This window comes from Aulonocara sp. 'chitande type north' Nkhata Bay, linkage group LG23 (assembly GCF_057382095.1).
Source record: "Aulonocara sp. 'chitande type north' Nkhata Bay isolate Kocher_YH1m ecotype deep benthic linkage group LG23, A_spYH_male_GT1.1, whole genome shotgun sequence".
NCBI classification, from domain to species: Eukaryota; Metazoa; Chordata; class Actinopteri; order Cichliformes; family Cichlidae; genus Aulonocara; species Aulonocara sp. 'chitande type north' Nkhata Bay.
Window position 1 is genome coordinate 12,615,598 of NC_141365.1, and position 244,932 is coordinate 12,860,529.

Sequence of the window (244,932 nt, forward strand, 5' to 3'; positions counted from 1 at the left end):
GACATCTGTATACGGCTCAGGCTTTTAGCCAAGTCAAACACCGCATTCACAAGGTCGTCACAGCCTTCGGGGACAGAGAGGGAAAAAAATGGCATCAGAACAAAAATCTAGTGGCTGTGATGAGAACGGTAAACAATTTAAAAATGACCTAAAATCCTCCGCTCTTCCCTTCATAAAAGTTGTTTGGAGAGAAAACTAGCAAGCCAGGAAGAGACCGTAAACGTGTGGACTCACCAAGAGCTTTGAAAAGCTGAGGAGTGGAGAATTTTCCATCAAAGAGCATTGTATTATTGATGGGGTTGTAGGCCCGACACATGCGGATGAGCAGGACGTCCATGCAGCCTATTGACACAAACAAAAAGCCATTCAGGATAAACACATTCATACTGAGCAGAGATCAAACACGATAAAACCAGTTACCACAGTCACATGTTCGGTTTATTTCATTTTTCAAATAATCCCACATGTGACTGACACATTAATAACAACAACAACATTTCCAGTAAAGATGCTCTACTACAACAATACACAAAGGCGAAGATTTAGATTTACACAAAACTACACATAAATTATATTGATTTAAAATGCAATGGGACCACTTTGAGCTGCGATGTTCTGATCTGAGAGAGCTAAAATAAAGCGTTTGTGTTTGTGTGTGTCATGTACTGACCTGCTTTGAGGAGGATAATCTGATCATTCTGACAGAGGTCCATGAAGCCAGAGATGCGCTTAGCAAACTCCACCACATACTGGATTGCATTGGTGATGTGAACGGCACACTGTTGCCAAATCGCCTCAGCTGACTGCAAGAGAAAGACAAACACAGGAAGGCCATCGGATTAAAGCAACACATGAGACATTAAACAAGTTGTTTGGCATGGTTACAGTTTTTTTGGGGGGGGGGGGGGGGGGGGGGGGGTTTCGGTCGTACAGTGTGGTTTAAAGTATTTCACGCATCTCGTGTGAATCTGCAGTGTCCATCTGTGGCCTTCCTGTACGAATGTTCAGATTAAAGCGACAACGAAGAAAGGAACATTCCAACAAGTCGTACCTCTGATTTCTGCGCTTTGTAAAAACTGAAAGCATTCCTTTGATAACCTTGTAAAGGACAGTGTGAGTTTACAGAGTAGGATTAACAAGCTGGAATCACGCTGCACATCATTTTTGTCCCACTGTGTCAGATTAGCTAATTATAAAGTCATAAAGTCTCACTGTTTCTCAACAAACAGCCGCTCGCTGACTTTCACAATTTGCACGGAGGCCGTGTGACTGATTTCCAGGGAAAACAATGTAAACGCACAACGGCGGCTGAAATGGTGCGCACAATACCAGCTGTGTTGTGTTACTCTGTTTTACAGTTTCACCAACTTCTGCAAGTTTACAGTTGGACTCGCAGCAGCAACAAAAAACCCTCAAAAATGACTCTGCACTCGTTTAGGTCAGCAGCAAATTTGTCAGCAATAATCTGTCTAAAGTTTACCTTGGTCTGGTATGAGCGGGTCTCTTCTGGGCTGTACAAGGTCCACGCCATTCTCTTGAGCTCCTCCGAGGTGTACTGGTTCGTCTCGATGTGGGACTTGACCACATTCTGGGCAACGCGCTCTGAACCAAAAGAAAGTCTTACTTTAGTTTCTGTTTTTAGATTTGCAAGAGCATTCGAGAGGTTTCTAATATTCATGAACGTCTTATTAGAGGGTTTGATGCTGACCTATCTCGAGCAGGGAGCAGCCGTCAGGCAGCGGGTTGAAGATGGCGTGTGAGAAGAGTCCAGAGTCATGCAGCAGCTGGTACTCATGCTTGATGCTGTGGTTTCCGTCACCAAAGTCCAAGCTGGTCTGCTCTGGGGAGCTCTGCGAGGAGGAGCCGCTGCCTGCACTTCCTCCCATCATATCCAGGTTACAGTAGTCTCCTCCGCCATCGTCCGGGGTCAGCGGCAGGTCAAAAAGCAGCCCCTCCGGCAGCGTTGTGATGTCGTCCAGATCGCTGAGCGTGGCGCTGGAGCCTCTCCTGTAGGTACGGCCATGGTCAGCCGTGTCGCTCTTCTCCTCGCGGGAACCAATCCCTCCGCACTCCTGGGACTGCTGGTGCTTCTGGACCTCTGCGTACAGGCTGTCACGCTGCTTTTTGGACATTCGACCAAACTTTACAGCTGCAGTGGGGAAAAACGAAACATTTAAAGGTCTCGGTAAAACAAGCGTTAGCGTCTCACCACTGTGATGGGCGAAAACTGGAGTGAATTAAATACAGATCTTGTAAGCGAACTCACCATCGCGGCTCATGCCCAGAGCGAGACACTTCTGCAGCCTGCAGTGTTGACAGCGGTTACGGTTGGTCCGGTCGATTAGGCAGTTCCTCTGTCGCGAGCACGAGTACATGGCATTGTTCTGCTGGCTGCGCCGAAAGAAACCCTGCAAACAAAAGCAGACGTGAGGGGCGCATCTGACAAAACGCATCGACACTTTCTAAAGATCAGCTCTTCCTGTTTTTAAACCAACTGCTGATGAATGTTGCTCACCTTGCAGCCTTCACAGGTGATGACACCATAGTGAATCCCTGATGATTTGTCCCCACAGATTTTACAGGGAATGACTTCTATTTGAGCTGCAGAGAGAGACAAGTGCAGAAAAACGAGAAACTATGAAATCCACATTCACAGGTACAGATTCATCAGAACAAATGTGACAATAACAGAAATATGATACAATTTATACAGAGTACACATAAAACACAAAACATAAAAAGGACGTAATCCATCACTCGTTCATCGTTAAAATCTCTCAGCGTGGGCGACGCCTGAAACATTAACCTGTTTTCAGCAAACCTGTTGCTCTGCTCGCGGCGTTTCTCAATATTTTTTGGACCTTTTATTAAAACAAGAGTTGATCAATTATTTATATCTGCTTTTAACTGTCAGAAACATTTTTTTCTTTATGATTTTACTGGCAAAATCGAATTGGTCACATTTATAATAAAAATATCAGTAAGTTTCAATGAAAATGAAAACGGATTCAATCCTCTGCAGAAAACCCAGAACAGAGTCTGCTTTTTAGGGCAGTCATGCTGAATGCAGGTATTGTCAGGCCTTTACTCCAGGCTGACATAACGCTCAGCTTTTTGAGATCGAGTGGCGGCCGTGCATAGGAGACTTTTTGGCGCACTTTTCCTCACAGAAACTGGCATTGCATCATCTTTGCGGCACGATATTTGAAATGCAGCGGATGAAGATGAGACACATTTGTGATTATGTTAGGAGGAGAAGGAACACAAAAGAAACGTACACAGTACACCCGTGGAGTTCACTGAAAGCCTGAGCCTTCTTACCGAGGAACAGGCTGTTCTTTTCATTATGTTGTTTATCTAAGTAGCCGGGCCTCCTTCGAGCCCAGAATAGCAGGTCAATTGCATTAGCTGAGGCCCTGGGTTATAAAGTTTCACAGCTCTTTCTTGCTCTGTAGCTTTTCCTCCAGGTTGAACACAATGTTAGCGGGTAAACAGCAGCTATTACTGCCACGCTGACTGTCGCCGTGTATGCTGTGTGCAAAATCCCATTTTTCTAGGGCTCTCAGCCGCACCAAACAATCCACTAAACCACCTTTGCTGGGTCACAAGGGGCATTAGGTAACCGGTAAATCACACAAAAGGATTTAACTGGTCTTCAGAGCTTTTGAGAAAATTGCTGTTTTCTGAAGGGGCTGATTTAAACCACTCACAACCAATAAATTTCATGAGTCACTCTGCGTGGGGAGAGACCTGCGTCACACACTGAGGCTAAATTAGACGGATCGGTGACTGACATCCTGCAAATCTTGACTTATTGCCTCATTAATTTCCCCTTATTTTTGCCTTATAGAGAAGTTTTGTGTGCAGCACAGGTGACATATCTTTAAGGATCTGGTTTATCTAGAACGAGCTAGACACTGAAACGTAAGTGTGGGATATAAATAAATAAAAGGCAATGGAAAAAAAAAAGTCCCATTCTCCACTGCTCCCTTTATCGCTCCCCCCTCAGAGCCTTACCCCGCCCTTCAGCCTGTTATATAACTGCATCTGGCTGCATTCCACGAACGAACTCATTCAAAGGTGGTTGTCCCGGCAACAGTGTGACGAAAGTCCCACACCCTCCTGCGCTCCTATTGGCTTTCGAGGGAGAAGTCAGGCCTGTGAGTCGCAGCCTCACCTGCCAGTCAGCTGAGCGGCACAGCCAAGCTCAGCAAACAAGAGCTGCTCCACTGACACAGTTTCCCATTCAGTGGAGGGGAGGCGCCTGCGCTGGCAGCCTGCAAGGAACACAATCCTGCTTCTGGCAGGTTTTAAGGTGGAATCAGACCTGACTTGGTCTTTAAGTACAGGCGGGGTGGATTCCTGCTTCTGGTTTAGAAAGACAAGGGTGTAACATTTGATTATAGAAGGAGACTAGACTGAAGACACAAATATCCAACTTATTTCCAGCAGCATGTCGTACAGTAAAACGCAGGCAGACGCAGCAAATAGTAGGTCTTAACTTGTTACAGCATGTCAGGTGTTTGAGTGAAATCGCATCTGACTTTGAGCTTGGCCATAAATCTATTTTTACCCTGGTGCAGAGTGGCTGTGCAGAGATTTCCCCTGCTCTCAGGGGCTCTTTGCCAAATAAACCAATAAATGTTGCATAAACTAAAATGCTGCACATAAGTACACTTGATTTTGTGTAAATACCAGCCTGTAGATTAATCATGCCGAGCCCTAAAGGCTAACACACGCTGCTGTGATTCGTAAACATGTTGCTGTGCAGGACGGGTCTGAACAAGAGCGTCTTTATTCTCGCCCTGTTTATTTCTCAGCATTCATTTTTGTTCCAGGACCAAACAAAGAAACTCCTCTTTGTTTCAATGCCAGATTGTATGTTTAAGCCCAGAAATCTGTGTGTTTTTAGACACAGTCACATTAGAACCTAATATTAGCTCAGTGATCAGTGGCTTCAGTACTAACTGACACCAGCTGTATAAGTGAAGCTTGATCGAGCTCAAATATGTAAACTTTTACCTCACAGGCTGTGCTACCTGTGGCTGTGCTACCTGTTGGAACCTCCAATTCAAAAAGAATTATTCTTCCATCAGGTTTACGGCCTTTGAAACCTTCCAATTCAAAGAGGTTTTCATGTAAAAGTCTCTTTTGTGCCAGTTACTCAACACTTCTTTCTTTGTCAGCGCTGTAAACAGTGAGCGAGGCAGACTTTGCCCTCTTATCCCAGCTAATCAAATACCGTCCAAGGTCCTATTTGCCCTAGACTTTACATTTACCTGACATATTGTACACTTAACCCATAATCGAACGGGTATCCGGGGCATGTGTGGTATAGCACGGCATATGGTTTTGTGCAACATAGCATGAGGACTGGTTGCCATTGAAGAGCTTGCTGCAGCCAGGTTATTCAATTACCCACTTTCTACAGGTTTCCCATTGAGGGCCCCAGTGGCCACCTGTTTTCTGTACAGCTCCGGTAGATGAGGAGTAATGATTGCCTTTTCTCTTCTTCTCCTCCCACTGACCTACCTATGGAGCACAGTGTGGCCTGACACTAACCCCGAACATTTTAAAAATGTGCTGCAAGCGTAATAGATTGATCTGCGGTGAAATGAAACATTTTATTGCACACAGAGGATGTCACACTCCCACAGTACACTTTTTCTTCTAATTATCTCAGATTTTCAGACAAATGTAATGAGACACATCTGGCTTGAAGTATAACCAGCCTATCACTGGAAGCCAGCCACGTCAGTGCATATACACAATGTGCCGTACACAAGCCTGTCTGCACACGTCAGCCTCGCCAGATTAAAAGGGTGTTTCTCTTCACGTTTTTACACTGGCTGTATTACACTGCTAACAATTAAACATTTAAAGTGATTGCCTTAATATAAATATTTGCACGCCTTCATTCTACTTTTTTGTTTGCCTTGTATTAAATAATTATATGCTGAGCACAGTGCTGCGTCTGCCGAGAAAGCGGGTCTCTGTAATCCCGCACCATTGATCAGAAAAGATAAAGTGCATTCAGCTGGCTGTGTGTGTGTGTGTGTGTGCGCGCTACTCCAAGCTCAAACCCAAGTGGGCCTGTGCAACACAAGCAAAGACGGACTGAGGAATTCGCTTCCCAGCATGTAATCGCGCTCGCTGCTGCAAACAGCAGGAACAAATTCAGGACTGTGCAGAAACAATCACAGTCACCTTGAATTAAAATCTCTTTACGTCTGTTCGCATGTCTGTTATCTGCTTTCACAGAAATGCTTATCGTGTATTAGCACACCTATCAAATGATAATGGATTATGATACTTTTTACTCTAAACAAATGTTAAAGAGAACAAAATGATATTTTTAACACAGTGACTGCAGAATGAAGTGCAGTCATAACACACACAGAGCTGTCACACTGTGCTCACACAGCAGCCTGCAGGTTACACGAAGAGTTAAAGCTTTAGATAAGAGGACTGGAATCTTAGCATGCAGTTGTCAGACACAAAGGGCACCTTGACACATACAGTAACTTGCTGTGAACTTCCCCAAGGCTGCACAGCCCACAGATAGTGGCTTTGATGCTGAGCTCAGCACAGCAGTGTCCTTGGACAGCAGAGACGGCGTCCCTCTTTACTGCCACCGTGCCTTTGATTGGGGGGCGGGTAACTGAGCTCAAATGCAGCGGCACCGAGTATGAAACTCTCTGCACCCACCCGCCTCAAACTCAGTTACACTCATGACTCTGGAAAAGGCCAAATTCAAGTGCACTTTAAGATCTAGCTTACATTTGTGTTGTGAGTGGCTGTGTCTTGTAACCCTGCTGTGTCCATATCCTGCCTGTCACAGCGGTGTGCATGATGGTCCAGCATCGCAAAAGCCATTTGAAACGGGCAAAGTCAACTCCAAACACAACACGCACATGAGAGGAGGAGACGCGTTTGTGTCCCATTATTTTATCTGCAACTTTGAAGAAAACTGAATCTTTAAAGACAGCAGGCTGTCCCAGCTCAGCTCCCATCCGATGAAAACATCCCTGAAGGAAATGATCGACTGTGTTTTATTAATCTGACAACAGTATCGGTGTACACGCACGCGCACTCACGCACGCGCCGTAATCCTCAATGACAGAACTAGGTCAATGGAGCACCTCCTCTCTCTCTTTCACAGAAAAACCGAGTCTGAAAACACAAAACTCTCTGATTTATGAATTATAGGAAACACCGGGACAAAAGAGAAACTCAAACAACCTCCATATTATTATCATTATTATTATTATTAGTAGTAGTAAACTGTATCACACAGCAGGCAGCTCTAACATGTTAACAGTAAAACTACTTCTAAAGCGTGTCTGTAAGTATAAACAGTAGGAAGGTTAATAATCACTGAGAGCTGATGCTGGAAATAACGTAAACAATCCTGGCTGCAGGTTTTTGTGCAGCCACGAATCACTCCGCTCTCCTCCTCCTCCCTGCCTCTTACATAACCGGAGCCGCTCGCAGATTAGATTTCCTCTAATCACGAATCCCTGCTCGGATCCGCGCTCACGGCCATAATCTATGTTTAACACGACCCTCTTTTTAAAATTATATTTTTCACTCTTTGTGTCAAAAGTGTGCAAACGAGCCTGGCAGTCTTTGAAGTGACAGCTGGTAACTTCACGTCCGATCAGCTGCGCGTAGTCGGAAACTTTCTGCGGCCGCTAGCGCACGAACAAACACGCAAATACACCCAAAAGTCACGTTTTCCACAGTAAGAAAAGAAACCTCACCTCTCATGTCTGCCGTGGGTCTAACCGACTGTTGGGGTCATAAATGTCCGCGTGGAAATGAAGCCAAGGAACTGTGACAGCAACGCGCACTTACTCGCTCCACACCGGAGCCGCTGGAAACCGTCACAACAACGACTCCTCATATGGATCCGTAACCCGCAAGTGTGTGACAGCACGCCTCCGCTATGTGCGTTCTGTTTGCGGGAAACTCCAGGCCTGCTCTGCGCTCTGCTCCTCTCTGCTGCGCGGTTCGCTCTAACCTAGTTTCGGCGCGTGGACTACACATGATCCTCATCCCGCGGCCCGCCCGCCTCGTGCCCAGAGAGCTGACGCGCGCTCCCCCTCCCCCTCGCGCTTTAAGGAGGCTCTCGCGTGCGTGGGAAAGTGTGGCAGTGTGTCACTTCAGACCGGCAGCAGACCAGCGTGGGAACTGTTTACTCTCCTCCTGCAGACCTGCGGCACGCGCAGACTGCCAGGGAGGCCCCGAGACCCCCAAGACCCCCCCCCATCATTGAGTGTGAGAACACTCAGAGAGCAGCAAACACAAAAACTCAAACTATCACAGCTTTATTAGGTATATAAATAATGACACACACACACACACACACACACACACACACACACACACACACACACACATATATATATATACACATATACATATATTTATTTTTTAATATAGTTTTCAGTCGTAATTTAAAGTAAAGCAGCATAACCAGCCATCCATGCAGGATATGCTGGAGCGATGTAATCCTGGGTCTGTCCTGGGGCCTCTTCCTGGAAGGACATGACCCAAACACTTCTCCTGGGAGGTGTTCAGGGGTGATCCTGGTCAGATGGCTGTAACCCAGGAGGCAGAGTCAGTCATCCACTAATTGGAAGGTTGGTCGTTTGTTCCAGTCCAACCCATATGGAAAAGATATATATAAATCTTATAAAGTTTTTATCTGTCTTGTATGAAACTTGTATGAAAAGCATACAAGAGTGAAAACCATACAAATTATATAATGAAACTTGTATGTTTTGTATACATACTAAAAAGATATATGAAAGTAATGAGAAATTGGCCACTTTCATGAGTAAATCATATATGTTTTTACTATTTCTTTTCCATATGGGAAGTGCCTTTATGAAGGAGGCATGTTGCATAGGGCTCTGAGGAAAGCACTAGATAAGAACCAGTCCCTTTCCATTTAAATTCCCATATGACCTCAGCTGGCTCCTCTGGATGTGGAGGAGTAGCAGCTCTACTCTGGTACCTCAGACCACCAAGCTCCTCACCCTGCCTCTATGGGAGAGGGCAGATACCCTTCAGAAGAAGCTCATTCTTACGTACTGCTGGCATTGCAAACCAAGGCCTCTCTACAGATGTACAGGGACCAGAAATGCCCAGGCTGGACACACAGAAGCCAGTTTGCCTCATGTGATGCTTGGGGAATGCTGGTCTTCTAGTCAGCTAGTAGTGAAGTCTCCTTTATGATATTCCAGTCTGTGAAGTTCCCCATCCTGATGAAGAAGGCAGCGCTGGCTGACAGAGCAGCCTCAGCCCCAACCCCCACATACTGTGTGTTACTTTAATTCAGCATCAATGGAAAGCATTAAGTGAAAAAATAGTCCAAATTGGACTATTTTTTCACAGAAGTTTTTGCTTTTGCTCCAGGCTGGTGTCCCCAAATCATTTGTATTTTTAAAAACCACTAATGAAAGCCAAAATACAAAATAATGATCACACATCACATCATTAAGAACAAACTGGCAAAGTCTGTCCAGCCTAAAATTGGACCTACAAGCTAGACCTCCATAAAAACCTTAAATACAGGCGAGATGTAAAGATCCTGACAGCAGAGATGATGACATGTGACATTGAAAATCTATTTATTCTTCATGGCTGTTAAAGTGACCCATAATAGGCTGAAAAACATTTTGTCTTTAAATATACTGCAGCGCTGTGACATCTGCATGCATGTTAAAACTGTTTTTAGCATAGTTATAAATTCTATGAATGAAAATGTGTTAAATGGTAAACACTTCTTGTGTAAATACAGAAGTCAGTAAGAATAGTCACACAAACAACACTCCATTTACTTTAGTATGTTCTAGCTGAAAGAATGTGGTACTCCATTTGCAAACTAAACACCCATATATATATATATAGATATAGATATATAGATATGTTTATATACATGAAGATTGTGCTCAGCTTACCTTTTACTTGGATACATTGCAAGAGAGCTTAATTACATCACAGGATTAACAAACACTAATCTGGCTAGAGGAATTAAGTGTGAGCACAGGTTGTTGTGCTGCATTTTGTTTTGTTTTCCGTTTCCTGATATGGGGAAATCCGGGCTAAATGTTGGACTTGGGAAGCAGCTGAGAGCAAATCTTTTAACCATAAAATACAGACTAATGAACTGACCACAGTGTTTGTGTAGTGTAGTTATAAAAGAAAGAAAGACATCAGGAGGGAAAGCGAGGGATGTAGGGTGTGCTTAGCTGTGCTTCTGTGCATGACATGCATTTTCATTCCTGTTGTGATTCCCTTTTGTGTTTGTTGAAGTAGGTGTGTGTACAGCGCAGCAGAAACACCCCGGCACCGTACAGCACACCAAAACGATTAATAACAGCTCTGATGTAAATAACTGATTTGCAGGCGTGGGCGAGATGACGAGTGTATCATGTAACGTAGGCACAGTTATGAAATAGGGAGAAGAGAGGGATTATGGTAAGTAGGTTAGTGGAGCAACGCAGAGCTTTTACGCCCCTCCTTCTCTGGTTTTTCTGCTGTGCATGCGTGGTGAGTCTCCTCTTGTCTTTTTCCACAGTGAATACTTTTCTCCTGAATCATATCAGTCTCTCATCTCCACCTATGCATGCTTTATATTTGTGCTCATTGTTTGTCGGAGGTTTGTGTACACTGCGCGCCTTTGCTATTCTCGTTGTACGACTTCTCCCACACATCTTTGAAACAAAAAGGAAAGCAAAACATTTAAACTTAAATGCAGAGCCACAGTGTATTGATTGTCCTTGTTTAAGAATACAGTGCTGGGAAACGCTGGAGGAACGTTCAGCTTTATTTTGTTCTGCAAATGTAAACTTCCTCTTCTTCCCCAGCATTCAGTATGTTTCCTTCCTCATCCTCATCTGCTATCTTTTTCGGATTATATCATGTCGCCATGAAGTAGTCACACATCTATCTGGTGTTCGCCGCCAACGTCACCGACCTCCTGACCCTGAATCTTATATAACCATGGCAATACCCAAATTAGAACACTGCCCATGGAAAGAAGGGGGCGCTTAGAGCTTCACATACGGGCACGTAGCGCTCAACCAGCTTTCCAGATTAAGTCAAATGGAATGAGTGTGTGCGTGTGTGTGTGTGCGTGTGCGTGCGTGTGTGTGTCAGAGAAACAGAAATCAAAGAACAAATCAAATCGCCATCAGCTCTAAAACAGAGACTGCACTAATGATGCTAACACGTTCAGAAGTGAGTGGTGAAGTTTCACAGCGTGGTGCATGTATGCAACAACAGTATAAGACCTCAGCTGGCCTTTGTCACACACTGCAGCGAGCCCAGTGCACTGAGAGGATTATTTTAGGATCCAGGCTCTGGCTTCCATAATCCTCTCTCCTCTCCTCTCCCTCATCCTGCTAAACCCTCTCCCTTCTCCTTTTTCAAATGCTTACTAATCTCTCACTTGGACTTTCTGTGTGGCTGTAATCTGGTTTGCACCTTTCTTTCACCTGCACCAGGTTCGCATCAATAGGTCAGTATGTCAAACTATAGGGTACCACTTCCGCGCGCTTCTTTACCTCTCATCCCTCCCCATCTCCTCCAAAACACGAGGGATGTCTCCTCCTCCTCCTGGTGTTTGATGAAGTTGCTCCAGGTGCACGCAGCTACCGTTACACTTGCTCTCCAAGCTTTCAGTCGTATCATGACAAAAGTTTAAAAGTTTATGGAGGGTCGTGTTAGATGGTGGACAGTTGCAGAACCAGCAGGTTAAGCGTGCCATAGATGAGACTGCTGGATAATGTTTCCACATTCAAGAACGATATCTGGTCTGCGATTTTGCATCGACTTGTCCTGAAGGCTCACAGTCACATTCTGCATATTATCCATTCATTTCTTTACTGTCTGTCCAGCTAGGGTCAGGAGGGAGGCACAACAAGAGACCCTTCATACTCACATCCCCACCTATAGCTAACTTAGCAAGCAGATACCTTTAAGGAAGTGTGGGAGAAACTTGAGCACTTGGGCAACAGAGTGCTCTAATGTAGCCCTGTGCCGCCTCCAAACAGGCTCCAGCCAACCAGCAGAACATTATCATCGTGGTAGCAATCTACAAATACAACATTTATCACCATAAGGGCCAACTTCACTTACTTTGCAGTGTTTAGTCATTGACTAAAAGCTTTTAAATGTGGAATTTATAATGCCAGCAGATATAAAGTAATTGAGTCATAGTAGTTAATGCAGTTTATTTTGAGGAAGGCATAGGAGCTTGGCAGAAAGGGAGGCAGGAAAAAGAAGTAAGTGGAATTCATGTGAACCACAAAGATTTACCAGGATAAACCTCTGACATGATCTACAAAGCAACACTGTAAGTCCGGCTGACACCTGCTGAGGCAGATAGTCGGTTTTTCTTTTGATTAAATGTTTTTTTTTTAAATTAATCAAACAATATCTGTGTTAAACAAACAAATAAACCCTCACCCACCTTTTCCTCTCATATGCCACCAGCTACAACTGCTGTCATACTTATCCAAGGTGAACTGGATGTGACATGCCGAGCATGCACTAAAGTACTAAACAAACAAAGAAGATGCAAACTGGAGTGCCCTTCAGTTCACTTTTAAGTTGGTATTTGTCCTCCATCAGCAGCTGTGGATACCAGAGATGGCTGCATTTGTTACCCTTAGGTGCCCATTATCGTTGGATCCTGTCATCTGTGAAGTTGTGCTGTTTATTTGGTCTTGAAAGGCGATATTCAAATGATAGACATCCAATTAAACCTGACATTTAGCATGGTGTATCTGTGTGTGCACACGCTCTTTGTTCCGTTGTCTGTCGATATTGTTTCTGCTTCCATCTAGATAATATCAAATCTTACAATCGTGACAGGAAAAAGCGGCTGAAGGCATTTTCAGAGTTGTCACAGGGGTTTGATAAAAGGACAGAGGAATAAACATCAATTTAGACAGCCTAATAGATAATACCAGGACCCAGATGAGATTATGGCAGATTATGACTGGGAGATAAAAATGGAGTCTTAGAGGAACATTAAATAAGGACAGAGCTGGACAAGGGATTGCTGCCTACTGGGGTTCGTACTTATCTCCTCAGAATAATATTACTGATCCTCACTCATGTATTCAGCTCATGTATTTGTCATTTCTCAGTCCCTGCTACAGCATAACATTATTCTAGCATCAGCATTGAAGGCAAGTATTGCAAAATCAGCGCTTCCACCTTGAAACCGTTGGTGGACATAAGCTTATATATCATTCTCCAACTATAATGACTCCAAACCAGATCATGAGCAAGTCTCTTCATCGCCACAGGGGTCTTTGAATGACCACGCTGCAGACATTCGAGTGGCTCCAGCGTATAAGGCCTGAATGTTCATTACCTCTTATCTCCTTCCTCCCATCTGCTGTTATTTTTCCCACCCTTCCCTTCATTACTAACTAACTGCTAATCCACTCCACATTTTCTTGGCATGAGCATATATTTAGATGTGCTCCTGGGGAGGAAAAGAAGAGAAAAACACTTACCCTTATTAACATTTATTGTCTATGCATGTGAACAAGACAAATGAACAAAGATGAGTGAACACAATCTATCAGAAAGCCTGCTTCACAGGACACTCATAGGGTCTCTTTCTCCATTGCTATTGATTGATAGTGTGTTTACAGTGAGGAACATTTGGGTCCTATCCTGCTTGCCACACAGCACAGATAACTTGGAGATAGCCCCAAGTGGTTATTAAAGGGATTGCAGTTTAAGTATGCTGCGAGTAAGAACAAAGACCAAGTGTACAAAATGTGTTTTAAAAAAGCTCTTCTGAATCTTTTATATCCATACAAAATATAAACTAACAAAGAAAGAACCTGAACAGGAGAGAAAAGGCGAGACACTGCACAAGAGTGAGACACTCAGAGGGAACCAGCCCGACGTCCCAACGATCTGAAGATGATACTGAAAGGAGATCTACTGTGTCTTACACTCGCTTCCATGACAACAGCCTTGCAGGGCCCCCGACCTCATGGCTCGTCTGTAATGAATCATCTGTGCTGTAGGTACGGTAACACCCACCAAAACACATTTGTGCATGCAAAGATTCACACATGTGCATGTAAGTACAAGAAAACACATATTGTGCGAGTGTTCACACAGGTCTGTGTGAAGTGTGTGGGCGACATACAGACACGCACACGACCACGTTCTCTTCTTATGTCGGATCAGCTTTCAGAGACTTTAATTCAGCTCTCACAGAAGTGGGAGTTTTAGTATTGAATAGTTGCCTAACCAAGTCACAGAACGGTGGTGTGACAGGCAGAGGAAGACACAACTACAGGACTCTGGAGACAGAACTCAGAAAAGCAGGTTTAACACTGATGTCTCGTTTAAAAAACACAAAACAGGCAGGGCTGGAGCCAGAAATACAAAACCCCAGCCACAAAGCAAGAGCACACTGAGTTTGAGGAAGGACGTGACAAAGACTAAGGAAAACTGAAGACTTAAATATACACGAATTAAGTCAGGAGAGAGGAAACAGCCGAGGAAAACAAAACACAGGTGAACAGAATCAAACTAATTACACCAAAAACACGCCAAATTGAATGCAAGTAGAAAAATAGACATTGACTGAAACTCAAGCACTAGAAACTCCTCATATTACCCAAAACATAGTTACAGGAATACAAGGGGGGAAGAAAACTCTTAATTAAGGACAAAGAACAGCAAAAGTCAAACACCAGGGTCATGACATATTTAGCTTCTTCAAAGACCATTTCTTTTCCCTTCATAAATTATATTCATTCTGTTTGCTTCAGTCCATATTTTTCATGCCTCATCTGCTTCTATTCTACACAGTTTGAGAACGTCATCTATCCGGTCGTTAAGTGATGAAGTGACGAATCCTACTTCCGGGCCTAAAGTAGTCTGCGTTTAATATGGCTTTTGTGTTGTTAACATGTTTAATGTTATGTATTTTCTTCTATTTAGCCTCCCTCGGCTTTTATTACCGCTAATCATTTATTTAAGCTCAGTTTTTAAAACCTTAGGATGTAACTACAGCCCAGCCCATGCAGCAGTATATGAATGACTAACCTCGTATTGTGGATGGATTATCTCAGTTGTTCTCCTGGCTGAAGTTTGGTCCTTTTACAGATTACATTTGTTCCTGACCACCGAGAACACTCACGTTAACTTTTATCGAGTGGAAAAAAGTTAGCTTGTTTATATTATGCTAACATAGCTGTGTCGCTAGCGGTCACGTAGCACATCATTATATACCAGCTAGCCAAACTTCAGTAACCCTACAAACGTCACTGCTGTTTAGTTTTCTGTCTTCATTTATGTTGGAAGTGATAACAGAGCTGTACGTTTTAATTTGCTTCCAAAACCCCGCAGTCAGGACATGCTATATTGTATTTAGATAGAAGCTAGCGAGCTAACTTCCTGCTAACTTCTAACTCCGTTAAATGTCATAAATTCTGTTTTCATGGATGCCTGGATGTTAAACTCAATTGTTACACCTGGTAGAGCAGAACGCTGATCATTTTATTAAAGATGAAAGACTTTAGACAGTTTTTCAACTCTCAGTAATGCCATAGTGATCGTTTGATATATGGACCTGCAGCGGAGTTTAGGCCCAGACACAGCTAGTGACGTCAGATTTAACGACCGGATAAAGCAACATTTTCAACATAAAAAACACTCAAATCAAGTCAGTTTTACTGCAGCTATTTTATATTAAAGGACGCTGTATATGACCGTTGTTTGGGTGGAGCTGTTGTCAGGAACACTCTTTCACAGAGCCCCCATGATGTGCCTGTAGACCTTATAGGAGGCACACATTCATCTTCTGTGTACATCAATCACCATCACCTAGTGCTTGCTCACAGGAGATCATCTGTGGGTGCAGTGAGCTGTCTGTTTCGGTAATCTTTTAAAAGAGATTCTCCAACTCGGATACCAACAACAGTATAAATACAGGCTCTACAGGTCTTCAAACATAGAAGTTAAGATTCCAATCAAGTTTATAAGTTTCAAGACAGCATGCTATTTGTTTTGTAAATTATGTGTTGTGCTTCAGGGCATGTGTAAGACACAAATGACACTGTTATGGGTGTGTGTATTTGTGTTATTTTGATCATAACTCTTAACTAGGGGCTTCATTCGTACTGCATGAAACAGTGTGTAGCATGTCCATCTTTCACATAAAGTCTTCAGTTGTGTATGACATTTTGGATAGGAGCTGAAAGTAGGCAAACACAAACTGTAAAGAAATGATGGTTCCAGTTCTCCTTTATGCCTGGAAAAAGTATTTAGCTGTAGTTCCTACACACTGGTCCTCTGAATGATAAAAATTAGTAGGTTAATTACCCTAAAAACATATATCAAACAAGCTGTGAAACTGGAAGGAATAAAAAAGCAGACGTCCCAAGCAGTGAGTCAATGGTTGCCACTCGACCCTGTTGTGTCCCAAATTTCTGCTCTGTCAGGTGATAAAATGGTGGGCTGTATATGGGGCACCATGCTGTCGAGGATTTACTTATCCTTGATGAATCAGCATGATACGCCGTGTTTTTACGACCTACTTACCAAAGCATGACCCACGTATACACGAATCCACGAGCAGGTATGAGCCGCACGCACACGCCGAACTCCTCAGACCAGAGCTCTGTCACACTGGCCTTTCAACAAAAGGTCAAAACTGTCACTTCGATGAGCTGCTGACACATGCACGCACTCTCCTCCCCACCTCTCTGTGTGATTCTCTGTCTCCCCACTACCTTTGTCACCTTTATGCAAATAGACCTAATGACAGATACACATGTATGGAGTTCTGGTGCAAATGAGCTGCTTTAATATACATCTGTATCCTTCAGCTGATATTTACTGCCTTGTGTGTCAGATTACTTTTGTGTGTAAGTGTAACTTTTGTTGTCATGCTGCACTTCCTGTTGTTGACTGTGTTGTTACGAAAGCCAGTCGTAACGGCTTTCATAACAGCAGAATTTGTTTTAACAGAACTTTAGAGATCAGCTAACATGTTTTAATAAAGTATTGATGACGGCTTGCAACCTACACATCACAGAAAACAATGTACCAGATCAACATGCAAAACAAGGCGATCGCCAAGAGGAAGTGCAACAGGACACACACAGTCAGACTGTCAGAGGAGTTTTATCACACTGGAGTACAAATCAGCCAGAAAGATGCAGATAAATGTTTTGTCACATGTTCAGTCAAGACACAGCATGCATGCGGACATAATTTTGGCACAAGCGGAAGCTAATTTGCACAACCTGCCATATTCAATTTCAGATAACGCCACCCTGTCAAAATCACACACCGCCTTAATAATTATGCTGTGCGACAAAATATTGATCCTGATTTTTTCTGCTCTTTCCTGCTCCAGCTTTTTGGCCTACTTCTTCTAACTCCATCACTTCCAGCCAATCAGCCCCTCATTTCACCTATCTGTGCTGCGGAGCACTTAGAGCTGCTCTCAGTTCAACTGCAGTCAAGCAATTTTCCTCATTCCTTTCATCTGTCTTTATTAGAAATCTTTGTGTTGCTGTGCTTGGAAAAAAAAACTTTCCAATTTCAAAAATGCACTTCTTTGGTCCAGCTAATCAAAATCTGGTGTGCAAACCACAACGACCTGTTTTTCCCAGTATTTACTTGATTTGTGTGTGTGTGCATTCATCACTGTCCGTCTTTAGATTACACAAACAAATTTCCTCTGCAGGCTCCGTAGTAATATTAGATTATTTTGTTTGGTCAAGCCGACCAGTTTAAAACTGTGTTTTCGTCTCAGCAGGAGAGAAATGTCTTTGTTTATGTGTATGCGTCCTCCCTTTCCCCTCTTTGGTTTTTATTAGAGTCATGTGGTGAGGAATGTTTTGAATAACAGCCCACTGCAGTGAAACGACGACCCCTGGTGATAAGATGTGTGAAGGCTCCTTGCATAACAGACATCCAGCCAGCTCTTTGGCGCAGCTGCTCTACAGCAGATGTAAATGAGAGCTCATAGAGCAAAATGACTATAATGAAAGCATTATAATTCCATTCACGTGTGTTGGGATCGCAGACATTAATATTCTCAGTGAGCCAGATTAATCAGTATTATGCAAGCGCAGCGGCGGAGAGAGCTCTGGTGTTTTTGTGCCCTCGGGCAACTTTGGGAAACCGTTCTGACTTTGACTCTTTTCCACGTTCAGCACAGGTTGATTTGAAAGCTGATGTTTTCAGTAACTGGAAAAATTGTTTCGGTGTGTCTGGAAAAGCAAAAAGCAGCCAATCATGCAGCACGGTGCTTTCAGCCCTCACTGAGATTATAAAGGACAGAAGAGTAGAAATTAGACGAGAAACAGAAGAAAGTATAAACTGAAAGTATCAAGAAAACTGAGGAACACAACCTATAGTGTGTCTAACCTTAAAATAAATGCACCTATTGTCAGGAACATCTTCGGTACTTTGGGTTTCTAAGGACCCCAAAATACACCGTGCATACTTACAACTAGAAATCCACAGAGAAAAGGTTGAAGTTCAGTAAAAAAAAAAGGAAAAAAAAGTGTATTTTCCTTGAATACAATGAAGTAGCACTTTAACCTAAACCACACAATGTGCTTGTTATTGATTAATAGCATGCACGCACACATACAACATGTAGAGCAACACAATCACCAAAAAGGTTGCACTGACAGCTGACATGTTTATGTATATGACATATAAATGTATATATGGGCTGTGATCTGGTCTGTTGTTTAAATCAGCCTTGTCAGATCGGGAAATGGTTAATCAGTAATCCACATGAAAGGTGACTGAAAGTCACCGTGTTCGAAAAGGTCGGTTACTGTTTACTTGTGGATTGATGGGTCTTTTAATGCAAACCAAAAAGAAGGCTTTTTTTATATTGATAGATGTGTTATGTATAAATGAATAAAATGGTGAGTGATAAGACTCTAAAATAAAATGTAGGGGAAAGGCAAAAAAAGAAGAAAGTGAAAATGAAAGCGTGAGAGAGCGACAGAGAAGAAAGAGGATGACCTAGAAAGAAACGCTCTGTCTCTCAGCCTGCACCCCACACCCTGTGCACCCTGTACATGCTGTACAGCTTCGTATTTACACAAGGGCATCGCACTGTAACGAAACAAAGGACTGAACGCAGGAGCAGTGAAAGCTGTGTGCAGTTTGTTCTAAAGATGATTCACAGCATTCAGTTTGCTGGTATGTACTGTCATCAGGAATGTAATGCTTCTTTTAATACATTAGAATATAGCAATGAAACCATTCATCTGTCATAATGTAAATACGCTGGGATACACACAAATATTGACCAGTGTGCTGTAGTTGCTTGTCAGTCATTTAAAGCGGACTGCTGGAGGAGTTTAGCCATGGATGTGTGGTTTCCTGCCTCAGGAGAATTCAGAGAGACATTATCTGGGATCAGAACACTTTATTGTTCTTCTCATAACAGTCAAAAAAGGTCTTCAGACACCGCTGTTAGAAGGGGTGATGGGAATAAGGTGCAATATTTTATCGTCTGTCTATTGAAAAAAGGCTCAAGGTTATATGTTGAATACACAAAGTTAATCAGAGATTCTAAAACTACGCTCACTGCCTTCAGACTGAACAAACTTATGCCTGCTGTAACTGAATTACATGTGCCGAGCTACAAGCAGCAGCAGCCTCTCTTTAGCTCCACCACGATGCTATGTAGGCTTTACTTACTTCTCTAATGGCTAGGATTTCTCATTATATAACAAAGTATCGGTAAACAATCCCTAATTAGTGCGACCTGATGCAAATCGTGCCCGAAGTTTAAATAATTGATCGAATCTTGTCCCAGGATGGTTAAACTGACCCAGATCAGGGATATCTTAATTTAATAATTCAACACTTTCTAAAAACAACAACAACAACAACAAAAAGTAAAACAAAAAACAAACATGTAAGGTTTACGTGCTCCTAAAAAACGTGGGATGTGTGTTTGTGGAAAAAAATCTAATTTGTAATGAATGAGGCACGTCGGACTCAGAAAAGAGGACACGAACAAGACAACAAAGACGTTGCTGTTTTCTGCGTTGTTTCACAGACATCGTCTGTTTCCCACATTTTGTGATTGCAACTCATGATCAGTTGTACAACATGAAAAGCTCACAAAACGGATTATAGCCCATTACAAATGTTTTTTTAAGCTTCTGATCTAAAATATTGTAAGTTAATAACTGTAACTGTCCCTGAGACAGTTAAGTAAAGGTGTTTGTTTTATATGTTTCTGTGATAGATTCATGTTTAGTTTAGTTCATTTATTTGTAGGAAAGGGTTAAAAATTGATGCAAAGTTTGTTTGAGGTAGAGTTTGTAATGGTCACATGACCAGAGTTTAGCTGAGAGCACAACCATGGCTAGCGTGGATATAGAGCTACGGATGCGGCTACAGCCAAAACATTGATGTTATTCTGCATGTGGTCCAAGAGGCGCACACGGTAATCGTTTTCAGGTATATTGTGTATGTAATGTTTGTTTACATGTTTTACACTGGCAATTAGGGATGGGTATCGTTTAGGTTTTATCCGATACCGGTGCCAAACCGCTACTTAAACGGTGCCGGTGCTTAAACCGGTGCTTAAAGAATGGAGAACACAAAATTGGTCCAAAAACCTCTCATGTTCAGCTGTTTTTTTGTAAAAAGATAACAATGTTAGCCTTTTCTGCAGCTATGGGGCATATATGGTATCACTCTTGGCTGGAAGCAGTGCTTAATCAATGGAAAAAACACAAACTTTGTCCAAAAACCTCTCATGTTTAACTGTTTTCCACTTTTTCTTTGGTCATTTTAGCCTTTTTGGCCAGGATGAAGGGAGTATCTGCCATCAAACAAGAAGACAGCCGCATGTAACTACGACAGTGTTTGCTAGTTCATCTTACATGCATTAATGTAATAACGTGGTGAGCCTACTCAACATAAATTACACACGAACAACATTAAGCTACTCACGCAGAGAAGAACGGCTGCTGCTGCCGTCATCATCCGTCATCATTTCTGCTACACTGGCAGGGCTAGGGGCCAGGACTCTCCTCTTCGGGTTTTTGGGGGATGTTGCTAACTCTGGGTCCGATAACAGGCACCACACCCGCAGTAGATGTGCTCGGTGTGAGGTCTCGCAGCAAGCTATCAAATACGGCGCATTTCTCGGCTTTAAAAAAAACGCTATGCATCGCCAGGTGTTTCATCAGATTTGAGGTGTTACTTCCTTTGACAGTATCACAGTATCAGTTTAAAGCACTTGTTGCAGGCTGCTGAGTTTTGCTGTGAAGTACAGCCAGACTTTTGACCGCTTTGCCTTGAGCGTTTTTAATCTGTAGTTCTGCTCTAAAAGAACGTACATACCTGGACCCGCCTACTATCCTCGGAAACGTAAAACGATTGGCTAGAATCTAAAGTGTATCACAGCTCAGGAAAATAAAGCACCAAAATGTGCGCTGCTTTTCGGTCTGGTTACTACCGTTTATGTCAGAACCGGTGCGATACCGGTACCCATCCCTACTGGCAATAACAGGCCATTTTCAGTAATATCCATTACATTGCATTTTTCCCGTTCTGCTAGCTCAAGACTGTTTATGGACACTAACACGAGAGACTTTGATGAGGTCAACGATATCTACGTTGAGTACTTTGTGTTTTCTTCAGTTTTCACGATGTCTGAAGAAAATACGAGAGAGAGAGAGAGAAAAATAAACTTCTGAAGACATCAGTATGATGCGTGGCCATTGTTTGTTCGATCCCTGTAATTATATTAACTTTTTAACACTTACTTTATACATATACAGTCACGTAAAATGAATCTTTCAATCCTTTTACATCAGGACATAAAATAATCATCTGGTTTTAAAATGATTTAAATACACAACACTGACATGTTGCACCACGTCATTACTTATTTAACAAAGACTAAGCTAACACTGACTGCGTGACTTTGTCAGTGTCTCACATCATTATGGCTTCAGTTCATTGAAGTTTGCGGGCAGATTTTCATGCACAGCTCTCAGTCAGGTTTGAGGTCTGAACTTTGGCTCTTTGCAGGACTTTGATTCTTTTCTTTTTCAGTCGTTCTTTTGGAGATTTTCGAGTTCAAGCTTTAGCTGTCACACAGATCTCAAATGTGACTCTAAAAAACTTTGGTATCCAGAGGAGTTCATGGTCAAACACAATGACTGCAAGGTGCCCAGATACTGCAAACAAATCATCCTCTGTCAAGATATTGTTCCAGAACTCTTGCAGTTTGTTCACATGCAGCTTTGCTCTGCCGCTATGTTCTTGTCACGATGCACCACTACACTTGACGTTAGTTTCCACACCTGCTATAACTCCTAATTAAACTCATTTTTCTGTTTTGGGGGTGGAGGCAAAGCCACTCATCTACAGTGCAGGCAACGGCAAACAGAGCTTTGGCTTTTTAATTCCCTTTGTTTTTCTTTGCTTGTGCTCGACACAACACATGTTAAAGCTGAATCTCATAAGAATTTGAATTTAGGCTGAAATGAAGTTTGTGTTCCTGCGTGTCAGCAGCTGCTTTTCACGTCTATCCTGAGACGTACTCTCAGAGCACACTTCAGTACATTTCAGAGCCTGTACTTTTCCACTTTTACTTGAGTGAAGAGCTGAATCAGTACTTCAGCTTTTACCAGAGCACTTTTTAACACAAGTAGTTGTTCTCCTATTTAAGTGTTGAATGTCTGTACTTTTGCAACCTCTGCTGATACAGAAAGCCTCAGAACTGAAAGAGGGTGTAATTTCTTTTTTACAAGAGCGTAAAAAGCAGCATCTTCTCATCATTCTTTTATGTTTTTATTTTTGCACATGGCCGCTGGGTATTATGCGGGTATACACATGACCTTATTGGTGTCAGCATACTACAATTTTCCAAGAAAAATATTTCTTTAATGAATCCTAATATCAGTTCCTTTGATGCCATTTAACAATAATCGCTGATAAAAGTGATGACGAAATGCTTCGTTTGTTGTTGGTTATTAGAGAAAAAGAGGATCTTGTATAACTGAACAAAAAGTCCAAGGTAAAAATATACTCCCATGGCCAAGCACTCGCGCACAGAGCTGCTAATCCTTTGTCGAGACCAACTGTTCACATCCAGCGTGATGTGTGTGGTGAAAGGACAAAGTGTCTTTTTAGTGGAATCGAACAAAAGCTGCCAAAGTTACGTGATGGTTTGATTGTTCGAGGCTCTCGCTCGATGCGCGTGAACAAAGGCAATCAGGGGAAAATTGTAAAATGACACCTTGAGCTAATCAAATTACTCAGTGGCTGTCAACAACTCATTTAACTGAGCTTTCCGACTCCACATTTGCGGCTAATATACTTGTAATTATTCTATTGGGATAATTTGGATGGAGACAGTTTCACGGTGTCGGTTCTCCACATTTATTATCAGTATATGATCACAACTAATGAGCCAGGAAAACATTTGCTTTTGCATTACCTCTGATACCATTACAGCATGAGGTCATGCATTATGTGGAGCAAAAGCAGCCTGTTATGTATTTAAGTGAAGAGTACGCTTTCTATACCTGAACACACAGCGCAAGTCTTTTTCATCCTGTTAGTTGTGGAGCACAGGGCATGAAGAATGGCTGAATAGGAGTGAATACGATGATAATGACACAGGATAATAGAGACTATGTGATTTGTACTCTGCACACGCAGAAGGAACTGCATCCAGTCAAAGTGTGTCCATGACGTGCGATTTCCTTTTTCATCGTTTGTTTAAATGTAAATCAACATTTAGTGCTGTATATTCTGCTTTTTTGTTTGATGATGTTTTTGTTCAGCTGACACTATGTCTTCCATCTTAGGTATTAAAGCCTGAGCTAAATCAAGGACTCACACTTGATTAGATTCTACCTGCCACTGAACAAATGGTGACAGGGTCAGAGCGTGCTCTGTATCACTTCTGTCGGTCTCACTTTCAGTCTAGTTGCATTCGGTGGACTGAAGTAAGACAAGGCCTAAGAAAAGACGTATCACAATGAATGATCTATAATGGCTTGGAGGAGGATCACTTTTCAATTAAATCCAGCCCTCATTGTGTTACAGCACATCAGTACTACAGCTAATCACTAGGACCGGGCGGGCCTGACACACTGACACAAATTCATAGCCTCAACACATGCACTTGCACGCGCAAACTAATGCATGTGATGTATCACTGTGCTGTCATTTGTGCGGGATAGTGGGTCGCTGAAGATAAAGGGATCTCTACAATATGTTGACGCTCACGGTGTACAACTTACAAACCCAGTTCTGACAATGTGGGGTGTTGTATGAAATGCAATGCTCTGCAAATGTCATAAATCCATATTTCATTCACAGTAGAACATAGAAAACATGTTTAAAATGAGAAAATTGACCATTTTAAGAAAAATATTAGCTCATTTTGAGTTTCATCTGACCTCTAGCTTGATTTGAGACATTGGCTGGGTATATCAGGGTCTGCTTTGGACTGGTTGGAATCCTTTCTGTGTGAACGATCTTTTTCTGTGGCTAACTCTAAATACAGATCCTCTTCTACTTCTCTTGAATATGATGTGCCACAGGGCTCTGTTTTGGGGCCTTTTTTGTTTTTGCTGTATATACTCCCTCTTCAGCACTTATTGAGCACTTTTAAAGTTATTTCTTATCTCTTTTTTTGCTGGGCCCCCCTTTGTGTCACAAGAAAAATGTTCACCCCCCTCCCCCTCCCCGCACAAACACATTCTCCAACCACACACACCCATATTTTGCTCCATTGCGGTTTATTTCACACCTCAAACATTTAGTAAACAATTAAGCAAATACAAGTAATCTGCAATCTTTAACGCTACGGCCGCACCTACACGGGTATTTTTGAAAACGCAGCTGTTTCTATGCGTTTGGACCTTTCGTCCACACGTAAACGGCGTTTCGAGTCACCGGAAACGGAGATTTTTAAAATTCCTTTTTTGCGTTTACGTGTGGACGAGGAATACAGAGTTCCTCACGCAACGTCAAAGGCATGTGCCTTTTTTCACGTCACGCTGTGCGCCACGTTATTGTTTACATGAGATGAATTGCAGAATGGCAGATAGTGAGATTAACAGTATTTTGTCTCTATCTTCAGGTTTTACATGCTTACATACACACACGCAGTTACTGTCCCTCTATTTAGAAAGGCAATAAAGATAATAAAGGCAATAATCACGGTGTAATTATTTTACATGTAGTTGTTTTTTTCCTGTGTAATAATATTCAACATTGCTATCAATACATTTTTCAAAAAATGCCTCTCTGTGCAAAATGGGTTTAAAAACATAAACATACTGTTTGTCCGTGATTTGAACCGAGGGAACAAATCCTGGCAGGATGAGCCTGATATTATTTGTATCCCACTGTAACTTTCCTGTAAAAAGAGCTGACATCTCCAAAATGTCAGGAGTAGTTAGTCATTACAACAAGTGTTTGTGAACTAAAAATCAAGAATGTGGGATACTGTTTGTCCGTGATTTGAAGAGCCCAGCGCTGCTCCCGACAAAGGGAAACCAATTCTGCAGGAGAGACCTACCTTGGCATTTGTGCAGGTGAAGCCAAAGGGAAGACATGCTTCATATTTTCTAGTCTTTGGCTTAGAATGAAGTTGGTTTGGAAACATATTCAACGATGCTTCATCTCCTGCTTTGCGTTTGTGTGGGCGCCCCGTGCTAGCAGTGTCCAAGCGTTGTTTTGTTTTTTCCCCTTTTCATACCGCGCCCCCCCTGCAATGGCTCTGCATCCCCCCTAGGGTGCTGGCCCCACACTTTGGGAAGGTCTGCATTAGGGGATGGATGGCTGATGACTTTCTTCAGTTAAATGAGGAGAAAACTGAAGTCCTTGTTTGTGCTCCCAAAAAATTGGTACCTATGGTTATGGAAAACTTAGGCCCTCTCGCTACATTTGCCAAACCTTCTGTGAGGAACCTTGGTGTAAATTTTGACTCAGCTCTGACTTTGGACACTCATGCTAATTCATTGGTTTGGTCCTGTTTTTACCATTTAAAAAAATATTGCTAAGCTGAGTCCCTGAGTCTGTACCACGCTCAGAACTGTTCACGTGTTTATGTAAAGCCTCTGTGGATCGTCTGCAAGTTGTTCAGAACTCTGCCACAAAGCTTCTGACCAAGTCTTCCAAATACTCTCACGTCACACCCCTGCTGATCCAGTTGCACTGGCTCCCCATGAAATTGCAGAATCCACTTCAAGATTTTGACTTTGACATTCAGGGCTCTGCATGGACAAGCACCAACCTATATCAGAGATCTTTTACATCCGTACATCCCCAGCAGGTCCCTGAGGTCATGTGATCAGGGCTTGCTGGTCGTCCAACATACGAGGCTGAAAACAAAAGGCGATAGAGCGACTCTGGAACTCCCTTCCTTTGAGCCTGAGATCGATGGACTCAGTGGTTTCATTTAAAAAACAGCTAAAAACGTATCTTTTAAAACTTGCTTATGGTTGATTTCTGTTTTTCTGTTTTAACTTTTCTGTGAAGCACTCTGTGATTTTTATCTTGAAAGGTGCTATACAAATAAAATTTCATTTATTTATTTGATCGCAGCTGCAGAGCTCAGAAAGGTTGGCCATGTTTACCACAGAATGTGTGGCTTCCTATTTTCTTCTACAACAATCGGAAAAATCCGTGACCTGAGGAGAGCACCTGCTGGACTTTTGGGAGAGGAATATCGTCCTGCTCTTGTCTGATAGAGGATTCATTGGTTCGTGATCCTCCAGATTTTTTCAGCTGACAAAAGGTCCGGACAACAGGAAGGCCAGTTCCGCACCCAGACTCTTCAATTATGACTTCACAGCCAGACACCAATAACAACGGGGAACACAGAGGGAAGAATTACTCCAACACAGTGTATAGTAGAAAAAGACTAAATATGCCAAGAGAATAAGAAACTATTGAACCATTAACCACCCATTAAACAAAGGTCCACTAACTCACAAACACTGGGCCAGTTACCCGGACCATGACAGGCTTTCTTGGAGAATTAGCCATAATAGCCATAACATGAAAACCACTCATTGAGAAATGATGACCTTATGATTATAATACAATGTTCAACTGCAAAGACCTGATTCCTCGATAACACACAGAGACAAAAACGAAAAAACAAAACAAACAAACAGCAAGCAAACAATTTATTTATAAAGAACTTTGAGACAACTGCTGGCTGGAAACAAAGTGCTGCACGCCTGGCATGCCAAACGAAAAACGTTAAACACAAAACAATAAAATCAGCACATTAGATTAAATTAAAGCAGACAAACAAACAAAAACACCTCCAGTAGGCACAGGAAATGTGTCAGATCCCAATCAAGCGTCCTGTACCAGACACCACAGGAAGTCTGTAGGTTTTGTGTCCACTTCAGGGCCGTTTGGGCAGCACGAGAGAGACTTACACAATACGCTACGTGCATTTGTTCGAAAAGAAAATGGCATAACACGAACTCGCAGGATTCGCATTTAAAGCCCAGTCACGATCTTTAAATCTCGGCAAGTTCGTCTGCAATATACCGACCCTTGAACCTCGTTTCCAAGGAGATGTCTGGTTGCCTCACCGACCTGCTCAGCTGGATAAAGGCAGAGGTAATCTCGCCATCACACAAAGCAAGTAAACACCTTTCTGTGCAGGAGCGAAGAAAAAACGAGGACAGTTTACAGCAAATAGGGAGCAAGATTGAGGCACAAATGGACGCTGCATTGAAGAAGGGACAAAGGAAGTGGAAATGGGACAAAGGATCAACAGACGTCATTTAACAGCAGTCTGCTTTACTGCCCCAGTAAACTGTGACATCTACACTCTGACCATCCCTTCTGGAGCTTTCTTTCACAAAACAGAGGAAATGCCGAATTATAATCTGAACGTATTAAGCTATAAAAGTCTGACACTTCCAGTGAAAGGGTCGTTATTAGGGAGAGATGAAAAGCCTCGATTCTTTTTCGACGATGCCAATACAAAAAGCTCATTTTGAACAGATGCGCTTCAGCGTAAACAAACTGTGCTTTTTCACACATGATAAAAACAATCATTTGTTCTCCGCAAAGAATATATCAAGAGTTGTTATATCAGCCTCCTGTTCTTCCTTTTTTTCAACCTGGGCACTCCTGTGTAGTCGTCACATAATACCAGACCGCTGGATAATTGGGCAATTTTGCAGCATGTTCTGAGTATTGTATGTCAAATTGGATTCTCTGAGCCTGTGCTACTGTTACAGACACTTTGATATGCGAAGCCCTCTGTTGTGTTAAAAGCTGTTTTATTATGTAGTCTGCTGTGTATGAGAAAATGATCAAACTACTGACAAAAGTGTCTCTCAGACAGTTCACAGCTGTATTTATGGGGGAAAATTGCTTCATTTTCACATCATTATTTCCATTATTATGATGACTTGTCTGTATAAATACTTGTAAGCAGTGTCTGATGATTTTTTGAGATGCACTGACACGGAAAAAGCCGCTAAACGCCGCAGATCTGTTTTTCTTGCCCCCTGTCAGATTTGACCATCACGCACTGTTCTAGTACAGATGATGTAGACGTTCAGCTTCATCGAGCTAAAACAGTGCAGATGTTTGCACCTGCAGATTAATGAGAAATTGGTTTCCATGGGCAGATGGAAGATTACCACATTTGCAAGTAATCAACACCAGATTTATTATCAGGTGTCATTTTAACCCCTTACCAATAATAATACGTGCAGAGTAGCCCACATGCTGCAGGCTTGAAGGGGTAGTGCTACAGCTGACAGCTGCCCCTCCTGGAGCCTGGTTCTCATAGAGGTGTCTTTCTATTAAAAGGGAGTTCTTCCTTCCTACCATTGCACCACTGCAAGTACCTGGGGTTGTCTCGCTAACCTTGTAGTGTGTATTTTATTATTTATTATCCCCTCGAGACGACTGTTGCTGTGAGCTGAGGCTGTTTGACCAAAATTGAGCTAATCTGAATGAAACACGTTGGTGCAAGTTGTAAGTTACGGGGTCACGTCATTATTGCAGGTCACAATGAGGCACGCTCATATGTGGATATTACATTTATGCTTTGCTACACCTTAAACCTCATTCTCGTCACTAACGTGTTTTATGCCGTGTTAAATTTATTGTGTTATGCTGTAAAATAAACCCATTGCCCCCATAGGAGGATGTATTTTTATTGCTTTCTGTTCAGAGATAATGTTTATATTGTATTCTTGTCAGAGCTTGGGTCTCAGGAGGGTAATGACAATCCGTGGAATAGATGTTCAGACTGCTCCCCACAGTGACAAAGTGAATTTTATGATTTCACCGGCGGCTCAGCGACTAAGCAAAGTCATTCAGACACCTTCCAGGATGTGGAAGTCTGGGATTTAGAAAGTCAGATATTCCAGTCTGGACCATAATGGTAGATCTGCTAACAGGCTGAAGATGCTGGTATGAAATATAGCCGTGATCAAAGCCATTTTACTTGCTTGTTAAAACACAGCATGCAGTTTTAATAGTAGGCATAGTGACGGGTGCACGCTCAGGCTGTCGTGGTATAAACATTGATGATAAGTGTGATATTAATGGTACAGTGTGTAAAACGTCACAGTAGACTGCAGCCATCTAAAATTTGTTTCTTTTCTCTCTCTCCCTCAACTCCATAATCAAGCTACAGTGGCTGCTATAGTCTGTTTACTCTGGAAGAGATAAAGTTTGTGAAATGAGTCGATGGAGCTCACTGCTGTCCAATGATGGCGATGCTGAGGGGAGCTGTGGAGGATAATCGGAACTTTTCTGTCAGTAAGCGCTGCTGTTAGCCTCTATTAGCTGCTGTTAGTGAAAGCATTAGTTAGCATTAGGTAAACTTTCTCATAATATCATGTAATAATAAGAATTATTTAATATTGTTCAATTTATACAACATCAAATCACAACACCAGTTGCTCAAGCCGCTTTATATTGTAAGGTAAAACCCCTAATATAATATAATATAATATAATATAATATAATATAATATAATATAATATAATATAATGCAGTTAGTGCGGACAGGTTGATTGAAAAATCTAAATTGACCATAGGTGTGAATATGAGTGTGAATGATTGTCTATGTGTTAGCCCTGCGGCAGACTAGCAACATGTCCAGGGTGTACCCTGTTCCTCGCCCTGAGCAGGGATAGGCTCTGGCCCTGACAAGGATAAGCGGAATGGATGATTGGAATAAAGTATAATTAATATAATATCATTAAAATAATAATAAAATCTATAATAGAGAGAAAATCCCAACAATGTGCACTCTTGTACAATTTTCAGGACACTTGAGCCTACCATTAAGGTCAAGCTGGGTGGATGGTTGGTGGTTTGATCCCAGTCTGCTCCAGTCTGCATGCCAAATATCCTTGGGCAAGATACTAACCCCATGTTGCTCTCAGATGCATCCATCAGAGTGTGAATGAGTGTTAGATAAAAAGTGCTTGTGCGAATGGGTGAATGTGAATGTAGGAGTTGTGTAAAGCTCTTTGAGTGTGCAGATAGAGTAAAAATTAAATTAAATTAAAAGTAACTTATAAGGTGTACTACACATGTGGCTGGTATCTAGGTCCATGCATAAAACGTGAAACGGTGGCCATGTTTAAAGATGTAATTGCAAACGAATACTCAGTGTATATCTATGAGCACAGTTTTTCTGTTTTAATAACCTTAAAAAATGACTGGCTGTATCTTTAAAAAAAAAAAAAGAAAACAGGAAGCACTGCTATCATGTCACTGTTACACATTTATAACCCAGGCCTGCTCATGCCTGAACACTAAAAACTGGACACATTCACCCTTTCATTAGTGGGATCCCAGTGGAAAGCCTCCGTCTGGATGTTTTCCTTGTTACCGCCTTAGGTGCACGCTCACAAGCCTGCACTGCATCAGTAACAAGGCGGCCAACAACTTGCTTTATCGTCTTTTTTTACTCTTATGGGCGACCATAATGAACATCATGTTGTACTTACAGTAACAAGACTTCAAACTAATGACTGAGGCCATAAACTGCTTTCTCCAATCATACGAGGAGCTTCGTGTGATAGAAAGCACCTGAACACCTGAAAGCCCCTGACTACAGCATTACACGTTTTCCCAGAGAGCACTCAGCACTCTACTAATTAGCTTAGCCTGCTGAAGAAAGTTTGATAGGTGCCATCGCTTAAAACACCTGAAAGGCTTCACGTTGCGAGATGAAAGAAAGGACATATTTGTGAGTGCAGTGGTAAATGGAGTCCCGAGTTCAGCCAGCTGAGTGGGTGAACATAACAAAATTGCCATGAAAACATCATTCTTGCTCCTCAGCTTGTTTGATTCTCATGCTTGTTACTCTTGGCGGATGAATTTTCGTTATGAGAGTGTTTTCTCCACTCCATACTCACAAATTCGCTTTATGAGGCTGAATTATTGCATTTGAACCCCGCCCGATGCATAAATTCGACCAAATTTGTGTGCATTCCCATAACCACCGTTGTGGTGGTGTGCAGAGGGCAAACGGTCCCCACAGCATCACGCACCACGATGCCCTGAAAGGATAAATGGTTTTATTTACAGCTCACACACTGTATGTACCCCTGCAGTGGTAAAACATTCTTTTTATTCATGCCTTTGCATTTGTGGGGTGAACTGCTGAGACGAAAAATAAATAATCATCAAGATCTCAGTGGTGTTTGTGTTCGCGATGTTCGTTATGTCCTGCCTACACTGTTTGCTCAGGGTGCAGCTGCACACCACGCTGACTTGCCAATTAGGCCTACACATTTCGTTACGCACCCTGCTGATTTTCCAATTACACCTACGCCGACACACACACTGGCGACCGTAATTAGGCCCATATCCTTTCAGCGACTCGCAGATGTGCATATCAGGAACGACCGCAGAGATTATCGCTCATACTGTACAGCTGTCAAACTCCAAGATGAAATCAATTAAATAAAGGTGGAAAGATGCGTGTGATAAAACGATAGCCTCCCGCGACAGCTTCGATTCTTCTGAATTGGTCGTATTTTTATGTTCACAGAGATGAGTGCTCGCGGTAAAGTGAATTAAATATGTGGTTAAATGAGGGTAACTGCAGAGTTTATCTCCCTGCAGGGAACTGAACTGCCCCTCTTCCTCTTCTAAAGAGTTGGTAAAGTTATAATGACACAACAAGACATCCAGAGGCTTCTCATCAAATCCATAAAATGCCCAAAAATCACTCTGTAAAGAAAGAAAAAAATCTTATGAAGCCATACATGAATAATGATCTGACACTGTGCCTGTCTCTAACCTGTAAGAGCTAATCATGTTTCCAGTATATTTGCCCTGAGAGGCCACAAATCTAATTCTAAATTCTTCTGTGTAAAAGTCTCCCATCACTCTCATTTCTTTATATTTTGCTAGGAAAATGGGGAAAAGCTGCAGCTTTTTATTGAAACATGCCGACATGGAAATATAGCGTATAACACAATAACAGCCTGAAAGTGAACTTCGGTGTGAACAGCCCAGTGTGAACTCTGAGCAGCTGTCTGTCATCTCTGTGAGGATCTTCAGGAATAGTTCTCCAGCTTCCTAAAGAACATTCAAAGCTCTTGTTTGGATGTTTCTGCCTCAGGATGTTCCCACACTGCTTCAGTAATGCTGAGGTCCGGTCTCTGGGGAGGCCCATCCATGACTGATAGTGTATGGATGGGCTTTCACTGCGCTGGCAGTGTGTTTGGGATCATTGTCATTCTGAAAAATGAAACTGCTGCCAATCAGATGCAACCATGATGGAGCCTTTTACTCACCTCTCTGCACTGAATCATACATACTATTAATCTCTGGCTCTCTTCAACAACATGTCTTTGCCCTGTCTTCCTTCTCTCACCCATCCGGTCGCGGCGGATTGTCGCCCCTCCCTGAGCCTGGTTCTGCCGGAGGTTTCTTCCTGTTAAAAGGGAGTTTTTCCTTCCCACTGTCGCCAAAGTGCTTCCTCATAGGGGTCGTATCATTGTTGGGTTTTTCTCTGTATGTGTTATTGTAGGGTCTACCTTACAATATAAAGCGCCTCGAGGAGACTGATATTGTGATCTGGCCCTGTATAAATAAATGAACAGTAAATAAATGATCAGCTGAAGGTCCTGTGTCAGGCTGGACTTTTCACTGTTCACTGTTCTTCAAGGACATGACTTTCAGATACTGTTTATCTGATGTCTGCTACTTTTCCTTTGTCTTCTGTTTGTCCAGTTTCCTGAAAAGTTTTTAAGGTCACATTAGTTGGCATGCTAAGTTTTCAACTATTAGCTGTTTGGGAATCATCTTGTTGGGACAAATACTATTTTCTGTGGGTCAAACTGTGCAATCTGCAGCATTATTCATAGTTTCAGCTGTGAGAAGAAAGCATATGTTTTGTGACAGGCTGCCAAACCTAAAATTGGTCCTTTGGTAAGTTTTCTGTTATATATAGAATCACACTGATTCATCTCTCTAATAGGTGCATTGTTTTATGCTTGAATAATTCATAGATCAGCGTTGAGTGGCTTAACAAACAAAGAGCAGAAAAAGATTCAGGCACAAGACTGGACTGAAAATGTGTCAAAGCAGCCAACATCCCCACAAAAAGTCTGTAAGACCTTCAGGAAACTGGAGAACCACTTTTAAAGATTACAAGAGATAATAATAGGTGACTCAAGACATCCTAATATGCTGAAACACAAGTCCCTTCCAGTGTAACATCTTTTATCTGTGAAGCCACACAGTTCTTCGCAGAAACCGAGCACGACCCATCCTTTCCAATCAAAACAGTAATGAGTCACAAACTCTCTCCTTCCTGTTTGAGCTTCCACGGATGGCCACCTGGGGGCTCTCTGCTCCCACTCAAACTCCCAAATTAGACTTTATGGCCCTGGCTGTCTACTCATCTACCTTCACTTCCTTTTGATTGTTCATTTTATTCCCTTATGGTTTTAATTTCATTATGTGCCTTGTATTGCTGTGCTTTTCTCATTTCATCACATAATTCCAAGCAATTACATTCTAGGCACTGAGATTAAAATATTTAAAACATTTCACGATAAAATGTGAAAAACAACACATGGTAGCAGTTAGTTATTAAAGCTGGAGGACTCAAATGGACGTAAAGGGAATAATTCAATTTACTCTTTGGGATCGGGGTTTGGGTGTTTTTTTTCCCAGCAGCTTACACCGCCCTCCGATGGTCAGAATTGTTATTGCAATTGCCAATTTTTCTTCGGATTGAGGGAAAAACTGTTCTTCTCTAACAATGCAGCACACTCTCTGTGTACTGCATATGGCACAGTAGTAGACTCATTAGAGTCAGCAGGGCTGGTGTTGAGTCATAGCCAGCAGCCATGCACAAAAACATTGCTCTGATTGAACAATTATTAGAGATTTTAACAGCAATTAAGAGTTTCATGAGGTATGAATGTTTTGGTGTGGGAAATATCATCAGGGGCATAAGCAGAGTTGCAGACAATTGAATGAGCGCACAGTTGGGTTATCTCATTAGCCACATCTCCACAGCAAGGGTCTGCACGAAATGTAAATGTATTCAGCTGTCGACCTGTTCGCTCATCTGCCCCGAATCGTTCTATCGCTCATTTTCCGTTCGTTGCCTGGCCAGAACAGTGTGAACATTTCAGTTAGTGAGCTCATTTCTTGTGCCTGTGCATCAGTGTCTCTACTCACCAGGAAAAAGCACCTTGATTTCTTTGCCCGCACACACACACAGCGTATTATTGCACTTGATTTTCATGCAGTGCACATCAAGCCCAAAGTGTGTGTAAAAGTGTGAATATTTTTCATTTTCAGTGGTGTCAGAGAAAATGTGAGTATTTGGAAAACAAAGATGCTGAGAGGAATGAGAGCTGGCACAGTGTGGAGCTCAGCTGTAGAAGGCAGTCAAATCAAGAAGAGTACCCACTGGCACTGTTTCAGCCTCTTCATTAATCAGATTCATCATAATGAGTGTGTGTGTGTGTGTGTAGATAGGCCATGCACACATGCTTGTGTGTTTTCATAGATCTGATAGAGCACGGAGCGGCTGCAAACACGCTGTAAATTATCCCAAAGCTGGCAAATGCAGTCGGTTTTGATCCGCAGAGGACGGCGGACAAGGATGCCACAAATGTGGGATTGCACACACAGTGTGAGACACCGGCACATTCCATCATTTGAGTACTGCAGCACTGGAGGGCTTCACTCCCATAAACCATCAGCGAATGAGAGTCCCTGACAGGTCCTCGCTGCCCTGCACCACTCAACAGATGTGAAATGGCCTGATAGGCTCCCCAGGGAGATGGAGAACTAGATGGGGAGGAAGGAGGGAGGTAGAAGAGTGGAGGCATAGCCCAGTGAGGAGCAGGGGGAGGGAAGGAGGAGAGGTGGAAGGTAAACTCTGTCTACACCGAGCAATATGAAGTGACAGGTAAATGACGTGGATTTCATGGATTTACACCCTTTTATGATTGCTTTACTGAATATAAAGATGCCGTTTGGCCTCTGGGTTTTGGCATTTAATGAAACAATAACAGTGAATGTAATGGAGCAGTAGCACCCTCTAACAAAGAGTGATGACACTACAACGACTGCTCACTGCAGCTTTGGGCTGTTGTGCAGTAGAGAAAAAACAATGGATCTCAATCTGTGTCAGCTTCGATTTTCAGGCTTTCGTTTTTCCTTCTCAAGACACGAGGAAATTTTCTCAACCAGTGAATGACTTATTTATAATTTATCATCGTTTTTCAAAGCTCGTGTTTCCGTTTCATTCGTCACGTTGCGTGACAACACAGTCAGATCTTCAGCGTTACCGAACAGCATCTTTACAGCGAGTGAATCGGTTATCCTCTGACTGCGTTTCTTCGTGAGGTCCTGTGCTGACTTGCTCGTCCACAGCCTGTTCTGCCTCTCAGCCTGTGACAGCTGGGACAGGCTCCAGCCCCCCTGCTATCCTGAAATAAGTGGAAGGACATGGATGGATGGATATATAACTATCATTTGAGCAAATCATCCGATTAAAAACAAAATAAATGTCCCCATTAAACATGTAAAATTAGGCTGAATTAGTAAGCTGAAAGGGATGAAACTAAAGTAATGATGGCTCTAAAGTGCAAACTGGAATAATATGACCTTGCCCAGGTTTTAGCTGAAGGGGTTGGATAACTGCCCAAATGAAGTGCTGGATGGAGTTATTACTTCACCATGAATAAATGAACTGTGTGCCTGATCTGTTCCTAACTGTCTGCTTATAAAAGCAACCAGTCCGCTTTCAGCGAGATCGTGATAACACTTCAAAAGGAGGCATCAGGGTATTAAATATTTGATCAGTTTCAAACGCAAAGAAAGAAAAACACACAGTTTGCAGATATGTTTGGGGAACAGGAGAGTACATTTATCATGAGAAATAAAGACATTGTGCTGTGAGACACATGAGACAAGAACGAGGCATCCTTCCTGTCCCAAAAGTCCAGCAGCCGCTCGCCTCAGCTCACACGTTTAAGGACTGTAGTTAAAAGATGTAGTCGTTTTTTTAGACATCAAACATTTTCTCCGTCAAATCCAAAATGAGCTGGTGTTTTTCTCTTTTTTTCCTCAGATAAAACACCCATGTAGGAAAACGCAGGTTTCACAGCCTCCCATGGTCATCACTGATGCAATGACATCATAATGTCAAACACTGTACCGTTGTTAAAGTTTGTGCTGACAGTGTGTGCGATTAAAAAAATAATATTAGCGCAGAAATGTGACTCCAGCTGTGGAATCTAATTAAATGCATCCGCTCTGGTTCAGTTTTACCCTCGACTACTTCTCTACTTTCACTACATTATTGTGACAGCTGCTGCTATCAGCTCGCTTTGTTTCATATACACAACACACTGCATCGTATACATGCTCTAAAAACACTTTTTCCTTGTATCGGGGTATCAGGCTTTTGTTTTTATGTAAGCAAATATGATCAGCGATGGAGCGAAAATAATTAGAACGCCGTAATCAATGATCACAACTCGATGTGAAGTCCATGTCTGAGTGGTTTATTAGAATAAGAAAGTTGACACAGAGTAAAGTCTCCATGCGGAGTGACAGGCAGAGCTCGGGACAATGTGGCGACATGGCGAACAACTGCTGGAGCATGTCTGTGTGGTCGTATGAGTGTGGCCTTTGTGTTTGTGTGTCCTGCGCAGTTGTCGTAGGGTGCATGCACGTGTTGCTTTTGGCGTGACGACGGACAGGTTTCTTCGCGGACACAAGCGCACACACACTTGCATGTACTGTACAAATTCACACGTCGCTACTTCTGTACACACACGGAGGCTTTGCCGTCATGCAGCTACTGCACTTAAATTACATGTAAGCATCAAGGTTATGTACACGTAGCAGGGACATGTGTTGTCATCCGATGACAGCCCGCCCCCGAGGCCTCGGGCCGGTCTCCGGTGAGAGCTGCAGGACTCCTTCGCTTTGGAGGAGAACGGCCTCCTCCCAAAGCTCGGTCTTTGTGGTTAATTCGCTCTGCGCCTCCTCTTCTTCTTCCGATTCACATTCACATTCAGATCCAAACAGGACGCAACACCTGGGTGCTGCTCACAGTACTGCTCGTCATGATAGTCATCGGGTTCATTGTCATCATCAAATCGGGCACATCAGAGAATTGAAATCATATACAGTAATATTCCATAGAAATCTTAAAACCAAGTATCTACCACAGAAACAAACAATAGAAAAAAGCAAACATGACAAAAATGGTCAGCGCCGACTAGATACATCTACAACTTTACAAAAATGCAAACATTGATTTTGTTTTTGCCGTTTGTGCTTTTTCTTCTCGCATGTTGGCCGAGGAGGTGCAGTCTCGTTTCACCACATCCCCGTGCATCGCTGGATTTCAAGCGAGTTAGCCTCCTTCCTGGACCTTTTCTGGGGCATAAAGCACGGACAGCGCACTGGAGCACCGTGGGGCAAAATGGCAGTTACTGGCTGGGGGGCATCACGTGACTGGGCCACACGGCACAAACAACCCCAACACACAAAGGTATGGTCTCTTCAGCGAGTGCGCGCACACACATCTTAATAAATAAAATCACAGACTGGCTGGGTCACAAAGACAGAGATGGAAATTTTATGTGTGTGTTGATTCGTGCAGAGCAGAGATAAAGAGGAAGAATGTGTGTGTGTGTGTGTGTTTGCAGGACTGGAGGCAGTATACGCTACATTTAAATAAAACAAAACAAAAGCCCTTATAGGAAAAAGAAAGCAATTTGCCACATGAGAGCTTACGGAAATGTCTAAAAACTGTTACGCATCAAGGATTTAATGTGAAATAAAGTGGAGGGTACTTTGATTTCTGTTTCTGTTACTGAATCAAAAAATTAACCAGCTAACCTTTAATAGTGACAAGTGCAATGAGAGCTGGGCTGGCAGAGTCTGCTAACAATCAAAGGGTTTAAAGAAAAGGAGAAGAAGTGCAGCTGCTCGGTGAGGAGGAACGGGAATGACATGAAGTATGCAAAGAAAGGGGAGGATGATGGCTTTAATAAACAGAGCACTCATGAGGTCCACGTGAATTTTTTAGCTCCGGTGTAATGTTGAACTAAGGTAATCAAATTATGCAGTCAGTAAAGTAACATGTACACCAGTCAGAGCGGATCCTAATTCAATTGTGCCCCAAATTTGGTTAAAGGTCCTTTTTGTGCGTTTGCACGCGAGTGTGTGTGTGTGTGTGATCTGCTGGTGGTTAGCGGAGCTGGTTGAACAGCGCCTCCCTCTCAGGGCTGATGTGTCTGCAGTAATCTTCTCAGGGGCTCATCAGGCCATTAGAGGGCCGGGAATGTACTTTGCCTAATCAAGCATGTTTAGCGAAAAAACCGGAGGAGATGCGGAGCGAGGAGACGCCTCGCTGGGCACGCCGAGCGAGACAGAGAGGCCTCGTGGGCACACACACGCAGACCCGGCGGTGGGAGAGAGACGAGCGGCATCCTGGCTGGTGGAGAGCTTCTTATCCTCAGTACTAATGACCTGTTTCAGGGTGGAATGTGTAAAGAATACACTGCTTTAATGTGGTGGCGAGGCGGTAATGCAGTAACATCACGTTTGCCTGCTTGACCTCCTCCTCTGTCCTTGTCTTCGTAAATCTCTTTCACTGGCCTGTCTCATATATTACGTCAAGCCTGGCTGTACATTTGTTAGGGCTGGGTATTAAACGTCAACAGAAATGTGTCTGCGGAGCTGAACACTGTCAGGTGGTATCGAGTGTCGGGTCAGATTTATGCTTCTGTTTACGCTTCTTGGATCACACGGTTCTTGTTCAAAATATGCCTGCATGTGTTTCTATGCGCTCGAACTAAGTTTATTACTTATTTTGTAAAAGAAAAAAGGTGAAAAAATGCAAGAAGCTGCAGCAGAAACTGACGATGTACGATGCCAGACGTGAGAATGGAGCTGACTTCAGGTGAGAGGCTGGGCTCACGCACACAGGCAGACAAACAGTCACAGACACACTAGAATCACCAGTCAAACTAAAACATATGCATTTGAGAAAAAGCCAGAGAACCTGGAGTAAGGCACAGTCAGAACATGCAAACGACCCCTGCAGTGAGATCGATCGAAGGTTTTAAGGCAGAAAACAAACTGAAAATCTTTGGAAATGGTGCCATAAATCCTCAGAGAGCTGAAAGGTGTGGGTACAAAGAAAAAGCTTTTCTGTCTCCACAAGTGCAGTCTACCTCCTCGGGTCTAATCACAGGACCTTCTCTTCTGGAGTTTAATATAAGAAATACCAAACTGTTAAATCAAAGTGAAATGAAAAGCATTTTTTGGATCTAGCTTGCGTGCTTGTTCTTCCTGTGCCTGTGTGGGTTTCTCTCCAGGTGCTGCAGCTTCTTCCACAGTTCAAAGACATTCGTGTTGATTAATAGTTTTATTGGACTGCTGCATTAAGGTATGAAACTGAGGTGCTGGACTGGTCTCTGTAAGCTACAAACCTCCAGGGCACAATGACAGTACATCAGAGAGTACTGCCCCAATGACGAGCTGTTGTAACCCTGGAGGTCCTATAAGGTAGCTTAAAGTTTCTGGGCGGGCATGCGTCCCGCTTTGATGGAAAAACCACTGATCTGAATAGAAAAAGGGTCATTTGGTGTCAGGACCAAAAGATGTGTGTCTTGTGTATGTTGATAGCATCTATAATTTAAAGCGGAAAACCTAGCTCGTCCATTTTAACTCGCTTCTTTGTGCGCGGTATAATGGTTTAAACGTATTCTATAGCATACAGCGCTCCCACGCAGGGCTCTGACATTGTTAACATGCATTTGTGAGTGTTAGACGGTCATTAATGGTTCAACAGAGAAAAGAAAAGCAGGGCGAGAATGAGCTGTTTTGTTGCACTCAATATGAGTAACACATTCATGTATACAAGCCCTAAGAGACTCACACACTCATAAAAACACCACCTTTACGAACGTATGACCCAGATGAAGCTATCTACGTTTGAATCGAGGACAGATGAGAGCTGATGAAAATAGGAAACATCAAAAGATCAGACAACGCAGTGAAAGAGTAACTCCACACCCCAATATACCCATGCCCATCTGTTTTCTTTATCCTGCTATTGTTGGGAAACACACTGAGAGCAAGAAAGGGACAGAGCCACAAGGGATGACCATTGTGAACAGCGAGCAGTGCCCCTACTCTGGCCTCAGCCCCAGCTTCAGCCCCTCAGCTCCTCCCTGTCCCGGCAAACCAGTGAATCGCTAGTGTGCGTGAGGCGCGAGAGATGCCCGGGCCCAGTCGCTGTGTCTCTCGTGACGGATGGAGCTGCTGTCCTCCTCATTGATATTCCGCCGGGCTATGTCGGTGGGCTAGGTCCTTGACTCTTAACGGTTATTTGTTGCCGCAGTCTCCTCCCGCCTCTGGGGCACAAAGAGTCTCAGTGTCGGACAGAAGAGGCTGAATGGAGCTCCCAAGCGGCCGGGCAGACAGTCAGAGCTCACATTCCCTCCTTCAAATGAACTGCGGAGCCCGGGGAGGCCTCGGGTCAGGTCAGACAGACCCAGGCATACTGAGAGGCAGCAAGGGAGGGGGGTGGAGTGGAGATACTGTTCCTTTTTCCCAGAGCCTTTCCGACGTCTCGAAGCTTCGGTTTTCCTTGCTGAGAAAATGCTGATATAAAAATATCAAATTAAATTGGCTTTATCTTTATCCTTATATATATCTTGCTCATTATTGCTCTTTTTTTTACTTTCACAGAGCGAGTCCGACCTCCTCACTAGCCACCGATCAACCAACCATCCAAACCTCCGATTGGTGAACACAAAGAGCCTCAAGTAGACACTTGATAAAAATCCGTCTGTCTCTCTGTGATTGGTTATAAAAAGAAAACAATGTTATTACCATCGTCATTATACAGGTGTACTTCACAGTTAAGACAGGACGCTGGCTGGGGTTGTCGTGGCCACACGTATTCGCACATACACACAGCGTGATTGGCTGAGAGTCGCGGCCCTTTGACAGCGACATCAGTTCGAGTCCAAAGAAAAGCACATGGTTGTCTGCTGGACGCCACCGGCATCAACAAACCAAAGCAGAAACGTGATTTCACACTTAAAGAAGATCCGTGGTGTTAAAACAGTGAACAGAATGGTGGAGGGAGACCTTTCACATTTGGTGCTGCAAGCCAAATTGTCATTTTATTTGTTTGTTTTTTTAATCTCCACACTGTCCTTCTATGAAGAGCCTTCGTTCTCCGCACCCCTCTTTTTAGCTCGCCGGTCGTCCCGTGGAGTCAAAGTCACGCTCTGCGGTTGGATCCACCAACAGAGCCGAGGCGTGCACCTCGGATTACGAACGGAGGAACGGAGATGTACAGAGAGTTGTCTCCTCTTTGTCAGCTCTCTCTCTTTGTCCCTCTCTTTAGTCAGCTGAGTGATGTCTGAACATTGAATGACAGTGAGAGAGGACAGACAGGGTAAGGTTGGACCGGGACAGTGAATCTGAGGGTTGTTTGATTCCAGTTTGCTGTTGGAGGGAAGGGGTTGGCGTCAGGGCTCGTCTGCGTCGCCTCACTGGCCACTGGGGTTGCGCTCGCCCACGCTCTTTCCTAGAAGATGGCTGAAGTCAGCCAGTTCTCCCAGCCCTCGGGGCCCGTGCATGTCTGGCCTGATGAGGCCCTGGCGCTGAGGGTGATAGGGTGCGCCATTGTTGCTGTTGTAGTTGAGCGCCTCATGACTCCAGCGAGGCTCCCCGTAGTCCATGTGGGGAGTGGGAGCGGACACCACCCTCCGTCGGTCGGGGGAGTCCTGCGGCGTGGCAGGGTAGATGTATTCTCCTGCTGAGTTCCTTAGCGCACCGGTGGGGCGATTGCTACCGTGCTCCCCTCTCTGCGTGGCGAGGATCAGGTAGCGATGGCGTTCTGTGTGTGGAGGCAGCACCACCTCTCCTGGGTCATCTATCCGGACCATACCACCGCCGCCTCCACCACCGTGCAGGAACTTGGAGCTCAGGTAGATGACGGAGTTGTTAGGGCAGGGAGTCCCAACGGCAGTGAGGAAGGTCTGACTCTGGTCCCACTCGGTGTCCGGGAGACGTACACCCCGTTTCTGCTGCAGGGGGGTCTGCTCGGGCGTGGGCAGCAAGCCGGGGTCCATCTCTCCTTTAGGCCAGCCGTTGGGCGTGACGAAGGGGTTGTCCGCCTGTGAACAGCGCCGCTCCCCGCCGCTGGTTCTCGTCACGCTCATCACCGACCCGCTGCGGCCTTGTCCCAGCATGCTTTGCTCTTTGTCGCCTTTGCGCCGGGCGCCGCCGGCTCCGGAGCCGCGAGAGTGGCGGTGCCGGTGACTCATGATCCAGCAGACGGTGAGACCAGAAAGGACGGCTCCTGTTGCAAAAGCTGAAACAGCAGACACCACTAAGAGGTTTACGGACACGAGGCCATCGGGCTCCTCCATGAAACTCTCTTGGAGCAGAATTCCTAACAGAGAGAGAAAGAAAAAAAACTTCAGTCAACTGGTGAAAACACGCAAAAAGCATCAGTATTTCCTGCACAAAGTGCGTGGGAGTTTGCAAACGGCCAGACAGAGTGACCTATTTTCCATCTCCTCTCTGTGGGTGGTAATTGTCATATGCTTTCCAGCCAAGGTAGCTGTGGCTAATTGCCTTCATTATGTAAAGTGGATGGTGATTTTAATAGCTCTAATAACTGTCTTCCTGATTGAGAATAGCTCTCAAAGCTAACATGTTTCACAACATTAGCTTTACAGAGAGAGATGCCAACTCTGTCGTTAATGGCGAGTAATAACTTCAAGCTTCCATACGATGAAAATCTCTTACACAGTCCAGGTGCCGTTGACGTTACATGTGTGCTGTAGCTAGTCTGACTTTAAACTATTTTGAAACAGAAACACCCTGTAAGTGTTAGCCCAACGTATGCATACATTCGTTTTCTCTGTTGCATCCATACAGCAAGATGATTTCTTGCGCGAGTGAACGCGAGGCATCATGTTTATAGATAAAGAACAGCTCATCTGCGAAACACAACTTTCTGTATCTTGGGTTTTTTGTTTTTTTTTAAGTGAGTACAAGAGATGAAGTCCCTCAGACAGAACTGTTTATGAATTATTGAAGATATGAAAACAGCAAGACCACAGCCTGGGCTGCCATGGATCAATTAGAAAAATGCCAGAAAAGGAGTCATTCTTTGCTGCGTAAGCTCTTGGGACAAGCACCAAATGAATACAATGAGAGCACGTGCGTGCCAAGGGAAGCAGATGAAGGCAAAAAAGAGGGTGTTAGAGGAGAGAGCATCGTGGCCTAAAGCATACTTGAACATTTGGGGCCTTAGACAAACACTCGTAATAGTTGTTAAATTACAGCTCCAGTAGTAGCAGAGGGAGGAATGTCTCCACAAGGACAGCAAAATAAATCCTTTCTAAGAGAAAATAAATGGATATCATTAATAGACAGTGGGAGCCACTTACTCACTGTTGTTGAGCACAAAGCGGGGCAGAGAACGGGAGGAATAATGAACACGAGGAAAACGGGACTGTTGTGTTTTTAAACAAACATGCTTTTATTAACAGAGATATTCATTTTTAATGGTGCCGGTTGTGGTTCAAACACTCCAGCACGAGACAGCCTGGTGCTTAATTAAAGTGGCCCGTGGCTTTGTCTCGTTTGGTGTTAGGCTACACATTGGCATTAAAGCAGGGGAAAGGGAGCTAAGACGCTGTGAGAGGCGGCCGAACGGCCACGCCGCTCTCGGCTGGATTAAAAGGGGTAAAAACTTTGACTCTTTACTCGCCTAAAAATGATTCTGAACTTTTTGTCCAACCAAACGCAGCACCAAGAAATCCTGCGTGGAGACATCTGGCCATTTGTAGACTGGACATTGAGCTGACACACAAACTGTTTAACTCAACACCGACAGCAGTGACTCACAAATTTAGCTGATCTTTGGGTCTTTCGCTCAAGACAACCTGACACTGTGGCCAACTCGCATACATATATAAAAACCTGTGTAGGAAATCTATCGACAATATATAAAATGAGACATCACGCCCCACAAGCCGGGAAGCACGAACCAGTGTCTTATCACGCACAGGCAGTAAAACGTTCAGGTAAACAGAAGCTCTATTTTCAGCTTAAATGAGACTTTTCCGAGGGCAGATTGTATCCACTGTAAATACGGACCCCCCTGAAGCCAATCTCTCTCTGCTGGGACTCGACAGGAACACGAAGCCACGACTTTACCATCAGAACATTTTTTTTAATGATCACAACCAAGCATCTGTAATCAGAAAAACACACAGCAGGTGTATCAACAGCCCCGAAGAGGAAACCACAATCAAAATAAACTGAGTTTAAAAAGAAAAATTACGCTTTCCCCTCAAGAAATTTCCCATAAATGCCACAAATATCCAATAAACATTTACCAGTTTAGCCTGCAAACATCACTGAAGCCGTAACAAGCAGGCAGACAATGACAAAACTCCAAATTAAATTAAAAATAATATTAGACGACACCCTGACTTTTACTTCCTGTGTGAAAGGGCTGGATAAAAACAAGGACGCCGTCTCCAGCAGACAAATCTGCAGCTTCATCTTGAAGTAACTTCATAAAGTTGTGCGGTTTTGTATGGCGCACGCTGCTGCGTCAGTGCTTACAGGATGTGGGTAATTTAACCTGTGAATAATGGGGTGTAATAGTGAGCACAGCTGTTATTTGAATTTGTTAGGTATTAGCATATTCTGCGTTCTTCATCATCGACCAGAAATCGTGTAGCCATGAAACACTCTTAATGAAAAGTTTTTATTGCGTTTAACTTTATTAAAAAATCTCAAATTTGAAGACAAATGGGTTTAATAATAATTAAATAACGGCTTCGTGTTTTATAACAAAAATATTAATAATTTCTCATTCAAGGAATAAATTCATTGAAAAACCACTTAGTTTTTCTCAGATAATTTCAGTGTTAGGTGTTGTAATACTTCGGCTTTGACCTTTTGTGGAACTCACTGGACTTTACTTGCAGCTTATTTACTTTTCTGCCAACAAAATCCTCAAACTCTTTGGGTTCAGCCACGTCTTGAGAACATTTTACGATCACTGAGCATTAAAAACTGAATTAACAATGGAAAAAACTTTCTGCCAACTTGAAGCTCTTCTCCTTTGTGAGGAAATGCTGATAGCTGTTATATTTATCAGGCTCTCCGTCTTAGTTTGATGTGTCCATATTTGCTATTTAACAAAAAGCTCATGTGAGGCAGACAAAATATTTTTGCGTATTTTGACCCAATAACAGGAAAATTACAGCTCACATTTCCATCCTGCCCTTCACTCTGTCTGTCTGTGCCAACAATCATACGACCCCGTATGAGCGAGCGCTTTGGCGATAGTGGAAGAAAAAACTCCCTTTTAATAGGAAGAAACCTCCAGCAGAGCCAGGCTCAAGGAGGAGGCTTGGTTTAGCCACAGCCAGCAGCGTTGGAGCAGCTGCCACCTCCTCACACCACCCATCCTACTTAAAGCAGGGGTGTCAAACATCAGGTCCTGGGGCCAGAATTGGCCTAGCAGAGACTCCAATAAAGCTCCTCTGGACAGCTTTGGAAAACGTGAAGGGAGTCATAAATTTTGGACTTCTAATTGTATTACACATTTCTTTTTACTGATAAGGACTTTGAACACGGCCGTTCATGCTACACCAAAGTAATTAGGTTAATAGATTATTCTGTCATTAAATGATAGAAATGTTTTTTGAAATGGGAGTTTCATTGAGCGGGCTGCGTGTGGCCTACGATGTAAAACGAGTTTGACGTCTCTGCCTTAAAGCATGACTGCATCCCACAGAGCTGAGGTGACAATGGGTACAACTGCACTTAATCATTCATCCATCCCTTGTCACTAACAATTAAATGTTAGAGCTTGGACAATAGATTGCGGACGCCATTGATGTGAGCTCATACACTCACAAGTTTGCAATTTCCATTGATCGAATCCTGCCATTAATCAGGTGGCCTTGTTGGTCAATCAATGTCCTTTTCATCATTAATTAGTGCTTTATCACCAATCCGCTGAGCTCAGTGAAACACGTGGACACAGGCTTTAGTTACAGTCTGCTAATTATGTGACACACACACAGTTCAGTTCGGTTCAGCATCACACAAATGTTCCTCAATAAGCCGAGATCAGCGGGATCGTGTCAGCCTTAGAGCGTAATGCGATCTGTATTTGTCTTTCATTTCTGCTTTTGGTTGATTCAACAATCCCTCCTCCCCACGTTCCCATTTTGTTCCCCAATCACTTCATCACAGCCTCTGAATATTAACACATATGGAAAAAAGAGTAAGTTTGTTCTCCTGCAGCAGGTCTTCACATGTGGTTCATGCTATGCATTGGAAAGTGTTTATTTGACCGTGTATTTAGGCTTATTTAGGATTTTGCCCAATGGGATGTAAAAAGTTGATTGCCTAATATCTCAAAATTGCTCTGAACACAGATGGCAGCTCATAATTGAGATCTCAGAGCATATCAAAACACAGCCAGCTCGTGGTTACGCAGGCTAACCAGCACAGTCTTTGTGTATTCATTTAAGCACCCATGCTCTTCCATGTTTGGACTGAATTTGGCGTTTGTTCACTGGGACTTCTTCTCTCCTTGAACATATTGTTGGCATCTTTGGTCGCGCAGCCTAAACACAGGCTGATTATTGCTGTATTTATTTCCATGTTTTTGGCCGATATTCAGCTCGGAGAGCTTGTCAGCTTTAGTTACATTATTATTCCTCTCTTCAGGAAAATAGACATTTTTGAGGCACAGATGCGACACAGAGGCAGGAAGTTACTACCATATTCCCTCTGCTCTACTCCTACACACACACACAGAGGCTTGAGGAGTTTGAAAAGTCAGGTATTGCACGTATCTAGGGTTGGATTTTTCTTTAATAATCCCTCGAGTCCTGATGAGTTTGTAAACGAAAATGAAGTTCTGCGACCGCAGAAAAATTCAGAACGAGCCAATAACCGCCACAAATCTCCTCTCCCACGCTCACAACATCTGGAATTGTTCGCAGCGCACTCGGTTGCAGAGGTTTCAGATGCTTCTTTAACGTGTACCTCGGCTGTGGTCCAGGCTTGCTGTGTGACACTTTAGATTAAATTCTGCATGGCTGCAATAATGCTGCTGTCAGCTTCATGCAGGGGCACGTTTCTGACAAGTGTGTTTATTATTGCTGTACGAGTGTGTGTGTGTGTCACAGCAATCACGGCACCCCAACTCTCTTGCTCTCTCTCTCTTTGACATGGACACTTAGATATGTTAATTGTTTTTTGCCAGCTTCTTTTATCCCCCACTTATGTCTTTCTTGGATGCTTGACATCGAGAGGAAATCTTCAGCCAGTGGGAATAAGCTGGAAAAGGATTACGATGATAAAGAGAGCACGCAGAAAGCAGAGCGATTGGGAAGTGTGCGTTTTTGTGACAGCAGGCAGGTTTCCCCGCATCCTTGGGGTGACAGCAGAAATTACTGCTCGCGCGCTCCTTCCTCATCTCGGCTCCTTCTCTTCTCCAATCCTGCTCACTTATTAAACCTTAATAGAAGCCAACAGGCCTGCCTGTCAGCCTGACGAACACTGAGCTGCTTGTCTCCGGGCTTCCAGCTCCAATTACAGCGTAACAATGAGAAGAAGGGAGAGGAGAGTGATTTTTACAGTATGTATGCTAAAAAGGGGGAAAAAAAGGAAAGAAAGTGGGAGGAGAAGAGAGGACATGAGACAAAAGAGGGGGCGAAGATGAGAGGGAGGACAAGGCTAATAAAAAAAAAAAAGGAGAGGGGATTAAAGAGGTGACCACAAAAACGAAATACGACCGAGGAGGGAGCGCAGAGGAGAGAGAGCAGAGAGATGTTGTTCCCTGTTGTTGAAAGCAACACTGATAAGATATTTGCTCAAAAATACTTTTATACTGCCTAACTGTCAAAATCAAAAGCACAAAGAAAATCAGAGTTTCTCTGGTATTTTGCTGTCTTTGTCTCTAACCCGCAGTCATCCGTTCCTTCGCGCAGCGCCGTCCTGCCCTCCCTCCTATCCGCTTGTTAGTCGTTAATCCTTTCTCAATTTCTCTCTCCTACCCACCGCTCCTTTGATCACCGGGGGTGGCGGCATGATGGGAGTAATAGCTTCGAACTCAAAAGAGAAGTAAGGAAACTTTTATTCACATACTTTCAAATCAAGGTTGCTCCAGTAAAATCTCATTTTATATTCGAGTGTCAAAGTTTCTGTTACTTCTGCAGTGTGACAGGCGCGGTTACGCTAAATTTCTGTGCCTACCAATAATCGCTCGTACTTGTCCTCCGCTCTCATTTCTACCTCCCCGCATTTAGAAAGCGAGTAAAGGAAATTATTGAAAAGCTCTGCTAGCCGTGCCAGTTGTTCAACATTTGCCTTGATTAGAGCTCTGGCAGAAGACTCGGTATCTGCTCGCTCCAGAATCGCAGTTTGGCGCCGCTTTCAACAAAGGCCTTTGTGAACGTGTGTGAATGAGACGAAGGGAAGGAAAATTATTTTCGACCCACCATCGGTGATGATGATTATGATTAGAGAAGTGCAGCCAAGGCATAATCCCTGTTTATCACATGTACTGATTCTTATCGTTCTGGCAGATTTGGCCGTGGTTTCTGTAGGTTATGATGATACTGTAATGACTGCAAAAACTGGGAACACGGCAGTGACCTCCAGAAAAACACGAGTTCAGACAATCGCTGAAAGATTTACTGGCGTTAAACTGTTATCTTGCAGCGTGCCCACTGTTATCTACAGCCACAGCTCCCGTCGGTGTCCTGTGATCTACACAACATGTGTTTTAAAGGCAGTTTACACAAGTCTAAGCAGCTGACTGTTCTTACGCCACTGATTTGTTCTTATTTCTGTGCCGTAGTCTGATAGCAGCGTGCCGTGATTTATGAACTGAATCATCATCAGTTTGCAAATTCTGAACACATTTTAATGATCACTAAATCACTGTGATCTTTATTTCCCGTAGTTATTATTTAACAAAATAAAACACCTTTCAGCGATGTTGAAACTGGGTTTTTTGGAGACCGGGGATGTAAATCTGTCCGTCTCTATCCGGTCGTTAAGTCTGACATCACTAGCCTGTCTGGACCTAAACTCCGCTGCAGGTCCATATATCAAACGATCACTATAGCATTACTGAGAGTTGAAAAACTGTCTAAAGTCTTTCATCTTTAATAAAATGATCAGCATTCTGCTCTACCAGGTGTAACAATTGAGTTTAACATCCAGGCATCCATGAAAACGGAATTTATGACATTTAACGGAGTTAGAAGTTAGCAGGAAGTTAGCTCGCTAGCTTCTATCTAAATACAATATAGCATGTCCTGACTGCGGGGTTTTGGAAACAAATTAAAACGTACAGCTCTGTTATCACTTCCAACATAAATGAAGACAGAAAACTAAACAGCAGTGACGTTTGTAGGGTTACTGAAGTTTGGCTAGCTGGTATATAATGATGTGCTACGTGACCATTAGCAACACAGCTATGTTAGCATAATATAAACAAGCTAACTTTTTTTCCACTCGATAAAAGTTGACGTGAGTGTTCTCGGTGGTCAGGAACAAATGTAATCGCATGGCAGGATGCTGTAAAAGGACCGAACTTCAGCCAGGAGAACAACTGAGATAATCCATCCACAATACGAGGTTAGTCATTCATATACTGCTGCATGGGCTGGGCTGTAGTTACATCCTAAGGTTTTAAAAACTGAGCTTAAATAAATGATTAGCGGTAATAAAAGCCGAGGGAGGTCAACAGTGATCACTGACTGTTTTAGGAGCTTTTTGAGATTAAATAGAAGAAAATACAAAACATTAAACATGTTAACAACACAAAAGCCATATTAAACGCAGACTACTTTAGGCCTGGAAGTAGGATTCGTCGCGTCATCACTTAACGACCGGATAACATTCCCACGCGCCTTTGCACTCAACAAAGAAAAAAAAAACGCTGTTGTTTTTATAGCAGTTTGTTACGCTGGACTTCTGAATGGAGTTTGACGATTGAGGAAGAAAGAAAAACACGATTCGAGCAGCTGAAATGAGTTTTTTAAGATATGATTTGATTCAGATGGCCTCTAAAAACACAGAAGGAAACCTCACTCGCTGTTTTAACTACTTACATCTAGCACACGCAGCTAGTGAGGATGGGGTGCTAGCCGGGGCGTGTGCGCATTCTTCGTATCACAGAAATGAAATTGAAATGTTTGCTAAAACAAACCAGACTGAAAATTTAGTTTTAGGTTTTGAATAAAACTATGAAGTGTTAAGTTTTTGGTGTTCCTGCCAGCATCATGACTCAAACCGTTAGCCATTTTAGATGCTAACAAATTAATTTGCAAACTATTTGAGGTTGCTACAGTTCGATAGGTTCCTTAATCAAAAGGCAAGCAGGGGAACTTTTATGCGGTTTGAGAGCCAGAATCCATGTTTTAGAAATACAGCACATCAAAACAGAACAAAGAGACTTCACAGCTTCCCGGTGGACCTGTCGATGCCACGAGCGCACACTTCTGAGCTTGATAGGTTACGACTGTGTCAGCGTACAGCCGGTGATCTGAGGGGCTTTCATCTCTGGAATCCACCATTTTTATGCATAATGTTAATGTGTTTATGCACGCAGTGACGGTGGGATTTCACGTGGCAAAGCACGTGCGCTGTAGTGTGAATAACTGTGTATAGATGTATGAATATGTGTGAGTTAATAAGTAAGTGCGCGCTGTGCCTGCATCCATGGCTCAGTGATTTTGCTCATTATCCTCGTCTCCTTCTCCTCTGTTGAAGAGACTGCAGGCGCTGTTTCGTTTCTTGTTTTTAGCACGTACTCCTTCCTGCCGTCTTACTCCTTTTACTTTTCTCTTAACAGATACACTACATAACTTACCCATTACCTCCACTACCTCCTCTACTTCTGTTTCACGCACACAAACGCAGTGCACCTCATGCTGTGAGCTGTGAAACTAACACCAATGTGTGTTCAAGCCAGGCAGCAAACTGGGAAAGAATCGAAAGGCTTTAAAAAGAAGCCCAGCTCCTTACTTGGACTAAACCTTGCTTGCTCATAAACCCTGTTTACTCTCGGGATGACTGTAAAACCATTTACAGTCTGTCCCTGACAGCGTTTTCAGAGCGCGGCTTAAAGAAAGCTGCTGGGGACTTGTGCACAACTCTCTCGCACAAAAAAGATAAAGAAATAAAAACACCAACCTTGGCTCCCGAGGGCCGCTGAGACGCTCACTCGGCTGATCAATATGTTAAAACATTTATGCACACCACCCATGTGTTTGTAATTAAAATTCCATAAAATCTCCACCAAAAAACACACTGTTAATAGATTCTGGGTTTATTAGCGAGGGCACATCAGGCTTTTGGCTGACTTAGAGTCAAGGCTTTCAGTGATGACTGCATAATTACAGACCTTGCTGCCTATACATTCCACTTTTCCATCCCGCTATTTCTATCCCGTGTATCTACGTTTTTAACTCACCCTCATTTGGCTTCCTTCTTTGTGCTTATAGAAAACTCTGCTAGGGGTAAATGAGGTAAGTCTGGAGTTGCTTTGGGCAACAACGTGTGTTAAAATCATCGGGGGGTGTGTGGGGGGGGGGGGGGGGGGGGGGGGTGCCGTGTAATCAAATGCTACAGGAGTTTTTTTCTTTTCCATTCTCATAAATGTTTTTTTCACAGCCTACGCACACATGTTGCTATTCCTCATTCTTTATTCGATTAGATCAGCAGACCTTGTTCTCCAAATCTGGTCAACCTTTTAGCGAAAGGCAGTTTAACAAGAGAGAATCTGTTAGCAGTTTCAGCTGCATCCAATCCAAACAAAGCAACTGGGCTGTGGCGGACACTGTGGTGAAATAAATTGTTTTGTAGAGCTTCTCGTGTGAACGAGAGTGCACGTGTGCAAACATGCATGCGTGTTTTCCTCAGTAGGATGTAGCTTTTTACTATTTCCCTCTATATAGGGGTGCTATACAGCGCTGGCTGTGCTTTCGTTTGGTAATTGATATTCTCATTTTAGGTGCAAAGCCAAACGTGCACTATCGAGAGCAATAATAAATATTCACAAACTTGTCGCAGGCAATAAATTGGAGAGCAGGTCCGCACAGAATTAGTCTAACAATCTGCCCAGAGGGTTCACGTCTCTCATTCCTAAATCATGAAGCAGGCAATTCAACTTAATCTTTCTCACATGCTACGTCCATATATCACGTCTGTGTGTGCTATATACCCACCAGCTGAAAACACACGCCACATTGTTTTTCTTATGTTAACACCACCAGAGCTGAAGTGTTGGAATCTTTCCACATACAAATTTATGAAGGTTTAACAAAATGATTAAACCATCAGGCCTCACGTCAAGGCGGGCGGCTGACAAAAGCTGCTTTCTCCGTATACGTGCAGCCGCTCGTCTCTTGTGTTAATTTACAGGTGGCCTTTAATGAAATGTCTCGGCCATGACACAGGGCACCGCAAATGGACACCGCCAGGATACTTCCAGAGCTGAATGATCACTCAGAATCACGGCGCCTGTCAGGACCCCGGACTACAGAGACTTTCGACTGATCAATACCGGAGTGCCGCAACAAACTCCGGGGTTAACAAGATAGGAAGAGGGTGACGGACAGTGAGTAGAGGAAGGACGGAAAGAGGAATGGAGGCCGAGAGATGTGACAAAGAAGAGGTGTGCGAGTGTCAGAGGGAAGAGAAACACCAATGAAGTGAAAGTAAAAACGGGGTGCTGGGGGAGCGTGAAAAAAACACAGCAGTGTTATTGATGTGTTTCAGAAAGGAGGGAAAGTGTTGTTTGATGTAGGGGACTCACCATGGTCGATTTTCGTCAGAGTGACACAAAAACAATCCCCAGAGCTGTGAGAGCAGAGTAGTTACAGCACTCTGGTTGTCACACTGCAGGACTTTCAGGACGCGGCGCCGGACCCGTATTACTCAGCGCCCCGGGCCAGTTCAGATTCCTCAAACAGCACGCAGCCCGCTGTTTATTTCAGCAGACGGAGACAAAGTGGAGCGTACGCTCGTGTGCTCTTGTGCAAAGCGTAGGGTCACCTCACACCCCATCTATATTTTGCTGTTCATACAAATGTATCACCTCTGTTTGAGGCTGGCACCCGGCTCATGCAAACCAGGACGCTCACCATCACAAACCATCGCCCCACACTCATTCTCAAGTAAATGTGCACGCTAAAGGGTCTGTACCTAAATATAAGGCACAAAATGTAATCAAAGTAAAAGTAGAAGTACTCAGTATGCTCTTATTTTACTGCAACTAAAGCACAAAAGCATTGTTTTTGTTTTATTCCACTGACGAAACATTCGAAGCAATTTAACTGCACTACAGTTGATCTCATTAAGCGCACTACAATCAGTTAAAAGAAATATTAAATATTTCTTTTTTCTTTGTCAGACTGTTCATCACGTTGTTTTATTTGATTGAATCTTTGCAATCAAGCACCTAACGATTTTATTTGTGCCCCACAGTTACAGTTTATCAAGGTTGTGGCCTCAAACTTTGGATTAGTAAAAAGAAAAAGGTTACAGCATTATTATCAGACATTAAAGCCTTTGAACATTTGCTTGAAAAATGTATTTTTTTCTGGAAATCAGTCCCTCTCTCCTCAAAAACAGTGCTTTCCTTTCACTTCTTTGTGTCAGATGTTTGAGCTTCAGTGTGCAGAATGACACACGTGCAGAGTTTGACACCAGAAAGCAGTTTTTACTTTCATCTTCCGAAGGAGGAAAGTTTCTTTGAGCTCACCTAGGATCTGACTTTAACACTTACATGTACAAGATGACTGCGTGACATAAAAAAGGAAGCCCGGCTGGATCCGACATTCATCTGAGACGAGGAGCGATGTGGAAGCCTGCACGTGTTCATTCGACTTCTGTAAAGTTTAAATATTTTCATGAAAATATTTAATTATTCATAGAGTCGAGATTTTTAAACGGGGCACAGGTTTTTTTTCCCCAAACTCTTTTTGTGCTTAATAAACATTTAAAACAAATGATCACTTAAAAGGGACTATTTTAGGATTTACTGATTCATAGGAGGCCTTTAATTATTCATTAGCAAATAACGATTGAAGCTTGGGAGAAAAAAATGACAGTTTTTCTTGCACTGCAAGAACAAAAACAATAGAGGGACGAAGTCTGCTGATCAGCTCTGGCTGACAATGTAGTAACACCATCAAGTGGAGCTTATTTTATTTATATCGCGCCAAATTCTCAAATCATGGACGTCCTGTGTATTATAAGATAAAGACCCAACAATAATACACACTGTGGAAGAGAGCCAGAGATTAATAATAACTAATGATTCAACGCAGAGAGGTGTATAAACACAGTGAGTGAAGAAGAAACACCTGGTGCATCATGGGAATCTCCAAGCAGCCTACACCTATTGCAGCATAACTAAGGGAGGATTCATGGATTCGTCTGATTTTGACAAATCCAAGAAAAACACAAACATAACATCGGAAACGTTCACGCTGTGTATACATAGTACCGATCGAAGGCCACTGAAATATTCTGCAGACACTATGTTGTAATACCATATTTTAATTACAATATATGCGACATTTTTTCCCTCCAATAAATGCTTTTGATTTACATATGACACGGTCATAAGGCTACACACACACACACACACACACACACACACACACACAGAAAACATCAATCAGCCCAGATCTGAGGCTCTCTGAGGGGTCAGCGGGTTCCCATGTGTTTTTTAGTGCTCTCTGTGAGGAACCTGCTATGGAGAGCGAGATGCGATGCGAGCCAAGAGGACTCGGAGGAAGAAGTCAGATGAAAGAGCCGAAAACCTTCAGGAGTCCTTGCACCTCGCCGAGCTTTCTAAAGGCTGAAGCTACTATTCTTATCTTCTTAGAGCTCTTTAAAAAAAAATCCACACTGAAAAACCAGACAATATTTCACCACCCAAACACACACTTACACATGTCAGTTGGTAAATGGTGTGAGGTCCTCGTATTTCATCAGCCTAAACCTCAGTATTCACCGAGGGGATTGGCTCTGTTCTTCAAGCCTCTCAGAAGCTCCTCGGGGTGGGAAAGATGTGAGAGCTAGAGCGCAAGCTGGTGTCTGGGGATGCGCAGTTACGCGCTGCGCTTCCTCCATCTCCGCTTCCCCTCACTCTCGCTCCCTGCCCTTGTGTGCGACTTGCAGGAGTGACAGAAGAGAGTTAGGATTTGAGGAAGGTGGTATGAAGGTTTCTGAAAGCTCTCTGCCTTGCCTCTGAAAGGGGATAGCATCATCTCTGTCTTTCTCTGCCTCTGGATGGGTTCAGACTGCAGGGCAACACATTTATCATCAGCAAACTTAAGATCCTGTGTTTTAACCGGCTGCCGTTTAAATACAAAGAACTCTGTTGGCTTTATCAGCCCCGCTGCCCAAACCTCAGCCGAGGCCCCCTCCAAAGTGCAATAATTAGGATGGAATGAAATGAGGCCGCGGCTGTAAATTTGGCAACACGTTTTCCTTCCTAAACAAAGCTCGTCACAGCGTTCCAAGCAGCCAGACAAAAAGCACGAGCCCGTCCTAGCTCTGTGGTGATCGTCATCCACTCGAACATGACGCCACAACAAGGGATCTCCAATCTGCCTTCGCCTCATTGATGTTTTAGCGGACCTCAATTACTGAGTGACTGCATCCCGCTGTTCCACCAGTCAAAACACTGCCTTTCTTCAGGAAATATTTTCACAGCACCATAATTGCTTCCATCTGTAGCTACGCTGTGGCAACACTAGCTATGTCATTACGGCTGAGTGAGTTCACAGCAAAAACGGGTGCCGAATGTGCGACTCTGATTGTTTGTGTGTCAATTTGGATGCAGGCGTTTGTTGGAAAACCGACTCCGTTATTATCAGCAGAGGGAAAACAGAGATGTGAGAAAAGTGCTGTAACGGAACAAGGAGGGAATCTGACGTCTCGGCGGCTCCGGCCCCACAAACACCCACACATCGCCTCCGAATCCTGTCTGATGACTAGTTTAACAGAGTTGACTTTAGCTGATGAGGTGTCTGCACAAACACAATTTGACTCTATCCTCAAAAGGCTTGCAAACAACAAAGTTAAATGAGGCAGTGTTGAGATTACTGCTGCCGGAGGCTCTTCCGAAGATTTCGCAGGACCCCAAAAATGATGTGGATACGAGAATCTTTCTTTTAGAATTAAGATGCCCTCACGGTAAATTAAAAGACCCAAGCTGGCGTACTGACATACCATTTAGCCCGTGTTTATGCTGTAACCGATTGGCCTGTCAGCAAAGGTTACGACCTGGAAAAACTGAAGCCGACCAATCGACGCGTTGCGAGAGCCTGTCGCAAGTGGATCTGACATATGTGGCGTCTGTCGACACTTTAATCAAATCTGACTCATTACACTGTTTACAGAAGTGGCTTATATTACCTGTCACACGCGTGTTCACACATTCTCATCTCCCTCACACACACACACACACACACACACAAAACACTCGAGCATTTCAGAGGTAGTTTGGGGGTTTCTGTCAACAGAGTATGTTCTGCTCAAACATCATTAAAAGTAAATCCAGCATAAATCCAGCTGCAGTTTGTCACGCTTGCTGAGACGTCCGCTGTGAAGAGCCTTCTAAATTGGAGGGCACACAACTGCTCGCCCGCAGATATTAATGACGGTGTTCCTGCAAGCAGAACTGTAAGTGCAGACACTCTGCACAACTTATATGTGCAGTTTTAGAGACCAGAGGTACAAACGCAGTTCTCACATGGCACACTAAAGCAAATAAGCTGAAGAAGCCATTAAGGGCTTATTAAAAGGTGGAATACAATATCAACACGTGTAGTCACGGCAACCTTAATTATGGCAAGTCATGTAAATTTCCTCTGAGGCCAGGAAGAGCATTCTGTGCATCAGCAGCCCAAATATTTTTATTTAGTACTTAATAAATAATCCTGTGATGGACTTGCGAGGACTCCAGGGTGAACCTCGCGTCTCTGTCAGCATCTGCTGGGATCGGCTCCAGCTCTCCTGTGACCCTAGCTGGTAAGAAAAAAGAAGGAAACCTCCCTGCGACCGCTTCTGACCTCGGGGCGATTCCTCTGCTCGCCTGGTGGGAGGCAGCCTGTCTCAGACTGACTGCAGTCTTCTCAGACAGGCTGGAGGTTTTCAAATAAATGCTGTCTAACTTTTAAATGGAGACAGATTGCTGACAGTCTGCGACGTGGCTCTTTGCAGTAGAGTTGACCGAACTGCTTGTATTCCTATGTGAAAGAAAGGCTGCTGAGTGTGTTTGTCATTTTGCAGTTAAATCCTCACATCACAGTTTGTAGAGGAATTCCTGAATTTCCGTTTAATATCTCTGAGATTGTGGCTGGAATGTGAGTAGGTAATGGTTAGTCTGCACGTGTAGATGGCAACAAAGTGATTTTGCAGATTTATCATTAAGTTAATCATCGTATTATCACAGATTGCCTGCCACATTGTGACTGTTTGCTTGTTTTATGGACCAAAATTGCTTTAAAGACAGAAACTGACTGAAAAGTCTGTGTCTCCAGGATGGAATGAAAAATACATTTATTTCATTCCATGCTGGAGTTGTGTCAGAATTATTTAATAACTGATGAATGTACTGACACTGCTGACCTGACTATGGGTATTATTCACTGCGCAGCAGACGCCCCTGTCAATATTCATGTCATGTCAATATTACTGCTACGTGATGGTTGCATCTTTTCAATCACATGAGCAAGAGAAGGTCTGCTAAAATCAACATGAAGTCACAGACAGTATTTTATTAAATTAAAATGTATATGATGTTTGTGCATGCATTTATAAGAGCAGGGATGGGCAATCATTTTCACAGCAGTGTGGCCCCCTGGGAAATTGCCCACTGCTGCATTAGAGCCTCGAAACTGCTGCATGTGTACAGATCACAGCTTCACCATCCCAGTGTTTGTGCTGTATGTTAGTTTGTATGAGAGAGATTAGAGAGCAACAACAAAGTGCCTGCACAAGAGAAAATAGAGCCTATAGATTAATAGACTTGCCTTAGCGCGCGCACACACACACACACACACACACACACACACACACACACACACACACACACACACGTGAATAATTGAATCCAGATATTTCTCTGACCTCATCTATTTCATCAAAGTGTCCCTCCCACAACACACCGTCTCAATTAAATACTGTGCTTCCAAAGTCTGCTTTGATCAAAGTGGGTTTAGAGCAACAGCATGTCTCTACATACTAATATTTGGGGTGCGTGCGTGTGTGTGTGTGTGTGTGTGGAGGAGGGATTTTGTTTCTAATAAATGCACAGAGAGCCATACATAACCACAAGTCAATATCCTGAGCTACGCTCAACTTCCTCACCGTTTCCCATTAAGAAACTGGTCTCACGCTCCTGACACTGCAGAAAGAAATTCCTTCAGTGATGCTGTGAGAGACATTATCCTCATTTCATTGACTTTCATGACAGATGGACTAATCTGAAAGAAGCAAAGTAAAGACGTGGATGCTTGCGTGAGGAAAGTAGAAGGACAGCTCCTCTGTGATGTGTGAAAAGAAAAGATCAGGAGGATACGAGGCAGGTGGTTTACGTCGCCGTGGCAGAGTTACAGCCTGGTCACAAGCCCGCCGAAGAGGCCAGCGACAGCTGCGTGACGCAGGAGACGCCCGTGGTGCTCTCAGTCCATTTGTCACACCGGGCCGACCAAGCTCCGCAAAAAAAAAGATGCTCCTTCCTTTCCCTGCGCCGGCCTCCATTCTCACGGCTTTCATCTACCCTCACCCTCTTCTTTTCTCAATTTCCTACGTGATTACCGCTGCTGCATCTCCTCCTCCTATAACCAGACTATTTCTGTCCCCTCTCCCCATCACTCTGCTTCTTTTCTATATTCACCCTTATGACTCTGTGCTTCTGATCCCCTGAACTGTTTCTCCCTTTCCATCCTCAAAGTTTGCCTTCTTCCTATGATCTCTCAATCCCTTACTCATTCTTTTTGCTCTACTCTCCACTCCTTGATCTGATTTACCCAGCTCCCCCCCCCATCTGTGCTGCTCTCGGCCCCATTCCTTTCCCCTTGCAGAATCACCCTTGATATCTATTCGACTGCCATCAGGAGAAAGGGGAGGCAGTTAGCTGGGCTCTAAGTAAGGCCGTCCATCCATCTCTCTTTGAGGTCTGACGACAATGCTGCTCTGAAATCAGTGCAGCACTTACAGAGACCAGAGGGAGAAGAGTTAGAGGAGAGGCACTGAAGCAGTAGAGGACTGCAGACTATGGCACAATAAATGGCTCAGAAGAACAAAACTAGCATAATATCCCCTTAAATCATGAATATAACCAACCTACCCTTGACGGGGTGCAGGTTTACTGCTCAGCGTGTGAAGGACAAACACAGTTTACTTTCCCAACTTCCTCACCAAGAACGTACAAAGCACATGCATGGAAGCTAAACTCGTAAAATCCTTTCCCTGTTCCAATGATTGTCAAAGCTTTAAGGGGGAATGCGTCCACACATTTTTTTACCCACACGTTTCCTGTTAGACTGTTATTCATATTCTCCCACATGAGAATCATCTTTCACCTCCGTCTCCCAAATGTAAGTCATTTCCGAGTCTTTCATGTCGCTCCCATCCACGTTTTCTGGTAGTTTTCATCCCATTCTGTCAAAATCTCCATGGCTTGTGACTCACAACCTTCCCCATCAGGAGTAGCACTGGCAGTGAAAGGTTAACCTGAACCCGACCCACGATGACAGCGTCCCCGCTACATGAATAAAATCCAGACGTTGAAAAGTCTGCAGCGCTAACTTGTGCAAACTAGAACTAATCACAGAGAAGCTTGTCGTTTCAGGCTGGGGGAAGAAAGAAAAATGACAGAAATGCAGCCAAGCACGTGGAACTCCCGGTCGCAGGAGCGCTGAAGCACAGGAAGCAAAAGCAATGGCGCCATAAATTAATAGCAAAACAAAACGAGCATAATTTTAATATGACCATCATAACCTTAATGGGTCGGTTCAGCCAATTATGAAATACAAATAGCAACATACTTTCTCACCTCCAGTTTCACTGGCGGTGTCTAGCCAAGCAGGCAGTTTTGATTTTATTCAGTAATTCGGTTCCAAACATTTACAGCAATGGAAAATATTTCAGAGAAAATGTCTGGAAAAATTGAAAGAAAGAAACAACGAGGAGGCTCAGACGCCAGTGGCGAGATAACACCAGAATCCTGAAAGAGCGAAGACGTAATGCGTTCAGATTGTCACCGACAGCCGTTCTATCAAAGAGGACTTCTGCTTTTAAACTTCTTAAATTGTTACGATGAAAACATGTTACCTGCCGCGGGGAAAGTATCCGGCTGTTTAGAGGAAGAGGCGAAGATTCGATATTCAGAGTTTCCTTTCTCTTATGTCCTCTCCTGTTAATCATCACATGGCTTCATTTATTATTTCGTAATTTCTGTTTTTAACGGTGAAAATATGAAATCTGAACTGTGGCTGGAAGCGACAGGGAAAATGTTGTTAGACATGCAGCTACAGAAAGTGACTCATCTTCAAGAAGAGAGGAGAAGCCAAAGGGAGAGAGCAAAAAACGAGTTTGCTGAATTCCCTTAAAGAGACATAGATAGGCCAGACCATATCTCACCTCTCATCTGCTTGGTCAAGGTACAGACAGGTGGAATGAGTCCAATATAGAGATATGAAATATTCAGCAACCAAAAGGCTTCTGTCTGTTCCACCGTTCCGGGCCTCCGAGGAGTCTGTGTGGCTGCAAGCACATGCATATACAGCGCGTGTCCTATATACATAAAAACGCAGAGGAATGCTGACAGGCACACGGAGTGAGGATGTGCACTCTGTTTTCAAAGTCTTAACGGTGTCAGTGACAGTTTTTCATAGCAGGCCTGCTGAAGCCGCGGCTCTCCGTCTTCCTCTGACTGAATATTACATTTGCAGATGACTGAAAGAGTCTTTGTCTTACAGAAAGACAAAGAGAGATGGACTCGGCATTAACCACGAACAGGAAACACAGAGGAAAGGAATCGTATCAGAGACAATGAAAGTGTCAAATAAAAGAGATATGATGAAAGGATAGATCGCGGCACCGAGTTCATCACGTCCGCTGAGACAAAGTGCAGCCTGAGCGTCGGTGGCAGCTGTCAGATAGACGCCGGCTCACATTCCCGCCATGTCGGCCCAGCAGTGCCCGGTCACTTCGCACCGGCGGAGCACGCCTCTGTCAGCTGAGCTCAGCTCGGCCATATTTCACGAAGGGATCAGATGTGGGACCAAAATGTGCCTCGGAGCTCGGAAATTCCTCAAAGGCAGGACCGGAAAACAGGACGGTACATCTTTATGTGGCGGCGCTCCAAGACCAGCAGATACTGCACGCTTTCATCTCCGTGTACATATGATAAATTCATAAATTAACATTCTCTGTCGACTCTGTGGCCAGAATCATGGACACGAGTTTTTAATGTGCCTTTCCTCATTATATAGCTCCGGCTGGGAGTTGCTTCCGAGGGGCAGCCAATCAGAAGAAATCTGTCTGAAAGGGAGGTCTTAAAGGCTTTAAAAGGAGAGTAAAAGTAGAGTATGTAATCTAATCAATAATCAATCAAAGTGTGAAAGCTGGTCGAGTAGAGTCCAATAATAAAAGCACGGAGCTGGGAATAACCATAACAGGTCCTTTTAATTGGATATGAATGAGTCATAACGACGGAAATGGCATCAAACTGCGAATTGTGCAAAGCTGCTCTAGTAGGATCCAATAATAACAACATGGAGCTGGAAACGAGGATAATCGGTCCCCTTAAATGGATACGAATGACTCATAATGACTGAAATGACTGTGTAAATATGAGCCCTTTATTTTGAAGAGGTATTTCTGGAATGCGTGACTTCAAAGAGAGAAAATCTTACATTGGTGAAGATTAATTGTTTTCATATGATCACTTGGCCTCTTTTGTCATGATCTCAAATAAGTTTCCTGCTTCAATGTGCCACAACATTTAAGCACGATAGCCAACTGCAAGTTGTAAATGAGATCAACCACAGAGGACCAGCTAATGCACCGTCAGTCTGTGCTGCTCTAAGAAATCTATTTGCAGCAGCACCTTTAACATCAGCCAGTCTCAGCCTGACCCCGAGACCTCGCACGAAACCCGTAAACATAACATCAAAACCGGGATCCCAGACCGCAGCTTGTAAAACGCCCCATTAGCCAACTAATACACCCGTGTGATTGTGTTCATCTCTCACCCACCAGCGTAGCACACCAGTAATGATCGAGAAGTTTTGCTTTTAATTAAGCCGTACAGTTGCTCAAGCTAAATCTCCACATGGTAGAAATTGTGCAATTTAATTAAAATGACCATTTTTCATCTAGTTTATAATTTTTATTAGTGCGAGAACCAAATGAATGTGAGCGCTTATTCTTCATTTGCAGGATTTTTTTCGCCCGTCAGATCTGCAGCGGACAACGATGGCTGTGCAGAGCAGCAGCTTTGATAAAGAACCAAGATGTTATTTTAATGTAAAGTACAAATACATTAAAATCTGTTTAAGGTTTCTTTGCTTGGATAGGCTGCCGGTCTGTCCAGATCATTATGCTTTTTGGCAATCACAAATGTGTTAATAACCAAAAAACCCCAGAGATTCTTTAATTAGTCTGTGTTTGATATAACACACCCTGCTATCTGTTTAGTAGGGGTGCAACAATACTCGTATCGGTATTGAACCGTTCGATACAGTGCTTTCGGTTCGGTACGCATATGTATCGAACAATCAACTTTTCTTCTGACGATGCTGTCTGTGTTGAGCGCTCAGGGGATCTGCGTTCTACTACTCTACCTAGGCTGCACTGTCGAGCACAGATCCACTGAGCGCAGCGCAAGCTAGCAATACAGAAGTTAAGCTCGTTGCAATATGGTCACTGCCTTAACGCTACCCGAAATTGAACCTCCCCCACCCTCATTCAGATCTGGCGTTTGGAACTATTTTGGTTTTCATGTGAAGCATGACCCTGATGGTAAGCGCGTCATGGACAAAAGTAAAGCAATGTCGGATGTGCCACGCAATGCTCAATTACATTGGTGGGAACTAGTGCGTTAGCGCAGTTAGCTTGTTAATGTGTTGACGCTGTCCAGCCCCACGCACGGGGCGATCCGCGGTAACTCGTTAAGGGAGATTTGTGGCGTTATGCTGTTAATGTCATTTTAATGAGATTAACGCTGACAGCATTAGTGGGAACACAACGAATATGACTGCACATTTACGTTGACATGATCCTTGTGCAAAGACAAGTGGAAGCAGACAAAAACAACAAGCACGCATGCTACAAACTTTACCCGAGTCATTTAGACAGCCGTTAGCACATAATTCTCCTTATGGGGACCTGATACGTTTAATATGCTGCTGAGAATATAGAAGAAGCGTATAGTATAGCTTTTATTTTGGAAAGAGCCATTTCTCTGTAATAAACTCTCTTTTCCAAAGATGAGTGATTTCTGGATCAGATAGATTTTTTTATTTTATTATTTTGTTGTTTCAGCAGCATTAAATTTAAAAACTGTACTTTTGAGTTAAAATATATATTTATAATTTTATTAAATGAAAAACTAAAAAGGCATGAACATTTTTTTGTATCGAAAAAGTATCGAACTGAACCGAACCGTGAATTTTGTGTATCATTGCAGGTATGTGACCACTACTTTGACTAGGGTCCTCCACAGGTTCTGTAAGTCGCACACTTGGGCTTGGTGAAGTCAAAATCTGAAGGCTAACTTTGTTCCGTCATCAGCTCCAGAGGAAGTCGCCCGCAGCTTGGCGGTCAGAGGACCTGACGTGAGAGAGCAGCATCAAACGGAGGGGCCATCTGAAACAGGATTAGAGTTGTACGCAGGTTCTGATTATGAAATATTTATCTGTTCTTCTCTCAGGGAGCACAGCACATGAACTCCGGGAACTTTCAGAAGCAAAGGATTAATTTGCACGCACTGAAATTAGCACATAGATCAAAGCGAGGGGTGCCACGGGAGTATCCGAAACCTCAGTGTATCTAGAGTAGAGATTGTGCTTTGCTGGTTACCAAATCTATTTTCATAATGATATGGATAGAGGGGGGGAGAAAAAAGAGGACATCAAGGGGAATCCAAGCTGGAGTTGAGTATAATTAACCACATGTATATGGAACAAAACCTACCAGACCAAAGCAAAGACAGCATACAAAGGAGGACAGAGTAAACAGAGAGAAGAACAAAATTAGCTAAAACAGACACTGTAATTTTCTAACCAGCTCTCAGGCCTTCGTGTAGGATCGGAGCGATAAGCCTGGGGAGGAGTTAGATACGGCCGACCGCCGAGGTGGACTGGGACGTATTGTGGGTTTATTTGAGGATGTCTTCTGTGTAAACTGAAACCACCCGGCTCTTTCTCTCTTTTACTGTGTTGTTGTTTACTTCGAACATACCGAGCTTATGTAAGGCCTGCCAAAGACAGGAGAGCTATTTGTTTGAACGTTTGCAGAGCAACACAAATACACAGAGCCACAATCGCTCCTCTTACCGTCACAGTCGCCCAAGTGGTCCACGTTTCCATGTTCAACATCTTGCTCAAAAGGCAGTCTGCGGAGGAGAGGAGACACGGCCATTAATCAGGTGACACGGAGGCACGGCGACTCGGCCGCTGAGCCCACAGCAGAGATCCGTTCTGACACGGGAGCACTACCTCAGTGTTACACTGGGGGCGTACATCTCGACGAGCTCCTCGCACTTAAGAAATCTCATTTTTTTGTTAGGCTGGCGAGAAAAATGAAGTGAAAAAAAGCCCTCGAGCTGCCTAATATCCCACAATAATTTTCATTATAATTTCAAAATACCACTCATGCCAGCAGCATCAATAATTAAACTAATTAATGCAATGAATTACAAATATTTCTAGGTCAGCAAAGGACTTCATATTAGAGATATTTGCTGTAGATATAAACTCCAAACTGTTGGAGTGCAAAGTGCTAAAGAGGTGGAACAGTCCAACACCATGTGTTTCGCTCATTAATATGCAGATTAGGGTGAGGACGTGCCATAATCATAGCATCCTACCACTTTTTACACATTTATGATCAGTGAAATATTCAGCAAAACCTCAAACTGTACTGTACTGATTTCAGAATCAGAATCAGAAACTTTATTGTCATTGTCATGAGAACAACGAAATTAAGAATGGTCCCCGATCATTGCATCATCCCTAGCAATATCAAAATATAAATAAAACAATAAAATTCAATAAATAAAATAGATAGAATACTTAAAATACTAATAAGATATAACAGTAAAACATTCACATACATTCCCACACACATGCTTCAGACCGTGCATAGATTAACACAAGAGTGGCGTGATGGACATTTTTTTGTGGAAAACTATGACATATTGTATTTATACAAGTCATTTCCCTTTTGGTCCAAAGGGGAGCATGAAAACCTCAACAGACAATAACATAGAGTATGATGAAGAGAGGAAGTGGAGAGGAAATGAGAACGGCTCACAGGCCAGGTGCACACCGAGACAAACACAAGTGCTTCTGATTATGGCTCGTGTCGAGGGGGAAGCTGCAACGGACGCAGCGAGAACGTTTATGTAGGTGTGTGAGCGCATGCAAGAGCGTGCCTGCAGGCTCCATGCGTTTCAGAACTCAGTTATAATGGGCTTCATGTGACTGGAAAGACCTCTAGTTAAGTGATTTAAGTATCATATAGGGGAAAGTGCACTTTTGCCCCTTTTCAACAGCACAGCTCTGGAAGAGAAATGCATAAAAAACACACGAAATCACTAAAAAAACAGATCATTTTCATTCTGAATGATGCGTGCATGCATATGTTTCTTTATTTTTCCTTGGTCATGTGTAAATTAGCGTGCAAAAGTCTTGAGCTGACCCGCATTTCTTTATATTTCACAGGAAAATAAAAAATAGGTGCGGCGATTTATCGAAACATGAAAAAATTATGAGAAATACAGTATTTAAAGCAAAAATAGAAATGGAAAATTTTAGTTATGATCACCTTTATTCAGTCTGAGCTCTCTGAGCAGCTCTCTGTCATCTCTGTGAGGATCTTCAGGGATAATTCTCCAGGCTTTTTTAAGGATATTTAAAGATCTTTGGACGTTTTTGCATTTTTTTTTCTCTTCTCTGTTAAAAAAATCTGAATCCATCAGTCATTTTTTAAACTTATTAACAACTTATTAACATCAATGCCATATTCTTACAATCCAACACCAATGCGTGACCTAATGTGATCAGCTGAGCCTTAAATGTCACCATATAAGTATAAGTGAGCATTTAGCAGGGGCTCAGTTGATTGGATGCACGCCTTCTGTACGTTACCACAAAGATGTGCACGTTTGTAGCAATCACTCTCACATACGCTGTTTCATGGCACTGCAGCTACATCTGACATGTCAGAGCACTGACTGTGCATGAAAGCTGAACTTGGCTTGAGAAGTCAGCATTGTGTAATTAGCTAAAGGGTCAAGCAGCAGCAAACATTTTTGCTTTTAAAGCCTAAAAAAACTGTGACAAATGAGTCCAAGTGTGCTGTGAACCTGCAGCGGTGCCATCCTAATAAAGAGTAATGTTATGTGCTCAGTTGGCTGCGTCTCCCAATCGGCGGGTTGTTCACTTTGTATATATTAGACGTGTCTGTGGCTCTGTGTGCGTGCCCACTTCTTACTGTTGCTTTTTCATTTTCAGTGTTTCTTTTCTTGTATATTCTCACGGGTACTTTGGATCATTGTTTAAAGACTTCATACAGTAACTAAAGAGAAAGTAATAAAGACCACAGTGTGGACCCTGTTACAGCACAGCTTCCCAGTAAGGGTTAGTGGAAGTAGTTCTAACCATCATTTCTGGATATTTTGATTCAAGAAGCTGCTGTTCTTCATAAAGTTGTATTGAGCAGTAGTTCTTCAGATATTATGAAGTTCTTTCGGTTGCTTTTTCACTTATTTTCAGTCCAGTCCTTGTTCCTGAGGATCTTTTTTGACCTTTGAAGCATTCAAGCAGAGAAAAGGCACCGAGCTCAAGGACTGATCCAGTGTTTTGTCCTCACATAAGAGACGACTTAGCAAAGAATCAATTTGTTCCAGTTTTTTTTGTTGAATCTACAAAAATGCCTAAGATCACACAGTTTGACAGGGATAATTCCCAAAGAGCTGCTGGCATATCTCGGCATGTGTGGACAGAATTTGAAAGTCATGTCCTTAAAGAGGGGGGGAGGGGGGATCCAGCAAAGACCTGACACAGGACCTGAGAGATGATCTAGACTTCCAGCTGATCGTCTACTGTTCACCGAAGCCTCATCAGACATTAATAAAGTGAAACAGGAAGAAAGACTGAGGTATGATCGCAAACACACTGACACTGCAGTGAAATCATGGCTGGATTAGAACCCACAGTGGAAGCCCACAGATTGGCCTCCCCATCCAGCCAGAGACCAGAACCAAAGGCAGAAACATCCAAAGAAGAGCTTTGAATGTCCTTCAAGAAGCCTGGAGAACGATTCCTGAAGATCCTCACGGAGCTGCTTAGACAGGATAAAGCTGCTCACACCAAACATCGACTATAGTTGGATTTATGTGTATGTGTGTTTCAGTAAATCCCTGCACACGTTTTTACTGTACCACATAAAGATTATGGGTTAACTTCCCCTAATTTTTTATTATTTAATAACCATGCTTTGATATCCTGAATGTGCCAGTTAAAAATGCCCCCACCCCCCCGACACACACTGTTTCTGTAAGTGTTTTGTTACCAAATATTTTCCTTTTTTTTTTTAGAAACAATGTCGATTAATTAATTTTGAACGTGATTTCTTTTCTAACCTCCTATGGGCTTTTTTAATTTCACCTGCACTATCCGCTTTTCATTTTGTTGTTATTACGCTGCTTTGCTTTTATTGATGCTTCATTGTGCAAATAATTAAGACAGACGTATAAAAACTGGTCGGTGGTAATCACGAGTGGACACTTGATGTATTTTGAAAATGTTGGTCGGTACAACTGACAAAAGACTAAATTGGTGGCTTACGGGAAAACAAAATATTGAAGTGTCACAAAATTCTTGTTGGCAGAAGCAAATCCTGATGGCTCTACCTTTATTTAAACTACAAAACCGCTCTCCCGCAGAAACTGCATCTAACAACACAAGCTGCTGAGCTCTCCTCTCGCACCGGTTTGGAAAGAGAGGTTGCATTATTCCACAAAGAGGAAATCCACGGTAACTCAATGCAGAATCGATTGCCGAGTCGACCGCCCTTGTTAAATCAAATCAAGACCAACATAGAGGCCTATAACAGTATAAGCAGGCAGCCCGGGGTGGTCTTTAAGGCCTGTGTTGCCTGTTCGGCTGGCACTACACCTGTGTTTGAAAGCCTAATTCAATAAGCAGCTTGACTAAAGAGAAATCTGATTTCTCTGGAAGGAAACAGCCACAACTGGAGGTGAGCTGTCAAGAGAGGCCGCTGCACTTCACACACACACACATTCATGTAGACAACGCTCTGTGTGCGTGTGTTACGCAGAAAACAGAGAAACATGCAAAAACATCGAATCCAGCTAAACACGTACACGTTTTACGAGCGCCGCAATAAATGTGACGCTGTCACGTACGTGGAGAGGTTACTCCGAGGGCACAGATGTCACTTATAAATATAAATCATTGCAAATAAAACCCAGCCACTTCCACACTTAAGAAAAAAACGCATGGTCTCCATGGGTGGTCTGCTGTCAGAAAAGTAACCTTGAGAAGTGATAAAAGTTCAAAGAAATTCAAAGGAAAACAAGTTGGATCAAAGCAGCAGCTCAGAGAAAAACTGCAGGAAAAGCACACACAGAGCTTCAGAGCGACATAAAGAAAGAATTTTTGAAACAGTGTGTCAAAGAATTTGTTTTAAATATAAGAGTGAGCAGTGTATGATGTGGTGTTGTAAATACACGAAAAAACGAAAGAAGGATGCCGTACCTGGTTCCAGGTCTGAGGAAAGAGCAGGTGCTTCCTCTGGTCCAGCCACAGTAAGGGTCCCTGGAGGCGATGCAGTTCCTGCAGAGGAGAGGAAACAAATTATTTGACTGCCTGGACCCTGAAAAGGTTCCCAGTTCTACTTTGGTGCCCGTAAGTGCACAGTGTGCAGCTGCCGCCTTAAATCGGTCTCTGGGTCAAAACAGCAACTAAACACAGAGACTGATGATGTCATGAAGCAGCTGATAACAATCTATTCAATGTGGCTCCCGGGAAATCACACTGGTGAGGTAATGCGTTACAGTTTTATTCATATTAGCTGTGAATGTTTATGTTAGCTCAGAAAAACAGCCACAGATGACATGATTTTAACAATGATGCAAACTGAAACACCTGCACAGGCAACGTAGCTAACAGTCCACTGTCAGAGAAACTAGAGGGGAGCAAAGAGGAGTCTGTAATACAGCACGCTGTTAGAAGGAATACATTCAATAAAAAGAAATCTGTGCGTTTGGATATTTCATTGATGTTACAAATTTAACTCTTACTCAGAGTAACCCATGTTTCTCTCTTCTGATCCAAGTAGTTTCTGTCATATTTCAGGTCTGTCATTAAACAAAATAACTGGGTGTGCATCGCAAGTTAGTGATGTTGGTCTCTGAGTATGCAGCTACCTTTGGAAAAGGGTACAGGGGAGGTCATCAAACGCTGTCTATTTGGGGGAAGCGTTAAGGAAGCTTGGCTGCTAGATTTGCAGATTGTGACTATAGCTGCAGTTAACTGACTTTCATTAGCCATCACCCTGCTTATCTTTCTGGTGGTGTGCTCATGGATTAGACCAGCGGTCCCCAACCTTTTTTGCGCCACGGACCGGTTTATGCCCGACAATATTTTCACAGACCGGCCTTTAAGGTGTCGTGGATAAATACAACAAAATAAAACTAGTACTGGTACCGAAAAAAGGAAGATTTATTCATAACACACGTGAAAAGACCCAGGAACACAGAGTTAACGATCAAAACGATAACCCGGTACCAAACGACTCACGGACCGGTACCGGTCCGAGGCCCGGGGATTGGGGACCGCTGGATTAGACCATACTAGACCAACTAAAAACTCCTTGTCATAAAATATCTCCTGATTACTTTTTCCTTAACTGAATCCACTATAAAGCAAATACTGATAATTAGGAGTGATGGTGTGAATTTTTTAGATGGATTTCCATCTCCTTGAAAGTCACTGACCTTCAAGTTTTACAGCCTGCAAAACATGTTTGATGCTGTTCAGTGCAGTGAATATTTTGTCATTTTTGAGAAAAATCAATAGAGGGCAAGCTGTGAGGAGGGGCGGGCACTTAAAAAACACTTCCTGAAAGACTGAAACTGAATTCTTGATGTTTAACTTGGTGACAGTTTGATAAACGGTCAAAATAAGTCTTTCGTAAAGGTTCTGATCATGGAGCTGAATGCTGTGCAAAGGGACCTTAATTTAAGACTTCTTAGGAGACTGTGGGAGTCTCAGCAGAGATCTGAGCTTTTCAACAGCAACCTTCACCAAAACGGATTCTCAGCATCAGCACTGCCTGAGGTTTTTCATCTAAATTTGACTTTCGAAAACATGAGTCATAAATTAGATATGTTAACACTATCACTCACTTCATATTTTTACTAATTCTCTTCAAGGTAAAGTCAGCCAAAATATTCCAGTACACTTCAAATTCATTCTGTGTGTTCACAGAAAAAAAGTCCTGGCTCTCTCAATGGGAACAAAACAAAGTGGCTTGGACCGGCCCACATGTTACTACTCCAGCCAACCAGCCGCAGGGGAAGTTATTCCATGTGCACAGACTGCATGTGCAGGACATCACTGTGAATCCCTGCACATTTCCAGACAAGAAAACAGCCGATGAATAACCACAGAGAGGAAAAAGTGTTTGTGCACATGCTTTGGTTCATTTGTGGGCATGTTTTCGGTCTTGTCCGTAATTAGGCGAACGTAGAGAAAGCCAGCACAAGAGCCAGATGTGAGGCAAGCTTGCAGGAACTGTTTACAAAGCATATGTAGTAAAAATGTGACTTTCAAATATTTTTTCTCTATAAAGCTGCTGACCAGCTCCAGCTCACCGGGACGTTTTGCAGTGGTTGGCAGGAGGTCACATTAGTTGCTGGCTTTGGTTACGGTGGGGAACAAGAGGCACCTTTAATGGTTCCCCTGTGAAAACCTTCTAAAAATCTAAACAACTAACTTGGTGCTTTTTCCTCTCTTGCACTTTGAACGGCGTGTTTGTGTGTTTTAGCTATGACAAAAAGAAGTCAACATTCAAAGTCTGGAACATTTCTCCTTGGGTCAGCTAACTCAGTTGCTAAATGTCGTTGTCCTAGCAATGCACACCCATGAATTTGGAGCAGTGAAGGGAGGAGTGTGTTTATTTGGCTGTTAAGTTCAAATGTCAAACTTTCTGAAAAATTGCTTACTCCATCTCTAAGAATAAAATGGCATGTCCTTGAGTGCAGCAACAAATCTCCCCTGTTCACAGCTCCACTGATAATGTAATGCTGACAAAACCACAAACGCCACAGACTGCCAAAAAAGTGTCCCAAAGACTGCAAGTTTTAAACAAAACTGGTGTCAATAGCACTAAACATAAGAGTATTCATCTAAACCACATATTTAGAGATATCTAAATATATATATGTCTGGTAATTTTTTGCTTTTTTGGTGGAATGATTGCACAGCATATATCTTTAATGGCTTTTTTATTTTAAAAAAAAGTCTGAATTGCTTTCAGATGTCTCTAATTCACACAAGCTCAACGTTATGGCCAATGGCTCAACATTATCTTTTAACTTGACAAGGCCTAGGCCAATTACGTTTTTGACTAGAGGTGATAGTTTCTCTTTGCAGCGTTATTAAGAGAATTTGTTTGACAGCACTCATTGGACTGACCAAAACTCAGAACCATGGGAAAGTCCAAAGAATTTAGTGAAGATCTCAGAGGGAGGATTGGACTACCTCCTATCAGCAGCCAGATGACTGAAACACAGTCAGGTGTTCCAACTGGACATTGATCCCAAAAACACATCAGAGCTGGTTGGGGAGTGGATAAAGCAGGCTAACATTAAGCTTCTGGAATGGCCTTTCCCAAAGCTAATGAAATTAGAGGACGGCTCTTAGAAGCCGGGTCTGTGCCAGGAAACCATCTGATTTAGAGAACTTTACCAATTCTGCCAAGAAAAATCGTCAAATATCAGCCAGAATCATGGCAGAAGCTGACGGCGACTAAAGGCGTCTTCAAGGGGAAACTTACTAAGGTGTATTTAGACAAATATTATAGGTACAGCTATATCTGCTGCACCAAACCAGCTGGCAGTCTTTCTTTTTACCAAACTACCAGCACAGTAACAGCAAAGGTGCAAAAGTTAAGGACAGATGGTGTAAAAGATGGGCGTAGGTTTAGAGTCTGCAAAATGAAGCAAGCATAAAATGTCTTTTAAACCTTAAGACTGTCTTCTTTCTAATGACCAGCAGGGGAAGACTCTGCATGCACCTTTAATGATATTCTGCACCAGAGCTTAATGAGCCAGAGTTAAACGACATCAAAAGATCCAGCTGTACGCTCGGCACACAGCATAAAGCCGAGCTGTTACTATGAAATACTGAAGATTTTATTTAAAAATGCAAGCATATCAAACAGGATTAAAGTCAGGTGGAAAGGAATCTGCACATCAACTGTCATCGCACTGAACCAAATTCAAAGTGCTCAAAAATATTCTTCAAAGGTTAAAAAAAATAGACTTGAAGCCAGCGAAGCATGACTAAGAAATATTTAACCTATTTGCACACAGAAAATTAACTCTCATACACACATCGAAAATAAAAGTGCACACGCCATACACACCTCAGAAAGCATGCGAGTGCTTTCTTAATGTGCATTACACGCTTGTACGACTCACCTGGTTCAGTGAACACAACTGCACGCCTCATGTACCAGAGTGTGTACCAGTCTGTGTTACTGTGTCAGTGGACTCTGAAGGGCCACAGCCACGGGTAACTAGACTGAAGTGTGATTCTCTCCAGTGTGCAGACTGTGTGGGTGTGTGCAGGTGAAACAGCCTTGCTTTGAATAAATCTTTATGTTTAATTGCAGCACAGCCAGGCTTCCAGAAATGTAGTGATGAACAGAGTGATCAGGAGGGTTGGGTGCTAAGTTACTAGCTAAAGAGTAACGAGCTTGCTTTACAAGGATCATCTGTACACTGTATGGATTCACAACTACTAAATAGTGCTGAAACAGAACAAAAATTAAGCTTTAATTTTACTCATTGAAAGCCAGACTGAGCACAGATTTTTTTTTAGATGATCTGTGAGCACAATTAACAGCAAAGCAAGCATTTAAAATGCTCCAAACAGCACCAAGAGCAGTCGCTAACTCACATTAGCTGAGGTGATGACTGCTGTGCAGCTACCGTATCTGGCACTTCTCTTGTCCTTTTTCCTCTTTGCTTCAAAGATGGGGACCAGGGCTGCAACCGCTCGCAGTGAGTTTTTGTGTTCAAAGCGCATTTGTGTGGCTATAAGACGCTAACTCAGTCTGCTATCAGTTTGCAATACAGTGGAGTCAAGTTGGCAATTACATGCATCGCAATCAACTGCGATAAATCAGTGCAAATCTCAAATCTGTTGATGTCTGCAAACACAGAACTTTGCATTAACTAACATTCAGAGTCGACCCAAAACCTCACAGATGTTGAGGAAATTCACAAAGGTAGTTGCTGCAGGATGCTGATATATGACACGGGCGACTTTGCTTTAATAAAACCAGAATACAAGCAGTTTGCTGAGAGCTGAGTCGAGTTCCTTACTGCGAAGACACACACTTTTGATCTGCACTTTTGCCTCCCATCACCTTGTGATCTCGGTTGGTTGCCAAGAGGTTGAGGGTGTTGCTCACTCAAGTTGGTCACTGCAAGGACATTTCGATCTGGACTTTTTGGAGCTGGCCTTTTGGGATTTGTGGAAGTATTTGGTCGTTGGGTTTCGGAAGTGTTTGCCGCGTAAGGTTCGCTTTTCTGCTCCGTTTCTGCTCAACTGCAGGACTCGTTCACATCATTACTACTCTGCTATCAAGTTAAAATATCATGTATTGCATTATCAGCAATTATTATTACTGGAAAGTAAAATTATGCTGCACACGACAGAGTAAAACAAAAATAATACACCGCTATTTTAATTGAATTTATTACATTAAAAGCTTCCACTTGATTTTATGCCAACTTATTCACCTATTTTATTAAAGTTTGACTTGTTTTTACTGTGCTGCATTTAACAGATTGCCATCTCGCTCAAGAGCAAAGCGGCAGATGTTATAAGTTGTAATATTGTGTTATTATTGCAGCAAAGACGGGTCTGCTACAGCTGCAGCTGGAAGAAGGACACTTGTGAAGGCCAGATGGTTCCTCGAGGGTCACCTAACATCTCATCTTTGCCCCGCTGCCCTTCTTTGCTATTGTGTGAACGTTTTTTTGTCGGAGGCTTACTTCATGCATCGGGAATAAAGCTGGCATCGTGCCACTGGTACTCTGACCACACAGGACGGGAAGGCGAGGAGCAGAGTGTGGCTCATCCGGTCTAGAGTCAGGGACAACAGCTGCCTGGCCTGCAGAGAGTCCTCAGCACACCTGCAACGAGCACACACACAGATGCAAATACACATAAAAAAAATATTTTTTAGAATTACACAATTTCAATTACCAGACCGAGGCAGCACATTAAACCTATGACCCCACTCTTAGCTTTACAGCTGGAAAAAAAACTCCCTAATGACCAAATATGAAACACAGCCAAACATAAACAGCTTTATAAATAAAAGCCATAATAAAAAAGTAATTGATTAGAGAGACCATGCGTGTAGATGTTACAGTATCAACCCAAAAATCCACGGCGCTGATTATAGAAGTTCGAGGGGTCGGCTGGCCATCAAATCCAGCACCAGGAGCTGAATCTCATCTAATTGGCACTTAGAGCTGCGATAGCTGGCACCGACCTGCCTTCACGCAGCTGATTTATACCTTTTTATGCACATGTGCACTCATGCATGAGTTGTATCTGGATGGTTTATGGTAATAGCATTGCAGCGGGCCCACAGTCATTAAGAAGAATCTATCATTCTGCTAAGGCCAAGCTGTGAGTCAATTCTTCACAGCCAATATCACAAAAGGCGGGGAGGGGGGGGGGGGCAGTGAAGGTGAAGAAAAGATCACGTAGCTAACAAATGTAGGAATAAGGCAAAAAAAAAAAAAAGAGTCTGGTAAAGAGAAAATGAAAGACATTCGGTGATTTTAGGTGATTGCTTGGTTCACTGTGGAAGCCGACCTATCACAGGTCAGTGTTTTTTTTCTGTGATGACTTCTTAAGTGAGAACTATGTTAGCTGCCCTGTTTCTGTGTGACCTGTTTTGTCTGTGGATATAAGGTGAGTCTGCGGTCTGCAGAAAAAAATGATGTGATAGTGCTCCATCTCCTGATTAGCTGGATCCCTGCTGTGAAAGCCCGGAAAGCTCACCTCACCGCGCGGACCAAATTACTCCAGTCCACATAAGCTTATTCACAGGACCCTCTCATTTCACTTGCCATCATCTCTGTCCCCTACTTTGTCACATCTGACAGAAATTGGTGTTTGGGGGCAGATGGAAAAAGAAAAGAGAGTGGTAGATACATGAATAACAAGTGAAACCGTGTGAGGAGATGGGATTGTGTTGCCAGTCTGTTGGTTGAAGGAATAATACTTTGTTTCCACAGGGGAAAAAAATGGCATATATCAGTGAGCACAATTAGCTAAAACAGAAAGCTCGTGTTTAGAAACATGTACTTTGTTTTTTTAATGACTCTAATTAGCCTCGGTAAAAGATAATCACCAGCCAAAGCTGCGTGCATCTGTGAGGCAACCCCCCCTTCCAGCCCGGAGTCATCCACCATCTCAACAAAGAACAAAAAGAAGACTGAAAGGCTATTGTACCCTGTGTTCATTACGTAATGATGGGCATTCAGAGGAGCCTCAAAGCTGCGCGCCTCGTGCAAAATGCTAATTAGAACGGATCAAGAAGCCCAATCTACTCCGATCTTCTGCCAAGATCCAGATATTAAACGTGATTCAGCTGCAGTCTGAAGATAAGGGGTCAATTTTCCTGACAATCTGGAACTTTGGTCAAGATTAAAGATAGTGTGATTTTATCATCGTTTCATTACTCATGTTTTCTCACTAATGCTGCTCTTCTCAGGCTCGTTAGAACATGTTGAGATTTCTCGATAATGAACATTAACCGCTTTTCTTTTCTGTTTGCATAATTCCTATTCTTTGCAGGCCGTTTCAGCTCCTCACATCTGCCACAATTACGTACATCGCACAACGAGTAGGTGAGCTTTTCTGTATGATTCGATGTGTTTCCGAGACAAGTGCTTTTGTCTCCCCTTGCAGCGCCTCTTTTAGTAAGAGCCACATCACCTCCCCGGCTCCCCGCGCTGCGTATACATCAAAGCTAGATGTCACTTAACCCCTTCCTTCCCTCGACCTGCGTCATCTATTTGCGAGCTGTTCCACGCCAAGCTCTCTCACTACCCAGGTTTGTGCCTTAAAGGAATAATAAAGAATTTCTTCACTTTCGTGTCTATATAACAAATACCAAGCCTGCCTGTGGGGCAAAAAAGTATTTAGTCAGCCACCGATTGTGCAAGTTCCCCCACTTAAAATGATGACAGAGGTCAGTAATTTGCACCAGAGGTACACTTCAACTGTGAGAGACAGAATGTGAAAAAAAAAATCCATGAATTCACATGGTAGGATTTGTAAAGAATTTATTCGTAAATTAGGGTGGAAAATAAGTATTTGGTCACCTCAAACAAGGAAAATCTCTGGCTCTCACAGACCTGTAACGTCTTCTGTAAGAAGCTTTTCTGTCCCCCACTCGTTACCTGTATGAATGGCACCTGTTTGAACTCATCATCTGTATAAAAGACACCTGTCCACAGCCTCAAACAGTCAGACTCCAAACTCAGCAATGGCCAAGACCAAAGAGCTTTCGAAGGACACCAGGAAAAGTATTGTAGACCTGCACCAGACTGGGAAGAGTGAATCTACAATAGGCAAGCAGCTTGGTGTGAAAAAATCAACTGTGGGAGCAATCATCAGAAAATGGAAGACATATAAGACCACTGATAATCTCCCTCGATCTGGGGCTCCACGCAAGATCTCATCCCGTGGGGTCAAAATGATCATGAGAACGGTGAGCAAAGATCCCAGAACCACACGGGGGGACCTGGTGAATGACCTGCAGAGAGCCGGGACCAAAGTGACAAAGGTCACCATCAGTAACACACTACAACGGCAGGGAATCAAATCCCGCAGTGCCAGACGTGTTCTGCTGCTGAAGCCAGTGCATGTCCAGGCCCGTCTGAAGTTTGCCAGAGAGCACATGGATGATGCAGCAGAGGATTGGGAGAATGTCATGTGGTCAGATGAAACCAAAGTAGAACTTTTTGGTATAAACTCAACTCGTCGTGTTTGGAGGAAGAAGAATACTGAGTTGCATCCCAAGAACACCATACCTACTGTGAAGCATGGGGGTGGAAACATCATGCTATGGGGCTGTTTTTCTGCCAAGGGGACAGGACGACTGATCCGTGTTAAGGACAGAATGAATGGGGCCATGTATCGTGAGATTTTGAGCCAAAACCTCCTTCCATCAGTGAGAACTTTGAAGATGAAACGAGGCTGGGTCTTCCAACATGACAATCATCCAAAACACACCGCCCGAGCAACAAAGGAGTGGCTCCGTAAGAAGCATTTGAAAGTCCTGGAGTGGCCTAGCCAGTCTCCAGACCTCAACCCCATAGAAAATCTGTGGCGGGAGTTGAAAGTCCGTGTTGCTCGGCGACAGCCCCAAAACATCACTGCTCTCGAGAAGATCTGCATGGAGGAATGGGCCAAAATACCAGCTACTGTGTGTGCAAACCTGGTACAGACCTATAGTAAACGTTTGACCTCTGTTATTGCCAACAAAGGTTATGTTACAAAGTATTGAGTTGTATTTTTGTTATTGACCAAATACTTATTTTCCACCCTGATTTACGAATAAATTCTTTACAAATCCTACCATGTGGATTCATGGATTTTTTTTTCACATTCTGTCTCTCACAGTTGAAGTGTACCTCTGGTGCAAATTACTGACCTCTGTCATCATTTTAGGTGGGGGAACTTGCACAATCGGTGGCTGACTAAATACTTTTTTGCCCCACTGTAGTCACATAAGGAAAACAGCAACTTTAAAGCTTCCTGATTAACATGTCACGTACTATGCATCATGCACGGATGCGATATCAACTGTCTTCACACATGCACTGAAGCCTTGAACTTTACCATGCATCACTGAGTGGAAGTGCATGAAAGAGTCCGATGCAGTCCATGTGATGTCTATTTGCACTTATTTGCACTCGTGTGGGAAAAGCAAAGACGCCGCCTGAACCAAATGGAGTATTTCCAGTGAGGAGATGTCTGAAGTGTGCTCCATGTGGAAAAGGACAGCTTCAGACGTTGTCCTCACCTAAATCCCCCGACGCCCGACGAGTTCATGTGTGAAAACGGCTCATTTTTAATGACAGAAACCTGCCAGCAGTCTCCATCACACATTATTCACATCTACATCCAAAAACACGTATGTAATTCTTAATCAGATCATGCTTTGTTGTACTCGCTTACTTATCGGGGTTGAAGCCCTCCAGTTCTTCCAGGAAGATGTTGCTATTGGTAACGGTATTGTCCTGGTTGGGCATGATGAGAAACTTGAGGATGGTCCCTCTGCTTGAGCCGAGGAAGAGCACGGTGCGGTTTCTGTAGGGCCCGGCCTCGGTATCCACCACAATCTTATTCAGCTGGTACCTGAACCGCAGGGGAAACAGAGCGCTGCGTTAATGCCACGGCGCTGTGCAGCTCATTTGGGACTCACTTCCACAAAGTAGCTTCTGGAGGTGAGTTTATGATTTAAGTGCATTACAAATTATTGGTTTAGATGTAAAATACGGCCTGGTGTGAATTTAAATCGTGATATGCCATTTTCACTCGAGTCACTGGAAAATGATATGAATTCCTTAGAGAAGAAGCCGCTCATCAAATTTGCATAATAAACTAATTACGCCAGACGTTTCCGACATTAATAATATTACTCAAGTAAATGGGTTTGTCCTAGGACAATAGCAGAGTGCTGCTGATCCACACAGAGTTCTGTGTGTGTGAGTAAGTAGATGAGAATAGAAGCCATGTTGTGCTGGGTGTTTAATATTCCTCGTGCACCAGGTCCCCATAATCCCCTGGTGGCTGTGGGACTCCGTACGGTAGACAGTGGGAGGCGGGGGGCAGGCACCAGTATTTATGTGGGACTTGATGGGCCACAGCTGCTTGCCTGCTACCACAGGCTTCAACAACCAACTTATGTTGGTTGCTGTTCAGCAAAGGGAGGAGTTCATGTAAATATACAGGGTTACAGGCCGTTTCAGATCTCATACACACCGCATCTCCTCTAATTAACTGTTGCGACTTGAACTGTTAAAGCGTAATTAATGTGCACCCCCAGTTTCATTCATTTTCAACTTTGGTTACAAAACAAACAATTGTGAGCATGACAGATTTAATTTGTTTTAGCTGTTACAGCTGAACACGGGAAAAATGAAATATGTCCATATATATTCTATATGTATGGACATATTTCCAACTGGACAGATATAATAAAATGTCTCACCATTATGTTGCAAAGAGATATTCATGCAGTTTGAGTGAATAATATAGTAGTAATGCTCGGACCGTCTCACCTGACCATGGTTCTCACTATCCAGGGTCGTTGTCCCAGTGATGGGACTGCTTCATCCATCAGAGGATGGGTCTTCACAAAATTTAACATCTCATCAGGGAAGGAGTTGGAGGAATTAAACTTGGATCCTTGAACGGCACAACCACCGGGTCTGGGGAAAATAAGATTAAGCATGTTAAGCACAAAGATAGTATTATATAATTAAGCAGTCTAAACAGTCTGAGTGTCTCACACTCAGACAGATATCCTTTTTTTTTTTCAAACCATACTGATCTGATTCAGTTAAAAGGACCTGACATATAAAGTAGAAATAAAGTGACAGATATGCACGAGCACAAGACGTAGATTGGAGGGCAACAAGCTTTATCCTTGTGATAAGGGATTTTTCTGCTTCAGTGTGTATCAACAGACTTTTGTCTTTCCTACTTATTTAATCATATAAAAAGCACAACCGTAGCTTTAGTTCACAGGACACATCAGCTGAGGGTTCAGCTGGGACCCTTCCATCTGTTTGGTTGATTCAATTCAATTTAATTTAATTTATATAGCACAAAATCACAACAATAGTCTCCTCGATGCATTTTTTAGTATAAAGTAGACATCCTACATTAAAACTGGGAAATCTTATAAAGGCTGCACAATTTACACCGCCCCCTCCCGCCTCCAGTTCTCTGCAAGCCACTTTGAGACCCAGACATTGAAATCCCAGCTATTCCCCCTTTGATGCTAAGCCTGCTCTGGTCTATGCTTGGGGTTTTTGCTGTCTCCCCATTATAGGCTTTCAGTGTGTGTGAGAGGAAGAAGCTCAGCAGAAAACCACACTGCCATATATATAATTCGCTGCAGATGGAATAACAATCCTCCATTTTTCCCAAAGTGTTCCTGACTGAAAGACCCAGGAGTAAAATTCACTCATGTTACTTTGCATTGTCTATATGCCCTTTGGGGATGAAACCCTACCCACGAACGACAACCTGCAAAACACCTTTTCCAAAGAGTCTTACGGCCAACTCTGACTTCAAAACAAAACTTTACAACGCAGCTTTATTCCCCTGATCATTCTTTGATAACAACTCGAACACAGGTGCACAAATTGATTACCGCCATCTGCACCTTGGTTTTGGGATGACTTCATCTGGAACAGGCGTCCAAATAGACTCTGGTGATTTCTGCTCCTTAAACCTTCCATCAAACACAGCAGCCAGCTGCTCCATGTCAAAGGCGCACACCGCCGAACCTGGAATGCTACAGAGACAGAGACGGGCGATTGATAAAAACACTTTGAACTGACACAGAATGGCTCAGTGTCAGCAGGCTGTACGTTCCAACGAGGCTGCGGGAAGAAGAAGTGACGGAAAAGAGAAGATGAGGTAGATTATAGCTCGGCTGAAAAATAGACTGTGAAACTTGAAATAGGAAAAGAGTTAAAATATAGAAAGTCAATTGTGACAAGAAAAAGAGACAGACACCCGGCAAAGATGACAAATTGGATATGGGCTGTTCATATTTTGACATCCATTACTGGAACACAAAGGAAATCGGTAGTGAGACGAAGAGAAAAGCAGGGTAAGACAGATGCTGTCAACTCTGTGTCCAAAGAATAGATACGCGATGGATGCAACAGCTAGATTAGGCCCGTGAAAAGATCTTGGCTGGAATTCCTGAAATATAAACCAAACAGGAAGTGAGTCACTGAATATTTTCTCTTCACAAAGGGGCAGAAGATTCCCGTAAAGGAAACGAACCCAACAAAATGTTACAGTAAAACGCCTGGTGCACCTCGGAGGTTGTTCAACTACTCGCGGACCCAGCGAAAGGGCGCAGAGCATCTGTTCTGAGAAGCGTTTGTGTCCCACACTCGACACGAGCAAACACACACTGACAAAACCAACAACTACAGACACATTCACACAAAGTCAGACTCACTTCTGAGGCCACGTTTCTGCGCTTCGACTACGGAACAAAGGAGTAAAGAGAGCGGTGTCAGGGTGAGATAAGAAGTGAGTTTTTGAACATGCTTCCTCCTTCCACACTGAAGTCTCTGTGTCCTCATCAATGACTAATGGAGTGCGTGGTGTGAGAACAGTGACTCAGTATTAATACCTTAGAGATACACACACACATTATAAAAACCTGAGACTGAGTCACCTGGAACCTGCTGCTACATAAAACCCACAGAGTCCCCGTCTGTTTATTTCCTCTTCTCACGCTTCCTTCAAAAGTAAATGTCCAGCTGGTGAATGTGAGGGTCTCTGAAGCTTGCCCCCAGGACGCTGCATCAAGCTGAGAGGCGTTTCTGTTGATTGCCCCTTGAAAGCCGCAGCGTTTGTTTGGAACGGCAGCGCCTGAAGGCTGGATTTTGGTTGCGGTAGGGAGCCGCGCTCTCCCGATGTGCCGTTTGATCGGGTCACGCCGTCTCCCTGGGTACTTATCGTTCGTAGGCAGGAATGTGACTCGACCCCGGGCGGCACGGCGGAGCTGCGGGCGTATCTGTGGACGATACGGCGTCTCTCTCGGGGCTGCAGGCACCAGATGTTATGTTTGACACATCTGCCAGCTTTGCATCACCGCCAGCTTGGCTTCCTTTCTCTACCTTCGCCCGCCCCTCCAGCCCCCGGCTCTATGTTTCTCTCTCGCTGCAGGTCACTGGGCTTGGCCCGTGTAGGGCTCGGTGTCTGACAGAAGCAAGCCAAAAAGCCTCGGGCTGTTTATCTCACAGAACTCTCCTAATTATTCTCACTCTTATTTTTATTCTCTTTGTCTCTCCCACTACTTTTTTAAGTCTGTGTGTGTGTTTTCTCACACACAAAATTCATTTCCAATAATTTTCCTAGTTACTCCCTCATACTCGAGACTGCTTTCCCTTTGTTTACATCTCCATCATTCCTTCAGCCTGCTGAAATTTGCCTTCTTTGCTGGTGTTGAGTGGCAGACTGTCAAGGCTTACAAAGACTCGTGTGATGTTTGTCTGAGAGGACTTCTGTGGAGTCTGAAGGGCTTCCTCGCTGTTTAACAAACTCACTGACAGCCTGAAATATTTTCACACCGTCCAAACGGATGCGTGACACCAGGATTTTACAGGACGGAAGGAAAATCTTTTAATTGGTGGTTTAACTCTTACAGAGACTTTGGATATATGTATTTATAGATTTTACATCAGGGTTATAAAATTTCTGTTCCGGTATAAATATAGAAAGATGATTTTGTTCAAAAAAAGGTCGAGAAATAAAATTTGTAACCTGTAGCATTTCTACAGACAGGCTTAAAGCTTTTTTCTGAGGTTTCTGATGAAACTGTGGGCTGTCACTGGGCAAGAGGCTCCCGTAAAGTATGTTGTAAAATGTTATAAAAAAAAGGTTTACTGGAACATTTTCCACTTCTACCATTTGGATCATTTGTGCCTTTTTGTTATGTCACAGATAACGTTTCTATTTTCCATTTATTATATTTTCCAGCATTCTGTTTATATTTTGCCTTTCAATCTTAGCTTATGTTCGAGTTGCTGTGTATCTTGGTTACTGCAGTATTTAGTTTTATGCGTTTTTGTTCCCGTTTCTGCATTGGTCTCGTTGTCTTTCTTTGTTCGGTTGTGTCTCTCTTCCTGTTTTATTACCTTCCCCACGAGTTGTTTTGTTCGTTATCGTTAGCTGTTCCTACCTGTATCCTCTCCCCTCATTATACCAGGAGTATTTAGTGTCCCCCTGTCCTTCATTGTGTCCTTCGTTGTGTCCTTTGTTGTGTCCTTTGCCGTGTCCTGCCTCTGGGGAGTGTGTTTCCTTGCTCCATGTCTCCCTGAGATTCCTAGTTTGGGGATTGTTTATTCCAGTTCAGCCACAGTTTATATTTTTGTGTTTCTGAATTAGTTGAGCATTAAAGCTCCCCTTTACTTAACGTTTGTCTCACGAGTCCTTCATTTGTGTCCACATCCTGCCCGCCACGCTGCTGAACTTTGACAATTATGTTTTTCATACTTTCTCTTGATCTTTCCCTTTGACGTCCGTGTGGATTTTTCGTTTTCTCTCTAACTTAACCTCCGTGGCCTATTTTGACAAACAAACCTCGCTCTTAAACTCTCGCTGTTTGGGGTGCCGTGGTCGTTCCACGTGCTACCTGTTCCTATCCACTGCCCATTTCTCAAGAAACAGCTAGCTGCCTCATTATGTATTCTGATGCCTTCTCTGCTTGCAGACCCAGGGGGTCTAGCTTGCACAGCTGTGCATCCTGGCATCGTAAACCTGTTCTCCTCCTGCTCCTTGTCCTCCTCATTTCCCCTCCTCTGCTGTGTTTTCCCACAGGGGCATCCTGCTGTCCGACCCCTGGGATTCTTTACAACCAAACCCAAACATGGCCTCCCGCTCTCAGGATGCAGCAGATTTACTCTGTTTTCCATAAAATATTTTTCTTCCATTCCTGGGCGGTTATAACAAAACTAATGAGCTGTCAGTCTGTTCCAGGAGAAATAGACGTTTTTAGCTGGCAAAACAACGACAAATAAAAATAATGAGAATGGTTTGTTTTCATTACCAGCCCCAGGTAACCCTTCAGTTTGACATCCCGCTGCTCTTTTTTTAAAGATATATCATTTATTATATAAACTAGGAAACACAGCTACCAGAAAGCTCCTACACTTTGAGCATCAGGTGTGCAAGGAGGGTGGTCGGTAGGAAGTCTGGACTCCTCTTTCATTCCCGTTGGGAGAGAAATGACCCTGGGCTCCGGCGCTGGATCGACAAAGGAACTGGCAACCTGGGGTGATGTTATGTTCTGGAAACGAAGATGAAATGATCCCACAATGATCCAAAACAGTGGAGCAGCTGTAAAATGACTCCAGGAGTACGTGGCTCACAGGTGGAGATGAGTAACTCCCGAGCGTCCAGGGGAGACAGTAAAACCCTGACTTCATTCCCATGCTACAGTCCAACACTGCACAGGCCAAATAGCAGGAGAGAATGGCTCTTTCCTCCACTCCCGGGTCCTTCTTCGTGCTGTTTTCACTGCAAGCTGCCAGCCAAAGCAATTTGTCTGGCAAGCACTTGGCCAGTGTGGCGCAGTGGGCCACACCGGGGCCAGTGGGAGGTTTTTTTAGATCACCTCACACATTCTCTGTATCTCTTTGTGTTTACTTTCCTCTTTATCTGTCCATCTGAACCTCCTTTTCTCTCTGGCTCGGCTGCGGGTTATTTAAAACAGGGCCCAGCGGCAGGTTGCGCAGGCAGGTGTGGGCGTGTGTGTGTTTAGCCGGCGCGCTTCTTCGGTAAACTGTAAATGCTGTTATCTGGGAACCGCTGTGAATGTTTCCGAGTGTGCGAGTTTGTGTGTGCATAAAGCATCCATCTGTCTCTGCAGGCAGTGGCCCCCACTCGCAGCGGTGCCCTTCCAAACACGCAGATAAGATGCAGCTGATGAAACAATTTTAGATGTCAGAGAACGCACGTGTTGTCCGTTATTGACTTCCTCGTCCTTGAGTTTCTCATCCGTCTCTTCTCCTCTTTATCTTTTTTCTCCCTTTTAAATGTACTTGTCTCCTCTGTGCTTGTCCCACCGTGCACCTCCCGCGCCCGCTGCGACAGAGCTCCATTATATTCTAAAAAATAAAGATATTCTTATAATGGGACCACTGATTGATGGCAGATAGGCTGCTGGTGGCATTACAGTGAGAGGTTTGGATTGCTATCGCACCAAAAAGAAGGCGGTTGCGAGCATTTCCAAGTGTGTGCTTTAAAGTGCTCGCTCTAGCAGACACAGCAAATGCCATTGAGGTAGTGTAACATGAGTGGGCCATCACAGAGAAACTATACTGAATCCCGCTCTATAATATGAGCCACTTAGACTGCAATATAGTCATAGACTTTCATCCTTCTGCTGCTCGGAGGACGCAAACATTCAGAGCAATTTAGGCTCAGACTTAGTTCTAAGATGATGCCCTACAATGCCGAGAAAAACAGCATCAAAGTGCTCGGTGAAAGCATCTTCAAACGCAGCATGATAAGCAGATTACTGTAACTGTATGAGGAAAGAGACATGGGATTAAAAAAACACACTGCCAAGGCTCATCGTTTGAGTCAGCTGTGACTTACATTTTCTTTTCTCACTTTTTCTGGGTTACAGTTTGTGTTGTCTTTGGCTCTGCTAATGCCCTCAGCCTGCAGTAATCCCCCACTTACCGGGTAACATCTCTCCTCCCTCCTCCTCTCAGCGTTCTTCAGTTTAATCGTGTCTTTCAACAAATCACCCTTTTGTCCTCCATGAAAGCATTCCATGTGTCTTAGATTACTCTGTACAATCCTGACCTCTGCACCCCAACACAGGCACGTTCGTTTTTCTGGAGCTTGTAGGAAACCTTGCTCTTTGTCTCAGAGTCGGCGAAGATACAAACTATGGTGGTCCACAAAAGAGGCAACTACACACATGTGCATTTCTTTAAAAACACCAACCATGACAGAGACAGAGGACCCCCCCCAGGCCTCATTCACACATTTATTAAACAAAAAAATCTATAAAAAAATAAACAACCCGCAAAAAAATGCACTTAAAGGCAGAAAGGTTTACAGAAGTCAGTCCCTTTGGGGTTCTGCTGCGCGTATGATGTAATATAAGCAGTGATTTCACGAAAACAACTCAATGTTGAGTTATATATCACACCTGAACATCCCATACTGAGTTCATACAAAGGCAAAGAAAGAGCAGTGTCATAAAAATGTGAAATGGACAAAGGAGTCTGGGACACAACCGCACTCTGTATATAAAAGATCAACAGTTAGAGTCTTGACTTGAGCATTTTCACCAATTTTGACATTGTTCATGTGTGCAAACCTACTTTATCCTGCTTTTTTACTCTAATGAAGAGCATAATTTTTTAATGAACATTCAGCAAGACTTTAAATACCATAAGCTCACCAAGAAACAAGTACAGCTGGACTTTCTATAACCAGAGGACTCGTGAGGATTCTTTGAGAGAATGGAGGTCTGCGCTGGTCGAATGTACATGCCGCGCTCTTCACATATGAAGGAAAGGCCACGATTCAGGGGTCTTAAGTCTCCCTGTGTGTGAGAGAGTCTCCTGTTTGTGCAGGTACCTGTTGGCTGGTGTGGAGAACACCCCCAGGACGATGTCCCTGCCGTGCATCCTGATGATGGGGCTGGTGGAGTGGAGCAGGTTAAAGTAGAAGTGGGAATCGCCGGGCACGGAGCAGTTCAGACGGGCCTTTAAGAACGACGTCCACTGCTTCTCCAGGACGCGCTGAGACCCGCCTTGATCCCGCTTGCATACCCGGGCAACGCGTGACACCACCACCTGTGAGGAGCCGCGAGCAGAGAATATGATACTTACTATACAGAACGAGCACAGCTTGCTTATATCTCCGATGACTCCAAAGCTGGGCAGTTAATATTTCCTGAGGTTTCATCTTGAAAACTACATATTAAAAAGCTCTTTTTAACTCCAGGGCGATCTCTGAAGAGTCATTTGCATGCTATTTGCAATGTGGAAACCCTTTTTTGACAGATCATTGTTTTATAATGCTAAATCTAATATCAATTATTCATGAAAATGTCAGTGCATCTCAAAATTGCTTCTTTGAACACACAATAGCGATGCCGCTTAAGTATCAATTTACTCTGCTCTCTGTAAACATGTCGCAGCCAGGGGCCTTTTGCAAACACTCCCCAAAAGTGAATTGCTAATTTATTAATGAAACAGGTTTATATTTATTTATTTTTAGTTTTAATAAAGATGCAGCTACTGCTCTGGGGGCAAGAAATATATCAAGTCAGTAGAAAATCGACCAGTTTTTCTTAGGTTAATACAGACAGCTGGTAATAACGTGACTTGTTGCATTAGATATGCACGTAAACAAATACAAAGGTGAAAGGTCATCGCAGTTTTTAACAGAGAGATACTAGACCTGCAGCTCTCTTCATGCTTGCATTCTAATGATAAATTCCCACATTTCTCTCCAGTTCTTTTTAAAAGATGCTGTGAATGGACCTCAAGGTAATGTGAGAGTGCTCAGCAGGGGAGGAGAATATATTTCCTTCGCAATGACTTCTTTACCTTCTCCAGGTAATTGAACTCCATGGCTATCTCTCTGAAGAAGAAGTAGATGTGAGGTCCCCACTCCACAGCACTGACAAAATACGGCTCTGTGTCGTAAGAGAAAGAAACACTCAGAGAAGCGAACAAGAAAGGCGACGTGTGCAGGAGTAGTGCACGGAGAGAACAGGTTTCATGAAGTACAGGCGAGAACGAGTATAACAAAACAGCATTTCCATTTGCAAATGCATCATTAATTCCCACAGCAACCGAGCGACATGGGGGCAGTGAGAAAGAGGCAACAGCCATGCTTAATTTCATTACATGGTGAAAGGGGATTTCACAGCAAACAATAAGCACATTATGACTCCCTCGTGCTTCCGAGGAACGAGGCAGGTGTGCCTGGGACCTTCTAAAACCTGTGTGAGCATTAAGACCAGGGGCTCGGGCAATGTGATTGGCAGGTCCACTCAGTCTGGTGACAGTGTCCACCAATCACACTCTGTATTTTTACTTTGTAGCATAAACACCGCAAGAAGGTTTCTAATAGCACTGGAAATGCAAAGTGTCTTACTCTCGAATATTCGAACTGTAAAATAACTGAAGGATCTTGCGTTTCAACGAATAACAAAAGCCGTAGTCTGTGAAAAAAGCTTTCATGCACTGTGATTGGCCCGCTTGTTTCCAGCAGTCAAAGTCACCAACAAGTGCACGCAGTGTTTTTCAGTCAAACGCGTCACGTCAAAGGAAGCAGACGATGCTGCACACGGCGTTGAAGGGGCATGACGGGCTCAACGGTGGAAGCATTTTACCTGCATGCTCGAATAAACATACACATGTGCCAAATGTAGCGTGTATCTAGGAGCATGGCTGTGAATAATGAATACACAACGAGCTTGTTGCGAACACAGCTACCGTGCCAGCGACGCTGTCATCACAGGTATAATTTATGGTAGATCTGCGGCTTTTTTGACTGACATGTGCATCATGTATTAGATTCATGAGGCACTTTAAATGGTTAAAAACTGAGTATTTTTACAGGTTTAGATTAGGTCTACTAACAGATTCTGCTGTACTATCACAGCAGCATATAAAGTTATTAAAATTAGCTTCCTTTCCCCCTGAGCCAACAAAAATATACAAGGATAAAGTAAAACTTTGAGATCCTGTTGCAGGCCCGGGGGGACAAACGTTTGGTCGGACACTGTGTAATATGGGTGATTCTGTGAAAGAGGCAGCTCTGTGTACAGCTAGCTGCCTGCATGCTGACTCAGACCTGTCCTACCAGCATATGCATCGATCCACGTGCTGCTAAGTAATGTGGACACAAACTCCAGCCATCAGACTCACATTAACATCAACAGCAGGCGTGATGCTGAGCGCGCTGCGCCGACATAACTATGCTTGACGGCACACAAACGAACACGCCCACTCAAAGCGTCCACACACACACACGCACACGTGTCTGCAGATACCTCTGAACCACTTGGAGTCGTGCTTCACGGTGCGCAGAGCAGGACTGTCCCCGAGGCTACGGTAGATCACCGCGTCGATGGCCAGGAAGTCCGTCACTGTGGCCGTAAACAGATTCCCCTCTGATACACACAGACACACAGACACACATAAAAACAGCTGGTGAGTTGGATCGTCTGCCAAAGCACCATCATAAACAGTGAAGCTGGAGTTAATGTGACCTTTTATGCGCTGCATTATAAACACGATGTGACTGACCACTCAACAATGTAATTGCAACTTTTCTACACGCCCACACAAAAATAACATTCGTTTTTTTTACTACCAGCTAATATCAGATAAGGATCTGAACAGTTTCAGACACACTATTGATTATTAATGAACGAGTTCAAACACAACGGGGTAAACTGAAGCTGAGGAAACGCTGCGGCTCTCTTTTGTTCTGCTCAAGGGACAAAAATATCTTTTGATGACATCGCACACTTCCTCATTGTGTGACAGCACACGCTAAACAAACCATGTCGTACCTGCGACCAGAGCTACGTTGGCGTGTTTGGGATCATAGGGACACCGGGCCATCCCACTGACTGTGTCTCCCAGCATCTCCAGAGTGTCTCCCTGTTAAATCACACACACACAAACACAATTAGATGCATGCATCAATCTGGGTACTCCAAACAATATGAATACATCTACAGCAGCATCATGAAAACAAACCACAAGAGAATGGCAATTAGGGAGTGTTACCATAAGTGCAAACTAATGATTCACTGGAGGCAATTAGGCACAGCAGCAAACAACAAGAGAGTCCCATTTTCATCCATAAATAACACACACACACAGACGCATACACATCTATGCATCCACGTCCACACGTGTACATTTCAATAAAATTGGCAGCTCATGTAATAAAATCTCTGTTATTCTTTCACTATCAATTACACAAACACAAACCGTTTAAAGGTCGCCGCAAGCAACTATTTGAGGAGAGCAGCAGATTTGGAAGACTTCAGCTCTCATCGGCTGTTTGAAATGAAATAATTTATAGGTGTCATTTCATTAAAACCCTGCTTTAAATAAAACAGTAGCTAGCATCACTAACTAGTCCCCAGAGAAAATGACAGCCTATCAGGCAGAGACAGGTGAGGTATACGCTGTTGTAGAATGTCATTAGCGGCTGACAGATAATGGGGCAAGTACGTCTCAGTGTTCCACTGTTGCACCGTGTTTGAAATGTGAGAGACTGAAAATAACACTTATCTGAGAAAGCCTTTGATAGTGAAAGGATTTTTTTCCTCTCTCTCTTTCTCCCTCCGACTCCACTGCCTTCGTTCCTCATTTAATATCGCTGCGGAATGATGTGAAATCACCCCAGTCGATGATTAATATTTATGTGCAGGTTTTTTTTTCTTCTTCTGCAAGTTTAAAACGGTTACTGTAATGGGGATAGGCTAAGAAGTGGAGCGCGCTCCCTGCACGGTGGAGGATTCTGGTGACTTGCTGCTTGATGGATGCAAACCTTCAGAATCTGACAAATGTGCTGTGGGACAGTGCTGGAGAAATATTCAGAACACATTTTGGCTAGTAAACGCTTACAGTTCTAGCTCGAACTCTGGCATCTTTTAGATTCCGCCTCCATCTGTGGCATTGCTTTTCTCTCTTTACCGCAACAAGTCACGTCTCAGCAGCCTTACTCTGTGAATACGCTCCTCTCCCTCTTTTCCCCTCTTTGTGTTCTTCTTGATTTTCTGTCTCTGACTCTCAATGATAACAAGCTTGGCAGACCACAAAGTTTAACCGCCGAGAAATAACAACTGTTGTATCTCAGGAAAACGAGGCGCTGGAGCTGCCAGACAACAAGGATAAATAACTCCTGGGGAGGCAGTCGGCACTGACTTAACTGCTTGACAAACAGCTCTAATGAAGCTGTGCGTTCTCACCTGAACAAGTGCACTAATTGATCTATAGGAGGGAGACTCTGTTGTAAAAATAGACATTATTTATCAGCTAAGAGGCGCTCGACCGCTCGCAGGTGGCGGCGTAGGGCGGCTGCGATCACCCGCCTTGGGTTTACTTACAGTGTAGTTGGCACACAGCGGGTTGAAGGCGTTGGTTCCACACAAAAACAAGCCTCCGTTTCTGCTGAGCAGCACTTTGATGAAGTTACGGCATTCATCCTGCACGAGAGAAAGACAGAAATACAGAGAATAGGCTTAATATGCAGGAGGGGTGAGTCTGAGGAACAGATGATGGCGCAAATAGAAAAAAACCCTTTATTTTTCAGACGCTGATTAGCCAAACCGCTCTGTGAAATGAAGCTTTTCAGCTGCCTGATGTGTGGAATTATCACACCATTACTGCTGTCAATCACAGTGATACAGTCTGAACGTAGCCTGCAGAGACTTTAGGCGTCTACCCCCTTCACACATGCATGCACACGTGCACGCATACACACAGCAGTTGATTGACGGAGGGTAATCCAAAGCAGCCTTAGGATTTTAGAACAAGCGGCAGATTTAAGGCTAATTTCTCAATACGTGAAGCGCGTGTAATGAATAAATAACAGCAAGTCGCATTTTCATTCTTTGAACAGTCGTGAGTTCAGCACCACCATGATGGCGGTTTTTGCCCCACAGTCCCAAATACAGATAAATGTTGGTGTCTCCACACATATACTGTGTTGTTACTGTTAGCTTTTTTATTCATTTATACTGTGCTACTAAAAATGTTTCTTCATTTATTGTTAAAGCACGTTATCGATCATCTTTAGCTCATTAGAAGGCATCATTTATTAATTTATTTATTAATATTTTTAGTTTTCAATTTGACCTCATGTACCAGTAAAGTGCATCTATTTGTTTCAGCCATGTCTGTCATGTTAAACATACTGTATATCTATATATCATACCTTATATCTCAACAGCTTATTGGTTACTTTAAGCATTCTCGTTTATTCATTTCTGATCGATAACTATTTTAATCACAGATCTGTAACTGTACAGGTTAGCTTATGTGTTAGCTACTGTGCAGACTTCACTCTCTTTCCTGCAGCATTTAGGTGAACGAGCAGCTTTATTTATTTTTTAACTTCCTTTTAATTTAATTACTGGAAACACTTTTCTAATCTTTCTGCTCACCTATCACTAATTCCCGAGTACTTTATTAATTTCCATGTTCTGCTGCTTTCAGCTTCATATTTTGAATGCAATCATTGCACTTCACCCTCCGTACTATTTACTTATTATTTTAGAGATTAATTGCATTATTATAGATCAAGCTACTGAGCAATATATTGGTGATCAAACTCAGTAGCTGCAAAATTAAAGAGATATAAATCAATAATTAGAATCTAATATATAAAATCATATATATGATTTTGAAAAGTGTCATTGCACATAATGAGCACATTTAGTTGAGGTAATTTAGCTATATTTGATTATACCACCCACGCACTATTATGCTACTTAACTAAGATTATTCGTTTATAGGAAAGGATTTTGTTGAAACTCTTTTCACTGCACACAAAACAAATCTGTAAGACGACACAGGGCAGCGCATGAGCCTGAAAGTATGATTTTATGTTCTGATTTCCTGAAGGAATTTTTCCATCCATGGTTGCTAAGCACAAATTTCAGATGTGACCTTTAACTGTAAAAGTCAAAAGGCACTGACAGCAATTTGCACTTGCACAGCCGCCCGAGTACGCAGAGTGAGTGGTCATGTACAGTAGATCACTGATACAGCCAGCAACCCCCAACCCACACCACAGCACACCACTGTCCCAGCCACGATGGCACCAGCTCTGCCACACACACACACACACGCACAGACACACCAGATGGGGTCTACTTCAAGACCACCGCCCACATTAATGTTGATGGAAAGAGGAGCAGAGATGAAATAAAAGTGGTGTGTGTGTGTGTGTGTGTGTATTCATATCTTTGTGGGGACCAAAAATGGTAAGTTTACTATACTTGTGGGGACCAACAATCCTTATGGGGACCAAAATCCTAGTCCCCACGAGTTTGAAGGCATTTTTGAGGCTGAAAATGTGGTTTTAGTGTCAGGGTTCCAGGTGGTTTATGGTTAGGTAAGTTTAGGCTAAGGGTTAGGGTTAGGCATCCATTTTTAATGGTTAGGGTTAAGGTAAGGGGCTAGGGAAAGCATAATGTCAATTAGATGTCCCCACAAGATATGAATACCCAACATATGTGTGTGAAAGAGATCAGAGGGAAAGCAGTGATATGCGAGACGGCTGAGTGTTATTCCAGATGCTCCACCCTCTCCCCCACCTTTCCCCTTCTCTCCCCGCAGGGATCTCGTCTTTCAGCGGGAAGAAAGAAACAGGAAAGCAGGAAGTGTTTCCACGTGAACGGTGTGAGCGCATGAAGTGAGTCGAGCGCAAGGTGCAAATTTCTAATGGTTGCGCCGCTATGTGACAAACAGAAGTGCGACTGTCACAGTACTTGCGGGCGTGTGCGTGTCACTCCCACACACGCAGAGTGTTGCGTGATGCATATAGTTAAGTACACATGTAACGAGTACGTTTGTGTGTGCGTGCATCAGAATCACAGCACAGATGCAGGCTCGTGTGTGAGAATCGTTTGCATGCTGTTTGTCGGTGGGGCTGCAGTCTGTCAGCTTGGTCAGAGCTGTAATCACAAAGCCAGATGAAGCACTCTTAATAACAACCCAGACCCACTGCCAGCATCTCGGAGATGGGAGCGAATACTCAGAAGAGCCAAACCGCTGCACAAATGTGTTCACTTGGCAGTGGCTGTTCAGCTAACATTAAGGATTTCATGACTTTAGAATAAAACAAGGTTTATAACATTTTAACTATTCAGTTCTGCACTTTACAGACATCATCCAAACTCATCCTGTGCTGCACACATGCATTTTATTAATCCCCATTCATCTATTCCAGGGAGTCATTTGGCACTCCAGATACGAGTCTTTTTTTATTCAAAGCCCAATTCAGGCAGCAGCAGGATTAAGGTTTTACTGTGGGCTCCACATTAAAATAAAAAAAACAACAAACCTATTATAAAGGATCACGCTGTGAATTAAACAATCATATATAAACCCATGTGCTGTACGGTATGATGCCTCCTCCCCTTTTCTGTGCATCCCCTCTCCCTGGGTAGAATCCAGGCAAAACGCCACCTGTGCTGGCTGGCAAGCCTTCCCGAGACCCAGACGACTGCAGCCCTCCTCCTCCTCTTCCTTCTCCTGCTCCTCTTACTGACAGCGGCAGAGCTGCCTGTGCTCTGAAAAATTAATCTGCAGCACAGATGAGTTACACAGGAGCACACGCCTTGGTGCAAATATGGACGTAATTGTCAATGAAGGGATAAATTTACAGAGGAATGAGAAAAAAAGAGAGTGTGGAAAGCTACCAAGAGATGCTGCACAAGTGTTTGCACATGTTTGTATATGCAAATGTACATTTATATCAACTGGATGCTGGCAGACAGCAGGGTTTAATCAGTTCCTCGCTCTTGAGGCAGATGTTAGCCGGGCTAGCTGTACGCTGCAGACGATGACAGAGCAAGTGCATTTCCCACTGCACAGCTAACCTCTTCCTCAGAGACACAGAAATATGCACATCCACCAGCTTTAAAATAATTGTAAGCAATCACGCACAGAGAATCCACAGCAACACAACAACAAGCACCATTAAAACTGAGGAGGCTCCACCTTCAGCATGTGCTTTTCATCTATTGTCCAGAACTCAGCCCTCAGTCTTCGATGATAACAACCTTTTCACTCAGCATAAACCTCAGCTCAGAGTTTTTTTTCCTAACGATCACTCTTTACTCCAAACTTCAAGAACAAGGTGTTTTACCTCCAGCTACAATAAAGACTCCTATCTTTGCTCGAACCAAAATACAAAACAGGTAAGGGTCGTAAAATATTCTGCTCATTTTCCTGTTTTAGGAGCAACCACAGCAGTTTTCATAGTCCCATAAAATATAATAAGTTATCACGATGACCTGGTTTAGTAATGTTTTGTACAATGGGAGCCATCTAAGGCAGTACATCAGGGGGTCGTATTTAGCAAGCTGCTCCTCTAAATCTCCAAAGTTTCCATTACATGCCTGGCTGGTCCCCTGATGTTAGCAACCAGGGAGAAGAGAGCACTGCTCTGCCAAGAGCCGCCATTGAGCCAGAACTCACCCACACACATATACTGTATACACAATACACTCACACACACACGCACACAAAGCCTTGGCGAACCCTCTTCCCCACTCATTAACAACAGGTCTGTCATTTCCAGAAAAATCCCCGATGCACGATTCTGACTGGAAACAGAGTGACTCTTCGTGGCAGGAACAAAGTGTATGTATATGTTTGTGTGCATGTGGGCGGAGGATAAATTAACAGCGTTACCAAATTAGAACCACTGTGCTGTTCAGAGTGCTGCGGTCTTACTCAGCATGTTAAAGCTAATCCGCATCCCTCTGAAGCCCTTCTTTAGCGTTTGATGGTAATTCTGACTGAACACACCACAGGCCACAAACAAACAGCACGCACAAGCAGGACGAAGAAGTGAGATGATAGAGATACAAGAATAAATGAGCAGAGAGCGAGCCGAAACGTAGTAAAAACCTACAGCTCGCCGGGTCGTCCGAGCACACACACACACACACACACACATTTTTCAATCTTTGACCGTAGCACTTAACCTGGATCACCTTTGCACAGCTCTCCAGCTGCAGACCTGCTGAGTAAACGATCACGTAAACCAGATTAATTCTAATTAAATGTGATTCTGTATGCTGCAAACATCATGAAAACCAAAGGCACCACGAACCCTTCTTTTCTTCATATTCACAGTCTTTGACCCTAAAAAGTCCTACGTTTGGTGATGAGCTCGAGTGCAGTCCACAGCAGCGTGTGGGGCCTGGGACGCTGAGTACAATCAAAATACACAGAAACACGAGACACTGGCCAGTTGGGGAAAAAAAGATGACGATGACTCCACCTGGAGCGTTTTAAGCTGAGAAAAAGCAATAAAACCACAGCTTGTGATGATTCTACACAGAAACAGTCGGACGACTGCAAACCCAGAGCTCCTCTGAGAGCACGATTAACACAATATTGATCAAACAATCTTGCTAAGTGCTGCTTATAATGATGCCTGGCCGCTCTTTAAGCATCTACTATATAGTATTGCCTTTGTTTGCGTCTACATGCCCATGCTGCCACAGTCTGATACACTGGCACAGAGCCACCTCTGGGGAGCGTCTCACCCCCAGCATCGTGCTCTCTCTCTCTCTCGTGCGATTTGCTTTTGTGAGGAGAGAAAGGAAAGAGGGAAATAAGGAGAGCGAATGGCAGCGAGAGACAATCAAAAGGGCAAATACGAGCGAGATAGAGACAGCGGAAAGCGCGGACAAAGGAAAATCTAATGTGGGTAGAATATGCAGTGAGTGACAACAAGGCCGACTGTTGCATTCATCGACAGCAGCTTGGTCAACACGGGAAAAGAAAAAAAGGTGAAAGGATTAGGATATTGAATTTTCAGCCTAATTAGGGAGATACTATGTCCTTTGCGATCAACCAAGCAGAAACATTTAATTACAAAACCAATTATGAGGTGGCGAATGTATCACATCTGACACAACCGTCCCCCCGAGCAGAACGGGACATTTTCAGGAGGTGAAGTGGAGGAGAGGAGGGGAACCAGTGTGGGGGAGAGGATAAGGGAGGCACGTAAAACAACAGAGTCCTGATTGTGCTTGTGGACGGGTAGGTGAGAAACAAAAGGTCCTTTCGCACCGTAACGGCGGTGAGAAGACCTCCTCGTTATGCTGCCTGTGGTTGTTCACACTGAACCAAACTAAGCCAACATTGTGTGCTGTTGGATAGCACGACAGCACTCGTGAATAAGAGGCATGACATCTAGTGTAGAAGGCCTGTCGTGCTGCCAGCAAAGGTGCAGCAACAGTCCTCCAGCACCGCGCTCTTCTATCTGCCTCTGCAGCCACAGAGACAAAGAGAATGAAATGTGAGGCGGAGGGAAGGTGCAGCAGAGAGAGACTTTAAAGTACGGCATGTATAAATGTACAGGATTTACAGTGTTGCTGATGATCCCTCATCCATGTTTACCCAAACCTCTGCACCGTGTCCATGCATTAATGCATGAAATGGCTCTTCTTTTGTTAAATATTCAGGCATCCTCCTTGACCTCCAGCATGATAATCAAAATGGCAACAGGGGGTAAGAAACGCGCTCGCGGCGGTCTGATGCAATCAAGTGCAAAAGTGCTTCAGTAAACACTGCAGAGACCGATATAACAAGATCATATTGATACTGTGATGCACATTTTATCATCATCGTGGCATCATATGTGCATTTTAAATAACATAATTGTCTGAGCTCAAAAGCCGCCTTGCAGAATCTAAAAATCCCCAAATTTTCCAAGCAGCCCTTCAGCTCAATAAAGTCATAATGAATGAAGCAGAAAACACACAATTGCACACCAGCTGTAATTATTTACTCAAGTTTAATAGTCCAGCAGCTATAGTCTGATGACTCTGAGCCAATAATTTGGGTTTCCGCTGTGGCTGGAGGACTTCCTGGGAAAGACTTCCTGTTCTGTGTGTCCATTTATCTATTTTATCAAATGCACTCCAGAAAACGTGTTCCCACTTTGGCTCTTTACAGGGACTCCATTCTGCACGTTTACATGTAAAGATCTGTTTATTTCTCCGTATTTTGACATGCAGGTTAGGAATTGCCCACCCCTGACGTAGGATGTGGACTCTGTGAGAATAGTTTCTAAAAGAATTCATGTTCATGTGACCACTGTGCAAGTTCAGCAGTAAATATTAGTTTTATTGCAATCCAAAGGCATCGATATACTGTGGTAGGACATCAGGTTTAATGCTGTAAATGATGGGCTACAACACACCGCCGTTACTCCTGCACTATTTGCTTCCACGTTCCTCCTCCTCGACCGGCGTGGTTTCAGCAGCTGAAGGACACAACGGTAAAACAGCTTTTGCTACCCCAACACAACTAGACTTTCCTTTTTCTGCGTCAAAGCGACAGACACAGAGTCAAACACGGTGACACGGTGGGAATTTTGGTTGCAAAGACCATCAAATCTGTCCGACCTGAACCGCTTTCACTGTGATGCTGAAGATGTCATCATGATTCTTGGTCGTCTTCTGTCTGGGACAGCCCAAACTGACACAGTGTGTACAGGACTTCACAGTATTTAACGATGCTAATTCACATGGAGATACTTTATCAATAAATGATCTCTCAGGTGGACGCCATGCAGGTGCAGTGGTTAGCACCGTCACCTCCTTGGTTCAAATCCAGTCTGGGGCTTTTCTATCAGGAGTTTGCATGTTCTCCTGTGTCTGCAAGGCTTTTCTCCAGGTACTCCCACAGACATGCATGGAGTTAGGTAAACTGGTGATTCTAATTTGGCTGCAGGTGTTAGCCCTGGTGACCTGTACGGGATACACTCGGCCTCTCTCTCTATGACAGCTGCGATGGGCTCTGACACCCTAAGACACTGATCTAGATAAGTGGAAGAAAATATTATGGATGGATGTTTGCATTTACTGTAAAAATACTGCTGCTATTCTCTTTATCAAGCTCTTGGTTTGCCACAAATTATTTCGTGTTTGGTTAGTGGTTTTGCTATGTCTTCATATCATTACTTAGGCAGTAAAGCAGCCTCTGCATGGTTAAAAAAATTACAGAATTTTTAAAACATGCATTTTAAATACGAGTGATTATAATAATTGTACTTATTCTGGCAGAAAACAGAAACAGAATATGTAATATGTTCAAAAAGAAAAACCTTCAAAATGTTGCATCTTTGTTAATACTGTCAGAGGTTAATTAAAAATGTTCATTGTACTGTTTTCAGTGTAATTACTGAAACAAAAATAACTGCGTTCAAGTCATATTTTAACAGCAAATATAAGATGTACCGTCAGGGAGTGAGTGCATGATTGGATGCAATCACACAGACACACAAACGCGCGCACACACGCACGTCTTTTCAAATGCATCTGAGCCCAGAGAGCTGACTGAGAGGACCTGGCAGTGTTCTTATCTTCCTCACATTGCCGTGTGACTCACAGCATTACCAGGCAGCACAGTCATTAGGGGCAAGAAGACCTTTCATATCTCAGTCAGCCCCACGGCTCTCCACAGGGCCGGCCAACAGGGACCCACACTCGCCCCCTCCTTTCTCTGTGGCGAGCTTTTTGTCTCTGTCCCACTATTCTCCGTTGTGCTTCTGTCTGGCGATGTCTCACACAGATTTAATGTCAGGTGTTCTCTCACTGTGTTAAATAAGTCATTTTTTGTGTGCCTGGAGGGGACAGAGCCCATGTTTCCCCTGTCAACCACAACCATCACAGCTGCATACACCCACACACGCAGACACTGAATACGTGATGTTTGTGTGTTCGGCAGACAGCAGCAGCAAGGACTGAGTGTGTGTGCCGGAGATATAAGAGGTATTCAGGCGTGGGCTGCCGCCGGCTGCAGGGACATTTTACCCCATCCCTCCTCACCGCCTCGGCTTCCTGACGCCCACCTGCATTTTCCGAGGGCACAGATTGCAGGCCTAACTCACGATGGTGGGATGAGTTTAACGTTGCGTGCTCTTCCAATCGATGTGCACGTTTGCTCGTGAGTGACGGCTTGGATGAGCAGGGACAATAATATGTGGTCACAGCCCTCCTTCTTAAGGCTGCGCCAGCAGGGCTGACAATCAGATGACTGGCACAGAGAAACCAAGGCTCCAGGCAAAAAAGGTAAAACGTGGCATAATTTAGGAGAGCAAAGCGTGTGCCCATGTGTGCACATGTGTGCAGAGACAGTGTAACTGAAGCCTTGCTGAAGGATTTTTCAAAGGAAGCTGATTGATTTAAACAGCTTTTTACTGACTTTGTGCCACTGTGCAGCTCACATGTGCTGCAAAACAACTCAAGCTGCAGAGAGACACCACTCACTCCAATTTACCGCAAATGCAAATGACGAAATGAAACGACAAACAGTTCAGAGAATATGAAAAAAAGTGGTGAAAAACAGAGAAAATGCAAAATAAAATCAAGTTTCTATCCACCAACCAGGCATGTCCAAAGTCTCCTTCAGCTACAACCATTTATAGTTCATACAGAGCAATAAAATACATTTTTAATATCATCCCTTTACGGATTTTATGGATTACGAGCTACTGTTGTTTGGAAAAGCGATTGAGCCGTTTCAGCTGCTGTGATCAAATCATATCAACATGATTTATACGTGACAGAGTCTTCTAAAAATGACCGAGCCACCTGATTCTGCTGCTCCACTGAGATTTATTGTGTCTTTAAGTGGGTACTTTTGATTTTCTTGTCCACTGTTTCGGCCGAGTGTCACTTTTCTGGTCGATGCTGTTCTCTGGCACAGCGAGCAGCTTTTAGCGAATAAACCTCCCCAAACACACAGTACTCAGGTCTGCAGGCTCAGTGTCGAGCTGGAAAACACGGCGGAGCATTTATCGGCTCAAGAGCCGGATACTTTGCCCAGGAGGGAGTGGAGACAAAATCAGAGCTAAAAGGAGAATTACTGGATGCAAATAAAGACACAAACATGACTAAAGTTAGTCTGAATCTGTTGGATGTTTAGACTCTGCAGCATGATTAAGACAGACAGACGCCGCCTCACCTCATGTTTGCCCTTCATCCTGCAGATCCGGATGTCATTCTTGTTTGACTCCCACGTTCTTTTCTATAAATGAAATGAAACACGGATAAATGCTGCGGCTTACCCTGGCATTTCTCTCGTGGAAAATGACATTTTCCAGCTTGGAGACAAGTGACGTGCGTACCTAAAAGGCTGTAACTGCCATGCGTGTCTGCTAAGAAGGTGCTTACCTTGTTGTAAAACATCTCATCTCCTGCAGTGGTGTCCAGCTCCACACGAAAAAGGTCATCCCTGGAGAGGGAGACACAGAGAGGGAGTTAGACAGCACAGCTCCATCCAGAGCTAACAGCAAGGCAACATCGGCTCCTTCCTAACGTGGATTCTTTTGCTAGCTCGAGTACATCATCTGCATTTGTAACCTGTGTTTGCTTTGTGTATAATTTAGCCACAGCACACGCAGCTATGTGACGCAAACACACACAGAAATGCTGTTTATTCATTTAAAGTTCATAAGAGCAACAGAGATTAAGGAAGAGCTTTACAGTGTCTTCCGTTTGTCCCAATATATACAGAAAAATGGCCCCAAATTTGGCTTATCAGTCTTTTCTAGTCCTAAAATTGAATTAATGGATGATTTAATCAAGTTGTTACACTGATGCTTTCACGCCCCAACACGCTGTCCACACGTGGTCCAAAACCCTAACACCATGCATGTATTCATGACTTCCCAAACACTTCTTTTTTTGCACTCTTAGTCTGCTGTTTGCAGTAACCTTGAAAAATGCCTCCTAAACCAGAGTTAGGCTAAGAAGCTAACAGCTGACGTTTGCATATTGATGAGGGCCAGGACGGATCTGAAGCATGGGTTTCTTCTGAAGTGGCTAATCTGTAAATCTGCCACAGCCATGTTAGTCCCGCAGTATCGATCCATCTCTGACCCAGCTCTACCTTCCATCTGTGCTGCACGAACTCTCCTAATTTCTTTCACAGAAGGCGAGGCGCACAAGTGCTTGCTCATGTGAGCTGGAGAGTGTGTGTTTGCATCTAATTTTAACGAGAGAGGCGGCTGTGAGAATGCATGCTTGATAAGAGCCCAGGTAGGCCAAGAGCCAGCAGGTCACCCCTCTTCTGAATAATTTATCTTCACTTCCTGTTGCTGTGTCGGAATATTACAGCCCTTTCAGCACATCAGAGCGGGAGAATTGTTAAGTGGTGAAGAAGTGCAAAATCACCAAACAATGGCTTGGTGTACCCCTGCTTAACAGGTCAAAGTTTAAGCATCCTCAAATCAGCGGAGAGGGCGAGAGAGTGAGACGTAATCTCATCCAGGCTGCTTCAGCATCGTCTCGGCATGATGAATACAGCAAAAGGCCTCCGAGTCGGTGGGGCTGGCAGCCAGCACTGTTGTCTCTCGTAGTGCAGACCATGAGGAATTATTTACACTGCTGCTTCTCTTTCCTTCTGCACTTCAGGTTGTTCGAATGACGCAAAGCCTGGATGCTTTTCTTTGTTTACATGCGCGTTAGCCAGTTTCTGTGTGCTGCTTGTGACATAAGGTTGGAGTTAAGGGTGTGAAAAGAGTTCACGTTTATATTGCAAGATGTGTGTTAAGCCTTCAAATCACCTCATAGGTTTTCCTGAGAGCACAATCAACAAGTGTCTCTTTGTAGCCTCATCTACGTGTACGATACCCACGTGCCGGAGTTATTATTTTAGAAATGCCTCCAAACCTTTTGACCTGGTAATTCAAAGTCAACACAGGCTCAATCGAAACTATTTTCTTACTCAACCAGCTCATGAACTTTCTACAAACACCAGCAGGCTGAAGGTCGAGACCTCTCAAATTGCCCTCTTGGCCAGGTCTCTCTTAGAAAAGAGATTTGAATCTCAGTGAGACTTTTACTTGGATAAATAAAGGACAACGATGTTTTTTCTTGCCATAGCTGCAGTATTGTGCTGCTTTTCTGAGTGAAAATCCAGCGTGCAGCAGAAGTTACAGCAGTGAAGGAACAAAAATGGAGGAACTGACACCGACATTAATGACTGAGAGGACTCCGGTGTAAGTATGCGAGAGAGGGGACATCAGGTATCTGCAGACCACATCCTGCACGCCATCAGCATTTTACTGAGAGAGCAACAGTTTGATCAAAGGCCTTAATTAAATTTAGGACATTTGGATATTCAGCGGCCAAAATAAGCATGCAGATAACATTATGGCTCTGCTATGACCGACACCCTCAGTCTTAAGCATGAGCCTCTGGTCATGGGTCATGGGTAGTTGTGCGCCTTCTTCTCTAAAGTGATACAATCTGCAGATGCAGTTTGGCAGAAAGGAAACAGTTCTCAAATAGAACTGCTCAAAACAAGGTTTGGGCATTTATTTGATATCTGGTTGCTGATGAGGTGTTTGAATGCCTCTTAGGGTGAGTGGCATCGACAGATATATTTTATTTACCAGAACTTGCAAAAGAGAGCGCATTACTCCAAACCTGGCTTGTATGTCTTAGAGCTCATGTTAAAATTCCAAAGTTTGTTTTTAAATGCTTAACGGTCTTGCCATCCTTACTCACCCCCGGGTAGGGCTGTTCGATATAACGATATATACCGGATGACGATATAAAAACGTCTATCATTTCATTTTACGCTATCTTTGTTTCGTGGTGTCGCAAAATAAACTGTTTACGGCAATAATTTTTTCATCTTTTTGATGGTCACTGTAGTGGCTATATTCATTTCTTAAAGTTCTCTCTTTCTCTTATATTTTATATAACCACACTACAGACGGACAAGCGCCTGTTTTTATGCGTTGCGGTTAGCAACAACGACGGTCACACCATCGCGTGTCCGCTTGTTTATGTTCCACATAAACCTTTCACAATAAAGCTCAAGATCCTGTTGAGACTTTTCAAAATAAACTGAATCACGTGAAAGAGCAGATTATTTACGGATGAGAATTAAAAAAGAGCCGCCAGGTTCCAAAAAATAAACATTTCTGTGATTTATATCGTTATCGGGACGATAGAATTCTTATATCGGGATATGAGATTTTGGTCATATCGCACAGCCCTACCCCGGGTTCTCAGGTCAGCTGACGAGCTGCTCCTGGAGGTACCAGGGTCCAAGAGGAAGCTCCGAGGGGACAGGGCCTTCTCTATGGCTGCTCCTAACCTCTGGAATAACCTGCCTCTGCACATTAGTGAGGCCCCTTCATTGTCCATTTTTAAAACTAGTGCTGTCAGCGTTAATCTCGTTAAGATTACGTTAAAGCCATAACCTCATTAACGCGGTAAATCTCTGTTAGCGAGTTATCGCGGATCGCCCCGTGCGTGGGACTGCATGGCGTCAATGGGTTAACGAGCAGTTATGCCGTTAACGTCATTTTAACGAGATTAACGCTGACAGCACTACTTAAAACCCAATTTTACTCCTTGGCTTTTCACAGTCTGATCGTGATTTTCCTGCTATAATTTAATCTAATGCACTTATTTTATTGTTTTTATTTAATTTTAATTATTATTATTTAATTTTATTTATTTATTTATTTTAAACTTAATTTAATGTACCGGTTTTTTTGCCATGTCAAGTGTACAGCACTTTGTTTCCAGCCTGAATTGGTCTGAAAGTGCTACATAAATAAATTGCTTGCTTGCTTTACATACTAAACTTTCCCTTCCGGCCTCAGTAGAGTGTCTCCCTGTCTGACTGCCACAAGCCAACTGACCTTCAAGAGTCACATTAGCGGGCTAACACAGTAAAAAACATCCAGACTGGCAGCAAGTTATCACTTCCCACTCCAGGTAATGCAGAATGTGCAGATAAAACATGCGCGCACACACACATACACGCCTACACGCACACAGACTGACGGCACAAACATCTTACAAGTGGAACAGTTATTCAAGAGTTTGAGTCATTCCTTCAGTCATGCTGTCAATTGGTAAACTCTCCAATTGGTTTATGTTTGTGTGGATTTGCCTGTTGGATCTGACTCGGGGCTGAGGACCACAGGATCCACAGCTGCTCGTCTTAACAGCAATGAAATGGGGCTTAACGCAGCAAGACTCTTACTCCACTTGGCACCAGTCAAATACAGAGTTTACTTTCATTTAGCGGGGATGGGAAGAGGACACGGAGAGGTAGCAGCTCTCAGCGGGCGTCTGGGGCAGGGATTTAGCAGTGCTTGCAGTCAGAGGAGCAACTATGCTAATGGCGACAGGATTTGGGGATGAGTGAGGCGTCTTATCAGGCCACGCACTCTGTCGAAGCTTTTGGCAGTCATACCTGCCACCACAGGTACTTATTCATACAGTGTACATTTTAAAACTCAGTCACCCTGCTGGGCCGTCTCTGGTTCACAAATGCGTTTGCACATGGATCTATTTCTTTCCAGGCTGATCGTTTACCACCAGGAAGCCACAAACACTATTAGCCACTTACAAAAAGATAGAAATATAGTCTCGAAACTTTCTCTCTGCTTGCCTCCCCCGCTGCCCCGCCTGTAAGCTTAGTATTTTCTCATCATCCGGTTGGTTGACATTCAGATCAGATTTCTCCTCCTGTTCAGGAACAATTTCTACAGCTGTAAATTCAAATTAATTTTTTAAGTGTTTCATGGCCGCTTGTTATAAAGCAGACCTTCAGACTGCAGTAGCTATAGTTGTCTGAGGGAAGTTTTATTGCCCGACCGTGTGCATATGTGTGCTTATAGATCCTCCCGGTGCAGACAGAATGGCTGGAACCAAGCTACATAGTTTGATATATTTACTACCGAGTCTCAGCAGTGAAGTTAGGCCTGCTGGAGGCAGGAGACTGGGTCATTTCCTGGAGGACAGCGGCGTCTCTTATTGGAAACCGCTTCAATCTTCCTTCCACTACAGCAAATAATCAGCACCATATGTAGAAACTAACTGTCTCCTTCTTTCGGGATGTTTCAAACTGTGTTACTTTCTGGACAACATGGACAGTAAATCTTAACGTGCATGCTCTTTTTTTTAGCACGGTTGCTTCAGGTCGGCTCCTGAATGGCGTCGGTGGAGAACCAGATGTTGCACAGCAGTGGCGCAGGTGAGGAGACTGGGCTTCCGGCCTTTCTGACCACCGGGGCTACTATCTGTTCAGGATCACTGCCTTCAGCAGACTGACAGGCATATGGGGACCATCATCACACGGAGAACAAACTAGAAATCACTCAACTTGATATTTGTCAGGTCAAATATCAGCCCTCACATGCAGCTACTCCACAGAAGAGAGCGACAGCTAAAGGAACACGCTAGTAATAAAACGATAACATGCATTCAATCTTTCTGTCTTAATGTTTACAGATGGCACGCAGCACGCCGTGGCTCGTGGTTATCTTTTCAACATGGCTGCAAGGCTATTCCGCTCAGGCCTACATAACGTTTCCATGTGCTCAGTTCTAAAGTTCCTGTTTGAGAAGGAGAACTGCTACCGTGGTGGCATCGTGTTGCTGTCACACATGTTTTCTTCTAACAGATGTCAGAGTAACACGAAGCAGCTGTGCCAGTCTGCCAGGTTCCTACTAACTCAGAGGTCTGCCTTGTAACTATTAATTTATTTGTCAATAAACTTCTTTTGGAAGATTAATAATACATGCTAAAACCTGAGGGGAGACGCTTATTACCCTGCGAGCAAGCTAATCTCAATTACTCCTTACTAACTTCGTGTGTGTGTCCAAGCTGTCATTATAACAGTATCGCAGAATCAGGTGCAGCGTGTTTGACAGTGTTGTTTTATGTGTTGCATTTGAAAGGCGAGACATTTCAGGAGGAACCGATGACTGAAAATTACATATGCTGTTTAATAATTACACATCGGGGGTGGCGGTGGCTGTGGACGTGGAGCAGGTCATCCACTCTTCCAGTCCATGGTCAAGTGTGTGTGATGGATAAAAGTGTGAAAACATAACATAAAGTGCTGTACAAATGCGTGTGTGTCTTAGAGTGCTCTAAATATACAAAATGAAAGTATAATATACTGTGAATGTCAGTGTATTTACTGTTTAATTGGCTCGTGTGAAACCAGTACATAAACAAGCTAATCGATTTAATAGGGAATGGTAATGTAAGTGTTTTTTGACCAGTGTGAGGTTGGCATTAATGGTTATAATGAAGAAAATGTCATATTCTGGAAAGAAGTAAATAAAATAATCGATATAGAAAATTTTACAAGTGTTCTAAAAACATCAGTTCTCACATCTCTTTAGCTAATGTTTTACTGGTCATGTTCTGCCGTCATTCTCCAAATGTCACCAGTTCTTCAGTATTTATGTTCCTATGCTGTGCGAGTGGACTCGAGGCTACTAAAAGCTAGTCTCCTGATACTTTTGGCTGATCGCTCAGGATCCACAGAGTCTCTTTAAGTCTCTCAAGAGACAAAGTTTATTAAAGAAAGGCTAATGGTCCAAGCAGGTCCCACAGGCTACACATCCTGGGCTTTGTGGTGCCATGTTTCACGGGTCAAAAACTATTGACTTTTTTGCGTGTGTTGATGTAACATCTGGGAGTATTTCAGCCTCAGCTGTACTTGCACATTTCCTCTGAGATGAATCCTGACGTTCGCACTAAGGAGTATCCACATGGGGAGCGATTCGCTTGTGGCTTCTGGGTGCTCGCAGACATTTCAGGTGCCGGTTGTTTAGCTAACCATCTGTTCCATTCACCACGCTGTCACGTGTCCAGCACTGCCCTGCACTCTCACTGGTGGTTGCTTCAGCTGTTTGGTATTGCCAGCTGCTTGTTCGTATCTACCTCCTTGAAGTTGTGGAAACTCTGCACCTCATAGTGGTTGAGTTTCTTCTACTGGTTATGAATTTAAATATATTGTACAAAATATATTGTGTATAATTTATTTAACAATAAATTGGGAATAAAAACTGATATGTGTACGTTAAATATTTTATGGTGCCCAGGTCAGCTCAAATGCTCTCGCCAGCATCAGTAGGAGGCGGTGAAGCATCCACCTCTCCAGGAGTACAAATTGGGTCGATGAGTCGGTGACGCGAAATCCGTCCTTGTCATGAAAGTTAGACACGGATCTAACTTTGGATCTAACAAACTCTTAAAGCAGTGAAACTGTTTATCAGAGGGAACGTATGATTTTTAGGAAACTCCAGTCCAACATTAGCTGGAATAACATGAGCTTAGAACCAGCTATTGTTGTTATAGCCAATTCTTTGTCTGTGGTATAGAAGCCGGAAGGTCATGTGTCTAATCTGCATGTTGCCTTAGGTTAAATCTCTGACTTCGGCTCTGGAGATGACGCTTCAGGTGAGGAGGAAGAGGATGAGGTGGAGATGAGGAAGATGAGAGCAGTGGTGGAGGAGGAAGATGAAGAGGATGAGAAAGAGATAATGAGAAAGACATGATGAAAACTGAAAGAGCTATTTTTTCTTTCTAAATGAAAACATGGACGCTTTTCTGTAGTTCTTTAGGCAAATTTAGGAATTCTCATGCAAATGGAATGCCACTGGGATACGGAGGGTTAACCAGGCTGCTGCTTCTCGCTTCCTGTCTGGACACAGCTGAAGTTAAACTTGCTCACTTTGAGTCAGGAGTGTATGTTTCACACATGTGAAGTCACCAAATGTCACTCACTTTCCGTGATGTGTCTGGTCATTACATCGACGATGGCGCTTGGCGATGTGAGTTACTTGGTAACACATATAGTGATAACCAGTGTTGGTCAAGTTACTTGAAAAAAGTAATCAGTAACTAATTACTGATTACTTCCCCCCAAAAGTAATCCCGTTACTTTACTGATTACTTATTTTTAAAAGTAATTAATTACTTAGTTACTTAGTTACTTTTTAAATACACGATTTACAACCTGAATAGGTGATAAAGCGATAGCTCTTTCAGCCCAATTCTACTCTTTCTACATAATCCATCATACAAAATGTAATCAAATGGAAAAGTCCCTTTTTAAAACTTGTTTTATTAGTTTTAATCTTTAAACTTTATGCCTGAAGCAAAAATGTAATTATATGCAACATTCTCTGACTGGAAGAAATTTGTTTAACATTTAAACTTATTTTCTACACATTCCAGCACATAAAATAAAATAGTTTTTTTTGTGCTTACACTCACTCTTTCAAATAGATGCAAGTAAAACACATCAGAAAATAAATAAAAATCAAAGACTAGCGGTCCTTTTGCTCTATTTTCACCTGTAAAGCAGGAGTTGGGTAGGCGGAGGTTTACCGTGGTGCAGGTGTGCCGCGGCGGTCAGTGGAAGAATCCGCGAGTTTCTCTGTGAATTTCTCATTACGTGGTAGCGCACTCGGTGCTTGCTTGGAAGTTTAGGGGGTTTTTCGCTGTAAAGAGAAGTTTTCTTCCCACGCACAACGGACACTAATGTTTTTGTCACTTTTAATGGAATCAAACTCAAAGGTCAGTACTTCCACGCTTTGAACGCTGCACGCTCATACTCTCTCCCGCACTCGATATGTTATCCACTGTTGATCTGCACACAGCTGTTGTCACAAACGTCGCACTTGCTTACGTCACTGTCATGAGACATTCTCGCAAAAAAAAAATCACGGTTTTAGTAACGCAGTAACGCAGCGTTCCTATGGGAAAGTAACAGTAATCTAATTACCGTTTTTGCAATAGTAATCCCTTACTTTACTCGTTACTTGACAAAAGTAATCGGATTACAGTAACGCGTTACAAGTAACGCGTTACTGCCCATCTCTGGTGATAACAGGCAGTCCAAGAGATTTTAAAACCCCAGGTAAGTGACATAATGTACATTAGTATATACACTGATCGGGCATAACATTATGACCATCAAGGTGTGCAAAAGTTGCGAGGTGGAGTCTCCATGGATCGGACTGAGATCTGGGGAATTTAGAAGCCAAGTCGACACCTCAAAAGCAACGTTGTGCTCCTCAATCGTTCCTGAACAATTCTTGCTTTCAGCACATTATCCACAGTGATCAAGGAGCACCGTTCACCTCTGTTCCTTCATTGAACCACTTTTAAAAGATACTGACCCCTACGGACCGAGAAGACCCTGCAAGACCTGCAGTTTATAAGCTCCAAGTCATATAGCCATCACAGTTTGGCCTTTTTTCAAACTTGCTCATTCTTCCTGCTTCTAACATCGAACTGTGAGGACAAAACGTTCACCTGCTCCCTGATATATCCACCCACTAACAGGTGCCACAATGAAGACATAACCAGTTATTCACCTAGCAGCAGGTACAGGCCCAATTGGTACATCTACACGTGTGTCTGCATGTGTGTGTGGGTCGCGTACCTCGCTCCGATGTAGAGCGTCCGATTGACCTGCAGGATCCTCTGGACGTGCAGAGGCTCTTGTCTCAGCCACGTTTTGTGCGGTCGGCCCAGAAACACGGGGTATCTTCTCACCACTGTCAGAAAATCAAACAGAATGGCTTCTCTGAAACGGACATCCATCTTTGCCAAAAGTACTCAGCATAAAAGTGGTTTTGTGTTAGTTTGTTTTGACAGTTCAGCCTCAGTAACAGGTATTCAAGGTGAAGTGGAGAAAGCATTTGAGATCTGCATTTGAAAGCACAGCTGACGCGCTACTTTAAATGTACCGAGACACGGAGGGGAGCGTAGACAAATAATCTGAAAATGAAAGATGTCTGATCTGCACCTCATATGTCATTATATTCACAAGTTTTTGTTTGTTGGCTGATTGAGATTCACTTTTGATGGATTGTTCATTTACATGCAGCCTTTTGTTGACAAGTTTGGCAATGCATGTTCTGCCGGCTGATTCGGATAATTCAAAAAGACAGAAACAAATATCAGAAAGGTAAATGATCAGTGCTGTACATCGAGGAAGAGGAAGGGAACCGAAGATGGAAGCAATAAAACATTTCCAGTCATGCTGTACCACAGATTTCTAAGGAAAGCTGGTATATTTCTATCTGATATTATTTCATGTGCTCAGCACAGTCTGCTTTTTTCTTTTCATTTCTATATTTTTCTTCTTCTACTTCATTCCTATCCTGTATGTCTTATCTTTGCTCCGGTTTCTGCATCACTCTGACCCGCTGTGATTGGGCCTCTGACTTCTGTTTCCACTTATACCTGCTGTAAACCACAGCTGTTGGGTCTACTGCAGCCTAGCCAATAGGCAGCACCCAGTAGTCAGACACGTCTACGCTCAGCTGTTCATTATTGATATACAAAGAAGGGCCTGGACTTAGCTGGAAAACCACCGGTCAATATTATTGAACTGCAGTCAATCTAGATCAGGGCTAAGCCGGAGACTGCAGAGCCGATACGGAGCCACAGAGTCTGAGCGTTCGAGGGGCCGTATCTCTCAAGGGTCTGAGCTCATGTGTGGGAAAGTCACGAATGCGAGAGCCCCTTCCACGGCTTCAGTCTCATTCCCGAGCGTGACCCCACGCTTCAACGCGTTTTGTGTGAAATCTCCACAGCCACCATCGTGACCTTAACCCTTCGCCGTAGCCTCCCCCCTCATTCATCACCATGCGCATTTGGCTGTAACCCAACACTTCACATCATGTCGTGGGTGAGAGAAATGCAACGGAGGAAAAGGGAGTAGGAGCGAGAAAGCGAGGGGTCAAACCTTCTGTAGGGATGAAGTTCAGGGGCCCTGGTTCCTCCGGGAAAGCCGAGCTAGCCGTTCGCAGCAGCCAACACAGCAGGAAGAAGTAGGAAGGGGCCACAGCTGCCATAGCAACCCAACTGCAGAGTCTGTGGAAATAGAAAAAGGGAGAACTCGGGTGAGGTGTGGTAGACACATTCACTAGCAGGCTAGTTCTCTCGAGTTCATCTTTGTATTCACACAGCATCTGCGTCTCCGTCCTGTCGGGAGGGGAGATAAACATCTGCTCAGGGTGACGGATTAAGTCACAATGACAATAAATAAATAAATACTAAAATACTAAATACATCCACTCCAGGAGAAGTGTCCAGTCAGCCACCTCTCACTGTGGCATCACCACATCAAACATCACATCACAATGACACATCCAAATCCTACGGGAAAGAGACATCAGAGGAAAAAGAGAGGTTGACATCCTGTCAAAGACAGAGGACAACGTATGTCCCATACACCGATCGATAAAACCCTCTGTGGGCATAAAGGGAGAGAGACAGGCTCGATACGCGTCACGTATTATCCAGTATGAGAGACAGAGAGAAAGAGAAGTGGTGGTTTACTTAAATGAAATGCTTTCCAGTGACGCAAATCATTTTTCACCGGGCAACACCGAGACTTGTAGGTCTAGAACGTAATTCATGTGGAAATACAAATGATACCCAAATGAAGTTAGCCTACACAATCCATCTGCAAAACGATGGCTCCAGCACTTAGCCTTGAAGGAGGAAAGCACTCAGAATTGATATCGACTTAAACCGCAAACCTCAAAAGGTATGACGAGCTGGCTACCCCCCCCCATCTCTGTTTGTGAGACTGAGCTGCCAGAGAGAACTTTATAAAGTTGTTATAGTCTTAAGATCTGACTCATCTGTAATTATAGTAAATTTCCTGCCTTGCAATAAATTGTGTTTTCAAAGGAATTCCACAGAAACACGGCAATTTACAAAGCCCCACAGCTCCACACTTATCTCATGGCATCATTTGCTTTGAAAATCTCGCAGGGAGGCAGTCCCCTCCACCCCCACCACTGCAAACACAAAGCATTTTCTTTTACAGTGATGCACAATTGCAACATCTAACAACACCTGACATTTGAATCTGGATTTCTTTATGCAAAATGCTTTAACATTTGCCTGTGGTCACAGGCGCGCATGGTGTAACGCTGACTGTACAGTGTTGTTATATCTGCTGTTGTTTCCATCAAAGGGCATCGGTGATGCTCATTTCCACCTCCATGTTTTTATCGCTGACTTTTACTAGAGTAACTTGAGTGCATCATTCCCTGTTAAAAAACTCATCACGCCTCAGTTCAGGTGACCGTGAGCATCACCTCTTCCCCTCTGCCAGTGCCAAACAAACCTCCTCAAACCACAATCATGACAAATGTGATGCATACACTAACACCAGCAAATAAAAAAATACTACATTTCCAAAAACCTGCAGTCATGTGATACAGAAAGCCCTGCTAATCAAATTCACTTGATTAAGTGTGAGCACCTCTATAAAAGCAGCGTCTGCAGTTTGTTGGTCTGTATGTGTTAACGCAGTCTTCCTAGAAGGAGACATCTGTGCACTACTCAGAAATAAGAACTCAATCTGAGACTGTACAGGCCTCAGTCAGCCTGTTAAACTTAACATTCATCATCAGTACAATTAGAAACAGACTGAACAAGTGTGGCTTATTTGGAAGGGTTACCAGAGAAACTCTGCTCTCTAACACAGGGGTGGGGGAACTCCAGGCCTCAAGGCCCAGTGTCCTGCAGGTTTTAGATGTGTCCTTGATCCAACACAGCTTATTTAAATGGCTAAATTACCTCCTCAACATGTCTTGAAGTTCTCCAGAGGCCTGGTAATGAACTAGTTATTTGATTCACGTGCGTTGACCGGGTGAGATCTAAAAGGATGATCTGATATCGTCGTGTTGGTGTTGTGGCCACATCATCATAATAAATGTTGTTCCAGGTTTAACATTGCAAGTGACCAATCACCAGAGATGGGCAGCAACGCGTTACTTGTAAAGCGTTACTGTAATCCGATTACTTTTTTCAAGTAACGAGTAAAGTAAGGGATTACTATTGCAAAAACGGTAATTAGATTACCGTTACTTTCCCATAGGAACGCTGCGTTACTGCGTTACTGCGTTACTAAAACCGTGATTTTTTTTGCAAGAATGTCTCATGACAGTGACGTAAGCAAGTGCGATGTTCGTGACAACAGCTGTGTGCAGATCAACAATGGATAATATATCGAGTGCGGGAGAGAGTATGAGCGTGCAGCGTTTAAAGCGTGGAAGTACTGACCTTACTTTGAGTTTGATTTCATTAAAAGTGACAAAAACATTAGTGTCCGTTGTGTGTGGGAAGAAAACTTCTTTTTACAGCGAAAAAACTCCCCTAAACTTCCAAGCAAGCACCGAGTGCGCTACCACGTAATGGGAAACTCACAGAGAAACTCGCGGATTCTTCCACTGACCGCTGCAGCACACCTGCACCACGGTAAACCTCCGCATACCCCACTCCTGCCTTACAGGTGAAAATAGAGCAAAAGGGCCGCTAGTCTTTGATTTTATTTATTTTCTGATGTGTTTTATTTGCATCTATTTGAAAGACTGAGTGTAAACACAAAAAATATATATATTTTATTTGCTGGAATGTGCAGAAAATAGGTTTAAATATAAAACAAATTTCTTCCAGTCAGAGAATTTTGCATATAATTACATTTTTGCTTCAGGCATAAAGTTAAAAGATTAAAACTAATAAAACAAGTTAAAAAAAAAAAAAGAAGAGACTTTTCCATTAGATTACATTTTGTATGATGGATTATGTAGAAAAAGTAGAATTGGGCTGAAAGATCTATCGCTTTATCACCTATTCAGGTTGTAAATCGTGTATTTAAAAAGTAGCTAAGTAACTAAGTAATTAATTACCTTTGAAAATAAGTAATCAGTAAAGTAACGGGATTACTTTTGGGGGGAAGTAATCAGTAATTAGTTACTGATTACTTTTTTCAAGTAACTTGACCAACACTGCCAATCACATTGTTGTGACATAATACTTTTGCAAGCCAAGGGCTTCATTCATTTATGAAATTCCAATTTTGCAAGGACAATATGTATAATGTTTACCGTTTATTAAAGAACAGTATCCTGAAATGCAAAGAATTCAAATTGCTGGATCAGCGGACAGAGGCGGTTTCTCACAAGTTAAGTAGATTTTTTTTTACGGCGTTTTTTTCCGAAGTCGCAAAAGTATGACATCACAACAATGTGATTGGTCACTTGCAATGTTGAACCTGGAACAACATTTATTATGATGATGTGGGACCAACACCGACACGAGGATATCAGATCGTGCCGTCTAAAATCTGCAGGACACCAGCCCTTGAGGCCTGGAGTTGTTACCCCTGCTCTAAAATAAGCACGACAGCACGGCTTAGAGTTGTACAAAACGCAAGACTTCTGGAACGATGTCCTTTGGACCTACAAACCAGAGTGGACCTGTTTGTCCATGATGCACAGCAGCACATTTGGAGAAAACCAAACACCTCATACTGACTGTGAGCACGGTGGTGGAGGGATGGTCTGATCTATATAAATGAAACTCAAGTGAATGATCTCCTCTGTATATCTGGAGTTCTAGAGTTAAATGCGAGGCTAAAGCTTGGACTAAACTGGGTCATCAACAGGACAAAGATCCCAGCACACAGCAGCAAACCTCAAACACAACGGCTGACAAAGAATCGCTGGTGGTGGACCTTCAGGGACCTGCGCATAAACGAATGCTGCAAACCTCAACGAGCTGAAGCAACGCTGTGAAGAAGCATCTCCCAGATGTCCTCCACAATAATGTGAGAGATAAATTCACACAGAAAACCATCGCTGCAACTTACTGCTGCTAAAAGTTGGTCTACAATCATGCGAGTACCTATGTGGTAACCTAAACATCATCAGCATTTCAGTGGACAGCACAGTACACGAGGTTGTGGAGGTTTTGGTAAAACTAACCAGCAGTTAGTTCACTGTAATGTTTGTGTTAATGAAAGAGAAAAGGCTGCACGAGCCTCGGTCTGTAGTCACCGTCAGTCTCTCTCCTACACACGCCCTCTTTTTCCCAAAGGATACAAGCAGCCATTGTGCAGCTCATCTCTTTAATGGAGTCTCAGACATAACCTTATCGGGACATATAATCTTTATGGGACATTTCTCAAATTCCCCGCACTGACATCAGAATAAAAGTGAAAGGAATGCTAATTACTCAACGCCCACAAGCAAATTACGGGAGACGAAGGGGAAAAGAGTCAGAGGGAGAAGAAAGGAGGTCATGGGGTAGAGAGAAAGAGAGAGATGGAGTGGGAGATAAGTGGGAAAGAGTAAGAAACAGGGAGAAGATGAGAAGTCAGGAAGCCAGTATATCCAATCAGAGATTCTATTGTTTCTGCTATTAATAATGTATGAATAAATGCCAGGCGGTATGCATTCGATTAGTATAATTAGACACCCAGGGCTATACAATTTCATTGGACAGCAGAATAAGTAGGTACACCAGTATTAAACCAAGTAAGTGTGTGTGTGTGTGTGTGTGTGTGTGTGTGTGTGTGTGTGTGTGTGTGTGTGTGTGTGTGTGTGTGTGTGTGTGTGTACACATGCAAATGGTTCTGAGCCAAAGCATCTCCGTAATTATGACAAATGGCAACAGCCAGTCCATTCAGCAGCATCGCTGCATGATGCAAGCTGTACAGTGCTATGCCATTATCATTGAACCAAGCATACTACAAGTCACATATACATTTTGCCATTTGTAGGAGACACTAATCCGAAACATTCAACCCCAGGGTGCTATAGCGCTCCGTGTTTAAAATTAAAATGGCAGTAGATGTCACTGAAGTCATATTGCAGTTGGCACATCGTGTGGACTCCCTGGATTACAAAAAAAACCCAAACTACACTGTCAGTGGAAAATTGTCAGCTCTTGCACCGCGGGGGTACTGTTCCAATGTTGTGACACATAAATAAATACAGGGACTGAGCTGGATTGTGGGAACAATCCCAAAAGCCCTTCTTGGGTGCCAAATAGTTAACACAGATAGCAAATGACAACTGTGGAGGAAAAACGCAAACATTAGCTGGTCAAGCTTACAGTAAGTCCGAGTGCTCTCAACTCAGCAGCACAGCTGAGTTTCCACAGAGTCGTTGGTCTGTGCGACTCAAACGCCGTCTCAGACCGATTCGATTGGGTTTTTAGGCAGGTCATTTTCAAGCTGTCAAAAAGGTGGGGACGGGGTGAATGATTTCCTCTGTGGCCGACTTATATAACAAATCACCAGCCAATCAATGATATCTACAGTCTTAAGCAAAGCCCTAATGAAGACTAATGCCGATCTGATAAGGACTCAAGAACTCAGACTTGAAAGAGAAGAGGAAACACTCAGACGGGGAGTGTCGAGTTGGATGCTGGTTATAGATAGATACTGACCCTCTGCTGCAGGGGTCTCGGTACTTTGCATGCAAATAGAACACCTCCTCATCAAATGAAGACGTTAATATGCTCTGAAATGCTTTTGTCACTTATTACCGTTGCCATGGCTCTCGCTTCCTCCTCTCCTCGGTCCAACTTTTCTTCTTCCCTTTACCATCTCGTTATGCTCTCGCTTCTCTCCCGCGCTGCCTTAACCCCAGTCTTGATGATGTGCATGTTCTCATTGTGCTTCTATCGCACAGCTGTGAGGTACTCGCGCTAAAAATTTGGATGAAGAGTTGAAAGAAACCCGAGATTATGCGTGTCCTAGATATAGCGAAAATGGTAATGAAATGGAGCGGTATTAATGGGAACACAGCGGTGGTGGTTTGGGTATTTATGATTGAAATATTTAACAGGGAGGGTTTTGAGTATTATGCAGGGGTATCAAACAGTACTCAAGCAGTAGTCTGTAATATAATCCTTTTTCACACTGGTCGCATTGAAAAGCCTGCAGAGGAAGAAGGAACACAAATGCGATGTATTTCGACTCAAATCCTATTATTACCATTTTATGAGGCAAATTTTTCTTTTTGACAAAAATGTGGTGTTTGCAGGTAATGTGTGTATTTTTCCTGTAATAGCAATAGCTCATGTGATTACTTTGACATGTGATGCACGGCAAACGCTCAGTAACTGACCCACAAAGTATAACCTAGCTGCGCGCTTGTATGGTATTTCAGTTTCATTGCTTCCATCAACAAACTGGAGACTTTATACACTCGCCGCTTAGCACCAAATACCAGCAGGCAGCTGAAAAGCCAGATTTTTACTTACTGTAAGGAGTTAGTGGAGAACAAAAGCAAGGGGTGAATAGTGGATGTACTTGAAGGTGGACAGGAACACTACTCCATATAAACGCTCACTTTCTTCTGCTCTGCTTGTGAACAACTTTTTCTATTTGCAAGCTGCTGCCCTCTTGTTACCGCTAAAGCTAACACTAGCGCTACCAGTGCCAGAAGCTTGTTTTCATTGTGAATAAAGGTCTGCAGATGTAACTCAGTGGAGACAACAAAAACGTGAAGGCTTTAACAGTGAAGTAACTTGTGTTAGAGGAGACACACACATGGAAAGAGACTTTGAAAGAGGGATTAATGTTCCAAGAAGTACTCCTTCGCCTCAGGGCGAGCTACACCAGGTTGACCTTCAGGGTTTTGTACATGAGGCTGCTGCTACATGGAAAGGGATATAAAGCATGCAGCAGAGTATTTTGTGAATGTTCTACTTAAATATATCTCATAGATTTCCCAGGGGCCGGCCTAATTGTCATATTAGTGAAAGAGGAGAGGCTGCTTTATGGAGTGTGCACAATCAATGACAGGTGATAGCCCGATGCTGCTTGGATCTCCTTCAGTCAGGATTCAATAAGCAGCGGGGTTGTGTGGAAGTAAGGGAATGAAAAATAAGACGTGAGAACGGAGGCTCAGGAGGGAGGGTTTAAGGCAAAGATGGAAACAAACTGCAATGAAACAAAATGAGGCTGGAGAACAGAGAGGACAAGGCAGGACAAAGAAGAAGACAAAAATAAGGCACCGCAGGGAGCGATGAAGGGAACCAGAGGTGAAAGAGAAACAAGCGAGGCATTCAAACGGAGACGAGGAGTCACACCGGAAATACAGACGGCGAAGCCAAAGAATGTGCGGAATGAGAGAGACAAAGAGAGGATGAGCGTCGCCAGATTTATCTTCACCCTGAGCCAAAAGCAGACTAGTGGGAAGAACTTATGGCTCTGCACTTTTCTGGTTTTCAACTCATCTCAAGCGATGACATCTTTCTTTATCTCTTAACGTGCACATCTAAGTAACATACTGGAAAAACATGTGCTAACGTACCATAAACATGCTAATGGATTATCAGACTGTTATATTAATCTGTGTACCCCTGAGACCCCGACCTTTTAAAGTCAGTGATTCAGTGTATTGAAGACATAATTAACTAGACGAACAACTTCCTGCAAATCAAAGACAAAACGCTTGTTATTAGGGCCAAGCTTAAAACGTGACAGGAAACTTCTCTAGAAACACACAAAGGTCATAAATCTGAGCGGTATTGTTGATTGCAACCTTATGTTTTATGGCAAAGCCTCAAAATGTTGGCTTTTGTGGCCCTGTTTTTCTTCCTGTTGCAGGGTTTTGTAAGACCCAGCCCCCCGTGTTTCTTACTCATTACATTTCCCAAATGTGATTATGACTCTTTGTCTCTTTATTCGCTTGCTTGTTCCTCTTTTATAGTTACTTCCTGTTCACTTTCTTGTGTTTCGTCTTATTCCTGCCTTTGTGATTGTCTGGCCTCTTTGATTAATTTCACCTGCATGTTGTTCCCTAATAAGTTTCCTGTGTATTTTAATTCCAGCCCTTCCTTTATTTAAATGTCAGTCCTTCTGCTTTCTTATCTGCTCGCGTAGCCTGTAATTTTGGTTTTTGCTTTTCATTTTCTTCCTCTGCACTTTTCTGCCAGGACCCTGCAGTGCCTTCACTTCTTCTTCTCTGTTTCATTTAAGTGTATGCATTTATGTGTTGTGTTTGATAGATGTGGGCATACCTGATTAATGCTAAAGGAAAGATCATGAAAAAACTATTTAAGGGTAGTACAGCTAAGGTCAGATAACTAAAACAGCGTGAAATCAAAGAGTGGACGTCAGAATTATCCTTTAGGCACCAAATGTTTAAGGATGGTGGGATGATGAACTCCTGCTCTATTATGGCTGCAAAATTCCTGCAGCGGCTGATTCCTGATAAGAAAACAGAAACGTAAAAGCATCACACCTGCTCCCGGAGCTCTTATTTCCCTCATTGGGCTTCTGATTAATTACAGACATGATTAATATTGGACTTTTTCAACACAGTAGCATTCGGCCAATCGGGTGCAAGCTCATTTTTACAAGACTTAAATCAAAAGCAGTTGTGTTTCGATCTGTTTTTTAATTTTATTTTACTGAATATTCAACGGGCTCCAACATCAACAGTGTAAATAACAGATTGGAAACATTTGTTTTCCCCGTGGTTGTTTTTCTCTTTAAACTGTGTTGTGTTTAAACCGCGTCTGGTTGTTCTCCGAGTCTCTGCCGGAATAAAACCTCGTACATTATGTTCTTGCGCTTTTGGGAAATGCACCTTAAATCTGCTGTGCTCGCTCAAGACAGCGATTCCCTCTCTACCATGCTGACATACAGCACGTACGCCGTACACTTTAGATGACATGCACACAACAAAACACACCTCCTTTGGGCATTGTGCCTCCTCCGAGCCCGGCCACTGTCTTGCCTCCTCTCTCTCTTCCAGGGCTAATGTAAACATTATGTCGGAGTTCCCTCCTCTGCAGTGAAACACACACAACTTCTTCTTGGGACTTGAGTGACCCGCGGTCTGTTTACTAGAAATTTGCATCAGCATGAAATCCCAGAGCCGTAAGAAAGACAAAAATCACACACTTTTAAAGGAAGAGAGGAAGAAAGTCAAAGTGGTTAAAGAAGAGAGAAAGGGGAGGCGGTGTACAGAGTCAATGAAAAATGAAGAGTGACCTTTTTCCACAGAACACTGATTTTCCCATGTGCTGACAAAACGGCAAAGATTTATGTGGTGAGAAATATGTGCAGCATGAGCAGAAGGACAAAACGTTTCTTTAACACTCCTCTTTTATCAGACTCGAATCATGAGAATGTCTCCTCTGTCTCTGCTACCTGACTAGTACAGTATCTCCTTTGTGTGTCTAATAGATGTATAATTTCAAAGGATTTAAAGGTTGGAGCTGGAATAAGATAATCTTTGACTCTTTCCTCTTACACGTGAATGTGCTCCTATTAACGGGTGAGAAGGAGCTCGATGAAAGACCGCATGACGGCGCACAAATGTAATACTTGTAATAGCTTATTGTTGATGAATGGATATCTTTGAGTTTTTCTGAGCTCTCCCCAGAGTTGTGTCGCTGTCATTAACCTTCACAGTCCTCAAAATTACAGCTGTGAAGACATCAGGAGACAGTCACAATCTAGAAGGAGCAGAACAAAGAATTTGCAGCGCTGGCTGGCTGCCGACGTCTGCGGGTTAATTATAGGTTTGCGTTTCAGGAGGACTCTCCAACGAAACCCGCAGAGATAACGCTTTTATTCTTCTATTTTCCATCCAGCGTGTTACCTCTCCGTGCTCAGCACACCTTTTTGCGTCTGAGCACCTCTCGCCATGGTGGACATCGAAACAGCGACGCATAAAACACGGAGAAACGTGGTGTCACATCACAACAGCAGGGATAGCCCTGACCTTTTGGCTTCCCACCAGTTTACAGCCATCATTAGCAGGGCAGAGATCAGGGGCCAAGGCCATAAATCAAACTCAAACATCCATGTAGGAGAAACCCAGCTATACTGCAGTAAAAATGAAAAGAAAACACACTCTCAGACCGGTGGGAGTCTAAAAGTAACTGCATCCATCAGGACTCGTGGCTCCATAAAGTCAGTAAAGAAAAAACATAAGTGGCGATAATCTCCAACATGGTTAGAACAAAATACAGAAACCTCGCTAATGGCAATAAGAGGTTCTGCAGCATGACAGGACCTGGCTTGATGTGATTATTCTGGAAAAAACCCACAAAGGACATGTATTATCCTACACAAACACACAGAAGTAACTCGACGGGGCAGCATGCTCCCATCTGGAGACTGCTCGGCCTTTCTGCTTTTGAATCAGGAGAGCTGGATTTATCGTAATGGCAACAAGCGACTGTCAGGGGGCGAGTAGGGTCACACGGCAGGAACAAAGCAGGACACTTTAAATGGAGGACAATCCTCACTTTTTTGCACAGTAACACTTATTTGAAAGCGTGCTTTTCATAAACGATGCTGCTGCAAGCGGTGAATTCCTGAAGTCACAGAAACAACAAACGCTGAAAGTGGTGTCTTACAGATACACGAGGACAGACATCTCGAGCTCTGAGAGAAAAAGATCCCCCGTAACTTTAAACTCTGGTTTGCACAGTCGTGATGTACAGAGTAACACGACAACTAATCACACGCATTGGATGACAAACCGTGTGAGAAAGGACAAAGACGAGAAACACGGTGGTCTCTGAAGAAAGACAAATCGCAAGAATCTTAGACCTCTCTAGCATACGTCCTTGCCCTGTGCAGGAAGCCTGCACTGTTTGCTTTCAAGGATGAATGCTAGAGTTAATGATGAAATAATTCAGCGAGCAGAGCAGCTATACAGGCCACACGCTATAACATCCAAGAATAATGTTCCCTCAACTGTGTCCAGATTTTTTTTTTTCTTTTGCAAATGTTGCAGGAAATCATCTCGTCAAAGGCGCCGCTGTGAACGCCCCCATCATAAACAGCTTCTAAGAGACAGGGGCGCACTGCAGAGTATCTTCTCTCAGCAGACGGCTGACAGATCAGGCCTGGCACCAGTAAAGATATAAAAAAGAAGTGTACCTGCAAGTCCTCAGCTTTTGATTTCACATTGACACTCGCACACACGCATGTCCCTGTGCGCAAAATCAGCATACACTCGTTCTCCAGGATTGGACTCACACACGCATCTCCTTCCTCCTCCTTCTGACCCCGTCTCCTCACCTCCTTTGTCCTCTCCCTCCACCGATCAGCCAGAAATTCCAGTGTGAGTTCATGCACTACAGTAACTCTGGGTTCCACTTTCTGCTCTGGCCTTCCCTGTTGCTTTGAATGTCACACCTCACACACACACACACACACACACACACACACACACACACACACACACACACACACACACACCGTGATGTCAATCAACAGTCGTCTCCAGCTGACGACTGTGCACACAAGGCAGCTGTGAACAAAGACACACTGCTCTGTGTGTGTCGAGGAGCAGCTCCAAACTCAAAACAAACAAACAGAAATAAACACACGCGCACACACATGCATTTTCATTGCATTGCAGGCATAACTCCAAGGCCTGGCTTTGTGCAAGTTTGATCCCCCTCACCATGTCTGAGGAGCTGAGATGTTAATCGGCGGAGGAGGCTGCCAGCTCAGCCGTATACGTCTATCTCTCTTGTTCTTACTCCCCGTGTTTCCGTCTCCGCCTCTATCTGCATCTATTCTCTCCAATCTGTCTTTGCTCGAATCAAACCTGCACCTCATTGTATTTATCTCGCATTCCTCTACTTCTCCTCCTGTTCTCGCTCGAGCTCTCGTCCCATCACAACAAATCATGTCTGTCTTTTCGCTCCTACATTTTAATGCACCCTCCCACCCCACGGGGTTAGACTGATGGGATTTAAAATACTAAAGAATGGATGGCTTATTTAGAAGAGGCCGGGTGAAGATAGCTCACTTTTACCCACCCGCCTGACATCTTATTGCCCTCTTCTTTTTCCCTCCCTCCCTCGTCAACCTCAGGTCTCTGCCACCTCCGTGCTCTGATGGTTTGGCGTGTGTTTGTGCTGAAGTAGATTTGGTTCCGGTGACTGGATGCGGGTGAGTAGCTGTGGGATGCTGGATGAGTTTCACAGGACGGGTTTTTATAGAATGAGCTTTGAAAGCTGAAGGGCAGAAAGAAAGAGGAAGGGAAGATGGCAAGAGCAGAGGGTTGTGTGGAGAGGCATACAGCAGCTTTGTGTGTGCAGAGACACTTCTCAACTTAAAGTCACAAGGCAGGGGAGTGAAAGGAGGTGGTCAGCTCATGAGTGCAGACACTGATAACAATGGTGAGACAGATGACAAGGGATTGGAGCAAAGTGGGGGCAGAAGAGAGGAAATTAGAAGAGAAGAAGAGCGCTAAGTGCAGTCAATTTAGCGACCAGATCATTCAACAGTGTCACATGTGAAAAGCGGATGCACAAAAGAGGGCCTTTAGCCTTATTAAACAATAGCGCAGAGACACAAATTAAAGAGCTGTAGTTCGCTCGACCTGAATCACCCGGGCAGGCGGTCAAAGATGATGTCTTCTGGCTGTCCTCATTTCTTTATGTTACCCCACAAGGCTCACGGGCTTGGCCTCCATTCTTAAAAGTAAATGCATTCACATGACACACTTCACAGATAACATCCCAGCAGGGCTTTTCTCTGCTCACTCACCCAGCAACATCCACTCATATTTGCATAAAACGGGCTCAATCGCCTCCTCGCTGGTGTACGTGTTTGGCGATGTTTCATTTGCAATCCGCCACCTTCCACGGCAAATACGAGCGATGAAAGCCGTTTCCTTTGGAAGTAAAAGCCACCCTGCCTCGCACATCAACTTAATTCAGTAAAAACATGTGCAGGGAAATACAGGGGTGAGCTCGCACCTTACAGCTCAGGTGAGCTCTGCAGGACATTCACGGCACTGACTGTGCAGTGCAGGCTGGAGTACAGAACATTCTCAAGGATACGTGAGCTGGAAGGCTGTACGGGGAAGCGATTGTCTCTGTGTTACCTGTCATGAAGTCAGTGGAGAGGAATGAGGCAGCTCATCTGGGCTTTTAAAAAGCCACATAACAAAAACAAGAATCAGCCATCAGCCATTTGTGCGCCATCAGCCCTCACGCTCCTCGCCCCATTAAAGCCCTGGACTTTGTGCTCCTTCCATTCCAGCAGAATACTAGACATTACTTTGTTCTCTGAATACCACAGTAAGTGGTTCATTCATTGATTGGTGTTTCTGGGGGCTTTTGAGCACCAGGGTATAGGAGACAGGAGACAAGCCCCCTGCTGCAGCTGTTGACAGTGGCTGCCATTTGAAAACAACTGAGGAGAGGACAAACAGCGAGGTGCTGAAGTAATTCGCCCGGACTGGATTCGGGAGAATTTGTATTCTGCTGAGTGACAGACTGCACTGAGTTTGGAAAAAGCGTTCAGATTTGCAGCTCCTTCGCCTGGAATCAGCTGCAGGATCAACGAACACTAAAGAGCCACTTCACCTGCACGCCATCAGCTTTTACTAATTCTTTATGCACAGTGAAGTTTGCACATTTTGGTTGTTTCTGTATGAAGAGAAATTTGCCTCAAAAATGTTACAAATGTGTATGATATGATCCACATCTTTAATGAGTTTCTATCCTGGTTAAATGAAATAAAAAAAAACAAATTCTAACAATCTGTACGAACAAAAAGATCATTCACGTGGTTCACATATAAAGCACCTGCATGAGCCACATCTCTTTAAGACCCGCTTGTTCTACTTCTGCTAAAGTTTACAGCACTGTTGAGAGCGGCTCTGAACAGCCGTGAGAAAATGTAAATGTGACGGGTGTAGGTGGATCTACTTAAAGCTGCAAACGCCTGTAAAACAGAGCACGGCCTCGGGCCGCTCTGCTCTCTGGACTGTCACAGATATCGTCAGCGTTGGTCTGCACGTAGGCTCGACTGGTAAAGGATCTAAACTCCTTACTGTGTGCTTCTCAATGACACAAATGCAGTAAGAGGTATTCTTGTCAGTTTATTACTGGGGAAAGAGCACCCAGTCCATTTAAGCAGCTTCCACTCCCACTCAGACAGCATCTCACACTGGGCAAAAACAAACCTCCCTGTGGGAAGTGAGTCACGTGATGCAGCGAGGCGCATGATGTTGAAACGCCTGATGTAAAAAGCTCTATATGAACTGTAAATCATGCAAAATTGAATAATGTATGGGTTCGTTTTCAGCTAATCAATTAACAGCAGGTGGCGGCGGTTGATTTTTTAAGCGTGCTGCTGCACGTCTCTTGATGTTTCGCCATCTCTCTTTATGCGGCCAGCCGTGCGTACCGAAATAAAAGCAAAACGCAGCTCGACTCGACTCGAATTTTTTAAATTAAACCTAACAAAAAAAAGTGACAGCAAAACTGTAAAGCAGTCAGACCACGGTCTAGAAAATACTGAGAAGCACCACGAAGACTTTGGCACACATGAAAGTAAAGAGCATGTGCTGTGTTGTCAGTGCACATGGCAATTAGAAGTGAAGCAATGCTCGGGGCCTGGATTGATCCAACAACAACAGCCAACAACAACCTGCCTGTTATTGACAGATCTCTGGGGTTTCGTTGCTGCATAGAAGCCCAGAGGCCACTTTGCTGGGCACCAGCTTTCTCTCTGTCTCTCCCTCGCTCACTGTTCTTTGTGTGAAAAACAGCACTGTTCGATATCGCCTCATGAACGTCAGGCTTGGCTTTCCCATCAACAAAGAAATACAGCCTCAGAGAAGGAGGCTGTTATTATTTAATGCTAACACTGGCATTGCAGTTTGATAAAGACCTTCCTCGCCTTTGGAGCTATGGCTTAGACTCTGCACGCTGGATATAAATTCAGTTTCTTTTCTATTAATAACGTGCAGATGATATTTCTGACTCAGAGCACTATTTGAAATATTTGCTCATCTTGGATCAAAGTTTTGCAAAACAAACGTTGCCACATTTACAGTCAGTGCCAACCCTGTTAAATATGGCCACAGTTTCACACAGTGAGGTTGGCACATATATGAGGAATCACCGTGAACCGGAAACTCAGTGCCAAAGAGACTGCTCCAGACACTTAATCTACAACACTTTTTACTACTATGACTTTATGTGAGGTGCATTTTTATACAATGACATACATTTTATACATCATATAACAGTGTCATACCATGATATCAGTGGCACAACACTGAAATAAGCACAGGCACTCTGCCCAGCTAGAGCAACATCTCAGCCTTTGATGGAAATTAGCTAAAAAAAACCCCAACCAGTCACAACTGGTTCTGCTGGAGCTTTCTTCCTGTTGCAATGGAGTTTTTCCTTCCCACTGTTACCAAGTGCTTGCTGATAGGGGGTCGTCTGCTTCTCTGTATGTTTGTAGAGGCTTTACATTACAATATAAACCACATTGAGGTGACTTGTTGCGATTTGATGCCCTCTGAATAATTAACAAATTGAATGGAATTTTTTTATTTAGTATTTAAGAACTGATAGGATTTTTTTGTATATTATCATAAATATTCCTTCCTAATTTCCTTGAAATATCAATATATTGTCCATCCCTAGTGTGTTGGTATTTCAAAGTCCCAACCATGGATGGATGGATGAATGGGGAGGCCTGAAGCGTGGGTCATGTGCTGTGTGAATATTCGATAAAAAGCACTTAGGAATGAAAAAAAAACTGCAGTACGAATGGGTGAATGAGACTCGTAGTAGAAAGCACTAAGCGCTTTATGAGTGCCAGTCCATTTAACTATTCAAACATACTATTGGCTGCTGTACGGGAAGCATTTTTGGTGTCTGAGGAAAAAGAAAGACAGCTGCAGTACACCCTTAAAATCCACCACAAACGATACAAACGATTACATGTAATGGCGTTATTAACAGCGTTACTTTTATCAGTAACAAGTAATCTAACTAATTACTATTTCTATTGTTACAACTCCGTTACTGTTACTAACAAGAAACTGTCTACGTGAGTAATCTGGACGCTACAGCTTTAAGCAGCTGCGCGCTCCCCGACGATCACTTTTTGGCACAACACCTGGAGCTAAGGGGGCAAAACAATCGCATGAGTGCTGTTGTTTGGCTGAGGAAGAATAAAGTAGTCGTGGTAAGCCAATCACACGACTACTTCAAGATGACAAAGCAACAAGGTGATAACCAGAGTCATGATAAACAATATATATACGCGGCGTTTTTTCCTCAATAGTTTCGCCACGTTTAACTTCTAAAGATAAGGCTTGCATGCAGTCTGTGCTTATGGCGGCATCTTATTGAATCCAGAACACCTGATTGTTCTGTAAATAGTTTGAAATGGTTATAAAAAAAAAGGGGGTAAAAGGTAAATGGCTGCAAATAACTTTGTTGTTCGCAAAACTTGTGCATATGATTTTAAAATTGACAATTTATTTTTGCATTTAAAGTTATGAAATATGATTCAATAAACATGTTTGTGGTTGTTAGAGTAAAAATATAACTTTTTCTACTCGGATTTTATGTTTTTTGTCTGATTTTAGTTGTTGTGTTAATACAGTTTGTCAAAATGAAAACAGAACTGTAAATTCAGACACCTGAGGTTGTGCTGAAAAGAATGATACCAAGCAAGGCAAAGTAAATCGTTTTTAAAGGTGAAATGTAGAGGAAACATCAAAAGTAGTTAAAAATGGGCAATTATACCCTGGACTCCAGAGGGTTAAACTTTTTTTTTAAAGTAACGCAACAATTACTTTTCAAGTAATTAATTACTTTTAGAATCTTGTAACTCGGTTACTAACTCAGATACTTTTTTTGAAGCAGTAACTAGTAACTGTAATCAATTACTTTTTCAAACTAACTTGCCCAACACTGTATATGAGCCACATCATTCACATTAATTTAGGCTCGTCATGATGATGCTTCAGTAGTAAAAATCTGAATTACAAGTAAAAGCTAGCCAAGGTCCTGCAATCCTTTTCTGGAGAAAGAGAAACAGTGATTAGGCCGATGGGGGAGAAAAATAAAGAGACAGAAGAGATGTAAGCTCGGCATTCAAGAGCGAAGGAGCGCATAAATGAATTTTAGAGCCGGGGTGAGATGACACGGGGAGATAAAAACGAAAATAGAGGATTGGATTGGAATGGTGGGAGACAAATGGAAAGATAGCAGAGAGGCAGCCTTGCCAGCAATGTCGTAATGCCGTGCTCTCTTGCTGAAACAGTTTGGCTCATGACAAGATAAGGACAGCCATCACAACCCGAGGCTCCATTTTTACTCATCCCAAGTGGTGGCTGGATAACACTTGCAACACTCTCTTCTCCCACACGAGGAGCTCCTTTCGCTTAAAACACGCACACGTAGACACATAATTGCCAAACAGAGAGAAAAGACACAAGCGATTAGCTGTTGCAGTGGCATTAAATGAAATTTAAGCACCACCGCTAAAGGACAGACACAGTTCATCAATTCGTGCACTCCTGAATGAGACCATGGGCTTTATCATCCTGTGGCTGTAACGGCTGGTCTATTTCTCTTTTCTCTTAGCATTTCTTATATTGCAGACCGCAAAGAAGAGGCCAGTGTGTTAGTCTATATTTTAGAGTATGAGAGCTTTTTAAGGGGCTTCTTGGTGCTAATCAGAATGAGTCATACTGTGGGAAATCTGTCAGCAAGATGAAGAAAGTGCAGGCGGGGAGGGAAAAAGGCGTGAAGGAAGCAACAACGGAGGTCTGAATAACCAAACATTCATACGGTTGCTCGTTAACCGCATCGTCCACTCCTTACTGTTCTCACTTGTTTCTTTCCCTGCGTCACTATTTCCTCCTCTTTATGTCACGCACTCGCTCCCCGCTTCCACAGTTCGCCGTGTCCCTCAATGACAGCAGGCGCTATGGCAACAAGGCACTCAGTCCTGCAGAGTCTCAGTAAACATGGGAATCAACACGTGCGTGGATGTTGGACTGCATGCATGTGCGTGATTTACCACAGACATGGATGCTCTGCAAGACTCTGCAGCTGCTAAGCTAATCACCAGCATCTCCCCGAATAAAAAGTTAGAAATGAGTAAACAGTTAGAGTGCGACACCCCCACATGTTCACATCCACACCTGTGGCCAGTTTAAGATCAACAGTTACCTTTTACGTGCATAACACAAGAAAGCTGAGCAGTCAGATTGTATCGAGAAACACTCATCATCAGTTTACACTCAGTAAGATACAGTCGGTGCAGCATACTTCATAACTAACCTACCAGGATTTTCCAGGTCATTAAGAAATCATTAGATTTCTTCAAAATATGTATTTGTACGATTGACTGCCAGTAGTCATCGAACCGTTCATGTTTGCGTTGCAGCTAGGACAGCTAGCAGGTGAGCGCTCATCTCAGTGAAAAATATAAAATATGGTTGTCACACTGATGGACAGGAAAATATCCTACTTAATGCCATTTTCAGCCAGGGTCTGAAAAAATGACAAAAAATGAAAAAGGCATTTTTTAAAAAACAACTTAAAGCACCACAAACAAAACAAATGGTAAGATTGCACTATTTGTAAGCTGTCTGTGGCAGTGCTGTGCCTGTGGTGGAGTTGTTGATGCCTCTCTTCCTGTCTGGCAGCTAGCAAACTTTTCTCAGCTTCAACCTGGGCTTTACAGGGACAACAACACCTTTTACTTGCAAATAATTGTGTTACCCTGTTAAATTAATGCTATTGGTATTACACGTGTGCACGAATCCTAACGTTTGCTCCCTAGCTTCAACATTAATGTTTGGAGGAGGTTTTTTTGGATTATGGAGAAAGACACACAGTAAACGGCCTTGATTTGAACCAGGCCTGTGCCAGTGTTATTGTACGAAAAGTTTTTTTATTCCTCAGCGTTGTAAAAATGGGAGTTTTATTGACTTGTTCAACTACTTCAGCTGCCAGCGAGGGGAGGCAGTGTGTGCCACACACAGTGTAAAAAATGGATGTGATGAAGTTCCTGAGAACCTGTAACCCTGAATTTCCCCAACGAGAGAAAATAAAGGATATTTCTGTTTCTATATTTCAGTTTTATCTGAGGACCACCAGGTTGCGATAGCTGAAGTTTTCAAAAACTGACTGAATACTCAGTAACTACTAGCCGAGGTGCAGTAGAAGCACAACGCAACCTGGATATGGGTAAGGTTCACCTTTAAAGTAAAAGCAGCCGATGGTGGATCGATGTTTAGGCCTGAGTGGGTTTTCTTTTTTAAAAATCCTACACCGCCACCATGATGGTCACATGTCCAAAATGGCAGCCAATCTAGCATTGCGTGGTTCATGTGGTGCCTGGACTCAGCCACTCCCTTTGAGTCATACAGATTTTAAAAAACAGTGTCTGTTCAATGAAACCACGTTTCGAACTGGAAGGATTCTCTGTGGGATAAAAAGAAAAACCCGACCCTCCTGTTTACATCTAGTTTTTGGCGGAAAAGATGGCGGCGACATAAATGATGCTTTGAAACAGAAGAAGCCTATGAGTGATGTCACTTTTATACCATTTATGATCAATACTGTTTAAAATTAGAAAATTTTTATATTGATTATCCCCCCCGAGATCCGGATAAGTAGAAGCAGAGGAGAATGGATAGATGGATAATATCATAAAGTGAAATAATATATTTCTACATATATTCTTATATTAGTTATATTCTATAACTTTTATTACTACAGCTTATTGATGCCGTTTGTGACCGTTCAGTTTCTGAACTGGGACCACTGATCTAAGCTAAACGGTGCAGTGTTTAGATTTTTACTTTTAGTTTATTTTATTACCAGAGCTTCAGTTAGAATAGCGATGTCATAAAAAAAATGAGAAAAAACTACATTTAAATATCTGTTAAGCTACAAAACAGAGGAAAATAAAAACAAAGACGACTTAAACCCTTGTGGATTTGGCTTTAGTTGAGTTTTCTTCTTTTCCACAAAGCACAGTCTGGCCAGTGCTGATTTCGGCCTCGGGGAAATTTTCTCTGTGAATGCATCCACTCATAAAGTATCGTAGCTGCTAATGATAGCAAGCTTCCCACACAAAAAAGTTGGGAGCTCTTGTTATACATTAAAACTTATGTTAGAGGATGTGAGAACAAACACGGCTTTCTTTTTTTTCTCTTAAGGCTCAAAAAAGCGCCGAGAGCCAGAGTGCGTTGATTTTTAGATTTGTGTTTTGCTGACGAAAAAAGCAGCAGAGTTCAGCGAGGTGAGCGAAGGCTGCACGCCTGTGAAGACAGCAAAACACTGAGGGCCAAAATCCATAACCAATCACAAGTAAAGCAGGAAGTTAGGCTCTGGCTGAAGTTGCTCTTTGCGGCAGTGGCTGCCTGAATGTCGGGCTGAGCTTCAGCTCCTCAGCGAGGCCAAAGAAGCTGCCTCCTTCATCCTCGAGCTATGATGAGTGAACTGCTTTGAAGGGGGTTTGAGCAATGAGGGTAATGCTATGTAAGCTGGCAAGTAGCTGCAGAAGAGCATGCCAAAAGAAAGAAGCTGCCGCTCTGAGGGGAGACAACAAGGGCAGAGGATGCACTTGGAACCTCAAAATGCAACAAAATATGTGTCCCTGTGATACTGCAAAGTGTCTGCTCTTAGCTTTCAGTGGTGTTAATATGCAGATGCTAATGAAAGCATAGGGGACCAGATGTTCGGATGCATTTTCTATTAGCTGGTTTTCCTGTAAGTAGGTGGTGGAGCTGGTTAGTCCCAAAACACCAGATGCTGTTTAAAGTGATCAAAGATGTGGAAAGAAGAAACAAGATGAGGAGAAAGGATGGTTGCAAGCGAGGTACACATTTTTTATACCTGCTTTTTGACTCTCTTTGATTCTAATCAATGCAAACGCCTTAAGAAGGAAGCAGGTGACACTGACGGGTGGATGGGGGCACAGAAAGATTTAAATCAAATAGAAGTGATTTCAGTAGAGCTGCTCTATATAAATCTTTCCTGCTGATTTTAAAACTGCAGTCTTACATTAGCCAGTAAAAACAAGTCGAATGCATAAAGCATATTAACACAGTCTGAAGGACACATTAGAGAGAAAATAAGGCAAGGAATGCATTAATTAGAGCAGAAAAATAGGAATATTTGAAAGTGCTTTGTCTATTTTCAGCAGGTGTCATTCATAGTTTTTAGATTTCAGATCAGAGGCAGCTCGGAATAATAACATTTTAGGCTTGAGCTCATTTATACAACTCCAAACAGTCGTCTGAAAGCAAAACTACTGGCATCCTGGTTTGACGCATCCTTAGAGCCTCCACTGACAGGTGATTGGAGGTCATTTTCAAAAGCGAGTAAAAGTAATTGGACTGGAAAGCTAATTCCCTTTCATGCTTCACCTGGAGAGAAGGGCTGCGAGAGTTTTTCATCTTAACGTGTTTGTGATGATCATGGCGGTACTCTACACCCACTTTTGCAACGACTTATTGGACAGGAGCCTGACAACGCCTCCTGTGAGCGGTGTCAACGTGTAATCAGACATGGCGTCAATTAACAGGACATCTTTTGGCCTGAACTTCAAGGCTGCTGAGAAGGCGAACATGTGGGAGGCAGTGTGAGAGGCCCATATGTCCACAGACGGAGACCACGGTGAACGCAGTTTTAGATGTGCTGGTGAATGTGCAAAATCACCCAAAACCACAGGATCCAAGTTCAAAAGTGATTCGTGCCATGCACCTACAGCTTACTGCTTTATAATTCCAATCAAAAATACTTTAAATCTACCAGGGAAGACAAAAATATGACACGGGCCCTGCCCTGCTGACGGAGGGGAGGCTTGTTGAACAACTGACCGCAGCGAGAGGCGGTGTCAGAAGAGTGGGAGGCAGGAGGTGAGAAAAGATGAGGAGCAACAGAAGGGAAAGAGGAGAAAAGCGTACAAGGAAGGAGAGAACAAAGGAGAGAAAGCAGAGTCAAGCGAGGGCGGCGAGGGAAAAGGAAGGCCGAGAAAAAAGCGGGGCGAGAACAGACAGCGGGCCTGGCACCGAGGCGCGCTGGCACCTTGGCCTTCGTCCAAGCTCTGGTCTGTGTGGGCCGAGTAATGATTGATGCAAGGCTTTCCCACCATGCCGCCGATGTCACGTGAAATGTTCGCTCGCTGATGCGTTCACCAGTGTTACACACACATACACACTTTACCACATTCTCAACCCATCGAGTCACTTCTGAATGTCAGAAGAACCTCAAAGCTGGAGGACCTGTTGTGTGTTTGTGCTTCCTCCTCTCTCCTCCCTTTCTTTCCGTCCTTCCTTGCATTTGGTTCGTCTGTGCTGCCACTCTTTACCAGGTCTCTATTGATCATCCTATTTCCTCTTTATCTTTAATCAAAAGGCAGGGAAACTCTGTTGTTTAATTGATGAGTCTCTGCGAGAGGCCCACTCACTGGCTCCTACAGAACCAGCTCTCATTCATATTTAATAAAATACTGCTAATTATCCGAGCCCCGCTCAACGCCATGCACTGCCTATATACGCGGGGAGTAAGACAGGGGAAACAGAGACAGCAGCAGGGAGAGAGAAGGCGAATGTGGGGAGGAAAAAACGGCCAGAACGAGAGACGGAGTGTGAGTCACGAAAAGCAAAAAGGGAGGGGGCAAAGATTTTGGGCGAGAGGGAGGACAGGATGACACCTGTCACCTTTGGCTCTCATCCACGTAGATCTATCTCCATTTCATCATCTCTCTCATCTCCATCACATCACACGCTTCCTCTCCCCCTTTTCATCTTCTTATTAAAGTGCTCCAACTTTTATGGGCTCGGGGAAAACGGATAGAGACAGACAGACAGCGATCGTCAGGGAGAGACGGGCTGACGATAGTGAGCGAAAATGTGATTGATCTGAGCGGAAATAAAGTATTAAAGGCTTATATATTTATTCATCTTTGCATGCACCTCTATGCCAAACTTCCTCTGCGCACTATTCATTTCTGAACGTTTCGGAAAAGCGGTTCAAAGCCCGCTGAGAGTTCCCAAACTCAAGCGGGTAAACTCTTGGCACAGGTCGGGTAGTTTGGGCTTAGATGGATGGAGTGACTGTCACTAATATGGATCCATCTGGAGGTGGATTGACCTGTCTGCTTACCTCACACAGCCTAATGCCGATCGATAAATGGGTGGTGAGACGCTGGCTCGGGTTCACGACGGGCTGCAGGCGAAGAAAACTGACACGACATCGTGTTTCGGATACAAAACAGCCACTGCTTCTCTTTGTTGTAGAGGTAAAGAATCCAAGGAGGGAAAGGATTCTGGTTCTGTGTGTTTGTGTGTAGATTTACATAAAGAAATCTATGGCGAGCTTAAAGTCTTGATTGTGTGGACCGCAGGGCCTTTAAATCAATACTGTAAACAAAAAGAAATGCATGCACTCACACGCAGAAACTGAATAAACTCCAGCACTCCACTCTATTAATTGGTCTCTGATGTCTGTTAAACCAACAGATGCATCTATTTATCTAATTTAAGGCAATTCTAATGGTGTACTTTGGCTTCCCGCAAACAAATTATAGGATTTACTGGTTTTCCTTCTGCCTATAAAACTCTTTTTTATAATGCAAACCTCAAGTTCGGGATTATTTTAACAAGCTAAAATACATTATTATTAAATTAGATTGTGAGATGCTTTGAGAATGTGCACACGGCTTTCAGCACCGACTTGAATTCCTTTTCCTAACCACACCAGCCTGCTCTCGTATCCTTCCTCCTTCACACATACTTTTGCCTGCAGTGTTTGCTGCATTTCTACTTCTAGCTCCAGACTCCCTTTCTGCAAAAGCCCCAAGAAAAATGTTGCAAAGGAAATGTGATAGGAAGCAAGCCAAAGTCGAGTCAAAATACTCATTTGTCTTCAGCTCAAATTACTGAGGGGGAAAAAAAGGCTGCTGGGAAGTATCGAAAACGTTAGCCGTTCCCAACCGTGTAAACTTCTTATATTTTTAACTGCGGTTTTTAAGGTGTCTGGAAGTGGCCGTGAAGACACAGAATGATCATTTTTGCTACACCGAGTGCACAAAACAGTGCCGCCTGTACAAAAGATATAATTGGTTTTCTTGTTTTGATCAATTATTCCCAGACTTTGAATAATTTTACCTTCAGTTTACAAATTTAGCACTGCGTGAATGTTAAGAAAAAGAAAATGAGTCAGAATCAGAGGCTGCTGTGTGCCTTTCAGCACAACATGAGAGAGAGAGCGGTGCTGTTTATTTAGAGTATTGTTAATTTGCATGATAAAAACGAGTCATTGTCAGTGTAAACCCATGTGATCGAGGGGAGCGCATGTCTTTTTAGGACATGATTTCCCCGTAGTTTCCCTGTAGCTCAAACTCCTGGGTGAAAGGCTAGTCTGCTGTGCTGGTTCTCTGTATTTACACGTATCTGATGAGCATAAATTAATCAAAATGTGTGCATGAATTATTCAAATGCAAGAATGTTTTGTATTTGTGGCTACATGATAGCACTTTTAAAACATGGCCTTATTTCTTCACCCCCACGGGCCCACTCCTGGGCTCTGTAAAGTTTTAATTGACTTCGTGGATTTTTTTGTGCCGCTCTCAGTTCACTGAACAGACACACCTCTCCCCCCTTTATCTGCTCCATGTCTCTTTGCCTCGAGCAGGTTATGCGCCTCTACATCCCCAAAGTCCCCCCTCAATCTCTGCTTTCCGTGGCCAACGCCCGCCCCCTTATTTTAGCTCTGCTTCCCTTTACCCACAATGAAAAGTGTCGTCACTTAAACCGTCAAGTGACCATGACCTCAGCTGTCTCCACCGAACAACCCGACTGAAATATGAGAAAAAGATGAAGAAGAATCACCGACCGCCTCGCACCCACCCTGCCCCTTTCTCTCAAATTACACTCTAATGGTTTAAATGGTGCGTCCCCCGTGAGATCTAAGGCGGTCTGAGGCCAAGGTGAAGGGTCCAGCTGACAATTTACGAGTCAGCTAAAGGTCAACCATGCACCTCAATTATGATGTTTCACTTAGCAACAGCAAACACAGCACAACCTGAGCGCGAGTTTCATAAGATCTGCTCCAATAAAAACTCCTCTCGCGCATGTAGGAAGAAAAGTTTTCCCGCACGCAACCACATTCATCAGAATGAGAAAATGATTCGTCTGTTGCAATCTGCAGCCAGCAGGCAGGGCCAGATAAAACGGTATCTCCTATGACATGCTGTATTCCCAGCCGACTCGTTGGCTGTTTGGCAACAAAACAGAAATAGAAAATGCACAAATCAACCCAGTGAGTTCATGAAAAACTCATTTTCTAAACTGGGCTGTAAAAACAGGGTTTTCTTTTTCTGAAATCAAAAAGAGCCAAAGTGTGCCATTGCCTTCTGCTGCAGAGGCTGCGTGTAATTGGAGCAGGTGATATTATTTTATTATGACAGAGCCACTATGTTTTAGTTATCAGGGCTATCTGCTTTCCCGCCTCAGATTACCACAGCGATCGAGGCTCCCTTTCTGTTTTCACACTCTTCTGCCAAACTGCAACCTTGACTGACTCCCATTCATATTGTTCTTAAAAGCATAACTGAAGTAGTGATCCTTAGATGAATGCCTAATGTACCTTTCAACCTGATTTTACTGCATAATTCGTTTCACTTTAAGAACAAGAAAATGAGAATAAATGGACACGTTTGACTGTCCATCTCAGCGTCATTAAGCGTTAGTCATGTAAATGCATTTGGCCGAGATGGAGAAACTATGTCCGATATCTTTTCTTTCTTTTCTCCTTTTCTCCCTAGCTTTCGGTCAGCAGGTTAGGTCGTCCACGAAGCCAACACCAAGGGTTTCCATCTTGGTCAGCGACGCACTACCAGGCCTTGCGATCGCTGGCCTTTACCTTTCTTGCTCGGTTAGACGTCGCTGTTTAAGATCGTTTTCAGTTTGCTCGATCCAAGCCTTCTTGGACCCATCACGCTTGATTCTCCAGTGGGCGGGGCACTGCTGCAGCAGAAGGCGATATGGCGGGCGATGGTTGCTCACACAGCAGACGTGGCCAAACCAATGCGGTCGTCACTTCTGGATCAGGTCTTCCATCGAGGGCTGCTGGTGACACTGACTACGTATCGCGCTGTTCCTGGAACGGTCACAAAGGGGGGTTGGAGAATCTGATGGAAACAGCGCATTTGGAAGAGCTCGAGCTTGTTGAGGTCGTGCTTGAGGATGTCCCTGGTCTCAGATCCATAGAGAAGAATGAGCAATACCAGTGTGCGGTACAGGTGGATTTTGGTGATGAGGGTGACGTTTGTCTTCTTCCAGACGCACCATCAGAGGATGGCCAATGCATCCAATATGGTAAAAACTAAAGAAAATGTTCAACATTTTAGGAAAGATGTTTATTTACCTTCCTCCCAGTAGTTAGGTGAGGTCATCACTGAGGTTACAAGACAAAACTAGTAAACAACCAGCCCAAACTCCAGAGTTTGTGCTGAAAACCAGGTGGCAGGAGAGAACATTACCTCTGCAGCTAGTTTGGGGACTGGTAGTTTGCATGAATTTCCTCGTATCACTCTGCAAAGAACAAAATGTCACAAGTGAGGAGCACATCTGCACATGCACTAGTTAGACTTTGTACAGGAAAAGCAGTTTTATTAGGCTGACGCAGCATTTTGTCCCAGACAGCAGTCCAAGGTTGAACAGTCCTGGAAGTGTCACTGGTTCCTTTTTCAGCTTCTGCCTCAGGGTTTTGTATCGTCTCAGACAGACGGGTGGACGAGAGAAAGGACTCCACTTGATACACGGCAGCTAATATTTGTTTTGTGCCGAGAGATGAGCAATGCAGTCCAGTCCCCGACACCAGCTGATTTGCATTTATTTCTTTAAATGCGGTAAAGTCAAACTGAGAATATCTACTAAACAGTTTTAATATCAGTCGAGCCGACTTTGAATACTGCTCTCGCTGAAGCAGAACATCAGCAGCGATTCAGAGGCACGCCGCCAATGCAAAGAAGACGCATGTAAATCACCCAGCAGATGTTATAGAGATACGACGAACTGCAAGGCGGCACGTGTTTGTGTAATACTGAGACGTATTACCCTGCAGGTCAGAAACACCTCTACGATAGGCTGCATCGCCTGAGCAAATACTGCTAACACAGTGTGTCGTCTTCAAACAGATGCCAGTCTCCCTAGAGACAGCTCTGCCAGTGTCCAATCCCCACCCACACACCCACTGTTTTTTTTGGAGACATTTGCACACTTGCACTCTCACACAGAGACATGCACAGCTCTAAGCTCCAGCCACCGCTCTCAGATCAGCACTAAATATAGGCGGTGATGTAGGGCTATAGGTAGTTGTCAGATGAGGCCCCATTATCAGGCTCTTGTGTTTGTCCATAATAACCAGCCACTGCACCTGTTTCTCTGCCTGGCCTTCTCCACACACGGGCACTCAGGTCAGACTAAATATAGCCGCGCTCTCCCTCTCGGCCTCTCTCTGTTGCCCCACGCTACACCACTCTGCACGCCCCCCCACCCCCACCCCCCCCTTAAACCTCTCATTTGGAGCAAACGAGGTACGGTGGCCAGCCCTGCCTCCAGAGTTACACGCGCTCTCGTCTCATCCCCTTTTATAGAAACACGATGACATTACAGTAACAACCAGGGATCAGTGGCACCAGAGAGGTGGCGATCAAACATCCACTCTGATGTCCATGGTGATGTCTGTTTGCACGAGTCTATCTTTGGACGGCGACAAAAACAGTCCTCGTAAAGCTGACAAAATTAGACGAATGATATCGATGTGCTTTAGTGCGTAAAGCTGCAGCGATTTGTGGTTTGAACAATCTGGATTTTTGGTAGTACTTGTGTGTTTATTAAATCTGGAAACAGAAGAGAACGTAGGTGTAAACACTCTAGCTGAATAGCTTTCAGGAATTTAGTTGCACAACTAACATATTTGTGTTTTCTCTCCATTGTACAGCCACGTGAATCACATTACAACTTCTCTGCTGCTCAGGCTGTTCAGTAGGACCATTCATCAGCTTTAAAAACTACACTTTGGGGACTTTTTGTGAACTTTTGGCCTCAGTTTGAACAAATGTGCTCCTTTTATATTTTTAGATGTTGGAACTAGTTAATGAAATCAACACACAGACAGCAATACTGATAAGTCAGGCCCACATATAAAGGCTTGTGTGTAGTCATTCAAACTGAGCACTTCACTTCCCGTGGTTGAAAATGATGTATGTTCCCAAGTTACATGCCTCATTCGGAAGATACAAATCAAGCAAATCATCCAAAGTTCAAAAATCGGATAAATGTAAACTTTCTTCCCCTGCAGGTTATGTTTCTATTGTTGCAGCTTTGCGAACAGCACAATCCAGACTGCCAACACAATCACAGACTCGTCCCAAAAGTCTCTCTCAACAGATGCCATAAGCATAACCTACAGCTTCATGAGGTGATGCAGCAATGTGCACGGGTCTTAAGCCACACCTCGTTTTTTATATTTTATATTAAAATGAGAAACGTGCAAACATACATGAAACACAGTATATACAGTAAAAGGCAAAACAGAGTTTATACAATTCTAACAAGTTTGAAAGTCAGTGTTTGGTGTGAGCAGCTTTATCCTTCAGCTCAGTCTGAGCTCTTTGAGCAGCTCTCTGTCATCTCTGTGAGGATCCTCAGGAAGAGTTCTCCAGGCTTCCTGAAGGACATTCAAAGCTCTTCTTTGGATGTTTCTGCCTTTTGTTCTGTTCTCTGTCAGAATGATCCCACGCTGCTTCAGTAATGCTGAACTCCGGGCTCTGGGGAGGCCCATCCATGACTGATAGTGTTCCAGGTATGCTTTCACTGCACTGGTAGTGTGTTTGGGATCATTGTCACACTGAAAAATAAAGCTGCTGCCAATCAGAGGCTGTCCAGATGTTACTGCACGACAGATCAAACTCTGATGGTACTTTTCTGCGATTTTCAGTCCTGTGGCAGTAAGACAGAAGGATTTTTTCCTTAACATGACTTTGAGATGCTGTTCATCTGCAACAGATGGCTTTGTAGGCCTGCCTCATCTTATATTATTTTCCACACTTTCCTCCAATATTTTAATGTTTCAATCATTTTCAGCAAATCAAATAAAGTGACAGCACACTGATTCATCCCTCGAATGGATGAGAGTCTAGCTTGTTGGAAGCAAAATATAAAGAAATGCTGACTTTTGCACAGTACTGTCATGACGATCTACACTTACACTTACATTTGAGGGAGGGATCAGCACCCTCTGTGTTGTCCCCGAATCCTCCCGCACGCTCTCAACGCTGTGATGTTACCTGAAATTCCACGACGGCACAGCCAGCCCCTCTTAGAGCACACAGGGGTAATTATGTACAACTCTGGGGGAGTAAAGGAATCTTTTAACTGCTGATTACAATCTGTGAAAGCAGTGTAAGTGCACACGGGGACACGTCAGGACTGCTTTAAAGCAGACTTCAACAATGCAAACCAATCTGTCAGTGTGCTGCAGCAGCTAATAAATCTGATTGTGGACACCAGTTAAACTACCCTTGAGTCAGTGAAAAGCATGCAATCTTGTGGTTTTCGCTATGATTGATGTTCGTATCAGGGCTCTTCTCTGAGCTCGAAATAATGTGGATTACAAGAAAACATATCATCTCTGCTGTGTAATTCAGTCCTCAATCCCAGAAGTGACAAAGACTTGACGCGGGAATATTTTCTTAATGTAGTTTTGCAGAGAGTTTGCAGCAATTCTTAGCCTGAGTATTGAATCCCAGGAGCAAGGCAAGAATATTACTGACAGTCATACTACGGTCTGTCTCCTCTCCTTTATTCTGCCGCTGAGAAAATGTCCAATACTGCAGTGCCAGCACCCCAGAGGAGAACGACTTTCCGAGGTAATAAAAGATGAGATGGAGTGATTAGGGAAATGCCAGTGAATCGCTGCCAGGCATTCCAACTCACTCCTTCCTGCAAAAGCCAGTCAGGTTTACTTGTGACAAAGGAGACATGCATCACCCACTGAACCTGTACAAAAAGCAGCAGGAGCCAACACAAACGCTTACTCGAAAAAAGCAATCACCTAAGTAGAAAACTCCAGTAATGTTTTGGCTGATGGAAACATTACTTTCCTACATCTTTCTTTCCAAACCTCAGGATACCAGCCACGCAGGCAGTGTGTATCAGAAATGGGCCAAAACATTCTGGTGATAAAATTGACTACACCACAGTGCACTCCGTGGCCTTCTCTCCCCCGTCTCTGTTACCCTGGAAACTGTTGTCCATGTAGGAAGGAGCAATTCTATTATAGAGGCTGGGCTAGCCAGCAGATAGAACTATAAAACATGACTTAACAGTTGCAGACAGCCAGAGGAAGCTCGGATGTAGCGGCCTGAGAAAATGTATGGGAGCGAACGAGAGGAAGAAGGGAACGCGAGGGGAAACGAGTGCAAGAGATGAACATAGATTAAAAGAAGAAGGGCACAGCGGGGTCGGGGGAGATAAAAGGCGGTTCGGAAATGGAGGGAACATATAGAGACTAGCAGAGAATATCGAAGATTACTTCCAATCCTCTCACCTCCGGTCTCAGATAGAGATATATAGTAAGGTGACTGAAGAATTTGCTCCATAACAATACGCAGGAAAGCGCTAATGCACAATTGGCACAGTTATGATAATAAATGCTATCTAAGTATGTCTGATTGCACACAAAAAGTGTGAGAAGATGGAGAGTGGGGAACAGGGCCAGGAGCGGTAAGCTGGTTAAGCAGATTGCCCGATCTATCCATGCTTCCCTACATCTATTCACATCCCGTCAAAGCTTCATCCTGGCCATCCATCTCTCAACCACCACCCTTCCCCAGCTCATAATGGATCTATTGAGTCACTCCATTTGTCTCCCATCGCATGCCCAAAGCCAAATCCTTTATTCCTCCTTCCTTTCTTTCAGAATTTTTTTTCTTTTGCTATTTTTTTTCTGCCCCTAACCGTGTCTCACACCATCTCCATCAAGGTTATCACGCTCGTGGCAAGAAGCAGAGCTCCGGTTCAGATTGTGTGTGTGTGTGTGTGTGTGTGTGTGTGTGTGTGTGTGTGTGTGTGTGTGTGTGTGTGTGTGTGTGTGTGTGTGTGTGTGTGGAGACAGACTGTCAGAGAAGGTCAGTATGGAGCCTGTGGGGAGACAGAAGAGAGGAGCGAGTGGCAGGGATCAAATACTAATCAATACTGAACACAGATGCTCTCTCATTGGGGCCTTACACTTAACTCAGCCTTGTCCCTTTCCCATTCTCGTGCCTGCGTGGGGGTGTGAGATGTGTATTCGTGTGTGCGACTGGTATCAGGTTTCTCGTTTTTAGCCAACGGTGAGGGAATGGTCCTCTCCGGTGTGACGTCGCCTCTGTGATGTGCCTCCCCATGTGTGACCCTGGGATGCATGGGAATCATTGCGGGCGTATCATGTTACGAGCTTGCTTAAACCCGGCTTACTTTGTTCTGAGATCAACTATGTTAGCTAGTAAAGCAGAGCAGCCCAGGGCTAAAATATCTGACAGAGGTCATATTACTCTTCCAAATCCATCTCCGTGCTTTTGTGTGATCGGCTCCAAGTCGCACAATGGAAATGCAAGCAAGTCTATCCTAAAGCTTTGGACACACCCATGATTTAGAGATTATTATACAGAAATCTAATTCTTGTGCCTGATCATACACAGTGTTAGAGGAAGAAAGACGGAAAAAATACTTAGCGTACATATATTTTTCCTATTCTTTTGGTTTATATTGTAAATCAGCTGTGCGAGACTTCAGTGAAAAAGAGAAGACACGCTCATTCTTGTTTTCACTTTTTAACCATTACTATCTGAACGTGAAGGATGTGAGGACAGAGCGGGTCTGCACCAAAACTGAAATACCTGGAGGTTAGTGCGGCACATTACGGTTAGAAAGTGTTCCAAACCGAGTTCTAAAGAAGGATAAAGGTGCCAAAACGTGCTTTCACTCAGCACTGCTGATGACAGAAAAATAGGACACTTAGAGTGCATTACACTGATCAAAATGAAAAAGACTTCTCAAGCCTTATATCCAAGGCTTTATAGTCATCTGAAAGAAACAAGTGGCCTCCGCTACTGATGGTTTAAAAAAACGTGATTTGCGCAGCTCTTGGCTGCTGTTGTCAGAACAAACCTGTGAGAGTTTTGTTGGGACAAGATGTAAAAATGTTATCTCATTAACCAATAAAGTCAAATTAAAAACCAATTAAGTTACGTCAATTTACTATTTGTGAAAATCCATCAGTCCATACCCTTTTCTTAACGGCTTGTTCAATTCAGCGCAGCGGGGGAGGGGGCAAAGGTGGAGCACTCTGAGAGAAAACTCATTCATGCTCACATTCGCAAGTACAACCAATTTAGAGTCACCAGTGACCTAAACAACATCCACGCCTTTGGACTGTGGGAGGGGAGGAGACCCCCCCCCTAGGCCGTGGATTTAAGCTCAAGACCTTCTCGTTGTGAGCCAACTGTGGTAACCACTGCACCACTGTGACAACGTCATGCAGAATTTAACTTTTAATTAATTTTCTTGGCTATGTCATTAACATACATTCTTTATCATTCAAAAATCCAGTGGCACTACGATTTAAGCGATCCAACATCTATACATACACGCGCACACACACATGCACACAATTTAAGGACTCGTCGTGTTTGGAGAAACTGTTTGCTCTGCAAAGGTGTGAAACAACGTTTCCTGTGAAAGCAGTCCTCAGAGGAAACGCCTTGCTTTCTCTGACTTCTATCTGCAATCACAAAACATCATTTAAGGAACGAACGCAGCTGCGTGGCAGTCAGACATGTTCCATAACCAAACACTGCTCTCACACACGATAGCAGCCGCCTGGACAATGCTTTCTTCATGTGCTGCCAGTTGACTGAACTGGGGATGAGAGTTGATCTTTAGTTTGTGAGAGAATGGAAAAGCCCTCTGCCAAAGTTTGATGAAATATGGAAATTTCACAGAAAGACCAAAAAAAAGGAAAAAGAGAAGAAGCCAGACTAGAGGATGGAGGGAGGGAGAAAGGAGGGAGGGAGGGAGTAGATGTGAAAAGGTAATAATCTTAAGAACAAACAGAGTGAGATAGCAGCTGGAATGAGCTTAATCTGAGGGAAGGTGGGACTCGATCAGCGATTTATCCACACGGTAGCCTCGTCTCTGGAGATTTTGTTCCCTATCAGTTTCCCTTTACCTTAAATTGATGGTGTGCAAGTGTGAGCTGGGACTGCGGGACAGGTAAGGCTTAAAACACCCCCATATGGAAAAGATATATATAAATCTTAGAAAGTTTGTATCTGTCTTGTGTGAAACTTGTATGAAAAGCATATAAGTGTGAAAACAGATATAAGATCCCTTGAAAAATTATATAATGAAACTTGTATGTTTTGGATACTTACTAAAACAATGTATGAAAGTAATGCAAAAGTGGCCACTTTCATGAGTAAATCGTGTAAGCCTTATATGATTTACTCATGAAAGTGGCCACTTTCATGAGTAATCACATATAAGTTTTTACTATTTCTTTTCCGTATGGGCCTGTTTGTCAGCTTACTTAACAGGTCACATCAGTACGAAGCATGGATTCTTTTGACCAGAGTAGATACACTTTGTCTGATGTAATGCCTCCATCTCTCTGACACCTCGCCTGTAGGGTCACCTGCTCCCACCACCAGCATTTCCACGCTTTTCTTTGGCGGCATAGCTGGAATTGAAAATCAGTGACTCAATAAGGCCCGATTGAGACAATAACATTCAAATATATGCGTGGCTTCCCGCTGTCAGACTTTATCCCTGCTGACCGCTGTTCACTCCCCATTGACTGTGAGCAAATGAAATCTCAGTGAATCGATGTCCTCGTATTAAAAGAGACTCTGCAGTCTAAACCTCTGAACCTGTGCTCCTGCGTTTTCCATTTTCCAGATAGCAAAAACTGTAATTGATAAAAGTCGGACATTGTTAAATGCCTCTTTAACAAGCCCGTACACGGCTTTGAACAAATACCAGAACATGAAGTATCGATCGGAACATTTGCGTCGGCTTCTATGCTTCCCTCAAAACGCGTGCTTGTTTCAGTGGGAGAAAACGTCCAACAGGTGCAGATATTCAGTCACTATGAGTTTGACTTCAAATATGGAATTATTTACCTAATTTTATAGCAAACAGGTGTGATTACTGAGGTCAGATTTGTCTCTTTGAAGTGTGTACATATATGACATAAAACAAAAATGAATGATAACCCCGACCCCTGACTAACATACCAGCCTAACAAATGGAAATCATGAACATGTGTGGGCAATAACTGTGTCACCTGATCCACTACAGTTTTTCACTCATGTTTTTAAGTTAATGGCGGATGAGCACTGTGCCTGCTGCTTCCATCACCTTTAATATCTTTTTTTACCATGCTTTCAGTGTTCTGTCTGTCCATCCACTTCCATCCAGGCTAAAATGAGAAAAACAGAGCTCACAGCTGTTCTGTTGTACAGACCCCTAATCAGGGGCTTTGCAAGGTCTAAACAAGACTCCCGCAGCATACAGACGAAGCACAGATAGGAAGGAGGAGGCAGAGTGAAGGTAGAGTGAGGCCTGCACGCAGTGAGAAGGAGAGGGGCCATCTACCCTCTAATCCCGGCTATCCCACTTGAATCCTGACAGCACGAACCTCCTTTTATTGCTGTGAATGGGAGGAATACCAATTGAAATGCACCTACGTGCAGAGCACTTTACAGCGCCGCTCTCTGCTCTTAGTTTGGCTGAACTAATGACATTATATTAATTTACCCGCTCTTCTAATTATTGCTTTTTCTTGTAATTATCACAAGCTCGGGTTTGTTCTCGTCAAACCGCAAAAACAATGTGCCAACAACCAGACATCGTGTAGAAATTCAGCTTTTCTTTGTGCAGATAAGTGAGGGTGTGAGATCTTTTATTGCTCAACATAATAAAGTTTGTCAGTTTGTGACAGTCACAGTTGTGGAGTGCGCCACTATTATTGACAATATTTTTACTAATGTCATGGATTTCCAAATTAATAGTGGCCTGCTTGTCTGTGATATAACTGACCACTTACCAGTTTTTACTTTGTGTGACTGTGATTTAAAAAAAATAGATACCAAGATCATGATAGCAAAGCGAACAATAAATGAAGAAGCAATTCATGCCTTCAATTTCGATTTAGCACAACAAGATTGGAGTTCGGTGTATGAAGAGTCAGATGTGGACAAGGCTTATGATAATTTTCTAGATATTTTTACTATGTGGTACAATAAACATTGTCCTGTAAACGAACACATGACAAAGAAAAAAAAGATAAAAAGTCCTTGGCTCACAAAAGGAATTATTAATGCTTGCAAAAAGAAAAACAATCTGTATAAACAGTTTATCAAAGTAAAAACAAAAGAAGTGGAACAAAGATATAAAGCATATAGAAATAAATTGACTGATATTATAAGAACGAGCAAACAACTTTATTATAGAAGAAGATTATATGAAAATAAAAACAATATAAAAGGAACTTGGGATGTGTTAAACAACTTAATTAAACAAGGATCTTCTGGAACATCATATCCTGAATATTTTACTGATGCAAATGGTGAAAATCACAACATGAGTAATATTGTCGATGGGTTCAATAAATTCTTCATAAATGTTGGCCCTGAACTAGCAGCGGACATCCCGTGTCATAAAAATGAAAATATCAGTAATATAAAATCAAATCCCTTTTCACTGTTCCTCTCAGCTACAAATGAGCAAGAAGTAATAAATATCACATTAAAATGTAAAAGTAAGTCTTCAATGGATTATCATGACACAAATATGTCTGTAGTTAAACAGGTTATTCTGAATATTGCTAGTCCCTTAACATATATCTGTAATTTATCATTTCAGTCCGGTTGTTTTCCAAAAAAAATGAAAATTGCGAAAGTAATACCACTATATAAAAGTAATGACAAACACAGTTTTACCAATTATAGGCCTATTTCTCTACTGCCTCAATTCTCAAAAGTTCTAGAAAAACTTTTTAATTCAAGATTAGAAAAATTCCTTGAAAAACATCAAATAATAAATGTTGGTCAGTATGGTTTCAGAACGCAAAGAACCACTTCAATGGCGATAATTGAGGCAGTAGAAGAAATTACTGATACACTGGATAAAAATAAATATGCAGTTGGTATTTTTGTTGATCTCAAAAAGGCCTTCGACACAATCAATCACTCAATATTATTGGATAAATTGGAAAGATATGGTATTCGAGGGAAAGCTGGTAACTGGTTAAAAAGTTACCTAACGGGTCGGGAACAATATGTTAGCATAGGGCATTACCATTCAGAGAAACTTGGTATTACATGTGGTGTTCCCCAAGGGTCAGTGTTGGGACCAAAACTTTTCAATGTATACATAAATGATATTTTTGATGTTTCTCAAGTACTTAAACTCATACTGTTCGCAGATGACACCAACATATTTTTCAGTAGCGATGATTATACTGATCTTGTAATGACCGTAAACAGGGAGCTACAATTAATAAAAAAATGGATGGACATAAATAAATTATCATTAAATATAAATAAAACTAAAGCTATGTTTTTTGGTAATTTAAAATATAATATAGAATTACCAATTATCATTGAAGGTGTACCAATTGATAATGTGAGTGAAAACAAATTTTTGGGAGTTATAATTGATAACAAAATTTCATGGAAACCCCACGTCAGACACATAAAAACCAAAATTTCTAGAAGCCTCGCAGTTTTGAACAAAGTGAAACCATACCTTGATAAAGATGCACTTCGTACTCTGTACTGTACCCTGGTTCTTCCATATTGTGTGGAAGTGTGGGGAAACACATATAAAAATACAACTAATCCATTAGTCACAGTACAGAAACGAGCACTGCGTATTATTCACAAGGCTGGTTATCTAGATCATACTCACAAATTCTTTCTTCAGGCAAAGTTACTTAAATTCCAGGATCTGGTTAATTACAATACATCCATAATTTTGTATAAAGCTTTTACTAAACTTTTACCGGCAAATTTACAAACTAGATTTGAAATTCGAGAAAAGGTTTATAATGTGAGAGGCTTTGGAGAATTCAAATTACCCAGAACTCGAACAACCCGTAAAGGCTTTTGCGTGTCTGTATGTGGTGTGAAAATCTGGAACAGTCTGAGTTTACAATTGAAACAATGCAAAAATATTCATAGATTTAAATTTCTCTACAAACAGTTGGTCTGGTCACAGTATACTCAATGATGGGTTTTAGTGTGCTCTGTAATGTCTGTCCTCTTACCATTGCTGGTATGGATTCCAAAATAAAAATAAATAAATAAAGTGTGCGTATGTATGTACATATATGTACTTGTGTGTGTAGATATATATGTATGTATATGTATGTGTGTTTGTTACTTGTAGTTATTACTGCCTGTTACCTGTGGTAATGCAATTTATAATTTATATATTCTGTATTCAGTTATGAAGGCTCTAATTGTTGGTTGCGAGCTGCCGCTTAGATGCTTGTATGTGCCCGGAGCTGTTGATGGGTCTGTATGCAATGATGGGCGTAGCTGCGGGAAGTTTATTGTTTTTTTTGTTGATGAGTGAGTATAGGGGTGGGATTTAATAAGTTTTCTTCGTCCCACTCCTTTTTCAGGCAATTTTTGTTTTTTGTTTTGTGTATTTTATGTTCAATATAGGTATTTGTTGTGCCTGAAAATGAATAAATAAATGAAAAATGAATGAAATGAATTATTTCAGAAATAGCCTCCAGCCTCCTGTAATCTTAAATAATGACAGTTTGTTTTTACCGAGAGCAGAACAATCCAAATGCTTGCTCACTCACTGTTTTAAATATGACGTGCTAACAGGCGGCCTCAGACCGGACAGAGTTTGTTGAGAAATGAATTTAAATAAAATAAGGGAATTAGGACAGTTTCTGTCTTTAATGCGTCTTTAATGTGATTCTTGGGCTTAAACCTCCGATTTGTTCCACTGAAAGTAAGTCCGGGATGATTTCTATAAATCAGGGACAAAATGATGCGTGACTTTGAGAGACAGTCTCATGCTCTGCAGACTGACTGAACAAATAAAAGGGATATTTTGCGAAATTTTTTACAGCCTAAAACGATTTCAAGTTCAAGCAGGTATGAAACTCTTCTTTTTCAAAGAAAGCCAAACCCTCCTTGTTTATTACCCACGATTCCACCTGCCTGCCAGCCGCTCCTCACGCTCAACACTGGCTTCTGAGCGAGCCGACGGGATGCGCGATTTCTCCGGCTGCACCGGTGACAACTTGTGTTTACTCCAATCGCATTCACTGCGTGAGGGAGACGAGACGGAGGGAGGCGACGTGAGGAAATGGAGCGGCGTCGGATAAACGGTCAGGGGAAAGACCGACGCGCGGACAGAAAGACAGGCCGAAGAAAAGAGAGGTGTTGGGTGCATCATTGCTTGGCTAGACTGTGATTAGGCACATATCTGTGGAGGACGTGGTGTGGCTGTAGAGAGAGAGAGAGAGAGGAGGGAAGAGAGGTTTTGGTAACCATCATCTTGGAGATCAAAGGCCTGTCTGCTTATTCCGCCTGCAGCCCTTCTCTTCAGTTTGGACGAAGGGAATAGGATATTGGGAGGGAGGAGGGGGTCTGCGTCAAGCAGCTGAGAGCAAAAACTACTTTTCCTCGCTCACTTTGCTCTCCTCTTACATCTGTCCTGATGCTGTCTCTCTCATTATCAACAACCTTCTATCAGACTCTTGACACGCATGCAAAGAAAGCACAAACAGAATCACAAACACGCTGCACACGCACGCACACAGAAAGATGGAGGTCTGCAAGAGAATCATGGAGTTAATGAAGCGGCAGTCACCCACAAAAGCCCGGGCGAGTCAGTGATGTGACCTTGATCTGTGTGACTCACACAGACCACTTTGGCCAATCGTCTCCGCCATCACCTCCAGCATTCCCTTCAATTTATTCTGTCCTTCTCTCTCCTCCACACACGGAAAGATAAAGGGCTTCCCCTTCTTAACCTGAAAGAGGGATTAAAGGGTAAAAAAAAAAGAATCATAGATATATTCTCTGTAATCTTCAGGATTTCAAAAAAAACTTTTCTCAGCAAAAAGTTTCTCCCTTGACTTTGACTCCTCAAAACCGCTGTTGAGCATGGGTCTGCAACCGCCTGCACATTTTTAGCATTCATCTCAGACTCAGTTAAAAGTCCAAAACACCACCAGCAGACCACAGACGATGGCAAACAGCACCGACGGTGGGAGAGAAGGAGCGAAGAAAAGGGGGGGTGAAGGATTGACAGAGGTTCAGAATGGATACAGATCCTGCTTAATTTAGGTTCAGAGTCATGGCAGCATGGGAATCAATCATGACAGCTCTGTATCATATCACAGAACAGACAGTGTTGGCTATCGTGCTTCCCCCGTGGCCTGGAAAAGCCGCTGGGAATGCCAAAGGGGGAAAAAGTGTTTGCAGTGACTCGCTCGATTTAAATGCTAATATTAAAGTTAGCTTATGGATTTGGAATTTTAGATGTCGCGCTGCAGGTGAGACCCGTCGCTGCACGTTCGCGTAATTTAAGTGAGATGCAGAGAGACGGGCAGATGGGGGGAGGGGGTTCAGGGCTAAGCGACAGCAATCGAGAAGGGTGGAAGTGGACGTGACGCCTCGAGCTGAGCTTCCCTTTCTCCTACGCAGCCTCCCATATATCTCACTTGTGACATGACGTGTGGGAAATGTAAGAGCTGCTGTGTAAACATGACCTTTGACCTCTGCTTATCCAATATTAAATTGGAATGACAGTCGGACGGCCCCTCCCACCTCAAACCTGCGGCGCTAAGAGGAGCCATCAGGCCATCTTGAGCGAGGGTCACAGTAGACGGAGAGGGGAGGGACTGAGGTCTCCCCGGTCTTACAGCCTGACACACGGCTAAATTAAATGCTCCTCAGAGACGCCTGGATGTTTCTGGGTTTGCAAACATCCCGAGAAGATTGTTTTTCCCAGCAGAGACAAGAGCAACAGGAAAATCCTCAGAGTTTCATTCACAACCTCACTCGGGAAGAACTGTTGTTGTAGAGGAAGTCTGGGAAAAGGTGGGTTATCCTGTGCCTCGGTAGTATGTGCTCACTGTCGAACCCCTGGCTGTTTGAGGCTGATTTGGTTTCTTTAATGAGAAATGATTCTGCCCTCGGGGAATTGTACTAACTTTGTACAGGAGAGAGGGAGAGGAGTAGGGAGGTTAAGTTAACAGGACAAATAGGAGTCATATGTACTGTTGGGCTGTTCGGCCAAACAAAACACACGTTAGGGAACTTTGCGCAACAGCGGTTCCCTGTCCTTTGGCAGTGCAGTAAAGTTTCTCTCCCCACACCTCTGAACCTCGTTGGACCGCCAAACAAAATTACCCCCGTTTTGAAAGCCCACAGAGCAGCATCAGCTCTGCAATCCTGCTTTATCGCCACGAGAAGACGGCGTCATGGACAAACAAATAAACTTTCCTTTCTGCAGCATCCACTAAGTTAAGTGGGGTTTGGACCCAAGGTGCCTTCTGATAGGTCAATTAGGATGGCCGATGGCCAGCAGCAAAGCCGGCGTTTGATTCCTAGACATCTGTTTTGCGTGCGGAGACCTCCTAATTGTCAGAGTTAAATGTGATGCAAATTCCTAATCGCATGCCAGTCTAATTACTGTAACTCAATCAGGAAGAGTCAACATAACTGCCTACATAAAAATCAATTACAGAGTTAGACTGTAAATATGTGCTGCAAGAAATCATCTATTGTTAGCGGCTCTTCCCAGATAATGGCCTGCTTTCAGTAACTAGCTGGGTGGCTAATGGAGGCTTAAGTTGCTGAGCCACGAATAAGCCAAACTAGTGCAGGAAATTCACATAATAAAAACACTCGAAAGTGAACTTATTCCAGCTCTGTGAGCGGCTGTTTATGTCTTTGTCTCACCTGAGTGGTGTTTAATAAAGAAAAGGGGCCGTATTTAAAAGCACTCACATCCTGTCAAACTCCCCACAGCTGGAGTGTTTGCATTTCAACTGTAAATTGCACTGGGACTTAAGTGGGGATGTGATAGATGCCCAGCGAATAGAAAAGGAGCCCTGCAGTGAAGCACCCTCTGCCAGCCGCTCTCATCTCCCACGGAGAGGGCAGGGTGCCATCAGCAGATGCTCTGACGCGTTCGTGAGGCGACGCAGAGTTAAATGAGATCGGCAGAGGGGCAAATAGTCACACGGCATCTTTGTCTGTCCCTTTTCTTTTCACCTCAGAGTGTAGTGATAATTAACCGAAGCCTCGCTGCGGTACGCAGATATGTCACGTTTTGGTTTCGTGTGTTTTTGTGTCAGAAAGAGCGAGAGGCACGGCACATTTCTAAATGCGTTTTTCAGAGCCGGGCTCTAAAGCGAGTCGGCTCAGAGCGACGGAGGAGAAGTGAAAAGACTTGAATCTGTTGGATGCAGAGTATATGTCATTATCAGTGGACACTGTGTACAGTAGACTGCTTTAAAGAGGTGGGGCCAGGCTGTGATCTGTCTGCACTTGGCAGGCCAAGACACTATGTCTCCCTGAGAATTAAAATCAAGCTATTCAAGCACCCGGGCACTCGGGACCTGCTTTGTGCTCTGTTTTATGCCACTTTAATATACAACTGACAGCGAGAAAAGCTAAAGGCGGAGTGAAGGAGGAAGCTGTGTGTGAGGAGAAAGCCGAGTCTAGGCGCTGTGGGTGGTGGTTGTGTTTCTTTGCACATTTGTGTTTGCAGTGAAATCTAAATTTTTCCTTCTTCAAAGCTGACCTTGTTGTGAAAGCAAAAATAAAGTCACAGCATTTCTTTCTTTTTTTCCCCAAAAGTTTCCCAGGATTAAAAGGTTTTCACTCCAATTCACTCGCTGGTATTTATATAGCACCAAATCCCAGCAACAGTCACCTCAAACTGCTTTATGTTGTAAGGTAAAGACCCCACTTATTTGGCGACAGTGGGAAGGAAAAAAACCCTTTTATATGTGGAATGAGACTAAATCAGTACAGAGTCGAGGAAAGCATGGAAACCCCAGTAATCACATCTTTAACAGTCAAATTCAAAAACCTGAAACCTGATCTGTTTCACTTTACCTGCAAGCAACACTGACACTTCAGAAAATGCCACATTATGCTTTACAGCAGATCCATTTTATTCTATTGACGCACTCAGAGATGGCTGACGGATGACACGCCCATGCCCTCACCCTTGTAATATCATTGCTTAATCTCCTTGGTAGCAATTACTTCTGAGGGGAACAAAAGCCAGCGCCAGGTAGCTATTACTGACATGGCAGCTTAATGAACAATACAGCCTCCTTTTCTATAAGGCCAATTTGCACAGCTAACCTAACAACACCCTGTCTAATAAAGGAAAATGTTTAGATCAGCAGACATATACGGCAGTCAGGCAAGCACGAGGTGAAAATCTCATGATTTAAGACGCAATTGAGCCGTGGTGGCAAAAACGCACCGAGCGTGGGCGAGTGAATAGGTTAAATAAGGGGGAAAAATATGGAGAACAATGCAAAGTGCACAGGAAGTGATTAAAAAAGGGTGGAAGCGCATAGGCTTAAAGCTAAGCACAAGCTAACTATGTGAAAGAGGCACTGCGGCAGAAACGGATGGATGAGAAGAGACGGGGCAAATAGGAGGGCAAAGCTAAAATGTCAGGGCACGGGGAGTCGGCGATGTATGGCACCAGGAAGGCCAATTGTGTGCAGCCGTGAAGGGATAAGAGGTCACGGGATGTCTGCACAGTCTGCAGCGTGTGTGCTGGAGTCAGCAGTGACACAGCACTAACCTCCCCCCACATGGCATTATCTGTCTCCCCAAAACCACAGGACATTGCTCAGAAAATACAGCTGTAAAAAAAGAGACAAGACAGGCAGACAGTGGGGCGGATAAAACACACAAGGTAGAATGGCAAAAGGAGGAGACATGAATTTGAGAAAATTGCCATGAAAAATTAAGATACTAATTACGATGGGAAAAAAATGTTAAAAAGATTGAGACAAAGTGTTGCTTTTAAAACAATTACGCACCGCCTTCCTTCCCGAGTGAAAATGAGGCCCGCAGACTGAAAGCGAGAATAAATGAGGCGGTGGGGAAGCAGTTGGGGTTCGTTTGGGGAAGGTGTGGATGTTAATCGTTTCCACCATCGGTTTATGAGAACCCAGCACGCTTTGTCTGCCCAAGCTCCTGTGTCGTCTATTTGCTGCGCTCGTCAGCCGCCTTGTTGCATAAAAACAGCCTCACAGGCAGGGAGACATGCACCTAAACACCAGTGTGTATATTTCTCTCAGGAATTGCATTGCGGAGGAGCGACTACAACAGCCCAAAGCCACAGGGAGTGTCTATAAATGCAAAGCGTGGCGACGAAATCCCCACAAATGACAGAAAATATGCAGAAACATGAAGTCAAAGAATCGGCTCTTGATAAGGTAGACTTCTCATCTTTCCGTAAAAATTTCCCTCCCGCCTTTCAGTGTCGATAAGATTCCCAGCCTTTGTTGCTGGGAGAAAAGCAAACAGCCTGAAACTACCTGCAGGATTTTTCTCTCCAGAGTTTCTCCCATGGGGGGGAGAACACGTTCACCTAATTCCTGTTTATCAGCCCAGAGAATCACTCTCAGTCTTCTTGGTTAATTAACTAAGTGGTGTCTCTAGGCCCTGTCGCCGCTAGGTGTCAAACTCTATCAAGCCACCCAAGTGTCTCAGACACTCTAACTTCAGGGAAAGCGCCCCTGGTCTTGTGATGATAATTGCAGAAGCAACAGGGGAACGAGAACATGCACAGGCTGAAACGATTACAAACATACAAAGGGGGGACGTGGCTTTCCCCTTAGCTCCTGTTCTCTCCATCCCTCACACACATTGATGTTGCTTCCTTTAGTTCTGCTGAATATCTGCATTTTGGCGCCTTTATCTTCTTTCTCCTCTCCTCTGTGCTAATTTCGTGGCCTGCTACTCAAAGCTCTACTGTAACTGGGCTTGGCCTTCTTCTAAACTCCAGCAATCTTTCCCACTTACTCGGGCTTTTCTCCTTCACTACATCATGCTGTTCTCCACTGCTTCAAATTCTTCAATTTGCCCTGCTGGGCCTTGGCAAGAGGCAGCCACGCTCTTCCTCTGACCAAACTTCGATTGGCCCACTTCGAGCTCTCGCTCTAGGGTCATTTATTTCTTTCTTTTCCTGGCATGCACCAAGCTGCATTCTTCCAAACGCACTTATGCAGCAATGGAAATCATTTTGGAAGTGGCCCAGGCCCTTCTCCTTTTTTGTACCCCAGCTGACGCCCACAGAGAGAACAAGAAGGAATTGTGGGAGAGGAGAGGGAGGAGAGGAGAGGGTTCCAGGTCAGTTAGACACTCCAGCTCATACACAGTGCACACACTGAGAGACAAAACCAAGTGTTTTGCTTCTCCTGGTCTTCAGATTTGCACAAAGATCGCTCTGGAGAGGAAAAAGGCTTCTCTGGCTTTACTGGTCTTCTTCCAGTTGAACTCCCACAGTCATAAGTGAGGGCACATTCACTGACACTGAGCCTGTACTTTCAGTGCAACAGTGAAGCCATCACCTCCTGTCACACTGTCAGGTCAGTCGTGCAGGATGGAGACAAAACACACTGAAACCGGAGCACTGGTGTATCAGACCTGGGATGACTCACATCCTCCCGACATGAACCAAACAACAGCTTAGTTAAGATTTTCCACATCCAGTGGTACTGCTGGTTTTGGCTCAGCATGGTACTGCATTGTTACTTCTACTCGGAGCTGATGCACAGCTACATGTTGCCACCGACTGCTGGCACTTGGGGGGTGGGTTGAAATTATACGTAACAACCAATCACGCGGGCCACTTTTGCTCTTCTTTGAGGCGATGTCAGCTCAGCGTTTGATGAGAAACCAAGTGTTAAAGACAATGAACGCTGTCTCATGCAGCCATTGTCTGTGCTTCTTTCATTCGACAGGCAGCATGCTGCTGGCGTTTTTGAGTACTCAGACTAAGTGTGACTTTATAGCTTCTGTGCACTGGTTGAATTCCCATAATACGGCTGGAGAGCCACACAAGCAAACAGCAATCCAGGACCATAAATGTGCTGAGAGGAGCGCGAGGGGTGGGTGAGGCACTGGCACAACCAGCTAAAAGACATCATAGAAACTCAACTGAAATGATTTTTTAGTATTTCCACCATAAACATATTAAAAACATTCAGAAAATTTAAATTATGAATTCTAGTTAACTAAGGGTTTAGTTGCTGCTTGTCGCTGATCTTAATTCTTACAGTATAATCGAGTCTGTGTGCCGTTTGTAAGAATATCCCATTATAAAAGCAGCTTATGCAACTCGTCATCTAATTATAACGTTTTTATCAATTTAAGCTTCCTGAGGTCCGGTCTTTTTGCAGCCGTGTGTAGGTGGAGGTTGTGCAGAGGCCATATAATTATGCCCTGATTTCAATGGGTTGTCCATGAGAGGGTTGGAGCCTTAAGCCTGATCTGATATTATCGAGGCCTCTCACAAAAGGCACGACCCGTTTTAGGCAGAAACTCTATTACTGCCCAGTTAAAGTGCCAGGCTGAATTTCACATTCTGACACACATCATTACATTAGCAGGAGATCCTGGCCTATTCTCTCAATTCTCCTGGAATAACAGATTTTTGAAGGCTGACACTCTGGCTAGTTTCACTCACCCCCTTCAGGGAATGATTTAACTGCTGATGCTGTTTAATACAAACACCAAGTCTCTCTAATGCAGCTTTCTTTGTCTTTCCTTGGCTGTAACATTTCAGGTGGGTTAGCGGAGGGGGGGGTTCTGACATTTAAAGAATAAACTTGACTCTTGCTCCTAAATTTGTCCCCTGCTCTATAAATAAAGCCGGCCCTCGAATGATAGGATCTCTGTTCTATGTTAAGAGTACAGTAATAGTAGGAATTTGCAGTAGTTTACATAAAAGATAAATAACAGTTGAAACTATATATTTGTGGATAAAACACTGGTCAGGGTGAGAATTTCAGTCTTCGTTTCCTCTTCGCAGTATGTTGTGTTCCAGCTGTAATGAAACAGCAGCGATGGCTCTGAGGGTTTGTGCTTTCCTTCCCTCTGAAGCCTGCCTGCATTTTAAACAGTCTCAGCACATCTAATTATAACAAAAATGCCGTATACGTTAAATCTTATTGCTTTTTTCACCCATTCAGGGACACCACTTAGTGGATTCACAACACCAAGAAAGTCATTTTCTACTTATAAATATGGCGTTTTCTCTTTTTTCCCCTTTTTGGACTGTGTGGGGTATTTTATTCTTTTGACCCATCTCACAAACATAGACAATAAAAACAGCCTGCTACTAGGACAACTCTGCTTGTCCTCCCAAAAATCTCTGAATCTGAGTATCTGTGTACAGAATATGTACATGATCTCACATAGGGTTTTGTGGATGGTCTCTGTGGTTATTTCAGTTAAATTCACTGAACTCTGTATGAAGAATGCTTTTAATTAAGATGGTAATTAATGCATTAAAACCTACGACACCATAACCGTCACGAGCACGGAGAAACCGAAACAACGAGCAGGCAGAGGGACACACAAATCCGTCCACACAGGCTCAGTCGCCATCTAAATAAGATGGGAATCCATTTCTGACACAGAATGAGATGTCAAAGGGCTCCTTGCAGCCGTCGGGATGATCTAAGACAAAAATGACTCAATGTGAGTGGGCATTCTGATTTTTCACACTCGTGTGCCAGCAAACGCTTTGCCTCGTTACTCCAAAACCATGGCCCGCTCTTTCCAAGTGCACAATCGGTCACGTTAATGAGATGCACAAGAATTAGAGTCTCAGGAGGGTTTGGAGGAGAAACCGGTTGCCTTGGCCGTACAGCCTTAAAAACGAGCAACCTCTGAACGGGACCGCTGAGACGCCTGACGATCACAACGCCGTGTACCTGTACTCTGAATACATAAAGGTACTTTAGCTCTGAGAGTGCTGTGATAAAATCAGTGTTGTTTCCTTAATCACACTGATGCGGGCTGCTGAGGGAGGTGGACGGAGGTCTGGGACACGCCTAAAAACACGAGATGTGTTTACGAGCAAAGATTGAGGTTATTTCTATTACTAGCCTCCCCTGTGTGTCTGCGTCCCCTGGCACTTGGTGATGAAAGAGAACTAGTTCACCAAAATACAGCGACGACTCTGTGTTCTGCTTTGAGATTTATCACCGTGTTCACTTGCACGGGCACTCCTTAACCTTCGAGTCTAACCGAATATCGACTCCTCGGTGAAAACGGTTGTGTCGGCGAGCGCACGAGTGCTCGCGCTCATGTTGACGTTTCAGGAACTGTGTCTCGTTCTCTCTCTGTCTGTGTCATTGTGTCTCTCCAGGCTCTTCATTAGTTTCTGCCTGGGTACTAATGAGTGATACCTGAAACCTGCCAGTGGCCTCGGTCTATCCCTCCACCCAGCAAAGGGTGGCCTTCGGTGGCAGCGTCTCAACGCTTTTTTCAGAAGTTGGCTAGCTGCCTGCTGGAGCCGGTGGTGCTAAGGTGTATTAATGAGCCACTGAGCCAACCTTGTGTGTGTGTGTGTGTGTGTGTGTGTGTGTGTGTGTGTGTGTGTGTGTGTGTGTGTGTGTGTGTGTGTGATGACTAAAGAGTCCTCCGGCTGCCACTCCACATTCCCCCCTCCCCTCCTCCTGATTCCACCATCCAGGGATCTATTCATTTTTAATCAGGTGAGTATCCCAGCTAGAGTCCTTGACTGTTGCCAGAGAAACCACTTGCACAAATACACGCAGAGAAACACACATACACACACCCAACTCATTTCCCTATCTGCTCTGATTCACACTTTTACATTTGTAATCCTCGCTAATTTGTAATTTTGCTTCTGCGTGCTCCCCTCAAGAGAGAGAAACTAATTTCAGGAGTGAAAAGGGATTATCAGATGCAAACGAAATCTCCCCACCTCTCGACAAAGATACCGATGTAGACAAAAAGTGTCTCAAAGCCTGCTTCATCCTGGATGGTAACTCTCAAGGAAGAAGCAAGTCAACTGCTGCACTTGCAATTACTCCTTATCAGCAGCGGGGAGCGAACTTGACAATAGCAAGAAAACGCTGAGCTGTGACGGATCATAAAACACAGGCAGACGTGAGAGCGGAGAACGTAATCGGCTCGATTTGCTTTTTGGGAATTTTGTTTACGTACTAATGTATGAATAAGAGGCCAGGTGCCTAAAGAGTGTGTCAGGTGCCTAAAGAGTGTGTGTGTGTGTGTGTGTGTGTGTGTGTGTGTGTGTGTGTGTGTGTGTGTGTGTGTGTGTGTGTGTGTGTGTGTGCGCTCCACATAGAGAGCCGTTATAGCAGAGGAGTGTTATTACATTCATTAAGGCGCTCACAGTGGCTTGCTCTTCTCAGCTGTGTGGCGACTCAGACCTGTCAGACGACTAATTCTCTTCACATTTTTACTTGCCTTGTTGTGTTATTGCCAGACAAAGCAGGGGACCCTATCATATTAACCTACCCACCTACTCTCACACACTCACGCTCACTTTGACTGCAAAAATGAGCCGAAGGAACAATGGAGACACACACAGAAGAGGAAAAGATGGAAGAAGGGGGAAAATGTCTATGCTGGGAGACAGCTGGCTAAAGCCCGGAAGACAGTAAATTAGCCTTCTGATTAGATTTGAAAAGCTGCAAAGGAAATGAACATAATGCACCCAATTAAAAGAAAAGACAGCCATAAATACCGAGTGTCAAGCAGTTGTTATTTCTGCCTTGAATAAAGCTCCAGAGAGTGACAATAACAACAACGCTGTCATGTACTTACCACTCTGGCATCATTTTATGCTGTTACGATCCATATTGCTGCATCTGTCAACTTCACCTTTGATGTCAGAGCTGAATCAAACCAAGTTTGGAGGTGATGAGGAAAAGTAGATAACAAGCCAGACCATAATTGGTCCACATGTCTTTAAAGCCTTGTGTCATGAAAGGGGACAGAAATCCGAACCAGGGAGCAAACACTGGAGCCCCGGAGCTATCCGGGCATTATAGCCTGGAGCCGTCCTCCCATTACGGCCTCAGCCCTGCAGAGCTTCAAAGCCACAGCACTTTTGTGGCCGCAGAGAGGATCCCGGTGCCAGGTGGAGCGGCACGAGCCAAGCCCAGAGAAAAAGAGAGTAAATAAAAATAAAGACTAAATGCTCAAAACGGTGCTGTCCGGCAGGCAAGCGATAAAAACTAAAACCTCACTCAAGGATAAGTGCCATCTTTAACATTTGGCAGGAGCAGCGCTCACCAGTGTTTCTGTAACTAAGCACTCGGCTCGCACCCTCGGGCTTGAGCAATTAAAGACACACTCACTGAGACTCATCAATAACAGAAAAATTGAAGAGAAAGAAAAATCGCGTTACAAATGAAAGGAATGCTGAGGAGGCAGGAGGTGGATCCGGGAGGGAACTCACTGGCTGCCTGTTTTATAATGATTCGGATCATTTTGCTCTGTTTTTCTTGCTGTTACACCAACAACGTGGAAGCTTTTCCTCTGTTGCAACGCCCTTAATGTTGCATGCTACATGACATATCTCAAGCCTGCAGAGCTGGAGCTCGGGCATTTTCTGTCTTGTTTATTGCTTCGGTTTAAACTCTGGTATCAAGTTTCTTTGTGCTGCTGCTGCAGAAAGCCAGATGAGAGCGTGGCTGGTTTTGAAATGAAACAGAACAAGCGAGGCTATTTATAAGAAGCAAGCAGATAATTGTTGAAAAGGTTAGAGCAGCCACAGCAGGTAACAAGTAGGCTGCGTGTTGATGCACACAACAGGATGTCAAGGCACCATGGTGATGATGTTGCCAGGTAAGGCGAGGTCAAAAAGAGCAGTTGTTTTAGGAGTTACTGAAGTGGAGCTTTGTCAGAATCAATACACCCAGAGCCTTAAACAAGAAGACAGCGGCCACGTTATCGAATTAGAACCAACACTTCAACATTTCAGCTTTAGTGAAGAAGTACTGCGACTGCATTTATAAGGAAAGAGCACATAACGGCAGCAAAAATGCAATGTTTTCTGCCACACTAACATCACGTAATTGTAAAAGGAAGAGACAGAAACAAATGTGGGCTCAAATATCAAACAGTAGGATTAGAGAAATGTTTGAAGTGTGACATCAAACACACATGAGCATAAACTGGAAAACTATGTAAATGTTTTCTTTGTTTATTCTGTGTCTATATAGAGCAACATTTCCCAGGCTTTCAGAGACAGACTCGCATTCTCAGACAAAGACGCAAAATCGATACAGCAGAGCGAACAAACTGAACCGGGGAACGTTGCGGTCATCGTAACAGACATGTTTAAATACTGTGTTTATTGGACACGTTTGTGGCATAAATACACAAATGAGTAGCAGCGGGGGAACTCATTTATTCACCCATTCATTTCTTTCCTGCTCAAACTCATTCACCCACACATCCGTTCCTTCCTCGCTGTTCTCGTCTGTCGGTGTCTCTTCTGCCTGCGAGCCTCGCTCGGCAACCCGAGAATCCAAGGTAGCCAAACCTAAAGGACCTACAGGGCCGTGCATCATTTAATGACAGAGGCTGAGAGATGCCTGACGGACTGCCAAGTCCCGAGACGTGCTGCGTGAGTCGAGCACAAACACTCCTCCGTAGTGCGGACATGCATTCGCACATGTACCCATCGTCGGCATGTAGGAGGTGTGCGTGCTTGTGTGCGTGTGTGGTTGTGTGTCACGTTGGTCCTACCGAGACAGAAATCTTGCGAGTGTATATCTCGGTGGCGCCATACGGGACAAAGAAAGGGTCCAAGCTCAGGCCCCCCTGAGTGTGATGATGAGGTAGGAGGATTCAGGATGACACGGTCCAATTTGGAGGTTTAGAGAAAAATCAAGCTATGAATAATGAGAACATGATCATGGACTAAAGGATCTACTGACTGGATATTGCATCAACATTTTTTTTAAAAGCCACCCCTTCTCGTCTTCTGCCCTTGCCTTCCCACAGAAACGAACGTTTGAGTGAACAAGCAAATGAAAGTAAATGCTGAAGCCTGGCCTGAGCTCTGAATGTCACAGTCAGTCACTGCAGCCTCCCTCTAAGTGATGCAGACAGAGCCCCATTCTGATTGCCTCACCAGCAAAGCCAAGGGGTGAAAAACATTTACATGCAAATACAAATGACCCACTAGCTACTGTGTGCACGCTAGCTATGGTATTCTGAATGCACAGCAACTGCAGAGAAACCCGGCATAGAGCCGTTGCCAATCATCAGCTCCATTGTAGCACGCAGGCTTTAGAAGGAGGTGTTATGTGTGTAGGATATCAATTATTTTGCTTTTGTGGCTTATTGGTTTGTTACTGCTATTGTCACTGCTTCTCATATCAAGCGAAATGAATGTTAATGAATTCCGACCAGGACTACTGCATTAACAGATTTGCTGTGAAAAAGCTTAAATCCATAAATCATTTTCCACATAACTCCTCGGTATACAGACCGTCTACCATCCCCACAGAATCCACTCATCTCTGACAGCGGTGGCTAATACCGTGTAATCAACCATCCACTTTCAGCTGGAACAATTGTAATCCATAACCCATCATAACAAACATGTCTCTCTGTCACGCTCAAGTGGTTAAGTACCAGGGGACAGATTGCCGGTGGACGGGCCGAGTCTCCGGGGGTCTTGGACGAGGGGAGACCCTGGCTCTCGTCCTGGCTGTCTCACACGGCTGGGACGCTTGGATCGAGGACCCGCCTGCTGTCATCAGACCTGTTGCCTCCAGATGGGTCCCAGTCTGATTCTGCGATTTCTGTCCTCATCCCGCCTCCACTCCTTATTTCAGCTCTTCTCATCCGAGACATCCAACTCGACCTTGCCTTGATCTTTTCAGCACTTATTAACAAAGCCCCAAATCATCATCCTTTTTGTTCTTTAACCTTGACATTCAGCTTTGTTAGCTCTGTGTGAAGCTTTCATCTCATCTCTCCCTCATTGGATCGACTTCCTTGGCCAAAATCTCCACTGCGTGGGGGTGTTTGTGAGCGCGTGCACACATGCATGACGGTTGGGAGACGAGCAGACGCACCGCACAGCAAGACCTCTTTGATTCAGCACAGCAGAGACCCACAGCAAGGCTGTACATTAATTGGTGCTTCTGAGCCATTAATTTAGGCAAGTATGTTGAAGGACCCACTTTGCCTCCACTTTCCAAGAGCAACACAGGCTGAACAAGCCTCCTCTCAAGACCCTTCAACTGTTTTCCACCTCCCCAGCTTCCCCACATACCTTGCAGTGCAGCTCCATCCATAAACCATACCCTGCCCTGCCTCACTCACTCCCCACTCTCTCTTCATTTCACCATTACTGAGCGAGGAGAGACAGCAGGTCACAGTCTCTGCTCCGTCCCCTCCACCTCGCCAACTGCCCTCCGCCCGGTGCCAGCGAGCCATCGTTTTCTTTTTGTTTTTTCAGCATGACTGATTCCCTCAGGTCACCGAGCACATTAAGCTGTTAATTACCTCAAAGCACAAAACAAGTGGCAGCTTGGCAGCACAACGAGACATTAACTTTTTTGTTTTTTTAAAGAGTACAGTCAGAAACTTAAAACCGCGATGCTGGAGAGACCGGAGCAACACGAGCAAAAAAACCCAAAACAAAACAAAAAAGCTGCAGCAACAACAGCCGTAAACAACTCTGTCAGCAGCAGACTCAGACAATGCCGACGTGAGAACACTGATTTTATTTTTGCTCTTCCTCCGCAGCCATAAAACAACCAGATAAAGTCATTTGGGCTGGAAGTTCCCCAAAGAAATGAATCAGCCATAAAACAGCAGCGGGATAATACCAGCCCGGCCCGCAGGGCACGCTTTTTTCAGATTCACGCTGTGCCGATGCGGGAAATGATTCAGGATGTGTGTGACCGGCATCCTCTTCACCGTGTCTGCAACCGCACAGTTGTTAAACTGTGCCTTATTAGTTATGCTCTTCGTTATCATAGCAACCTAACAAGGGAGATCTAGCCAAGGAGGTGTACAACATGTGTCTGTGAATGCTATTATAGAAATGAGTGTTGCTATTTTTATCACATCAGAGAAGAAAAATAATATAATTGCGGCATTGCTGCTGGCACTGAATGTGGTGCTCTTTGCTTTGGGCCTGTGGAGGCTCGTTTCTGAGTGGGAGTCTCAGTCGGCTGGTCGTGTTGTATTTGGGACCAGAGACCCTCATTAGTTTCTTCTCTTGCTAAAAAAAAGGAGGCTCTGTTGACACAGAGACGTCAGGAGTGTGAGAGTAACCCAAAGAGTGTGTATTCATGTCTTTGTGGGGACCAAAAATTGGAAGTTTACTATACTTATGGAAACTAAAATCATGGTCCCCACAAGTTTGAAGGCATTTTTGAGACTCAAAGTGTGGTTTTAGTGACAGGATTACAATTGGGTTATGGTTAGGTTTAGGGTTTCATTTTGCATGGTTAGGGTAAGGGGCTAGGGAAAGCATTATGTCAATTAGATGTCCCCAAAAGATATGAATGCAAAAAGGCTGTGGAAAACACTGAGCTCACACACACACACACACACACACACACACACACACACACACACACACACACACACACACACACACACACACACACACACACACACACACACACACACACACACACATTGTTTATTTGCATCGGGGAAGCAAACACCGGTGTCCATCTTCATCGCGTCTGTCTGCCTCGTCTTTCAGTCCTGGATCGCTCCTGGTTTGGTTTACAGTTTACATGTGACAGTGTCTCTTTCTCACTGTTGCAGATAATGAAAGAATCTGCTGCTCGTACCTTATTCACACACACACACACACACACACACACACACACACACACACACACACACACACACATTGTTTATTTGCATCGGGGAAGCAAACACCGGTGTCCATCTTCATCGCGTCTGTCTGCCTCATCTTTCAGTCCTGGATCGCTCCTGGTTCGGTTTACAATTTACATGTGACAGTGTCTCTTTCTCACTGTTGCAGATAATGAAAGAATCTGCTGCTCGTACCTTATTCACAAACAGGAAAACACACACACACACACACACACACACACACACACACACACACACACACACACACACACACACACACACACTCCCTTTGGAGATACAATAAGCCTGTATGGGATGGCAGCTTTGCAATGGGAAGCATCTTCATTCAGCAGCCACTTGGCCTGTAGTGATAGCTGCTGCATTCTTTGTTGCTGCCATACTGCACAACCTCAGGCTTACACAACACGATCCCACTCCGACTTCTTCTCGGGGACATTCTGTCACAGCTAAAGGGCACGGGAAAAATCCTGAAATTAAGACTTTACAAATTCTGAGGAGAAACTGGCTCGCGGCTGCAGATGAGAGCGGCTATACGAGGCAGACTTTTCAAAGAACACTGAAAAACCACTTATTATTGACTCTATCGAGCTTCACTTCTTTGAATACTCATCTACTCTGGCTGCCTCGGCTTATTTGCACTGGATGCATAAGAGACGTGAAGACGGGGAGATGAGAGCGAAAGGAAGACGGGGCTGGAAAAACAAGTGATTAAAAGATAAAAGGGAGAGAGCAGATGATGAGGGAGCAGCGGTGTGTGATTAAATGGCGGTGGTGGTCCCATTGGGCTGTGGGTCTTATTGCATTTTAATGGGGGGGCTGGATGATCTTTGACCCTTTGTGAGGCAGTGGTAACACCTTAGTGCAGATCAAACTGCCAGCCTTGACAAACCCCCAACCCATGAAAGGCAGCTGGGCACTGAGAATGAGGTGTGTGTGTGTGTGTGTGTGTGTGTGTGCGTGCGCGCGCGCTCGCTCGCTCGCAGGGTCACAAGCAGATGTGTTTATCCTGCTGCTATGGCAACTCCAGCAGTAGCCTTGGGCAAATAACAACAAGCAAAGCAATGTGTGTGTGTGTGTGTGTGTGTGTGTGTGTGCAGGAGGGAGAATTTGAGATGACAGGATTTTCAAAATACGAGCAGCATGATTAAATATAAGTTTTCAATTCATACACCTCCTGCCTGCACCCCCACTTTCTCCCTCCCCGGTTGCTGGCCTGCCCCTCAATCATCAGTCCCTTCTTTTCACCTTCTCTTTCTCCAGCTCCACATGCTAAGTGGGAACATTGTTACGGTCAATTTGTCCCATTCAGGGTCCCAGTGGGCAGTGTCCCTGCCCTGACAGCCTGCAGACGGAGACCACACTGCCTGAGAGGCCTTGACATCAAGGTCCAAAGGAGACTTAAGAGCGAGAGGGGGAGGAGGGGGGTGACGAGAGGTAATGGGGGGGGGGGGGGGGGTACTCTGAAGAGAAAGGAAGAAGAAAAAGAGACCTGGGTGCCGGGTTTAGCATGAGCCCCCCGGACCGTGCAGCTCAATAGTATTTCGTCTTATTTCATCTGTCAGGCTCACACTAGATTGATGTAGGTGGTGAGAGCTTTGCTCCCTCGAAGGATGCTTCGAATAGTTCTGCTAGGCTGGCAAAAACCCAAGAAGATGTATGACAGCCCAAACAAACCTGATGACACGATCTGGATTATTTATTCAGTTTATGAAACCTGACATCAGAAAACAGCACCACTGTCTAACCAACTGGAGTATTCCCAGTATCACTGCAGGTCTTTACTATCTGGGAGAGGGCAATGCCTGGAACTGGTTATCAATATCATTCGAGAAAAATGGCTTGGTGTTGTTTTGTTTTTTTTTTAAAACAGGTAGCCCTCATCGTGATGGTGCACACGGATAATCATCTGTGCCCTTTAAAGAACAGATAATAGATGCAGAAGAACAAGAAGAAACCCTGGCAGTAAGGAGGTCTAAGAAGGCTTTTCAAATCCTAGTTTCTAATCACAGATTTCAGGTTTCTACAAATTTCTTTCTGCAGTCAGATGGAATGAATGTAAAAATAAAACCTTGATGAGGTAAGACTTAATGCCGTAACATTTTCCTCAGCCAATCTGGAAAACAACGCTTTGTCTGACTAATCTATGTTTTTGATTTCTATGCTGGAGCAGACCCAGTCTCACAGGTGACGTAACCCCCCCGGCGGGGTGCTGGAGGAAGGTGCAGAAGAGGGATTAAGTCACTGCATAAAGGCACCTGTTATTTTAGCACACAGGGTGCAACACTTGCCCCGAAGCAAGGGGTGCAGAGCGGCTGTTGGTGTCAGAAATGAGGCACAAACAGGGCACCCATTCAAGCCAGGCTGGACAGTGCTGAATCACACTTGTATAGGGCTCAGACACACTGACTCACACACATGCCCTCACAAAGTCCATACACAGGAAGGCAGACACAATATGAAGAACACTGGTCCTTGTGGTTCTCTTTGACAGACATAGACAAACTCTCATTCTGCCTCCCTCTTTGACCTGCACACACACAAACAATTCCCATAACTAAATTGCGATTCCGACTCCAGGCCGCGGTGGATCTGTCGAGGGCATGCGTGCATGGTGGGATATTGCAGATCTCCCTAAATTAGCTAACTTTATAATAAATCACTGGGCACTGCTAGCCAAGGATTAGCCAAGCTCCAGTGAGCGGTTTGTTAAGCTTCGAGGAGAAAACGCCGCCAAAAACTGACATCAGCACTGGGACCTTGGAACAGTCTAACCCCCTGCCTCGTTTCATTTAGCCTTGTTATCTGAGTTCTCCATTGACAAAAAAAAAAAAAAATCCTGCTCCTACGTTTGGATCTAACTCGGATCTATTACTTTTTCTTCTGTTGGGGTTTTTCCACTAATCACTTTTAGTGCTCAGGACATCAGCTCCAACATCAGGCACACCATTTCATCAATCGCTTTCCTTATGTTTGCCTTTTATAATTTTTTGTGCTATCTTGTCCCCCACTGAGTCATTTCTCTTGGAAGGAGCAATGCTTCCTACTGTCTAGTTATTTATATACTGAGTGAGGAAGCATTTATCCCCCCTTCACTGCATGCACAAACTCCTCGGATTCAGCTTTGCTCAGGTAGCTCATTATGAATCCCATCAAAAGTCACTTTTGTGAAGCTGTTAACGAGTTCAATCTAATTTCTTTTTCAGTAATGCTTACGGTTATATTAGCCTTATCTGTCGGAAGCTCTAATGTCTGTCTCTTAATAATTTTCATTCCTCAATCTTGTTAACAACCTAAATTTTGATCAGTTTTTCCATAAACACGTCACAATGCTTCTCTCCTAAACTCTCACAGGGTGTTTGGTCCATGGCTTCCAAACAAATAAAACCTGTATCCATTACAGATCCTATCACAGCGGTATTTCCTCTGCCGCCTGTTTATTAATTTCCTGTGATAGCATTTGTCTTGTAATTACTGATTGTGTGATGGGCCTTAAAAGGGATGTCAGCACTTGAGAAAAAGAGGACAGCTCCCACTCTGTCACGTCAAAGATGCCTCGACACATTAGAAGGTTTCCAGTTCACGATCATCTCTGCGTCCTTTTCGCCACAAACTTGTATGTCCCTTAAGAAAGGTCTGAAACAGACTGGTGCAGCAGGATGTGAGCAGCAGGGACAGAGGAACTGTGTGGATCCTGCGGCAGCAACCCCGAGCCCTGGCTGTCAGAGTGGGTGACAGCCCGGACTCGAGGAAGAGGAATTAAAGAGGCTCTTGTCCTCGAAGGCTGATTGACAAGGTAGCGACAGAAAGGTTAGTGGAGGTGCTGGTATTCTCTTAGCTGTGCCTACCCTCACACTGGTCCGGGGGCACTGTCTCACTCTTTCAAGATGTCTCTCTTATTCTTCTCTCCCCTCACTTACACCAGTGCTTATTATAGGAATGCCTCGACCCTTGGGGACTGCACTTTCCAGTCCACAAACCTCAGCTTTGGACAAAAGGAAGCTGAAAAGCAATTTGAATTTGAAACAGGGACCGCAACAAAAACACTGCCCCCAAATGGGAGAACTTCAAGATACCAGGAGCCAGCTACTGAGAAGTAGTGGTCCTTGCACAAAAGCAAAAATGTGATTCTGATACTATCCAGCCAACTAGCCCAATGTACTGTAAAGACAGCAGCTACTGCAGAGGGAGGGGGGGGGAGAGATGACAGAGCTTGAAGGCAGGAGTGGTGGACATTAGGGGCCCAGCGGGTAGGACTTCAGAACAGACCAGCAGCAGATAACATGCAATCACACAAATCCCACTCACTGCACAAACAAACCAGTTCACAGAGAGGGGCCGTCTGACCAATCGGGTTCACTGTGCGTCCACTGTTCTGCAACTCTGGGTTTGGAAATGATGTTTTGTAATTGAGCCTTACGCCAGAGTCAAAGAGGATAAATCAAGAATTCACAATGAACCCTCCGGGAGAACCTGTTTGACTGAGCTGCACTGACACCTCATCACGATGCAATTAGTCAAACCTTAAGGATGCAAATCCATACCGATGGATGGAAGGTGAAGCGCCTTCGGGCTGCGGGCAGCAGAAATCCGCCTGTTTTGTGCGTAGCTGCAAGCTACGCAGTATGATATTTGTACAGTGAGAGCGACTGTAGCGCTGATGCACAGAGACCAGGTTAGCCCGGTCCTGTGGGTCGGCTCGGTTCTGATGAGTACATTTCTTCCTATAATCATTTTTCCCCGAAAAGCGCTTTTTGGCGTCAAAGCGCCACAAAAAGCGCACCACACCTCACCTCCACACCGGACAGCTCGGTCCACTTACCTCTCACTATCAGGGACAAGAAGAGTGAAAGCAGCGCGAGTCCGTTGTGTCTCCTCACTGGGTACAAAATATCCGAGAGCGAGCTCGTTACTGCGTTACCAGATCCGGTGGAGGGCTTTGGAAACTACTCCTCCCTGCCGCACCTGTCTCTGGCAAACGCTGATCTCGTACGCTGGCCTGACATCCCCCAGACAACTGTCCGAACCCCCTGCTAGTGTGAGCGCACACACGGACACACACACACGGGGCACCACCTGTCCACGGTGCAGAACAGCCCACAAAGAGCTCCTATGTCGCGCGGCGACACATGGCATTCCCCGTTAGTGTCTGCAGCAGCACTCCCTCACAGCCGTCCGAAATCTCCCCCCGAGGGACGTGGACGCGCTGGGAGCAGTGGGTGACGAACAGGAGAAAGCGACAACGGGCGTCCGGCACAGTGGCACAGCAGCTGCGGCGTTTGGGACTGACATCTGCCGCTCTCAGCCTCGCGTCCTCACAGCAGTGCGCTCTCCTCCGCGCCTCTCAGAGAAAGAAAGGACTTTTCCTCACCGCCTGTGCGCCACACCTTCGCGCAAAGCCGGGCTCGGGGTCCAGCGCAAAGTCCCATTCATCCGCTGATCGCGAACAGTTCCGCTCCGTGAGCGGCACTCTGGAGCTCCGGTGGAGTCGGAAGACCTCGGCGTTTCTTCTAGCGGCAGTGTGAGCTACAGCATCTCCGGCACTGAGCCTGTTAGAGCCAAAACCTGAAGCAGAATCATGCAGCGAGTGGAATGGAATTGATTAATGACTAATTGGGCTTAAACGGTGAGGCAAGCCCAAAGCCTCCGAAGTCAGGCAGCTGTTTGGGGCATGCGCGCTCCTACAGTCAGCTCAGTGTTAACTCAGTTTCACGGTGGCAAAGTGATGACTGATTAGTGGCGCTAGGCACGAGTTCAAACTCAACCTGAGGCACGCACCTGACAGAGCCCGCCGTTCTTTACTCCAAGAGACCTTTATTCTGAAACACAAACAACAGAAGGTTTGGAGAAGTTCCTCACGGTGCTGACGTTAAGATGAAACAACGAGGCCGATTCAAAGCCGTTTCCTGATAAAGATGAGCATTTATTGCTCTCCTCTCTGTGGAGCAGTGTGGAAAGTACCTGAAATAGGCTTCCAGGGAGCAATAAAGCGGATCCAAATAGCCTACCCGAGGATGCATGTTGATCACACAGTGTCCCAGTGTCATCTATTCCCAACATGCGCGAAATTCACCACATTTAAACCTCGAAACAAACAGCTGAAAGACATTAAAATGCAAAAATGAAATCATCCCCTATGAAAAGAAAGTTGTTTTCTATTAAAAAAAACAAAAAACCTTTTCAAGTGGAAACAATTTTAATAACAGTTCCTAAAAGTGCTGCTCACTGTAATTCCAGAAAAGCATTCAGCAACTTTGAGCAGTTTCCATGCTGAGTTTAAGCTCTTTCTGTATTTGCATCTTCTCACTGAGCCTAAATTAACACAATAGAGGAATAATTCCGTCTCATTAAATCTCAATAAGCCTCCAGTCAAATCTAATTGTTCCTCAGCACAATTTGGGGTTTGTGTTTGAAATGAATGTGTAACCAGTTGTGTTTGTTCAAGTGACACTGATATAAACAAGCAGGACTTTGAAAGGGAGCGGTGAGAGCCGGCAGTGCTGTTGCTGTGTTAAGTTAAAGGAGTTTAAACCTACTGGACCTTTCAGTGAAATTGCTTGGAGCCAAAGCTACTTTTAAGCTTTCATTCATGAATAATTAATTGCTGAAATAATGACTTTCGCAGGCTCGAAGGCTCATGTGTGTAGCTCACTCTCTTTAGCATCTTAATAAATCTACTGCAAGTGCTCTGACAGCCTTCATACAAGCTGCTGATCACACAGCAGAGCCTCTCCTATGAGGGAGATAGTCAAATAGCCATTCAGATTAAGATAAACTGTAATAAAGATTTCATCATCTCTGTTACTTTATGTAAGCAATACTAGTTTTTTAGCGGCAGATGTTGCTGCAACATGAATTTATCCCTTTTCTAAATCCACTTGCGTTCTGTGACTTTCACAGTATTGTAGGACTTTGCTTTGCTTGTTTGGTTTTTTGTTTTTTCTTATCTTCATTTGCACAGCCAGAATTTGCTTGCCCCAGCACTGTAATACTTATTAACATTATTTATCCTGCTTACTTTATCATCCCGTGCCGTCTGTGACTTTGTAGCTTCTGCAATTAAAACTTGAAACTTGTTTGTGTTCTCCACAAGAGAGTTGCTGAATGTCTTTGTACAGGTTGACTGCGGTTACAACAGAGGACACCTCTTCGACAGCGGTATCATTACTCAGGCAGACACGGTTTCCAACACTGGAATAATGATGAGTTCTCCTCAATCTCTCCAATTTTTTCTTCCATCCTGTCTCCTGCAAGCCTGCATGTCTCATGTGTCTATAAGGACCTGAACTAACAACATGCAGTCAGTGCAGCAATTTGAGTACCTGAGATGAGTGGCCAAGTGACTTCACAGAGTCAAATAGAGGAAAAACCTTCATTCCACAAGGATTTAAAATGCCCGTGTCCTTGTGTACACTCCTCAGAGTGCATGCAGTACATGTGTGGATATGCACGTGTGTGACCCTGATTCTCCACCCACATCACAGTTGGACAGCTTTTACTTAAATACTGAAGATACAGCAAAATCAGATTTAATAAATATTAACACAAGAAGAGTCATCGAGTCAATAAAATGTCAGAATAACATTCATTGGTTCTAACTACTGCTTGTATTAACCTTCATAAGCTACTTGGTATCAGCACAACCCAGACCACATTAAACTGAACTGTTTTTTTTTTTATATCTGGCTTCCAAGATGTCAGACTTTCTTGTCATCTTTTAAAGTTGTCTTGAGCAATAGTTCTCCAGGCTTTCTAAAGTCTTTCAAAGATTATGCACTGCACTCTGATACGTGTCTACACGAAACAGACAACTTAGCAAAGAACCAGTTTTAAATTGTAAGACCTGACACAGTACCCGAGAGACGCATCTGGACCTTCAGCTGATCCACCTACTGTTCATTGAAGCGTCATCAGAGGTACAGCACACAGCAGGTGGCTCTGTCGTGGCCCGGGGATCTTGGTGATCTTCTTAAACTTGATGGAATTATGATCACAAAGAAGTCTCATCAGATTTTGATCATCCTTTTTCAAAGCACTCTTGTTCTTCAGGAGACTGTGGAGACCACGAACATTAGGTCTACATACTTTCTTTGTCGCTCAAGGATAGGTAACACTGGCTCCTTCAAACATAACATCTCCTAACCTACGGGAAACGTGAAAATCTAATGATGTCTCTCGTTCACAAACTTCCTCTTACTACTGCTGGCAGTGGTGTTCTACTACTCTAATATTAAAAAGCTCTCCAAAACCTTTTTTTTTTTTGTTGTTGTTGTTGTTTTTAAATCCCCAGATTAGCCCTATTATTCTGTTTCCAGCTACTTTGCATAGAAATGATTCAGGACACAGAAACTTTGAACCATGTTCAACAAAAGAACTCATACCGTTTCATCTCCTGTCAAAGTTTGTGTGCCGACAATAAATAAATAAATAAATATTCGTTTTGTTCATCCTCTTCCTTTCATCCCACTTGGTGTGTCAGAGCAGGAAGGCAGTAGACCTGAGCGTGATAAAAAGAATAAGAGCTGCCATGAGAAAGCCAGAAAGCTTTGCAAAAAAAAAAAAAAAAAAGAGGAGGAGAAAAAATACAGCCTTTGATGGGGAATGCACTTTTTAATCTTTCAACATGGGGAAAAGGGGAAGGGCAGCACAGTCCTCCCCCTTGGGTGTTTCTGTGTGCACGTTAGAAGCAGCTAAGAGGGGATATGCTGATGCCAGAGTTAGATGAACTCTTCACAGGGAGAGCTTTTGACTGCTAAGTTCTTTTTCAGCAGAAATGTGAATGCAAAAGAAAGAAGCCTCATTCTCCAGGGTGACCATTTTCTGTCTTACCAAAGTAGTCACACGGTTCACACAGTTGCGAACAAAGACGCACAGATTACATGCAGGGCTCATGTGATCAGACCCAGTAACCTTAGAGCAGTCATTCAGACTGTTCCGCTGAATCACGTCTGGACAGTGAATTTTATGGTTTTGCACTTCCATGTGCAAGATCCCGAGGAATTCATTAGTAATAAGAAAAAACTATGAATCATTTAAAGCGACAAACAAACCAGTTAGATTTGACTTGTAGCGAAAACTGCAGTATTTGACCTGCTTGAGTGATAGCTGAGGTTTAAGAAGTTAACTGGAAGTGCAGCCATGTGTTTCTGGTTACTTAGCATATGAAAAACAACAAATCGAATCTGTGTGACAATGACGACTCACACCTGGAGTTCTTTAAAATCACCAAATACAAATGGAAAACATAGAATATCCCCGATTTCTTCATTTTTATTTTCCCTTTGTTCCGTTTTATAATGCTGCACTGAACAGAATGCAGAAAATGACCTTGGTAGTATGATTCACACTGTGAGACTGCGTCTACATTCATATGAAATCATATAAAACATCAACGCAATGAGCTCCGTTTTCTCAGCATGATATATAAACAGAGAAGCAAAGGGTTTAGAACAAGAAGCGTTTGTTGAAAGCAACAACAAGTCTTCTTCATAAATGATGGAAGGATGTTTGCTCAGCTTATGAATCTATGCAAAATGAGCAACCACTTTATATTAAATCGTATTTTTATTCATTATATATTATTCCACTTGCCAGCTCTGCATTGAGTATAAGAATAATTGTAATGGTACATGATCATATATAAGTTTTAATAATCTCTGTATTTGTTTTTAATATGCTGTTTTATAGACTAGTGTTAATAAACTTATTATCTTGGTGTGAATTAGTTGGGAGCAATCTAGATGAGCGTGGCAGCAGAGGCAGCCATCAGTCTGTCAGCCTGAATGATGAAGTAGGGCGGTGATAAGGTGGAGGAAATGAGAAGTTTATAGAGAAGAGAGAAGAAAAGTACATTTTTGCTGCCAAGAGGTTTGAAGACAATATTATTGCAGAATTCTGTGGAAAGGGATAAAGAAAACGCCTCAAAAAATGACAGAAAAAGAATGGGATCAATACCGAAATATACTGATGTGTCTTTTATTTTCGCAGAGGTAAAAAAAAAGAAAAGCTGGGAATATCGATGTTTTGTGGAATCCTGCGTTTTGCCTCACCTAACCGAGTCAGAGCAGACAGCAGCTCATCGGGCCTTTAGTTTGGGAAGAGGTCACAGTAATGTGCCATCCCTGTCAAAACGCATACAATCACAACACTAAAGAAGCATAAATATTTCAGGGTCAGCCGGCTCGTTGCGTGTTTCCTCACCACCTCCGCTGTGGCAGCTGACCCGCTGTCAGGGCTCTGGGGTGAAATAAGCTCTCCAAAATAAACAGGGGAGACCCTGAGAGACGGCCGTGGGCATTCAAAAAGCAAGTCATAAAACACAGTGTGAGGAAATTGTGCAGCCTGACTGAGACTACCTGTTGGTCGTCGTAAGATACAGCTGTCTTTTGGTTTGCTGCTTTCCATGTTGTATGCAGTGACCTGGTTCCTCCTATGTTCTCCAACTGTGGCTACAAATCTTTTAGATTATGTTTTTTTTTTTTAAGGGCTGCTAGAGGTTCCCCACAAATCACTTTTCCAATATTCTTTAAGCTGAAGGCACAACAGTCATAAAACGTCTGTAGCCAGTTAAGTTGTCCTCGCTGGGCAATTTTACTCAGAAGATTAAAGACCGTTAGTCTTGGAAAAAGTTAATGCTCGAAGTTAACGATCTCTGTGAGTTTTCATTTTCAGCCTCCACCTTCTTGTAATATTCAGAACAGATAAAACAATGATGTAAAACTCAAGCTAGACAGCAATAATTGTAAAGATGGTCTCTAATATCATCAGACTAAATGAAACCACTCGTTATTATTTGGAGGACACATCTTTATACGGGCCTGCTCAGTGTTGTTTTGTGATTCCAGCCTCTTATTAGTCTGCTTCTTAGCACTCCTAGTGCTATTTAGCTGATGTAACTGATGTTACTGTAGTATGAATCTTTGCAGTATATGTTTGGAACGTGGTAACCAGGTGTGCTAGTATCAGCTGACAATAACTTAGCACTCTACCCACTAAACTGATGACTTTTGGCTTGGAAAAACTAACATGCTAGTGGGCAACACGATCAGTCCAAAACCACTAAGCGACATGGCACTAGCTTCATCCATCTTTTTTAATTGTCTATGGATTCACCAAATCACTGCACCTGGGAAATACACTGCAGTGTTTGTATAGATAATGTATAACTGAAGCTGACAGCTGGCTAGCTTCAGCTTCTTTTGCTTCATTTGTGCCAAAAGCATTAAAATGATAATTAGCTTTTCGTGAGCTCAGATTACAAAACTTCTTCATCAGGGCCAGAAGGCTAGCTCCCCAAAGCCCTAGCTGGCTATTCAGAAAGTGACCAAAAGGTTGCTGTAGTTGTTACACAGGTTAATAATATTATGTTAATAAGTAAGATTATGATGGGCTTAAAGGCAGATTTTCTTACAGCTGACTAGCTAGCTGTTAAACAGCTAGCTGACAGCTAGTTGTTTAACCTTGTCTTTATGCTAGGCTAAGCTAAAATTACTGTTGATTTTGCAGCAGTGAACAGAAAAGTTGCCCTATCAGCTTTAATATCTATCACTGGAAAATAAAGAAAGCAAAAAAGCGCTTCATGCAAAGGAGGTCGAGCTACTCTGATCAACAAAGTATGGTAATAATAAATATGGTACTCACAGAAATCTTCTTCAAGGTCAACTTACTGTCTCTTTATTACTTTAACCATGACAAGTTCACACTCTGACGCATTATCTTTGGCTTGGTTATGCTTTATTAATGTGCTATTGGGAAGACTGTAGTAAGGTCCAGATCAACTTTCACCCTGCAGATGATTTGTCGCCGTGTTGCATGTTACTGATACCTTTAGTTTCAGGTCTCCGGAAATTTGTTGCAGGATGTTGGGAATAAGATTCCGTGGTTCAATGAGACTCAGGAAGATTCAATGGTGCAAATGAAACCCAGCAGGGCTGGTCAGCTATTAATGGATGGATGGATAATTTCTACCATTTCAGCCCTGTTGACAGTGAAGAGCAGAAGGTGAAACAGGAGGTAAGAAATCCTTGTGTTGTGATCCACTCCCAGCACACCTGAGAGTTGTGGATGAATTGAAAACACGAAGAGAGGAAATGAATTTCATTACAGAATAGCTGTACTGCTCCTTACACTCCACAGCAGATTATTGCATGAGTGTTTTGATGGTGATGGATATCTTGTTGAAACAATTAATCATTCAACCAAATGCTGTGAGTAAAACGCCAACAGAGACCGAACATCTTAAAGCATTTATGGTTATTAACTTATCAAAATTACAGATTTTTTTGTGGGTTTCATGGAGTAATTTCAATGAATACTTGATTCAAATGTGTATGCTACAATACGACATCGCACTGTATATACAATACTGGGCACTGGATTGGTTTTTGTACGATTTATTGGTTTTATTTTATGCCCACTTGTGGCCAAATGAATGCCCGAGTAGGCATTTCTATTTACTCTGACAAAAAAACAGGCGGCTGAAGATGAAATCTATATAAATATTTTCAGGTTCTGCTCTCGCATCCATGAAAAATTTCTTCAGATTGCCAATTTATTGCTTTGATCTTGAAAGGTATGTCTTCAGGAAAAAGAAAGAGAGGGGAGAGCAAGGAGGGGACAGTGGTGTGATCATATTACTCTGAGGGATGAGTGATTTTCCTGTTATCTACTAATCTTCAATTACTCAATTTCCAGAACAATTCTGGTCTCAATCAACTGATCCAGTGAAGCAGAGTCAAGAGTTAAGCACGAACAGATGAGAGACTTCTGGGCTCACATTGCAGGGGAGTGTGCATGCATGTGTATGGATTATGCTTAAAGGTAAACAGAGGCTGAAGCAGCTTGGCCACTCAGAGGCAAAGGAGTAACAGAGCTGTGGTCGAGACAACAAGCCTACGTTTCTCGTCTCTTTGTGCTTTTTGTGACTTTGACCTGTCTGCTGGTGTGATGTCACAACCCGAACTGTTACTGCTGGATAATGAAGCAGGCCCAAACATAGTTACAACAGGTCCCGTTCGATGAATATCTGATGTGAACATTAGCGGTAATCAGTTTCCTTTCTCTGGAGCCTACTGCAGCCATTTGGGGAAATACAGAGAGCCATAATGAAAACTGTAATGGCCTGAATAATGAAAATCCTCTCTAAATGAAAAGGGTAAGTTAATAGAGTTCTTGTTATGATGATACACAGCATCCAGCAAAGGAAGTCACTGTACTGGCCTTACTGCGATAAAACACACTGCATTGTCTGAATCCCACTCTAAGTACAAAGGTTATGCAGAAATCACCTCACAGTCCGTGCAATAAGTTCTTTAAATGGAAGGAAGTATTGTCTGTCTTCCTTTGCCGTCCACATTCCCATTTTCCAGCAGATATTTAAATATTTTATTGTTTAACATTTAATGCAAAATAGGCCCTCTGCTCTGGATTTGTGGTGCATCTGCAGAAGAGAAAGATCTTAGGGATGTAAATGTGAAGCGTCTATCTCTGTGTGGGTGAGGCCACAGAAACAGCTGACTCCGTGGGTAAACACTGCCCTCTCAGGGTTTACTGCATTAACTGCATGAAACAGGCTGCCTGACTTTCAGCTGTGACGGGGAGAGCCCCTCTGACACCTACAGCACACATCAGGTCTCTTATCGCTTATAATACACGTGATATAAACACATCCCACAGAAAGGGGATAAATGAAGAAAGGCTGCAAGAAAAGGCTAAATATGGTGTGTAGCTGGTACTCTCTGCTTTAAGTTAATATTGCTTTAATGATGATACGACATTACATGCACAAATCTATTAACCTTTTATATAAATATATGGATCATCAGTCAGTCAGGTGGGTTTTATACATGAGATCAGTTACAGTCTGACATTTAACTCTCTCTAACCTATTCTTCTGGTGCGTTCTCATAGTACAATGCCTCATCTCGCAGCCTCCATCAGTCAGCTGAGTTTGCACGCAGTTAGAATGAAGATGAAGCTGCGTGGATAAAGAAATGCCCCATTAACATATATGAAAAATGGATAGACTTCCTAATTACAAAATAGAATGAAAAAGTATGTTCTGCTTGATATTCTCTTAGAAACACAAAGACACAAAGACACATTTGCAGCATTGTTGTATAGTAAGTGATGCATTATTGGTCCACATGAAAGTTATGGATGCTAAACGAGTGAGGTGAAGGTGTAGACAGAAGATCAGCCACATGCGGCGACCGTCATGAGACACGAGAGTTTGCTCCGTTATTAAGAAAAGCATGTGAATCCAAAGGAGCTGCATCAATGCATCATTGCACTGCAAACCTCACTGGAGACTTTTTCACAAAGGTCAGAGTCTCACCTTTGCAAACAGTGCTTCAGTAAACCCTGTGGAAATGAGTCACGTGACCAAATGTGTGTTTGAGCAAAAGAAAACACCTGCTTTCAGATTTATGGGGCAGCCGCTGGCACAGGAAACATTTCTGAGAGAATCAGTTTAGTAAATATCAGCAATTCCTACATGCAGACTGTCAAAGGAAAGGTGAGGTTATCCACCAGAGCAGGTGTGAGTGTGAACAGTCGTCCGTCTCCCTGTTTTAGCCCTGTGACCGGCTGACGACCTGTCTGCGGTGTACCCCGCCTCTCGCCCAACAACCCAGAATTGTATAAGCAGAAGATGGTGGATAGAATGATTGATGCTGCCCTCAACAACAGTCCCAGTTTCTCACATGGCCCCTTGGGAAAATGAATTTTTGTCACCCTTTTTCCAGATCCACCCTGAGCCTTAGGAAACACACTGAAAGGGAAGCTCTCATGGAGCTCCCTCACTCTCCCCTGACTTAAAAATCAGTGAAAATCTTCAGGCAGATCTTAGCTCTTAAACATACTGATCCAAGACAGCCCAAATATATTTCAGAAAGATTTATAGTGTAAGTTCTGCTCAGATTACAAATGAAAGCCTTTATGTGTAGTCTATGAATGCATCACATTATGAATGAGTTTACTTCAGTGACTGAGCGAATAAAACCAGTAACTGTTCCCTTCGGTCACCAATTTATAAGCAGTCATACAACACATGATCAGAGAGAGTTTAGTATATTTAGCAAAACTGGGATAAAAAGTCCATGCAAGCATCAACTGAGAAATAAAGGGACCATTGTGGTGTGTTGAATTTTCCCAATTCTTTGAATCTTTGGGCTGAAGGAGGGACAATACTCGGTGTATAAATGCTCAATCAACAATCATTTATTTCCATACAATTCAACAGTCAGAGCATTACAACGTCCGGACGGGAGAGATGCTACCAGAGGGTCAGGCACATGTCTCAAAATGGTGACGGGTTGCTCAGCTTTTTATAGTCTCTAGTGGCCCCCAGCTAGTCGTAAAAGCCAAAACATCACATTTTTTCTCTGTTACAGCGCCTAAGTTATGACCTCGGCAGTTGTTTCTCTGCTTTCTGTAAGGTGGGGGTGTGGAATGTGGTCTATCTATCTCCCCTGTCTTAGACACAGAGTCTCCTGCTGACACTCTTCTCTTCATGATTCAACAATTAAGCATGTCAAGAAAACAGTGTAACACATTCCCAGCAGATCAAGGATACAGAGTGATGCACATTTATCTAATGAGCTAATATGTGAATATGTTCTGTTAACTCAAAAGTATAATGAGAACTAAACTACATACAGCTCACACACTCTATATTAAAGGGTATAATGTGATCTACAGCAGTATTCTAATTCAACTACTTTGATTACATATATAAGGTAACATATAATAACAGAATAATCTAATAGGTGCCAAAAAATGATTGATATTTCCAAAAACAATCACCTGTATTTAAACTGTTATAGATAAATTTCAAACTTATACCAGATATAGCTCTCATGAGTCATTTTAAACGTTTTTATCATAAAGTAGAAGTTAAGCATAACTTTTATATAGCCTTTATTTATCCAGGTCTGGTTTTTTTTCATGAAAGATCTGCTCAAGAGGGCAGCAGCAGATATTGTAACTAAAATATAAGATTCAATTTTATTTTATTTTCAATTTTATTTATCCAGCGCCAAATCACAACAACAGTCATCTCAAGGTGCTTTATATTACTGTAGGGTAGACCCTATACCGTTACAAAGCAAAAAAAAGTCACCGGGCCACCGAGCAAATGCCCAGTATCCCCAATGGCCAGTCCAGCTATGGTCGTGCCATCAGTTAACCCTTCGTGCCTAGGGTTGCCGACCTACAATAATACATACAGAGAAAAACCCAACAATCATTTGACCCCATATGAGCAAGCACTTTGGCGAAAGTGGGAAGGAAAAACTTTTTTAACAGGAAGAAACCTCCGGCAGAACCAGACTAAGGGAGGGGCGGTCATCTGTCACGACCAGTTGGGATGAGAGAAGGAAGATAGGATAAAAGACATGCCGTGGAAGAGAGCCAGAGATTGATAACAAGTATGATTCAGTGCAGAGCGGTCTATTAACACATAGTGAGTGATAAAGGTGACTGAAGAAGAAATACTCAGTGCATCATGGGAATCCCCGAGCAGCCTGCACCCATTGCAGCATAAGGGAGAATTTGGGGTCACCTGATCCAGCCCTAACTATATGCTGTAGCGAAAAGGAAAGTTTGAAACCTAATCTTAAAAGCAGAGATAGTGTCTGTCTTAGCAGCCTCGCTTCTGTCAGTCTGCCCCAGGGCAGCTGTGGCTACAACTGTAGCTTGCCTCCACCAGTGTGTGAATGTGACAGTGAATGAATAATGGAATTGTAAAGCGCTTTGGGTGCCAGCGCTATATAAATCCAATCCATTATTATTATTATTATTATTATTATTATCATTATTATTATTATGAAAGGAGTCTTTTTTATTTTTATTTTATACTTAAACAGTTTATAAACCCCGCTGACCACTGCTCGTTTATCCGTGTAAGCACATCTGTGACACAGAAAAGTCACAGAAATGTTGGAAAGTTCTGGCGCAACACCGTGAGCCCGCGGGGCCGGCAGTGACGGGCACTTCCGTGCTGTGATTTAATTGGCTGAAAGTTTGTAAGCCAGTCTTAGGCTCCGCCTTCCTCCCCTGTGTTGAAGAGTAGCGCAGCAGTGCACTATAAAGGCTCTGAGGCGGGGTGGACCGGGTCACTGACCGGAAGTAACACAGCAGGTCATCACAAGACTGTGAACCGGCAGGCTCCCAGGCAGGTGAGTGGCTCATCCCACAGGTGTGTTCCGTCCTGACAGCAGTCGTAGAGCCATGTTTTTAAGCTGTTTAACCAACTAACTCGTGCGGGTTGCCCAGCTGAGCTTTAGCCTTCGGTCTTACTTCCAGTTAAAGCTGCGGAAACAGCTTTTCTTTTAAAGAGAACCCCATGAAGACGAAAAGCTAAGGCACAGATCGGGAGACTGATTCGGAGAAGCCGTTTGTTTGGTGCTGTGTTAAGTAACGAGTCATAGTTCCTCACATGGGTGAAAGTTCACCGAGTAGAAAGGGGAAGCAATGAAAGACGGACCTGATTAGCTCTGCTGGGAATCATCGTCATGCTGCTCAGAGCCTTTGCTTAAACTAATATTGTGCACTCGGTTACCTAAATCTTTCTTAGCTTCAGAGCCTTTCAAAATCAGGCAATCTGTTGTTGTGAGATTTCATCTCCGGTTGTGGCCTCAGTGTGTGGGCATGTGCTCTGAGTAGTTCAGACAGGTAGTGACTTTTCCCACTCGGATTCATTTTTCAGTGGATATTTTCGGTGGATGGTTTCACAAGATAAAAGCCAGAGCTCAGTAGACCACATTATGTTTCACTTCTTTTAAATCGTCGGGTGACCCCATCAAATAAATCCAGGGACCATTGCAGGGCTCTGACTGCTTTCCAGCCCATGCAAAATAACATTACACATCTGTGTGTCTTTTTTAGGTGGAACTAAAGCATAGATTTCCCTTTAACCTACATAAGTGTCTCAGTAGTTTCCGATAAAGCGAAGTCACCTTTGATATCTTGACTTTGAGTTTTAGCTCTGGCTAATACACAGTAGTTTCCCCATCCCCCTGATGTGGCCCAACACTGCAAGGATGTCACACACAAAGCAGTAGGAAGAGGCTTGATAGGATTTTAATGGCCACTTTACTGGATTCAGTTGTCAGTGAGATGATCATTTTGAGAAGTCTAAAGCAGCCGGTTGTGTTGCATAAAAGCCTTCTTCATAACTTGTACTGTTATCGCAGGTTCATCTCGCACTTGATATCAGGGTGCACAGTGTCAGACTTTGCTTTGTAATAAAACTGGTGAAGATCTCATCAACTGCCACTCAGGAAAAAAAAACCGGCGTTGCTCAACCAAGCTGTTGCAATAACGTGTAATTCTGAGTCACGCACAGGCCAGAAAGATCTCTTCTGGATTGCCAGAGCTCACGAAAAACAAAAGTTAAATGATTTTATTCACACTGACATCCAAACTGTGTGAAATGATTGAATAGTAGCTCTATAAAAATGCCAGTCGTGGCTGAGGCTGTTGGATTTGAGGCTCGTCTCTTGCTGATCGCCTCCTCCTGTCAGGTCGATGAAGCCGACCTGAGCACTGACTTCAGGTTGCCGCTGGTTGGCTGCACACCTCAGGATGCTGCTGGCTGTTTCTCCAGCAGGAAGATCTCAGGACTCATGCTTCTCCCATTCATCTGCTTCTGTTGTGTACATCAGGTCATGCATGTCAGACGCTTGTTAACAGCATCCCAGGTAATACAGGTGGAGTCCATTTATGTCTGTATGCCATCTGGCAGAACGCAAGCAGATGCCATCCACATGTTGCAGGCACCAAAGGGAGAAGGGACGGATTTTGCTGCAGATGTTTCTTTCCAACTGGCTAACGGGCCTCTTTCCTCCTTCCTTCTCTTGCTTGTATCTCTTTGTTGTCTTAACTATATGCTTAAGATACAAAGACAGGTATGTGCGTGTGCGTGCATATGCACAAAGACAGGTGTGTGTGCATGCATGTGCGCTAATTACCAAACTGAATATCCCCTCGTTGTTCAATGTGATGAGTCTGCCTACTCTGAGGTTTTCCGAGCTCAGGAGGTGTCCTTTGGGGGCAGTGACTACCCACCTAAGAAAATTTGGTCAGAGTACAGTGAAGCTAATGAGATTGTATTACCTCATTAAATAAAACTCAATGCATTTTCTTTAACTTGTAAAGAATATTATTTCTATATGAGACCCTAATTTAAAAATGCAGTACTGTGCAAAAGTCTTGAGCCACCCCCAATTTCTTAAAAAACTAATAATAATATTTCAAGAAAGTATGGCTTTTGGAAACAAAGGTTTTCTTTTTCACTTTATTTCCTTTCCTATTCAGTTCTTGTATCTCACTGTTGAATCTTTTTTGTTTGTTTAGCCACGTAACGTGACCTATGACACATTTGTCCACACATAACAGAAGACTTGGAAACAGGACAAACTTTAAATGGACTCTTCAGGCACTTTGTTACCAACAGCTTGTCCCAAAAAGACATCATTTGGTCCTCTTTTCTTTGGCTAATTGGAGATAATGTATCGGAATTTCAGGAGCAGGACCGCGCCTCCAAACGCGCTCCGTCCGGTTGTCATCTATATAGGTTCCCCCAGTTCTGCAAGCTGTTCATTCTCGTTTACGTGCCCCACCCTCCCTCCCTCCTTGTTCTCAATTATTTAACTTCTTCATTTCTATTTAGTGCATGGGGATCTGCCAGGCCCGGGAGCCACCGCCAGTCCCCTTTGAGGCCTTCCCCAAACCGCAGCTCAATTCATGTCAAACCATTCACTTTTACCTACTAAAACGCTGTCAAACCTAAAATGAGGATGTGGGCCCAGCTAGTGAAAGGAAGGATAAATGAATCGAGATTCCCAAAAAGCTGTTAGGTGAAAACTTGGCATCTTTGTATGATATGTTTACCTAAGAAGTGTGAGGTCTTTTTTTAAAAAAACAAACAAAAAAAACCCCCATCTACAGCAGACTAACCATATCTGAAAGTCATGTCATTAATAAACAGGACAAAAAAATTCAGCAAAGACCAGACGGATGATTTGGACCTTCAGCCGATCTATTGTTCACTGACACCTCATCAGAAAATGTCTCGGTGGAAGGGCGGCTGTCAGGAAGCCTTTCTTGATGAAGGGAAACGGGGAGGAAAGGCTGAAGTTTATTCAGCACATCTGGGTAGAAAAACACACAGTGGAACAGTCAGTCATGGATCGGCCTCCCCAGAGCCTGGGCCTCAGCATTATTGAAGCAGTGTGAAGAGAACAAAAGGCAGAAACACCCAAAGAAGAGCTTTGAATGTCCTTCAAGAAGCCTGGAGAACTATTCCTGAAGAGCCTCACAGAGAGCTGCTCAGAGTTCAGACTGAGCTGAAGGATAAAGCTGTGTACACCAAATTTTTCATATACTGTTCCATGTATATTTGCACGAGTTAACACATAATTTTTTGTATTATTATTTTTTTTTATGGTGCTTCTGATACAGGTTTTTATAAATCCTAATTCCCACTCCTAGAAGAGACACGGCAGGCTGGCTAGGGTTGAAACGACCTGCAGTGAAACAGAATAAATTGCTGATTAATTTTACAGCGTTGCATGGCCCAGTTAAGTATTACATTTGATCTTCATTTAAGACACTTTTTCATTGTATTCATGTAATATGGTAGTTTTTCACTTGAGTAATTATTTTGGCCTAGTTCTCATTTAAAGAAATATTTGACACCAGCGCAGCACTGCTCGCCGTTTCCCGTTAGATTAATAATATCAGATGTCGTCCATTCTGCCTGCAAGCCGCCACGAGAGCTCGTGAACACTCAGTGCCCTGCGGGACCGCGGTTCGTGCCATTAGTTCTGATTTTCCTCGGACTCTCATCCATATTTTGAAATTATCAGAACTTTCATAACCACAGAGTTCTCTCGCATGATTTATCATCCCTGTTTTCTTTTTATGTTGTCGTCACATTTCCTTCGTTTTGAATGCGAGTGCAAGAAAAATGTGAGGATCCGTGTTCTGTCAGGGAGCTGTGCTCGCACTTAGAAGTCCAAGAATTGAATTAAAGGAATAAGCCCCAGATGATTTTTGTTTCACTCTTTTTAGTAACAACAGGGACTTGCGATGTGTCGTCCAGCCATTTGTACTTTCTTTATTTCTAATACACTTCAAAGCATAAATCATTCTTGGGAGTTTTCCTTTGATGCTGCTGCTGCTGCCAGTGATGTTAGTCATGTTACCCTAACTGCTGTGAAGAGCTGTTAAAATGTCAGGCTTTTATTCTTGCAGTCTTGAATCACATTTTGGCTCAAATCTTTCCTTCAAACACAGATAATCATGGAAGAAGAGCTTAAAAATCATAAGTTCAGTGATTACGTATGCATAATGCTTACGCCTTGACTTAACAAACACCTGTCTCATTAATTCTTGCTTCATACACAGCTTTGTTTTAATGATGCTGGAAGTTGACAAGAAAATACTCACTTCCAAATGTATCAGTTTTTAATGTAGTTTCGTCTGTGTTACATCATAGTGTTGACAAATGAATTTGGCGTGGCTGAGCTGCCTTTCCGCATGCATTAAACTGACAGGACAAAGATTGCTGCGAGATAAAGTATACCAGCTATTTAAACACAGAGTATCATAGAGAAAGCCGTTATTTCATCATGCACAGTGGGCAATGTGAGGCGAGTCTCTGTTTCTGACACTCTGTATTCCACGACACAGATTGAATCCAGCAGTCACAATGGCAGACAGCGGGAAGACTAATGAGAGTGCAGCTCCGGCAGCAGAACCAGCTAATGGAGAGCAGCAGGTGAGGGACACTGTGACCTGAAATGATCCCTAATGCATAACACGAGTCTACTGTGAACTCATTTGACACTTGATATTTCCCCGTTTTGATCATCTACTCTTGGAAATTAATAATTATTCCTTATTGATTACTAATACAGACCTGAAAAGAGCTGAACTATACTGTACTGTGAGACAGGATTGTGCTTTCAATAACGGCGACGGTTCTATTTTTGTCCTAGACTGTTGTTTCACGAGTGAGCAACTTGCCCTTGGTCAGTTCGGCGTGCGAGGTGGTTTCAAACGCCTACAGTACCACCAAAGACAGCGTTCCCCTACTGAAGGGAGTGATGGATGCAGCCGAGAGCGGGGTCCGGACTCTGGGTGCAGCTGCCACCGCAGGGACCAAACCTCTCTTGAACATGATCGAGCCACAACGTAGGTTCCCATCTCTGCAAATCCGATGTAACGTATGATAATCGCACAAAGATGTACCTCAAACAGATATTTCATGCTGGTTGCGCATTAAAGGTGAGAAGCTGAAGTCAAATCCATTGCTGCCTCAGGGATAGAATGCAATAGAATCATAAGACTGTTTCTTTTATTGTCATGAGAATAAACTTTCCAAATTTTATCGTGGTGTAATTTGAATCTCTGACACTCATCCAGTTCTAGCTGTACTGTAAACCTGACACGATGCCTGTTTTTTACGGAGTGGTATTACTCTCACTGATTCTCGCGTTGTGCACTTGTTGCAGTTGCCTCTGCAAACGAGTACGCTTTGAAAGGATTGGATAAGATGGAAGAAAAGTTGCCTATTCTTCACCAACCAGCAGACAAGGTCAGAATATTTTAATGTAGCATCAAAAAAACCTAACCCTATTGTGCTTAAATGCTGTCATAAAAATCCAAAATGATAGACTTGATAAAGAAAACAGCTCTCTGGCCTCCATGTGCTTGTTTTCTTCGTATTGGTGCATTCTGGATGATTTTGACAATACAGAAAACGCAAAATGCTTCGCTGATCATTGCTCATTTACCTCTTTTCCACTAACGTGTTGTCACTGCTGGCACTAATGCAAACTGAGTAGTGGCAGCATTTTACAGCAGCATGAGCACAGTTTATCAGCTAGCATTAATGATAAACACTGGGGTAATTTCAGAGGAAGAAAGTCGTGGAAGAATTTTATTTATTTATTATAGTCGGCACCAAATCGAGCTCCGGCACCACGTTGGTTTTCAAAAGAAGGTAATTATCTTATCTCGACTTCCTCAGGTGGTGTCAGACACAGTGGGAATGGTGTACCAGTCTGTGGCAGGGGCCAAAGAAGCCGTGGTGGGGGCTGTGATGGGTGGCGTCGAGCTGACCCGGGCAGCAGTCAGCGGAGGAATCAACACAGTCATGGGCACCAGGATGGGCCAGATGGTTAGCAGTGGGATGGGCCTGGCCCTCAGCCGATCCGAGGACTGGGTCGACCAGAACCTACCGCTCACTGAGAGGGAGCTGGGTCAGTAGCTGTGCTAATCACTTCATCGAAAACACTGGGTGGTAATGAACCCGTTTGCCTGTTGTTGAATTATATGAATGTGTCTTGACAGATAAAGGTTTAAAAAATGAATAATTGAGATTATCCCAAAAAATAGGTCACAAAAGCAGGATGAGGTAATCTGGTGAAATGGGGGGGGTGGTCATCATGACTGTTGAATTCGACCACCGTGACTGAACACGTGGATGGTCGGTGCTATTCATAGAGAGGCAGGGCATTCCAGTGAACTTCCCTTCTGTTAACTTGGCCCAAAAAGTACCTGCAATTTCCAGCACTCGCAGCTTTGACACCTGCTACTGTGATGTCATGTTATCATGACAACCTGCCATACTCCAATGTGGAAGCTGTGAAAGAGCCCCGTCTCTGATTATGGCTATGTGGCACAATTGCAACTGTGGCAGCAGCACAGTTGAAGTTGTTCCTTTAACCATCAAAGTGGCTTTTAATGAAAGCACAGTGATGCAGCGTTATGTCCTTTTGCTTGCACAGAACTGATCAGAGGCTCTGTAGTGGCTCTTAGCAGCAAAGCTTCAAACAGATGGAGGGGAAAAGTGTTTCCATCAGTCATGACATACCCAACACCCTGTGCAATGAAGATGCTACGTATTTTAACGGTCTATTTCTGTTAGTAATGTCAGGGTCACACATCTGATTTAGCACTCGCCTCTTTCAGCTGCTGTGGCCGAACCTGCCAGCAGCGAGGTAGCTACCTCTTCAGACAACCCCAGCTACTTTGTCCGGTTGGGGAAACTCTCCACTAAGGTACAGGAACGAGCTCTTCAGCACTCTTTGGATCGGGCACGTCACTACCGGGACGCAGCCTATGGTACGGTGGCTCAGATTACCATCACTCTAGACCTGCTAGAAAGCGCCCGCGCCAGTCTCGGTTCAGCAGGTAACCAGATAGGAGGAGCCTCTGAGAAACTCCTGCAGCGCTGGACCGAGTGGAAGCAGAAGCACGGAGGACATGATGGGCAGACGGAGTCTGAGCCAGAGCCAGACGGGACCAAAAATGAGTCTGAGGTCAGGACCGAAAGTCTTTGAAACAGATTATTCAGCTGTGTTTTACAGATATATTTCATAGCAGCATTTTTACTTTGACCTCCTAAGACCCGAACTGTTTCATGTCATGCATTTTTAATTTCTTTGCTATTTGGGCTGATTGGAACCTGATGAAGGTAAAAACAAAGAATTGCCTGATTTATTGATTTTTTTTTTTAACCTGATTTTTGTTCCTTAGAAAATGAGATCCACATATGAGAACATTTGTTTAAAATTTAGTATTGTGGTCTAGACAACCCAAAATGTGATGTCCACATTTGACCTCTGACCTCTCCTTCAAGGTAAATAGACTGATTTTTGAAGGTTGAAGTGATAATGTATAATGTGTAGAGCCACCTTATGACCTCCTCAAGGTCATAAGGTCAAATTTTCATGTCTTTTGTTTCAAACGGCTTAATTCTTTTGCCCTTTGTTTGTCCTGGCAACATTTACATTTCACATCTGCCTGTCTGTCAAGTTGATCACAGAATGTGTGTGTTAAAGACATTATTGTCAAAAGGAAGGGAATGAGCTGCCTAGTTAATTAGAAATGTATTATATGATATAATCTCTATGAATAATGTCCAGTTACTTGCAGATCAATCCACGATCTGCTCCTAGATAATGTTTGTCTTTACTGCACTAAAAACTTGTTGAAGTACATTTAAAAAGAACAAAGAAACAATATTAATATATCCCCTTAAATAAATGCTGCCCAGAGAGTGAGCTTGCTTGGCATAGGTTCACACTCTGAGAGCTTTTTATTTACTTTCCACCGTCATTTCCTTCTGTGTCATTGTTGTGCTGTTTACATTTGGACTGTCCCGTTATCTTAGCTTTACATTTTATTCATTTGGTTTTTGTTTCCACTTACTGGCAGCAGCTTGAAAGGCAGACCCTCTCTATGGTGCGTGGTCTGAGCGACCAGCTGCGGTCGGCGTGTGCCAGCGTGGTTTCAAGTGCTAAAGGTCTGCCGAGCACAGTCCAGGACCAGCTGACCGCGGCTCGACAGTCTGCCGAGGAGCTGTATTCCTCTCTGAGGAACACGAGCACCATCACGCCGGTCCTCCTCGATCGGAGCCGTCATCAGCTGAACCAAGTACGCGTCATGCTTTGCTGTCTTTACTGCTCCAGCTGTGCAGCTGCTTAATTAAATGTAGCTCATAGCTCGAGTTTTTAGTTTCACCCACAGCGCCACCACTCTCCACGTTAGTTCTTGTGTAATGTCACTGGAAAGTCCCATGCACTGCTGATGCTACAACATTCAAGTGTATGTTATACACTTACCAACCACTTTATTAGGTACATCTTGCTACTGCTGTGTTGAACCCTTTTTTTTTTTTTTTGTACAAGGCCTAATTACTGGTATTTGAGTTACTGTTGCTTTCATGTGAGCTCAACACAGTCTGGCAGCAAGGTCAGGTTATTTTCCTGTGACGTCACCAGGCATTTTTATCTGGAGAACTGCTGTCTTACACATTGGATAATATTATTAATTTATTTGTTGGACCATTCTTAATCCTGGATATGGTCGTGTAGGGAAAAGCCCAACAGATCAGCAGTTTCTAATCATCTTTCTTTCCCATTCTGATGCTCAATCTGAACCTCAGCAGGTCGTCTTGACCACATCGAAATGCAGAGAGTGGCTTCCATGTAATTGGCTGATTAGCTATTTGCATTAACAATCTGCTAATAAAGTGGCTAGTCAGTGAAACTAATTTGTTTTCAATCTCTGATGGTGCTCAGTATTATTTCAGATCATTTATCCTCTTATTAACTGTACATTTTTATTAAAACTGTACTGTTGTGTGTGTCCATCCCAGGTTCAGAAGTCTGTGGATGGTGTCATGGACTATCTACTGCACAACACGCCGCTCAACTGGCTGGTGGGACCGTTCGCTCCTCAGATCACTGAGCATGCAGAGGGCGACGTGGCAGAGAAGGCCGGACCAAACGAGTAGACGCGAAGACTTCCTGTGCTCCTCTGAGATGATTCAAAGTGGTGTTAGGGGACTATTTCTAGATGTTGATGAACCAGCTCAAAATAGGTGCCATAATATTCATGAAAAACTGTCATCATCATAATTCTATCAGTTTTTGACACTACATTTATCATGCAGAAGTTAAAATCTAAAATGTGGCCTTAGGAAATGATTGTTTTGCACTTTATTATTTATGGTAGATTTGTTGGGGTTTTTTTTTTTTTGTTGTGTTTTGTTAATCTCTGAAAGATTAATGTGTCTTTAAACATTTTTGTTTGGAAGGAATTCAAAACCTTCCCAAAACAAAGTAAAATCTAGTGGCGTATAGGAAAAATAATATAGAAAAGACATGAGGACATCTTGAATCAGATGCATTTAATTTGTTTTCGAATTTTACCTTCAGTATTCTCTTTCTGGAAAGAGTTAATTGTCATTAAACTGATATGTAAATAAATTTCTAACACTGCAGAATCATGTATGAGCGAGTGACTCTTTATTTATGTTTGGAAACAGCCTCACACACAGGTTAGAAACAGGAGATGGTGTCAAACAGAAAAATGAGGATAAAAATAAGTCTAGAGAGATTATTTGTTTTGTGAAGAAGAAATGATTGATTTCCCTGTTTCATCACAAAAATGGAAGTCTTTTTGTGGATGTGGAACTCAAGAAGCAGCATTAGATCAATAACATAAAACAAATTAACTGTAAGATTAAAACGCCTAAATAAAAAGGCCAAAGTCAGGGATCGTGTCCACAGAGGGACTGGGGCCGAACGATGCTGTTCTGACCTTGTGTGTGATGATCAGCTGTGGTGGTGGAGGTGGTGTAGGTGTAGTTTGCTGTGCTGGCCCGTCGCTCTGAGGGCTGACATTGGCGGTGACGTCATGGTCGTTGTTTCGAATGTCGGGAGCTAGCGCTGGGTAGGAGGCCGCGCGCTCTGCTGGGGACACAGCTCACTCAAATCTGAACCCCTCCGTCGTCGACAGCCGCCGATTAACTACGTTTCAGGTAATGTCTTCATTCCCGACTGATTCGGCAGATTCCCGGGATGTGGTACCAGTCATAAACCCAGCCGGGACGCTGTTGGGAGGCGCTCTAGTTTTGGGTTGGCTGACTGCGTTAGCAACTCTGCTAACAGATAGCCCGCTAACACTAGCGTTTATTCGATTGAAAAGCCGCGATCTGCGTATAGTTCGTCACCGAGGACGCTGTAGCATTTAACTTTCGTATTTTTCACGATGACACAGGGCCACCGGTCGAGTTTCGTCCTTCCTTTTACACCTGTATGCAGTGTCAGACAGACCAAACGTCCAGCGAGGCTGTTTGCTAATGTTTGCTGTGAGCTATTCAAGCACAGGACGCCAATTGTTTTCTTGTGCGGACAAACTCGGACTGGGAACAGCCAGCTGGAAGTTGTTCGGCTAAACTGCACGCAGCGCAGTTTTAACGTTAGCCAGCGCGGTTTCGTACTGACGGGGTTTTTGTTTTATTCTTGTTGTCTTTTTCACAACTTTCTCCATGACCAAAAACGTCTTGTGCGGCGGAAGAAAGCGCGAAACAGCTGAGTTAGCGCATGTTTCACACACCGTCATTTACCTTCTAGGGTGTGTGTGTGCGGCTCTTTAGACCCTTTGTTTCCGTCACCGTGCACAGCTCTCCGTGTTTGTTCAAACTAATCCCACAGCTTCCTACTTTTAAAACTCGTGCTTGCTTTGATGTTGTAAGAGGTGCAGTACATTCGGCGATCCGTTTCACTGGTATTTCTATTGCTGCTACGTTTTTGTGTTTTCTAATAATTTTGAAGCATAGTTTATTTATTAGTATTTTCAGTGTGCCAAAGTCCAGGCCTGATTTTGCAGTAATCGTGGACTTTGGCCTTCAGAAGTTGGGGTTGGTCTTAATTTTGGTTTATGAAGTTTATAAAACTGCAACAGACCTTCATTACAGCTGCAAGTAGTGGACCATAACCTTTAATTCACAAAGACCTCTTTTCCACTTGTCCAGTGCCTAATCTAGAGCTGGTTCAATGCATTCCAGTAAATGGGGGGGAGGGATGACTACTTTCTGTGCCAGAAAAGTGTGAACCAGCTCAGTGCTGCAAATTTACTGGTTGTAAAAGTTGGAAGGGGCTTTAGCTAGAAAGTAACAGTATTTGCCAAATAAGCCCCAGGATTTGTCTGCTGTGATTGTCTTTTTTCTTTAAGCTATGTAACGATCAGTCCTCAAGCCTTTCAGAGCTGGACTGGCTCTGTGTCGGTGCAAAAGAGGTAAAAGAAGTCATGATGTGCTCAAACTCTACTCTCATGCTGCAATGCCAATCTCCAAGCTCTTTTAGCTCCAACCTAAAAGCTTTGTAATCAAACAGGGACTGCTAATTATTCTCACTAACTTCTGCAACCCCATTTTCAGGATTATCCTCTCCCATCCCCCTTACCCCCTCTGTCAGAGCATGGCTCAGGAGACCAATCAGACGCAGGTGCCAATGCTTTGCACTATGGGATGCGGTTTCTATGGTAACCCCCGCACCAACGGCATGTGCTCGGTCTGCTACAAGGAACACCTGCAGAGACAACAGGGAGGGGGGCGGTCCAGCCCCCCTGGAGAGAAAGGTAGGAAGATGGGAGAGACATGACCTATAAAAAGCAGGGGTCTGCTGGATAAGGGTGTACCAGGTGAATAAGTCAGGAGCTTTTAAATGGGAGTCACTCAAAAAGTGCACTGGAAATAGGGAGCCGAACTAGCTAAAAGGGGCTGGAGAACAGAGGTAGCATTAGCTGCCTACACTGTGGCATCAGAAAGCAAGAGAGTTACATTGCCATCTGTTGTTGTACATTAACTCAAAGTGCATCTGATCATGGTAAACAAATACATGTAGGGAATGTCAAGACGCTTAGAAGCAAGTGGAAAGTCATCCATGTGTGAGGCAACAACAGATTTTTGTGACTGATCTGACTGTCCTCCCCCCTCCCCGACACACACATGCGTGCACACAGCTGCTACTTCACCAGCGGGATCACCAGGATCGGCCGGTACAACTGTGGAGAGCACAACCTCAGAGCCCAGTACAGAGGTGGCAGGAACCCCACCTGAGGAACAAACAACCAGGTATGCTGAGTTACGCGTAGAAAAGCGCAGAGAGCCGTGTTGTTTCATTGAGTCATTGTGAATCAGTGTTTTAGATGTGATTCATCAAGGAAAAATATACTCCGTGTTGGCTCTTTGACTAGTCCAGTCAGTTCATGCTAGTACCGCAGCTTGCCTCTGCAGAAGGGTAGGCAGTTGTGTGCATATTTATTTATGAAAACAAAACCTTCTATCACCATGGTGCAGTCATTTTCTGGGTGAAAACATTTTTACCTTACCCTGACGACCCCAACCTTCTAGTAAAAACTTTTCAGCTATTTCAATTTGCACGTCGACATTGACAGGTGAGGTTGTGATGAGCTTCTGATGATTATCAAAAGCCAAATTAAGTGTACGATGGGCTGTGTTGTCATTGACACTGGAAGAAAATTAGCTAGAGGATGGTGTAGTTTAAAACTTAGCTTGAGGCCCTGTTCTGAAAAACTGCAGCGTAATGCTGAATAATTTTTTGCTGGCCAAGTTCTTTTTCTGCTATTCGGCGTTTTGAAGGGCCTCTTTTATAATTTGCTTTAACTTTACCATTGGGCTAACCTTTTTAAATGTTAAAAAATGGATTTAATTCACTGTGAGGAAAGTACAATAGGTAAGAAAAGTTCTGCGAGGCTCTTGAAATTGCTAAAAATGGTTTTATATTGCAGCGTGTGCACTGGATCTGTTTCCTCCCAAAGGGGACAAAACCAAAGCAAAGAGAGTACCAAGATAAATTTAATCATTTCAATTCTTTTTTTTTTTTTTTTTTTTTTTTTTTTTTTGTTGTGTGTTTTTTCAGTATTTTTATTTAATCTAAACTGAAATTTGCTGACGTGATTTGATGCCCTGTTAGTCCCAGCTCCACCAGCCCAGTAACTCAACAGATGACAGCTATGAGCATCTCCCAGGATTCAGGAGCTGTGGATTCTGATCGAGCAGAAGCCGAGGAGGGTGAAGAGGAGGGTACTTCAAACAGCACAGGTAAACATCGTAGAAAGCAGTAGTTCATTCCCTACCCACCGTCCACACGGTCGGCCCTACTCAAAGCAGAGGAGTACACTATTAAGAACTGCTGCGTGAATAAACAATGGGACGCACTCGCCACCGTGTTCCGGGAGCGTGCCTTAAGTGATAAACACAATATGCTCTGTGATGACTCCATTGGTTTTCCCGTTTTATTTCATTTTGCCTTCTGCTGTGTGGCATGTTCTGTGTTGCAGTCAAATAACTGTGTAAGGAAATCGTGTTTTTACGTGTTTAAATAATATTTTATAAAGCTTAAGTTACGGCCTCTGACCCGGCTAGCATATTTGATTGGTTGAAGTTAATTGTGTTGTCTTTTGTACATGTGCATAAATAAACATACAGCTGTTTTACATACGGTTGCTTTGTTTTTCCCCACCAGAGCCAGTCGGGGAAGCTGCGCAGGCTTCGTCTGATGGCGACCAGACTCCTGATAAAAACAAGAAAAAGAATCGCTGCTTTTCTTGCCGGAAGAAAGTAGGACTTACTGGTAAGTGAGGGAAGAATTTCACTCAAGTTTCTTATCTGTTTATCCTGTGTTTTATGAGTCGGCAGGGGTTCCTCACCCCTAATAAGACATTGATTTGGCACACGGATGTATGTGGTGCAATGTCAAAGACATCTTTAATATTCTTCGCCTGCAGAGCTTTTGGAGCTAAACCTGTTTTTAAAGGACAATAATGACAGCTGCACACAAATGATTCATATGTGCATTTATTCTGTGATGATTGCTTATGTACAGCGAGCGACATTCTGCACTTAAGTGATACATTTCACAGTGTGCAGCTCGGTCCTTTTTTTTTTTTTTGCTTCATAGGAGACTCTGAGACTTAATAGCAATGATTATATATCAGCTTAATTGAGACCACATCCTGAGTTAGCATGTAAAATTGAGCAACATCATCAAGGCCCAGTCAAACTGAATTTAATTAAAACCTTACACAGGGCAGTGTAAGAATAAGTCTGTAAAATAATCGGGATGTAGTAGGACTGGGTGATGCATTTCTTTCTTTTTTAATATAGCCTCAGTCTCCCTCTGCACCTCGAGCTGACTCTGTTTTCCTGCAGCTTGGAGAGAGACACAGGGCTGTTCCCAACAATGAAAAATAACTCTTTAGTTTACGGATAGACAGCATGAAAACTGAGTTTTCATAATGTGTGTGTGTGTGTGTAACCAAAGCTTATTAACTTTTGGAAATGGTACGCTAAAAAGAAGTCGGTGAATTTTACCTCACAGAAGTTGGAAGATCTGAACCAAGTCATGTGGTGAGATTTACCGACCTAACAAGGCAGCAGTCAAGGAACAATTGCCGTATTTTTTTTTTAAGGTCAAATGAATGTTTTTGTCAGTGGTGTCTTAGTAGTCTGGTCTGATGGCAGGTAATGCATCAAATATGCTGTATATAAACCCAAACATATGTGGGTTTTACTGCTGGCCCTATCTACTGCAGCACATAGTTTCCTTGCTGCTCTGTCCTCTTGTCTGTTCTAACACACTGATTTGGGGTCAGCACCCGAGAAATGAAACAATCCCAAATTGAAGAAAATAGCCATTCTGCCCCAAAACGAGATGTGAGTTTTGGTCTCTGGTGTCCAGATACATGTGATATCTATAATAAAGCGTCCAAGTTTAATTGCTTCTTTTTCCTCAAGGTTTTGACTGTCGCTGTGGCAACCTGTTCTGCGCCATCCATCGTTACTCCGACAAACACGACTGTCCCTATGATTACCGGAGCGCAGCCGCTGCCCAGTTACGCAAGGAGAACCCCATCGTAGTGGCTGAGAAGATTCAGAAGTTATGAGGACTGAGAGCAAAAAAGAAGTTTCTGACTTTGTGAATTTGAACAATGGCGACTTGGATGAAAACACCTGATATCGTGGCTTCATTTGTTCATGGTAGTGTAAAGCGGGCGGGGTGGGGGTGGTGCGGTCGCAGCCACAGTCCAGACACTTCCCTTACTAGCATCTCCCTCTCTCTCCACTTGTGGCTGCAGCGCGCGCGTGTGTTTGTATGAAAGTGTGTGTGTGCGTGCACATTTGCTTGAGAGCTGGGGAGAGAGCCATGAGGGCTTGGTGGACATTTGTTTTGCCGTGGGAAGGGCAGGAATTTGATTTTTACCCCTTTTGTTTTTTTTGTTGTTGTTGTTTTTCCACTTAGCGGGATCGTGTGAGTGTATTTTTTTATACAATCCCTGTAGGTAGCTGAAATGAACGAGGATAAGCTGTTAAGGAATGTGTCAATCGGGATAATGACAGAAACACATTTAGGGGGTCTAGTGACTCATGTATCAGCAAGACCTTTAAGGGCTTTGGAATATAGTATTTTATCCCAGACTGAAAAATGATGTCAACTACTTGTCAAATTGGCAACTCCTTTACTCTGTGGGCGACCACATGTAGTACTCCAAAGTCTGAGTTTTCCACATGCGTCTCTCTTTGATATGTAGGCTTGTATGGATACCGGGTGCATGAACAGTCATTGGAAGGGGAAAGCCGGGGAGGGAAACAAACGACCTTGACTTAACTGTGTGATTGATTTTTTTTTTTTTTCTTCTTTATTTTAATGAGCGTATGACATCAGAAGATCTATATTAATATATTGTAGTTAGCTTGAATTGTGTGATTGCATTCTATTTATTTTTTATTGTTTGGTTGGTCTGTGCTGGAGGATTGGCAGCATGTGTCCGCGAATCTTTAACGATTTGCTCTTAACTTTTTCTTCGATTATATTTAAGTAATTCCATCCTGATTATGTAACCAGTGAAGAAGAAAATGCGCGCCCGAGCTCTGACGTGACGGAGCGGAGCCCGGCTGAGCCGCTCGGAGGGAGCGAGTGCAGTAGGATGTCAGTGATTAAGGCTTTGGGTATGAAGCACAACGACGTATGTCCGCTGCAGAGCACAAGCTACGGTGCCATGCCCGCTCAGTTTTGTTCAGCATTCGGGTCACTTGCAGTTTATATCCGAGCTGTATCGCAGCCTTGCTGATGAAATTGCCTTGTCGAGTTGCTGAGATTTTCTTCTTCGGTAAGGCGGCGCGCTCGCCTCGAATGACCTTTTATGTTCTTCGGAGCCTGTATGAAGCTCCACGTTTCTCCTACCACCAGCAGACCACTGACACATGCTGAATGAAAACTGACCCGGGTCGCAGTTGCTCTCATAGACGATGGCGTACGTTCTGCTCAGCGTTGCAGTGCCGCAGAGTTGCGTGCTGTGCTTTTACAGTGTGCTCAGACTGCTTCTAGCTAGCTTCTTCTAGGAAGATCAGTCCCACGTGCATGTGTGCAGTCAAACACGCGTTGCTGTTTTGTGACCGCGTAGTTTGAAATGAAGCTGGAATGTTTAAAAAGCCGCACAGCAGTAGCACAATGCATGGCCGGAACCGTAAGGTTCCCGTTAACAGGACTGTTTTTTTTTTTTTTCCTCAAATGTAAATACCATACAGCTCCTCTTCTTATAGTATAACCTCAATGTAGATTTTTGCCAGGTAATAAAGGTGGGGAATTAAGGCAACAAATAGTACTCTCTGTATTAAAGTGCTTTTCATAATTATCCAAAAAAATGTGCTACAACTAGCACTTATGTTTTCCCCATCTTGTTTCCTCATTAATTTTTCAGGTTTTTACGTGTAATGTTCAAATTGTTTAATAACCACTAGTATCCCCTGCAGGCCACGTGGTTTCTATTTTACCATACTAGCTACACTCTTAACCAGCCCCCCCTCCTCCCTCCCGAGCTATATTAACGTTGCTGAATAACAGAGTATCTCAGTCAGAGCTTTTATCCTGTTACTGATTTGTAGCAATAGCGATATTACTGAAAGTTTAAAGGGCCCCAAGCAAGAAATAGAGGGTTCATCTTTTCATTATTAAAAGCTTTCCCTGTAAATGTTGCTTGATGCGGTTCATTATATATTAATGAAAGCTGGAGAAAAGTTGCATTTGAATTTTCAGGGAATGCAATTTAAAAATAATCCACCGCAAAAGGCGAAAGAGAGGAATCACACTCCTCCGTGTGTCGGCTTAGTTCTGCCTCTTCTGATTGAAAAAGAGCCTTCGTCGAGTCTTTGCGTTAATGGCCGACGTGATGACTTGGCATGCCGACGGCGAGACGTTTTGCCGTGGATGAGTTGAGCCCGCAGTGACGGTGATTTAACTTCTTCCACCGTCACACCTACAGTGTAAATTTCAAATTGAGAAGGTGTTAACTGTGATATTCAGGGGGACGAGTGGTTGGTGCTGCTCTGCAGTTTGTTGTGTTTTAGACACAGAATTCTCAGACTTGGTTGATGATTATAAAACATCGTTGCATACGGTAAGCTCGGTTTTCCTTTACAGATTAATTGTCTCTTCATGGGAGAATTTTCCTGTGATGATTGTTCAGTTATGTAAATCATGGGGGGTTGCATGGTTTACGCTCATTGTCTATTGACTGCTCATATCAGTGCTCCAAACGTTTCAGCATGTTTTTCCTGATAAATGTGAGCAGTTTGAATGTAAACCACCACAAGTCACACGATAAGTCGTGTTGCCGTCAGACTGACTGTCCGTTGGCCGACGATGGTTGTCTTTATGTGATTTGAGACATTTGAATCATTCAAATCTTTTGACTGTTTGACTTGCCACCAGCAATTAGGGCTACGTGACCTGAGTAACTGAGATATTATCAGTGCATATACTTGTGTTTTGTTTGGTTTTTTTTTTCCCCTTTTTTGTTGCATTGATTATTGTTTGATGTTCTCACACCTTTCATAATCAGTGTCTTCATCATGCAAGGGTTTTGATTGAGAATAATAAACTTGTGAGTTAGGATGAATTTTCTTCAGCTTCACTGCAGGAATAAAGACATATTATTCTGTCTTTCAAGATGAGCTTTAGGGACTTGAGATGAAATCTACGATGTTCACAGAGGTGTAGTTGCCGTCCCTTGGCACTCCAGTCCCCCAGAAACACCACCAGATATCTTTTTATTTTTTCTTTTAAGAGTTAGGATTGTATGATGTGTAAGAGTAAGTATAAACAATAAAATCACAAAGTTTATTTTAATTTACACTTGTCGTTTGTATTTATTTGTCTTAATGTATGCTAAATAAATACTCATTTTAAATCCAAGCTCCTTGCACTCTGCTTTAGAAGAAAACCTCAGTATTTTACTGTGATACAAGCTGCATGTGGAGATGTGGAAATATACGCGTTTTTACAGCTAATGTAGTTGTGCTGTTATCACCACAGCGGGAAAAGCGTATTTAACTGTTATAAATGACTTTTCTATGATTTTTCACATTTTTGTAAAGCCATCAAGTGGGCCAGTTTGTAGCCTTTGGAGGTCTTGTTCTGATCTTTCTGCAGTTTGACAGCCCTGCCCTAAGACGTAGGGGCGCCACAGGTCAATAAAGGTTATCACCTTTATCCATACTACTTTCAGATCTCCCAGAATGCTTCTGTCTATAGAACAAGGGCTTACTTTGAGTATAAACATGCCTCTGCACTCATGAAATTATTCCCAGGTCAACACGTACAACACCAAAACACAGAATGAGGAAATATCTTTTGAAGGAATGACTCAAAGGGGCGGAATGACAGGAATGACACCGGGGGCGGTCGTGGCTCAAAGAGTTGGCAGTTCGTCTTGTAACCGGAAGGTTGCCAGTTCGAGCCCCGGCTTGGTCGTTGTGTCCTTGGGCAAGACACTTCACCTACCGCCTACTGGTGATGGCCAGAGGGGCCGATGGCCGATATCCATTATTATTATTATTATTATTATTATTATTATTATCAAAGCCTTTCTCTAGCACATGGAGACCACGTTAATTTTTTCATTTATTCTGTTATCTGTCTGAATAATATCAGTTTGATATAGGATATTCCTGTGTTATTATGTATAATTAAGCCCGTTTATTTACATGTATAAGATATCCATCCTACTTCCATCATGATTTAGTCATTAAAGTTAACAATTACAAGTTACATTCTAGGCAGTAGCTTTGTTGTTTGATGTCATCCAGTGTTTAATAAAGGGCAAAAAAAAAGTTAGACCTCCTCTCGGGGCCCTGTGGGTTTGTACTGATGTGCCTAATGGACCTTAAGATAAGATAACTCTTTATTGTCATTGCACAGTCGTACATAGTCCAATGAAATTGGAAAACTGTCCTACGTCGACACTACATATAACACAACATGACCCGATACGACACATCACAACGCAACACAAACAACACAACACAGTATAATAACTTAGTAATAAAAAATAAGAATAAGTGTATTTGTATTACACACTGTTATTATTGCACATTAATTGTTATTGCACCTTGTTATAAATATAAATATTATTATTGTTACTGTTTTTACCATTGTTACCTCCCCCCCCAAAAAAGTCCAGGTAGGTAGCCAGTCAGGTGAGCTATTTGCATTGATTAGGGCTATTGCCCTGTTGTAAAAGCTGTCCTTGAGTCTATTTGTTCGGGACCTCAGCAGCCTGAACCTCCTGCCAGACGGCAGCAGCTTAAACACCCGGTGTCCTGGGTGTGTACCGTCCCGTAGGATGCTGCGTGCCCTCTTGAGACAGCGAGTGCTGTACAGGTCCTTCAGGGAGGGAAGAGGATGTCCAATGATTTTTTGGGCCATATTGATGACCCTCTGGAGTGCCTTTCTGTGTGAAACTGGAGACCTTTTCCACACACTCGCCATTGATGCTGACAGGCTACAGCTCAGACTTCCTCCTTCTGAAGTCAACTACCAGTTCTTTTGTCTTGGTGGTATTGAGGTCCAGGTTGTTATCTACACACCAATCTGACAGCCTCTGAACTTCAGCTCTGTACGACGTCTCATCTCCCCCTGAGATGAGCCCCACCACGGTGGTATCATCTGCAAACTTGATGACTGTGTTGTCTGGGTGGGTACTAGCACAGTCATGTGTGTACAGAGTGTACAGTAGGGGACTCAGTACACAGCCTTGTGGAGAGCCGGTGTTAAGGCTGAGGGCTGAGGAAAGATGAGGCCCCACTCTAACTCTCTGTACACGGTCTGAGAGGAAGTCTCTGATCCAGCGGCAGGTGGTAGAAGGAAGTCCAATTTCCAGCAGTTTAACTATTAGTCTGTCCGGGAGTATCGTATTGAAAGCAGAGCTAAAGTCAACAAAGAGCAGCCTGGCGTAACGGCCCTGCACTTCCAGGTGAGAGATGGTGGTGTGGAGCGTTGTAGCAATGGCATCTTCAGTTGATCTGTTAGCTCTGTATGCGAACTGGAGCAGGTCGAGTGTGGGTGGCAGGCAGGACATGATGTGACGTCGGACCAGTTTCTCGAAGCACTTCATTATAACAGGTGTTAGAGCAACTGGTCGGTAGTCATTGAGGCTCCATCATCGGCCTCTGATGGATTCATTTCTAATCCTGTCCATCCTGCTCACTCACAGAGAAGATCTCAGTATCTTCAGCTCAGCCCCCAATTTTTGTCAGTACCCCTGTCTCCAAACCACATGACAGCAAGTCTCACTGCCATCTTATAAATCTTCCCTTTGGCTCTTGCTGCTATCCTCCCCTCATAAATCACCCCGACACTTGTCAGTTCCAGTGCAAAGGTGAATCTCTCAAAATCTGTGCAAAAATAACTGAGGTAAAGGTGTGGGTATGCAGGGCTGTTTTAACAAGGCTATGGATATTTATGTAGGATGGCCTACATAGCAGGTTGTAAAGCTGACATTTCTCTTGAATAGATGGTAAAGGTGGCTCCTGAGCCAGCAAAGCTCTGTGTGTGTGTGTGTGTGTGTGTGTGTGTGTGTGTGTGTGTGTGTGTGTGTTTTAATATAAACTGTTGGGGAGAGTTACAGCTTAAGAGTGTTGACCTGTGGAAGACCCACCTTCCTTTAGGACACAAAACAAGCTTAAATCATTTACTTTAATTATTGGTTATGGTCAAACTTCCTGTTAAAAGGGATTTTTTTCCCCCTTCCCACAGTTGGGAAGTACCTGGTCATTTGATTGTTGGTTTTTCTTTGTATTTTTTTCTTACATCTTTACAATATAAAGCGTCTTGAGGTGACTGTTGTTGCGATTTGACTTTATATAAATAAAACTGAACTGAGAAATTAAAGGGGATATAAGCTGTTAACTGAATTGAGATCACACCATTAGGGCACAATGTGCTCTTTATCAAATAAAATTAGTTGTAAGTAGCACATATCATCTTTGATGAATCAGCCGGGTCTCCAAGTAACTGCGATGACTCTTGGATTATGAGAAATACCGTGAATTGAGCTTCTTTATCTTTAAAGATACAAATTAACAGTCAAGTTCAAACATGTCACCTTTTACAGCGCCGTCATCCGCGCTGATAACACCTTTCCCATAATTGTCCAATGGAAACTTCCTGCGTCATATCCGGTCAACTGTCACTTCCGGATGCGGTGAAACAGCAGAGAAGTAGGAAAACACCGCATCTGTGTGGATTAATAACGACAGGCAGGGCTGTGTATAAACCGGGAGGACACGCCAGCAGCGTCCAGAATGGGCTCGCGGACAGAAGCGTTCACACCGGGATCTGCATTTTAACGGCGCTGTACGTCACAGCGCGAGCCCGCTTTTACCGAGCAGCTGTGTTTGTGTCTTCTTGCTAGCTTAAGCCAGCATAGCGTTAGCTGGGACGCGCTAAAAAACTACGTCTCTCCGGGAAGCGAGGGGAAGACTTGTCCCTTCTTTTGGTCTTCACTGTCACTTCTTCGGACAGGGGGCACAGAGGGACATCTCTGTGTTCGTGTATAAAGTTAGTTTCGGTCACTTTGAGGGCAGGACTTTTATTGGAAGCGAGTCTCCCAAACTGAGAAGTCGGGATCTCAAACTAAAACCAGCTGCTGGTGTTTTTATTTAGTTAGCTCTCCAGGACGCGTTTGGAGAGAAAAGCGCGTCGTTTGTCTGTCCCAGGGTGTAAAATGAGTGGAATGTGGCGTTCAGGGACTACAAAGAAAAGCCAGCAGACACTTTGTAAATAACACTTCCCTGTCAGCCGGAAGGCTCCAGCTCTTTTTCCTTGTTCAGCTGACAGGGCTGCAGGCAGCGTCCCGAGTTTGAATTCTGGTCAGGTGGAAGGAAGACTTCCTTGTTTGTTTTGTTTCAGCACAGCTCGTTTCTCTTTGACCAGGCTTCAACTCAACAGGTAGGTCTGCTGTTTCACACGGGGGGGTCATGTTGGACCCCGTGTACGTGCATTTATTCTCACTCATGACTTGTAATAAAAACAACGAGCATTAGTCACTGTGGTTTACCTGGAACTCTATAAACATCAGTGTGAAGTATGAAGAAAAAACGATGGGTCTGTGGCTCAAGTCTGTCAAATCATTTAACACATTTAATATATGGTCCATCACAGCTGCAAAAGCCCAGGTTGGCGTTCAGATTTCTTAAAAAAACAACAACAACAAACAAAAAAACCCTGAAACTTATTCTGTGAATAATTATTGAGCCACATTTAAGGAGATTAAGGCGCTCAAGGTGGCAAACTTATACAGATTATTATTATTGCTTATTATGATTGACAGTGCATTAACCGTCAAAATTAATTTAATATGTTTGAAATGCTTTCTGCCAAAACTGGTGTAGACAAATCTTCATCCCCATTGTCGGCACCCACAGACTAAGGGCCTGTGCATTAAATTGTAATAAGTGTTTCATTGTGTTAACGTTTGCATGATGTGAATTCATTTGCACAGTGATCCTCTTGTCTGTGTTCTTCTTCTCAGTGAAGGATGAATGGCCTCTCTCTCAGTGAGCTCTGCTGCCTGTTCTGTTGCCCGCCTTGCCCGAGCCGCATTGCAGCCAAGCTAGCTTTCCTGCCCCCAGAACCCACGTACACCTTTCTGCCAGACCCAGAGGCGGGCCCTGCTGCACCAGGGGCGACGGGGACATCCAGCCTGCGGGCGCGGAGTGGCGCCTCGGTTGCTGGAAGCGGGGGGACCGGGGCCGTAGAGGGGGGATGGAAGCTTCACCTGACGGACCGAGCGGAGTTTCAGTACTCTCAAAGAGAGCTGGACACTACGGAGGTCTTTCTTGCTCGATCCAGCCGAGGGAACCGAGTCGGCTGCATGTACATTCGCTGCGCTCCTAGTTCCAGGTAAATGGAATTAGCTGTCAGCTGTGACTGACAGGTATGTCACACTCGCTCTGAAGCATTTAAACAGTCTTCTTCCTCAACAGTCTTCTTCACGCCCAGGTTTGCTTTCTTTTCTTTTCTTGTTGACTCAGCTGACGCAAAGATTTTCTCTTCCTGGTTTTTTCTGTAGATCATGGCACACCTGTCAGACTTTATTCTGTTGTCTTTATTCTTTCTCATTATTTTCTCTGCTTGTTTGTAGAGCCTTAAAGTTGAATTTACTGTTGTTCGTGATACTGATCGCAGTAAAAAGATTTGCACACTCCCTGACAACATAAGTTTCCAGTCAGAGACAAAACATTTGCAGCTATGTGGTGTGATTGACTTTATTGGCCGTTGTTGGTAAATGGCTTTATAAGAGGAAATAACCTTCTTCATCTTAGAAGGTTTGACAGTATTTTATGAGATGTAAAAGAATTTAACTCTCAACTGCTACTGATTAATTTACCAAATGAATTAAAAAGAAATGGACAGGCTTGTGTTACAGTCCATTTATCTTGCATTAATGTGTCTCTAGTATTACAAAGAATGATCCCAGGCCTGACGTGATATGGCAGAGTCATTGTTTTGCTGCTTTCTAAGTGGAAAGGCTAAGAGCGAAGCCACGGGCTGCAAGAGCTCATAAACAAAACCACTGAGGGAGAATTTCAAAACAGTCGGTGTGTAGAAAAAGTATCAGGTTACTCCAGAGAGCACAACACGCATTCATGAATAACAGCCAAGGGCTAGATACCCAGCGTTCACAGTGGATACCCTGCTTCTCAGGTTATACTAAATGTCTGGAAGCAAGAGTCCTTCGTGGTAAATAATCCTTCAACCTGCAACAGTTTTATAGAATCAAGTACCTTTTTGATTTAAACAGCAGGTTACTTGTGATTTGATTAATTTCTGTGCACAGTTGTTTTTCTGCCGTAATAAAAGTTCTGTGTTTAGCTATGGTATTGTTGGCAACGCTAAACAAGAATATTTCTCATGTAATCACAATGTAGTTCTCTGTATATCATATATTTCTGATTAGAGCACAGCAGAGGCTGGATCTTTGGCTCCAGTGCTGATAGTGATTTTTATTTATTTATTTTAAAGGAAATAGGAAAACCGACAAGCGTGCACCTGTCTGTGTCTGTTAGCTCGTTACTAACCCTTTGTCTGAATCATCCCTGCAGGTTTACGGTGCTTTTCTCCCACGGCAATGCAGTTGACCTCGGCCAGATGAGCAGTTTCTACATTGGCCTCGGCACTCGCATCAACTGCAACATCTTCTCTTATGATTACTCGGGCTATGGCGTCAGCACCGGCAAGCCGTCCGAGAAGAATCTGTATGCAGACATAGATGCTGCCTGGCACGCCCTGCGTACACGGTATGTGATGATGCAGTTGGCCCAAACGTGTCCTTCGAGGTGTAATTTTATTATCCCAGGCGAACTTGTTCGGGCAAAATGGGGCATGAGTTTACAATGGATACAGCTGGGATCAAACGATGTTTAAAATGTGCCCAGGCAAAAAATGCCTTTGTTGTGAGAAGTGCTAAAGAAGAGAAAAAGCAGAAAACGAACGTTCGAATAAAGGGGCGTGATGAAGGGGGTTGAATGGAGGTGGTGGTGAGGACGTAGCAGAGTGAGGACAGCTGCTGTGTGAATAAAGAAGAGCGAGATGGATGGATGAGGGAAGGCTAAGGGGTGATGTATCTCAAGGGCGTTGTAGGGTGATGAAGTGTCTCATTAACAGAAGCGGTGCTGTGCTAATGCAGCTGTAGCCCGGGGGTTACAAAACAGAGCGCTAACTAAAGGTCGGCTCATGTAAAAGTCACCGTTGTGTGTCACTCTTTACTCGGGTCTTAATTTCAGCATGTTGAAAAAAATATGCATGTGCTTTCTGAAATATAAAGGTTTCTGTGAAAGTCCTTCTGTTACAGAAGAATCCCACTGTTAGTAAACTTTTGTGTTGTGTGTGTGGGCCAGTAAAAGATTCACTCATTAACGGAGCTGCGAGTAGTCATGAAGTGAAATAAAAATTTGAATTTTAGAAACTGGTCAGTCATTTTTGGTGACTATAAAAAAATTTACCTGACATGTGACCTTTGACCCTTGAGGAACAAAATTCTTTCTGAAAAATAACTAAAGCATTAATGAAAGTACTGTCAGTAATCATTAGTACACCAAAGGTAATATTTGTGGATTTGGCTGCTGTCTCTCATCTGTATTATACGTATTTTTTCTTTCTGTTTATTTCTAACCAGGTATGGCATAAGCCCGGAGAACATCATCCTGTACGGGCAGAGCATCGGTACAGTTCCCACTGTAGACCTGGCGTCACGGTACGAGTGTGCCGCCGTGGTTCTTCACTCGCCTCTAACATCTGGTATGAGAGTGGCGTTTCCTGACACAAAGAAAACCTACTGCTTCGACGCTTTCCCCAAGTAAGAGAGAGTCTTCTTACTGTTCACACGTTTTGTATGTATGAAGCTCTTCATTTCTTTCCCACATAACATTTTGTTCGTAAACACAAAATGTTAATTTGATATGAACTGGTTTTGTGTTTCCCTGCATTGTCCAATTAAAATGATGTTTGATAAACTGCGGCATATCAAACACATCATAGCAATTGGCTGTGAAAGCCGTATATGTGATGCATGCTCAGTCATCCTGGTAAGGAAATCCCAGACAGTTGAGCCATTATGCAGCTGTGAGTCAGCTGAGACTGTACAAGTCATGTGGATGAGTTGGAAACGGGATCTGCTTTCTATACTGCCCTCTAGCTGTTCGTGCTTCATCTTCTTTCTTTCTGTCACTGAGTAGGGTGTTTAAACGTCATGCACAAAAACAAAATGCACAATCTGTGTGCTCTGACTCTTGAACTGTCTGTTGATATTTTCACATTATTATTAATCTGTCAGCAGAAGAGCATGATTCCCACTTAGACTTGTGAAAGTGTGTTTGTCCAGGGAAAACAGACGTGCTGAAAGGAAAGCCTTTCTTCTTCTGAAGTGCTGTTTAAATTATTTGTTTTTAGTTTTTTCAGTGTAGTGAGTCTCATTTGTTGGAAAATCCTGTTGACACATAGTTTTTTGTTTGTTTGGTTTTTTTGGACTGGAAAATCACGAAGGCAAGGTTGAGTGCATTTACAAACCACTCACACTTATACTGGGTGTACTGGTATCGACTGGATGATTGATAATATCTGCTGATTTGTAGGTTATGATTCGTGGTTGCTCTTTCTGACTATGGAAATGCATTGCTATTATGACCACTCAAAGCACTTTGCAAGACACATCTAACCGTGCATGCTGGCAGTGCTGCGGAGCTCACACTCACACAGGTGACTACGTTAGGATCCCCAACGTGTTCATTCTGTGGGACGACATGTGAACTCTACACGGTAAAGCCACCAATGGGGTTTGGACTACAAACCGTCTTTGACTGAGGTGTCTGTACTAACTGTTGTTCCACCATGCCACTGTTTATTTTCAGACTTTACATAATTACGTCTGGAGGACTCATCACACACACTGCCCTGTGTGTGTGTGCTCGTTTTGTTAGTCCAGTTGGACTAACTGTGGTTGTTCAAGTCTCTCTGTAAACAGTTTTAATCCCAGTATGTGCCAGTAGGATTGTTGAAGCTCTTTGTTCAGTTTAACCCCACGTGCTGCTACACATGGGTGTGCAGTTGTAGTGTGGGTGTTCACTCGAATGTGTTGTTACAGTTCTTTTATTTTTGATCCTCGGCCCCAGAACGAGTCTCTTGGCCACACAATAAGGACTCGGAGTCAGTAGCAGCCCATGTCAGCTTTAGCACTAATATCCGATGGTAAAGTGGGCGAGGAACAGAGGTGGTAGGAAAACAACAGAAGACTTCTGGAGAACTCAGCCTTGACCTGGAGTGGGCACTGCAACCTTTTCCTGCTGAGGGCCACGGGGTCAGACTCGATAACCTGATCTCTGGTCAGAACGGTCCACACTGTTTCAGCGGGTTCTGTTTCTAATTCCTGTTTTCCTCTCTTTCCATTTCAGCATTGAGAAAGTATCCAAAATCACTTCCCCAGTGCTCATCATCCACGGCACGGAGGACGAGGTGATCGACTTTTCCCACGGCCTGGCCTTGTTCGAGCGCTGCCCGAAGGCTGTGGAGCCTCTCTGGGTTGAGGGAGCGGGACACAACGACATTGAACTCTACAGCCAGTATCTGGAGCGCCTGCGCCGCTTCATAGGACAGGAGCTGGCGGTACAGCACGGCTGACCATCAACACTACGCTCGTCATAATGACCATATTTCCCGGTCCGTTCAAAGCACCTCACCTGTTTTTGTCTGAGATGGAAACCATCTGACCCGTCTTAACCGTCCTGTGTGACGTGTGCACATACTTCAGGACGCAGTTCACCTTTAATGGACCGTGGATCATTTAGACGCAGGGGAAAAGAGGCGTCTCTTCATAATCACAGTGGAGACTGTTGGGGTTTGTGTTTGTTTGTGTGTCTTTTAGCAGAAACTTTAATAGTGCAGATGCCTGTACTGTGCAATAACATGAAAAAGAGGGAAAGGTTTTCACTGATAGATGTAAAAGTAGAACAACAAAGTGATCACATGACCTGGAAAGCTCCTGTCACCACCTCAGCGTACACTTCGAGTGGAACTTCATTTTTGCTAGCAGCTTTTTATTAGAGGACTTTTGTTGAAGCAGGTATTATGTTACATTGAATTATTGCACCTGTACAGTTGAATGGAAGCCAATTTAAACACAATATATCATGTTTTAAAGGTATTCGTTTACCTGCATTTTGTTGGCGCAGACTGCATCATCTTTAAAATCGTTTCTAACTTTCATCATGAAGGTTTGAAACCGCTCACAGCTTTTAATCTTGGGGAAAATTATGCTGGCATAAATATGAGTTTATATTTTGCGTCTTGTTTTTACGTATTGAACATTTCGCTCAGGTAACTTTTTCGAGTGTTCGCAATTGTTTAGCGCGCGGACAGCTGAAGCGCCTCAGATTTCATCCAGCCTAAAATATTTCCTTCCAACGAAGCGTTCAGCCGAACTTCGATCCTACATCTGAGCTGCAGTCCACACCTCCAGTTTGCTGAGCCGTCGATGCCCCCTCACGCTTCTCTCTAACACATCTGTGTCCCACTGCTGCTGTGGGATTGGCTGTATGAAAGAAAGACGTTGAAGAGGCTCAGATGGAAAATTCCTCCAGTTCTTTCATTTAATGGAATGGGTTCGAGTCCATTAGCCCCGTCCGTTTCTTTTAGCCTTGTTTATGTCTCGCACTGCTGGGTCACAGCTGTCGGCCTGTTCTTGCTCCTCACGGTGCGCAGAGACAAGGAGAGCAACACTAAAGTTCAACACATTACTCACCTGCACCCCGTCATCAGGGATTTGTTTTTGTTGTTTTTTTTCAGTGAAGGCAGGGAGAGTAACCACATTCAGGTCCATATTCTGATAGTTCCCCAGTTTCGCAGGAACATCTGTGTGATCAGAGCACATGTTCTTCTTAGAACATATCAGCAGATTTGTCAGAGTTAAGCAGGAACACTAACACCAGGCACTAAACAGATTAGTGTTTCATCTAAATAATTTAGACTTTATAACAGCTGCTTGTATTATTATCCTGTCTATGTGTACAAACCTGCATAATGATTAAAGGGGACCTGTTATGCTTATATCCATTATTAAACAGCACCAAGTTTCAGACGATCTGGCGAGTCGAGGTCAGACTGTCTCTGGTTCTGTGTGATCGCACTGAGAGCCATTGTTTATTATGCTTTTCTCAGAAAACAGATCAGGTCTTGAGCTCCTGCTGTTCACGAGACCCATTGTAGGACAAATGAGGATTATTTTAGGCTGGGAATCATGCAAAGCTACTCTAGTAGAGCCCAAGTATAGAAATATGGAGCTGGAAAGGAGCATAATAGGTCCTCTTTAAGTATAATTTTTGTTTTGTGAGGTGCGTTTTCTGTCTTCTAAGAATATTTTTAGGAAATATTGGCACATTATTTGATTGATCTCAATTCTTCAGCTTGTTATTGGAGAAATCTGACTAACCCGTAACAGGAGACGGACCTGCCTCGTACCTGAACTGGTACAAATAGATGTTGGAGCCTGTTGGAATTGCTGTAGGTGGCTCTGAGGGTAAATGCATATCTGTTGTGGGGGTTTTCCATGTGTTTTTTTTTTCCCTTTTCTTTGTGGTGATCCAGCAATCCACCAAAGTTTTAAAACTGTAACCAAAATTGTAATATTTATAACAAATTGTAAAGGAATCGGGTGTTTTTGCTTACGTGCGTTGTTGTATTTGAAGCTTAGGCACGATTGATGAACACTCAGATTCTCAACATTTTTGAGGAGAATTTTTAGGCTCGGTGGACAAACCAAAGCTTTTGTTGTTAGTGCTTTACCCAGTTTACCTGCTGCTTATGTTTTATATCTTATGTAAAGAACGTCAAACTGAGCTTATCTTCTTATTCTCTTCACATTTGGATACAGATTCATTGTAAAATTCTCTGTTTGCTAAATAATCGAGTTTTATCAAATCACGTTTGCTTTGAAATATGCAAGAACCGAATATGAACTTGATAAATTAACCAAGTTGGGATTTTTTGTTTTTCTCTAAGCTGTTTATGATTTCTCGTTTGTGCAGGGAGGAAACCACGTGTATTTGAATATGTTTGTGTGATGAAAGAAGATGAAAGGCCGGCTTCATGCCGACACATGAAAAGCTTTTTTCAGACGTGTGGGTTTCTGCTGAGGATTGTTTCATTTCTGGGTTTTATTTTCATCATCAAACATTCTTATCAATTGTTTATTATACTGACAGTTTTTTAGTTTTTAAAGATTTCCTTTCTTTCTTTTTCATGAATTAAAGAGAATAAGTTAATAAATCATAACCAGAAGTTGATATTAAATGTGACTCTTTTTTTTTTTTTTTTTTTTTTTTTTATTTGGTGTCCTTGCTTAAATCTGCCAGAGATTAGTGTTTTCAACAGTCCCTGATTTTGCACTCATGGCAGACCTGGCACTGGCTGAATAAAGACCTGTCTGCTGTGAAAGGCCTCATGGGGCTGAGCATCGAGGCTCCAGGACTGGCTCGGACGAAGGCAAAATGAGTGTTTAATTGCCTGGTGTTGTCTTCTTTGGCTGATGTGTTGGACGCTTGTTAGATTCTGAGCCAACAGAGGCTCAAATCGTGTTTTAATTAAAGCAGTACAAGGACTCTGGTCTGTCCCAGCCTCCCCTCGCTGCCTGCTACCGTGTTGAGCTGTGGAGAAACGGAGACAGATGGATCATAAGCTCCTCCCCCTGAACACACACACACTTGCCAGCTGTTTTCAGTGGACCACATAAACTACAGCGTGTCACTCAGAGGCTCGTACGGATTAACAACAGCTGCAGTAATGCGTCCCTCTGTGTACGGCAATGTTAGTGCGTCCTGCAAGAGCAGAGGAAGACCTCTAACACTGAAGCACACAAAGCTGAAGCTTAACAGCACTTATTAATCTGCCTTTAAGTGTTCCTAACCTGAGGATTGTTGTCAAGATTTAGACTGAAAAAGGAGAGCGAGCATGAGTCGAAGTACAGAATAACTCCTCCATGTGAATACTTTATCAGCTTCAGGAGAATAAATAACATTCACTCACATGACATTTAAAATAGCACAAAAGTTCAAACACATATGTGAACATTAACGATGGTGCACTGATGCTGCACCTGTTAGCTGAGCCCGCCGAGACTTACAGTAGGCGGAGAATGTTGAGGTAAATTCGCAGACTCGTGTCTTTTGAGTGCAAATAACACTATTCATGACAACACAAAGCCAGTTAAAGTTCAGGTTCCCAGTCTGTCCGGTTAGAAAGCACAAACCACTGCGAGTTCTGTTCAGCTGCTTTGGTGCAAATGAAACAGACGACAGGGTCTCTAGATGATTCTTCTTCCTCCCTACTCGTTTTTCTCAGGTTTTGCTTTTTGTTGGTGTCCTTTTCGATACTGGCAGGAAGAGATGGTCTCAGAAAGGTACATCCATGCGTGTCTTCACACCAAGGTTTGCTGTGAGCGTCTGTCACAGAAGGACCGGTATCTGCTCCTCTGTGTGAGAGGAACTGGAGGAGCGCCAACATGTTTCTGACTAATCTGTCAAAATGAAACTCCATGAGGGTAGCATAAAACCCCAGCAACACTTCTCACAAACACGTCTTCCCGGTTTATTCTGTAGCTGTCGACCTCAAACTAATCGAGCACAAATTCCCGCTCTAACCTGAATCCTAAACTCTATCCTTAACCCCGAAACAGGCCTTTGAAGGTGAAGTGATGACCCTCAATCACAGGGTCTAACACTACATTGGTCCTCATAAGCACACCCACCCACCCACACATACTTTTAACTGTTCGTTTCATTTTGTATTGCCTCTTACATGGTGACTGCTTTGAAAAAGTAGACTAGTCTCTGCTTTTTAGTTCTTTTCATCATTTCATGTTTGAATTAAAATGAAATTCTTTTATTGGCAGTTGTTAGGCTGTCAGCTGAACGAGTCCTTGAAACAACCAAGCACACCCACCAGCAACTTAACCAGCACATCACACAGGGACAACCTATTAATGTCTGTGATAATGTTTAGAATGTAAAATCTAGTGTTTTTAAAGAAGGGGAATCTCATTTGCTTCTGCCGTGTCCTGTTTTACAGTAAAACCTGTGGATGTCACACGTTCGTGTTTGAATTCCTAAAAAACAAATTGTATAACCAAGGAAGGAAGGTCATGACTGCTGCGTTCAAGTCAGCACAAACGTTTCCCACTCAGCAGAATGAGTTGGGTTCAGTCCAGAGCAGCAATGTCAGTCCTAACAGTGCGGAGCACGTGATCTGCCACTGCACAAGGGTAAAAATACAGACGCGAAGCTTCCTTAGGCCTTACGGATAATAAAGTCATTAAACACGACAGGCAATGAGTCAGAATAGTGATAATAATTTATTTATTCAGAGTCTTTGGCAGTGGAGAACAAACACCGAGGCTGAATTAATGGGAACATTTTCACGTGACGTTCAGTTTTTATCTGCGGTGGAGTGAAAGTGTGAAGGCTTCTGACATGTGTTGAAACAGACAAACAGATGGGCGTTTACGGCGTTAAATGAAATGAAGTATCCCGCCAGATTTATGACACTCTGACACAATTAGCATGTATGTTAGCAATGCTCCAGTCTGGTATACATGTGTGGCTTGAACTGTGTTACAAAAAGCATAGAAAAAGCAACAAAATTACAAAAAAGAAACTCATTTAGTGAAGAGGGAGCAAACTACTTCACGCGGCAGTTTGCACGCTCTCCCATATTCACATCCCATTGGCATCTGCTACCAACTGTCAAGTGCAACTCTGTAGTTCATATAATGAAGGGCAAAGAGGTACAAATACTTTCCATTTCAGTACGATACTCCGCTTTATCCTTTTTGTTCTTGTACAACTCGGGTTTTTTGTAGATCTGAGAGTCTCTCTAGATTAGAAAGAAGCTCAAACACTCTTTACACCCAAAACATTGGGCAGGTAAGGCAATTCAGCATTTGCAGAGGACTTGATAAAACCAAGTACTGGAACCAATCAGAATGCACAAAATGATGCATTCGTCACACAGCTCACAATATGGAGAAGAACACACACACGTAGCTGTCTGACAAGAGAAACCAAAGGCATCACAGCTTCTGTCAATTATTAATATCATTCAGAATACTGTTAGAGGTCCATTCATTCATTCTTTCACTGCTCCATCTTCTGTCTCTGCATTCAGCACTCTTGTATTAGGAGAAAGGTAAAGCTTGAGCTACATGTACGTCACAAGACATAAAGGAGTTCATTCAATATCAGAATACTGTTGGAGGTCAGGAGGTTGGTGCTCCCAATACATGTGCAAAAAATATCTGTTGTAGTAAAGAGTTCAGGCCACTTGGGGTCACTGTTTCACTCTGTCACAGGCATTAGCAGTTTAATCCACATCCAAGGTTCACGTTAAGGCTGGGCGAGGAATGGCACAGTTCGGGATGAGAGGGAAAGTCTGAAAGCCCGGAGGGTTCCACCCTGGATCCCAGAGAGCTCCTCATCCAATTATATGTCCACCCTCCGTCGTGTCTCGCCCTGGGTTAGTGGTGACACGGCAGGGTCACAACGTGACTTTGCTAAGTCTAAGCGAGAGGCTCGAGCGGTGCTGGGTCCGCGGGAGCGTGGAACTACATCGGCTACGCAGCTGCACGGGCCGGCCTGCCGAGCCCCGCACCCGCAGCAGGAAGTCAAAGTTTGCCGACGTGTTCATGGCGTAAAAAACGTTAGCGTTGTCTGGAATCACCAGTTCTGAAAGAAATTAAGAGCAGGATAAGAACCGGGTAAATTTTACAACCAGTGATACCATCTTCACACCAGTACAGAGGGCAGTGTGGTTCACAAAGCCTGAAAACAGCTGATTAGTGGAAAAAATAAATTAAAATTCTGACGTGCAAATCTTAAAGAATTGAGTTTTTATATGACTACTGCTAGCGAGCAATGTTAGCTTACGGTTAGCTTACAGTTCCCAAAGATTTTAAAGTCGATGTTTTACCTCTCTCCTCCGAGATGACCTGCACCAGCTCGTATCCTTCCTCCGGCTCCACCTCCAGGTTGTGCTTTGCCATTGCTCTAGCGATTACAGCTGGGGTCTTATCCTGATTGGTCAGCTGTTTGTGGGACAGATTAGATTAAGTTAGCTTTAACATAAACTGTGAAAATGTAAATCTTTAGCAGAAGCGTCAGTACTTATTCACCAGTATGCTCTTGTACAGATTTCCGTTGCCGTGTTCCAGACTGACTCTTATGATGCAGGCGTCCTGGGCCTGGGTGTTATAGGCGAGAGTCTGACTCGGGGAAGACAGGGGTGTGAGGGAGATGGAGCGTCGGTGCATACAGGAAGGCCCGGGGAAGGAGGGAGATGTAGGAATCACGGAGACGCTGGCTGTGGAGGAGTTTGTGTCCATAGAGTGGAGTGAAGTGCAGGAGGATGATTCTGATAGCTGGGGGTCACGATGAAAAACAACAATTATTTTCATTTTTCATTAAAATTATTATTAAGATTCATTATCATCTGACACAACTCCAACATTTACTTCATTTTGCATCTTGTGTCAAAAGAGTTAAATGTAGCTTATACGCTGGCCGGCCACTTGGCTCATTACACCTATTTAACCGTCCAATCAAAGAGACTTTGACTGTGGCGTGGTTGCAGGTGCCAGACACACTGCTCTCAATATTTCAGAAATATCTGATCTGCTGGGACTTTCCCACACAACCATCATTACAGCCAAGGTCTGCGGAAGAGCATCTCTGAATACACAATAGGTCCATGCTTGTTGTAGCAGATGGGCTACAGCAGCAGAAGACCACACTTGCGCCAATCCTGTCCGCTAAGAACAGGAGACTGAGGCTACAGTTCATACAGGGTCAGAATTGCCCTAATTCGCGCCCTGCGAGGGAACGGGAGAGTCACGGATGCAGCAGCTGTGTGATGAACTGCGCGTTCATATCAACGCGGAACAAAATCTGAATAATGTTTCCAGCACCGTGTTGAATCTGTGCCATGAAGAACTGCACCAGTTCTGAAGGAAAATGCATACTTAATGAAGTGGCCAGTGAATGCTCAAAAATTAGAACATTTGTTAATTCTCATGTGCAACTTTATATGTGTAAAAATGTTAATCCAATAAAAAATTTAAATGGAATTGACTCGTTTTTAATAAAGTTGTGTACTTTTTTTTAGTGCACAGCACTTCCTCCCAGTGGCTTTGTCACCCACCTTGTTTTGCTGGGAGTCGGAGGTGTGAGTCGGGGTGGCGAGTCCCTCGCTGTCCGACGGACTGCCGGAGTCACTGGAGGACACGCTGACCGAGTCCATGCTCTCTCCGGAGCTGCCAGTAGGGGGCGAGCGTGGCGTCTCTCTGACCGGAGAACTGGCCGAATTACTGTCTGTTCCAAGAAAAAGCCTGAACAGAAAATGAAGCGAGCTGTTAGATGATAAAACATTAAAAAGTCCCTGCAGTTTCATTTCCTCATTCTACTCTGGACTTCACTTCAAATTTAAAAACAGCACTCGTCTTTATTAGCTTCGAAAAATGTCTCCTTTCTTAATGCACTTACAAGCTGAGCCTCTTCACCATGCTTTTCCGAGGTTTGGTTAAAGTCGGACTGCTGTCACCGAGACCTTCAATCTCACAAGACAAGGCATAGCTGCAAGAAAGAGTATTAACAGTGAACCTTCAAGCGGATGGTGGTTTCAAGAATAGCAGTGAGACAAAAAAAAGCGCTCAGAGAGCAAAACAACATGTAGAACAGATCAGTAGGAACTAAAGAAATGACAAAATCAGCAGGGAGAGACGATAAGAAAAGACAGAACAAAGCTGCTCTGGTGTATTTGTGGGGGAATGGATCCAGCAGACCATGACTCATGCACTAATTTGCTTATTATCACATGGATAACGGTGCAATGAAAATAAAAAAGGTATTCAGAGTAGAGTGTACCTTTCCTCCTCGCTGAGCTGAGGCTGGCCCTTAAACCAGCGCAGGAAAGCTGGGTCTGCAGTCAGACAGTAGCTGTTACAGGCCGACTGGAGCAGCTTGATCTGAGCGATCACCTCAAACTCCTGCAGAGGCACAAAGAAGGTTGCTCAGAGTAAACACCACGTGAGTAACTGTAATCACGTCAAAGGAGGCAGACTAAAGACTCACCCTGCGTCTCTTCTCAAAGTTGATCAGACCACCCTGCAGAAGACACAAAGAGCACGCCGTCAGAGCCGAGACATCACGCGCCAGCGACCGCTTACGCAAACAGCGTTCGGCGGACAGCTCCACAAACGCACCGACAAAATTCCTCACGCACTTATGGAAACTTAGGCCCATTTCTGACAGATAGACTTTCAAATGTTCAAACACTCGCACACACGATCAGCAGGTGCTCTTACCTCCACTAGGTCAGGCAGGGCCGTATCCAGCATGGTCAGGTCGGTGAGGAAAGTCCCCAGGTACGGTATCGTTCCCTGCATCGCTCCCTGTGGAGGAACGGTTCGATTATTCCGTGGGATGTTGCAGTAAAGTCACATCTTTATTTACACTTTGTTCTCTGCAGATGGCGATGATAATAACAATGGGAGCGTGGCACGTGGAGTAAGCAGAGCTGTGTGGCTTCACGATCTGCACAGGCTAGCAGTTAGTGTAGAGTACACCGCTTTGTTTGGCGTTTGTTTCTAAAGCTCGTTGTCAGCCGGCATTTGTCTTACCATTTCCTTCTGCAGCTGGAGCCTCTTGTGGGTGCGTTTCTGGTGCTCTTTGGCACAGCTCTCGAGACTGGCAAACTTTGACGTGCCTTCCTGTGGGGCAAACAAAAAAATGGCTCCAATTCTGGTTCCAACCATGCGGCGAACAAGCAATTTTGGGATTTCGAGTAACAGATGGTTACTAAGCATTCCTAAACTGGATCAGATATGAAATGAACACACTCACCCTCATCAGTAGCTCTCTGCTGGTCAGGTAGTTGTTATGGTCCGAGAAAATGTCGGAGAGCTCCTCGAATGTCTGCACGCTGTCTCTGCAACAAGCGCAGATTCGCGTCAGCTAACGTGATGTGACATGGCAGGAAAACACGCGTGCAAAACACACCGAAGGATCTGCGAGATCTCGTTACTATCAAAACCAGCTGAGATCATCTGCAGAGACGAGAGTTCGGAGGCTTACTTGTGCACGCAGGCCCACACTCTCTTCAGTCTGTACAGAGGGTTGGACTGAAGTGCCGACACAATGGCTCGCAGAGATGAGAAGTTCTTCCGTATTCTGCACTCCTGTTAAAAGACGATCACAAGTCAGATAACATTCTTACTGATTCCAAGCGTTCGTGAGCGAGTCTGTCTCTTCGGCCGACCTGCGCGATGTCTATCCAGCGCTGGATGACCCGTGCTCTGACGTGAGGCCTGAGCTGTCTGTGCTTCAGCACTGTGTTGACCACGCAGGCCGCGACAGCATTGAACTGCGTAATGGTGGCACGGATGGTGGGAGCGCTGTGCTTGTTGTCCTTCTTGTCCCTCTGAGACCAGACAGAGCCCAGACAATGATGGGGTACGACCTTTTTGAACAGCACCTAAAGCACCACCAAGAAAAGCCCCCCCCAAAGAGTAGGATGTTAGTGAGGCGACGCAGAAGAAACGGGATGTAACCTTTCCCTCCTGTTTCCACATCATTTCCCTCCACTTACCGCATCCATGTAGGTCAGCTGCTCGGCCACCAGGTCGGCGTCAAACGACAGGAAGTCCTCCTGGACCTCAATCTCCGCTTCATCCTCTTCCCCCAGGCTATATGAATGGTTGCTGTGGAAACCAGCTGAAAATAAACAAAACAGGCACAGGAAATAAACGACACATCTAAGATAACGCATCGTTTCTCAGCGTCGGAGGAAGACATTTTAAAGGAGACCTGCTATGCTTTTTCCCATGAATACAGGAGGCAGTGATGTGAGCCGTTCTCAGCGTAAACACTGAATCCTCGTTAAATATGGTCAAAGTTTACAATACTGACGTCAGCATCATCTGCATGATATCACAGAGAGGCAATACTCATAATATGAACTCCACCCCACCCAAGTGCTCTTCAAATCCTCTGTTTGTGAGGGGTAGCCAATCAGAGGGAAGTTAGCTTAAAGGCAGCTTGTGCTGCTTGAAGGCCCAGCACAAGGTAAAGAAGGAATTTTAAAATTGTGAGTCATGCAAAGCTTAAAAAGATAAATAAATAAAAAGAAAATAGCAGTACCATCAGTGTCATCCATGCCGGCCTGAGCCTGCAGCTGTTCCAGCAGACCCTCTGCCTTTCTGAGAGCCTCTGAGCCTGGCAGAACCTTGCGCAGGTAGTCCATCACCCTGTGGAGACAGGGGTAATCTGGAGGCTCCTGGAAGTCTTCGGGACACTGATCGAGCCAGGCACGCAGGATCGAAGCCAAGGTGCTGTGGAGAGAGCCGGGAAACCTTTTAGAGAGGTGGAAATCCAGGTGAGCGGGAACACTGATGCGCACGTCACACTGCAGCTCACTTTCTGATGGCGCCGGTGGTTTCAGAGCTGTGGCATCTGTCAGCGCCTTGCTCGTTTTCTTCCATGCTTCCATATCTGTCACAGAAAATAAGAAGACGACGCGTTTTAAAAATCGCCACAACAAACAGGCAGAGTATTATTTTTCAGTTCGGATCGTGTCATTTCAGCCTACTTGTCGAGCAGCTGCTGCAGTACGGTTTGCGTGCACGCGAAGGCTCTGTAGGTGGAGAGGAAGATGGACGTGTAGGTGAGGTCGTTGTCTCCGAACGCCGTGAGCAAAGTCTCCACCAGTCGCTCCAGCGTTCCAGCACGGATACTTCGGATTTTGCAGGTCTCCAGCTGGCTCACCGTGTGGCCAGGAGGCAGGCGATCCCCTTCCGCCTAAACAAGAAACATGCAAATTATGACAAATTTAAGCAAAAACCACCAGAAACCTATTCTACAGCCGTGGGTAAGTCTACCGCAGGGACACAGTGATTCATAACAAATCCACAAATGTTTCTTTAACTTGTCACCCATCTGCCTTATACATTTTTAAACTGTTGCATTTCTGCAGTTGGCTGGTGCTTGTAATGCATTTAATACATTTAAGTAAAGGGTCGAGAGGAACTCTGAAAGAAATGGAAACAAACAACGAGGGCTCGAAACATCAGGGGGATGAAGGAAACAGTACGGTGACCTATATTTAATTTGGATTTCTCCAGATGTGTCCGACTATTGTGTCTACAGGGAAAACAGAACGGGTGGTTGCAAAACAGCAGGGGAGAGAGAGAAGAGAGAGTAAGGGGTGGCACAAGACCCAGAGAGAGAGAGAGACCTTGGTGAAGTTAGCACGCTACAACAGGAAACGCTCCAATCTGCTTTTAATCACAGCGAAGCCCCTCCTCCACCATCCCTCCAGACAGAGAGGAGGATGGCGGCACAGTCGACTTCTCCCCTCCGATAACAGCACGGAGCACACAAAAAGTCTGATTATTTATCTGTCCGAGGCGATCCACGGCACCGCCACAATGAGCACAACTGCACACACACACACGCACACACACACACACACACACACACACACACACACACACACACACACACACACACACACACACACACACACACACACGCCTCAAACTGTGCAGACTGGAGCTGCTTTTGTTCTCGTACAGCTGACTGTTTATAGTAAATATACTCATCTCATTGGGAGCTCGCTCTTTGTTCTGCACAAAACACCCATGTTGTTTTAATCAGCTCTAATTGGGCTTACACCACTGTCAATACATCCAGGCAGTGTTGGAGGCTCGCAGCAGATATCAGATTCTTCTTTATGCGCCAGCTCTCATCCCTTATGTCAGCCACACAGTTCCAAAGAAGCTAACAAACACAATATCCTGAAGATCCTTTAGCATTTTCTGGGAAAACTCACCAGAGAAACTATGAAACTAAGAGAAACAATGCTCCTAATTGCCCCGTCTGTGCAGTATAATGATGCACTGCATAACATCTTATTACGGATACATAAACAGCTCTGTGGGGGAAACGGCAATGCCTTATATTCACTGAAAAAATGCACAACTGTGGGAAACTATGTCACACCAGCATTCTGCAAAACAGGGGAACGTGCTGGCTTTGTTGGCAGCTCGGAAAGTCAGGAAATCACATGCTTTGGCTAAACGGTCCAGCTCTGGTGAAGCTGTTCGTTTTCAGCAGGCAGCTCAAAGGTGTTGTCTCCACTGGGAGATTTATAGCTCAAACGTTAAAACAATAGGAGCCTCGGTAGAGCACAATGCCCCGAGAGAAGACAATACAGATTAGGTTTGCCATTTTTAAGGTCAGCAGTCTGAACACAGATAACTGGACTGCTTTAAACAAAAAAAGCCATCTGGACACGATAAAATCTAATCCGGACATTGTTTGCTTTAAAAACATTCACTTTTTTCCCTCTACAGCAGCTGAGAGTGCAGAAAGGAGTCTGAACTTTTAACGTTTGAAGGTTTGGAGCTCAGCTCCTCGTCAGGGCCTACTCACCCCCAGCCATCTCGCTCCCTTGTTGGCCGCCTGCTGAATCTGGACCCTCTTCAGCGTCACGTTGTAGACTGCTCCGTCCTCTACTTCCTCCCCCCAGTCCTGCACTGAGCTCTGAAAGAAGATATCGGTGGAAATATTAGAAAGATCGAGACAGACGCGCTGCAGAGCTGACCAACACAAGTCTAACTTCAGTAGTTTAACAAGAAAGGAAAGTGATTTTTGTGTATGAGAAAAGCAGAGGGAACGGAAAAACGCACACACAAACAACTCCAGTGCTTAAAAAACTAAGAAGAAGAAGTGAAGTGCAGTAAAACATCAAGAATGACCAACTCCCCAACCCCCATCCCTGCAGCCTGCCAGGCCTCCCTCCCTCCTCCTCTCTGTCTCTACTCCCTCTTTTATTCCCAATCCATGTCTTTCATGATGTCTTGGTGTCTCTGGAGCTGAAGTCAGAGCTGGACAGCTTTACCCGAGCTCACCCAAGTTGTAGATAAGAGCCAGAATGGGCCAAGTCCAGAATAAACACCTCCACAGTAATATTTACATTGCTTCCCCCCCCCCCCCCCCCCCCCCCTCTATGAACATATGAGTTTGTCGGTTTGTCTGCTTCTACAAGTCGGCGGCGCTTGATTACAAATCAGTGTCGCAACCACACCGAGACTAAAAGGATCCACCGAGTCGAAAGCGCTGCGTCTGCTGCTGGTTGTAAATCAATGACGGCAGCAGAGTGCATAAACAAACAGAGGGAGCAGAGAGGAATCAAAACCCCAAACTGCTGCTCAGATATCGCATCCAGACAGAGGCCGAGGCCGGCTCAGACACCAACACATGGAGACGGAGATGAAAACAGAAGGAGCGGACAGCCATCGAAGGATAAGGTGCCTATAAACATCACACAGGCAAAATCTCAGCCAAGTCCTCACACAAAGGCAACGGACGCCAAGATTACTCGTCCCCATAAAGTCCACACAGACGGGCCGCCGGCAAAGAGATCAAGGGCCAAACTCACCATTAGCAAGTTCAATGGTCAGTCCTGGAGACCAGTGGCGCTCAGCCATTACTCAGCAGTGTTTGGATTCGAACAGAAACACGTGAGGGGCAGATATTCAAAGAAAGCCAAAAACAAAAAGATGTGATTTTAACCGACTCTGACAGATGAAACCAGCCAACGCGCCTGCGTTACTGCAAGTCAGAGGATCTGAAACATGTCTGCACGCCCGTCCCATGCTGCTGTTCTCCATCTTGTCCTATGGTCAGCAACATGTTTCTCTCCCTTTCTCTTTTTTGGCTGCTGCCCGCTGGCTGGCACAGAGACAGATAAATACATCAGTGTATGAGTCATGCAGTCCACACACTCCCAAAACAATAGCGGGAGGTCCCTGTGCTGGCTGGCCGGGCTGCTGAGTTCACAGTCTGCACACACAGACTGCTTTCTGAAAGGTGGACAGATTTTTTTTTTTTTAAAAAAGCTACACTCTCTTTGTGTATCAAGTTTGCTTTTTGTTGTTGTTTTCCCAATGCAAATGCAAATGAAAGCAGCCAGTAACATAAGTGAATAAGTTATCCAAGCATCCAAAAAACAGAGTTCTCAGAGAGCAGGAGGTGAGCTCTTTACACCGCACTACCTGGGATCCTTCAAAAATCTGCACAAACATTACTCTCTCTCTGCAAATAATTCTAATCTGCACATCAGCCCATCAGCTGGTTGGGAAGAATAACGGAGATAAGGAGAGTGGCGCTGATCTGTTCGCCTGGACCCAGCTGCACGGGCTGTGATGGCCCCGGGGCCTCGCCTTTTGCTCCCCCTCTGCTTTTTGCTGTGGAGCCCATAAAAAACCCACGAAGAAGTTTAGATCTACAGCATCAGGTGAGGACATTTCTCAGCATTATCCACTGAACCGAACTCCTCCACGTACAGGTTCGAGCTCACCGCGACATCTTTACGCAGCAGTAAAAACAACCCTCACCACCACCCCCGCCCTCTCCCCCTCACTCAGTTATCCGCTACTTTCCCAAGCCTACAAATACTCACCCCCTTTTCCACTCTAACCCCCCCCCCCCCCCCCCCCCCCCCCACACACACACACTCTGACCACAAACAACAGACACTGCGAGTCTGCGCTTGGATTTTTACCATCTTAGTTTTCCAGGCGAACTTCATAGTGAGCGCTTCTCTCATGATCTGAAGTCAGCATCAGAGATCGACGTTTCTCCCGCACGTACACAAGAAGATGCGCTCCTTTCAAAATAAACTGCGATCCGCAAACGTTCACTGCGCTCTTTTCCAAACTCCAAGCCCTCCTCTGTCAACAGGCGCTCGACTCTCCGCTGAATGAGCAGACTCCTCCTTCCTGCACTCGCAGCAGCCCCATTTAAACTCCTCCCCCGAGCTCTTTCTCCAACTTCCATCAGACTGACATCAGCGCACACGCAGGGCTAGGACTCGAGCGTGCAAAATATTCCACATGCATAAATGTCCTTCCTCCGAAATTCATAAAAACATTGACTCAAAAAACAATAATAACGTGTTTGTAGTATAACCTGGTTATAACCTGTGTTTCATTCATTAATCACCAATAACTCTCATTTGTTTTATAGTCATTTTCATTCATCGCTGTTTGTTTTTTAAAGAAATTATATTTTAGGCTCTACCTTCGTATAGTAAACTTTTTTTTAAAATAAATTTTTAAATTTAATGTATAATTTATGGTGGTGGTGGTGGTGGTGGGGGGGGGGGGGTGTTAAATTAAACTGCCTAATCACTTAAATTTTTCTTTCAATCCTGTTTGTCCTCATTAAGTGAAAATTCATCCAGAATATTCACCAACTCGCGGCTGCTGAGAGAGAACGTGAAGCTTCTCAGGCAGGCAATCCAACTTTATTTATAAAGCACTTTAAAACAGGACCAAGGTGCTCTACAGTAAATAAGTTAAGAACAATAGATAAAACGAAGCAGCAAAAACAAACAAAAAAAACACATAATACATAAAAATTAAAACAGCCCTATATTAGAAAAAACAACAACAACATACAATCAGCTTAAAAAAACAACATCTCACAGGGTGTCAAAGAATAGGCCTGTCTCATCTCTAAAGGCAGATCGCTCCACAGCTTGGGAGCTGCTAAAGCAAAAGCACAATCTCCTCTAAGTTTACGCTCAGTCCTGGACCAGCTGATCAGCTGACCTGAGAGAGCGGGTGGCTGTATAAGGCTGTAGCAGCTCACAGAGATAAGATAGGGCTAGGCCATGGAGGGCTTTAAAAGCAAATAAAAGAATTTTAAAATGAATCCTAAAATGAAGGGGCAGCCAGTGAAGTGAAGCTAAAATAGGGAAATGTGCTCAAACTTTCAAGTGACAGTTAAAAGATGAGCTGCAGCAGTTTGCATCCTCTGTAGATAAGTAAAGTATGAAGCACTGACCCTAATATAAAGCGCATTACAGTAATCCAGCCGACTGCTAACAAAGACCATAAATAATTCACTTAAAGTTTATTTTTTAAACACCTGTTATGGTGGATTTGGGTTTTTTGCGGTTTGTTGCAGTCAGGGTGGATATCCTGTACTCTAACACATTCAGGGTTTTCTTTGGTTGATGATGAAACACACCAGCTTTATGGATACAGTTCACCGGTCCGATTACGAACATAAGCACCACCCATGTGGAGAAAAAGTGAAAACACTTTCCTTTATGCTTTGAATTACCCATGCAAATGGCAATTTTCCCATTTTCATCCTAATTGGAGTCATAATTCTTAGTCAAATGGGACACTTTAATAAGCAAATCATTGCAGGAGAATGGAGAAAGCTATAAAACTACAATTTCCTTTCCATATGGGCAGTTAAAATGAAGATTATTGCTATAATGCATTAACATACAGATGTTGTTTAAGAGGATGAAGTGATGGACTGTAGGCCCTTCTTGTATGAAGCAGCTGCAGCCTCGCAGTCCCTGCGTGGGACAATACAAGGAAGGCTTCAGATGGCGTCACCGCTACTGTGCATTGTCAGTAACCGGAGAGGAGAACAGGCCGAGTGTGTGAGAATGGATAACTCTGTTCCACTGTGTCTACACACGTACTCAAACAGCCCACTTTTGTGAATAAACAGGAGGATGTGAATCGAGTGGCTGCGTTGTGAGGGCTCTTTTGGTGTATTGTAAACAAATATGAAAAAATGAGCCACCTGTGACTCATTTACATGCGCTAAAATGCTAAATTGGTGATCCAATAGTCACAAGGCCTTATCCAGAGGGGACACTGGAAGCCTTATGATGCTAACTGTCTTCTGAAGCAGTGGGAGGTAGATCTGTGGTGGTCCCCTTTTCAAAATTGTGTGTTTTTTGTGTGTAGATGCGTAATCACCCAACCCACCTCCCTGGCTCCCAAACGTCACCCTCTTCGTCACTGGCTCCCACTGTCGTCCACGGTGCACCCCACTCACAGACACACACACAGCACTGCACTGTAGCTCCACCCAGCTTTGCCAGGAGTACAACTGAGTTGGTGGTTCTCCATGTGCGGTAACCGCACAGGATTGGCTTTTCTTCTAGCTGAATCTTCATCGTGCTGCACATCTGGCTGCTGTCCAGTTCCCAGGCCCAGTCTTAGGAACTCTGGGAAGCCCAGAGTGCCAGTGGGAAGGTTGTGACCCCACACGACCTCTAGCTCAGCCCCTTGGGGATTGGAGTGTTGGTCTCACAGTGGGAGTGATGTCATCCCTCAGTGTAAACAAGACGTCTGATGAGCGTGACAGCTGCCGCTCTGTCTGATGGACGAGTCGATGAGCGTGCTCATCTTTCAGTTTGCTTCCATTGGGCCCATTAAAGTCTGCTCTGAGCTCTAAAGTAGATTTAGACTGCAGATTTCAGTAAATTCAGAGCTGCTTCTGGTTTCAGTCAATCCCAGCTCTGAAGGACAAATCCAAGAGGAAACAGCCTGACATTTGGGAAAATCCACCTTCTGTAAGAAGGTACACCAGATTCGAGCCAGCAGGTCAGCTGACTTTAAAGAATGAAATGAAGCTTATCACACTTTCAATTAATTCATGAACCACAGACTGTAAATAAAAGATGAACTTCCAGGACTGAAAGTAGAGCTGCAATCTTTAGAAAGGCCAGCAGGGGGCGACTCATCTGTCTGCAAAAAAGAAGTCCAACTGTAGAAGCAAAACAATCAAACACTGAGCTGACCCGTGATCTCAGTAAACTCTGTCCTGATTGGTTTATGGTCTTGGTCAGCTGCTGGGTTGAAATATTATTAATTTGTGTCCATTTTGTAAATTATGGTCCAGAAAAGAGTCAATCATGTGAAGTATGTCTCAGAGTAGATCAAACCAGACCGTTTGTTTTATATGTTATAATATTAGGAAAATATAGTTGGATGAAACAAAGGTTCTTTTAATCGTGCACAGCGGTGCATCTTATTTGCTTCATTCATTATTAAATATAGTAAATCAGAATTAAATTCTGTGGAGGAGAGGTGCAATACTGTAACACAATGCTACAGGGTAAATACGTCTTTATACACTGTATAAAAAAAATGTTTTTCCATCCTTGCATGTATACGCGTGCACAGCTCCGTAAATCGAACTCAGCTTCATGCATCTCTCTAGAAAGCCAAAGTTTATCATGTTTCTCTGTCTGAACACTGCACACTAAACTCCGACACAGTCGTCCAGGCAAATCCTCATTCCAAGTTTTCCGCTCTGTTGAAAAACTAATGACGTAATTACACTTAGGAAAGCCCTTGACAAGGGAAGGCCATTTTTTGAATGATGGATTACAGCCATTATTGGGCTTCCCGAGTACTCTCTTCCCTTTGTTCCTTGGTCAGAATAGCTACAGCAGAGACAGAGAGGGGACAAAAACAGGAGGAGCACCGCTTGCACTGTTATTACACCACAGCAGGGAAAAAACGCACATTCCAGGAAATCTCCCGCTTCCTGCCTCCAGCCTCTCGACTCCACCGAGGCTGGTGTCCTCATACCTGACTGGCTGTGGAGCCACTCTGTCCTGGAGAATGGTCATAAAGGAAAGGAAAGGAGAGGAAAGGAAAGGATAGGAAAGGAGACGGGAGGTGATTTAGTACTTAACATGAACAGATTACGTGAGAGACTCACGTCAGCTAGGAATGTCAGCACAGAAAAAACAGAAACCGCTAACACACAGGGGACAAAATTAGGAGGGTCTTGGGTGGCATGTGCAACGTCTCTGTGTTTACACGTTAGATAAGAAGGTCACGTATCAGAGAAAGTGTAGTACACTTTGGAGATTAACTTGAAATGGCACTATCTGTGCTGTGAGAGGGAGAGACCGAGGCAGGCGGGGGAAGAGTTCACGGCACAGTCAGAAACCGAGAAGATCCACACTTGTGGAAAGACAGGCGCGATACAGCTGGACCAGCTCATGCTGGCATGCAGAGAGAAAGTCATTCCGTCATGTAGGCCGGAAAGAGACGTCCCTCTCTTTCTCCCGCGTAAACAGCAGACAGGAGATTCATCGCAGTGAGAGGAGTATCAGCTGTGATCCTGCCGTGGAAAGTCTCTGCGTCAAGTCCAAAAATTTGGGAGGATCTTTCCCGGTACTGCATCGGAACCAGATGTTGCTCAGAATGTCGTCCATTTCTCTTTTGCGCGCACAGTCACTTAATCACACTTGCCTTTCACTGTGTGTTTGTGTGTGGTTGGTGGGTTTGTGTTTGTGTTTGTGTTTCCAAAGCATGCTTCCCAGCAGAGGGCAGAGTTCATAAACTGCTGTGTTTATCCAGAGTCAGCAGAGGCTCAAGTCACCCCGGGGCAGAGGGAAAAAAACAAGAGGGCTGGATTTATGGGTCAGGATGATCTGCTATAACTTCATAAAAAGCTGAAATGACAGAATCAAAGCAGCTTAAATGGGTCGTTTAGGAGCAATGAAGCAGTGGCAATGCCCCCAGTCAGCACATGTGTTCATGTGACGGGGTTTTAATGATGTGGCACATCAGCAGGAGATGGTCAGGGAATCCAGCAAAAACAATAGATAATAGGCATAAAGACTGTCAGGTCATCTCTCATGAAAACACACAGCTGCACGCAGCTTTTCTTCTGTTTCTCCCTCACTCAGCTCAGCCTTTGTTCAGGCGGCCACATTAAACGCTCCTCTCCTCGCTCCTTCCCACTCTCCCCTCCTCTGATGTCACGTCTCTGCTCCCCTCAGATCTATTGTCCCGGCTGTTGTTGAGCTAGCTCTCTCTTTCTCTCTCTGCCTCTGGACGGGTGACATCATTAGTTTCCAGTAAAGTCCAGAGCTGCAGACAAGAGACCCCCCACACCTCCTCCTCCACCTCCTCCTCCACACTTCACATACAAACCAAACTAATACAGCTTTCAGCTAAAACTGTTTTTCAGTCCAGGCTTGTTATCATCAAAGCTACCAAATAATGTTTAACGAATGCAAAATTTGGGGGCACATGGTTTTTCTCAGCCTGCATACGGGCTCAGTTGGACCGTTACACAGAAGCTGGATAATCCGATTTCTGGTGACTCAGATACCACGATGCTTGCTAAGGTGATTTCAGGTGTCTCTGTGTTTAAAAGAGTAAGAGAAGTCATGGTAAACCCTCCCCTCTGTAGCCCCCAACTGTGACCACCCCCTCCCAGATCTAAGCCCTGCTAAGCCCTGAATGAATCGGTCTGGACTGGCTTGGTTGGGCTGTCTGACCCTCTGCTAATGAGAGCAGGACCATCTGTTGCTCAGCCAATAATACATGCGACTCTGAAAGCATCACGTGTGCAAAACAAAGCAACACAAACACACCAAAGTGCAGCAGCCAACAAACCAAAACGACAGCAGCGTGCTGTTTCCACTTGTTTTTTATGCACTTCCCCGTAGCAACAAAAACACACTCCTTGCATTTCATTTCTGCTGCTCAGATTAATTCTGAGCATTATTATGCACATCCACGGGTTTTTTCATAGGAAATGAAACTGCAGGAGATGCACAAAAAGCAAACATTAGCTGCTCCGAGGCACAGAAACGGCGCATTCACGTCACCGGTGATACTATACCATTGACCGAAATGTAGCAATATGTTTACTCTGCCAGAGAGCGAACACTGTGAAAACCATGGTTCCTTAGCATATAGTTTTCATGTTATTTATTATCCACTGTAAGGTCAGCACAGTTATTGCAGTCAGTAATCTGCTGGTATAAAATCTGTGAGTGCTGGCCAATCATATTAGAGCTGGAAACCAACAAGCCCCAGCTTTACTAAAACTGGGCACACACACACACACACAATGCCAGCTTGATCCCAGTCACGGGTCCTGCTAATGCTGCATGTCCTGCCTGAGCGGGAAAAGGAGTAGAGAATTTTGTGTGTGTTTAACACACACACACACACACACACACACCGCTCACACACACACACACACACACACACACACACACCGCTCACACACACACACACACCGCTCACACACACACACACACACACACACACACACACACACACACACACACACACACACCGCTGCCAAAGCATTGAAAACAAACTAAATGAAAGCCGGTGCTGCCTCATATTAACCCACTTTTAGCACAGCAGTCAGCACCATACACCCTTACAGCTACCATATGGTGTGATGAGTTTCTGCCCCAGTTGAGCAGGCTGCTCCTGGGGTGTTGTTGCCCTGGGATGGACATTTGGGTGACAGAAGCAATGCCTTTAGTATTGACTTTTCACACGAGTCCTATTATGTGACTTAATTAGGTCGAAGTTAACAATACGGACCTCTACAGAGCTGCAGGCGACTAGACAACTTGACTCGCAGCACGTGTAAACAACATTCGTCGTGGCTGACTGACTGAAAACGGCGGCCGAGGTCCGCATTTAGGAGAAAAGAGAAGTCAGTGTAGTGTCAGAAAGTTACTGAACTGTGCTGCTGAAGAGGATATGGTCCTGTTTTTGTGTAAATTCAGAAAGAAAGAGGTCAAAAGGCATAAAAACTAGTTTCATCCGGACGAACAAATCACCTAAATGTCGAAATCATTGTCAAGTCATCAAAACAAATGACAAGTAAGAGGCAGAACTGGAAGACTGGAAATACTGAGACGTCACGGAGCATCAGCACTAAACGTGCACTTCTCTCTCCAAAGAAGTCGAGAAAGAGGAAGCAGGAGCGCTAACTCAGCTTTCTGCCTTTCTTTCAATGGAAAACACAGCATCATCAAAACTGCCTGCTCTTGTTTTTCCTGTATAAAGTCACTTCTGTGTTTCCAGCTTATGGCCAGCTGAGGTTATTGAACTGCCCTGCAGGTTACTGTAAGCCATCCGCTGATATTCCCAGTGCCGGAGCTCTTATTGATGGGCCTGCTGCTTAATTAAACTGCCTAATCAGTGAGTAAGAGGAGGGTGCAAAGGACACTACAGACCACAAAATGAAGACAACATTTCTATCGAGTCCTTCATTCCTACTTGCCACTAACCCTCCAATGTTGAATTTTATGTAACAAAAAACATGCATTTTATTATCGAGTTCATTTTTTTATGTGCACATTCCAGTCGTAAGTTTAACTGTCAGTGAACCTTTGATACTGACTGCCTCCTCAGCACTCCTCCCTCATCTCTGACTTGAACTGTGGACCTGACAGCTGTCTGCAACAGGCTGAGTACTGCAGTCACTAACTTTATGACTGATATGGTTTCATAACCATGTGTAACTGGGTACAAAGCAAACTAAGAATAGAAGCACTCGGTGCAGGTTATCCTACATGACTAAAAGGAATTTCTTGGAGTTGCTGCAAGTAGCTGCACCACAAATACTTTTCTTTACCTTACATAATTTTATGGAAAGACTATTCCAAGCATGTGGACAATCGCAGCTCTGTAAAAACAGTCAAACAGATAAGCATCTGACAGCAGAGCCGATGTATGTAACCTGAGCATTCAGAGGAGGTCTGTGGGCTAACCTCCAGCATCCTTACCCCTTCAAACAATCGCAGGAAACAGCGCTGTGTGATGGGGCAACATGACAGCCAGGATGTCAGACAAGCACTGAGGAGGATGGTCTTCAGGCACCACTGTGTCACACTCGTCTCCTCTGAATGTGAATTATAACTACAAATACATCACTGCACTGTGTTAGATGCTCAGTTTACCAATAAAAGAGCAATCACAGTGAATCCAGCAGAACCGTGTGTTTCCCTCCTCGTGTTCTTTTTCCTTTGCAAAACCTAAACCTGCAGAACCAACGCTGCACACACTCAAATTGAATTTGAGTGTGTAGCAGCTAATGCAGCCTCCCATAGACATGTGGACTTGCTCAAGAGAAGAAGAAAGAGAACGCTGCGCTAATTTTAAAAGAACGACGTTACCCACCCCTGTACAATTCTGGGCCCACACACAATTAGCATCCTTCTCCGCTAAGCATGGCAGAGATTCCTGCGAACTGAGTCAGCTGACTTCCTGCCTGCTCTCTGCACACACGAATGGAATAAAAGAAATCATATGGCTCTTTTTACACTTTCCAAATCTTATCGGACTAAATAGAAGAAATCATGATAGCAAAAAGAGTAATTTCATACAGTTTGTTTACACTCGCAAAAATGTTTCCACGAATTTCTTCTCCAGTGACTGTGATGGGTTTTGAATTGCTCATTGGATCAGTTTCCAGCACTTGTTGAATGCTGTAGCAACAAATGTTTGGCCCCTCCACCACTCAGTGATCTTCCTAGCAGCTTAGATTGAACTCTTGTGTACTTTTTTTTTCATAAACTCTTAAACAGGCAGGAAACAGACAGAAACCCTCTGAGGAGTCAGCATCTGATGTGCTTACATAGCATCCTCGGGTTCTCAGACTGAGCCTCACAGTCCCGACATTCACTTTTAAATTTGTAGGTGTCATCGCGGTGGCTTTGTCGATCTTTAATATACTGTTTCTGTTCTTACACCCAGATTTTTTTCAGTTGTCAGAGTTTTCGTTTTCAAACGTCTGCACATCTCTCTGCTTTTCAAAGTTTTCACTGCTCGTGCTTTATCCTCATGGAGTTATTAAGTTTCAGTTATTTTGCAATAAATGTATTTTAGGTTAAAAAATCCGGCTTCTGGGAGATTTTATTCTTTCTTCCTCTTATTGTTTTTATTAAAGGACGTTTCATCGGGTTGGTTTTCAGACCTCAGTTTCTCTCCTCTACAAGCCAATAAGTGCCTATGCGCTGTCTGAAAACACCAAACATACTTTCACTTCAGCATTAATACCACAAGTAAGTGTGTGCATCAAAAAAAATAGCCACAGCTTAGCTGGAATAAGCCGCTGCTAATTTTCTGGCAGTCACGCTGTTTTGGGAAATGAGAAACACCAAAGATGAATAAAAATAGAGCTGAATAGAAGAATAAATTTAACAAAAGCAAAATCCAACACATTATGGCTCCTGTTAACTTAACATTTAGCAAGACACACTCACAGAACGACCAGTAAGGGGTCGTTCGAATGAATGAGAATTACTGCGTTTCATAAGAGGTCAGCCGGACACCCGTCTGTGTCACCAAAGGTTACCGTCGTGTTTGCGTTATTTCACTATGAGCTGTCAGATTATTGCATAAAACTTACTCAAGTAGAGGCCAAATAGAGGAATCATATGACAGACGGCAAAACATTAACCAAGCGATTTCTTGGATTAATATATGGAGAAAATTAAAGGTGTGTTTCATGTGGTTTTTGTTGTGTAGACAGCTGGATGCAGGATGTGTACATGTTAGCTGTCCCTGTGTAACATCTGCAGATTTTCCTTCCCTATGCTTCTCCTCAACTTTCTCAAGATCACCATCCGACAAACAGAAGTGGCAAACATCACCTGTATCTTTGCTCCTCAGTGCGTATCTTTAATGTTTATAATTCCAAGCTTCTTTTCTCAGTGTCGTTTTTTTCTCTCTTCTCTGGCTCCCAAACTTTTCCATTTACATTTCCAAAAACTCAGCATTTGACAGCACGTACACACACACATACTTCAGCACCTCACACATTCCCAAACAACAGAAGGCCTTCATACGAAGGCCAGCAGCTGCCAGATTGTTTAAGGAGACTGGAAATGTCTGTGCTTCCCAGAAATACAAATAGATTTCGTGCAAACAAAAGAGTTGATAGATATGATTATTCTCTGACTGACCCAGTGTCGCGGGCTGCTCTCCGGGGAGCGAGGCTGGTACCTCTGCAGGGCAACCCCTCCCTCCCCCTCCAGTAGTAAGGTGCAGTCCAGGTCGGGGTAGTGGTGATGGTAGGAGCCTGTAGGCCAGGGTAGGAAGGTGGCCAGAGGGTAGTGAGAGATCATGCTGATCGCCTGCATCAGCGACAGGGGTGACGAGGATAGCAGATCATACTCTAGCTTGGACGGCAGGGTGGATGGAAACGTCTGCGTCTGCAGCCTTTACGAACTGTGACGAGGTAAAGGGTTTCCTTCAGGATGATCTTATGTCAGATTTGCCCTCCTCTCTTCTCAGTAAGGTTGCAAACTGGTCTTGGCTTCAGCTCAGAGGTGTGACTGATGAGAAATGCCCACTCAAGTTGTCCACCTCAGTCTTCTCCCTTCCTGTTTCTTCTGTTTTTTTCCTCCCCTCTCAGCGCTCAAGGAACTCCGTTTGCCAACAGCTCTCAGCCACATGAGTGATTAAAGTCTATTGTCTCTCTCTCTCTTTCTTTCCTTGCCCCTTACATTCATCAGAGCTAAAAGGGGAGGAGTTATGACCTAGTGGCCCTGCCCCCCTCCTACGAAAACTACACACTAAAAGCAGAAAAGGACAGTGAAGATAGAGACTTAAAGTGTGTCTAACATATTGGTCCTGAGGACTCTCCAAAGGTTCCTCAATAAATCCTCAGAGTTTTGAGAAATGACCGTGTTTTAATCTAAGCTTAAAATCTTCCTTTCTTAATGTTCTCGTCTTTGGGTTATAAAAGTCCTTAAAGTCTAATAAAATGTTACAGCTGAAGTGTGAACAACCTCATGAAGTTACTGATTTAACTCTCCGATAAGCAGCGCAGCTTGTTGGCATTCGTGACAGCGGGGTCAAAGGTCAAACCATAATAAATGTGTAACAATGATGGCCAGAGGGAGAGAGAGAGCGCTTGTGTGTGTGTGTGTGTGGGAAGGGAATAAGAAGCAGTCATGTGTAAAACACAGAGAGGAGGATTATCTGGGACCAGGCAGTGCTCTCTCTCACACACACACACACACACACACACACACACACACACACACACACACACACACACACACACACACACACACACACACACACTGTAGCCTGAGCAGTTAATACTGAACAAGGTGTGATGAAAGCTGCTTTCTACAGTAGCGAGGTGCACTATGAAGTCAGACATCGCATCCGTTTTCTCGAGTAAATAAACAACCATCAGAAAAACACAAGCATCCGGTCACACACACACAGACACACACACACAGGTCTGAAACAGAACTTTAAAGTAAAAGATTTTCATTTACTCGAGAGTTGTATTCTTTTATTTTTTAATCTGGCTGGTTTGATGTATTTGAGATTGAAGACTGGCGGCTTTCTTCGCTTTCTGTTGCCGTTCGTCATTTCTTTTAGATTAAAAATGCTACTCAAAAATCACTTGATAAGCCAAGAAAATACAAATGATTACAGAAGTTAAACCAGGACCGTCTGCGTCGGGGTTGCTCAAAGATCCAGCGGACACGCTTCCCTCCAAACCGTTCAGAGTGCATCGTTTAAATATTGTGGTTTGACTCAGACAGATAAAACAGAAAAGCCTCTCTCGTTTTCTTTCCCATAATCATTTTCATCGAATGGGACTTTTTGAAACACATGAAGCTATCGTATTTACAGGATCTCCTCGAAAAGCTGACACGGTCCCTGTGGTTTTTACATTAGTGTTTCATAATTTGAGAAGAGACCAACTGAATTAAATCCTGCTAAACTAATGAAACTAGATCAAATAAACCATTCTAAACTTAATTAGACTAAATTAAAGTGAACTAAACTAAATAAAGTTAAAAACACACACATTACAAACTGCTTCCTTACTAATTGTGGGTGTTTGGGTCTCCTCTTGGTCTCAAATTGAGGATTAACTACTCTAAACCAATTAAAATGAACTAAACTAAAAATAAAAAGTCTTCAGAAACTAAACAAATTGAACAGATTGAGAACGACTGCACTAAACTAAACTAGGATCCAACTAAAATAAACCATGCCAAACAAAATAAACTGAACTTAACTAAACTCGACTTAACTGCCATCCAGGTCGAACGTGGTTTCCTGCTGTTTATGTTAGTGCTTTAATTTTTAATTGCTGATATGACCACTTCTGGATTTCATATGTGAGGTGTTTCTTTGTTTACCCTCTGTGTGTGCGTGCGTGTGTGTGAGCACTTTTACTAAATTGTCTTTAATCGGTGCAGCAGCGCTCCAGCATCAGAAAACCTCCCCTGAAACTCGAGCTCGCTGCGGCCGTGACTCAGACCTACTCTCTGACTCAGCGTGACAAAATTCCTTTGAATCCATTGCGCACACACAGAAATGCAGTCAGGCTCCTCCTAAAATATGCTTATATTTAGCACTGATTCATGATTGCAGCTCATGCATGGAAACAGCACTGAAATGCCTGCCTAATCAAACCGGATGAACCCAGCTCCAATGGAGTGTCTGAAGAGGGAGGATAAACAAGGTCATGACTGCCAGTGCCTTCTGGGAACGAATGGACAGGAAGAGTGAGCAAACATGCGGCCACTCTTCTCGCTGTCTGGACGGACTTCCAGTGAACTGGAAGTTACTTCACTTCAGCCCAAATTGCTCTTTTTTATCTCTCATTGAACCCACCCACATTTGGTCTTTCTGTGTAACATGTTGTTCTTGACATTTTCTTATTTCTTCTTCCCACTGCTTCAGTCTGAGTGTGCTGACACAGTCGCAGCGTGGCCAGCGCTGGGAAACCAAACCTCTGTGCACACACTACACATTCGAGCTCTGCTCAGCTTGGGTCAATACAAACAAAATCTCTCTCCCCCTCATTTTCTCTCTCACAGAGCCTCAAACAATGGCACACAAAACAAGACGAACACAATAGTAAATGCTCTGTAAATAAGTAGGAATGAGATAAAGACAGTGGAAGAAGAAGAAAAGTATACTTTGTCCTGCAATGAAGCTCCTCACTGAAACGTTCCCCTTCTCTCTGGGGTTCATTCGCTGTCCGTGTGCAGCAAGATCTCCGTCTAAATAAATAAATAAATCTGGGTAAATTCCCAGATGATTAAACATGCAACTATTTTGCTGGCAATAACTGAAATGAGTAAAGAAAATCAACAACCTATTCATGCAAGATAATTCATAATTTTATTGGGGGGGGGGGGGGGGGGGGGGTTATATTGGCTGGGTCTGATTATTGGGGGGGGGCATAACCCCCCTAACCCCCCTGGAAATTACACCCCTGATGTGCAGGCTCTTTCAGTGGACATCAGTACATGTAACTGTCAAATGTTATAAGAGTAAATGTACTTCAGTGAAAACCCACAACATCAACTCGAACATGACAAATGAACATCTGTGACATATCTTACACATCCCTTTATTAAATAAATATATATATATATATATATCCTCTGAAATGATCGAACGTTGCACATCTCCACACTGCCCTCTGCTGGCTGCCAGTGGACACCACAAATACAGAGAGGATTTTCTTATCTTTTTGCACAACAGACTGTTTATATTAAGATTCTCTTTGTCTCTGCTATGCTGTTGTAGAGTTGGCCTTTTCTCCCTTGCCTCATGCGCACTTGCTCTTGCTCACTGAGTGGCTGTCTGAGGAGCTCTTGTTGACATTGAACAGTTACTTATTATCAGTATGAGGAAGAGAACAGGAGGAGATAACGGGCACTGTCTCCCAATCACTGACCGGGAGAAAAGGAAAAACTAAAGAGAAGCAGGAGGCCGTGTTTTGAGAACAATGCTTTCTTTTTCCACATCCTTCTCTTTTCTTGTGAGTGTGAGTTGAATGTATTGTGCGCATGCATAAAAGCCCGCATGCATGTGAGTGTTTTACGACAGCACTTGTTGGTCACTGCGTCTTCACTGTTCAGCACAGCAACACTGACTCATTTATTCGTTTACGCAACAATTTCACTTCGTTATTCAAAGAGTCGCCAAATACTGTAATCCGTGTCAGGAACACTGACAGATCACCAGCTGTTTCCTGTGACGACTTAGACTCCCACACTGATATGAGCTGCAAAGCATGCAAGGTCATAGATGATCAGTGAACAGGTGACAACTACCACACTTATCCTGGATGTGCTTTAAATCAGCCTCATCCCCAAAGTGAAAAACAGCCCACTAATATGATCTAATTCTGAAAATTATCAATAAAAAGTTGTGACGATCCTGTTTTCTGTCTCTTTGGCTCTCTGATGTTTTTTAGCTGATGATAGGTTCGTCATCATCTTTTGTGTTCCCATTCTGTCCCTCCAACCTCTGTCTTTGTGTCAGGTTCATATGTCGTATGTTAGAGTTAGTCATTTCCTGTTTTATTTTGATAGTCTTTCACTCCATGTCCATTATGTTCAGTTTTGCTTTGTGTGCCTCATTAGTCTGTGATTAGTTTGAGCTGTGTTTGTCCGCCTGCGTGCATACATACTAGCTCACTCTTTTGTGTTATCCCTTGAGTGCTTCAGGTCCGATTGCTGCCTGCCACACAGCCCACTTTGACACATTTCCTGCTGTTTGGTTCAGTGAGAACCAAACGGTAGCAGCTCAGTATATTCAAGAAAAGTGAAAACAGAGCCTCATAATGAGGAAGAAAGCTGATGTAGGTGACTTTGAGTGCAGCACGGTTGATGGTGAGATTTTCCCACACAAACATTCCCATGGTTCACAGAGAATGGACCCAAAAAGAGAAAACGTTCAGTGAGCAGCAGCTCTCTGAGAGAAAATGCTTGATGCCAGAGAAGAATGGCCGAGCTGCTTTGAGCTGATAGGAACAGTAACTCATCTCTGAATAAACACATCTAACCTCGAAGCAGCAGAAAACCACACTGACTCACATGGGCTCACTACAACTCAACGACATGAGACTGGAAGAAGTTCCTCGGTCTGATGAATCTCGATTTCTGCTGTGACATTCGGCAGGTCGAATCAAAGTTTGGAGTAAACGTCATAAAGGCACGGATCCAGGATCGTTAATGCTAATCATAATCATAAATACTTGTCACAGTCTGGCTGAGGCAGACTGTATGCGTTTGCAAAAGAGGACTCAAACGCAGACCAAAAACAAACGTGACGTGGATTAACAAAAAACAAGCCGTTTATTAAGGCTAGCAAAAACGGTACAAACAAAGTAAACAAAAACCTAAACTCGGTGAACAAAAACTAAAAAGGCTAATGAGGGAAGTGGGAACACATGGGGAAACAGCTGACACACATGAATGTAACAACGTCACAAGGGGAGATTAAAACTAAAAATATTGAAAAGAGGACCCCTTCAAAATAAAACAGGAAACATAATGAGATGCAGACATGAGAACATGAATCAGAATCCTTTATTTCCCCTAGGGAGCAATACTTGACAACATAAGACACACAGACATGAAACACATGAAGGGCAAGGGAGACTTAACAGGGGTTGAAAACACAAGGGGAAACTAAAAGGCAAATGAATGTAGAGAACCTAAATAACTTAAACATACCATAAACAACAGAATAAACCAAAACTCCAAAACGCTGGGTCAAAAGACCCAGGATCGTGATAATACTACAACATACCGACAAGTATGGTAGCCGTTGAACGTTTTAGATTCAAGGATGCATTACTGAAAAGCTGGGCTAAAGTAGGCCTGTTGATAAAGACGTGAAAGTGTTGGCTAAAATGGTATCAATAAAAAAAAGGCTCTAAACATAATGATTAAAATGAGTAAATAGTTGGTTGTAATCGCAGGTCAGTGGTTCTTGGTTTCTGTCTCTGTGCTTCTCCTGTGTTCCTTGTGTTGCGTCTAGTTTAGTTTTGTTTTCACGTCTGTGCTTCTCATCGTTTCAGTGTCAAGTGTTTCCTGTTTTACTTTGACAGGCTGCAGTTTTGATTACCCCGGTCTCGTTGTGTGGGATTTCTCACAGCTGTGCTCTGCTCCTGTGTCTCATTCTCTCGTTATCCCTCTGTGTGTTGAGCCCCTTGTCGTCCTCTGTTTGTTGCCGGATTGTCTGTGTATTACCTTCTTTGAGTTCCTGGTCTCAGGTTTTCATGTTCTGTGTTTCACGTCTCAGGTTTTTAGTTCCTTTGTATTACTTTGCAGTTGTTCCCAGTTTAAGTTTTGTGTAGTTCTTAGTCACTTTCTCCTTTGATTTTTATTGTGTTCCTGCCACCATTAAAGTCCATTCGTCAGTGTCTGCAGTTGGGTCCACACTCTCTCCACTCCACAAGTTTATTAGCATTCATTTATGCACAGCTCTCTGAAGTGGGTTTAGGGTTAGGGTGGACAAACATCTCCGCTTTGATCCTGTCTGTCCAAAACAAGCCTGGTCAGCCTTTTTCTGACTATTTGTGACTATGCTGTCGTTATCTTTAACCTTTAACATGCTAACAGAGGCCTGTAGACTCGGAGATGGATCTCTTTTTACAGTTTCTCTGAGCGTTGCATGGTCTAACTATGTTGCGAGGTCCACTTGTAACTGTGCTAAATGATTTCCACTGTCTATTAGGCTTTCTCACTGCAGCCTGATAGACTTCATATTGTTTGGAAATGGCCTGATAAACCTCCTTGGTGTCATGTTAGCTCACACCTGAATCCTCCAGACCTGCAAAGAGTCGCAACTTTTGCTTTCATAGAGTGCTCATACTGACGTTCGTAGTCAAATACAATTACCAGCTGTGTTGTACTCTCTTAATTCTTACAGAGGTCGTAAAGTTGTACTTAGGGCTCCGTACAGGCCTGTGAAAAACTATGTGAAAACCTTTTTTTTCTGTATATACACTGTGAAAAGCGTTACTCATCGAGGTTAAGACACCCACCATGAACTGTAATGTGGAAAAAGCAGCTGAGGACCTCTGTTGTATCTCCCTCTTGTTTCCTGTCATCTATGCACGATTGGTATCTGGTAAAATCAAAACAGGAACACGCTGCTTATGGACTGAACACATTCTTTGTGGTCCAATGAGCTTCACGCCAGAAACTTGGAAGTCAGTTATTAATGTAATCGCAATGAAACCACGGTTAAACGAGTGGAAACACAGCCAATGTAAAAGTCATTATTATTTCAACGGCTGACATGTTTAATTTACTCAGTTAATCTGGAATGATCGTCTTGCCTGTGATATTTGTTTCCGAGTCACATTTTCATATATTGGTGCACTTGTAGAAGAAATGTGATTTTTAAGATGCATTACAGATGCTTTACGGTGACACCAGCATAACAAAGGCCTGATGTTCAGTGTGTGGTGTGTACATAGGTCTAACCATAGCTCATTTTCATACAATATGGAAATGAGATTCCTAGAAACTTGAAAGCACAACAGCGTGCTTTAGAAATGGCGTCTTTTTGAATGCTTCTGTGGATGGAAAATTACATTATGCTTTATGGTGTTATGACAGTGAGCTAAGAGTCAATCAACTTTTAAATAAGAGATGAAGGAGCAATCACAGAAGGAGGCGACTGGGACTGATGAATGCTGCAGACTCTGTTCTGGTAAAGTAAAGCTGCTCTGCTGCTACTGTACCTCTAGTCTACTCACAGCACACATACTTACACTAACACACAAACATTCACATTTTGCAGAAAAGCATGCATGCATATGTGAGCTTCCACACAAACACAGACATGTGTAACACACTGCAGGACAAGCAGGCTTTTGGGTCTACTGCATTATTAATAAAGTGCAAGGTGCTGTATGTGACAATATTAAATGTCTAAGGGCCCTGCTACAAAACTGCTGCAGCACCTGCTCAATTTTTCAGGTAATAAAGAGCCGAGTTATGTTGACTGGATATAAAATCTGAGCCAAAAAATATCGTAAAAACTGTAAAATCTCTTACCTCAATGCAGAATCTGCTTCCCTGTCAACACAGGAGTTATGAGCAGAGCTGTCCACTTGCAGCTCTTCCGCTATGTTTCATGTTTGCATCATCCAGCTAAACGCATGCAAACATCACATGTGGTAGACCAGGCCCCAAATTTCTGTGTTTTCAAATGATGCAGTTTGGAAATATGCACAGCACACGAGAGAGGGCTCCAACTCAATATTTGTATGTGTTTTAGCAAATTGTGGTGTAAAATATTTTATTTATGTCTTACATTGTCGATTTGACCATGATCTGGATCTTAGCATATGTGGTTATGTTATGTCCACGTGACAGTCCTCATTAAGCAACACGTAGCATTCAATTGCTGTATCACACGTGGCCACCAGAGAGCAGCACAATCTCTCTTCTAAAGGAAAAGAAAAGAGGGGGGGACACCTGAGGTAAACTGAAATGAATAAGAAGCAACTTCAGGACATAACAGCTGTATTAGGTAAGGTCTGGTTAGTGCTGCATGAACCAGGATTAATATAGTAGAAACAAGTAAACCAACATGTGTATGTGTGTATGTATATGGTGTTTTACAGTAAAGACAGAAGAAGGCTCCCACACTGCTTCTACACATAAAAACACCAACTGCACAGAAAATGAGAGGACAGAGGTGCATCTTCAGGTTAGACTTAAACATAATTCAAGCTGACGGATGTCTGAGGTCGCTCAGATCATTTTAAAGTCTTGGTGCAATGAGAGCAAAAGCATGAGCTAAGATGGGAGGAGAGCTTTGTGCTCAATAATCAATTACAGGCTCTTTCCATTTCTTACTCTCTATCTCACAAGATCCCATAAAAACTCCGCCACCCCCACCCTGCTTGCCCATTTCCCCTTCCACCCTTTTCTCTGTCAGATCTTGCATTTGCAGAAACTATAAAGTTTGGAGCTGAATTTCACTCAGCCACCGAGGTGAAAGACAAATAGTGGAGGACAGTGTAGTCCTGCACATGGTCACCATTCTAACCTTTAAAATTACTGGGAGGTTGGAGCTGTGTGCAGGCTTCACCACAATTTGTGTGATTCCATGAGGAGCAAAAGCCTCGACTTCCACTGGAGGAGACAGCAGAA

At 43.6% G+C, this 244,932-nt stretch overlaps 6 protein-coding genes across 12 annotated transcripts in view; 3 read left to right on the forward strand and 3 right to left on the reverse strand.

The window, feature by feature from the left end:
- Nucleotides 1-8,039, reverse strand: part of rorca (RAR-related orphan receptor C a) — a 12,100-nt gene extending 4,061 nt beyond the window's left edge. The window contains exons 1-8 of one of the 2 annotated variants that reach the window (XM_086282133.1): nt 7,764-8,039; nt 2,516-2,601; nt 2,267-2,408; nt 1,709-2,149; nt 1,481-1,602; nt 671-803; nt 235-342; nt 1-64 (exon numbers count right to left, since the gene is read on the reverse strand). The exon at nt 1-64 is cut by the window's left edge and continues 47 nt beyond it. In XM_086282133.1, coding sequence (XP_086138259.1) covers nt 1-64; nt 235-342; nt 671-803; nt 1,481-1,602; nt 1,709-2,149; nt 2,267-2,408; nt 2,516-2,601; nt 7,764-7,770 — 1,103 coding nt within the window. In that variant the 5' untranslated portion in view covers nt 7,771-8,039. Of the gene's footprint in view, nt 65-234; nt 343-670; nt 804-1,480; nt 1,603-1,708; nt 2,150-2,266; nt 2,409-2,515; nt 2,602-6,780; nt 7,000-7,763 lie in introns of those variants that run through there. The other variant, XM_086282134.1, reaches the window with a different exon arrangement.
- Nucleotides 8,040-37,060: 29,021 nt separating this feature from the next.
- Nucleotides 37,061-171,779, reverse strand: sema6bb (sema domain, transmembrane domain (TM), and cytoplasmic domain, (semaphorin) 6Bb). Its single transcript, XM_086282258.1, has 17 exons — nt 170,940-171,779; nt 112,271-112,398; nt 110,960-111,074; nt 101,911-101,971; nt 101,702-101,764; nt 92,089-92,187; nt 90,538-90,628; nt 90,013-90,132; nt 88,559-88,647; nt 87,582-87,799; nt 81,619-81,750; nt 80,507-80,656; nt 79,401-79,580; nt 75,188-75,328; nt 69,654-69,731; nt 65,205-65,263; nt 37,061-43,006 (listed from the first exon to the last, which is right to left on the reverse strand). Exons 2-17 carry the CDS (start codon nt 112,377-112,379, stop codon nt 42,099-42,101), a joined length of 2,613 nt encoding a protein of 870 aa, XP_086138384.1. The 5' UTR covers nt 112,380-112,398; nt 170,940-171,779; the 3' UTR covers nt 37,061-42,098.
- Nucleotides 171,780-183,169: 11,390 nt separating this feature from the next.
- Nucleotides 183,170-192,923, forward strand: plin3 (perilipin 3). Of its 3 annotated transcripts, none has more exons than XM_086281572.1 (9): nt 183,217-183,294; nt 186,581-186,698; nt 187,814-187,901; nt 188,122-188,317; nt 188,638-188,720; nt 189,156-189,387; nt 190,100-190,449; nt 191,351-191,566; nt 192,291-192,923. In XM_086281572.1, exons 2-9 carry the CDS (start codon nt 186,691-186,693, stop codon nt 192,426-192,428), a joined length of 1,311 nt encoding a protein of 436 aa, XP_086137698.1. In that variant the 5' UTR covers nt 183,217-183,294; nt 186,581-186,690; the 3' UTR covers nt 192,429-192,923. The 3 variants fall into 3 exon arrangements, with proteins under 3 accessions (XP_086137699.1, XP_086137698.1, XP_086137697.1); XM_086281571.1 differs by having other exon boundaries at nt 183,220-183,294; nt 191,348-191,566; XM_086281573.1 differs by lacking the exon at nt 186,581-186,698 and having other exon boundaries at nt 183,170-183,294; nt 191,348-191,566.
- Nucleotides 192,924-193,302: 379 nt separating this feature from the next.
- Nucleotides 193,303-198,501, forward strand: LOC147301344 (AN1-type zinc finger protein 5). Of its 2 annotated transcripts, XM_086281574.1 has the most exons (6): nt 193,303-193,457; nt 194,859-195,058; nt 195,443-195,554; nt 196,417-196,544; nt 196,969-197,076; nt 198,240-198,501. In XM_086281574.1, the coding sequence occupies exons 2-6, from the start codon at nt 194,899-194,901 to the stop codon at nt 198,386-198,388; spliced, it is 657 nt and encodes a 218-aa protein (XP_086137700.1). In that variant the 5' UTR covers nt 193,303-193,457; nt 194,859-194,898; the 3' UTR covers nt 198,389-198,501. The 2 variants fall into 2 exon arrangements, with proteins under 2 accessions (XP_086137700.1, XP_086137701.1); XM_086281575.1 differs by lacking the exon at nt 193,303-193,457 and having other exon boundaries at nt 193,464-195,058.
- A 6,363-nt stretch (nt 198,502-204,864) lies between these two features.
- On the forward strand, nt 204,865-213,617 carry abhd17ab (abhydrolase domain containing 17A, depalmitoylase b). Its single transcript, XM_086283095.1, has 5 exons — nt 204,865-205,731; nt 206,315-206,685; nt 207,888-208,082; nt 208,961-209,140; nt 210,732-213,617. Exons 2-5 carry the CDS (start codon nt 206,321-206,323, stop codon nt 210,955-210,957), a joined length of 966 nt encoding a protein of 321 aa, XP_086139221.1. The 5' UTR covers nt 204,865-205,731; nt 206,315-206,320; the 3' UTR covers nt 210,958-213,617.
- A 2,050-nt stretch (nt 213,618-215,667) lies between these two features.
- Nucleotides 215,668-236,440, reverse strand: rgl1 (ral guanine nucleotide dissociation stimulator-like 1). 3 transcript variants are annotated; one of them, XM_086283236.1, is made up of 18 exons: nt 235,945-236,440; nt 223,809-223,919; nt 221,965-222,173; nt 221,793-221,867; nt 221,517-221,707; nt 220,966-221,090; nt 220,636-220,851; nt 220,452-220,555; nt 220,221-220,305; nt 219,998-220,087; nt 219,683-219,769; nt 219,450-219,482; nt 219,243-219,364; nt 218,862-218,951; nt 218,521-218,707; nt 217,496-217,741; nt 217,294-217,408; nt 215,668-217,049 (listed from the first exon to the last, which is right to left on the reverse strand). In XM_086283236.1, exons 1-18 carry the CDS (start codon nt 236,119-236,121, stop codon nt 216,862-216,864), a joined length of 2,451 nt encoding a protein of 816 aa, XP_086139362.1. In that variant the 5' UTR covers nt 236,122-236,440; the 3' UTR covers nt 215,668-216,861. The 3 variants fall into 3 exon arrangements, with proteins under 3 accessions (XP_086139362.1, XP_086139363.1, XP_086139364.1); XM_086283237.1 differs by lacking the exon at nt 235,945-236,440 and adding an exon at nt 225,943-226,155; XM_086283238.1 differs by lacking the exon at nt 235,945-236,440 and adding an exon at nt 224,818-225,638.
- Nucleotides 236,441-244,932: the final 8,492 nt, after the last annotated feature.

Bases quoted from the DNA above. Each gene is read 5' to 3' on its own strand.
- abhd17ab (XM_086283095.1), top strand. From the start codon at position 206,321: ATGAATGGCCTCTCTCTCAGTGAGCTCTGCTGCCTGTTCTGTTGCCCG. The intron at 206,686-207,887 runs GTAAATGGAATT...TCATCCCTGCAG, and splicing joins CGCTGCGCTCCTAGTTCCAG to GTTTACGGTGCTTTTCTCCC. The intron at 208,083-208,960 runs GTATGTGATGAT...ATTTCTAACCAG, and splicing joins TGGCACGCCCTGCGTACACG to GTATGGCATAAGCCCGGAGA.
- LOC147301344 (XM_086281574.1), top strand. From the start codon at position 194,899: ATGGCTCAGGAGACCAATCAGACGCAGGTGCCAATGCTTTGCACTATG. The intron at 195,059-195,442 runs GTAGGAAGATGG...GCGTGCACACAG, and splicing joins CAGCCCCCCTGGAGAGAAAG to CTGCTACTTCACCAGCGGGA. The intron at 196,545-196,968 runs GTAAACATCGTA...TTTCCCCACCAG, and splicing joins GGGTACTTCAAACAGCACAG to AGCCAGTCGGGGAAGCTGCG.
- rgl1 (XM_086283236.1), bottom strand. From the start codon at position 236,121: ATGCAGGCGATCAGCATGATCTCTCACTACCCTCTGGCCACCTTCCTA. The intron at 221,091-221,516 runs GTACTGCTATTT...GTTTATTTTCAG, and splicing joins CGGCATGGATGACACTGATG to CTGGTTTCCACAGCAACCAT. The intron at 217,742-218,520 runs GTGGGTGACAAA...CGTGACCCCCAG, and splicing joins CCGACTCCCAGCAAAACAAG to CTATCAGAATCATCCTCCTG.
- plin3 (XM_086281571.1), top strand. The intron at 187,902-188,121 runs GTGAGGGACACT...TTTTTGTCCTAG, and splicing joins CAGCTAATGGAGAGCAGCAG to ACTGTTGTTTCACGAGTGAG. The intron at 188,318-188,637 runs GTAGGTTCCCAT...CACTTGTTGCAG, and splicing joins GAACATGATCGAGCCACAAC to TTGCCTCTGCAAACGAGTAC.
- sema6bb (XM_086282258.1), bottom strand. From the start codon at position 112,379: ATGGCAGCTGTGGCCCCTTCCTACTTCTTCCTGCTGTGTTGGCTGCTG. The intron at 80,657-81,618 runs GTGCAGATGGCG...TATTTTCCCCAG, and splicing joins GAAGTCATCCCAAAACCAAG to ACCCGGTGGTTGTGCCGTTC. The intron at 65,264-69,653 runs GTACGGCATCCT...TCTCCTCCGCAG, and splicing joins TTCCTCAGACCTGGAACCAG to ACTGCCTTTTGAGCAAGATG.